At 39.2% G+C, this 214,592-nt stretch overlaps 5 protein-coding genes and 2 long non-coding RNA genes across 15 annotated transcripts in view; 2 read left to right on the top strand and 5 right to left on the bottom strand.

Annotated features, from left to right (window-relative positions):
* The window catches only part of lekr1 (Leucine-, glutamate- and lysine-rich protein 1), a 76,794-nt gene extending 68,362 nt beyond the window's left edge, over positions 1-8,432 (bottom strand). The window contains exons 1-2 of the mRNA XM_008425324.2: positions 8,332-8,432; positions 5,088-5,191 (exon numbers count right to left, since the gene is read on the bottom strand). Coding sequence (XP_008423546.1) covers positions 5,088-5,191; positions 8,332-8,335 — 108 coding nt within the window. The 5' untranslated portion in view covers positions 8,336-8,432. The remainder of the gene's footprint in view (positions 1-5,087; positions 5,192-8,331) is intronic.
* Positions 8,433-39,470: 31,038 nt separating this feature from the next.
* Positions 39,471-63,948, bottom strand: tiparp (TCDD-inducible poly(ADP-ribose) polymerase). 4 transcript variants are annotated; one of them, XM_008425320.2, is made up of 7 exons: positions 63,621-63,948; positions 61,678-62,682; positions 51,799-51,988; positions 50,286-50,473; positions 45,354-45,653; positions 42,662-42,919; positions 39,471-40,702 (listed from the first exon to the last, which is right to left on the bottom strand). In XM_008425320.2, exons 2-7 carry the CDS (start codon positions 62,655-62,657, stop codon positions 40,513-40,515), a joined length of 2,106 nt encoding a protein of 701 aa, XP_008423542.1. In that variant the 5' UTR covers positions 62,658-62,682; positions 63,621-63,948; the 3' UTR covers positions 39,471-40,512. The 4 variants fall into 4 exon arrangements, with proteins under 4 accessions (XP_008423542.1, XP_008423543.1, XP_008423545.1 ...); XM_008425321.2 differs by having other exon boundaries at positions 63,735-63,948; XM_008425323.2 differs by having other exon boundaries at positions 63,759-63,948.
* Positions 63,949-74,819: 10,871 nt separating this feature from the next.
* Positions 74,820-76,354, bottom strand: LOC103474402 (uncharacterized). Its single transcript, XR_535177.2, has 3 exons — positions 76,119-76,354; positions 75,462-75,527; positions 74,820-74,897 (listed from the first exon to the last, which is right to left on the bottom strand). It is a non-coding gene; the product is annotated as an uncharacterized LOC103474402 (long non-coding RNA).
* Positions 76,355-85,930: 9,576 nt separating this feature from the next.
* On the top strand, positions 85,931-89,582 carry LOC103474401 (uncharacterized). The gene is made up of 3 exons (XR_535176.1): positions 85,931-86,041; positions 86,207-86,279; positions 89,452-89,582. It is a non-coding gene; the product is annotated as an uncharacterized LOC103474401 (long non-coding RNA).
* Positions 89,583-93,345: 3,763 nt separating this feature from the next.
* Positions 93,346-96,140, top strand: ssr3 (signal sequence receptor, gamma). The gene is made up of 5 exons (XM_008425319.2): positions 93,346-93,583; positions 94,730-94,856; positions 95,021-95,119; positions 95,283-95,414; positions 95,891-96,140. The coding sequence occupies exons 1-5, from the start codon at positions 93,451-93,453 to the stop codon at positions 95,955-95,957; spliced, it is 558 nt and encodes a 185-aa protein (XP_008423541.1). The 5' UTR covers positions 93,346-93,450; the 3' UTR covers positions 95,958-96,140.
* Positions 96,141-100,668: 4,528 nt separating this feature from the next.
* On the bottom strand, positions 100,669-198,003 carry kcnab1a (potassium voltage-gated channel subfamily A regulatory beta subunit 1a). Of its 5 annotated transcripts, XM_008425318.2 has the most exons (15): positions 155,033-155,163; positions 152,531-152,747; positions 135,340-135,383; positions 121,196-121,233; positions 116,526-116,605; positions 115,419-115,463; positions 113,249-113,293; positions 111,953-111,996; positions 111,744-111,830; positions 108,490-108,575; positions 105,541-105,661; positions 104,618-104,712; positions 104,289-104,409; positions 103,887-103,975; positions 100,669-102,667 (listed from the first exon to the last, which is right to left on the bottom strand). In XM_008425318.2, exons 2-15 carry the CDS (start codon positions 152,551-152,553, stop codon positions 102,578-102,580), a joined length of 1,008 nt encoding a protein of 335 aa, XP_008423540.1. In that variant the 5' UTR covers positions 152,554-152,747; positions 155,033-155,163; the 3' UTR covers positions 100,669-102,577. The 5 variants fall into 5 exon arrangements, with proteins under 5 accessions (XP_008423540.1, XP_008423536.1, XP_008423537.1 ...); XM_008425314.2 differs by lacking the exons at positions 152,531-152,747; positions 155,033-155,163 and adding an exon at positions 197,488-198,003; XM_008425315.2 differs by lacking the exons at positions 152,531-152,747; positions 155,033-155,163 and adding an exon at positions 190,153-190,648.
* Positions 198,004-208,008: 10,005 nt separating this feature from the next.
* Positions 208,009-214,592, bottom strand: part of vmn2r1 (vomeronasal 2, receptor 1) — a 16,004-nt gene continuing 9,420 nt past the window's right edge. The window contains exons 2-14 of one of the 2 annotated variants that reach the window (XM_008425312.2): positions 213,991-214,282; positions 213,665-213,907; positions 213,363-213,554; positions 212,297-212,422; positions 212,022-212,194; positions 211,690-211,810; positions 211,381-211,608; positions 211,182-211,305; positions 210,325-210,485; positions 209,367-209,562; positions 209,051-209,286; positions 208,745-208,944; positions 208,009-208,388 (exon numbers count right to left, since the gene is read on the bottom strand). In XM_008425312.2, coding sequence (XP_008423534.1) covers positions 208,064-208,388; positions 208,745-208,944; positions 209,051-209,286; positions 209,367-209,562; positions 210,325-210,485; positions 211,182-211,305; positions 211,381-211,608; positions 211,690-211,810; positions 212,022-212,194; positions 212,297-212,422; positions 213,363-213,554; positions 213,665-213,907; positions 213,991-214,282 — 2,617 coding nt within the window. In that variant the 3' untranslated portion in view covers positions 208,009-208,063. Of the gene's footprint in view, positions 208,389-208,744; positions 208,945-209,050; positions 209,287-209,366; positions 209,563-210,324; positions 210,486-211,181; positions 211,609-211,689; positions 211,811-212,021; positions 212,195-212,296; positions 212,423-213,362; positions 213,555-213,664; positions 213,908-213,990; positions 214,283-214,592 lie in introns of both variants that reach the window. The other variant, XM_017308085.1, reaches the window with a different exon arrangement.

The following is a 214,592-nucleotide window of genomic DNA, read 5'->3' as shown; positions in this document are numbered from 1 at the left end:
CAGCAACAAGGCAATTCAAAGTGCTTTACATGAGTTAAAAGGAAATACAAACAAAATAACAAACCAAAGGAAAGAAGAAAAAAGGGGGAAAAAAACAATCTAATGTTGTTCTAAAGTATGTAAACTAAGTGCTCCTGTTCAGGATTGCCAAGTATCTAATACCATTTCTAAATAGTGAGTACTCTACAGTTTCTGATAAAATAAGCTAAAGAGTGACTGACCTAATTCCTTTTCTGGGTTAAAGTGAGTACTCAACAATTCTAAGTTTGTTCTAAATCCTTTTCTGGATTAAAAGTAATATAAGCTAAGCAGTGACTGTTCCTGTTAAGTATTTCTTTATTCCAAGTTCGTAGTTATTCTAATTCTGATTCAATTTCTGGGCTGTATAATGTTGATCTAAATAGTGCGCACTCCACAATTTCTGATATTACTAATAATCTAAAATAATCCTTTTCTGGGTTAAATAGGACGTAGCTCTCCCACGACTCACAGAATGTTTCTGACTGAATGGTTGAATGAAGTAAATAAAAAAATATTTCATATTTAAAACTTACCTAACCACAACTTCAACATGAAGGTGCAAACCAAGCCTCAATTCTTGTGTTTTGTTACATGCCTATTGAAGAGAAGGTCTTCAATATAAGAGAATCATACCATGTTAAGAACAACATTACCCCTGAAGCAGCACATAAAGTTTATAGTCCATGGCACAGGCCAATCGTATTCCCCGGTTGCTTAACTGTAATTGCTCAATTCTCGTTGAGAAACAGAAACTGACTAGCATTTCATGACAACTCGACACATTTAAACCAAATGACACTACTACGATATTGCTGTGGTAGCAAAAACAGATCTTTCTTAAATACACTAAAGAGGAAGCTCTGGTAAATAAAACAGCAGCTACTTTCCTTTGCACAATTTTGTTGCTAGTGAGCAGATGAGTTTGCATTACTTCCAATTCAACCAGTTATAGATATTTGCAATGCAAGAGAGATCTTATTTGACAGAGACTTGCATTCATGTTGCTGTCAAATCTGTTTTAATGTATGTGTCCGTGTACATCTGTCTGCATTGTATGTATTTGGGTCAAATCCCCAATACAGTACACTGCCGTTGCAATACACTAGCATGAAATTTCAGTGCAATATGTGCTTGAGTCAGTGCCCGAGTGTGTGGTGGAAGGCATGGCGTGTGTGTCTGTAACCGCAGAACTCCCTCTCAGCAGCCCACCATTAAACTTCAGTGCCAGCCCTCTCCTAGCCCACCAGGATTAACAGCACTTAAATGGGCCTGTTAGTACACCATCTCCTCTTCGCCTCCCACACCGACCAGTGTGCTGTGCTGCCCACAGAGCTGAGCTCACAGTGCCAACTTCCTTTGTTGTCTTGTGTTCTCTGCTCGACCCCGGCCACCTGAACCTCGTCCAATAAATGATGTTGAAGTGCACTCAGCAGGAGGCTAAGTTCTGAACATCCTCGGTCGGTTTAGTATCTACTGGAATCTGAGTAGATGATAGAGGGAGGTAAATAAGACCCTAAGACTCAACCACCTGGTCTGTCGGCTTTCTTTCTACCCCACGTTGTGTTCTTCTTTCTTTCTTTCTGTCTTTTCTTATTTCCTTCCTTCATTCCTTCTTTCTTTTCTACTTTACTTCCTTCTTTTTTTCAGAAATTAGAGCTAGACACAAGCCACATAAGGTTCAGATAAATGCATACCGCAGAAATGACGAACTCTCATTTGAGTTTTTTGTACAGCAGCAGGATGAAAGATGTAAGGCCGAATAACAGAACAGACCCTGAATGTTTTTCTGTTCACTGTGTGTGTATTGTGGAGGCAACTAGGAAGGGTTTGTGTGTCCTGTTCACAGGGTTGGAATTGCTATTGTTGCATAATAAAAGTCCCTGTATTGTTCTCAGCCATCTACTGGCCTCAATGAGAAATTCCAGAGATTACTAGAGAGCACTACACAGAGGAAGTAGGACAGCTAACAGGAAAGAGTGGTGAGCACAGAACAACAGCTCTCCAGGCATCCCATGCTATGTTTTAATAAAAAGTTTACTTTGAAGTAGGCCAAGGCAATAATTGCAAATTGTAAAAAATGGTTAACATGATAATATTTCTGCACCAAAATGACAACCAACAACGAGAACTTCAGATACCACAGATTGCTCTCTCTGGGTAAATAGGAAGACCGTCATCATAACACCCTCCTCCCCTATTGGCCCAACCAGTAGAGATGTGTAAGAAGATAAATTCAGAAGCAAAATCCCACATGATAAAAAACTAAATAAGTAAAAAATATAGGGAAAAATATGACAGTTAAAAAAATCTCTGTATTATAGTAATAACCCTTGCCATTCCAATGTAAACATTGTGTGCTACACATTAATGGGAACTTAAATAGATCATTGTGCTTTGTCCAGAAAAAAGGAAAGCTTCTTTTAGAAAACAAATCAATACTAAAACTGGAAAGAAGAGAACTGTCTCTGGCTGTCCATAAATCACCAATCGTTCTGGCAATGTCCTGCACAAATACGAGCTTTTAAAAATTAAGCTAGCAGGTTGTAGAAACAAAGGAAAGCTGGAGTGGAACTCTACTGGATCAGTATAAAGCGATACATGAAAAATGTGTTGGACATCTCCCATTCTAAAGAGGTAAACACTTAGGGCCAGACATGTCTTGAAGCACTTTATTAAAGAAGCTTGCGGGTAAACAAGGAGTCCATATCAGAGAAAGCACCTCATGCATCCCTGGGGCTGCAACGATCAGCCGTAATCAACAAAGTCAACTACGGAAAATTTGCAAGGGCAAGTTTTATTGTAGATACGGCAATTTATTTTCATATGGTTTACACAAACCATTACTATGAATGTCAATAAGTGTAGAGGCTCCTATAAGATCTTGCATCTGTAAAGATAACATCTGAGATTAATTCACCTATAAAAAATTATGACTGAAAACCAGCAGAATGAAGGCGTGTTTAGAAAAAGAAGTATCACACAAAAAGCCACAGAGTGAATATAAAGCCTACACTCTCTTGCTTTTTTGTATGGTAAAAAAACACAATAAAACATTTTCCAGTATTTGGCACATTTTGACATATAACCTATATGACTCACTTGAAAACAAACTGAAATATTTTATGGGGAAGATTAAGAAAACAAAATCTGAAATAATAGGGTTACTTTGATGTGCGCCCACTTAAAGAAATACTTTTTCAAAGTACCTTTTAATTCTTACGACACCACTCATTCTGTAGGTGGGAGTGCACCACTGCAGATCTGTCAGATTGAGCAGGATTATGGTATCTCCTGTCCATAACCTTCCTCAAATCTCTCCACAGATTTCCATTATTAAGATTGGGTCACATCCAAAACATTTATCTTCTTCTCATGAACCCGTTGTTTCATTGATTTGAATAAATACTTTGGGTTGTCATGCTGAAAAATGAAAAGGTTTTTGGCCTTTTGCTTTCTGTCAGGAGCCTGAAGGCGTTGGCCCAACACTGACTAGTATTGAAACTGTTCTGAATTGCCTTAATCTTGACTGTAATCACCGGAGGAATCTAGTTATGTTGGTCATGTGTTATGTTGTTTTGTGTCAAACGTTTTTTTTTTAATTTAACCTTTTTTAACCGGGTAAGTTGACTAGGAACAAATTCTCATTCACATTTTCAACAATGACCATTTTAGAAAAGGTCATTGTTGAAATTGTTGATGTTTTTCTTGTAAGAAAAGACTTCCTTCTTGCCATCCAGTGGGAGATTGCTGTGAAATGTACTACACAGACAGTTCTTGCCAAATAAAAGTACAGTGCTACTGTACTTTTGGGAGCCTTGTTGACCAGTTTCCTAATTGTCTTTTCAACATGATGGAGGTTGGTCCATCGTGTGTCATATTTTCTCCACTTCTTTATGACTGCTTTGACTGTGTTGCATGGTATATCTGATGCCTTGGAAAATTGTTTGAACCCTTCGCCTGACTAATACGTTACAACAATGAGATTCCTAAAACCTTAACAAAGATGTTTAGACCTCTTGTACTAATTGTATCTTATGCTAAAATTAAAAAGGGAAGTCTTCTAATATTGTTAAAATAAGTCTTTGCAGGTCATAAAACACACAAGCAGACAGTTATTGTAAGTTAGTCACAATCGTAATCATATGATTAAAAGTGTGGCGATGAAAACTTTGGATTGTTATGACTTTTTTATGGTGGTACAGTCTGACTCCTACCACTAAAAGCAAAAAGCAGGGAAGACTGTAACTCAGCTTTAGGCCTTTATGGAAACTAAAGGTAACAGTGGAAAATGTCTTTCTCATTAGTCTGCAGCAGCTGCATACTCTGCATTTATAATGTGAAGGAGATTGTTCATCCATACAAACAATACTTTTTCCACACATTTGAGGTTAGTTTCCAACCGGCATGGAAAATCAACCTACTTTGATGGCATGAAAGGTAAACAGTGATGCTTTACTTTGTCAGGATAGAACGAGGAAATAATTTGCCATTTATCTCGATTTACCAAAAGCATTTCTTTGCTTAATTACTCAGGATTATAGAGCTGGAGCATTTTTATATAGAAATTCAAATTTTTTTCAGCTGTTTATTTGTGGAAAACTTGGCCTTTTAAGATTTTATTACCAGTGAGATATGTAGCTAAGCATCTAGTTCAAAAGGAAAAGCAAGAAATACTCCTGGAAAATTTATACACATACCATATGGCATAGCATATGGGAATATTCAGCTACCACCTGACACTGGCAAGGATAAAAAGCAACATGCCATTGTTGCTATGATACTTTGTGTGTGTTTTGTCTCACAACAGATGGAATCTTAAGAGGAGGCATTGTTCCATTTCTTTGTCAAATAATATGGATTACAGTAGCATATAAAATTGGATTGCTGTAGCAATACTCGGGACTTTATATATCCCACTTTTAGAAAATAAAGCAATTATTTGGAAAACATATAGTGTTAGAGTGGTCTGCTTTGAGACATGTACTACTCAGCTAAGTACATGTGAAAACAATGTCATTGTATTAAAGAATTTCAGAAGAAAGAAATCTGATTGAAACAACACTCACCTTTATTATCTCTTCAGGCAGCGGGTAGAGTGGAGGAGAATTAGGAAGGATTTTCATTTGCTCGTTCTCAGCAAGCTTTTCTTCTGTTGGCTTCTTTTTGTAATCTAGAAGGAGCAGGATAGCTTCATGAAATAATCTACTTCATTTGATGTACTGTTAATAATCAACATATCTGAACTATGTAATGGGTGGATTATATATAGTAACAAATAAAGCAAGCTACCATTTTTTGCATATTGACAGAAGACTGACGTGTCACCACTCAGGTATTCTCGTGGTGGCAAAGAAAAAAATAATGTTTTTAGAGAGCGCACACTGATTGTTTAATTAAATATTTTAGCATGAATTCATTACCCGTTGACCTAGTTCCCTTTAGCTTTTTATACACGTCTCATTCTATTAACAGGGTAAACCAAATGTCTGCAGATGATATCATTCTATACGCATCAATTATTAAAGGGGTAATATCACACACTTTTAGTGTTGCTTAATCAACAACACACATTATTATACTAAATAATAATAATTCAGTAATGATTCATACAGACTGGGATATATAGAGTAGTCTTGGATAAGACATGTTTTGATAAACAAGGGACATGATGGCCTATCCTGTACTATATGTGAAAATTGACTTATCAGACCATCACAGCTCCAATTGGGTTTATGTAAAAGAAATGGGTGAATTAATGAAAATGTAACCTCACTGTAGGTCCCTTAAAAAAAAACCCATCTAAAACATGCAGGTCAGTGTGTCTTGAGGACCAGGGTTGGGAAACACTGATATAGAGCCACGATCTGAAAAATACGTCTGGTAGCATCAATTTAAGATGTCTAGTGTCTTATACTGGTTTAAGAATCCTCCCATTAAACTAGATATGTTTTAGGATAGTACATTATATTCTGAGCATTACTGATTGATTTGTCACAAATATTCTTTTTTTCTAATCCAGAGAAATATTAACCTTTTCTTGACAGTGGGAAATTCCCAAACTTTGTAGAAAATAAATTATCGTGCATATCCACTTGAAACGAAGATGACCGTTTGCTTTAATAGTAAATGACAAATCATTACAGTAAATTTAAACGTGCATTAGTTTTTGTTACTTTACAAAAAGTGTTTGTGTAATAGTTTTGTGTAAGTGTGGTTAGAAATGGGACCGCAAGTCGAGAGAGAAAAGCATTTTTGCAAATTGACTCTGGCCTATTTCTGTCGGTCTGGTTGTGCACACTCAGGTTATTCATCCATCAGCACTTTTAGTGAATGGAAAAGCACTCACAAAAAATTAGATGGAAACGGAGTGAGGCAACATTGCTGAAATGTACATATATGTAAATGATGCGGTCAGCAGCAGAAAGCACGAAGGGCAGACAATCCCATAAAATCTGTGTACTCACTCAAACACTCACTTTGGCATGCACACTGACACAGGATGTATCTAAAAAGGCTACTGCATTAGTTAGTGTCTTCTGTGTTCACATTCCAGGGTCCTGCACAACTGCACTGCTTTCACAAACCAAGCCCAATCAGGAAGAGGCTTCATGCTCACTCACTCTAATATCTTGATTGGGCCGCAAGCTGTCATAGGTTCAGCATTTTAAAGCACAGCTTAGATCCTCAACTGCTGGCTCACACAGCACGGATACATTAGTAACGCTTTGTGACAGCAGTAAGCCGGCCTGTCATTTTAGATGGATTCAGACTTGAAGGGCTGATATTGTCTGTTTTAGCCTTGACTGAACCATTAATCAGTCTAAAGAAAGAATGGGCAACTTGGTTCATAAACTTATTTGTTCTGTACAAAAGCACGCATAAATAATGCAACTTTTTCACTTTTCGCCACACTATGGCCAGAAGATTCACTGTATTTTTTGGCAATCAAACATAGTATCAAGTGGAGTTCTGCGAATATCCCAAGATTTCAACGTCTCAAAGAGTGAACCATCATTATCTGAAAACGGAGCAAATATAGCATAACTGCTACTTTGCTAAGACAAAGGTCATCTTGTCTGCCAAAATGAACACGACCAGGAAGAAAAGAATTAATCAGAGAAGCTGCTCAAAGGTTCATGACGGACCTGCAGCTATTAGTTGGCAGCTATTAGTCATGCAATGTAAACATCAGGATTTTAGGTTAAGAGTGACAAGAAAATCATTCTTCAAAGAAAGCTTCAAGAGGCCCTGTTTAACGATTCCCACAAGCCATACAGGAAATCAAGCAAATATGTAGAATAAAGTACTCTGGCCAGATAACACCAAAACTAAACTTGGTTGAGTACATACAAAATGTTTTATATTGCAGGAAACTAATAATGCTCATGACTTTAATCATACCATGTCCACTTTAAAGCATGCTGGTCAACGAGCCGTTTGGATTGCTCCATTTTAACCAAGGACAGTGAAGAAAATAAGAAGTATTTGATTGGGTGCAAATGATGGGAATGAATGATTGACTGGAATTGAACTGCAGGACACTTCTAGATCCAAACCTGAGTCTGCAAAATGATTAAGACTGGGGAAAATGTTCACCTTCTAGCAGGGAAAAAAACATAAACACACAGACAGAACTACAAATAGCTTAGATCAAAGCATAATCACATGTCAGAATGACCCACTAAAACTCAAGACTTTGAGAATCTGAGAATTGAGAATCTGTGGAAAGACATGAAAACAGCTGCTTAGAGACGCCTATCCAATCTGACTAAACATCACCAATTATTGTGAAATAAGTCTTTGGGTGGAAGTTTTTTATTCATTGTTTTCTGTGCAATAAAGGTGTTCCCCTGTCATCATCTGGAAAGCATCTACTAAAAGCAGTATTCTGGAAAAAAAGCTACACCAACAACCAATTTTAGTTATTACTCACAGATTGTAGGTGTGGTTATTTCAAAGAACTGTTTTTAGTGGGTTTTCAGGATGATGCGAGGAAATTACTCAAACTGACTGAAGCAAAAATATTAGAATGCTAGACAATACATTAACTGGCTAACACAGAAAATGCTGACTGTTTTGATGCGTATAGAATGATATCATCTGCAGACATTTGGTTTACCCTGTTAATAGAATGAGACTTGTATAAAAAGCTAAAGGGAACTAGGTCAACGGGTAATGAATTCATGCTAAAATATTTAATTAAACAATCAGTGTGCGCTCTCTAAAAACTTTTTTTTTCTTTGCCACCACGAGAATACCTGAGTGGTGACACGTCAGTCTTCTGTCAATATGCAAAAAATGTCCACCTACCCATTCTTATTGCCTGTCTTGTCGAAGGAGATGCAAGGAAGACAAGAGCAAGATTTCAAAAAACTTAGCCGGGAAGGTTTCTCTGCGTCGTTGCTATGGCTACGACGCAGCCTTGCGCCACAACTAAGGGAGGACGTGAGTGACGATAAGCCACGTAGGCATTTAACGTTACCAAAAATAAAACCAACCAGTGTCGGTTCTGTTCACGGAAATGCATTTATTTTAATGCTGGGACAGCTGGTCTATTTTCAGTGTCTGTTACTTTTAAAACTAAGCTAAAGTTTTAAAAGAGACAAACTTTTAAAACTGGAAAACACTGTTAGAAATTATCCTGACAGTGCTTCATAATAATAACAAAAAAACCTCTGGGTTCCTTGAGATTCTTTTTTACGTTTTTTTTTTTTCTGCATAGTTGTATTGATACAATAACTCAAAGTAAGATTGGGCATTTTACTTTTGTGAAATTAAATTTGTGATTTGTTTCTATTTTTCAAGCCTTTCATTGCCATTTAAAATAGAATAATCTGTGTCACCTGGACATTTTTGTATGATTGTCCCTCAGACAATTTAATCAATTTATTTTTTTGTTATTTTCTGCTGTTGAAATCCCTTAAATATATTAATGTTTAATTGTTTTTTTACTAGAAACATTTTTCTTTTATTTCACGAACAGTGCATTTACAATTTGCATGTATATAAAAATGTAATTTTATGAATGTATTTTAAATAATCTATTCCACTCTGCGACTAGTGTGGTAGCTCACATTAGCCTCTTGAGAAACAGTTAACCCTCAAACAACTGCGGCATTGTCAGGGGGAGGAAGCCTCAGTTGGTTTATTACTTTAAATCTACGGCTTACCAGCTGCAGGCTTCACATGAATCTCAACAGACACTGAAGGGATGCAGCCTTGTATGGCAAAGTGACAGTGTGCCTTGCAGATAAAATGAAGAAGAATATCAAAAACAATTACCGAAAGATCATATTAATAACCTCATTTATCTTTAGATGATGTCATACAAACAGGTTTCCAGATTGCCTAAACTTTCCAGGAAACGGGCAACGCCATGAGGTCACGCCACGTGACCTGAAAAGGCTTGCATGCTCTGTTTGCGATGTGCATTTAATTCATTCCCTCAGAAGTAATGTGAAAGAGCAGCCAGACATTCCTGTAGGGGCTGTTACAGGGCAAACTAATTCATGGAACCGGGAGCCTAACAAATGTCCTTTGACAAACAATTTTGCCCTTTTATGTTTTATTAGTACTTACATTTTTTTTTTATCAAGAAATAGATCTTTGTATTATTTTATGGCATGATCTAATTTTGCTGTAAGTGTTTCTGGTTTTTTGCCTTTTGTAATATTGCTCTTTTTGTATTGTTTTTTTTTTTTTTTTAGACGTGTCTTTGTATGACTTAATTTGGGATGCACCATGTTGGACTATTTACGGACCAATCAATGAAAAGTGCAGACGCAGTCTCTATCTTGCAAATTGCACCCACTCAAATCAAGCCCACCTTCCTTCTGTCTTTGTTTGTCCTCCATCAGGAGCAGAAACTCATTCAAGAAGGTGATAAAAGACTGGAGGGGGAGGGAATTACTCAATTAGAGGCCATAGAGATCCCATCCAAGGTGTTTAAATCAGAGAAAGAACCCCCTCACGCATTTTTGTTATTCACAGTTCTATTTTTCCTCATGCATGTTAAAATTAATCAGATACTGAAATATCATATAAACTAAAAGTTAAATTATAAAATGAAAAATCTTTTTTGATTTTTATTGTATAGATGTTAAAGTCTATCAGAGTGCCTTCTTGTGCTTCTTTTTTTTAAATTGCCAAATCTATCAAAATTAGTCAACAGCTCTTCCTGTTATGGAACCCAATCAAGATCATTTCTGAAAGATGTCGTTGTGAAAAACACAATGTAATTAGTTCCTGGTCATGATTTTTTCTGTCAAACCACTAGACTATGATTTTTGCATTGTCTGTGGCCAAAGCAAATTAACCTAATTTAGGAAGGTGCATCCAGTGTTTTAGGGGCACCGAGCCTGCGGGGACCAGGAGCTTGGCACGTATTGAGTCTGTTTCCGGCACGCTATGCTGTTTGGGCAAGTACATAATGAAGAGCGCTGAGTGTGAGCTTGCGTGCATGTGTCTGCTAGCGAGGGGGAAAAGGAGAAGCAGGGGGATGGGCGACAGTCAATAGTGTGTGTGTGGGGGGGTGGGGGTGTATGTGTGTGTGTTTGCGTGTGCATGCCCAGATTTAGGAGAGTAGGGATAAATATGACCCACAAACCTTTTTTGGCATGAAATGAGTAATGTTGTTATGCTTGACATATTTGGGCCCCGAGGACCACTTTTCATGCACAGTAAACTTCCCCAAATCGTGATTCCTCAAGCAGTCAGTGTCTTCATTTATGATTGTGTTATTTGTTTTCACAAGACTAGCTCACAAATGTACCCGCCTCTTGAGCTACTATTGAAAACAACTGCTGCTACTTATGTCTCTGAGAGGTCACAAAACAAAGCTCAATCTGTGGACCTGTTACAAGCCCGTCCACGGGAAACTTTAGTTGAGGAGAAATAGAAATCAGCTTACATATCTGCAAAATAATTTAAAACAAAAGTCATCATAGTTCACTTTACAAGCCAAACAGACTTAAGAAAAGAACTTAGATTACACCCAGTTTGGTTTAAGCTCAGTTTATATTTATCCATTCCAAGCTAGCATAGTGCTAAATTTACATAGGTCCAACTAAATCTAATCATAATGCAATGTAATAAAATTCAGTGAATCATTCAAAGGCAACTGCAGAAAAAGGTTATCTTTATATTAAAGCCTATAATCAGCTGCATTAAATTTGCAACCTAAAGCTTTTTTTGTCTCCTTTGATGGCCAAGCAGAAAGCAAAGATAATAGCAGGAATAGCTCTGTCAGTAGCTTTGATATGGAAAACGACACAACTTAGCATGGAACAATTGAACCAGGAATACTTTCTATGAGAAACCCCCCTCAAGTGTTAGTTAAGTCTGTACGATTGTCTCTGCTGAAGCCCCATTGGATCAAACTTTAGAGCTTATTTATAGGTCTTACCCTTAGCTGGGTTTATACCATGTACACTTATAAACCACCATGAGTTCAAACAAAGACTTGGGTTTAGACTGACCCTGGTTAGGACATAAGTCTGTCAAAAATAAACATGAGCAGCGTTTCAATTTGGAAAATGCCCAACATAGCCACACCTTTTAAATCATTAGTCTCCCAAACCTCCAACCGAAAATTGGAGTCATTGAATTCCACCCACAGTTTACAGGTGGAAAATGAAGCTAATTAAAGTAATTTTAAAAATTTCCCTAAACAGCCTCTCAATGGTTGACTGTTATGTTTAACAACCCCTCTTACACATTCTAATGTGAGAGTCTTGCTCCTTTGCAAGGACTAAAGTTAAACAGGGAACCTGTCTTGTGTGTTTCACTTCTGAAAGTCTCCTTGCCAAAACACTTCAAACTCAATTTGGTATCTCTTTGTAGATGTACCAAATCAATTACCCAGTTCGTCATCGGTTCAGTGGGAATGAGACAATTATTTCAGTGGGGGTTTTTTCCCTTGTGTCAGTGCTGATTAATTACACCAAATAAATACTTTTCCCATTAATAATTAAAAGCATATGTAAACTAGAGAGTTCTGAACATCACAAAAGATTGTAAAAATTATTGAGATATTGTACTCAGCCAAAAATTTATAAAACGTAATGATTTGTAATATCAATCTGGCTGCAGTACCTTTCGCTACCATCTGAGGCCAGCAGCGAGCAGAGTGATTTTCAGGAGCATTAAAACCATGAGGATGATTTTTAATTATTTTATTTACTGTAACAATGAAATGTAGCACGATGTGTTTGGCAGTTTCACGAAGTGTAACTGTTAACCTGTGTGTTGTTTGATCTTTACTTTTTTATATATATATTTTCTCTCATTGGGTTTATTTATTTTGTCCCAAAATCGATGACAGGTTTTTTTTTTGGTTGGTTGGACAATTGAAGTACACATATTCTTTTCTGCCTTCTTGCTTATCTGAAAGACTATTAAGTGCTTGTGTGTGTGTCTGCGGATGTGCGTGGATCTGAGAGAGTGTGTACTCCTTGTGTGTGTGCTGAATGGATTTGCATGAGAGCCAGTGGGGGTGACCCTGCTCTCTCACGCCAAGGCTTCTGTGGAACAAATAGGACTAGTCGGATGTCGTGACAGCACTCACATCAGTTTAAATAAGAGCGCTGTGCAGCAGTCCTCTGTGTGTGTTTGCTAGTATGTGCGTAAGTACTCAGTCAGGCATGCATTTGGTCAGGGAAGCTTTGCAGGGCTTTGTATGTGCGTTTGAGTGAGTGTCTGCATGTGTGAGGGGAGGACTGTGTGTTTAAGCCAGAGAGCATGCAATATCTTGAGAGGTTTGAGGTGCTGCGAGGAGGAACACAGCAATATTAACAGTTTAATGAGCTCAGCGGGGTTCACACGCATTGACATGGAGGCCAGATGCTCCACAGAGAGGTTGTTTTTTTTATATTTTGTTTTGGAAAGGAACAGGTTTATCTTGTAAAACCAACCTACCTTTTCAATAAATAAAAACTGTCATGAGGTGAAACAAAGTTCAACCCGACATAATACCTAGCATGACAATAATCTATAATTAGCAAAAAAAAAAGAACTGGTAGAGGTTGGAAGTAATTAAAGTAGCTCGGGATTTTTTTTTTTTGTTACACAGAATGCGTTTTTCATTTTCTTCTCAAATCCTTTGTGTCAGGCACAGCCACGATTTCTAAAATTACTGCATGGAGACCTGCTCACATCTTGTTTTATAGTATGTAAATGTACTGTACTTTATGAACTTCCCCAAAACCTTATATAACGCAATGAGGTTCAAAAGGTAACATTTTATGAGTAACTGTTTCCTGGAATAGACTTTGATTTCCTCCTGCATAATAGGTAGCTTGCACTGAGCTGGGAATAATGTAACCTTCTTAAGATAAGGCCTTATTGCATAACGAAAACAAAAAACAAAACATTTAATTAAATTAAAAACTCAAACTAAAGGATGCATCACATGTGAGGTCTAATCTTTGAGTTTGAAAAATTTGGAAAGAATATTTAGAATTTGCATGGAAACACACAAGAATAGTACAGCTGAACGAAAGGTTTCTACATCATGCATTTTTTTTTTGTAAAAGAGGCTAAATACCAGGATCTGTGAAGATTATATGTCTCCCTGCACCATGGTCCTCTGTATATAGGTTAGGGTTAGGAGACTTAAGTGGCAGGATAACGAGAGTCATGGTGAATCTCTGTGGAAAAACTGAGCGGTTCACACAATGTCACATCAGGGTCGCCTCCAGAGAATTTCAGATGGGATGACCAGGAGCGGACTGCTGATGAGGGGCACGCTACAGCTGAAAGCCACTGCATAATTTCAGGAGTTCTTTTGATGATGTTGTTGCTTTAGGAAGATAAGGCAAATGAGTGACAGACATTCAAAAGTGGCATGTTTGGACAAAACACTGTATTGTTATGGATAAAGAAATGTGGAGTTAAATGCTGAAAGTTTTGGGCTGTAGTCCTGAACTCACACACCGGGCCTTCATTGGTGGCATTATTGCACATGGAGAAAGGTTAATGGTATCCATTTTTGCGAAAACCTGAGGCCTGTCAAGAATTGTTCGCAAGTCAAATGCGAAATTGTTAGAAACTTAGACTTTAGATAACATTTTTATTTAGTTTTTTTTATTTTTATTAAATTTTATAAGTTTAAAATGTAAAGCTTTGATAATCAGTTAAATAATTAGCTGTATCTTGGTTTATCCATACCTCTATTTCTGTTGTTGCAGCTAAAAATGAATCTGAGATCTTTTGGATCATTTCTAGAACTGATTGAGTTGGAGTTTGGGCCAATGTTTGATTACTAGGGTGATTACGTTTATTGTGATGAATTTAAAATAACAGCTGAATCTGTACACTTGACTAAAATATCATTTAACTCCCCACTAGGAGTTAGGTTTACTATTTAATCTCTGTGTTGTCTTGGATTAAAATCGCTAAAGGTTTAATCCTTCCTCTCTGTAAACATACCCTTGAACTAACCTCACATTTAACCAGGCAGGTGGTGTGCATTTACTTTGTCAGTTGAAGTACTTTATCACCACACCTCCCCTCAGGCGAAATGGTTGATGACACACGCAATCTATGCGTCACAGCTGCGTGACAAGCAGGACGTGTATGTTTATTGCACTGGGAAACCCTTTCACTTTAAGGCGAGTCACGAAGGCATTTTTTTTTCCACCCTGAATCATTAGGAGGTAGTCCTTGGAGCTTTATGTTGGCATGGTTTACGTCCCATTGCATGGGTAACTTCGTGTCACACATGCACAGCCTGATACCCTGAGGCGCCTACGACTCTGGTCCCCTGAGAAGAATTTTAAAAAAAACAGAAGAAAAGGCAGAGGGAGATAGAGGAGAGAGAAGGGCAGTCAATAGATGTGTGCAAATAGGAGTGAGCCGGCTGAGAGACATAATTACAGCAGATTAGTGAAGCCACATTGAGAACCTGAGTGGGAGCCGTCTGGATCCAGACACCTCTGGGAAGGAGAGAAGCCCACATGTCACACACAGATGGAGGCAATCCTCACGGAAAGGTGGAGCTACAGGGAAAAAATGACTGTGTGTCTCAACACATTCTTCTGCAGCTCATAAATACCGAGTTCCATGTTTGACTCCGTCAACACTCCAGTCTGAACATTAACCCCCAAGGAGCTCCAAGATGGATCTCATCTATGCAGCGAAGGCTTGACCAGAACGTGATGAGTGACAGGACGAAGCCCACCTGCCCCCGATCAGTGGTAGACCACTGCACATATGCTGGAGCTCTCCTTTGGTGTTCGGCCGGGTCTGTGAATCCGTCGCCTTGTAAATTCAGTTTGACAGTCACGTGAACCAGCTGAGGGAGCAATATGTCATTATGTCAGCTCTGAACATCTGGAGGCTGTTTCACAAAAGCACTGCTTACACACAGATTAAAAATAAAGATGCTGCTGTGGGCACGCAACACCCTTGGACTTTTTTCTTTTTTTTTTTCAAAACAATGCAATAGAGATAGTGACATGCTGTTAATTGTAATATGTATTTTCAGGTCACAGCTATTGTCCCCCTGGTAAAAGCACTTCATAAATATCATCCCTTTAATGGTGTGGCATGATCTCACATTGAATCAATACATTTATTCAGATGGGGGGAAATATACCATAAGAAAAATTCACACTGGCATAAATGTTTCCGTTTGTGTTATTTGTACAACCCCCCCTTCTGTTAACAGTGTTTTCCTATAACATTGAATTAGACTGGAACACAAATAGAGGGGTTCTTTGGCTATTCGTTTCTGCACAGTTACTTTTGGTTATGTAAACTCCTAATTCCCCAATTATGGACTCTTGTCTTCCCATTACAAAGCTTTTCCACAAAACCTGTGTCTGGATACTGGTTGTTGTGTTTAGAGAATCATTTCCAAGCTTACTTACCAATATTATGCTGCTGAAAAAAATGTCTGATGTTAAAATTAATTGTAGATGCCAGTACATTTTGTTTAAAGATGTCTTAGCATTTTATGCAACACACTTTAACATGAATCCCAGGGACCTTTGGAACCACATCAGGCCCACAGCATCACAGACCTTTTACCTCACTTAACAGAGGGCGTGAAGTGATTATCCGCATATTTATGCCATGTTTTGCCCCAAACCCACCTGGAATGTTGCTGAACAATTAATCTCAGTCACATCTGATCACAGCACACGGTTCCACTTAAAGTCCCAGTAGAGCTAAGTGTTCTCCACATGTTTCCAATTGCAATGGAAGTACAGAAAATGCTTTTTTGTTTCTGGGATCACTTTCAAACAACCAGTTGGCATGTGAATAGCCTATAACTCCACGATGACACTCTTCAATGCAGTTCTTTTACAGACGGCTTTGTGTTTTTACCTTTCTTAAAGGGCAGCTTTATGTAAAATTAACCTTTTTCTTTGTTTTGTTTTACATCATATTCTCATCAAAAACATACCCGGAGTGTTGCTTTGATTCTTTCATGCATGCTTGAGAAATCCTCGACTCTCCCGTGGCAACTACTCAGTGTGGGGGGACCGAGCGCTTCCTCATCCTTCGAGGATGAAGCTCCTCCTCAGCTGCAGTTTCAAAGCTTCCGAGCTTCCACATTACAGACCATCCATGACTCCCATACTCAGCTCCTTCAGACTAGCCAGAAGCAATTAGCAAACACCTGGTGGAACTGCACATCAGCTGAGCTCATTAGAAGAGCTACATCTCAGTGCAATGCTGGTGAAAACATTGTTAAAGGCGGTGTAATGACTTGCTTAGGTTTCAGAAAGACTTAGACACAGCGGTCCAAATTCAAGACAAATTTGATATATACAGTATTTCTATAACTGAAGTTCACAGAGTTACTTGATTGTGTAATAAAATGATTAAATGTGGCTGAAAACACATAATACTGCTCCTTTAAAAAAATAAGTGTTTTTTCCATGGCATGTCAGAAATGACACTTCCTGTGTTAGAATATCTGTGAGCAATCCCACAGGAATGAATCCAAAGCAAACCAAAGTGTAGGCAGACACTGAACCCGAGATTTTGCAATAAATTAAGAGCCAGAGCAAGTGATTGATCTGGCGGATTATGATCTACTTTATGGGGGCTATGTGCTTCAGTCAGCATCCAATAAACAGGATACTTTTATTGTACCATTGTAGCTGTTTATTGTTATACATAAAGGGAAGCTAGAGTCATCTGAATACCCGATGCTCAGTCGGTAAAGTACTCTTGGAAGATTAGCCTTTTAATTTTATTGTGCAGTTACAGTCAATTAACTAACAGTGACTTCCCCTTGTTGCAGATCACAGCAGTAAACAAGGTAATTGGGTTTAATAAGCTTAATGCTGACACTAGATATTCAACATAATAACCGATAATTGAGTCGCAGCGACTCACACATTTGTTTTTTATAGCGCATCTCTCTTTAGTGCTCCTTCAGAGATATTTTGTAAACTGCCTATGCTGTTCTCTTTCCAAATTTGCATCGCTGCTTTCTAAATGCTACACAAGGTAAGGCAAATTGGTGAAGATCTTAATTGGCTTGTTCCTTTTCTACGTTTTAAGCTGTTGAGTAAAGAGTGGAGTGCAACAATGGATATGCGCTTACAATTTTGGTAATCTGAATTCAACATGTGTTGTTTGGTTGTGTGTCTGCGTGTGTAGGTGTGCGTGTGTGAGTCTGTATCTGGAAAGCACCCTAGCCTCTTATCTCAGTCTGATCTGTATTGAGCGTGGCTGTCTGACTGGGGTTATCTAGCCACAGGACCACCACTGAAGACACAGCTGCACCAGTAACTCTAGCCATATTTTAAACATATGCTCAAGACTTCTTCCTTTCATGTGTTCTTTTTTTACTCTCATTTTGCACATTTTGAATCATTTTCTTCACTCATTTCCCCCCCCAAATATCCTCAACAGTAAGGACGAAAATGAATTGAGGAGATGTTTTGATGTCAACTTAATTCAATTTGTTGTTGATGTTGTAACTGGCTTTAGGTCAAGGATTTATATTCTTAGTTGTAACCCTGTGATCATGAATTGTGACCAGTGTCTTTATCTCCAGTGAAAAAAAATCTCCACAGCATGATGCTGCCACTATCATGTTTCAATATGGCAATACTGTAACTCTAGATTGAATGTGGGCTGTTTGTACATAGGTCAAAATTGTTCATTTTCATTTCATGTGACCACACTTCATCCCCCATCTTTGCTTATGGTTCCCCTTCATGGCTTGTTGTAAAATGCAGCAAAGCTTGAAATGTTAGGAAACCTATTAATGAAACACGTTGGTCAGTTAACAATATTATTTCTTAATCTGCCCCTCACCAAATCTTTTTCCCTCTCCATTCATCTTGGGAGTTGGCCCTGAAACATTCGAATCTTTGTCGTAAAATCTAAACAGGGCCTCTTTCTTACAACTCTTCCACAAATTCAAATTTATGAAGTGCATCTCTATTGGCCGTTCACCTCAGCTGCGAATGTCTGCAGGTTTCTTAGAGTTAAAGAGGGCCTCTTGGTTGCTTCACAGATGAATGGTCCCCGAGCCTGACGTGTAATTTTAGGTGTATGGACATATCTTGGTAGGTTTTTAATTGAATCATATTTTCGAAGTTTAGACAATGTATTGAATGTTATGCTGAGACATGTTCAGATCCGGTTTTATAGCCTAACCATACTTTAAACTTCCCCAAATCATTATCCCAAGCCTTGAACTGTATGTTTAATTATCTTCATGATGTGTTTGTTCACTAATGTTCTCTAACAAACCCATCCACAGAATGACTGAATTTAGATGAAGGACAAAATACATACAGATGGACCCCATTTACCAATTAGGCATCTTCTGAAGCAAATTGGCAGCTCTGAATTTCATTTGGAGGCATCACATTAAAAGGGATCTCAATGCAACTGATTTTAAAGATATTGACCTTAGAGGATATAATATGAAAAAAAGTGGCTTGAAAAATTTTGCAAGTGTCCATAATGAATTCACCTTCAGTACACTGCTTCTTGTGTTGGATGACAGGTTCACTCAGTCAATTTTTTTATTTGCCATTTGATCTTGTACTCACAGTCCATTCGTGAATACTTGATCAAATCCTTTTCTTTCCTTTAAATCAAGTTTGAAGACATGTAATAGTCTGTGTCCACCGCAAAACTCAGGATTTCACAGGGGAAATGACCCAAACCAAAACATGGCTGACCCCCGTCACATGCTGACCCATCCCTTGTGTCAGCGTCACTTCCTTCCTTGCCGTCACGATAAGACGTTGGTGTGGCCCTCTGAAAGGGCGTGTGTCTTAATCAAGATCATTCTGTGGACACACACACGCAGGGCGAGTAAATTACACTTGGCAGGAGCCAGGAGAGGGTTAATGAGTATTGGAATCTTACAGTACTTACACGGACGTGGCATTTTGCTGGTGTACCAACGTAACCCGTCTTCATTCTCCTATGCATGTTAGTTTATCCGCTACAGAGTGAACAATAAAAGCTGCCGACACATACGCAGAGTTCCTAGGCGAAGGCAGACATATCAAAAGTTTGGAATAAAAATCTCTGCAGCGAAACTTAAAAAGAAAAAAGAAAAAAGTGCTCAGGGTCAGCTTGTTTCCTGTATATACGCCTTCCACTTCCTGACTAATCCGGCCTTCATTGGTAACATCTGGCGTGTTAATTTTTAATTCACCCTGGGCTGCGATCCGACATCATATAATAATCCTTTGATCATTAATTCCACCAGCGAGAGCAGAACTCGACAGCGTCAGTCAGATCTTTTTGCATGACTGGGCAAGGTGTTTGCACTTTTTAACAGCTTCTCATCCATTTCTCCGGTTGATAATGCTCGCTTCATTTTGTAGTTAATTAACACTTACAGACACATAAAGCTCCGGAATAGCTGACACTGCACTCATGCGCTGTCCCTGATGTGAGCACGCACACAAAGCCGCCATGAGCCAGCCTCCAATGCCTCTTCTGCACCACAAAGTGCACATTAACACATCTTTAAAACCTGACATTTATGTCACTCCCTCCCTCCAGTGAATCGACTCCCATCACTGTGGTGCTGTTGGCTCTATTTGAATCCCCTAGCTACTAATTAGGCATTTGTTTTGAATGTTTGTCTTGATTTTGCCTTGTAGTTGCTATTCCCCACATTTGCATGAGAAGCGTGGGCACGCCCAGCTATTAAAACTGCGTCGGGGCTCTTTGAGAGAACACATGAATGACACATGAGACGGGCAGACGGCATCGGAAAAACACATGCGGGGTTAAGAGGAGGAGCAATCTAATGATGAATTTCTAATTAGAAAGCTGCGCTGGGAAGCTTCCTGCAGACTTAAAGATGAATGTACTGTGATCTGTGACTAAGCCACTCGGCGTTGCGTTAAAATAGGACACGGCCACTGAGGCCTGCATAAATAAAACTCGTGACACTCCGTCAGCTGGAGTTGCCCACTCATCTGCTGAAGTCGTGAAAGGTTCCTCAGCTCCATCCCACGATTCTTTCCTCACGCTGCAAATGTGCGCGATGACGTATTCGCAACACACGTCTTGCGAGCTACACGTTGTACCTGTGTGAGTGCGTGTTTGAGGGGGCGGATGGCAGAGGGGTCTCCTGTGTTGCCTTGACAACCTTCTGCAGTTTCCCTTTTTGTTCGCCCTTGGATCCGACAGCGGACTCACACCAACGCAGAAGCGGGAATCGGAGCAGCAGAAAGGGCGGAGAAGGACGACGGATGAAGTCTGAACTCCCGGCGTGAACGACACCCACGGCTCTCCCACCTGCTTTTACCTGTCAGCCAGCAAATGGAAGCTGGTGGTGCATGTCTGCAGCTATTACAGAACATTAGCTGGTTTTATCGTTTTTTCATGGTGTCTTTACTGCCATTTAGCTCCAATCTGTCTGAAACTCTTCATATTGAAGGATTGTTAGAGCACTCCACCAAGGCAGTTTGTCAAAGACAGCGATGCCTAATTTATGCTCATCATCTTTACTGCTACAGAAACCTTACATTCCTTCTGCAGCAAGTTCTACAGAAGCCTAATTGCACATACACACACAGCAAACAAGCAAAACCGTATGATCTCGGGGCGGCAAGTAAACATTTTAACCTGAAAGTTTTGGTAAAATGACAAATCACAAGCGAGTTTGACAAGAACCAGAACATGATGGTTAGTCAACTGCGTCAAAGCATCTCTAAACTACTGCGCTTGTGGGGTGTTCCTGTCAGAATGGGGCCAAAGAAGGAGCCGTAAAGAATTAGAAACAGTCGAGGCTCACTGATGCATGAGGTGACGGATGGTCCCTGCATGTGGTTTGATCAATCAGATGATTTACTCTAGCTTAAACTGCTGATGTTAACGACAGTTCTAAAGGTGTTAGAAGGCCATTTTATGTTGTTTCTATGGGGAATGCATAGCTGCTAAATGCTCCGTGTGCCCATGCTGAAGAGCACACGAGCATCAGGACTGGACCATCTGGAAGAAGTTGCCTGGTCTGATGGATGGCCAGGTGCATAAGGAGAACGTGGTACCAGGATCCACTATGCAAGGACAGCAACACAGAGAAGTCAGTATGAACCTGTGAAGTCAGGGGACAGAGGTCTAGTCCAGTACCAGTACCTCATGTAAAGTCAACAGGAAAGATGTGGAGGTTACCAGCCAACTAAACTGCAGAATTTGTGCTACATTTACATATTAGCATATTTCTTTAATTATATACATGTATTTTTTTGGTTAATGGTGTTTTCAGAATAATCCCAAGTAAATATAGGAATGATCATTTAAATGCTATATGGAAAATTTTTGTCAATTATTTGCAACCTGCACATTGCTTTAGCAAAGTATTTGCTGACAACAGTATATTTAAAATTAGCAACTGTATTCTTCACACTAGTGGGTCCATTTCACCTTAAATTGGAGCATTATGTTTTAGCAAACTCATTGTATAATAGCAAAGGCATGTTGTTGTTTCCAAAAGGGACATTTTTGTTGTGTGTATATCTATATATCTTGATGCTGCTGTTACATTTGAATTTCTCCTCTGTGAGAAAATGAAGTGTATTTCTATTCTAATCTATTTTATTTTATTCTATTCTATACTTGTTCAGTGAGCAAAAACTTGGCCTGGGGCTTTTTATGTCACCTTTATGAAAACAAATAAAAAATAAAATAACGGACAGACAATGTAAATCTAAACGCAATTTAAAAACAAATAATATAACAATACCTTCACGGTCTTAAAGCGTGAGCAAGACGGGAATACAACCTATTCTATCATTTGTGACGCTTTCCTCACAAATTCTTCTCTCGTCTGCATTTTGCATTACAGCAGTTTGTACAGAAAGGTCAGGACAAAAATCGTGCAGAACAAGCTACTGCAGTTCTGCTTGGAATAAAAGTGGAACAAAACAGGTAAAACATCCTTCCTTCCCCCTGTGTGATTAAGGAGAGCTGTTTCTTTTGGTTCCTGGCATTCCTCTGCATGCATGTTTAGGGTGTGTGTGGGATGTTTACCAGACACTGAAGCTGTGTGAACAGACCAGTATCCTGGAACCCACCGCCTCCACACCTCCTTCAGCACCTTGTCAAACTGTCGTGTGTGTGCACATGTGTGCAGTTCAGCGAGCCGGTTCAATGTGTGCCGTTCAATTAAGGCATCGTGACTGCTAAAACAGAATCAGATGATTGGGGACCGTGACGCCCCCGAGGCTGGTTGCCATCGTTACCAGAGATCAGACAACAAACATTTACCAACCGCACAACAGACAAATGGCCAGCCTGCGTGTTTCGCCCCTCCTTTTTCTGACAGACGCACATTTTAAAGCTGGAAGACTCGCAGATTACTCTTGAGATCTCTTAACTTTTTTTTTTTATTATTTTCTAAAAGATGTTGAAAATGTATTTTTTCGTCGACTGCTTCTTGGAGTCTAATTTAACATGATTAAAAAGTTAGCTTTTCAGTGTAGTCTTCAGATGAATCGAACTGAGAGAATCGACAATGGTACTGTGTTTGTACTGTAGATCAGCTAAATTTCAAATAAAACAGAGAATGTTTTTTTTAATGCGACTGTGACAAAACGTGAGAAAGTACTAACAGAATAAATTCATTCACAAACCTCAATATGTTGTTGCTTTATTTTGACGCCTTTGTGTCGAAGCCAGTTGTAAATTTATATTTTAAGACCCTGTGTTTCTTTAAATGTGTCGCTCAAGCTGTCATTACGATTGAAGCAAAAAAAAAAAATCTGGTTTTACAAACCTCTTCGCTGAAAAACAGGATGTGAAAGATTAACAGATTAAATACAACTGCCAAAGATTACCAAGGCACATCGTGCTGCAGTGACTTTTAAGAAAGAACGATCAGAAATCAAGAGCTCATGGGGGAACATCAACAACGGAGGCTTAAAATCGAATCCTAAGCTAGACTTTTCATATTTAAAATAAAAAACTTTTCAATTGCATTCCCCCCCTCCTACAGAAAATAAATACTTGGGATTGAGTCCACTACATCAAAGGATGGAAGACCCAGAGAGGGGAAGCGATTTTCCAAACGGCTGCATGGCACAGAGCAGGCTGACGGATAATGGCTAAAGAAATTCGGGCCTGCTGCGGCTTGGTTTGCCATGCAGAGCTACAGTACGCAGCATGCAGTGCATGAAGTGCAGCCTGTGCTGTTCTGTTACATGGCGTGTTCTGTTCCGGTCTACAGAATAATCAGGACAAATGGAGAGCAGCTGCCTTTTTTGGGACTGGGGGTGGCGGCGAGGAGACAGAGGGGGAAAAGGAAGGGGTGTGAGAGGGCAAAATAAAGAAGGGAGCATTTTAACATGGGAAAAGAATGTGGATGAAATGAATGGGGAGAGAACATGACATGCCCAAGGCTGCATCGGAAATTTGAAGAAAAAAAAAAAACAACAACAACAAGAAAAAACAAAGCAAAAAAGCTAATTTTGGTGCCGTTGAAATGACATGATGTGAGCTCGAAGGTCCAACTGAGTTAGAAACAAAATCTCAAGACGTTTTCTTTTCAGGGATTCCTCTGTGTGCAGAGGATGGAAAGATAATCGCCTGTGACAACAAAGAGGCCATCATGTCTCAAGTCGTGAGTCTCGATTTGTCACTCAGAGCTCCCTTGATATTCTTGGGTAAATATGACTCATGCAGCAGGAGCAAGATGTGAAACGAGGAACATAGAAATGCCAGCTCTGAAGCAGTGGAGGGGGTCTGGAGGGCAGAGAGCGATAGCGGGATATTCTGTCCCGTTCAGTCTCAATCTCTCTCTGGTTCATCATCATCCCTTTGGAAAGAAATCTCTGTCATCTTTTTCTAATATCCCACATCCTAAAAAACACGCACACACACTCCCCCACACACACACACACACACTTCTGCCCATCACCATCTCCTCTTTAATTTTACTCTCTATCTCAGTCTACACATCTTCTCCCTGGTGCCTGTGTGACTGGGTGTACAGAGGGAACAGCAATGAGGGGACTTCGCAAAGACAAGAAAGAGGAAAGAAAACATAGAAGGAAAGGGAGGGAAGGATGAGTTTCACTGGCATGCCACCAAGCTGCGCACATTCCTCAAGGGCTGTGCATCCTGTTCTTTCGTCCCCACCTCCACCAGAGCTCACAGAGCCGCCTGCACGTACACAAACACTCACAGCCCCCTCCCTGAAAACAATGAACTACCCTCCTTACTGTCCTGCTTTCTTTCTTTCTTTTGCTCTTTATTTCTTGTCTGACGGAAGCGTATATTTAAATAAAAGCAGCATATAGTACAGTAAAAGTGTTTTTGTTTTGTCTTGTAAACATCACAGGACAACTGATATAATTTTATAAGGTTGTGAGACTTACAGAAAGTCAAGGCTCTCTGCCTGGCTTTCTGGCTATACAGACAGACAAATGCTTAAAGAGGAGCTGCAAAAGCAAATGAGGTGAAACAGCAGTGCTTTCCAACAACTAAAGATGTCATCCATGACATTTTACCGACTTTGCTGCCCAGATATTGACCATGGTGTCATGATAGTCATAAGACTGTCATTTAATCCAATTTGATCTAGTGTCAATTCACAACAAATGTCATCTCAAGGCACTTTGCAAAAAAATAAAAAATAATTTCAATTCCGTTGTACATACATTCCAATTGATCCTAATTATCAAACAGCACAGTCTGCTAAATTAATTATTTGAACTAGATTAAAAAAAAGTTTCTATTCAGCAAAAATTTTCAGCCAGAGGCCTTCTCAGATTTGTTGCAAGACTTCACTACTACCTGAGATTCATCACCATTCTGCTCTGGAGATACTTGGATGATGTAAATTACAACAATATTTAATTTCCCTTCGGAATGGATTAAAGTTTTTTTTTTTTTTTGTTGAATTGATTTCACTTGAATCTCCACTCCGGACAGCGTCTTGTTTTGTATTTAGCTGTCTGTAGAAAGGGTGAAAGACAGCTCAACAATTCTGACTTGTTGCACTGTTGAACTAAATATGCTCTGATTTTTAGATATTTCTTGTCAATCGCCTTGCAAAGACAAGCTGAGGGATAAAATGAAGCCAGAGTTTCAAGACTCACTTGGTGTCAGAGGGGGAAAAACTGTTTTGTCTGTTTTTTCCAGTTCACTTCCGAGATCAAGCTGTTCTTTCCTTAAAGTTCACTTGTTTTTTTTTTCTGAAACAACCTGAGTAATCCATTATATGAAGAAGCACATCAGGATAGAACATGAACGTGAAATGCGAGCTGATTCACAGCAGCTGTCAGCATTTAGTCACAGTCTCATTCCATTATTAAAAGAGAACTCAACCCTGATTATACGAGGAGTGAAGAAGAGTTAAACGTTCTGGGTGTGGGGCATGGAAACCTAAGCATTTATTCATTTATTTGAACTGAACTGCAGCACATATGAGAAAGAAGACGTGCTATGGCTGAGCATTAGTCAGAAGCTTGTGTGTTGACTTTTTTAAGTCCTAATCCGTGAGGCCTCAGGAAGGTGCACATACACTCAGTCTTTCCCTGTTGCCTCCTATTAATTCCACCTGTATACACTCAGAATGAGCCCACGCTGGCTCTCGCCCTTCCGGCCTCCTCCCTCAATCTGCTCCTCCCTAACTCTAAATCCCCAACACGTAGGCTTTCCGAACACCCAGAGCGACCAGGCCGATCTCTTCTGTTGCACGCTGTTCCTCTCTGCACACCATGTCCTCACCCTCAGCTCCGCATGTTCCTCTGTTAATGCACGGGACGAGCATCTTTATTCAAATTGGTGACGCTAAATCGCAATTTCGGTGGAACACATCAGACAGCTGCCACATGGCTGCTGAACTCTTGATAATGTTGCCATGGGAATGGGAGCTGGCGCTGTGTGCAGGGGCCGCGCAAAGCTGAAGTGCCGCCAGCTGCAAGCTTTTGGGTCGTGGTTTTCTGTTTGCACACACACCCCCACACACCCCCACACACACACGCACACGCACACACACAGCACACACATGAGCACAACATAGCACATGGTTATAATGCTATGCAACCCCTAATGAAAAGCAGAGCTCGGTTAGATAAAAAAAAAAAACAACAACTGTCCATTAGTGAGATATTTTAAGATATATAGCTTTAAAGTTGCAACTTTTATCAGAGAAAGTAACTGGAAAATTAGATTAATAGGAAAGAATTTATAGGCCTTTTATAATTCCTGAAAGTATAAATAAACTAAATCAACTGTAACTATAAATCATGAAATATAAGTTACTAAGCGTTCTAGATAATGTTTGAGATCCTAAAGTAAATGGCCAATACTTCAGTGTTTTTATTGGTATTTTACATGAGAGACCAACACAAAGCAGTGCATATTGATGTGGAATTTAAAAACATTTGGGTATTTGGATTCAGTCCAACTGAGTCTATACCTTTTCACGTCTTTTGCTATAATTGAGAGTAAAATCATTGATTGTTCTTATTTGCAGGATCAGTCAGATTGGACTGCAATATGAATTGCAGTTTCAAGTCTCGTCTCAGATTCTTGGCAGAAGGCCGGGACCTCAGCTGGGTCATTCTAACATAAATATGCTTTCATATAAACCATTCAATTGAAATTCTGGATGTGTGTTTGGGGTTGTCGTCCTGCTTCGAGGCTCGCCTCCTTCTCATTGACCAGCTTGTTCGTCAACGTTAAGGAATTATCTTAAACTCATTTCTTGCTGAAAAGTTCATTGTATGTGAGCTTTGTCTTATTTCAGGATATTTGCACTACAAACCAGAGAAAAAACATTTATTAGGATTTAGAGTTTTTGCTGTAATCTCGGCTGGTTGGCCATTAAATGGATAGGATACATCGTGCACTCATTTAATCCTGCAAGGCACTTAAAGGAGCGACACAGAGAGCTGAAATGCCATCGTCATCGACATTACTCATGTAAAAATCCCTTTAAATCTGGGTCTTGTCCTGCAGGTTCATGACTCACTGTAAACCAGGCTTCACATAGGCAGTGTAACATTACTCAAGATGGAATCCCATGCGAATCAAAATCAGATTACCCAGACTTTGGCAGCAGTGTCGGTCTCTCAGATTTTGAAAGCGGTTAGATTCATCACACCTTCCTGCTGATTTTCTAACTACTTTGAGATTTAACTGATGGTGTTCGTTCACCGTGACTCATAGATGAGTGGGAAGGTGTGTTTTTGTATCTTACCATTTTTTTTGGGTGCAGAATTGTTATGAGAAGTAGAGATGTGTTCAAAAATGAATGCAACTCAAAAAAAGGTCAGAATTTAGTGTAGCCGCATTTATGCCTTTGGTATTTCTTTAACAGTGATAAGTACTGGGACTGAGTGTTTTATGAGGAATACTGTTTCCCATTGGCATGAAAAATATTGGAAAAAATACTTTTACACTTATGACAGACCACAATAAAACTAGGAACAAGTATCATCAAGCTCTGTTTTGAGTTGTTTACAGGTTCTGGATGTGTGATTTCTAAGCTCACTAATGATGTCAAATACATAGAAATAAAAAAATTAAAAAAATTAAAAAGATGTGGCCATTTGAACGTTGACAAACAAGGTAGGGATAAAACAGGCTTCAAAATGTAAAAGAAAATCTTCCCTTTCCTTGATCAGTCACCCTTGGGGTTTTAACAAATGCGTTTTATTCACATTACTTTGCAATTACTCATTGACGTACAACTGGTATGACTGGGAAGATGCAACAAAACTATGATTTTGTTTGGCTTATCTAGTTTAGCTTTTGTCCCATTTTCCAACAAGGCTGTTAGCTTCTGTTTGGTGATCTTCTATCACCTGTGAACTCTGAACTTTAGTGGAATTAAACTAAGTTCATGCTGGAGAGAACTTATTCTACCGGAGGAACAGGCCAAGTGGCTCTGGAGAGGGACGTCTGCTTGGTTGCTGGCCCTGTGTCTGCACTCCAGATAAGCAGAAGATAATAATAAATAAATACAAAATGTAAGACAATGTTTTCTTGGAGCCCAAAGAAATGAATGAATTATTTTATTTTGGGTGTTACAAGCTAGTAGATGCAGTTAGCCAGAGCGGTGCGCACCGCTGCTCTGGTCACCATCTTATCACACATGCTAATTTTGATAATCATGCTCTAAAAACAATGAAAGCTCTGAAACTCACCCCATGAGAAACTGAAAAGTATTCCTGCAGACATGAATGCCTCCAATCATTTAACTCCTGGCATGTTTTCCAAAGTAAAGATGTATATCTGTTGGTTTCAACATGTCCAGTTATTCTCATGTCTTGCTACACTTTCTACAGCTGAAGAAAACATTTGTGTTTTGTACTCTACAGAAAGCTGAGCACTTGGCATGAAGCTGTCAAACGACTTGGGCTGAGGCCTAATTTTCAAATATGTAGGGTTCGGGTACATGGTCGTGATGTTGAGAAGCCATTTGTTGTGGGGTTTTTTTCTAACTTTCATCTTATTTGGTGAAACCAACAAGAGTGTGTCAATAGCCAATAAAGCCTGGTATGTTGATCAGCTGTGAGTTTCCCCTACACGTCCAAAACAGCTTAGATTGACTCAAGCTGGATCCAAACACAAAGTTTGCCATTTCAAATCTCCCAAAAACATGACACGGTTTCTTCATGACTTCAACTATTTTGAAAAAAAAGTCACCATTTTCTCAGAAATTTGTGATTTTTCTCATCTCCTTTTCTGCTCTTTTGATCTCAGGACGTGTATTGGGATAATCAGGTGTAATACGTTTGATAGACACAACCGTTTAATGATAGATATGCTCTGAAATTGCTATAAAACTCTCAGTTGAGCTTGGTCTAAATGCTCACACAGAACCCATACAATCAAAACTAAGTTTTGTCCTTCAAAAAACAAGAAATACACAGACTCAAACCCTCACACACACACCCTTAGAATTTGATTAAACTGTGTTATTGAGCCCACAGAGAAGAACTTTTTGCATCTGTCTTCCTTTAAAAGGCTACTTTATCCACAGCTGGTGAATAAAAGAAGCAACCCAATTCTGTTATGCCTTTAAATAATGCTGCTGCACACACCGCTTGGAAAGTGAAGTGCTGCTGTGTGCTTGGGAGTGGCAAAAAAAAAAAAAAACTATTTCCTCAGCTTTGAATTCATCTTCAAAGTACAGAGGTGCACCAAATAGGATCCTCTGGATCGATTCAAGCCTTTTGGACATGGTCAGAGTGACCAGAACCTCCCGGCTGAGTTTTCATACAGGAACACACCTTCTCAAATATAGCTTTACCAACTTTGTACCATCATTCCAACAAGTCAGACTCTACTTTTCAAGGAGTTTATGATCGAGGTGATTTTTGCAAATATTGTCTAATAGATTACACACAAACTCACCGACACATTTTTATGTTTACGTTTGCAATAAGATAGATCCAGGCAATTCATGTTTTAGTCTCTTTTTCAGTATTTAAACCATGCAAACTAAACCCCTCCAGCTGCTACATAAGCTCCACCTCCACCTGCAGAGATGCAATAATTAGACAAATAAACAAGATTAATAAGTGAGGACAAGTTGGCGGCAGAAAAACTTCTGAAAACTTTAGTCTAACTTCAGATTGGTCTTCTGCTTCATGTTGAAGTATCATAAGGACTTCTTTGACTAGCTTGTACCTCACCGTGAAAACACTTAAAATAAAAACAGAAATCTTCCAAGAGTTAAAAGCTAAAAAAAGGAGCATCTCAGACATCAGATAAACAGAAGGGCAGCAGTACTGTATGTGAATATTATGTCTAAAAGCTAAAACAGATGACTCTCCTCTTCTGGGCCCTTCAAATAGAAACAATGTGAGCCTGTAAATTAACATAAGATGGGCTCTTTGACGCAGTAGAACATCCTCCGTCTTTTGATCTCCTAAACAGTGTAAGCAGCTCTGCCAGAGAAAATTTGTTTACTTTAAGTGCTAAAAGGGTTTCCACCTGCCTTTGCTCCTAACGGCCCCTTTTTACAGAAACCCCCTTTGTCTCGCGGTCTGTCACCTTACGCTCGTCTCTATCCTCCGTTTCCCTGCCCTGTTGGACGCCCTTCTTCTGAACCCCAATTAGGTAAACAGGAGCTGACAGCAGGGCTGGTGGAGTGCAGTCAGCGAGATGCATAATGAATAAGAGCGAGCAAGCAGGAGCCAGATGCCAGAGAAGGCCTCGAGTTTCTAACGGCTCAGATCAAGTGCAGGAGTTACCCATTTTCTGCTCCCAAGCATCAGCATGACTCTGCAACGCTGCACAACAACTGATCAAACGGGCTTTTAATATCGAAATGATCTCCATGTGAGCAGCTGTGTTAGTTGGTATTTTCTTGGCTCTGCAGGTGTCAAAAACCATGTGTAGGAAATGACCGAGTTCCATCCTGTTGTTGCTACAGGCGGTCCCATTGTCGTAAACCCTCGCTGCTCAAAGTTATGAGAGATAACAGGTTGAAAGTCCATGCTGAGCAGTTCCCCTTTTTACATGCTTTACGACATTAATAGGAAGTCATAAAGTCTAACAGACGGAAAAAGAGGACAAGCAGCTCTGTGGCTGGGATAATCAGGAAGCTATAAAAAATGAATGCAAAACTGACCCTCTTTATTGTAATATTTAGCACCACAAATGTCATGAACTCTCTCAGACTTATTTGCAACAGCGTGTGTATGCACATGCATGTCACATTTTGTTTCCCGATCATGCAAAAGTTTGCCCAAAGCTCAGCCTCGGGCTGGGTCGCCAAGGTCGCGGTTCTCCTCACAGCTTTAGAAGGGTCATACAGAGTTCACGACACAAGCCAGGCCATATTTGGCTGCTCACACTCTTTAAGGCTTAGAGACAAAATTTGAAATGATACAGAGGGAAAAGGGGCGGGGGGGAAGACAAACAGCACCGGGAATGTTCATTGGCTGCAGCTGGGCATGGTTGGAGGAAAATGGACCGGGGCTTAATGCAGGAAGTGGGTGTGTTTCTCTCTATCTCTGCGTGTGCGGGAGTGCACGCATGTCTGGTGTTTACACGGGTGCATGCGTGTGAGAGAGGAGTTATGAGTTATTGGGTTAAGGCAGACCAAAGCCTGGACATTTTCTGATACATGTGAGCATGTGGCTACGTTTAGAAGAAAAACAAGCACATGCATGCAAAACCTCACATGCATGGCTGCATTTTATGTTAATGCCAGGGATATTAGAGCAATAAAAATGGATAAGTTTGCAGCAGAAAAAAAAAAAATCTGTATGAAGAGTTTTTGGCTGAGGAGGCTTTCGGAGAAGGCGTTAAACAACGTTTTCAGCTATTTTTTACAAGACACTCGCTTCATGACAGGAAATTTGAATTTTATTTATTAGTATTTTTTTTTAGATGTGTTGATGTACATCAGTGCTGAACAGTGTACAAGGAAAATCATGGTAGGGGTCAGTCAACTGTCCAAGATGACGATGAATGAACAACAGCTGTTTATTTCTTATTCAGGCATACGAAAACAGCCACCATGTACATGGTATATGTTTCTGTAGGAAGGAAAGAAAATGAAAAGGAAAGGAAAGGAAAGGAAAGGAAAGGAAAGGAAAGGAAAGGAAAGGAAAGGAAAGGAAAGGAAAGGAAAGGAAAGGAAAGGAAAGGAAAGGNAAGGAAAGGAAAGGAAAGGAAAGGAAAGGAAAGGAAAGGAAAGGAAAGGAAAGGAAAGGAAAGGAAAGGAAAGGAAAGGAAAGGAAAGGAAAGGAGCTGCTGAGGTCGTGTTTTCTCTCAAGAAGAATAAACTTTAAAGAAAAATGTTGTTACACTTATCCCAGTTATGGTAACTGTGAAGTGTTTTTTACAGCCTGATTTTTATTTTGAAGTAGTGTTTTGTGGAGTTGTCATAAGCAGTCAGTATCTTACTAGAAGTAAATAGTGGCCAGAATTGCTTCAGTGTGAGGAAACTGGGCGCTTCAGAAAAGTCTGGTCTTCAGTGTAAATACCCTCTGATTCCGTGGAAAAGGAAAAAGAGTCTGATAATTGTAGACCCAAAATATAAAACAGGTCTTTCATGGTTGCCTTAAATTGTGTACTAAACCTTTTTTTTCTTAGTTTTTATTTTGTTGACTTTGAGTACTTTGTTTTGCCTGTTCTAGACCACTAATATATGAAATGTCTCATTCATTTGTCAATGAAAACTTTGCCCTTTAAGTGCCAAATTATCTGTCACTTGCTGATGAGTCAACTTTATACCGTTCTGAAATTGCAATCAGATGTCAAATAAAATTGTTCTGAAAACACGGCTGCTCTATAAGTTGAACACAGTAAAGTACATCACAATAAATTAAATACTTTTGAAATTAAATTGAATTAAAGTGACAGATGCATTTTATGTGCAATAGTGTCTATTTCCATTACATTTGGATTATGGCTTACAGCTAATGAAAACCGAGAACTGCTGAAGATCCTGATCTGATGAAACCAACAGAAACACATCAGAGAGCAGAGAATTGATTTTTAAGGCCACCAAAACAGATCACCTCGACACGTTGGCTGACCCCAGAGGTTCTGTCCATTATGACTCACTGTCGCTCTGACACCGGTGATACAGGGATCTAATGGCTCACATCAAGGGGCCTGGTACCGCATAGTGCTGAAGTACCCAACAGAATTCCCAGAAGGAAACTGTTAAACGTTTCTCCATTTCTCCACACGGCCAGGATCACCAATAGAACCAGCACCTGCTTTAATGTGCATGATGTGAACTGTGAAATAGAGAGCAACTCTGCTAACCTATTTTTTATTGTTATCTTAATCCAGTTTTTTTTTTTTTTAGATCTAACAATAACTCTAAAATTTATGTTATGCTTGTGGCTTAAAAGCCCAAAAACATGACTTTAAAAGGCTGAACTTGGAGATCTAAAGTCATAAAGACACACCATGTCCCATTTCTTTCCCAAATGGGCCTCCGTAGTAAGATACTTTCAGATAAAAACGCCATAGAACCCCACTTCAATAAATAAGAGTTGTTTTTACAGGCTCTATGGTTCAGGATTATCTGTAAGAAAGCACAATAAGCCTTTTCTGCAAAAGCAACTCTGAAAAATGCATAACAAATCAGTGCGGTGTCAAACCGTCTTCTTTTCTCTGCAGATTAAAAACCCTTTTCAAACACATAATTTAAATTGGAAAGTTTAATTACACCGATTACTTCTGATGTCTGTGTGCCTGTTTGTGAAGTACGCTTCTGAACTGGATGCACAATAAAACCCAGATGAATTATAAATTATTTTTCAATCCGATCTGAAGATGTGAACACACGCGAGCGGCTTCATCAAACAACACGTCCCTTTGAATAATTTAAAGAATGATGGCCGGCACTTTATCTTTCCCTCACAGACACAGCCTGTGTGTCTTTATGCGAGCTCATCTTTCCTCTGCATCTGTACCCTGCCTCATGAGTCTCCTCTACATCATCTAATGCTCTCCTGCTGTGTCTCACCTCTCCTAGCATCAGCCACCAGGTCAAGCAGTGCTGTCAGCATGTCAGCGGCAATTCCTGGAGGGCAATCAGGCAAACAAACCCAGCCAGCGCTTGCTGCATGACTCACCTTCATACGGACGCCAAGTGTGAGATGGGAAGGAGTGGGAATCATCAGAGATGGGAGGACCGAAAAGGTTTAAGGCTGTTAGGAGACAACGTGAGGGTGCAAATTGGAGAAGGACACTGATAACGCAGAGTACAAAGAGCAGGTGAGGCTGAAAGAGAGATTAGGAGAAGGAGACGCAGGGAGAGACGGAAAGCAAGATATAGATAGGAGGGGTAAACACAGGGCAACCTGTGCAAGCTTGCATGCACAAGAGACGAGCAGAAAGGCACGCAGGGAGGAGGCACGGCGAGAAGACGGTAACTCCTCCTCTTATCTGTCAGAGCAAAGCTCGGTACTGCGGCCAACGTAACATGCAGTGGATGGATGGGTTGGGAGGCGTTGACACAGAGCAGCACATTCATCATGGCCAAATGGAGCAACAAAAGAGTCATTTCTTTCTTTCTTGTGTTGAGGAAAATAAATATTCTTAGTGTTTAATACAGTTAAATTTTATGACATTTGAAAATAGTGGACTGAGCGAGATTCTTTTGGATAACATCTTAAAGAGCTTTAAGTTAGCCCTGCAGAAAAGAATGTCTGTTATCAGGGAGGAACCACGTCATAAATTAACTTTGACACACAGGCCGTGTCACAAATGAGCAGGCAGCGAGGAGACATCTCAAGTCGTCTCCCTCAGAGAAACACTAAAACTTAAGGACAAACAAACAACACAATACTAACAATAATTGCAATTTAATTAGTAGAATACAATTTAGTTAAAATTGACATAACTTGAAGTAGTCTAATTTGTAGTTTTATATTAACAACTACATGGAGTTTCTAACCTAGGCCAAATGTAATATCAGTTACTTAATATAATATATATAATATTTCAGAAGGTAATAAAATTGCCCAGAGTAATTTAAAAACTGGGTCTATCCATACAAGGAGAACAACACGCCTTAATCGCATAATTGCATAAATTAAAACAAAGGAAACAAGAGGAACAAGTCAGATTTGCTTTTGCAACTCTCCAAAGACGTCTTTGCTTTTCTTTCTCTCTTCTTCTTTTCTATTTGTCTCAGGTAAATGAATGTCTGTTTTAGTGAGTTTGAAGTGTCTGTGTTGTTGATGTGATGTTATGCTTTTAAATGTTAGAATAAACTCAAAAAATGCATGACGTGCAGCTGTGAACGTTAACTCTGTGTGGCTCTTGTTTCCACGCATGGAATCGTTGAATCCGGGAGCACAAGAGAAATACAATGAGCCAGAACTTAATGATTTTTATTCTCTTAATATTTGCAAAATTCTGAATTATGTCCACAGCGGTTGTGAAGCCTGTACTGTAGCCTTACAGCTGCAGTACAGGCTGTAGCTGTACTGTAGTCAAATTTTGACCCTGCTCAACTTCCTATAAAGAATAAACATTTTTCCAGGTTCTTCTCACAGTTTGAGAGCATGCATGTCAGGGCGACTGATGCTTCTAAATAGTCCTTAAGTTCAACTCGTGGGGATTTCCTTCATGTGTCTGTGTGTTGACTTATCAGGATGTTCCTCTCATTTAGCCAACTGATTTGAGAGTCTGCAGATCAGGACAAATGATGAAGACAGATGGACATACGGAGATCCCACAGTGGCAGGAGAGAAGGCACAAACAAATAGGTTGACAAATAGTTTTAAATGATTATTAAAAAATAAAAGATATAGGCTATAAAGATGCAGTCAGAAAGTTGTTTTTTTTAAGGGTAGAATAATTCATACAGCTTTAATTCTTCTTACAACCAAGAAAAGTTCTGGAGCAACAAAACAATAGAGGAGACAGAAATTAAGCTTGTTTTCCACAATGACAACAAGCTTAAAGGAGTCACGGTTTGCTTTTAAATGGTTGTTCAAGTGTTATTAGATGTCAAACATGGTGGAAGCAGCATCATGCTGAGGGTCTTTTTTGCAACAGTTTTTTTTTTTTGCCTAAAGTAGATAAAACGGTAAGAAAGGAGGGCCACCTTCAGATTTTTCTTCCTCGCCCTAAATCAGATATTTGAAACTTGGATACGCCTGAGCGTTCCAGCAAGACAATAAAACCAAGCACACATTGCTAATTCCAAGCTTCTGGAAAAGCTCCAGCATCAAACCTGTCGAAACTCTGTCTGCTACAAGAGAGGCCCATGCCAGGAAACAAGCCAATTTAAATGAGCTCTTCCTGTCCTGATGCGAGCGATCAAATCTGCAGCAACAATTATGACATGAACTTGTTCGTGGCTAAGCAGCGGTGTGGTTTCTCCGTGATAAAATTGCTGCTTCCTCATAAAAATGTGACTGTTTTCATTTGGCCTGCGTTCTGGTTTTCTTTTCTTTTTTTCCTTTTTTTTTGTCCGCATGGCTTGTAAAGATCTTGAAATAATAATAAAAAAAAAAGCAAACAGGTCAGCCTTAAAGAAGCATATGAGTCATCAACCAGAACAACAAGCCAGGATGAAAGAATGAAAAGCTGATGAGGAGATTTAGTCAGCAGATAGGATGAAATGTACGGGATGGGAGGCGTTTCTCTTAGAAAGGGGAAGTGAACTACAATGAAGGAGTTGAGGATGTGTAATCCTAAACTGATCCAGTCAGCTTCCCTCTGCAGCCCATTAGACGAAGCACTTCGATGAGAAGAGTCACGTAGCAGATCACAGAGACGTGCCCTAATCACGATCAACCGTCCCGTTTCCATTCTGGGCCAAGAACAAATGCTCAGATCATGTAAATATGCCTAAATCTCTCACTCTGCAAGGCTTCTCCTTCTCTTAACGCAGAGGTACTGGTTAGTATGTCCATTGTTCATGTGCAGTCGTACCAAGTGATTGATAAGATCAGAGTCATGCTGAGAGCCACCTGATTGTGTGTTCGAACAGGAAGAAACGCTGCTCTGCCTGATCAAGATAAAAATAATACAAACAGCAAGGCACGTATGATCTAATGCAAACTCAAACGTGTGAATGCAAAAGGAGAACTTTCAGTAACAATTTTAGTTATGGAAATATTTACCAATTTAGCCAGTCTTTCCTGCAAATCCCAACCAGCAAGCTGTTTTTATTTTTCACATCTGCAAGTACAAGTATTCTGGACTCTACAGCCTGCAATCTACTTCATGACGTCCACTCAGTGTGATGGGAAAGTGTTCATTTCAGTCTTTTACTGCATCAGCAGAAGGTTGCTGAGTCTGCTCCCTGCACCCCTCAGTTCACGCAGCCGTGATTGATTCTGGTGCTGGAAAAGAATGGCCATTTTGTAAAGACTGAAGGAATATAAATGTAAGATTTTGTGTTTTATTTCATTCAGCAGTTTGTAGTCCTAGAGCACTGCTGAACAATGTTATCGCTCTCTGCAGAGAATAAACGAGGCGAACATACTGAATAATAAAAGGTTTTCCTGTTCAAAACAAAAGCAGTCCTTTTTACTATTCAGATCAATCACTGTTTGAAAAGGAAATATGCAAGTAATTTACTGGCAGTGTAAGAGAAAACTGCCAGACCCAACGGTACAGCTCATTGTGTTAATAAAATGTCGTTAAAAGTTACATCTTATAATAAATAAGATATAAATAATACCGAGGTGGAGTTCAGTCAGTGAGGTCACTCACTGACATATTTTAATAACAAGTGAGCCTTATGGTTCAAGGTTTTACATGCTGGTTGTAGTTAACTCACCTCTGGAGATTAATGGATTTTGATTGGCAAGTTGATTGGAGAGCGGAGAGCCTAAAGAAAAAATAGGTAAAATAAGATTGGTCCGGTAAAATGACCTCAAAATACAGACTGTACAGAAAAAGAAAAAAATTATCTGAATAACCCGAAAAGCCTAAAAGGCAAAGACGAAGGTGTGTAGTGTGGAAGTATGCTGCGTTCCAGCTGTACTGGAAAATGGGAAATTCCAAATTTCTAGTTGGAACAAAAATGAACTGAAATGTCCTCCGAAGTCGGATATTTCATTGGAAAACTGGGAGCAACTCTGACTACTACGGTTACGATTTGGCAAACTTCTCGTTTCAATATGGCCGCCACTCACGTCAACAGTAGCAAGATGTGGGCAAGACGTATTTAACAAGACACAAAAGTAAACGTGCATTGTAATAGCGCCTGCAGCTCCAACCTGAACAAATTAAAAGTGGTGTTTACTTATGGAAAGTAAAGTTTAAAATGACGTTTGTAAGCGCTATTGCAAACAGGGCGTCACCATGTTGAAATTTCGACTTCGTAACTACAACGCTGTTACCTCGAGCATGACGTCAAATCCTGCTCCGAGTTCCCACTTCCCAGGTAACTGGAACGCAACAGTACTGTAACAGAAGACACGTGTGGAGCTGAATTACTGGTAGGAAGTCCCTCTGATAGAATAAAGGAAGAAAAAAAAAAAAGGATGAGCGCACTGAATGGGACTGTTACTCATACTGCAGATTTATGGCTACTTCAAGAATCCAGAGACATTTTCAACACACCATAATACTTACAGAGGTCAAGCTGCTTTATGCTGATGAGGTATCCTTGAGGTGGATGTTTCAATAAAACACATTGACCCCAAACAGGCCCACCTGTAAGCAAGGTCTTGATTCTGGTGAAAAAGTTAAACTTCACAGAGAGGCCGGCCCAATCCCTTGGTCTTTATCCAACAGAAAACTTGTGGAGTGACGTCAGACCTGCCGTTTCTGGGATAAGGCCAAGAAACGCAGAGGAATGGTGGACTGAATCATCCTGGAGTGGAAGATCTGCTCACAGGTACCAGAAGCTGGTCGTCAACAAACTCCCACGGTTCTCAGAAAAAAGTGTTTCTGCAACTAAGTATTAGTTTGGTGATTCCAGAGCAAAGCTAGACATTTAAGCATTTTCAATTTACACAGTAGTCATTGGAGTTTGTAAAGAAAAATGCACAAAAGGTTTTTATTTTTATACGATTATTTAAACAGAGTTTAAATAATCGTAAAATTATTTTTACGATTTATTTTTCTTACTCGTTGCAGAGAGACATTTTTTTTCTTTTGTGCATATTGCACAAAGGTTACAAGAATTTTAAGTTTTTTTATTATTTTCCCCTAAAATTGTATTGCTATACATTGTATCATATTTTTAAATATATTGCCAATAATCTATAAAAAGACATTTGAAAGACAAGCATTTTAAGCTTTTCTAAACACGGAGTAGCCACACTCTTACCATCATAAAATTAATTATATGGCAAATTTATTCAGAGATCAAAGATTTTCAGGTTTCAATGAAAACTAAGTGACCTGATGGTGAAAAAGTACCTATCAAAATGGTTTATAAAAACACTATTTTAAATAAATACTCATTTTCTCAATCGGCATGAGCTGAACAAAGCGCAAGGCTGTAGTTTGGTCGTTTGCTCTTTTAATTTCTTTATTAATCAATGTTACATTAAAACTAACATAAATAAACATTTTTTATGAACAAAAGGCACACAGTTCAAATATAAACAAAAGAGAACACCTGTACAGTTTGTCTTAAAAATGAAAAAAAAAGAAAAAGAAAAAAAAAAGACAACAAAATGTTCTACTGTCTCTGAGCGAGAGAGCGGTCTAAGAGAGAGATGAGCTTCAGCTGATTTGTTGACAAAAAAAAAGCTACAGCGCAGACCAACTGCAGCAGCGCGTTGTGCAGGCGTCAAACCATACAACTCTTCAGTCACCCTGCAGACAGGAACCAGAATGTAGCCGGGAGTGAAGAAAAGACGAGCGACTGGGAGCAGCTTCATGGAGAGTCCTCTTCCAGGAGGTTTACAGTGAGACTCGTCTCCATCGTCTGGATGAATAGGCCACGAGATCAATGGCCACTAGATCAAGAGGTTTAAACACGCAGCACAGAGTTTAAATAAAACATGTATGGGCAGGAGGCTGGGTGAAAGGAACTATGATTTCTCTACTGAGGCCTCTGATTGGCTGAGTTCTGATTCCTTAACGTTGTAATTTCTCTAGCTGGTCATTCACAGTACAGGCAGGATATTAACCGTCTCCGACAGTGTTTGTCCTCTAAACATATTCATGTACACATTAATCCTAAATAATAAAAAGGGACAGAGTTTTTTTTTTTTTTTCCTGTGTTTGCTCCAAAGCAAGAAAACAAATCAAATTTGCTTTGGCTCAGTGATGAACATCCATGGGATCCTGATTCATTAGGTGTGGTAAGTCCACTAAAGTCTGAACACCAAGAGAAGCTGTCCTTTGCTTATCCAGTTTAGTCCAATTTAATCTGGTCTAATGCAGTCCAGTTGAGAGACGTTGTGAATCGCCGAACATCTGCAAGCATCTCCTAGTCTGCTTTCACCTGTTTAAAGTACCAAATGGGCAGCGCTGGACCGCAGTATTCCAAAAGAGTTGGTTGGATCATTTGGTTTTAGTTGGTCCTTTTTGAAACTTCATAAAAACCCCAGTCCATCTGTTACCTTAACGGGGCGCGTGCAGACAGCGACTCGCAAGCATTTGCAAGCACAGACGCCAAAAGTTCTGATGCAGGACTTATACGGCGACTGTATTGGGTACCTCCTCGTAGTGAATAATAAAGTAAGGGTAGCTCTGGTCGTCGTTAAAAATGACATAAATCTGGGGGTCCACCCAGTTGTCCACACAGGAGTCATAAAGGTCACTGGAGGGGTCCCGAGGGTTGATGGGCGGAGGTCTGCGCATGGAGGAGTTTCCTACGGTGAACCTGAAGAAGCAAAAACACAAAGAAGACGGGAAAAAAATATGAGCAATGCTACAAGAACCCTGCAGGAATAAAAGGAAGAAATGGTGCCAGTGAAGGCAAGGAAGTATAAACTTTTAAACATTAAGACTGTTTAAATGTAAATTTACACCGTTTGCTTTTTAAAGTAAAAATATATTCCAAAGCCAGGAAACCTCAGATTCCTGAAACCAGACAAATACAGCTCTACTGATGACTTAAGAGCAAATGCAACACTCGGGCATTACGGTAAACAAAAACATGGATTAGTTCCTTGACAAAGGAGACCTTTTAAAGAAAACCGTATTGAATGGATCTGCGTCTGCAAGGTGAGTTGTTTTTTTTTTGTTTTCTCCCAAAGATAATTTACCCAGGAAACAGGGCAAGGTTCACGAAAGTAAATAGCCCAGAGGAAAGACTTCTTATAAGACCTCTTTCTTTGTCACGTGATTATGAAATTAAAAACTTGGCTTCAAAGAAAGGAACAACTCAAATCTAAGACCAAGTTTTTGCAGAAGAAGCAGTCAGACCATTGAGGCAACCATGGGTGTCGTTCTAAGTCTCAGGAAAATTGGTTTTGTAGAACTGTACAATGGATTTTCAGTGGTTGAGTGGATATTTTCGGAGTCACATTTTACAGCTACATTACTGTATTTGAGATTATCCTTGAGAGATTCAACAAAAGGAAATTGTGTCCAGAGAAGTGAGTTTTTCAGCTGCTTCCATTCACTTCTACTTTGTTTTAAAGAAGAGGTGCATGGCTCTCTGGGAGAGATTGTATCTTCCAGTCTGAATGCTGCAGAGTTTCAGTTCTTTGACTAACAAATCTTTGTCATTCATGATAAATTACAGGCAGAGTAAATTACATCTCCTGCAGGCTAACGCCTGTCAACATCTATCCCGACTTCGTCCTCCTCACTGGACAAATTGTGAGATGAGTCTGCATCTTATGAGCTCATATTTCAGTTACAGAGTTTGCTATCACTAGACTCTTTCAGCAGCCATTTAACTATGCATCATATCCATAGTTCAAATTTCCATATGTATATTCATTGCTTTCCATCTGACTTGTTCCCACTTTATGCTTCCCCCCCCATTTTTTGACTTTGCACAGGGAAATGAATGAAGATGAGCTTCAAGCTCAAACATGACTGAAAAGCAAAGGTTGTAAAAGTTTTGATGTATGCTCCAACTAAATGAATGAAATGAAGCATTGCATCGTAACTTCAGTTCTCATAAAAAACAGCCAATTAAAGTAAAAAGACTCTTAGTTACAGACAAAGGCTGAGAGTAGATGTATGAAAGCAAAACCTTCGCCTGTTATGTGGAACAGATTGAACCCAGACTTGGAGAAAGAGCGTTTTCCTGTGTGTGCCTGATTGAAGGAAGGGAGGGGGTGGTTTCCAAACCGCTGCACAATTCCCTGGACGCGCCATGGACTGTCTGCCTCGGCATAACAAAGGTGGTGATGTATGATGGGCTCAGCCAAATCAGCTGTTTTACATGTGCGCCTGCGGATTTGACTTTTGTTTGAAGGAATCGGAGTAGCATGGTCCGGCTGAAAGATGGTTTATGGAAAAGAACCTCAAGATTTTCCTGATCCAAATTAATGTTGATGCGTTCTGTCAATTTTATCGGCAGGAGTTAAGTGGAGAGGGGAGAAGTAGGATCAAAAAATCTGTTTGGAAAGAAGTACGTCCTGAAGGGAACCGACCTGTCAAACACACCAAACTGTTCACTGGGGACACTAAAACCATGCGAACGTCAATAAACCCCGGATACATCAGGCCTTGATTTAGCATTTAATAAACTATGATGTATCCAGTTCCCTTCAAAGCAAAGTCTAGTAAAGCATAAACAGCAAAATGCCACCAGTGGAATAAAGCGATGCTTTTTGAAAACAGAAGCCGTCTCGTCCAGTGGGATAGACGCGCTCACACACACCTGCCAGTGAGGACCTTGGCCAAGAACATGCAGTGGACTCCCTTGGGCGAGCGCTTGGAGAAGTTGTGGGAGTAGAAGGCCCTGCGAGCGAAGTAGGAACCCTGGCCGAACATGGTGGCGTGCTTGCCGCAGACGCGCGGGTCGAAGTTGTGCTTGCAGATGCCGTCCACAACGTCGGCCGAGGTGCCGTGGAAGAGGTGGCGCTCGCTCAGCAGCCGGTCCATCTCGGTCATGCGGCGTGACATGTACTCCTTCTTCCTGTCAGAGCACACACAGAGGCGGACATTGAGACGGGGTTTGGTCACTAAATGTCATCGGAAACGGTTATTTGTTTCTAATGTGAATGAAACGAGCCATTGGGACAAATACTACATGAGCTCATCTCACATGAAAATGTAGTCAGAGATTATTTTAATCATTCATTTAAAAAGTGAACATTTTTCATGTGAAATCATTACACACACACATCACATTTTATACTTTTTTTAATTTTGATTGCTTATTAAAAAAAATCTATTTTCTAATTTTAAGAGTAGTAAATAATATACTTTAAATAAAAACTCATTTATGCTTGCTTGTCAGGTGTCTAGCAATCATTGGTAGCCTCAATAAGGAGGGTAAGTCATAAAATGTATCATATCATAGTAATGGAAAGATGAGTGGAAGGAAAAATTGTTATAAAAAAAAAAAAAAAACAGCACCCACAGCAGAGCTCACAGCAGCATTGAGAGGATAGTGCACATAGTCCCATTCCAATGTTTATGGTAGATTCCCATCAAATTAAAAGCAGCTGGAGGAGCAGATCCATCCAGAGTTTAGCCTACAGCTGATGGTTATCAGCTTAAAACACTTCCTGAACCTGAGACAATGGAAGCATCTTAGCTTAATGCCCAAAGTCCTCTCATCAAATAAAAAAGTCCCAGTGTCAGAAGGAGGTCAAGCGGCACAGAATCCATTTTACTTTAACAATCAGTAAGAATTTAGGGAGCGATGTCATCTGCCAGGGCTCTGTGTTTTATCAGGCCCAAATCAGTGCAGCGGTTACCAGGAAACTTTAGAGCACTTCATGCTTCCTTCTACTGATGAGCTTTATGGAAATGTTGATTCCATTTTCCAGCAGGAGCTACCTTAAATCACTTGATAGGAGAGCAAACTAATATGTCCTAAACCCCACAGAGAATCTGTGGACTATCGTCAAGAAGAGTGTGGAGTTGATGTCCACTAATAAAGCAACCTGGGCTCATCAGCATGCTGTAATATTTGTGAAAGGAACCCTGACCAAGGAGGAACATTAGTAGATATAAAAATGCTCTCTTGTGCCCGTATGATTTTGAGAGAAACTGAATTTTGTGTTTTCATTAGCTGAAAGTCATCATAAAAAATGAACAGAAATGGTATATCGCTCTTAGTGGGATGAATATAGATAATTAAAATTCAAGATTGGCTGAAGAGCTCATGTACAGCATGGTCTAGTAGTTTTACTTTTATTGATCCCTGCCCTGAATCTGCAAAAAATAAAACTTTAGAGTTCATCTTTCTTCAACAACCAGCACTGCATGTACACATCACCTCTGTAATGTAAGCAGATCAATAAGGAACGCAGAGGAGAAAGCGAGGTGAGTCACCGAGGCTGTGACCCTCACGTGAACTCACACAATGCCACAGCTTGCGACATGACACTGCACGCAGCGCGCTGCTCGCTCGCACGCTCCCGATTTCCTACTACACCAATTTTGTTTGCAGCGCTCAGCTATCGCACGCAGATGAACTCGCGCAAACAAGAAGTTATGGTTTTGCTGCAGCAGGCAGACTGTGGGAAAAGGAAATCGAGAGAGAACCAGTGAGGGGGCATCGCTTTCGGAGGTGGCGAGGCAGACACACACAAGCACACACCGGTAGTCATTGTGAAACCGTGCGGTACTGGTCGGTGTGGGAGGGTTCAACTGTTGCAGCTGATAGGAGAAGGCCTGCTTTGACCACAGCGGTTAGCCCGCTGCCTTCACAACAGGAACATCATCATCACCAAACATCTCCCCATCTGCTGTGTTCACACACCACTGTCAAATCGTTCTCACGAAGTCCCACACAGCTGGCATCATTTGGCCTATTTCGTCTCGATTCTTCTCTCTTTTAGCTTCAGAACTGATTATGACCCGGTTTTAAATGCGCATGGAAGGTTTGGAACAAGTGAAGCTACCATTTGTGATTTCCAAAAAAAAACGAAGAGTGAGCTTCCAGAGGCACATTTTGAGAACGTTTAGCATTTAGGTGGTAGCTGCAGGTTCTACAGAAAACTTGCAAAGACTGAAAAAAGTTTACAGAATTTTCACCTCTGTGGGGGATCTGTTTCTAACTCGAAACCCTCTTTCACCTGACACCTAAAATAAATTCACCTGTGTAATTTAATACAAGTATAATCTGAGATGTCCTGTGAAGGGGTATGCTAGAGAACATTGGCTACGTCTTTAAATGTGGTCAAATTTCTCAACTGTGACAGGTTTCTAAAGTTTTATACCTCTTAGTTTCACACAGGAACTGATGATGAGTTCAGGTAAACAACAGAAAAACCAGTTGCGTGCCAAAACCTTTCGCCACAGCTTTAGGAAATGTCTTGCGTGCAGACATGCCAGCAGCCAACTTTCTCACCTCGACACACAAAAATGATCTTCTGCTTAATTCAACAACTCCTCACCTCTTATACTTCTCCCAGAGGAAGGGGTTCTGGACGCGCTGGATCTTGATGATCCTGAACTTGGTTTCTGATACCGTCTTGTGAAACAGGCTGTACACCGTCCTGTAGCTGCGGTCTTCGCGCGACACGGGCACCCGCAGGAAGTCCTGACTCATCGGCATGGGCAGCCATGTCTCTGGAAAAAGGCTGGGAGGGTTGGTCGATGTCGGTGAGAGGGGATGCGGCGAGGAGATGTCCATCGGGGTCGGTGCAGGCGCAGACGTGGAGGGGAGAGCGGGTAGAGAGAGACCACCCAAAGTCCTGAAGAGGAAAAAGAACATTAGGTCTTTTAGAGAAAATACACTTTATTTAGAAACCACAAAGTGTCTCTATTAGCCCTGATAGTTGCTGAGTAGGCTGTGAGCTGCTATATATGATGCAGAATACATAACTGAGAAATGAATTTGTTGTTTATTAAAAACGAAGAAGAGGACATAAGGAAAAAAAACCACTGAAACTGAATGTGCCAACCAAGCAATACCACGAGTTCCTCCACTGAACTGGACCACTCTAATCCACATCTTGCACTTAATCCAGCACAATCCAGAGGTTCTGGGTTTCTTTTCTAAATACCTTCTTTGTTATCACCTTCAACCCAAATTACAGTAAGAAACTAGAAACTTACTGCACATAGCACTCAAGTCTCCATCATATCTTCTATGTTTATTGCAAATCTCCATTTTGTTGAGAGTTTTCACAACATCTTGTTGCTGCTTTAAGTAACAGAACGAAACATTTCTAAATCACTGAATTATTTGGTGTAAACAAGATGGCAACAAGTTAAGAAATAACATGTGACGAACCTTGTGTGATGAATCATATAAAATCCCAATAAAGTAAAGTCAGAGGTAATACAGTTTGTGGTTGTGATCTGCAGCAGCATTTTACTGAAACTTAGTTAGCTAGAGCTGTATGTAACCTAGTTCTTATTACAGAGAAATGAGCCTGTGAGCAGACAAAACCGTTTTTTAAAACGTATTAAAAGTTTCTTTTTCTCGGATATCCATGAACATCACTCGCAAATCTCTGTAAATTTGCCAGCAGAGAATCAACATGCAAACCAACAGGGGCCGGATCAGGAATGATTACTCTCTGCTCCGTTTTGCTGCACCTTATTAAAAGCCCTTCTGCTGCTTCATTAAACGCAGAATTAGGTGCCTGATATATAATCCGGCGACCACAGCTCCCAGTCTGAGCCAAGATGAAAGTCAAAGCAGAACTGGGTCTTCCACCGATCAACGCTCACATTTTAGCCCCACAGGAGGAACTGCTCCAGACTGTCTGCACCAGAAGAAGAAGGAGTTTGTAGTCATTAGTAAAAGCCTAAAGCCAAGGTGACGCTCGCTGCTACGTCTGCACGCAAACGTCCATCTGCAACTTTAATGCCCACGCTTTTCCACAACGACGGCTCTCGTTTGTTTCCAATCATAAGCGTTTCCAAAAGCCTCCATCTGCTGCACGTTCGGAATCACATCCCCTCCGACTGCCAGCCGTGACAGATCCGAACTGCAGGGCGGCGCCGCTGCACGTCAACCGTCAAACGACACAACACAATGGTGCGAAAATGAAACCCAGACACCAAACAGGAGAAGATGAGAACAAGGAGGACTGGGTGGGGGGAACGGTGGGGGGCTAAAAGAACTATAGAAAAGAAAGAAAATGCCAATTGTAGAGCCGTCATCGCAGTGACAGAAAAAGAAAAAGTCCTCCACCACGTCTGGCATTTGAGTCAGTAACAGTAGTTTTTCTGTCAAGTTATCACCCTCTAAGTGTAAATGCTGTTAGCTCCATCATCCATACGAAAGTGTGTGTGTGTGCGTGTGTGTTATGAAGAGGCTCTGAGGTAGTGTGACAGTTATTCTCGTCTCTTTTCTTCCACTCTCTCTTATCTTGTCGGTCTGGTCTAAGCGACACCCACCACCTCCCTCATTCCCTGCACTGCAATCGAAGTCTCTATTCCCTCGGCGCTTTGAGGAGATCACAGACAGACTGCTGCAGAAAACAAGTGCGAAATGAAAAAGGACAGATGCCGAAAGAATGATGGAGGCAGGCAAGAATGAGAGCTAGGAGGGAGGAGGAGGAGGAGGAGTGATTAGGAAAGAACAGGACAGGAAAGAAGGAAGAGCTTTCTAGGCTTAGGTCACTTAAAAGGATGATTAACTGGCTAAGATTTATCCAACTTGATAAGTGATAATTCCCTTACTGGGAATTTTAGGGGATTTTTTTCACCATTAAAACTTTAAGAGCAGTCCGTAGTAATTTTGTAGTTTCTCTAGTTTCTTCTTTCATGTCACTATATGAATTTCCATTGCAGTTTAGGATAGATATGCTAAAGGAAATGCTCTAAAGTTTTCTCGTGGACAGCTCCATTGACTTTAGCCTTGACAGAACACAACGAACCAACGCCGGCAGATGACCTGGCTTCATAAATCCCCATCTGTGGATTCTGGGCTTCTCCCCTTCTTCCTGCAGACCCGACGCCTTCTGTATGCACCATAAACCACCAGGAAGTGGTCTCGTCTGTCCTCTCCTGAAGCCACGTAAAATGCATGTCTCTGGTTCGGCTGATGGGACTCAGCAGTGTGAACTTATTTACCAACTTTTTTCTTCCACTCAACTTTCCATTGATTGACTTACATCACTGAAACCGCCGGCTTTACTGCAAAATACGTTTTTACTTTGACACATTTTAATCAGTAGACCTCTACTTAACATCTTTGTATTGTAAATCCAGGTTTCTTCTTATGAAATATTCTAATATTCTGACAAATTCAACTTTTCATAATCATTCATATGAACAGAAGTCTTCTAATGAAAGTTGCTCTTGTTTTTAGCTCATATTTTTTTATTTTACTAGCTTATTTAATATAGTCAAATGTTTTAATTCTTTCTATTGTTGGTGTGTTTGTAAACCTTTTTGTTTTATCAAAAACAGGTCTGCATTGTAAATGTCAACTTGGATCTCAGTGAGAACCTGTATAGATAAAGGTTAAGTAAAATAATAAAAATAAATTAACTGAGATGCATGTGACTGAGTGCAGCTACTGCAATTTATTGATGGACAAATGCAACCAACAGTTGAGCTCCAGCTCCCTGCAGTGACGTTTCTCACCCTCTCTCCCTCATCAGCGCGACTCTCCGGAGCTCAGAGTCTGGAACCCATTTAGATCCTCTCCGGCTGCACTCCCTTTCACCCTCGCTGCCTGTGTGTCTCTTTTCTTCTTCTCTCTGTCTGGTTCTTGCCCTCACAATCTGTTTTTTTCTTTCTTTTCTCCGGCTCTCTCTTGACTGTTGTGGCCCGGTGGGCACAGCTTATTCTAGAAAACCTGCTCCGCACCAGAAGAATCTGCAAATGGGCTGAGAATCAGGTATCACTTGTTTCCAAAGTAAGACAGAGGAGAGTACTGCAGGCACATCTCTTCGCCGCTATAAAGACGGGAAAGCAGGGCTTGAGAAAATGAGTGTGAGAACAAATTTAATCCCGTCAAGAGGGGTGGAGGGGTTCACAACACTGGGAGCATTAATTTCTTTGTCTCCACGATCCTCCCTCTTCTTCTCATCTGTTTTCATTTGCTTCATTATCTCATTTCACATCTTGTCTGCTCCAGGCGTGCTTTCCCCGTCACAGAACAGCTCCTGTGTCCTGGTGACGACGTCTGACTTGCCAAAAATCTGAGCCGGGGGTAAGTGTTGGTTCAGCTCCGGCTGCCGATGCGTTCTGAAACGGATCAAAACTGGACGTGGCGTTCAGAGCCTTTTGAGCATTCAGCCCTGACTGTGACATTGGCATTGTGTACCGGCCTGTGTGTGCCTGCACGTACCTAAACACAGAGCTAGGACGCCCGGGGAACACGGAGAGCCATGAGGAGACAGATTGTTACACGGTAGAAAGCCAGCAGTGAGAATTACACAGCAGTACTGCCAGGAATCAAGTTTTTTTTTTTCTTTCCCCCTTTCTAAAACCTCAAGAGTTCGATGCTCTCTGACAACACCGAGTAGAAAGAGATAAATTATTATTATGCTGATGTGCCGGATAGTACAATAAAAAGCAGAAGTGAGAACAAAACAGCAGGCAGGAAACCATCAATAAAGTGATTAAGCTTCACCTCTCTGCTGAGGACTGACCACTTTCCCTCATTATTTATGAGGTTTCATAACGTCAAATCTGTGTGAAAGCTGCTTTTTTTCTGCTCTTTTCTGAGTCACGCAGCAGACGAACATGAGAGACGTGAGGCTGAGATCAATAAAACACTGTTTCCTGTATTGATCTTGTATGAAACTAAAGCTTATAACACAAATATCATATATATCAAAGCCATCAACAATATTACAGATGAGCTTCAAAATCACAGCACCACTGTTCCCACATCAAATTTAAAAAAAAGCTTAATTTCTACATTTACCGAGACTCAAATATGCAGTATGATAGTGGTAGGAGTGGAGTGTAAAAAAAACTAGCATTTTGACATTTATTAAAAATGACACATATTTGTTTGGCAGGAATTTAGTGATAAAGTATAGAGAGAGAATTTTTTTCCCCCCAGCAAAATAGTTCTAAAAATTAAGGAGGACTGCAGCTAAAAAGACAATCAGATTGGTTTTCGACAACCAGATAGATATATTGGTGCCATTTCCAATGTAATAATGATAATATGAATCATATTATTTCTCTTCATCCCTGAAAACAAATGCACCAGCATCACCAGCTTAATTAACGCCATTTCTTTAAAACTACTGTACATAGGGGTTACAACCAAACCAGTTTGGTGGAAGCACCCTCAGACAGGGAAATGCGAACGCTGACAGACAAACTGCAAAGTTTCTGATTGAGGCTGATCTCAACTTCCAGACCTAAACAGGACTAACTGGATCAGAGTGAACAGTGATATTTACTGGAGGTGCGGCGTGAGGATCACAGACGACATGAACATGGGTCTCTTCTTGATCTGCCGTCTGAAGCCGAAGACAGCATTCTGCTGGAAGCCCTCCTTGATGTTGAGGATATACTGGTTCTGTAGCGTGATGAATCGGACCTCCTTAAGGCCCCTCGAACTTGCCTCTTCGATGAGCTTCACCACCGGCTGCAGGGGAGGAGAAAACCAGAAAGAGGACATGAAGAAGGGAGACTGAGTCACTGTCCAGCTAGTCAAGCAAAGCCAGCAGAGATTAAGATGGATTGTTTTTAAATGAAACCAAACTCAAACACGGATAATAAGTAATTCTCATCTCCTTTCCCTGCTTCGTCTGGGATTTCTCCCATTGAACTCTATTTCTCCAGTAGTATTTCAACCGTGTCAATCAGCGAACAGAAGGAGGAGTTGGGAACAAATATTTTTTCATGCCGTTTTAAACTTGTAATCATGGTTGTGGTTCAACAACGGCAGCGGAAGAAGTGATCGAAGCTGTTCAGTTGATGTTGGTCACATTTCAAAATATTGAGCATTTACAGTTTAAGCAAGAGGAATGTCTTAAAGGGGCAGTATTATGTAAAATGGACTTGTTTGAGGTTTATACGTCATGTCAAAATGTTATTCCCTTAAGTGTTGCCTTGATTCTTTCATGCATGTTTCAGGAATCCCTGAATCTCCCATGGCAACCATTTGGAGGTGCCTTAACACCTGCTCTTGCAAAGCACCGCCTTTTCCTCGCAGCTCCTCCTTGGAGATGCAGTCTCACAGACCACCTCTCCCCTGCGACTCCCCCACTCAGCTCCTCCAACTAGCGGCAGCAGCAGTTAGCAAAAACTTTGGCTGAACTGTGCGTCTGCTGAGCTTATCATACAAACAACTTCTTCTCTAAGAGCCTTTGTAAACGCCACAATGAGGATCATTGTTGTGTCAGAAAGAGCAGGAGCTTCTTAAAGAGACTAGTTTCAAGGCGTCAAATTCCAACATCAAATTTATTTAAGTTATGTTTGATATATAAAGCATTTTTACAACAACTGAAGGTAATAGGTATTTGATTGCACTATAAAATGCCAACATGTGCGTGGGAAACACATAATACTGCATATTTAAGACATTTTATTGCTGGCAAGGATGCTGTGGTTCAACACAATTTACTGTAAGCGTCACTGAGCTGTTGCATTAAATACGTGACAGCCAAACATTAGTGATTGGGTATAATTGTTTAAAATTAACGCCTCCAGCAAGCAATCGTTTCTCAATATCTGGGGGTCCAGATCCTCTGTACAAAGCAAACTGTAGAACAAAGAGCTGGTTTTTCGCCAGGCTACTGTTTCACATACCTAGTCTTCAGGAGTGCTTGTTTGCGTGTTTCTAACTCGATCGAATCACAGCTGCTAGTTGATTGATTAGTGGGAGCAAAGTTAATGTGTCTGGCCTCGTGTTCACAGGGCGTGAAATAAAGCAAACGCAAACGCAGAGAGAGGCAGAGAGCGGCTCACCTCAGAGTATTCCCTCCAACCAATGTTGTCTCTGCAGTAGTACTTCCACACTGTGTGACAGCTCGGGGTGGAGTTAGGGTTCGCTGCAGGAACGGGAAGAGGGCAGGGGGGAGTGGTCAGCCGGCGGACGCAGTCAAACTCCAGGTCACAAACTCGCATCGTCGCAAACTCCAGCAAAAACACCCGGCCCCTGAAAAAAAAACAATATTCCAGTTAAAAATGAACCAGCAAGTTCCAGGGGGTCAGCGGTCTTTGTAGGAAAGAAAAACAACAACAAAAAGAAAAACCCTGACCAATCATCCTCAAAGCTGCCGCTCGGTGACCTTGCTGTTAAATGGTCCTGATTTATATTTCTATCAGCTGCCATGTGACCAAACATGTGGCCGTTAATGCAAGCCATGTGCCCCGGAGCGAGGCGACCAAACCTTTGGTTGCTCAAACACAGTGAGTCACACAGGGTGACAGCAGTGTGTGAGAACAGGACATTTCCCTGAAAACACACACACGCACACACACACACAAATGACTCCATGATGAGTGAAATAAAATGTAAATGCCTGCTAGGAGAGCCACTGTGATGTTTATATTTATACCTCTAAATTTAACATTTTGTCATTAAACACCAACAAGCCAAAACGTTTCATTTTGCTGTAATTTGACTAAGAGCACTGCTGTGTTCCTGGATGCTAATGACATTCGCTGATGGACTAGACCTATGAGGCCTTCGCAGAGCAGCTGTGATCACCCTGAGATTAAGTTACACATTTATTAATTATGTGCCTTCTCTAAGCAACAGGCACATCATTTTATTTAGAGGTATCCAATTAAAGGAGGGAGTACACACTTGCACGACACGGTTTTCAGCTTTTTACTCACATACTTCAACTTCCCCATTTAGGCATCATTTACTTTCTCTGTCACATGCAATCCCAATAAAATGCACTGAAGTTTGTGGTTTTGATATAACGACCAAAGATTAAGTATTAACCACTGAACTCAGTGAAGACTCATCTACCCAAACAGCAGGAGGCAACAATTAATCTTGCAATTAGAACATGTGTTCAAATGAGGCCCATTTGTCAGATCAGTACCTTTTGTAAGAAACCTTTAAGCAAGAATTAAACATGCTTTTCATTAAACCCACATTTCTGTTTTTTTAAATATTTTTTTATTGATCTGATGTCATTTTAAATACGTTTTCAATACCTGTAAGTGGGAAATTATAGTTAACAGAAATAAATGTTTTAAAACACCCTTCTGTATGTTTCACTTTGTGATGAAGTTCCTGAAATAAATGGTCTTTTCAGTAATATTCTAATTTATTAAATGAGTTTGTACTCCTTTGACCCCCTCACCGTCTCAGCATGTGAGGGATAGAAATCCCACTATAATATATATATATAAAATTGTATTCAGAGTAAGCTAATGACCTCATTAACATTCACCCCACTGATATCAGTATTTAGTGGATGCACCGAGTGATGTCAGCGGTTTTCTCCGTTCCTCGGTCAGGTTGCTGACTGATCAGGTGTGAACAGCTCATTTCGTGCCCAACCACTAATTCTCAATAAGACTCACATCTGAGCTTTCATTTGACGAATCCAGAACATTCAACTTGTTGGCTTGGAACATTTTTGCTTTTTCTGTTTGTTGTCGTTGAGAAGCAGCCTGAAAGCATGATGCTGCCACCACCATAATTTGTGATGGAGATGATATGCTTCTGAATTTGGTATTCAGCAAACACATTATGTAGTTTGATGACGTGTCACTTCCTTTACCTCCCTCCAGATGTCTAGTTTTAATCACCTTTTCTTTAAATAACCAAATTTATTTATTTATTTTTTCCTCTTCATGTTGTAGCAGGAATACCGATGATGACTCCACTGTTTCCATACTTAACTTAGTTAACACAAATCAGCTGCTCTCCACTAATCTCTGTTTCACTAACTGGGACAACCAATGACACAAACTAGGAAGACTTCTGCTGAAATAGGTTGGCCTCTTTAAAGGCGGTTAATGCTTACGCAGTCATTTACTTCACCTAATAAGATTTTAATTAACTGAATTATGTTTGTTAAAATCAAAATAGTCGTTTTTCCAAATTATTTTTTTAAATGTCAAATTATACTGATCTTTATTTTTTCTTACAAAAGCGCTAAAACGATAAAGCCTCCAAAGAGGCTGAATACTTTTTATGTTCACTGTATGTTATATTCAAAGTCAGAGTCGGGAACAGAGAGCAAATAAGGATCCAAAACAGCAGTCTGACTGCCCTCAGTTGACATTTTGCAAGACAACAAGTGGGACGAATGCCAGGCGGTAGTCAGTCTGAGATGTTTTCCATGTGCATCACCTGAGGAGGAGCGTGCAAACCTGTTTGCTAATGCAGCGCCCGCAGCAGTGAAACCTCGGGTTATTATAGGTAGGGAGTAAACACAAATTAAGTTCTCCTTCCTGTAAGTGTAATTACTGGTCACTGAGGTTGCAGGGACCCAGACAATGCTTTCTGTCACAACGTAACAGCCTGAATCATTTTCCAAAACCTTACAATCACACTGGTTCATAAATAGCAGCTGGACGTGCTGTTAGCATAGGCTGAATTTCTGCTAAGTCATAAGGCGACTGCGTCTCCATAAGAGGAAGTGAAACAGCAGGCTGCTTAATGAGCACGTGCAGAAACAAAACAGTGACTGAAAACCAAGACACAGACTATCATATCTGCACTACCAGAAAATAAGAGATAATGCAGATGAATGATTTTCTGTTCTGTATATGAAAGCTGTTTTCAGCATTCAACAAGCTAGAGGGTGTTTCAGTTTCATGGGAAAAACAAACACAGCAGTTCATTTGAATACTGAATGCAGAACCAAAAGAGAGAAGCAGAAAAAACAGGATTATGGTAACGGGTGCAGCAAGAAAAGTACTGGCAGATAAAAGTGAGGTGGGCAAGAAGCTGTGACTGTGGCACTAACAAGCTGGTGGGGGGGGGGTGGGGGGTGGGTGGGGGGGGGGGGGGGGCAGTACATCTTCTGCTTCGCCTCGGGTCAGCTCCTTCTCTCCCACTTGTTTTGTTTTCGTAATTATTTCTCGTTTCGTTCTGCTCCGTCTACACCTCGGAATGTTCCCCCCGTTTAGCTGCTTCTCTTGGTCTCTTCAAACCATCGCCGCTGTGTTTTTTAGGAAGGGAGAATCTGCTTACCAGGCACCTGCACAGACTTCTCTCTCAGTGCAGAACAGTTTCTACCAGCAACAGGGCCGTCTGATGACAGAATGCATGAGGTTGTTTGTTCTTATGCAGAAATGAGATCCAAAACTTGACAGAACAGTAAAAGACTTTGACAATCTGAGGTGCAGGGAGTGAGAGCATGCCAATAACGCTTCAAATCTGCTCATAATGTTCCCTTGGTTTAGAGTGGAGATGCGCACGTCAGTCAGCCGGTGATGCGAATAGCTCAGTTTCCCCTGTACATCTTTGATGTTTGTTTGAAATCAGGTAAACTTAGAGAAAACACTCTGATGCAGGCTAATTATCAAGTCTGTTGAATCCACAAAAGGAAATGAAAGAAGTCTTCTTTTGATAACAGCGGGTCAGAAATCTGGAAATCTGTTTCGGCTCTGAAGAGCCTAACTGGTTCGTCTCTAGTTTACATTTATTTACAGGTGAACTACAAAAAAAAATGACAGGAGTTCTGTGCACAGAACTCCTGTCACTGCTGGTCAGCTGTCTGAAATGAGACTATTAGTCTCCTTTTGCTTGCAAGAAAAACATCCTAGGCAATTTAGAAATATTGAATTAATAAAGGAAACAATGTTTTAAAACTGCAGTTGGTAAGTTATCTGTGGTGTGAGTGTAGCAGATAGACTTACTAATCTGTAGGGAGAAGAAAATGTATAATATGAACAATAAGTACTTAAAAACCTCCACAAAATGTTAATACTTACTCTATATTTGGTTTACTTATCCCAGTCAAAGAAGCAAATAATAAATGTTACAAACTACATGTTAAGTTAATTGAGCAGTTGTACTTTTCTGTATTTCACATACTTTTTCAAGTTTTGTTTAAACAAAACAATTTTAAAAAAAAAGCTTAATTTTGTTTTTATCATAACTGGAAGAATCTCACGCTAGCGCCGTGTCCAACTCACGTCGATGCAGCATCCACATAGGTGGTTAAACCTGTGTGAACGATCAAAGGTTCAAGTTTCACTATGAGGAAGGGAACTTTTTCACATTTACAGGCAGACTCTCCACCTTACTGATTTGCTCTGTTTCTCACACTCACAAACCCTCTTTTCACAGACACACAGTCAAACAAAGACAGGTCTCCAGAGAGGTCAGACAATGATTTTTTTTTTTGTTTTTTCAAAGCTTTCCGTTGAGTCCTGCTCCCTCCCTCCCTCCCTTGCTGCTAGACCAGTTCACACTAAAAATAAAATTCCACCGGTTAAATTAAGTGCACTCACATCCAGGGTTTTTGATGCCCAGGCCAATCCCAAAAGAAAAAAAAAATAACACGATGAAAATGTCAGACTGCTTTAAGTTTATGCAAACGTGCATTCATGTAGGTCAACAGAGAACGCTTCGAAATTCAAACGGCAGTTTCTAACTCTGATTTAATGGATGACAAGACAGTGATGTGGGAAAGAGAAAAAATGTGCTAAGCAACGCCTTTCCTCGGATGAATGATGATTAAAACTTATGGTGCTGTCCAACTGGATCCTACATGTCGAAACACACACACACATGCACACACACGCTCTTAAATATAGTTAAACTTTCTCACAGGTACACACACAAGTACCTGCATACCACCATTAGTTCAGCCTTGTGATTGTCACAAACTAGAAGAAAATAAAAAAGATTACTCTTTTACAACACACACACACATACACACACATTCTTTAGATAGATTCAAGTACACACATGCAAACTCCATCCAGTCACGCCTAGATAAGTCAGTCAGTCAACCAAATCTGCTGACGAAGTCTTCTCTAACACACACACACACACCCAAACACACAACACCGCATTGATGTCACAAGCTCGTGTTATTTCCTCCTGCTGGACCGATTCACTCTCCATGCCAAGCGATTCAAACGCCATGAAGGACGGCGTCTGACGTCTCCTGGATTGTTCCCGTTCAGGTGCATGCCTCAGTCAGCCGTCACATCACAGAACTCATAGTTCAGGGCTTCCTTTCTCTACGCATTGACGCTGTTGTTACACAATCCCACAGCTACCTGGAACAGGTTTTTCTTAGTTTAATAAAGATTAGATAAAAGGAGAAACACAAAGTGGCTTAATGACAAAGCTTTTGCATATTTTGATATTTCCCTAAGGGCTTTACAACCTCAAGAGGCAACATGTGAAGAAACCCCCGTTCCAACAAAACAGAAGCAAAATGCTAAAGATGTACACCACAATGACTAAAACTTCTGAATTTGTGAATCCAGACAGAGGGAAATGATAGAAGGACTGAGGCAATCTGACTAAGAAGAGGCAGGACAACCCAGACCTCGCCTCTTTGATTCACGCCATGGTCTGTGTGACACACTATGGACTCAAACACACACAGGCTCTATTTACTCTATTTACCAAGGCTGATCGTTTTCAACAATGTTTCTTTTCGCGTAAACCAGCTCGTATAAGCATGCCCATATATGATTTTTTTTTCACTAGGTAATGAGGAAACATGGAAACCCCCAGCGATATAAACACAAAGACACACTCGTGCACACACCTTGGTATCAGGTTGCTCTGCCCTTGGTGCTCAGCGACTCTTTATGTCAGTTAATGACAAGCAAGGCTTTTATCACATGGCTGACAAAAGAATCTGTCTCCAACGCTCGCTCAAACACACCCGTGAATGCGGCTATGTAAAACTCGGACGCATTCAGTGTCTGTTGACTGCCGCCTGGTTTATTTCAATTAAACCCGTCTAGTTACGGGAGATGTGCTGGAGGGTTTATACACGGCTGAAAATAAAAACTGACACAAGTCACTTACATCAGCAAATATGAGATACAGTGAATGTACGACACGGGATTGACTGTGACATTCTTACTTCCTGCTGAGTTCATGCCTAACACGGATTAGTCAGACTTCCACTCCTGCTCATCATATGGATGGGATTATGTGTTGTATGGCTCACACTCACACATGTGGGAAAGGATCAGGCCAGGACGCTTGCTGTAGCGTACGTGCAACAATGCAGCACTTAACCAGATGCAGATCCACTTTTCTTTCTCTCTTTTTTTTTTTTTCCTGCCCAGTGCTCTTGCGTGGCTGCACAGTATAAGAAGGCAAAAACAGGCCTTGGTTGCCATACCGACAGAGAAGCTTCAAGAGTCATGTGCTCTCCCTTATATCACTAATGATGTTATCACTTAGAGATACCTTCGTGCTGCGTTTGCAGTCTTGCGTGCATGAAAAGACAGGCTGAGCTGTGTGTTTGAAGAAGAGTAACCTGGGTGTTCACACACTCACTCACTCACACGCATGCACGGACACACAGAGCAACACGCTAAACTTTATCAGAGTTAACATCCCAAAGTTTAATGACTCCACTCCCGAGTTTCAGCCTAAAATCAACAGTAAATTTAGAAACTCGCTGTCAGATTCCTCAAAAGAAGGGAAACACTGGCATCCAGTAGAGAGTCTAACCACCTTTCTACACTCCCAACATTTACAATTAAAATCAACAAAAATGTCAGCTTAAAAAAAAACAACTGCTTACAGTGAATGAAACAGCTGAACAAGTGAAACCCCACACCCTCTGCATATCATTATCAGACATGTTACAAGATAATAAATGTTCCTAGTTGCCCTTTCTAAAACAATCCAACCTGTTTCAGACTGAGGGCCAAAAAATATATATTGAAATGTTGCAGCTAGTTACGAGTCTGGCTTGTTGCCAGTATTAAAGTATTCCTATATTTTAATTCAAAACCACAAACATCTACAGCTATCATTTCTACTGTCAACATGAGAAGTCAGAGAAAGCATTAGAGTACCTCAACACTTCCTGTCAGCCAGCTGGCTGAAAGAAGGCCACTACAAATTTACCAAAAAGAAAAATCTGGCCTTTTGAAAATGTTAACAGTTGTCGTCAGCAGGGAACACCGTTTTCTGCTTTCAATAAAAGCAATAAGATAAGATGCATTTGTGTTTATAATTTGGGTCAATACCATGATACTGTAAATACCTCATAAGAACCAGGAATAAAAATGTTAATTTGTGATACGTCTCATGCCTATTGTGGCAAATCACAAAAAATTGTGAGTGGTTTTGAGCAGCAAAATACTCAGATCTTTATAATTAAGGGGTGACAATTATTGTAAAGTATTGCTATGAGGGAAAACAAGTATTGTGATAAAAAATAGCAATTTACAGTTATCATGAAAAAACTAATAGCTTTTGTAAAGCCAAAAAAAATTATGTTGGGGTCGCTAATTTTGCTTTTTGAACTATTTTTTCTTACACTAAAAGTACCAATTAGTATGTTTGAAAAGTATGACTGAATGCAATCATTGTGTGCCGTTTAGCTCTACCTAATGCAACTCCTGTAATCAAGAATCCTATTTGACATTAGCTAAGTTTTATTTGTCAAGTAATGTTTGCAGGGCTTTGACTAGTCAGAGACAGACGTACTGCCGGAAACATTGAAAAACCTTCAAATACTTTTAATCACAAATTTTAGCTTTATGACACTATATGCACAATAAGATATTGTGACAACAAACATCCATATTATTCATCCCTGTTTGCAATAATAACAAGCATGCAACAAATGCGGGGGTGTCTTTTTCCCCCAGACATGTTTTATTTCCAGCTGGAGTTTCAGTTGAGCAAGCCAGATGGTCCTGTGTGATTGTGTGAGAGGTTGACAAACTAAAAAGGTCACACACACAAAAAAAATAAAAAATCTAGGCTGACTCCACCAGGTGCATATCCTGTCAGTGACGCAGTGTGTGCCTTGAATGCACTTTCAGCTGGAAACATGAACCAACAAGTTAAGTTAATAGACGAAGCGGCAAATAAGTGAACACCTTTAAGCCAAAAACAACAACAAGCACAGAGAACTGCCTCAATGGATTAGCTATGCTGAAAGATTGAGGAGACAATGGTGAAATAATGCGTCGCTGACTATGCTTAATGGAATACTCCAAAATATTAAACGTTAACACGGATAATAATTTAAAAAAAAAATAAAAATAAATAAAAAAAAGGGGGTCAATTTGGAGAAGTATTTCTGTAAATGGGAACACGCAGATAATAAAGAAACCTGTGTTTAGAATAAGGTCAGCGTCTTGCTGAGCGGCCCCATTGTTTGCTTGTGAGCAGCACAGTTTCACAGGAAGCACATGCTCCTCCATGTCACCCCGCTGGGGTTTGCCAAGTGCTTGCATTAAAGTGTGTCTCTCCACCGAGTGCGAGAGAGTAAAAGGTAGGTTTATCTCCCTCTACTAAAAGGCATGCGTGCGTGTGAGCAGTGCAAGCCACTTGGTTTACCCGTGCAGCCAGTTCGTGAGAGCATCTGCACGCCAAAGCGTGTGTGCGCGCGCGCGCGTGTGTGTGTACTAGTGCAAATGTACACTCTATTGTGCACGAGAGGACAAGCTGCCAAGCGAGACTGTGTCACTGACCACACAGTGCATCTGACGAGTGGGGGTGGAGGGGTCAGGAAAGTTCATGAGGGCTGTAAATTCTGCTTTGGTTGGAGCGCTGGCCAATCACAGGGCTGCGTTTGGGGGGTTTGGGAGCAGGGAAGTGCAGGAAACAGATAGCAGATTATTAGGCTGCCAGGCCGCGATAGCTGCTCAAATAAAGAGCAACAACAGGGTGCATGCTAACCAGAGGACACGCCGGGACAAAACGCGACCTATAACATATATATATATTTATATTCAAAGTAACATTTACTTGGCCGTCAGCACAACAGCTGGGGGAGCTGGTGCTTTCAGTTTGTCGGCCGATGGTGAAACCGAAGACAGAACTGAAGCTGAGGTTTACTGTTTCCAACAAGCCTGAAGAGGCGGACGATTTGCAGGCAGCCTATGAGCTTTCTGCGCCGCTGTTGCTATGTCACAAATACCTATTTATCACGACCACCGGGGGATAAATTGCTGCACATGTCAACAGCAACTGGGTTTCTTTTCAGACGTATAATGTTACACTGGTGTACACGATCTAGGTTGAATGGAAACAGTTTGGTTTGCTGCTTTGAAATACGGGCGAAAAAAATTCGATTTTGTGTCACTTTACACACGCTACAGAAAGCAAGGTTTTAAAAAGGTTTTTCACACTCTTCCTACATTTCTCTGGTTGTCTGAGGCATAAGTGTAGTCCCACCCCCTTTTGTTGCTGCACACTGTCATTCAAGATGGCTGAAAGTCGGTTCCCTCGCTTAAAAGAAATACAAATACAGATGTTTGGAAATTATTCTAGTTGCGAGATGTGTAATCAGTCATGGTGTGGAAAGCACAGGAGTCCCACCCAGCACTCTTTTTCAAATATAAATTTCTTTTTATAAATGATACTTAGCAAACTAAAGCTGGTGTATCTATTAGCTACCCCACCACCAGATAGCCAATGCAGTTACCAAGCTAATATCAACTTTATTCTCCTTAATTTAGTATATTTCTTCCATATATCTATGCATTAACATAAAAATACCAATAAGTACATGTTATGAACAACTTCATAGCTTTTGCATAATGCTAGCACCAATATGAATATCCGTTGCTTCTATCTAGGTATAAATTTTTGTTTTTACTTTTTGTGTTAATATCCAGAAACTGCTTTTTTTTTTTTTTTTTTACCTAAAGTTGTACATTCAGATGCCAATACAGTCTACAGGTTCCTGTGCAGATACTTACTGGTACTTGAGTCGGACTTGTTCCTGGTCTGGGTTGCAGTACAGTCTCTCCAGCTGCTCCTGGGAATCGTCTGCTATGCTCTGCCATGTCTGAGTGTTGCTCCTGCGGATCTGCCAGTGGTAGGGCAGCACGGTGTGGTGGTGGGCACAGTCGTTCCCAAAAACACACCGTCCCTGGAGGAAATCCACACAAATGTCTACAGATTCTGACTGGTGCGTGTGATACTGGAGCTGAGTGAGTAGCTCAAACACTAGGTCCAGGGAGGCCTCTTCGCTTTTATTCTGGAACAGCACCCCTTTGTCTGGCTGCAGGAGCTGGGAGTGGGGGTCCTGGGTTGCAGAGGAGTCTTTCACTGAAACACTTTTAGCGCCAGAGGTTAGGAGGTCTTTGCTTTTGATGATGCTCCCCTCCTGGTGAGGAACCTGGGGTGTGACTATGGGAGGTATATCCCTCTCTGAGGGTGGGATTGTCTCCGTGCTCTCAGCAGCTCGGAGGCCAGCTTTCAGCTGGGGTCGCTCCGTTTCCTCTAGCTCCGCAGTAGTATCGGCTATCTCCACGTCGACGTCCCGGCTCATCAACCCCTGGACTCCGGTCGCAGCCGCTGCATTCTCGGCGGCTCCCGGGTCTTTGAGACACACCTGCCCCACGCAGCTCTGCTTCACCACCGCCGCCGCGCACAGGGTGCCCGGAGTTCTGCCCGGCTGGCTGCGGGGAACAAACACTCCATCCCCGGACACCAGAGTATCCGTGCTCAATAAACTAGTCAGTATCGGATCCAGGGCGCGTTGGAGGCATTTGTGGTCCAATTTCCTCTGTTTCTTCCTGAAATAGGGTTTCACTAGAGGTATTTTGTCCGAAAGCCCGACGATCGGCTGCTCCGTGAAATCTTCCGCTTCGTCCATATTTAAACTCACATCCAGCGAGATTGCAGTCGGCACACGTTCTGCGGATTTCTGGAGAATGTGCAAAGTTTTACCCATGTCCTCCTGCTAAGCCCGGACGGTCCTGGAAGAGAAAGAGAGAATGAGGTAGTCATCAAAGATAACAGCCGTAATCCTATAATCTCAGTTTCCAAGGTGAAGTCATCGCAGAGATTAATATGCTGCTTGGGCGAGCTATTATGGCAAACACTCCCTGGCTTTCCTTTCCTGGGAAGGAAAACCTCCGCCGCCTGTATGCTGAATCGAAACCCCCTCTATCTACTGAAAGTGATCCCAGATTGACCCCGCACATTAAAAACTGGAACAACACCGCAGCAGCCGCAAAACACATCAGTCCCTCTAAACAGCCTGTTACACCGATTCTCGTAGGGGAAGCAGGGAAGGTTGGCCGATCGAAGCGGAAAAATATTACCTAATCCCGCTGCAGGGAAGTTGAGCCTCAGATTAATCATGTCAAACGAGAACACGTCCCCTTTTTTCCCGTTAAGTCCTTTTGCTCTCCGGCTAACGTCATGCCTGCAAATTACAGCTGCGTATCCGCACAGGAGCGATAAAATCAGGAGTGTAACAAAACCCCCACTCTCTCTCTCTCTCTCCCCCGGGACTATATTTTGATCACGGGAGTCCGATACGCGGGCCCTGCCGACTACGTGCCGCTTTACATCACTGCCCGAGCAAGTTCGCACGTAGGCTCCAGCTGACACAGCTACACACACACACACACACACACACACACACACACACACACACACACAGGGCAGGCAGCTACTGCAGCGCAGAGAACAACATAAAACACCGAGGAAATTTCACTCCACAGGCCGAAAAGCAACTTTCGTTCCGGTGAAGAACTATCAGATTTTACAGGTGCAAGGATAACAAAAAAAAAAGGGGGGGAATAGTTATAAGAGAAGCACTGCTGCTGCTATTTAAATTCCCCATTAACTAGCTTCCCCACAGACTATATTTCTTTATTCTCCGAGGCTAAAACGAATAATACGCTACCTGCGCGACAAAGTCCACCCCTCTCCCCCCGTTTGCGGCACTCTTTCGTGGTCAAAATCCAGTGTGTACATCGGGCGAAGCTCCAGATCCAGTCCGGATAAAACAAGCTAGTACCAGAAGTAGTATCCGTCCCCAGACCTGGGTCGCTGGTGTCCCCCTGCTGTTTCCCTCGTCGCTCTCATGCTCTGTCTTTTATCTCCTCTCTTTGTATCCAGGACAGGACAGGAAAGGCGCAGAGGAGCAAACCAACCGACAAAAGAAGTGAGCACAGCCGCAGCGTTAGACTCTCTGCCTGGCTGCCCCGGCTCCGCACCGCTAGGCTCCGCCCCCTAACCTGCCAGGGGCGGAGCTTCGCTTCAACCGCACGTACACAGAGTCGTCTGGTGGTCGCAGATAGAAGCTGCAAACAGTATGTGTGTGGGGGGCTTTTAATTCCAATGTCATAATGCAGCAAATTATAAACAATTAAAAATTCACATTTGAACGACTCTTGGCGAAAAATACATCTGGGAATATATGTACTGTATGTAAGGGCAGCCCTGTAGTATTGTAGTATAGGGATGTCAAATCCAGGCCTCAAGTACCAGTATCCTGCAACTTTCAGATGTATCTCTGCTGTAACACACATCAATCAGATAATGAGGTCGTTAGCAGGACTATGGAGAACTTGACTGGACACCGAGGAGGCAATTCAGTCTTTTGATTAAGGTGTGAATACAGGGACACGTTTGAAAGTTGCAGGACACGGCCGAATTTGAGGACCCCTGTTCTAGTGCATTGGTTCCCAACCCTTGTCCTCCCCAGACCTTTTTTATTTTATTTTCTTATGGTTTTTGGCAAAACTGTAGATGTGCATTACCACACCTTAAATGTGACCTTAAAGGATGCTTAAAAAAAAACCATATTCTTTCAAATAAACAAGCCAATCTGAGATAATTTATCAAAGCTGGAGAACTGTAAGATATTAAACTTCTACGAAATATTTCAATGGAATTTTATCTAATTTTCAATTAATAAAGAATGTTAATCAACTGAACTCTTTCATTTCTATATGTCTGATAGTACAGTTTCATCTTATCCATAATCACATATACCTGTATTACTTTTCCCTATTGAATGAGGTGCTATTCATTGTTCCCAAGCTCATCTGTTCTGCCGTTACACATGTCTCCTTCCTCCCACATGCCTAGCTTAAATAAGTAGATGATTAACAGGGTTCAGCAGCATCAAATGGCTTGCAGAGGAAGTCATGTAATCATTTCTATCAGGTGTGCTGGAACAGAGACATATCTAAAACATGTAGGGCCTCAGGGTAGAGTTGGGAACCACTGTTCTAGTGCATCCAAAATATTTAAATATTGTATAAATGTGAAATATTTCTTTTAATTTTATATAGATTTATTACACATAGAATAAAAATATTTCAAGCTTTTATTTTTTGCAGTTTTAATGATTATAAGTTGTGACACCAGTACAGAACCCCTATTTTTTAGGAGAGTCTCAAAAAATTGTTCCTTTTAGTTTCTTATAATAAATGCATGTTTTGCAAACACTGTATTCTATATAGAACGCATAGGCCAATATTAGGTGAGTTGTAATAATATTATTGGGATTCTTATGACGAAAAACAATATTCAGGTATTTGAAATTTATCAAGTTACGGTTGATTTAAACATGGACCTGTTGAACAGGGGAAATATTAAACCTACCAAACATGTTTTCAGACATGTAGTTTGCATTAGTAAAATATTTTTCTTTAAAACACAGGGTACCTAAGCTGGCTCCAGCCTAGGTGCCCAAATCCTTGTAAATCTGGCCCTAACTATGGCTTGCAGGTGAAGAAAACTCACCAAATTCAGTGTCTCAGAAATTAGAATATCAGATTAGACCATTTAAAAAATTGTATTTTAAGCACAAATGTCTTGCTTCTGAAACGTATATACATTTTTATGCACTCAATGCTTAGTTGAGTCAATAGTCTGTGACTCTTCACTCTTCCTCCAGACCCCAAGACCTTGATTTTCAAATGAAATGCCGTATTTACTGTCATCTGAAAACAGGACTGTAGACCATCGCACAACAATCCAGTTCTTTTTCTTTTTAGACCAGTTAAGACGTCTCTAATGTTGAGTCTCATTAAGGAGACAAAGGATCTAATATGCTCCATAAAGTCAGATAAAATCTCTCTTGCCTTCCATCTTGTTAAGCTGACTTTAAAATCTATAAATGGTATTTTTAAAACATTAACCTCAGTTAATACTGTAGACCAGACAATGCCTATTGAGTTCTGTCTCATAGAGCAAACACTGCATTGTACTAAAGATAATGTTATGCAAAGTGCCATGAACACCAAACTAGCTTACTGAGCTCTTACTAACCTTTTCATTAAAAAAACTCTGTTAAATGAATGGGTTTCATAATGTTTCTTCAAAGGAGGTGAAACTCCAGAGAAACTATTTGAATGCTTTATTACTCAGAATCCTTTTGCATGAAAGCAAACATGAAACCTATTAATCTAAGCAAACTGGATATTATTGATTAAGAGTTTCAGAAACCTAATATTGTTTCAATGCAGCTGATCTGCCTAGTTTCCATAAGGGAGTGAACTGCTTACTGTGTGAGTCAGCCTTTCTCGCCTGCTTGCTTTACCAGAAGTAGTTTTTTAGGAACCTGCTGTGCTGCACCGGCTTCCGGCCGCAGTTTCATCTTTTGAGCGTGCTCAACAGTTTTTAGTTTCTGAAAACTGGACTTTTCAAACAGTATTGGTATGCAATTACAAAATCCTAACCATGTTTGCCAAAAAAAAACAAAAAACTTTTGTTGTCTAAAGAAAGGAATTGATAATCAGTATGTTGCATAACAAGTGATATATGCATTGCACCATTTGCAGGAATAATGGGTTTCTTGATTTAGCAGTTTCCCAAACTTTCCTTTTGCTGCTGACCTTAGATGCCAGGAAATTTAAGACATCTTATCCGTCCCCTTCAGGATCCCTGTCTGACTCATTTTTACAGGAAATTGACAACACCTTTTTGACAAACAGTGAACTCAACAAAGCAGTTCCAGCGAGGCTCATTTACTGGTACCTTCCACGTTCGCTGCTGAAAACACTTGGCTGCTGACGTATGCGAGAGTAATTGCCTGATTGCATACCGATGAATGGTGAGTATTCCTCCCGGCCTGACAAGCAAAACGACGTCCTATTGTTCAAGTCATGACTAGCTTCAGAGGACGCCCTTTAAAAAGGGAGACCTGTCTGCCAAATCCGGCTAGTTTGTTGTCTCACTAAAGGCTGTACGGGATGGCAGCACATGAAACAACAAGTACTGCAAAGATCTTTTAATCCAAGTGAGAAGGAGTGCCCTAATTAAAGCTGGTACAAAGCTGTAACCCAACGAAACATTACAAGACTATTATATCATTAGAGATGAAACAAGGAATGTAATGTGCTTTAGAGATCTGGGAGCATAATGAAAAGATCTATTTGCCAAAGCTCAGTTATGCACACACTTTTACAATCTTTCTCTTGCTCAGGCACTTGCATTCGGGCTAAACCGGTCTCTGCAGGTAAAGCTCTTGCTTCCTTTTTTTTTTTTAAAAAAGGAGGTGAAAGGTCAGAAAATTCATGTGAGAGTGATCACATTCAGAAATACAAACCTAGGTATTGTTTTATTTAGAAAGTCAAACTATTTGACTGTGAATAACTTCCAAAGTTTTGTTTGAGTCTTATCAGTTTACCGTATTTTCCACACTATAAGGTGCACCGGATTATAAGGCGCACCTTCCTATTTTAAAACTATTTCCATATATAAGGCGCACCGCATTACAAGACGCATAGAATAGACGCTACAGTTAGGGTTGCCACCCGTCCCATATTGAACCTATACGGGACGCGATTTGTTCCATACTCTACAAATGTCGGGATGTGTAATAATAAAGAAGTGGTCCCCGAGTACTTTATATAGTAGGCTGATCCAGTCATTGTTTCACTCACGGTGTTGGTGTTGCATATTGTGCCCAACTGCTTTCTGGATAACACAGACCAACCGACACGCTGCCGCCACAGTCTCTGTCTCTCTTCCCCAGACCCCCCCAGGCTTTAACTGTATAGGGGATGGTCTCTTGGTAACCCTAGTCTAAGCACCCCGGATGAATATCTAAAGCCACTTTGTTGACATAAAAAATGTCAACAAAACAGTCCGRCTCGGGTCGGCGAGGAGAGTCTTCTGCGACTGGGCCGGGACGTGGCTGGACGATGGTCACCCTTCTCCGTTCGCGCACAGCATGTTCGTGGAGAACGTGGTGCTAAATGACCTGCAGACGACCTGATTATCAGGTCGGTAGGTAGATAGGTCAGTCAAACTTTATTGACAAACCAGCGTTCTGACTACTATCCCAGCATGCACCGCGCACTTCTTCTTCTACGAGCGAAAATGAAGTCGGCGGCTGCTTACCGTAGTTGCTAGACCTGTTGTGGCTCAATATTGGTCCATATAAGGCACACCGGATTATAAGGCGCACTGTCGGCTTTTGAGGAAATTGAAGGTTTTCAGGTACGCCTTATAGTGCTGAAAATGTCAGAACATTATAGAATTACTGTGGCAAATCAGTGACAGGCCTTCAGTGTTGACACGCCTGTCTCACAAAACCAATCCTGGGCAGGGACACATAAACGCACATCTTTATGGATCTAATTGGCTCTGGAAATGTTTTATGAAAAATCATTGCCACTTTGACTCAGGTGTTGTGGATCCTATGTTTAACAACCTGTTTTAAATGACAATGACCCGCTTAATAACGGATTAGCCCCTCAGATATACTAATAACGTAAGGACAAGTTTCATCTTTGTCAGTATGGATTATTGTTTTGTGTTACAGCAGATGTGGCAGAAATACTCAAAAATTCATGATGGAAACATTTTTGAAATAACGACACAAACGTGAGTCCCATATAAAAACCGTTGGTCCTGGTTTATGTGGCATCTGGTGAAAAGTTTTTATTTCATTACTAGCTCTTTGGTAAGGCTCAGGTGAAGATCACGATTTGGGCTGTCACTCAGGTGAACAATATGCATGGATATTATTACTGTTTGTCAATCAGGTGGTTGCTTTGTGGATGCTGCCTGGTGTTCAGAACATTTGTTACCCTATCCGTTCAGGCCTGGTACTTTCTGTACCAATGACACATAGTTTCAGCACACTGTGTGTCCTAGATAACCTGATAGACATTACAAAGAAGGGGATGGTCATTTCATTGACTTCTATAGTTAACATTTACTTATGAGACTTTTTAGTGACACTGAAAAAGGAAAAAAATAGTTGCTTTCAGTGTAAGTATCATAAGTGTCTTCACATAAACTTCATAAATTACCTAAAATTAGAATTAATAAAGTTGCCTATATAGAAATTGTTTAAAAGTTTGAAAATAATCAGTCTTGATAAATTACATTGGGTTACTATAGTTTCTATATAGGCTGCAAAATGATTCTGTCATCCCATTCTTAAGTTTTACAGTTTTTTTTTCAATGAGATCTCTGACAAGGAGTGGAGTGACCAAAGATTTATGTGGCTTAAGCTAACCGAGAGCTGCCCCTCCCTGGCAGGTTGCTGTGGACTGCCAGCCGACTGACTGAAAGAAGGTAACTTGACTTGGCTGTTTGGAAATACTGCACATCACGAAAAACAGGGACAGGCACAGTCCTATTAAGTGTCGGTTAAAACCAGCTTTGGGAAGGGCTTTCTTTCCTGGGAGATTGTCTGACTAATTAACCAGCTAATATTAGCGTGGTATACTTCGGTTACTCCAAAGCAAATAGGATGCACCCTTTTTACTGTCACTCTGTAAAGCAAAATCACTGGTTGGGCAAGTGGGGGTATTTTCCTACTGTTTTAAGGATACAAAAGATCAGAATGATTCTTTAATCACTGCTAAGCTTGGCTGGTATGACAGAAAGCACCGTGAATGACCTGCGACTGTTTGCTTTTTATGACTAATGCTGCAGATATGTGTAAGCTCCAACGCCCAGAGCAGGTGTGCTGCTTTGTGATTCAGCTCCTGTCATTGTCAGACTGAAACTGCTTCTGCTTGTCACTTAAACCTGCTTTTGGTTCAGATTTTCTGTGTGTCTAATAGTTTTCTTCTTCACATAGAATAAAAGTGAAAATAAAAGCTCTTGGATTAACATCTGACTCTTTTTAAACAATTACGGTAACAAAACACTGGATGAAAGCTTTATATTTACCACCAAGAAGTGCCTTTAAGATAACAATAAGAACCTGTTCACAAAATGCATTTCTTAGACTGCCTGCTTCCTTTTTCCTGAGCACAATAAAACATATTCATTTTGCAGTTATGTCTATAACTCATTTACACACAATAAAAAGTCATGGCTTTTGAATGCAAGCAGAGCAGGAACACTTCTCTTCAGCATTTCAAACAAATCTGCGTATTTCTATTAAGACAACAGCTAAAATGTCCTTACAGGGAACCTCTAATTATATGAACACATTCAGAGGTAATTTTAGAGCAATTATGTAAAACAGTATTTGATCTTGTCTTTGGGTAGCTGTTGTGTAACATACAGTTTTGGTTTTCTGGTTTCAGTTGCAATCTCTTTGTCTTTTGTTAGTTCCTGTCCTATTTTGATAGGCTCTCCCCCTGCATGTTGAATCTTCTTTGCCTTCCCTGGTAGCCTGCCCTGTAATTGTCTGATTGTTTTCACCTGTAGCTTGCCTTGTATGTTGTCAGCCCTGATCTGTATTTATAGTTCCTGTTCTCCCTTCCCACATTGATTGTGCATCAGTTTTTTTTTTCCACCTTCCATGTCGTCGGTTTTGCATCAACTTCCCAGATAGATGAAAATCTTTCGCTCTTCTTTTATTTTTTGCCTCTCGTGTCCCGTTTTTAGGTCCTCATTCAACCCTCCACTTACGACACCCGGAGGGAAGTTATTTTATCTTCTGCTCTGTCAGAGCCAGCGGCCGTTAGAGGGGACTATGTTGGCAAATCAGCAGATTTTAGGTCATCCCTCCACAAGAAACTCAGCCACAAGTACTCCTTTCTGGATCAGTATTTTCACTCACAGCATGCAAACCTACTGAGTCAAATCCCTGCCTGTGTTTTCTTTCAGAACATGCAGCTGGGGTTGTGTAGTTAAAGGGTCGTCACCGAGACGTCAGTGACTTCTGGTCACTGGATTCTTCTGATGACGTATCCACAGGGCTGTGTGTAAGTTGGTGTTTGCGCTTTGCCTCCTTCTAAACAAAATTCATGTGTGTGAAATTTGAATCTTCTGATTTTCAGTCAATAAACAAATAGGAATCTTTACAAAAATTGTAAATTCTCATTAAAATCAGATTATTTGCTGGCATCAAAGTTAAAATATAGAAACCAGACTAATGATTTGCATTTTTGTCAGGTTAAACTCATTGCGTCAGTCACGAATATGGTAGTAAATGTTGTCTGAATACTTGAAATGCAGACAAAGGCTTTATTGGCTTGCATTACTAAAAATAGCCTAGCTACGTAGAACAATAACTAGCAAATCAAACTGGTTTTCAAAGTGCAGCATGCGTAAATGGGATGTGTTTTGTCCAGATAACTGTCATAGTGAATGCTTATGCTTATTTGCTGTCGTGGCACAGCTGTTCAGATTGGTTCTCCACATCAGATGATTAGATGATTACCTGATATTGTAATCCCCATCACACATGTAGACACAAGTGTATCACAAGTCAATACGCTTGCTATTTTTTTTTTTTGATTGAACCCAAAAGTTCATTGTTTTAGTTTTAAAATAAATACTCAAAATGCAAGTGAGACTCTGCATGGCTCAATGGAGACATGTTACTGAAACAAAACTAGTTCAGCTGCTTATGAAAGCTCATTCATTCTCATTGCAGGCGATACAATATGTGAACTTTCATCTGTTTTTTGCAAAATCTCAAGCCTGTATTTATCATGAAACGTTTAGTGAGTTCTGTAGTTCAGCTCTTTACAATAATGACCTTCACTGATCACTATCAGTTGATATGGAAAGATATATAGGTTCAATTAGTTTGATTAGTGACAGTGGGAATGTATCTAAGATAACCTTAGATCTTAATACATTAATTGCTATTAAGTTTAACTTTGAAAGACAAACTGGAAAGTGGATAGAAGGTAACAAGTCAGATAATGGTTCAATAAGTTCAGTTCAGTCGGCTGTTGACGGCTCCAAAGTGCTCAAGAACGCAGGTGCTGTGACCCATTATGGTGTTTCCTTCCCTGGTGAAGCTCGGTGACATCAGGAATGTCTCTCATCTGCTGAGGCTCCTTTAAGCATGTCTTAAGATCACTCCTCACACTAATTATATTACACATACCTCACTCTTAAACACAAAGCATAATGCTCCATGTGACGCCAGCGGCCAGGTTAGCAGTAAATGTTTCACACTCTTTGTCTTCGACGGTGCTGGAAAATGCGACCTGAAAGGGCGATGACATGAACTCACCTTTAAAGGGACTTAGTGAAATCTTATAGTACCAGCTGTACTTCTAAAGTTTATTTTGTCCGTGCATGTGTGCGTGTGTGTGTTTAGGTAATTAGCTGTGTACATATACTCCTGACTACAGACCTACAATTGGTCAGGGATAGATGCTAACTTTCTTGCACAGTGAGCTGTGTGCACCTAAACATTTTGAGAGCTAGATCTCTTGTGGCAGCATTTTTTTTTGTTCTTGGAATTTCATTACTGTTTTGTTTTTCTTTAATCAAGTGAGGAATTTAAAAAAATTGACAAATCAAAGGTTTGGCCAGAGAGTGGTGATTAAATGTAGTGATATCCAAAGTAACAATGAAGTGCAACAGCTATTTAATATGTTATAAATGTCAGTTGTACATCTAATTGTTTAGATGTTCTGAGTCAGTCACAACTCTGGGTCATTTAGAGCAATTAGTGTGTTCATCCCATTTGGAGCCAAACTGTAGAGCAACTTTTTGTGGCAACTACAGATGAAAGTATGCATTAGTATGTAAAATTAAACACCATCGTCACAAAATGACACATTCAAGGAGAAGAACCACATTTCCACAATATCCAGTCCTTCAAAGAATAACTGGATGTACACTGAACTTTGCATAGTGATTTACACATCTACCAAGTGCATATTTTCTGATAGCAGATGGTTGCAGTGTAAAGGGATCTTGATACAAAAGTACACCACAGATTTATTTGTGGAAATATTTGCCATTTACTCTTGATGTATCGCTTGAAAAGCCAATATAATACATTAAAGTTGAAGTTGTCTGCATGAATGTTTTTTGCAAGGCTCACCTCTACAGTTATATAAAAGTAAAAGTTTCAAAGAATTGTTCTGAAATCACATTTAATCTTTGCAAATCCTCTTAAGGTGAGAATAACTCTCTTTCTCATAGGTTCAAAGCATGGTTTCAGGGCTATCTGCTGCCAAAAAGCAGGAATGCGTGCGTGTGTGTGTGTGTGTGTGTGTGTGTGTGTGTGTGTGTGTATGCGTGTGTGCGCGTGCGTGCGTGAGTGAGTGTGTGCTCTGGTGGTCTCTTTGATGATCAGTCCCAAGAGTTTGGCATTAGTGTATGTTTGAGGTTCAAGGAGAAAGAGGAATAAAGGACAAGAAAAAATAAAGAGAAAACGGGGAGGAAAGGGAGACAGGGAGGGGGAGAGACGAGGCTGAGGGTCAGCCAGACAAAAGGCTCCTTTGGCTGCAGTTCCCTGGGTCAGGGCTTAGAGGGCAGGAAATAGCAGAACAATATCCGGCACTTCAGGTTAGGACCTCACACCCCCAGCAGTCTTCAGACTCTCCCCCTCACACATATGCGCTCGCAGGCACACAAGTCACCCAGTGTGCCTTGACAATGTATTTTGATCAAAGGCAGACTCTATTCTGAGGTGGGGGGCAGTGAGGGAGATTAGCCACGGAGGCAGTTATGTGTGTGTGTGGGTGTGTGTGTGCGTGTGTTTGTGTGTGCTGTGGGTCAGCTGGTCTTGGGTTATTTCACCAAAGCCTCCAATTCGTGAATGCCTCAGATCTGCAGGTCACATCTATGATTATCCACATCTCTTTCTAAAAGCTTGAGATGAAGGTACAGCTGCATATTTATTATAGCTGCTGATTTACTCTGATTAGATGAGATCCAAAGTTAAAGCTTTGGATCTAATTAATCCAAAGTAATCAAGTGTTTGAATTAAAGAAATGAAAAATTGAAGATATTTATGTTGGGTGTTTATCTTATGACAAAAGATTTGTCATGTGAGCTGACCCACTTTAGTTTCCACAAAGTTTACCTTATGGCATTTTGTAAAAAAAAATAAAAAAATCAACACCAAGCAGGGAGTGTAAAAAAAATAACTGGTGCATTGTTTTATGTTTTCTAAATTTCGTGAACATCTAAATGTGCAGAAAGGAATGTTAATGAGAACTGAACACCCGCTGCACATCAAGCCCGCAACATCGCTCTCTAAAGGACACATCCTTCCTCTCTACAACACAACAATATTCAGAGCATTCTCGTCCCAGAAACTACAGGACACCCTAAAATTAATTTAGCGTCAAAATGGACCCATACAATACTGGGAAGGGATTTTAGCTGTTTGTTGTTCGTCTTTAAAAACAGCAGGTTACTCTGTTTTATACAAAACAGCTTGCAATAATTTTGACTTGTAGTTTTTTATGGTTTGTGTCTTTTAAGATAAAAAAAAAACCTCCAAACACTTTGTCTCACAAGGCTTTGTACATTTCAAACTTGAAAGCATGACACAATGCATGCTAGCCCCTAGAAACAAACAGTCCAGCTGCAACAGCAGAAATAAATAGTCTTTTATATATCTTTTAATTTCTTATATGTTAAAATGTGGAGATTTTCTTTGATTTTTTTCCGTATTTTGTTAAGTAATTTTGTTTTTAGAGCATGAGTCAGTGGGGTCAAGGCCAATTGCATATTTAAAAAAGACATAAGGAAACTGTAATCATATGATGATAATAAAAGCATGAGGAAACAAAGAGAAAATCCCAGAATTGAGGGAGAGCAACAAGGAGATGAGTGCAAACAATGTAATGGGTAGAACTTGCAAGAAAGGGTTGAGTAAAACAATGGTTTCCACTCTCCCATAAAGGCCTGATGTGATATGCAGAAGTGCACAGCTAATTATCCGGATAACAGATTCTCCCACCTGAGCTATGTACCTGTGCAGCTCCTTCAGAGTTTCCTCCTTCTTTTATCTTTGCTCTTTTTGTCAGGTCTGATGTTGTTCCATCCGCCCCTTGTTTCAGATGATGAAATCAAAAGCGCTGCATGAGATCTCCAATTGCCTTATAACAATATTTATAACCCTGCTTTAAACTTTCCTGCGACTTAATCCTTGGACCTCTCTGGTGTGTTGTTTGGTCTTTGTGATCCTATTTGTTCACTAATGTTATCTCATGTTGTTCTCTTACAGAACAGCTATGCTGACATTAAATTGCACTCAGGTAGATTCTGATTACCATTTAATGAAAGCAAGTCATGTAGAATTTGATTACAGGGATTTCAGAGTAAACATGGTCATTTTCCTTCTATTTCACAATTAAGGCCTAACTTCCTCATGTTGTGTTGCAACAGAGAGTCTTCAATCAGTGTTTGCAGTCATCTTTGGAGAGTTTATTTATCTTGTCATTTAAATCCACTTTGTCTGCAGCTCAGCTGTTTTATAAAAAAAAAACATTGTTTGGGTGACGGTTAAAACTGAAGACCTGACTGTTTATGATCACGAGTGTTTTTGTTGTGGTTATTGTTGTAGGCAAAACAAACTTAAGAGGTGAGGAGTTGAACAAGCTTTGACGTTTACCTTGTTTGCCTCATGATCTCTGATTTGAACCAAAGTGACGCTCCTGAGGACCCTGCCAAGCAAGATCTGTTGGGGAAAGAGAAAAAAAAAACACAGAGTGAGAGGAAAATGAGCCGGAAGAAAAAAAAAAAGGACGTTTTGATGAAAAGAAGACAAAAACAAGGGATGACTGTCTGGATGTGTGCTGTCAAGGATGAATTATCGTATCAAATCTGTGCACACAAAAATACAAGTGAAGGGAAGAAATGACTTGGGCAGGAACAATGCAGCCTGAAAGAAATCCACAGAAAAGTTTCAGAGAAATTAATCTTGTGGATTCAAAGAGACAGCAGCGTGCTCTGCAGCAGGGAGATAAGAGACATGGAGAGAGAAGGTAGACAAGAGGGAGGTGGACATGAGCCAGCATGTCGCTCGGGGCAGAAACCATGGCATTGGAGAGGAGAGGAAGAATTTTAATGACCCAGAAACCAGCCCAGCAGGTTTGGAGGGGTGGAATGTCGCAAGCACCACCCAGGTCCTCCTCCTCCTCCTTCCCAGGCTCACATTGGGAGACGGAGCCCCCCACCCCCACCTACCCCTTCCACCACTTCTCGAACCCTCTCTACTTATCCCTCGTATCATTTACAGGGAACATAAAGTGCCTCGCACACCTATTACCTTTATTCTGATCCGTTGTATTTATACTGCTACTTTTTATAGTTCAGCTTCCTCGCATGCGGCTTTCATGTGACATCAAATCCCCAAATACCCGTCTTCTTCTCGTCAATAAGATGAGACAGTAGATAATTCCTTACGGTTTCTGTTTACGAGGCCCCATGTGTTTCCCTTTCCTTTCCCTTTGCGTAAGATGCCTCGCTTGACAGCAACCCTTCCCCTCCTGTGGCGTGACTCTGCTGTTTTCCTTACCCCGTCAGGTCCTGCATCACGCCTTCCTCATTCTAATCACTAAATGACAGACTGTCCTGCTGTAATTTTCCTGGCAGAGCTAACCACAGCAGCGTTGTGCACGTGTCCGGTGAGTGCGTTTGTTTACGTGGGGTTAGGAACGGGGGGAGCGGGGAGAGGTGCTGTTTTGGTTTCATTCTCTGACTCTGCTTCGGTATGAGATGAAGCTGCAGCAAGTTGCACAAGCTTTCTGAATACTTGGGTTTAGATCATTTATTTACCTTTAAACTATTCTGTAAATTATACTGTAATGATAATTCCTGCCTTGTAAAAATGCTAAAAAATACTGCTGGTGGTATTTTTGTGCCTATACAGAATATTCTAAGAAACGAGAAAAATATGCGGTGAGCAGCAGTTCTATGGATGAAAACGCCTGGCTATGTTAGAGGTTAGTAGCAAATGAACAGACTGGTTCAAGATGTTACAGAAGCAACAGTAGATCACATAATTGCCTGCTATGCTCAACACTCACTAAATGTCAAACTCATGTCAAACCTTGAAGCAAATAGGCTTCAGCAGCAGAAAACCACAACAGAAGAAAGAAAGACACAATTCACACAGGAAAACCGGACAAGAACAGAATGGAAAACTTTGCCTAGTCAGGTGAATTTTGATTTTCAGGTGCAACACACAGTTGACGAGGTCTGACTCTGGAGCAATGGATCCACCCTGTCTTGTATGAGCGTTTCAGGTTGGTAGTGGGGGGATAGACTCTTTTCTTGGCTCATTTTGAACTCTGACCTTTTGAACATTGCTTCAACACTTGAGTATTGTTGCTTATTAATTGACACCTCATCAACTCAGTTCATCTAAGAATTAAGGAAGCTCTAAAAGTTAAGGAAGTCCAACTTCGCATTAGAAAAATGTTCCTAATAAAATATCTGGTGAGTACATTTTATGTAGTTAAGTAGTCACCATGCTACATCTCCTCGTAAATGTGTAAATAATTTCATTTTCTTGGCACACTATTCATCACCTGCTTCCTAATATCTAAAACGGTACGTTATGCGTGTCTCAGCTTGAAGCTATGATGCAAATTTTTTTGGAGCATCAATTTCTGTCAATAACAGTTTATGAGCGGTTCCAAATGGTTTTAAGCTGAATTCATCAGAACTTAGCTTGGAGCGTATTAGATGGAGCCCAGCGACAACCTGGACTTGCTTTGTGTGAGTTAATCTTCACCAGTGCACACAGAGAGTCTGCATAACATGGGATGAGATCAAGTAATGTTATTGTTGTAACAGCTCAGTAACACTTTTTATGTAAAGCGTTGCTTAAAGTACATATGAACTGCATTGCTCATGATACAGAAACTGGGTATGCGGATTCTGTTCTTGTGAATATCTACATATTTTCCTTTTAAACACTAAAACTTTAACAGAATAATTTGAAAAGAAAAGTATTGTATGAAATAGAGAAATGCGTATCTTCCTTTTGTTTTAAATGAAAGGTCTTATAGTGATTAACAATGGCCTAGAAATACTTATGTTATCTCATAACTTGGAACAGCATTTTCATCCCAAAGGGGGCAAATCCACTCATTTATCCACTCCTTTCATATCGTTGCTGCGCAGCCTCTTGAGGAAGTGCACCACATTTTGAAACCTCAAAGGCTTATTATTTTAACAATAAAAAGGTAAAAAATTAAACCACACAAGGGGAGTGTTGTTGAGGTGAAATAAAAGTGGAAATTACCAAATATTTCTTCTTTTTTCTTGTCTCAAAACAAGTTTTCAATTGCAGTTTTTACTTGACTACTGACAGGAGTGAAGATGGGCTTCACTGTCAGTCTTATCAGGGAAACATATTCTGAATTTCCCCACTGGGGAACAAAGATTTCTTTTATTCTAGTCTTCAAAACAACCACCATGAAACAGTTCAGACAGTTTTTATGGCCCTCAGAAGAATAAACCCAGCTGTTCATTAGATTGAATCAGTCTTGTTTTGTCATTTCTTGGTTCTGTGATCAGCTACCACAGAAACTAATGGGCAAGTAATCATAATTTTTTACAAGAGATAAATACTCAAGTCTTCTCATTAATGAACCACCAATGAAACTTAACCAAATAAATCTCAGCGCCTAAATGCAGACTAAGCATACTTCTGAAGTCTTGAGAAGTCTGCAAAACTATGAAAATTGCTCGTATAATTTCACTGGTCTGTGTAATCCCAGAAAAAGGTTTAAGATTCCTGTCATTATTATTTATGTTCCATTGCCTAAAAGATATAATTCTGAATTTAAAAATGAATTAAAAATCCTTACTTTATATATATATATATATTCATACACACAGCATACTTTGATTTGACAGCCGAAATGAGTTTTTCTCAAGCTTGGTCCATTTTTAGGGTTTTTGAGTGAAGGACTGAAAACTCAGATTAATACAGGCAGGTTCAAAAAAAAAAAAAAAACAGGATCAGTTTAGAAAATGTTCTAAATTTTCCTTTAGGGTTTAAACTGGACATGCAGATATGAAAACTGAAGCAGCATCTTTTCTCATGTTTCACAAAGGTATCACACTACAACCACAAAATGTATTTTAAAAACATAAATTTAGTAATGGATCCAGATTTGTCAGGCTACTAACTTTGAAGTACAGCTGATTTGAGCTAATAAAGTTCCCGGAAAACTGTTGAATTTGAACCTAGCTTTGTTGTTACACAAACATTACTCAACCTTGATATTCCTTTTATAATTAAATGTAGTTTAATTATAAATTACATTTATAATTAAATTACACACGCACTAAATGCAGCATGTGTAAGAACCCTACAGACTGCACTGAATGTGGAATCAAAAACCAGGTTTCCATTCTAGGCTCAAAATATCAATCATTTGCGATGTCAGAACAGCTTCTGTGTTACTTACAACGCATGAATTTCCCTGATCAAAACTATTTGAATACTATTTTACTGTGTATTTTGTGATATTTTTTACATTAATGATGCTTAAAGCTGTTCCAAACAGAATAGCCAATAGAACGAGGCGACAGTGATTCTACCGTTGAAACTGTCAAGCTCCCGTTTGATTACTGATCAAACGAGAGCTTGACAGTTTTATGTCAGTTTTCTCTTATCTTTCTTGCCACTAAGCCAGTGGTTCTTAACCTTTTTTGAGGTACCAAACCCGCCAGTTTTATATGCGCATTCACTGAACCCTTCTGTAGTGATAAATAAAATATGATTTCTTTCCCCAAATTCAAAACATAGGGGTGACCCAAGTCTAGTTGGACCCAACTAGAGTCTAGTTGGGTCACCCCAGGATCACTAAGTCTTCTTAAAAGGTAGAGTCTCTGAGAACAGTTCTTCGAAACATAGTCAGTGTTTTCAGCAAAGTTGAGCTGACTGTCCAGGAACAACCCAAGGTATTTAAAATGTGCCACAGTTTCAACAGGTTGGCCATCGAGAGAAACTGGAACCACTTTAAGGTCTTGTTGAGATCATTTAATTAGCTACACATTCTTAAGAGAATGAAAAATTAATAATAAATAATGAAGACTTTGCGGTATTCTGATTTAGTAATGTAATTATATTAGTTGTGTTACCACCCCCACGCCACTAGAGGAAGTAGCAAACCCGAAAAGATGCGACTAAGGAGCAGATTTAGAACTACACCGAAAGTTACAGAATTTGGTAAAAACTGTGAGCTTTGCTGAAGTAATTAATTAAAGACACAAGTTCAAATCCATGCTGAGAGTGGAACTCCTTAAATCAGGGCTCCTCCGCAGCTCTTATTGGCTAAGCAATGTAACGTGATCCTCTGATTGGCTAAGCAACGTAACGCGATCCTCTGCAGCAAGTGATGGTAAAGCGGCGCGTCATCACGACTTTACACAAGTGTCTTTACCTCCGCGGCAGAGGCTCCGCCGAACTCCTGAGACCGACTCATCGAACCCCTAGGGTTCGATCAAACCCAGGTTAAGACCCACTGCACTAAGCTATATAAAATGGTCCTAAAATGAACCAAATATCCCATTATTCATAAAACTAGACAGTAGCTAAGCTAAAGGTACTAAGTGCTGCAAACACAGTTGTTTCCCTGCTTGTGCAGTCAACCGCTGATGCTCATTAACAAGAGATTGTTTAAAAATGTCGGCCTCTTTCTGTCGGTTTAAGCGGCCATTTTGTGAGGTACAACACACTAAATCTGCCATTTTAGTAATCCAAAATGTAAAATTAAGTTAATCACTTCAGTGACTGATCAACTATCCAGTTGATTTCAAATTCATCAAATTAAAGAAACATCTTTTTTTTTATATATAAAATTTTATTTTAACTTTTGCTTTGCATTGTGAACTGGCAGGCTGAAAGTCGGAACACAAATCCCTGTTTTTTACTCTACATCACAATTCATGCTAATCTATTACATCGTTGCACCACTTTTTGGTTCTATTGTTATTTTACTATTTTACCCTTTTACTTTGAGTAGCTTAATTTTCATAATTATTTCATCTTCTTAGCGATTAGCTCAATGAGGGTTGATTAGTGTTTTAAGCGACAGCAGCAGACAGGAACACACTGTTGTTGCTAAACGGCTTTCTTAGCAAAGAAGGGATTTACCGAACAGTAACTAAAACACAACATTTTGGTTCCAGACACGGTCGATGTGAACACAACAGAGCGAATGCCAACGCCATAAAGTTGTGACTTTTTAATACAAATCAATTTAAGCCAAATGAGTGAGGTTGTTACTGACTTCCTGTGGATAAATAGAAACAACTTACTTTGCTCCTTCTGACCGAGAGACTGGAGTTTAGATTTAAAGCATGAAACATTACACACAGAGAGCAGGTGGGAGTTACTGCCTTACCCAAGGACACTTCAGCAGGGTGTTTATCCTGAGAAGGTCATGAACTGCCCGACTGAGGACAGTATGTTGCTCATTAGACCACCCTGCCACCCGCACTCTGTCATGAAAAGATTACCTACAGTTTTTCCCCCTTCTGTTGTTGTTGCCCTGGTGGTCCTCCTGTCCTCTCTGCTCTTCTGCCACCCTGTCCTCTTACCGGGAAATGAGCTGATTGATTCAGTTTCAAACCCTCCTTCAAAAACAAAGGCAACTGCTGTGCACAGGCTTCCTGAGCAGAATCTACAGTGGATAAAGTTCGGGTGCTCTGTGAGTCAGCTTTCCAACAAATACACAAACAAACAGTGGGCGAAACATGCTCAGAGGGCTGCCTTAGAAACAAGAGCACGTGTGCATAAACACACACTCAAGCTTTCACCTCTAGCTCCAGCTCTTGTTTTAGATAGAACATATTGCTGCTTTATTGAATACCTGCTGTGGTTGCCATGCACACAAACACACACAGCAGAACAATGCAGAGAAGAGAGCATGTGTGGATGGTTTTATGCCCGGTGTTGCAGGGACAGAGGGGAAGCCATAAATGAATTGCCCATCCTGGCAACAAACTGTTTTTCTGTCAACATTGTTAAAACATGCATGTGTTTGTCTGACTGACTGTTGTGTCAAACTGTATTGTTTTTTTGTTTGTTTGTTTTTTTTCAGGGAGAAAAGTGTCATTCTGTCACCCTCCTCCACTCCTCTGGGCTGTTTAGTCAGTAAAGGTGAAATGTCAACTCAAACCGTCTCATCATCCCTCACTGATCATTTTTCCGTGCTTTTTGATGTGTCTGTGTATTTGTCATTGATACCAATGCATATTGGATGACACAGGAGGACAAGCAAAAATGACAAGGTGAGAAGAAGAAAGGGGGAAGTATAAGGAGGAATGACAGAGGAAACAACAGGAGTGGAAACTCTGGCAGACGGGAGTGGCTGAATTTCAAATAAGAGAGAAGAGAAAGGCAGATGTGATTAAATGATAAGGTTTCAGAGTTATATTCAGTAATTTGTAAAGAATTGGGAGTCAGAAGGGGAAAAAAATCCACCGTGCCTTGAAAAAGCATTAACCATTGAACCTTTTCACCTTTTGTCTTTTTAAAACCATAAGACTGAATGTGCTTTTGGGATTCTTTGTGATAAACCAACACTAAGTAGTAGTAACTGTGGAAGAAAACTAAAACTAACTGTTTTGCAAATAGAAACCAATTTCCACCAACATGCTAATCCTCCTTTGCTCTGAAAGTCACTTATTTAATAAATGTAGTACGAGGTGTTCAATAAGGGAGTTTCTGTGTGGAGAACTTTTATTCAATTCACTTTACATACACTACAGACCTACAATTTACAAAAACATAATCTCAAATCACTTACAAAACAGAAATCTAATTTATAAATACATTGTCAATTCAATTTAATAGACAGAGGAAATCCCATTCAGTTTGAACCTAGTTATAAAACAATCCAGCAAGGTTAAATTTATTGTTCCAATTCTTATAGTTATTTTATCCAATGAGTTTGCAGCAGTTGTCTCTCCTAAATGAGTATTTAGCATCAGAAACGTGTTCTTTAAAGACACGTCTGAGTCTTTAAAGAACACAGCAGGCAGTCAAAAGTTGCAATTGAAGAGAATTTTAAAGCAGGATTGGGTTATAAAATGACATCCAACACTTTGAACATTTCACTGAACACCTAGATCATCATCTAAAAAATGGAAAGAGTTTGGCATAACAGCGGACTCCCCAGCCAGGAGGCACATGGTGCACTGCAGCTCTAACGGAGCTACAGAAATCCACAGTTTCAGGAAGTAAAATCTGAAGAAAGGATTAGTTGTCCAGAAGAAGAAGTCATGTTTTGTTTTGTTTTTTGTTTTTGCTCCAAAGATGTGTAGGGCACGCAACAAACATGTGATGGTGGCAGCATCATGCTGTGGGAATGTTTCATTCTATTGTCTTCAGCAGGAACAAGAAAATGATTCAGAGTTGACAGAAAGATGCATCGATGTGAATACAGAGCAACAGTGCAAGAAAAAGTGCTGCAAAAGACTTAAAACTGTAGCAGAGTTTAACCTTTCAGCACAGCAACAGTAGAACGGTTCATATCAAAGCATATTCACTTATTAGGATGGGTTAGTTAAAGTCAATGCGTTAATTGTACAAAAAAAATATGAAAACTTAAAATTGCTTAGCAATTAGAGCAGCCAAAATCTTGGTTTGTTCATAAAAGGAGCACACAACGGTGACCCATATACAGAGCTTCTATCATCCCTGTCTGTATCTTCATTCAAGAAAATATTATGTTGCAAAACTGTTTTTAAGACCTTGTCATCCAGATCACCGTGTTGGCACACAACGAAATACATCTGCCCACACTGACAGATTTAAAAACTACTTGTGTTTTGAAAAAAAAAAAATCAAAAAAACCCCCAGCCGTCTGTAAAATGAGGTTATTATGATAAAAGCCAGACGTTAACTGCACAGAAGCTGCAAAGACAGACATCAAGGTCGGCAGTGACTGAGACTCAGCGTTCATGTTGAATTAATCACTGCTGACGATGTCTGTATTTTCCTCTTCAAAAGGGTCAGCAGATAAGGTTCATTAGAACCAGGTCAAAACATGAAGTGTGTGATAAAACCCAATGAGAACACGTCTGTGTGTCCTTGGAGAAATCTTTCCATGTTTTCATATGAACTCATCGGAGCTGATGGGTGATGGAAAACATCAGGGAAAGTATTTTAAACCAGAAAATGCATTTGTACCCCTCTCAATACTATGTTGCTTCTAAAAATTATTTGTTATCTTTATCTAACAACACCCAGTTTAATTTAGTCAGGGCACACACTGAGCTTGTGTACAATATTTTCCAAAGCACATTCGCACGCATGGTTACACTCAAGCACGCCATTGTTATCCTGATATTACTTCCTGGTGCATGTCAGGGAGGCTCTGTTGTAAGACCCTGGTGTCTCCCCCTCACGCCAGCAGCTTCATGACCTCATGCCTAGCGTGCCTCTGTCTGCATGCATGCCTGCGTGAGTGTCTGGAAGCTCCTGGATCGCCAGCTGTATTATCAGCATACCAAAGGAAAGCCTGACTCGCAGGAGAGAGGAGACAAAGAGGAGCTTTGACCTGCCTCTTTTACACATTCATTCCACATGCATGCGTATTTACACATATGTAAGGACAGGGGAGTGTGTGTGTGAGACAATGGAACAAAGGACAAAAACATGATTCACTATGGATATGAGTGGGCAAAGGTGACTTGAAGGGTTTTCACATTTCATTAGAGCTCCTGCTGGAAGCACGCATACATCTCACACACTCCCCTGCCACGTCCATTCTTCATTTAGCATCTGATTCGGTAACATGTTTGCTCCCGCACGCTCACATACAGGCAAGCTCATGAGAAGAGTGCCGAGACCTTTAGCTCCTGTCTCTGCTGGAAGCTCACAAAGACGCTACACACAAAAACGGACATTACAGGTGACACAGAGTCAACACACACATTGTGTAATCAAAGTGGAATGTCGTTGACAAACTGTATTTCTGTACTCATAGTTTACATGTTCAAAAAAGTGTGCTTTGTTCAGCACAGATAATATTAGAGCTAAGCTAATTTGCTAGCTTGACCCGTGGTCAGGATACTGCAAGTTACAAGGCCAGGTTTTTATGGCCTTTAAAACATCTGCTTTATAACCCCAAATATTTAAATGCACATTATTTTATTTGATTCATCAGTACATTTCCATCAGGTATTTGCTCTGTAGTCACAATTAGCATGTTCCATCTTTGCAATTTTAGTTTCACATTACACATTACTCTAAATAATCCTAGATTTCATGTTGTCTAACCATCTAAAAGAGAAATAAAGAAGCATTTGCGTGATGAAATTGAACTCCCTGGTGACTTTTAAATTCAAAGTAACACAAAGAAACAGGAAACAAATAAAAAGGGAACGGGTCTTAAGTACAAAGCGGCAAGTGAACACAACAACAAGAAACGCAGCTAATGTTTGGCAGGACAAACAGTTAAAGACAGAGAAACGTGACAAATCAAGTGCTAACGATTTCAGAGAAATTTAAGAGAACAATCCTAAAACTATGAAACCAGATGACAATCAATCCCACTTCTACATAAAATCTTGAGAAGTGGTTAAAATGAACAAAATAAGAAAAACTGATATCATCCACTGAGTTTATATCAGAAAGTTATAAAACACAGTTAGATCAAGAGAGCTGAAAGGGACGGTATGACTCAGTAGCATGGTGTGCAGCAGCATAGCTTTGAACCTGGATCCTAATATGTAACACAGTCGGTCCAGGAGGAATCCTTGTTATCTCACACATGTGTTGCAGCCACATGTCCAATCATTTATGCTCTGGTGTGCCGTGCACAAACACATTAGAGATATTCTCTGCAACATGTCTGTTCGTGTCAAAGATAAAGCCACAGCTCTGTATGTTTATTGCATGCCTTTTCCTTTCTTTAAGGGCTTAATAAAAATAAAACTCTCTGCTCAACTCCACTTCTCTATTTTTACTACATGGATTCCACCTTTGTGTGACCTTTCTAAACATGGTCCTCATCATTACCTATTTCAAGACAAACGTTTTCAGTGAGAAGAAAAGGTCAGGATCTGTTGTTTTTTCTTTTTTGTTTTTTTAATATCTTTTCCAGGAGCTGACCTCCAGTTTCAAAGAGCTTGACTTGAAGTCAGGAAGTGCCTCACACCACGTCTGTAAAGTTGGACTGAACTTACGGTTTCCACACTTCAGACACATTTTCATTGCGAGTACGTTTGTCTTTTACAGATCAATAAAACAGTGTGACAGCATGAGCCGAGCTCTGTTTATACATGTATTATCTTTGTGTGCAAAGCTTGTGAATAGTGACATCATTAGAGTGGAATTCAAGTCTATTAAAATAAATGAGGCTTTGTTCTTGATCTGGATCATAGGAGCTCTCCGACTACTAGCCCGCAGAGCGCTTATTCCACTGCAGACCAGGACAGAAGCCGCTACGAGTGGGAGGTAACGTGTTTTGGATGCTGCTTATCTTAGCTACTTCCACAACACTAGATCATCTGTCAAGATTTCTTGGCAGCCTTGCCTTGAAAAAACAGAAACAAAAAAAAATACATTTGAATCAGGCATTCCTAACATCCGCACAGAAGGCTGCAGGCAATTAACTAAATATTTCTGAAGCATATCACAAAAAGGACCTTGTTCCCAGTTGGTATAGTTCAGTTGCTCTTTATAGAGAAAAGTTCATCCTGATTTCATCTCGTCTCAACAGTAAAATGTTCGGTGCTGGTCCCCACATCAACTCAGTTTGGACTCAATGTGCAAGAGTTGTGCTAGCAAAGGCAACCATTTAGTTTTTGTTTGTTTTGGTAAAAAAAAAAAAAAAAAGAAATTAATTGTCAAAAGAGCTGGATTAATATCTAGTTTGATGTCTACTGGCAGATGTTTACTTTGTTTATTTTAATGTATAATTTGTCTCTTTTTATTTTATCAAGAGTCAGGTGTCAACAGAGAAAAATCTGCAGTCTTTGTTTAAGCCCCATTTGACATAAAATAAATGCAGTAAAAATTATTCCCCACATCTAAACCTGTAAACACCCTCAAAGCGAGAATGTGTGAATGCCATGTGTGTGTTTGGTGAAAGCGGTGACGGTGGCGGCGAGGGGGGGAGGTGGATTCCTGCTACTCTGTTTGCGCTATGCCCAACACTTCCAGCATCTTTTGCTTGTAGTCCTCCTCTGCTCTTTTCACATGGCATTGATGAAAAAGGCAGCCACATTAAGCGCATCGCTTTTGGCGGTCACGGAGGCACAAATACATGCGGTTGGGCGCACACTGCGCTCTAAAATGCGCTGCAGTGACCTTTCAGATGCAGATGGAGCAGCAGATTCCCTCCACTGAGAAAATGTCAACATCTTCTGCACTCACTCTGCTTTTTAGAACAACCAAGTTGGCAGCAGGTTAGCCTTCGTGTCTTTCCACATGGGCTCACCATAAATGCACACACTGTTCTGGGCTAAGTGTTCACATTTTTTTTTATTTTTTTTTTTTATTTGGGGCTATAAATTCCTATGTCATTTAGTCAAAAACAAACAGTGTTGTAAAGAGACAAGCACTGGGACACAACGCACTCCCACTGTGTGTGTCCGTACATCAGAGCACAGCAGAGCACAGCAGAGCACAGCAGAGCACAGCAGAGCGCTCTTATCTGCATGTTTCTGTATGGTTACACTGTAAAATCTGGGCCATATTAAGAGTTAAGGAATGGAAGCATGTGAGCATTTGCTTTGGGACTGAGGTCTGTCTGAAAGGGCCACCATAACTCTGCCAGCTCTGGAAGGAAAAGTCATCCCAGTCCGGATAGCTTCGAGTCGTCACGCCTGGGTCTGGCTGACCCGATAAATAACTGTCTGTCTTACTCCAGCTGCACTTCAACACCTAAAATATGACTCACAATTCGTCACTCCTCTTTATCGGTTTATAAACAGAGCAAGCCATAAATCCAATCACCCCGAGAGAAATTCAAACTTTGATGCTTTAGATGCATAATTGCGTCTGCCTCTGGTGATCTGTGGATACCAAGAATTTTCCAGAAATTTGCTTCAGTCATAAAAGATGAAAGCATATCCAGAAATGATTTTCAGAGAAACAGTGGCCATTTGGAAACAAACGCAACCGGCAGACGGTTACGATTTCATGATTATTTGTAAAAAACAGTATATATATATTTTTTAATCAAGAACTTCCTGAAAGTGTTATAAATAACATATGAGATTGCATTTTTGTTTTGTTGTTTGTGTCAGTGCATTTTTATGAACTAAAAAAAATCTTCACATCAAAAAAGTAATTCTCATTAATAAAAAAAAGAGAGAAAACAAATTGGTGAACCCAACAAACTTTCCACGCTCCTTTTGACTCAGTCGCACAGTCACATGAAGGTTAACATGCAAGCGCACAACCCCAAGGCTTGGGAAACTTTATGGTAAAAGTGGGCAGAAAGTGTAAACACATGTCTGGCATCCTATGAAAAGACAAATGTTTTACTCCATTTTATCCTCCTCTCTACACTAAAGAAGAATCTGCTCACCTCCCTGTTCTGTACCAACTTCCACCACAACACATTTCATTCTGGGCTTTTGAGCTAAAGGGGAGAGAGTAAAATAGAAGCATCACATGGAGCTGTGTCTGACTGGATGTCCGTGAGAGGGGAGGCATATGGGTGGGTGTGCTTGGCTGCCGGCCACATTTGAAGGAGTGGGTGGATGTTTTCTAGGCCCTAATTTACAATCAAAGCTATGTCACACCAGGAAGTGACAGATTGAAGTCGCTACTAGCAGTAATATGTACATAAGAAAAGTGAACTTTTAGTTAGATTGTGAACGCTCTCTGAAGATCAGAGACCACAGAATTTGTCAAATGGTTGTCAATATCTTTATAGAGTATGTCACATTTCTCTATTTTTTGCATTTTTTGTTTAATGAAAACAACGACTGAATGGGGCTTTGAACCAGCAACCTACCAGTTACACGATGAACTCCTACCACCAAGGAAGTGGATTTACAATACACCTCCTGAACTAAATGCTTTTTAAATTGACCTTTCGCTGCAAGTGTAATGTTTTGCACATCTTGACAGAATTTTTTTTTATACCAATTACTCTTTGCAAAATACTCGTCTTAAATAATTTCTTTTACTACATTTACTAAATTGGAGACTTTTAAGGGAAACTGGTTGGACTGGCTTATTCACTGGTAACAAAGTAAAGGGGGCAGAACACAGATCTATCCCATACTTTTATGATTTTTATTTGAAAAACTTTGGAAACCACACTTAATTTTTTATTTTTTTTTACCCTGTCAGTATTATTTCTCATTATTCTTTTTAATAAAACATCTGTAAAGTATTCTGATGTTGAGTTTGAACCTAGCACAAGTGTGAAACAGTTCAAAGGATATAAATACTTTTGCTTGGTTCTATAAACTTGGGTGACGTGTTTTACACACTTTAATAATATACGGATATATTTATATACTTATTAAGGGGAAACTTAATAACCAAAGCTTCTAAGAAATGGAGAAAAAATTTGAAATTCTTCTCCAAAACCTCCAACTTGGGACCTTTAATGACATATGTTTGTAATAAAAGATTCAAAAGCCTTTCTTTCTCTTTTACCCCGCAGAAGCAAGAGGATGTCGTCTGACCACATGCCAGCTCATAAATGCTGTTTACCATTTGTTAGATGGTACATGCAGGGAACCCAAAGTTTTGGAAAAGTAATTAGTTTTTATATTAAAGAGCATAACTATTTAATATTTAAACCCTTTTGTCATGCTCAATAAATTTTAATATTTATTTCTGTTCTCTATATTTATCCGACTGGATTGTTGCTTTACTGTTTATGCTCGTTTAATCTGAATAGCTGCAAATAACGTGACCAAAATAACATGGATTAGTTATGTAAAAATTTTATTTTAAAGATTTTGATACTCTTATACTTTTCTTTTATACTTTCTTACATGACCTTTTAGTAGTTTGTCGGGACAAAATTGGATGTATTTCAACTGTAGAGGAAGTGTGGACTCTTTCTGATATCCTGATATTTCTCTTATTAATAAGCATACCTTAGTAAAATGCATAAATGTATAAAAATCAAATCAGCCCCTTCTTGCCCCAAGACCTGGTATTTTACTGCTGCAGCAAAAAATAATGTTACCTGGTGCAAAGACAGAATATCTGAAAGAGATATTTGAAAACAGCAAAGCAGTTGGAAAATAAATTATCAAGTGCACCATTATCTACCACACCAGATAATATTGTTGCATTTCACAAAGTCGGGACATTCTGACATGTTCACAAGCTCAGATACCAATGCTGGACTCATCTGATTTACCTGTTGCATCTCAAAGACTTGCACCGAAAACATTTAGTGCAAAAGAAGTTAAAGTTGAATGGCTCTCGTTAGATCTTAAAAAGAAAGCTGGGTCAGTTTTGCTCATTTCTTTTCTGAACTGCAGCTTCCATCCAGTCTGTCCATACTGGTGAAATACCAACTGACCGGAAATCTGGTACACCTCCTCTTCAAAACTGGTGGTCATTCTGTTTTGAACAGTTGCAGGCCGGTTTATATTTTACCTTGTGCACCTCAAGTTGTACAAAGACTTGTTAATAAACAGTCAATCTGGTATCTTGAAGTCAACAGTTTGCTATCTCCGGCGCGGTCTGGTTTCTGTTCTGGTCGTGGATGTGTCACAACAGTTTGAAAGGTTGCAGATGATACAGCCTCTGCTCTGGACTCCAGACAGTAATGTGCTGCAATTTTCATACAGTGAATCATTCTGTTTTAATCAAAAGACTTAGCCACATTGGAATTCCCCTCCGTTTTTATTATGGTTTTCTAGCTACCTGTGTGACGGTGCAGTCGGTAAATACACACTCTGAATATTGTGTTTTTTGTGTTTCCAAAGGTGTGGTCCATTCTTGGATCCACTCCGTTCTCTATTTAAATTAATAATATTCCACAAGCTGTTAGTAGGTGCTGTACATTTATACCATTCTGTATGCGTTTAGTTCATCCCCTGAATCAATCTTTCAGCGTCTAAAACAAAACTTCTTGGATGAATTATCCTTGAATGCTAAGAAAACAAAAATTATACGGTTTAAATGTAAAAGACTATAAACTTTCCCCCAATTCCCGAAATCTTGTTGTCACTGCAGATGAAACAATCTGTCAGCAGGTTGCAGAGAGGTCTGGCCAAAGTTCAGACCCAAATCCCATTGAGAATCTCCTTTAATGTTGATATCCACAAACACTCTCCATCTAAACTGAGAGAGCTTGTTATTTGTGTGCAATATTTCCCTCTATAGTGTAGATGTGCAATGCTGGCAGAGATATAAAGCCAAGCTACAACTGTCTGATGTATATATTTATATAGTTTAACATTTTGCAAAAACGATAAGTCCTTTTCTTTTCTCTTAAGTATTAAGTACCACTGTATGTGTAATTATCCATGTTAGCTTTAGGTATTCAGAGAATAAATCTGATGGGTAATATGACACAAATTCACCTAGAAATAATAAAAATGTCATCAGGCTGTCTGGTCTGTAAAAAACAGACTTGAATGTGTCTTCTCCTTGTTTCCTGCATTTTGGTCTAGGCAGTACCGTATGTGTGAGGTTTTTGCCCTTTAGTGATTATGTCTGTGGTGTCACCAAAGCCAAAGCAATCAGGCTGACAAACACGAGGAAAAAGGGATCGCCACTCTTGCCAGGCAGAATGTTGGCACAGTTATTGGCCTCTCCCTCATCCCCTGCCCCACCCCTCCCTTGCTTCACCGCTTTGCCTCCTTCCTGCACCCCTGAAGTGAACAGATAATCCCTAAGCCCTATCCCCATTTAAAGACAGGCACATCACGCAAACCTGCCCTCCCTGCAATGCACTCTGCCACTCACACAAATGCACTCACTCAGTCGCACATGCATGCAGCTTGCTCTCATGGAAGCAAGAGGAAAATAGCTCAGTGGGGGGTTAAGCAGTGTGTCAGCCACAGCAGCAGAACACATTTCTGTCTGTTTCTTTATTGTCTTCCTTCCACAGTACTGAAACATCCCCGGTGGCAGGCATGTGACAGACTTTGACGATGAGATAAGGAGTGGAAGGGACTTTTGAGGAGGCTCATATTTAACAGGTTAGCTTTTATGACGCCATGGTCACACTCAGACACACACCGTGGAATGTGACACGTTTGTCAGAAGAGAATGTGTTGAAGAGAACTTTGAAATAGTGCACCAGATATGTGTGACCTCTGCTGAGATCTGCTGGGTTGAGATAAAACACACTTTATTTACCAAAGACTTTACTTGTTATCATTTTATTGGAGGTGGTGCAGTTTACTTATCCGTTTGTATCTCCGAAAAGATCATACCAACTTTCTGATATAGATCTGATAGTTGAGTCAGTAATGAATAAATCAATGCACCCATTGGGATCATAGTGTTCTTCTCATTTGCAGAATCTGAAAACAGCTTCCATTTCTAGTTAGTCTGAACTTTCTGATGTGTCACGGTCAAACTGTGGACACATTGCAGGAATGTAGTCCAAGTACGAGTAGAAGTTGACCTCTAGTGGCCAAAGTGTGAACCTTACAAGGTAAAAATCACTGTGACTGTGCCTCTGTCAGCCAATAAAATACTACAGGGTAAGAGCTACATGTAGAGAGTAATGGGAATGAAAAATGTAGAAGAAAAATATTGATCATAAAAATAATCAATTAAAAGGAGAGATTGTCACAAATTGTGATCATCTTGTTTCAACGCAAATACGAAGGCTGTAGAGTCATAGCAAGGCACAATAGCGGAAATCCTTTGACCACCTCCTACGTAGATGACCTCTTCATTGTGGATTGTGCCCGGCAGAAACGAATGGTTTATGCCCACGTAAAGACACATTTAAGGGAATTGAGTGTCATGTCAGATCATTCAAAACACTTTACATTGGTATGGTCTGCATGATAGATAAGTTGCAAGGTGACCACCACCAGCAGACTCAGACATCACCATCTTGAATGGGCCAGGGTCAAAGGAACCAGCAGGGCTCTTTGCTGGTTACTGTCAAAAATAGGTTGACTCTGTACAGAGAGCATGGCTGCCATTGCAATTAACCTACATTGTCTCTAGCATGTGGAGATAAATCTGGGGTTCAACTAATATTACATCACCCCATTTACAAAACTGATATTCCCACATTTTTTAACCTGTTTGCTTTTTGCGAGACTATTTGTTTGCATGTAAGAATGCTGATAACATCCTGAAAAGAGTTTATGCTAAGCATTTAGTGTTTTATGAATAAGGGTGATCTTAAATAGAAAAGTACGTATTAAATATAACCTCAAGTTTGAAGAATCCTTATTCATCAAACAAACAAGAGCGCAACAAAAACAGATAGTAAATTTTGTGGTGGTTTTCAATCTTACCTTCAGCAAACCACAGCACAAAGCACAACAATGCCTTTATCTTCCAGCAGGGGGCAGCACTCAGCAACGGCTCCTTGTTTCACAGAGGAAATGAGTCGATGTAGTTCCAGGTTTGTGCTGACGCGTCCCTCTTCCTCTCATTCACCGACGTGTCAGTCCTCTTCAGTCCGCTTCTGAGTAGCTTCCATACCGGCCTCTCTGCCAGAAAAATGCCCCCGAAAGGCAGCAACAAGCAGCAGTCCGAAGAGGACCTTCTCCTGCAGGACTTCAGCAGAAATCTGTCGGCAAAGTCAACGGCTTTGTTTTACGGGAATGCCCTCATCGTTTCAGCCATTCCTATCTGTGAGTACAAGAAGAAAAAAAAAACAGCCGCTGCTAACTGCTTCAGCTAACGCTGAAGGACTGGAAAAGTATAAACAAAAACAAAAAAATGAGGAGGGTTTAAGAAAGTAACGCCAAGTAATGGATTAATGACTTAAATAAACAGTAATGAGACAAATGGCTAAAGTTGTGCTACGTTTGATGAGAGAACATTGTGTTCACGCAGCTTGACGTTTTCCAAATATCTTACTACCACAAACCTTTTAGTATTTTTTGGGGCTGTTGTGATAAACCAGCACAAAGTTGTGCACAGTTGTGAAGTGTGATGGGAGCTGTAAAGATAACAATCAGTGCTGACTTTATGAAAGCGTAGGAAAGGGAGTCACTTTTAAAAGTCATTTGCAGTTTACCTGATGTCATGTCGGAGACCCAGCAAACCCGTGGAAGAGGGTAGTCTGCAGAACATTGTGTGGCTAAAAACTAACTAAAAATATCTTCCTGAACATATCATCACCATGGTGAAACATGGTGGCAGCATCAGGGAATCTGCTCAAATCTGACTGGATGATGGGTGGAGATAAATAAAGGCCTGAACCATCCGAAACCATAAAACGACTTGAGGCTGGGGATGAGGTTCCCCCATCCCGCAGTACAACGACCCAGAACGTACCACCAGATCTACAATTACATGGTTTAGATGAAAGCATATTCATATACTAGAATGACTCAAAAACAGGATCTGAATCCACCTGAGAATCTGTTTTAAAGCTTAAACTGAAGTTCAGATGCTCTCCATCCAGCCTGACTAGACTAGTTGTTTTAAAAATAACTGATATGTTTTTACATCTGTATTTGCAGCAGGTAGACGTACCCGAAACGACTTGGAAATAGTAATTGCAGGGTTTCCCCCAGAGTATTATAAGCCTGGAGGGTGACCAGGCTTTACTAGCATTGCTTAGTCTTTTTAAAATGTTTGCATTTTATAAGACTTTATAGTTGGTGTTAGTAACAAGCACCTTGAAGTTTAAGGTTGTGATGAAGCTTTCTCAAGATATGCTCCAATTTAAGTCTTTATCACGCAAAGGCAACAGATTTTAGTCGAGGTGTAGCACTGACACAATAAAATTGTATTTCTGATTTTTGTTTTCTTGGTATGTGTCCTCGCAGGGTTGTTCTGGAGGATCTGGCACATGGACCTGGTCCAGTCTGCGGTGCTGTACGCTGTCATGACCCTGGTCAGCACATACCTGGTCGCGTTCGCCTACAAGAACGTCAAGTTTGTTCTCAAACACAAGTAAGAGTAATGAAAAGAGCAGCTCAGTCGATCAGTGACAAAATAGGAAAATGTTGGCGGAAAGTTATATGCAAATTTGCACAATTTCTCAATTTTTGTTTGCCAAGTTAATGCTTTGAAATAGAGATTTAATGAATTTACTGTTTTCTTTGTTTTTGCTTCAGAGTGGCTCAGAAACGAGAGGACGCCGTTTCCAAAGAGGTCACCAGGAAGCTGTCTGAAGCAGACAATCGCAAGATGTCACGCAAAGAAAAGGATGAAAGGTGAGACTTTTCTCCCCTCCTTTTTTTTTTAAAGTTGATAAATTAAGCCAAACTGAACATTGTATTTGTCTTTTTGAAAAGGAAATAAACCCAAAGCCTTACTGCACTTTATCTGAACAACATTAGTGAGAAAGAGATCGACTCAGTTTTTCCTTTTCTCCAGGATCCTGTGGAAGAAGAACGAGGTGGCCGACTATGAAGCCACCACCTTCTCAATCTTTTACAACAACACCCTCTTCCTGGTGCTCGTCATTGTCGCTTCCTTCTTCTTGCTCAAGAACTTCAACCCCACTGTGTATCCTTTCAGGCAAATTACTTTTCAGTGTTGATTATATGGGAGATTTGTGGTCAGAGTTTAAATACATTGCACAGCTTCTTAGAAATTTCTTTTTGAACCACTGCCTAGATCAGGGGTGTCAAACTCCAGTCCTGAAGGGCCGCTGTCCTGCAGTTTTTAGATGTGCCACAGGTACAAAACACCTGAATCAAATGGCTTAATTACCTCCTCAGTTCTCCAGAGCCTTGCTAATGACTTAATTATTCTATTCAGGTGTGGTGCMGCAGAGGCACTTCTAAAAGTTGCAGGACACCGGCCCTCGAGGATTGGAGTTTGACACCCCTGGCCTAGATCCAAAATTTCTTTTATCCATTCTCGATATCTTCTTTAATTTGCCTTTCCCCATTTGTGGAGAGAGGGTCATTGTCGATATGAAAATTAGTTGTTGCTTTGTAGAGGTGCATTTTTTTTCTCCTTAACCTTTTGCTCCCTAGCAACTACATTCTGTCCATCAGTGCCTCTTCAGGACTCATTGCTCTTCTGTCCACCGGTTCCAAGTAAACCAAGAAGAAAATGGACAAGGAGTTGGAGGGATTATTTGATGGGTGGGACTGGGTGAGGATGGAGGATTAAGAAAAAGACACAAGATCTAATTTTTTACAGGTTAGGCATGTGGTTTTGGTGTGGATGCAGAGTTCACTTTCATGAAATCGTTTTTGTAACAAATAAAGCAACCATGCTATACTTGCTTGTATTTCATTCACAACTTTTTAAATATGTGCAATATTCAGAGCATTGATTTTAAAAAATATTTTAGAAACAGACTTCTGAACATGCTCTTAAATCTATTTCAAACGCAGGGGTCAACTCTGTTCCTCAAGGGCTGATGTCCCAACTTAATGTTTGTTTGTTTTTTCTGCTTCAAGATACCTGAATCCAAAAGTTTGGGTATCGGCAGGTAGAAGTGTCCATCAAAAACACATGGTGTATTATTAAAATAATCTGACTGAAGTTGTTTCTACAAGATTTTAAATGCTTTATTCCCATAACTGAATCAAAAGTGGATTTTTCCACATGGCTGTGTTTTACCTTATTTAGCATAAAATCAAAGACGCTGTTTTCATTGGCAATGCATGTATTTATTATCACACATTCATATAGAGTATTTACAGAGAGAGCACTCGTCAGCAAAGAGACAGTACACTGTTGCTTTGAACGGCACATGGGGGAAAACAATGGAACAATTTTGGGGGATCTCTATCATATTTTACTAAATTAGAATTGGATTACTGGATCGATTTGTTTCATGTTGGCTTTGTTTTCTTTGTTGTTGCATAGCTGCTGATGAATTAAATATATTTGCTCTTGCAGCCAGCAGCCAGTGAGTTTACCTGTTATATTGACCCAATTCAGCTCTTTTAAATGGCTTTACTGCTTTGAAATCCAGGTTGCTGGAACTAGATGTTTTTTTTTACTTTTTGGTGGATAAAAAAACATTAAAGTGTTCAAATATGTGATTCAAGGATATTTTTCCCCAAAGCCAGTTATAAAACTATTTGCACTAATTACATTGCATTTCATGTTATTCAAACTTACTTTTTTGTTTTTTTCATTCTAGTATTTTCCCTGTGCCGTGTATATTCCATTTAACTTCGCACTCGCCTTCACATCCAACAATATGGAGCTCAGGGACAAGAAACAAATCTATTTAAGCTGGAATAAAACTTCAGGCTACAATTTTCTGCTATGTTAATGGACAAAATACAAGCTAAGGTTTGCGGTTAATCTTTAGTTTCAGAGGGTTTCTGCCTTACAACTGCAGTTGTGGTTCTGAGTATTCTTTATTGAAATAACAAACCTCATTTAAGTATATAAACATTATACTAAATGCTAAGTAATTTTCCAACTCGTTTTAGATGAACACCTATGCACCACATACCAACTTTATAATGAAAGACATCCCTGAATGTATTTCTTAGGACCCAGGTGAAGGCACTCTACCAGGCAGCCGCAGCCTAACGGACTGATGAGCAAAGTGACGACTTGAACACTGACGCTAAATACAGACACTTAAAACCAGCCAGAATTTATTTCTCACTTAATTCCAGTGATGGAGACTTTTTTTGTAGTGTAGATTAAGAGATCTTGAAACTTTCTGAAGGTCTTTTTGTTGGATGTTTTCACACATTTGGTCTGACTATGAATAAATTAGTCTTATTGTGTCATTAAAAAAAATAAGGGAAATGGAAAGGTGGAGATAAAAGACGAAAACGAGCAGATTAAATGCGTCACCCTTTAGTTTAGCGGTTCTCAACGTGGGCGGTACCGCCCCCCAGGGGGGGTTCAGAGGACGGCAGGGGGCGCTGGCGGACATTTTTACAAAAGGGGGGCGCTGGGATGCCTTTAGGGGGCGTTTGGTCGAAGGTAAACTTTACACCTTAAATGCACAACGATGCCAGTTTAGACTTTGAGCAACTTGGTAAAACTGTATTGTGTAACATTAAATCATGCTTGGCTGCAGCTGTATCGATGGCAGCTCTTCTTCTTCTATTCAATGTTTGTAGCTTCTGTTAGCTTCTTGGCGCAACTCCGTTCTCCTGCTACTGGTAGCTAAAATCACGATACCCTCACTGAGTATCCCTCTGAAAAATTAACCCATTTAAATAAAGAAATCCCTCCATGGGTAATACCACGATAAAGAGCATTCATTTTATAGCGTTTTATGCCGGTGCTGTAAGTGGTCCGGTATGAAACGGGGGTGATAGAATAACACAGCACGATCTATGTTTTCGCATCCACCTTAATAATGTGTAGTTGCGCCATTGGGTTAAAAAACAAACCATGTGCACATTGCGCAAAACTCTGAAACAGGAGAAGCGGGACATAAAACGGAGCGACGAACTAGATGTGAATTATGGCATAAAAACAGAGAATCCGACGCTGAACAGTGAAAAATCAACACATGATGTGAAACACGTGACGATTAGGCGGCGCAGCAGGTGATGAGTGAAAATTACTGATGGTCAATAAACGATCAAATAAATCTAGCAACAGGAAAGAAACTAAAGTGGACATAGCAATAAACCGAGAGAGGATAATACTAATCAAATGAAACTAAATGAAAATGAATGAAGAACAAAATGCAAGAATAAACTAAGAAACTAAAGTAAATACAGAAGAATAAACTGGTATGGCAAGACCCTTTGAGCAATAATTAATACAGAGGACTGTATGGCAAGAATAAACAGACACCATTTCCAGATAAAAAGTAAAATAATATTGTTCAAGTGCCATGGGTTTGTTGAGACCACATCTAGTACTGAGAATAAATATATTTTACAGACCATAATAGTAAAGCACTGATCACTTATTTATGTTTTTAATTAGATTTGATATATTTATTTCTTCAATATTATTTTTCATGTCAGTGTTAATGTCATGAGGCTGATGACTCCATGACACTTTCAATTTGACTCATTAGGATTTGATTAAGAACCAGATTTGTTCTTTGTAATTTCTGTCCAGTAAAACTTTTAATCTATAAATCAATAGACAGGTCTATATAAAGATATAATCCATGTTTCTGTCTCATATTTGTATGGCCTTAAAAGGACCTGGAACTTTTGTTTTTCCACTGAAAGCTCTGGTTTGCACAATAAATGCCATGTAGGTGAAATTTTATGGATGATGCTCTGATGTCCCATTCTCCTGAAGGCAGCACAGAGCTGCACCACCAGAAACTCACAGAAACACTGAAGAGAAGAAGAGCTATGATTAATGTAGTTRCAGTTCTATCCATGTTTTAATGTTGCAGAGCTCAGTTGTTTTGGAAATAGATCAAAGTTTAAACTGGCATGTTGTACATCTTTTATCTGGTCATTTTGTGCAACATTTAACGACTAGAAAATGGCACAAAATAAGAATATTTTTTCCACTCTGGCTGCTGTTAGGCCTACCGATTTTAACTTGAATGTTCATTGCATTTTTCTTAGACAATCAAAACATCTACAATAGTGATGGTAATATTAATGATAAAATAATGGTCAGTGCAAAGTAGCCTGCAAATTCTTTGGTGGGGCGGTGAGGGACCTGGATAAAGGCTAGGGGGCCGACGGCCCGAAAAAGGTTGAGAAACACTGCTTTAGCTGATCGTCGACTATCTTAGAAGTATTACTGCCTTTTTAAGAATTACCTTGTTGGGGGATAAAAGAGATACTTTTTATTTGTTCAAATACTTTTTTAGTGGCATTTTTGTTGAAAAAAAAAACAAAACGGAAACCAGCAAAATGCCTGAAGGTTCAGTTTGTTCAATTTGATCAAATGTGTTGACAAAACCAGTTCTTATCTTTAACTTAGGAGTTTTTTTTGTTTTGTTTTTTTAAGTATATCAATACCTGAAAGTGGATTAGAATTCAGTTTCAGGTATTGAGAAGACAATGTGTAGAAAAGCAACTAAAGTAAGAAAAAAAAAAACTTTGTAAATGAAGGCATTCAGAAAACTGAATCAAATATTTTTCAAGACCTGTGCAAAGATTACCAGAAAGTCTGTCTCCTTGGATTAATATGTAGAGAAAAGCGGTCTGCCTCCAAACATTTAAACACAAGCCTGGTATGTTGAGAGCTTAAGTTTCATGATGACCGCTTGTGCTTTTCAAAATTTCAAAACAGCTACATTTGTCTTTCTTGTAAATTAGGGAAAAGCACAGTATCCTTTATTTAGACAGCTGACCACCAACGAGTTGGAGAGGGGCAGCACCAGGTTGATTAACGTCACGCCATCATTTTCTCTGGGATCCCATCAAAAAGACATTAAACCACAGGATCAATGTGACAAAAATTTTACAGGTTTTAAAATTTTTGAGCTTTTTGAAACCTCTCTATACTTTAAAAATGGTAACTACTACAAAGCAAATTCCCAGTTATTTTCTTCCTAAAACAGTTTTGTTTTGAAACGTTTGCGAGGTCCAGGGCTCGTAATCCTTCTGAGGCAGACGTCTCAAAGTAAGCCGTAAGACAAAAGCTGCTCCTCATTTCTCCTCAGAGCGTGGAACCGTCTGGCAAGCACAAAAACAGTTCGTTACTGAGATTTAAAAGCAGACTGTGCTGCAAGTCAATACATGGACACCAAGGACAAAGACCGTGACTCGGCTGAAACCTGGCCAATATCTCTCTGCTCATCTCAACGATGGCTTATTTTCCAGATGAAACAGAACTAAGGGAGTACAAAAAAGGGCAACTGCCACAAACTACCAAAAAGTCAGAAAATGAATGATTACGACATGAGTTTGGTGTTCATCATTAAACCTGTTACATACCCAAGTAAAAGCTGATTCAGGTCAGTTCATAGTTAACTTCACAAATGGGAAACAATCCGTACTACATTTGGATTTCCTTGAGGAGAGAAAAGTGAAGACTTTGCAGCTGTCGAATCACTCTGAGCGAGGACGATGAAATCTCTGTGATGTGCAGTGAGCAATAAAATATTTCTATTTACATCTCATTTATAGATTTCTCGTATAGTACAGGAAAGCCCTCATATGCAAGACAGGCTTCTTGTAGTTTGCCTATGTAACAAGATTAGCCTTAAACCTCTATATATACATGTAACATCCTCAAACAAGCTATTTTTTCTTCAAATGTCAAAATAGATTTTTAGATTCTATAAGCAGTTTAGAACAATTATTTCCCACACATGACAAGCTTATTCCATCATGTTGTAGTTTAGACCAGTGTTTTCCCCCTCAAATATCTTAAATAGTTTCCATTAATAAAGTCAAAGCTCTTTGAAGAAATCAGCGATGCTGCTTCAGTTCACAAGTAAATACTTTTTTTTCCATCTGTGACTTTAAGCTCAGCAATCCGCATGTTTTACTTGTCTCCATTTTGTGGAAGATGTCTGCAGTTCCTTAAAGGTTTCACACGAGGGCGCCATGCTTCACGTTTGCCCTTTTCTACTCGAGTCCAGTTCTTTTTTCCCCCCCGTTTTCTTTCTGGTACCACAATCCTCTTACTTCATCAGTCATAGAGCAGACAAGCTTGCAGCATTTCTGATCAAAAACTTATCAAAAAGAAGAAGGAGGCACACTGTAGCAGAGAAACATGCATCTGGTTGTTGCTATACTCAGGGATCTGCAGCCAGAAATATCTACTTGTTAGCCTACTGTAAATATAGGGATCGGTTGCGTTTAGAAGGCATTTTAAAGACGAGTCGAGCCGATGAGTGTCGAGGTCTTATCTATATTCATAAAGCTTGTTTTTGCAGAAAGTGTGAGGGAGTCACCTTGCTGTTGGTAAAGACTGGAAGATGTTTCATCCCAGGACTTTAGCAGGCACCTCTGACAAAGGAGGTGAGAGTTCGAAGAGCTTATGGTAATTTATTTTGCTACTCTGCTCGGCATATTAATAAAAGGTCTGAATAAGGGATTTGTTCAGCATGCATCTGAGGTCTCTACTCATTTGAGGTTTGTCTAATTTCTATACATAAGGTGCTTCTACTGGAGTACTTTGCTATGAAACAGTATGAATTTTGTGCTTAAATGAATTGTTAAAACAAGCCTTATATGTTTTCTGATGAGTTATCAAGGTGCACTTAAAAAAGGCACTTTAATTTTAAATAGCTCTACAATGCCTCTTCGTCTTCATGAACCAGCTGGAGTTAATGACGAGTCTAGTATCTCTAAAAATGAGATGTAGCAGTGAACATGTTAAAGTCTCGGCATAAATGAGTATCAGAACTTTAACCTTTTCTAACAGTGGTTCTAGTGTTTCAATAATTTAAGCATGCGATTGGATCTCAGCTACTCTGATCTCTGCATAGTTCTATTTCTGTATCTTTGCACGCTAGCCGAGTAGCAAATGCCTCTGATTGGTGGCGGAAAGTTTTGATCGACTAAGCTGCGGTTGAGGCCATGGAAAGTCTGAGCTTTACTTGGCTAAGCTGGACTGCACCTGAGATGAACGCGGTAGAGCTGATCGAACCGTAAGTCTCGACTGAAGATAGTTACAGAATGCAATGCTCGGATGTAGCAAGGTTGTCCATTTCCGGCTAGAGTGGTCTGTGGCTGGTTAGGCACATCCAAGGAGTGAGCTGTGGATCTGAACTCTGAACCAAGGAGGGTTCAAGGTGTAACTGAAGTTGGGTAGCCGTCAGTAGACCTCTTGTCGGTCCATCAGCCCCGTCTCTAAGAGCGGTAGTCCTTCTTACTGTACGGTCTGTTGCCAAGGATGTGGTCAATGTCCGACACGATGTGAGAGGTCATCTTAGGGAGGACCTGGACAAAACAGAGAGTTTTTACACGAGGATAAAGCAGGAAATAAAGTGAGACGAACAGAACCAAAGGTTATATTTTGAGTATATTGCAAAAGATGTAAAGATGAAAAAATGGCCATTTTCATCCATCTGTGTTTTTTTTTTAAAGTTTCCACATTTAAAGCCTGCCCACAGTCAAAATACTCACTATAAATAGGACTTAACCATTTATATTTATACTTTAAAAAATGGCAATCAATACATAAATAAGGAAGACAAACTCTAGAATTGTGAGAAAAATATGAACTTTTGACATTGCAGATCTGTAGGAAACGTTTTGGTTTGACGTTTTACTGAACCTGATGCACATCCTCTGAAACTAATCCTGAACATGGTTAACTAGTGATGAGACGTTCACAAACAATCTGATTCTTTTGAACGACTCTTTACCACAAACTATACGACTCAATTCTGTTAGTGAGAGCCATTCTTTGATTTCTACATCTTTTGCTTGCTGCACTGCACACAATGCAGTAACTGTTATTCTTTTTCATTTAAAATTATACTTATTTAAAAGACAAATAAATAAAGTAAAACAAATGGCTGAACATATTATGTCATGGTGGCAGATGTATAGAGACATGCAGCTCTGTACATTACACTGACACAGCAGGGAGGGTGACAGTGGTCACGGTACGCTCCCTTCTCCTTGGTTTCTTCTGTTTGTTGTTCAGTGTTCACAGTTGGTTGTTTACCATTAATGTGTTGCCTTAATTGCTACATTTAATGATTCAGAAAAAGATTTTTGTTTCTGCCAAAGCAACTCAAGTCCACATGTTTCCTCTACATTTTCCTTTTTTATTACAAATAACACTAAAATGTTACTAATGCACACAACACTTGCAGAAAAGCTACACGGGATAAGGATAAAATGGCTTGTTCTTAGCAAAATGTACTTTTAAAACATTTATCATTTGAACTGCTTTTTGAAGTGAACGAATCCTGAAGATTTCCTGGAAAGAGCCACAAAGTCCCATCCCTAATTCTAACCACCCACAGTAAAACCAGGCGCTATGGTTTTCAAAATCACAAGTGATGCATGAACGAAATAATTACCAAAAAATAATTAATTAGTAATTAATTAGAACTGAACACGGCATGGCATTATCCCCACATGTAACGGCCCAGATGCATGTGAAACGAGGCAGGTGAAGACAGAAAAGTGTGTTGGTGTTTTGTACCTGGATGGCCCCGAGGTTCTCCGTAAGCTGCTCAGGGTTGGATGTTCCCAGAAGGACTGAGCTCACTCCTTCGTTTCTTAAACACCATGCTGGAGAAAATCACAATGAGTACCCCATCCCCGATGACTAAGCACTGACTATTATTAACAGGAGAAAGGTCAACATTCAGTCTGTCCTTCAAACGCATGCAGGATTCTCAGTGGAGTTTAGCTTTGTTTTTAACTTTAGTGTTCTGTAATAATCCTGTCCAAAACAAGAATGAGTATGAAATGTCTGCACTTCAGTGTAACAGGCAGTCAAAAAAAAAAAAAAGGCACTCTGATGATGTCTTTTGAAGATTAACATTACTGTCAAGATGCAGTGTAAGATGCTCCTTCAGCAGAATGTGCCAGTCAGCCTTACCCACAGCCAGCTGAGGCAGCGTGCAGCCCAGCTTCTCTGCAATGTGGTTTAGCTCCTTCAGCTTAGCTTGCTGCTTTCTTCCATCCTCGCTTACTATTTTCTCCTTCAGCCACTGATACGACTGGCAGGAGATGCGAGACAGACGGAATGAGCGATCAGAAGAACAAGAAGACATTTCAAGAGAAGAGAGTAAGAACAAAAAAAGACTTTAAAAAAGGGGGAAAATTTGCCGTTTCAGTCATAGAGCTGCACGCTTTAGGCATCACACAACAAAGGCTCTATTTAAATTCTTCGACCTTCTCTAGTAAAGTACCTTTGGGCGTACTGACCTTCATTGAGGCCCTTGACGATTCCGGGATGCCGTTTTCATATTTTCCCGTAATGATGCCACACGCTAGCGGTGACCAAGTCATCGCTCCGACTCCTGTGACGACGGAATTCAAAACGGGAGTTAAAACATGGAGCTGCCGTCTCCAGCTGAGCTTCTGCCTCGCAGGGCACCGCTCCCCCGCTCAGGTCCTCTAGACTAGCGGCAGCAGCACATAGCAAACAGCTGGTGGAATCTGCTGAGCTCACTATACAAACTACTGCTCAGCTGTAAACTCCATGATGCTGTTTACATGACGCAGTTATAAACAGCATCATGGAGGAGCGCTGCTGTGATGACATGCTGATGGGGGAGTGGCGGAAAGAGTGAGCGCTTTTTAAAGAGACGGAGGCCAATTTCAAGGTATTAACTGCAAAGTCAGATATTTCTTTTAAGTTGTTTCTGCCATATGCAGCATTTTTATAAGAACTGAAGGCAACACGGTTACTTTGTTATGCTAGAAAATGTCACTGTGAGCTCCTTTAAATGAAATCATAATTTTAAAACCATATTTTGTATAAGGCTAGATTATATTTTTCCGGTATTAAAATTTATCTGAGAGGGACGAAAAAGTAAAAACAAAAGACATCTTCTTATCACTTCAACTATAGAAAATATGTAGATATTCATGTGTTAGGCAACATGTCAGAACATTACAGTAGATTTCCTAACCAGGTTGAGTTTGTGTTGAATCAGTACTTTTAGCCTGTTCTGCAAAAACGTCTACTGGACAAATTAGATTAAGGTTGAGGAAATGACTTGTCGGTGCTGTACTGTACATGCAGTGAATGAAAAAGTGTCTTTTTTTGTTTTTGTTTTAATCAACAGTCTGGTCAGCCTAGCAAAAAGACATTTCCAATTCACATTAACATAAATAATACTTGCCTATTTTGTGATAAAGTTCAGGGAGTTGCACCTCCACTTTCTCTCTCTGAAAGAGGTGATATTCTGCCTGTTCGCACACCGGAGGGATCAAATTAAACTGCCGTGCCACCGAATACGCCTCCTGGTAATTTAAGAGAATAGAAAGAAAAAAAAAAAGAAAATGAATAGTTATTGTAATAATGTAGTCTAATTATAAAGTAATTTTCATACTATATCATTCTCGTTCAGATATATATGCCTGCGAGAGCAAGGCAAAACTTGTAAAGCACAGCTCGGAGTCAGATAATCCATCTTCTGTACAGATTTCCTGAGACACCACACTTAAAGCTTTTCATATACCTGGAAGTGTTTAATCATATCTATTCTTCCCTGTGTGTTTTAAGAGCAAAATACCGAAGCAAGCGCACAAACACGTCTTTTCTCCTTGTTCTTTTCTATAAAGTGTCACAACATAGCACAGATGACCCTGATGTAAACCCAATTCTAGTTATAACCCTGAAAACCTTGAAAAAACGTCAACATTTGTAGGTTTCAGTGAACTCCCAGTCTTCAGCCATCAGAAAGTTAGATAAGCGACTCCCTAAACGCTCACAACAAAACGGTTGATTATTTAAACCATCTTTTATTTGTTTGTCTCCTGCCCTCATCCAGCCCAACAATTACCAGCTACCCTTCATGCGCTGCAGTCTGTGACATGTGGCTCCGGCCTGATCATGTGGGCCAGAGCGCACGTACAGCAAAGAGCTGCCTTGTCACGTACGCTTCAACGCCCCCTTTTAACCCCCCTCATTACCGAAGCTGTCTAAATAACAGAGCCGTCACTGGGGCTTGAACTATTCAAGGATATAAACTCCCTTTCAGCGAGATCACAGGGAGAGAAGATGAATGCAGATTGCAGTGTGTCTACAAAGGGCGTGAAGAGGAGAATATAAGACGGGTGTTTTGTTCACCGCTGTTAGTTTGTGCTCCCAGTCTCAGATCTTCAGGGAAGTACAGGATTGTCTTAGCCCTAATTACAAGCTCATGTAGGCGCATCATGAGTTCTGTGACCGGGGGTCACTGGTTGTTTTATTTCATTCAGCGTCAAGCACTCTTGATACTGAATCAAGAGTGACCAGGCTCTAACTTGTCTCTTACCCCCTTTGTGTTTTGATTCAAAACTTCATTTTAGTGATCAGCATCAGTGATCGTCCCTCTTTCAGTTCTGTTGAGCTGTTCCTGACCCAGCTGGACCACAAACCTTGATGACACCAGAACCACAACAGGCCCGGATTTAACATTGCTGCATTATCTGAGAATATTTCTCTCCAGGTTGATCTTGGGCAGCCAGTTGTGAGCAACAATAACCGAAGGTTCAAATGTTTCTTTTTTGCTGCTGCATATAAACAATCTTCCATCTTGGCTGTTTCTTCAACCTGCTGGTTTCTTGCCTTTCTCCATCCCTGCCTGCTGTAAAATACTTGGATAGAAGCTACTTTTGCTGATCGAGAGGCCTGTTATTCCACTTCCTGTGGTCTTTACGAAGGCTAAAATCTCATTAGTACAATCTTTTTTAATACCAAAAAACCCAGAAATGTCTCCAACAATCCAATGCCAAGGAGATGTTCTAACAGCCAATAGCTGTGATGGTGCTTAGGCTACGATGAAGGTCCCCCAAACTGTGCAGAAAGAGGGCAGCTATGCTCTTGAAATATTTAGGAGGACACGGTAAAAGAGCAGTGGGCCTGAAGATTCACGCCACGATGCCATTCTCATAAATTCAGACCTTAAGTTGTCCACCACAGGGCTCTAAGTCTTTATTTCCTGACATTTGGCTCTGTTCCTCAAAGTTCTGTTGGCGACCTTTTCCAGGTGAAAAACTGGCTCCTCAATTATTGATGGGACAGAATTAGGATTCCTCCTCTGGAGAAAATGATCTCGTCTGTTTCCCTCACTTCGCTCAGAAGTAAGAAATGTGTTCACGCAGGAGATTTTTGTGTTCAGGTCCAGATTTTTGGTCCGTTTGATTTTTTTATTTTAGTGTGGTCGTTTAAATGCGAGTCATTGCTCTAAAGTAACCTGCATGTGTGGGATAAGGCATAACGTCACATGCAATTCATGATGTAGTTTAGTGAAGTACATGTCGTTGCTACATGTGTATCAGACTAGCAATAATGCTATGATAAAACTTATTTTACAGGAGACCGGATCAAACAACAGAAAGTGACATCTTGGTGTAAAAACCTTGTAAGTAGTCTTGTTCAGCATGAATACAAAGCCATGCAGAGCACCAGTCACATTATGTGCTGTGAATAGTTTGTCTATTGTTCATTTTTTACTTCCTGCTGTCAAACTCTTCCTGAGCAGAATCGTGGGTGTGACGTGAAAACTGTCAGAAAGGCAGCATGATCGTTCAGAACGAGGTCACCGTGGAAATTTTCTAAATTTTAGGACCACTGGTGACAATTTGGCTTTTAGAGTCTTTTAAGACACAAACAAACAAAAGAAAAATCACAGTCCAGAGCTCAATAAACACAGCAGAAGAGCGATCCAGAGCTTCATATGTGGCATAATCAGCCAGTCCAAGAGACGCGTCTGCTGTGTCGGCTGATGTTTGCCTACTGGAGCTCTTAAGGTAACCAAGAAAGTTTTTAAAATCCTTCATATTGCAGCTGAAATTGTGTAAAACCATTGTAATCCTGGTCAAGGACGCTGAAGTTATATGAAATAAATTATATTTCTAGCGTAAAAGTAAAGGCAGTGTTACATTTTTATTATACTGGGATGTGACTTTATAACAAGTTTAGACTGAACATTTAGACTTAACACTCAGGAGGACGATGTGTACTGGTTTTACTTTCCTAAAATGTTCCACACTGCGTTGAATTATTTCACATGCTTTCCTCTTTTATCTTATTTACTCCAAGAGAGTGTGCTAAAGACATTTAAGAAAAGCTGAGAGGAACTTACCATGATCTCCATGGCTGTCCACCGAGACGTCCCCCAGTACATGGCCATGCCTTGGTTTATCACATAAGTCATCGCTCGAACAATTTCTGCAGAAAAAGCACATTTTAAATAATGTCAATCAGCTGGACAGACAGTAAGCAACTCGTTGATTTAATTCGCTAAATGAACAACATCTAAATGTTAAAAAATACGTAAACACTGTCGATCCTTTTCTGGGATCAAAAAGGCATTAAATAATCGCTTCCAATGAGTTTCAGTCATAAAAGGAGAAAAGAAGTATTTTCTATTTCTATGACCGCTACAAGTTTGGTTTGTGTACTTTGCTTCCCCAAGAATACATAAAAGAGAAGAACATATTCTGGGGCTGAAACAATTAATCAAATGAGTTATGATTTATCAATTTCAACTAATCTGTCATTTCAGTATGCATGCTGTGAAACATGCCATTTGCTGAAAGGACGCTCTCAGAGCAGATATTATGTTAAAACTGTTCAAAGAATGTATACATCAAGATAAAAAACCTTCTTTGTTTGTAAATATATCTTACCCAGAACTCCTCTAGTTTTACCAAGGTAAAATTCTGTAAATGTAAAAAAGTAAAAAAATCTCATAAGCACCTTTGCTATGTAATCATTAATTGGTTGATTGAAAAACTAGTCGAAACCTGCAATGTATTGATACCAAGTCAAGCAGAAAGGGCTGAACTTTTCACATGTTGATGTTAGAATTAGTTTTTAGCTGGAAGTTATCAAGCGTATAGTGAAGGAATGCTTTGTTGATGCATTTTTGGTAATGAGATTTTAATTTTTTTATTTAAAAAAGGAAAATCAACAATTTGCTTTTTTTCATTTCCCTTTTTACTTCTAACATTGCATAAAATAATCCTAAGAGGTCAGTAGAAAAATATGCAGAATGTGCTACCTGTTTTATCAAATTACTCAATCGTAAGAATAATCCACAGAATAATCGATTACTAAATTAATGGTTAGCTGCAGCCCTGATATCTTCAGGGAACATTTGGTTAATCAGCGACAGCCGTCAGACACTGTGAGACCGAGCCAAACAGAGAAGAAGAAATGTTTTATTTGTGGAGGACAGGAGTTCAAAAATCCCACTACCTGTACATTGGTTTGTCCCAAACTGTTAAAACTCTTGGATTTTCTAACAAGCTCACATACTCAAAGCCTCTGTGATCACGTTCAATCTGCTGCGTTTTTAACGGAGCAATTAAAACTCAAACACTGCTGACTGGGCGAGCCCGGAGCAGTCAGGGCCAACAAAAACTCAAATTAGGACCGTCATTATGGCTATTCATCATCACAATACGCTCACTCCAATTATAACGCCATCCGTCACTGTGGCGGGACTCTTATTTTTTCCACTTCGCACAAGTAGTTCTTGGCAAGGCAGCAGACAATGTGTGGTAATAAAACAAATAATGAGAAAACAAATAGTGGCAACAGAGATCTAGTGCGGGTGGAGGAAACGTGCAAACGCTGACGAGCATTAAAGCAAAGTCCAAAAGATCCAGCAGAACTTAAAGAAAAGCTTTTCTTTCCCCTTTTCATTCAGCAAGAGATAATTAACAACCTGTCGTTCTGAACTGCCTCCTGGGAAAGGAAATAACATGCTGCAATAAAACAACAAAATGTCAATTTCTTTGTTCCTGCTGTTTGTTTCCAACCCTCATCCTGCCCTCCTGACATTTCGTCTTTGTTTTCCAACCATGCTGGGTTCACATTTAAATACAACCTGACACAATTTCCGGGCCATGTAGTGGGAGTGAGCACAAAGCGAGTCTGTGGAAAGCAGGACAACATTTCTGATGCTTGAAGGAGGAAGTGACCAGCGGGGGTTTGTAGACGGGGGGAGTGAGCAGGACAAAAGCAATCAATAAGAAGCCGCTGGGATGAGAAAAGGGAGAAGTCTTTATTGTTTTTTTTTTTCTTCAGGACCACAGTTCACACCGCTAAACCAGAACAGGAAACGAGGTTTCCACAATAAGGTGCTCAGATCCAAACATCATATAATTTTACAGCACATTTTCAAATAAATTATTTAGTGTGTGTTGTATTCTTTAAAAACATATTTTATGTGGATCTAGCTTTGAAGAAATAAGCACATTTTGTGAAATATGGAGCCGTCTCTCGTATATGGAGTATATGGGCAGCTTAGAAAGTATTTCATGTATATTGGGATTAAGGGTTAAAATGTACAGAGTGACTTTTTCTGTGATCTCACTGATTGACTTTTTAAAAAATGTTTCGGTAACACTTTATTTGAAGGGGGGTGAATAAGACTGTCATGACACTGTCATAAACATGACATAACATCTGTCATGAACATGAATAAGGCTTCATGAATATTTATGACTGTTGTCATAAAGCGTCATTCGGTAAATTATGACACTTTTAATACAAAGTTGACATTATTCAAAATGTCTGTGTTATGACAACTTGACATTAACCAATAAATCATTAATGAATAAACTTTACCATTAATAACATAAAGATACCTCATTTTTAAAGTGCAATCAGTAATACTTTTATAACAAATTTATATCAGTAATGATTTATTGGTTAATGTCAAGTTGTCATAACAAAGACATTTTGAATAATGTCAACTTTGTATTAAAAGTGTCATAATTTACAGAATGACGCTTTATGACAAGTCATAAATATTCATAAAGGCTTATTCATGTTCATGACAGGTGTTATGTCATGTTTATGACAGTGTAATGACAGTCTTATTCACACCCCTTCAAATAAAGTGTTACCAATGTTTTTCAATAAACAAAGTGTAAATGCGTTACTGTATGAATTCTCTATAAGCTCCTTTCTAGTGGTCAAATTTGTATTCCCAGAAAAAAACCAGAATTACAAAAATACAAAAACTCCTTCTAAGCTTTTAATTTGGAGATTGGGGCTGAAAAACATATTAACTCTACATAAAGACAAGACTTTAATCTCTTTGTTCCAGATAATTTCTCCAATCTGAAACAGGCTGCAGTTTCAGCACTTTAATTACCTTATTAAGTTTGGTAAAGAAAAAAAGACAACTTATGTTGCGGCTCCTTCCTTGCAGCTGCGTATCAGTTTGTATCAAGAAGATTGCAATTTGCAAGAAGTAAAATTTTAATAGCATGAGAAGCCAATCATGGTTTGCAGCAGAACAGCTGAGGTTCCACAGTGTTTCATTGTGAAAGAGACGTTTCATGATTTCCCTAGCAGATGAATATGGATAAGATGACTCACCCTCCATAGGAGTGTTGCTGTCTGGGCGGTTGGCAAAAACCACGTCTACGTACTCCATCTGCATCCTTTGTAGGGAACCTTTCAGACCTGAGAGACAAATAAATAAAAATAAATAAAGCTAAATGGAAGGTTTCAAAGTACGTTTAGAAGAGATTTTTGTTTTTTGAGCTTATAATAAACTCAAGGTAACCAAAAAACTAAAGTTTCACCTTCGATAATGTGTTTTCTTGACAATCCTCTTTCTGTCTCGGCTCTGATAAAACAAAACAAACCGAGAGAAAAAGCTAAAATCAAGAAACTTCCAGTGCACTGAGGGTTACAAAAAATGAATAAATTCATAAATAAAATTCATCTGTCAATCATGTGGGTCACTCGGACATGTAGCAACTAAAATGAACATTTCAGGATGTTTTATGTAAAAGGATAAGTGTGAATTAACATCATAGGGGATTTCCAGCTCGGCAGGAGTAGACGGAGGTTTGAATCTGCACGGATGTAAAAAAATGTTCTTCAACCTCCTGAGAATAGTTTTCTACTTATCGCCAGACCCAGACGGCAGGGTCTTCCAAGCAGTCTGATATCCTCTGAGTGTTGGAGTTCATCTGTCTGAGTGTTAGAAAACAGGTTTCTTTTTCATCTCTCTTCTACTTGGTTTCAAATTGGTAACAGAGGAAAAACTACAGATTGCACAAAAAACTAAACTCGTCTCAGAAACTCACAGACATTACACATGGATGAAAATAATAGGGTGTAATCCCCTTTTTAAATACTACATGTCTGATTCAAACATACATAAAAAAAGAAAGAGTTGAATTATTAAGTCTGTTGCTTGTTTAGTGCAGCACAGTCTTTAATATGATGCAGCCGAGAACCAGCTGAGATTCTCGGGTTGCAAATACTTTAAATAAAAATACCAGTCTGAGCGTATTTAAAATTTAATTATAGAAACAAAAATATAGAACTGTATCGCGTCATAGAGATTAATGTAGATTAATGAAACAGTTATCACAGCTGCTGCAAAAAATTAATTCTATTGAATATTACTGCTATAATAATTTAATCACTTATCAAATTTCAATTTTGATAAATTTTCATAAGCAAGAAAGCAGAATGAGAAAAAATTATCCTCTCAGTATGTAGTATTATAAGCTTTACTCATCATACTTTGTAGACAGTACCAATATCTAAGAGTTTGGAACTTGCTGGGTAATTAGTGAGGTTTTCTGTTCAATGTTTCATTTTAAGGCATTAACATATAAAAATTTTGACTTCTAAATACAAATGAAACAGGTTCTTTGAGAACATCCTCATTTTTTGCATCATGTGCATTTATGCTATTTTTAATCATCTTTGGTGACAAAGATGACTTACTACTGTAACAAATGCTTGATTTGATCACAAAATGACAAAAAAAAAGTATTTCACCAATGATTTATGTTAAAAAAATGTCCAATGAAAATCAATCAGAGACATTTATCTGATGAAAAGTGAATTGTTTTACTTACTTTCCTCCCCAGTAAAGCTTAGTTGTGATCACCAAGCTGGACCGCCTGAAACGATGAAGGGAAAGAAACAGAAAACAGGAGCGACATGACCTGGGGACACCAGAGTGGTTCACTGTGCTCTCTACTTAGACAAAATGGACTCTGCTGCAACCTCTCCACATTGCGTTAAGTGACTGAGAGGTTCCCTTGTCCAACAACCTGCTGACCATTCATCAACGTGGGATTATTTGCAGTTCAGTACAAGACATCAGGGTCTCTATGGGTGACGTTGACCGTTTAAATCAATTCATGATGTGTTACAGCTCTTAAGAGACCATTTAAAACTATCAGTTTCTCTGAGTTTACTCTTTATAGGTATTTGTTTGAGTAAAATGAACATTGTTCTTTTATTATATGAACTACTGACAGCATGTCTCTGAAATTCCAAGCAAATATCTAGTATTTATTTGCAGAAAATGAGAAATGGCCAAAATAACAAAAAAGCTCTCAGACCTCAAATAATGCAAAGAAAATAAGTTCATATTCATTTATAAACAACAATACTGATGTTTTAACTCAGGAAGAGTTCAGAAATCAATACTTGGTGGAATAAATATGAGGTTTTCAATGGGGTTCAGTGAAATGGTCTCTTTTTTTTTCCAGAGCTGTATTTTATTTTATAATTAAATAATATAGTTTTTCACATTAAATCAATAAATGTAGTTGAGGCATATTATTATTTTAATTATTCCTGTGTTAATTTCCAGCTTTCAAAACTAATCACACATTTAAATGAGTATTTCATAAGTTATTATATTCATAGTTATTTGGCACTATTCACTCTCCATACAGGCGGCTTTAGCTGCTGTATCTGCCAGAGTTGAATCCCATGATGAGTCGAATTGATTCTATGATTTTTTTATTAACTCCATAAAAATATTATTTGTGATATGCTTCTGTGAAATTGCATAATTTTCCATTAAAGACAAACAGAAATTGGGGCGTTAAAAATAAATTTAAATAAACATTATCTTGAGTTTAATTGTATGCAGTATAGAAAAGGAATATTTAGTATTTTGTTTTTCTTCCCATGTTGGAAAACAGTAAAAACTAGTTTCAATTTTTTATCTGTTAAACATTTTGGGTCAGAAAGTTTGTCCAGTTCATGAACAATGTCTTGTTGGATGTTTTGGACCATGTTGGAGTTTCAGTCGGTTGCTTTAGATTTGTGTTAAGTGTTTCTTTAGAATGCATGCTGAATCATTTTTATCATGATGTATTATTTTATATTGATTAAAATTTTCAAAGACACAGACTACAGTAACATGGGACAAATCAATGTATGACCGCACATATCATAGCTCTGTGTTGTATTATTGACACAGACATAATACAAACTGATAACAGCCTTACTCAGCTGCCGTTTTTTTTATTTTCTTCTTTTTTTTCCCTGCACCACTAAATCTCGTCTCTGCACATTCATGAGGACACTCAGTCTGAAATGTCAGGTTCAGTGAGTCTTAACTGTAGCCACATCAAAACGCCCACCGGTGTAATGTAGTCAGCCCAGTACATGACACCACAGCGAGCGGCATAATGACGGAGCCAAATCAGAACAAAGTGGCAAAGAGGCAGCGGCTAAATGTTCCCTGCAGCGTCTGTGTGTTACACGCTTGTTTTCAGAACGCAGTAACCAATAATGGAAACATTGAAACAATGTGGAAAATGTGACTCAGCTCATACATCCATGATTACTTGCTTTCGCATAATTTGAGCAATTTTATAACATGCACAAATATCACATTGAATAAAAATGTAATTATTGTAACTTGGGAGGTGATCCCATAAACACGTACAACTTCCCCTTTGCAGTCCCTTACAGAGTTTATCAATAATATTATAAATAACCAGACATTCTTAAATAAATCCTTAAAATAAATATTTGAAATTGATAGAAAATGAAAATGCTTGCAGGCGAAAGCTCATACATTGAATATTTTATGTTGCAGTTCTGATATACCTGTGAATATATGGCAGATTTAAGATCTAGCTTTAAATTACAACACAAAAATATAGCAAGGATCATGTTTGCTATACTCTGAACATTCAGCATGCATGTTGTCTTTCTACATACGAGTCTCTTTACACACTGAACTATTAACTCAATCCAATACATTAATGTCTTCATTACCTCCAGCATTTCTTCTTGATGATGTTTCCTAGAATGATTTCGGCCCTGCAAGGCAACACAAACGAGACGGGGCTATTAAGCTGCATTTTAAAGCCAGAACTCTTTCTAGCACAACATCAACATTGATGCGATTTCCTGCTGTTAAACCGGACAGGGCAACAATGTTTACAGTGTTAATGATTTTATGGAAACCCCATGTTACTCCATGTTCAACGCGTTTCAAAGTAATTCATCCCCTGTTAACATGTTTGCATCAGTTACTTGTATTTATTTTATAAGTGAATGTGAAAGACCAGTACATAATTGTAAAGTGAAACATTTCCATTCAAACTTTTTAACAGATTCTGAATTGGATTTAGTCCTGGACTCTAGTTGGGTCATTGCATTGTGTACAGAGTCGTTGCCCTCCTGGAAGGTGAACTTCTGCCCCAGTTTCAGGTATTTTGCATCCTGTTCCTGATGAAGAAAGAATAGCATGACGCTGCCAACACTGTGTTTTACTGGGTCCTCTGCAGGGCTTCATACTGTAAAACATGACTTCTTATGTTAACATGAATTTTTCCATCCATGTCTAAAAGTCCTGTAGTACCTGCTAGTGCTGCTCTCTATTATTAAAAAAACCCATATAAGATACATTAAAGTTTGTGTCTGGAATGTGACTGTATGAAAAAATGTTTAAAAGATGCTATTAGAAACATACTGCGACGTTTGTTCCAGCTCGCCTGAACTGTGTACGCTGCAGTGTAAGCATAGCGGATGAGTATATTATCTCAAGTTATGGTCTTTTTCCATTTTTGACCAAAAGTAATTTTATTAGTTTAACCTTCAAAGCTAAACAATATCCTTACTTAAGCTATCAAAGTTAAAATGACTCTAAATAAACATTTCACAAGGAACAGAAAGCCACTTGCTAAAGTGTATTATGTATCATGTGCGTTTCCCCCCAGAAATCAGAAACTCTCTTATGTGTGCGTCTAAAACCTACAGTAAATTTCAAATTAAAATAAAAAAGATAACCTCCAATCCACAGTCACACATCAGTAAGTAAAATATTTAACTGGCGTTTGCTCGGCTTCATTCAAACTCTGAAGTTCACCCAACACCCACCTGCCACCTGCGTAAACCTCGGCTGTGTCAAACAAGTTGACTCCGCTCTCATAGGCGATGGTCATTAGCTGCTCTGCAACCTGCAAAAGAGGAGAGAAATGATAAAAAAGTTCTTTCAGAGAGTGAATTAAACATTAATAAAACCTTGAAAACTAGGACAACTAATAAAAGCATGACACAGTAGATTGTATCTAAACATTAGTGGTGCATATAAGCTGGGAGGCTTCTGCAGGGCATGAATACTATTTAAAGTAACTCATTTATGCAACTTATTTTTATAGCGATCTTCAGCATAAATACAGAGTTTAGTAACAGAGCTTCGCCCTCCCAACAGCCGCTGAAAACACATGAACGTACTTCAGGAAATAATGATTCCTCAAACAGAAAATAAGGTTTTGTTGCTTGCTGCCCAACTTGTGAAGTTGCTGCAACTTAAATTTTATTGAGTTACCAAAAGTGTGGAAAAAAAATATCGGTCATGGAAAATAAAGAGGTGTCAATTAACAGGGTAATAGAAGAAAACTAAGAACCAATTGCTTTAACAAGTTTTAGAAACAATGAATTCATGTAGTTGTTTTCTGTAGGAATTTTTCAGTCTCTTGCTTTGCTGTGGATTAATTTTGGTCAACTTTTTTTTTTTCCCAACATCACTTCAAATCTACAGATTTAGGAACTTTACCAGAAGGTCATGTCTGGCTATCAATCGCATTTGCTAGACATCACAACAGCAATGAAGGATCTTCTAGGTGCTAAAGGTGCTTGACATTAAGAGATTGTGTAATTTTGTGTTGAATTAGGAGAAACTCCACTTTCATTAGTTTTGTTGAGTTGCTTTAATTATTCCTGTTTGATTTGTTTTTGGATAACAGCAGCTAGCTTTCACATTTTGCTTAAAAAACGTAATTTGCATTGGGGGTTTGAATCAGTACGTAGTAAGGGTTACAACATTATACAAATCTATGACCAGCTCAATGATCCATAATTAAACTTTTTTTTAATTACTTTATATTAAGTATGGCCACTGCTTTCAAAGTCCATCCATATGCAGAGACTGCCTGAGTATTAATGGAAGTCTAGCACTTTTCAGGGAAAGTTGAGAAAAAGAACAACGTTCTCACTATTAAGTGACTCGGTAAGAGTCTCTGAGTCCTGGACAGCCCTTTGGACAGGTAGAGCAGAATAAATAAAAAAGAAATACATTGTATAAAAAGAGAGACTAGTTAAGTGAAGAAGTATGAGTGGACGGAGAAAATGAACTGTTTGAATTTCCATTCTTCTGTCAGAGGCACGCAGTACTCTGGGTACCAGAGAGCGATCATTACTACAGGGAAGGAACACCTAGCTCTTCTTTTCACAAAGGTCCAATGTTAGAAGGTAATTTAAAAGTTAGCGAGATGATGGAAGTTAAATGAAGCAAACAAAAAAAAGAGAGAAGTGCACAAGACGCACAACGGTATTAAACGTGTCAACTTGATAAATGTGAAGGTGAGAGTTGTAAAGACTTAATAAGAAACAAAGGCTGAGACAATGACTAGAATCACTCTCCAAAGGGCAACTTGTCCTTTATGTGACTAAAAGGCCAAACCCTGTCGGAAACTGTAAAAAATATATGCCTGGAGAGCCAGAGGGTTTTTACTATAATGTATTACATTTACATTTTTGTACAAATTGATGCTCTTAGCTAAATGCATGAACTGAAAAGCCATGCTTTTCCACTCTCATTGGTAAATAAGTGAGTCATTAAAGTTTCAGAAATATGATGTTGTCAACACCTCAGGCTTCTTGTTTTTCCTGGTCTGCAAAGGTTTATGGAAAACAAAAGCATGACAGACAGAGGGAGAACAATGAAAACCAACGTTTTTTTCTTCTCTCACAACCCCAGATTCAAGGCCGCCACGGCTTCCCACATCCTACCCACACAGCAGCGAGAGAGGACTTTATGACGGAGCTGCTTCCTCACCTCCAAACTCCAGGCTGCAGCAGAATCAGAGCTGCAGCACCAAGGCTTTCTAAAACTCACTATGCAATTTATAGATCTGGTTTTGACCTTTTTGAATGAGTAAGCAATGTATACTTGCTTACCCACACACTCTTGAACTTTCTGTCTGGAAACCAGGAATATGAAAGTAGAACTATACTTAAATACACACACACAAAAAAGACTTTAAAAACTATGAGTAATGACTTTTAGGTGAAGTACTTTTTAAATATTAACTGCAAGTTATTTATTTATTCATAAGAGGTTTACACATCCTACTAATGACATACAGTGTAATTTATGGGACGTGGCATTAATTATATTCAACTATGCAATGTTAAATTGGGACTACATGACCTGACCGAACGCCATGCAGCTCTTTGGATTCATTAAGTCTTCCACAAACAATCACATCAATTCCTTTTTTTTATTGTGTAGGTTGATCAGAGTTTCCAATAAATCCCAATAAGTAATCCACGACTTCTCGTTTTACATTTGACGCAACACAGAGGCCTCTTCTTCAATGCAATGAGAACTTTTTATTAACTTCCTACCAAAGCTGAATGTTTTACAGACATTCATAACGGCAGATTAGTGACAGTTTTTCATCCCAACTCGGCAAACTTGGAACCTCAGTGAAGTAATTCTTAAAAAAAGAGAAACTGGTGACATGAAAACATTTCTGGTCAAGTCGCACAGAGGAAAAAGACCGTAATTCTATTATCTACTATAATAGAGATTAACTAATTTTAGAGGTTGTTATTGTACTAAGGTTGTCAACAGTTCTGTAAAAACTCCTGTTTTTTGATCAAATATTTTTGATCTCGGGTGAAGTGCGTTTTGGGCTCTATATCGAAACTGTTGTATTTTACAAAACTGCGATGGAAATACTTTTTTCCTCATATGAATCTCACTAGTTTGTAGCTACACTGATCTCCTTGGACAAGAGTTCAGATTAGCAAAAGTGTCATTAAAAATTTTCGAATCCAGCTCTTCTGCAAAATTGCCAACTAAAGTTTTCCAAAAACGCTGCATACGTAGCCACTCCTAACAATAAGGGGCTTGATGCTGCAACGCCTCATTAAGATGCCAACATAAATGATGACCAATAGTGCCGTGGCTCTCGTAAATATATCTCATCTCATTTCTTAATTATGATTTTAATTGCATTCCTTAATCGAAACACCTCAATTGTAAAATTGTGGGGGGAGGGGGGGGGGCGTTACATTAGCAAATATCAACAATATTTTACTCACATTTGTAATAGAAACGGAGCAAATGTTTACTTGCGTACAGATCTTCTGTCAGCTGCACTAAAAAGAAAATCTGGATATGCTTTTTTCTGAATTTCCCCCCCCCCCCCAGATGTGCACTGATTCGGTGTGCGCTAACAAGCTTTTCCCTCATAACTCTCTGCTGTTCACGTCGCCTGAAGTCACTGAGAAATATGAGTGACACTGGCGTTGAGGCACCAGGGACATACAGAATAATGGAGTGAAAAAGGGTGCAGCATTTCAAGAGGTCATCATGTAACTAGACGGCACTCAGCCTTTAGGTAGGAAAAATGACTCGGTTACATAAGCATTTTCTTTCTCTGTCCTCCGGGATCAGCTCTGCTCGCTTTTCTGTCACTATGTGTACGAGGATCTGATGACCAGGGCCAGGAACCTGAACCCGACATCAAATAATATTAATGTAAATCAGCAAAGAGCGTGAAGGGGACTTGTGTTCACATATGTACATATATAATGTGTGTCCTTTGCCTCTAAAAGCACAGTGGTGTTTTGAAAGTTTACATGTTATGCAACGACCAAACTTTGACTTTGTATACACGCATTTCTCATTTAAAAATGAATTATCTTGATCTGACTGAATGATGATCACATCACAGATTTCTCTATATTCCTACAAGTTTATTTTTGAACTTCTGTCATTGTTCATAAATGTAGAAAGTAGCAATAAAACAGGAAATGTTTCGTCTGACTTAATTTCAGACGAATAAAAGGTTTTCTGAAGATTTTGTGGGTGTGTTCTACGTGTGACGGCAGTCGGCTGTGTTCTCCTCATGTGCAGTAAAACAAAAATCCTTTTCTTTAAAAGCGGCCGAACTCTTTCAGACCTTGGAAAACAAACTTGAACTTTCAGGCGACTCATCCAAAAGGTAAGCCATGAAATAAAAACCGATCCAAGCATTATCATGCCCACAGTAAATGATGGTAGCAGAAGCATTATGCTGTGGGGTTGAACTGTTTATTTTCAAAGGTTGATGGATTTAAATAGGTAGTTTTGATTGCCAGGTGTCTGAAACATGAAAAGAGATTTTATTTTTCATTGTCAAATTACTACTAAGTCCAAGGTTGTACTTAAAGTAGCAACAGAAAAGAGTTTGACTTTAAAGACGTGTAATACCCACAGATTTAATGAGACGCTGGGATTTTTATTAGGTTCAAGATTATTTAATCACTTTTTTAAATTAATGGCCTAAGTATCTTTTTGCCAAAAGTGGTTTTATTTGGTCTAAATCACATTTTGGCCAAAAGAAAAAACGTATGCCAATAATTTAGGAACTCGACGATTTGGAGGATTTTTTTGCTGAATTTTTATTTTTTTTATTTATGTCAGACTGAAGGTGGAAACCCCTGAAGAAGAAATGCACACAAACGGAAATAAAAGGTGGGGATGTTTTTCATACCTCGTCTGTTATCTGTCCTCCAAATGTCACCCATGTACCTGCAGGAGAGGGAGAAACAGAGACTTCTCATCACTTGGGAATTTCATCACCGTTTCTCCACCGTCAGTCGTTTTGTCAGTGCTGCTCTGTGTTTGCCTCTGACATCCTGCAGTAAACACAACTAATCTCTACATTGTCACACCAGCCGATGGAGGCTGTCAGGCTCCCGAGAGAAGAATCTGTCCTGTTCAGCGCCGCCTCCGAGGGCTGAGGGATCACCTTGTGTGAACGCCCGTTAGTCACTCTGTCTTTACGGGTGACTGTTTCTGTTTGCCGCTGTCGCGCATATTTAGAGGACCTTGTCTCCCCTGTCCTTATGTCCATTTTCTGACTATATGCCTATCTGTGTGTGGAGAGTGCACATCTGGACAAATAGGCCCCTGAGGGCCTTGCAGACAAAACAGAAGAGCCAGACAAAAGGGTGATCCTCCACTTTGAGGAGGAGACAGTAAATCCTCAGTTGTACAGTTCCTTGGTGAATACAAACCTGGAAGAAAATGCTTCCTATTCAGCTCATGTCAGAACAGGTTTGAAAACTGTCTCCAGAGGGAATCACAGAAATACACAAAGCGTTGGAAACTGCAAAAATATTTATGCTGCCTGCAGAGAAAATGTAAAATTTTATAAAGAAACTCATAAAAATGGACAATAATATATCATAGAGAATTGCTTATGGAACATTTATGGGTATTTTTTTGTTGAATGGAAAATTATTATTTATAGATTTTGGCTTTCAAAGTAAGTTAAGTTTGTTTCAATTATTCTTTTGAACAAATCTTTTACCGCCACCTTCCCAGACATTTCAAGAACCTACATTATCAATGAATATTCAAACTCTTTTAAGTCAGTATTATTCTGCTGCTGTGATGATAAATTACTTACTCACCACGTTCTCCAAACATTTATTTTCCTAATAGAGCCGGATATTGTCGCTGGGGAGAGGGATATTTGTGTTTCCCTTGTGGACCTGTTACGTCTATGACATGATGTCAAAAAAGTCGAAGATGATGGATGGGCGGACAGAAGGACAGATGATGGGAGATTATGATAATTTCAAAATACTGTCCAGCCCAATTGACCAAAAACAATTAAAAAAGTAAAATAAGCTAGATAAATTATTTGTTTCCTTTTTAGTGTCTGAATGGATTATAATGAATATCATAAACTGTGACAGCATTTATGTTTGTAATCTCCTCCCAGACTCAGTTATTCTTTAAGAATTGCTTTAAAATATTCAAGAGTTTAGACCTCTAAGTAACTTAGTAAAACTTAATGGTGTCAGACACACAAGTGGAATCTGTTAAAAAATGTGTTTAATAAGCTACATTCAGCTCCTGCAGACAACATTACTGCGGCATTTAGACTTTTGATCAAACTACAAGTGTCTCCCCTTTATTTGTTTACATTTTTATTCCATTTATTATTTTGTTATTTGGACTTCAGTAGCATTACAATAAATAATTGTTTCATAACATTTCTTACAAATAAAAATCTGTGTTGTGTCTCAAGTGCATCAATCACAGAAGCAGCTGCAAGAAACATGACGATGTAGATGCCAGGTCACATGTGGTACAAAAATCTTCTAAAAACCTGAGAAGGAAAATCTGTCCTCACATGAATCGAAAAATATTACAACAGTGCAACTTTAACTATGTCTCATTTAGCTGACATGTTTTCACTATTGTTGTTGAAGTGTCACTAAATTCAAAAGGTTCCAAAAAACAAAATGGAAACAGAAAATAGCCGTAATATTAAACAATTTTCCTTTTCTTCAAAGAATGCAACAATTTAGGTATTCACTGTTTTGGGTTATGCCTCAAACGAATCAGCTCCTCCCTTGTTCTGCTTTCACTCTCATCCTGCTGAATCTCTCATCCAAATGCTGAACTCTTTACACAAAGAGGCCGTTCTTTCTCTGACTTTACTGACCTCCACTTCTAAACTTTCATAAAACTATGGAATAAAAACAAAAATCTCATCCTCACATCCCACTAGAGGAGAAGTAATGATATAGCGGCGCTCATTATTCTGTACAGATGGCACCCTAAAGACACACCGGCTCTGTTGCGGCGCAACGCGTTACTACTAGAGGTGTGCCGATCGATCGGTCACCGATCATAATCGGGCCGATTTTCGTGAAAAAGTGCATGATCGGTGATCGGCGATCATTGGCTCTTGTTGCCGATACCAATCACCTGCATCTCATTTCGCAGGCTGCCTGTGCAGCTGGTCTCCTCTTTCCTTCACGCTGCGCAAACGCGCAGCAACAAATCCTAAGCGATGTGGAACTATAACGCACTGAGTGAATGGGGACGTTTGCGTGTTGCGGCGGAAAATTGAAGCACATCAAAATGCATCAACACAACGAAGCTAATACGACATAAAAACAATGCCTTACTTGATGGAGTTTGGCTACATCGAGGCTCACCGCAGTAAAAAAGACATATGGAGGATCAGATAGCAGGTAAAGCAGCGCACAGCTGCAAACACTCACCTGGATTAGCATGACGGTCAGAAAGCTAAACAAATAACCCGCAAAATTATTTAAGTCTTCGAGCTGCGATGTAAGACGCTGGTTCTGCTCTCGCTGTTGAACCGCTGCTACGCTACAGGTAGTAATATTTCACAGACGGAGCACCGCTTCTGCTCCACCTGGTAGTGACTCTCACACCGAACCTCTGTTTAAAGCTGCAGCATCTAACCTAAAAAAATACATTTTACATACGTATTAAAACTTTCGCTGTCCTAACATGAGACAGATAATCTCTAAAAAAATCGATCTCCTCCCTGCTCTGCATAATTACTCCGCTCAGTCAGAAACAGCCACTCAGAACTAGCAGTAATCAGCTAGCCGACATGCTATCAGGAAGTTTTCATTCAGTAACTCAGGATTGTTTATTGTAATGAATCCTGTATTTGCCTTTGAATGTTAAGTTTTATACTTGAATTTTTTTTGGCAATGTTGAGAGGTTTTATTTTGGCTCTTTGCATTATTTAGCCTCTTCAGAGCCTTCATATGTTATCAGTCTGTTAAAGATAGTTTTACCGATAGCAGTACAATTTGCAGAATGCCTGTTTTGTTTAGTTTTCTTCTTGGAAAAAGTTATTAAAAACAAGTTTTTGTCTAAATTAAGGTGAATTCATGGTTCCTTTTTCCACATAATGTAACCGGTAGTGTTTATGATAAAAAAAAAAAAATAATTATGTGATCGGTATCGGTGATTGGTGATCGGCCCTCATGGGTGATCGGTATTGGTATCGGCAGGAAAAAACCTGATGGGCACATCTCTAATTACTACAATCTAATAAGGAACAGAAAGTTCAGATTTTTGACATGTATCACCAGCAGAATGGCAATCACAGCTCGCCAGAGTGACGGGCTGGAGCAATGTCAGCGCCTGAAGGAAAAGTCTCTTCAGGACATTGTTAACGCCAGTAACCATGGCAGCTTTGGTTATCCTCAAATGCAGCTTGAAGCAGAGCCATTACGGCGCGGCCTTACAAATGCTGCAGTGCAGCTTCATAACACATGTTGCTACCTTGAACCACTTTCCACGCACAAGCTTTTTGCATGTATGCGAGAGCTCAGTCGTCTCTCTAATCTGACGCCGGAGCGGGGGAAACGTAACCGCTGCTGACGGATTTCCGTTTGAGACTCAGCGTGGGATGACGAGCCTGCAGAGCTCTAATGTCAAGGCTGCTGCTCCTCATGACCCAGCTCGGCCTTCTGTTTGAGGGAAGCTAAAGCCCTGATTACATCAAGCTAAAGATGGAAACTGCTGAAGGTGTCACTTGATGCTGCTTTGGAGCTTTAGTTAAGGCAGTGACACTTTAGCATCTCTAGCTGAAACTGTGACGAGTTCAACTCAACCGAGCTCTAATTAACTTCGAGTAAACAACTGGGGAAAATGGTAACTGTTATATGTATTGTTTAAAATCATGCCCTATGACAAACACTGTTTCTTATGAACAAGTTATTCTACAAAAAGGCGCACTCTTGGCAAAACGTGTCATCCTTTTAAGTTCTTTTAACCCTAATTAATAGGAGCAACTGGTGACTTTGCCCTTACATTTTCATCCTGTGACTTTGTTTTTTACGTTGTAGAGAGTAAAATGAACATGTTGCGTACTGTTCACTATTTTTGTGGTTTTCAAAAGGTAGAAAAAAGGTTGAATGATATAACAGCAGAAATAAAAAAAGAAATCAATAAGGCTTGAAGAGCAGCGCAGACAGGACAAAGTGATGCAACTGAACTGAAAATAAGTGCGCAAGTGAGGATACAAAAATGATCTTCAGGCTCAACTCACTTCTGCATGAGGACTTGTATCTTGCAGTACATTTTATCCCTTGAGAACAAAAAGAACCTGGTCAAAGCTTTGTTCAAGTCTGGAGGATTTTTATGCACTTTTTCTAAATATATTCTAGTTTTATTTGTGTTTGTTGGCATCATTCGTCCCCTGGTGGCTCAAGTTTCTGCATGTCTGTCTGAGTTTGAGCTGCTCTTGGTTCCTGGATGTCCTCAGTAACCTGTGTCTTGTCTACCACCTGTGACTAATCTCTCACCCACATCCACACACTTAATCACTTCTACCATTACAAATAGCCTCCATTAATTACTGTCACATCCTCTGCTCAGCATCAGCCTCAATATCAAGTTTCCTGCCCTTCTGGACTTTAGTTTTATCCTGCTGAACTTCCCGCTTCCTTTATCACCTTAAGTTTGTTTAATGAAGTTTTTTTTTTTAACTATTCCCGTGTTGTCCAGTTATTATTCATGGTAAACATAAAGAAGGCTCAAAGGTAATTCAAAGGACCTGCAGCACAGGAAACTAATTTCTGTTTTAAGGGGGAAAAGAAACCAAAGACATTGAGCTCTGATACTTTAAAAGCCAGGTTTGTCATGTAGGTTCCCATAATTACCCTTGAAGAATCGGGAAATACTTTTGTCTCTCGATGTCGAACGTTGGTAGAGACATCTCCAAAATACTTATTCCTGTAATTGCAATGAAATAAGCTTTTACGTATATTGACTCATGGTAGCTGAGTACAAATGCACTCCCCACTCTGTTCAGATGTTTGTCAGAAAGACAGTTTTAAAGCCAAGTGTCATTTTCTTTTCACGTCAGCCACAGCTACTTTGATCTGTTTTGGTTCTTAAAACAATCATCAAGAGTAGGCAGAGTGAGTAGGCATGACTAAGCTTTGCTGTTCGCAACCAGGCTGTGTGGAAAAACTGACAGAGGAGAGTTGGGTGTAAACTGAAGCCTCACAAAGGGTTTCCTTTGAACACGTATCAATCATCATGCGATATCTAATGTAAATTAGGTTGATAAAGGTTTGAAAGAGTTTTAAAGTTAATCCCTGCCGTTGCTTAATCACAGTTAAGTGATTTGTAACATTTATTTATTATTGTTTCGTTAGATTTATGAAAGAAAAAAAATCAGTTTTCAAGTACTTGCTGCACAGAATATACATTTTTGCTGTTCAACTATTAACTAATGTAGCATAAAAAGCCAAAAATGACTGTTGATCAGTCATGCTGTCTCCTTTCTGCAGTCAGTTTTGGGATGCTAACAGCTGCTTAATTCTCCAAGGTCTGAATAAGGTTTCTTTTTTTTTTTGGTAAAGTGTTTCAATAAAATTCTTTTAAACCATAGAAATGACGGAAACTGTGTGTGGCTTTGAAAATAACCTAACCTTGGCACACAATCACCACCAGATGCATACAGATTCAGGATATCTTGTATGTTCCCATGATTAAAACCATTTTGTGCATGAAAGATAAAAAATAAAAAAAAATCCAACAAATCATTTAATCATGCTGAATAATTTTAAAGATTTTAGTATGGCAATTCAACAGAATTTGAAGGATTTTCAGCTCTGAATCGCAATCCCAGTGCAGGTAGTGTAAATGCGTTAAGTGCTTTCGACAAAATCATAGTTGTTAGGCGTCTTCCTCAGCATGTTGTTATCAGGATCCGATTCCGCTCATCTGAAATCAGGGGACAGCGGCGGATCTCCAGAGTCCTGCTAATGACCTCATTATTTGACTCAGGTGTGCTGAAGCAGAGACACATGTAAAAGTTGCAGGGCACTGGCCCTCGAGTCCTGGATTTGAAAAAACCCCTGCTGTGGCTGTCCAAAGGCAATTGTGTCCACTCAACCAGAGTTTGGCAGCTAAAACTTTACATTTAGTTAGCCGGTCCCCTGGTGCTGCACTGTGGCTGTTAATGTTTACTTGTGTTTTTAGCCAGTGAGGAGAGGTGCGATTGAATGTGAGAGGATAACAAATCGCTCGATAGACCACACTTCTGAGATGATGGTTGAGCCTGATATCATCTGATAACAGCAGAAAACGAGACGTTGTGAGGACAGTGGCCTATGCGGCATCTCTCTCCTTGAGAAGCGCCACTGTGACATGCTCCGTCCAGCTGTCTTGCATACTGCAGGACTGCAGGAATTTCTTGGGGAACTTTCTAAGAATACATTATTAGTGCCGCATCAGTGCAGCAAGAATCCAGGGAAGAAGACCTGGACCTGAATAATGCGTTTTGAGTGTGTGAGACAACAATAAAAAAATAAAAGAAAATAAAAAAAGGTTGAGATGATACTGCTCATGAATTCTGCATGAGCACTTTCTCATGTTAGCATCACCAACAACCTAAAATGTGCTTTCACATTAAAAACAAACTCTCTGCACAATCTCTCCATAATTCCAACCAATTACTAAGTGTGTGTGTGTGTGTGTGTTTACAGCATGCCACTGCAAACCCCGTGGTCAGTGTGTTGGCAGGAAAAGGGAGTTATCAGTGGCTGCAGGCTGCTCCTGCTCTAACGTTCTCATGAATTTGTTAATAGCCTATCAATCAGTCCATCCTCCAGGTTCCTCTCTCTGGATGGTCTTTGCTTAACTGATTCGGTTTCAAGCAGACAGAGTCAATTTACATCTTTAGAGAGATGCAAATTGAGGTGTAATTATATTGTGTTTTGCTTAGATGTTAGCAGAACGTGAGCAGAGATTAAGTTTCTTCCTGATCCATAGTGAGAGAGTTTAAACTCAGTCCCGTTTCTGAATATTTTAAAATCTGACATTCTGGAAAAACAGCCAGACGGGGAGTAGTGCTTATTAATATAACAGAGCCTTGCAAAGTTTTCACCCCTCCTAAAGTATTTCACATTTTTGCACACAGCCACACACTTACATGTGTTTTATTGCATTTTTATGTCTGACTATATTGTGAGGAGAAAATGGTTTAATGTTTTCTACAGCTATTTGTATTTATTCCCCTTTACTTGCTTAACCTGAAATGAAATTGAGTGCAGCCACCTGCCTCTAGAAGTTTCCTAATAAGTAGATTGAATCCACCTGTTTCAGTTTAATCTCAGCATGAACACAGCAAGTCTTAGACATGGCCGTCCACCGAAAATGTCAGGACAGGCAAGGAGAACATTAGTCAGAGAAGCAGAGGACTGTGGTAACTTTGGAGTTGCTCCAGAGATCTACAGCTCAGCTGCGAGAATCTGCAGACTGTTATTTATGCACTCTGCTCATCTGGATTTTACAGAAGAGTGGTCAGAAGAAGCCATGGGACATCTAATTTAAACCTATTGCCCACATTAGGCATGTAGGAGCAACAGCAGGAGAAAGAAAGAAGGGGTCCTGGTCAGATGAGAATAAAATGCAACTTTTCCGATATGAATTAATGAATCTAGTTGAGTCACCATGGAATGAAAGTTCACCATTCAACACAACGATGACCCTAAACAAACCGCTGGAACTATAATGAAATCAAAGAGTGACCTGCTCAAAAATGGACCTAAATCCAAAACAGAATCTGACTTAATGTTCATACGTTATCCATCCAATCATACTTGGCTTGAACAACTTTCCAAAGAAGAATGGGCAAAATTTTGAGTCTCAAGATGCACATTTGAAGCATATCCCTGACCTCATCAAATTTTTGGTGAGGTAAAAATTTACAACAACTCTTTGCAGAAATTAATTTGCAGTTATGAAAACAAAAAAAAGTGGTTTAATAAATTATCATTACATAGAGATAAAACCATCAGTTTTTATGGTAAGAATTTTTTTTTTTACTGTAAGAGCCTGAAGCAGACCAAATGCAAATTAACCTAGTCAATTAAGAAACAGTGTGAGTCCAATTTAAAATGCAATAAAGTTTGGTTGAATACTAAAAAATACTTCCAGAAAGCCTGGAGATCCTTAAATTAATATTTATTTTACAGTGATTCCTGAGAATAGGGACAAAACAGGTCCTATGGATAAAGCACAAAATTTCAATAAAATATACACAAAATATAATTTTTCAAATATATGACTAAACTAACCTGGGTCATGTGAGCACAACAATGTATATTTTCCAAGTATTTGCTGAATATTTTTTTATTTTAAACATTGTAGTCGGTGGATGATGCCTGTAAAAGCCCTTGTCCAGGAGCAGAACTCAATACATTATAATAGTTTAAAATAATTAAAGAAGTACTAAAATTATATATTATGACAATTAAGTATATCCATCCATTTTCTTACACCCTTGTCCCTTAGTGTGGTCGGGAGGGTTGCTGGTGCATTTCTCCAGCTAGCGTACCGGGCGAGAGGCGGGGTTCACCCTGGACAGGTCGCCAGTCTGTCGCAGGGCAACACAGAGACACACAGGACACACAACCATGCACACACACTCACACCTAAGGGCAATTTGGAGAGGCCAATTAACCTGACAGTCATGTTTTTGGACTGTGGGAGGAAACCGGAGTACCCGGAGAAAACCCACGCATGCACAGGAGAACATGCAAACTCCATGCAGAAAGACTGGGGCCGGGAATCGAACCCAGAACCTTCTTGCTGCAAGGCAACAGCTCTACCAACTGTGCCACTATAAGTAGTCATATAAATAATTATAAAGGTATCAATAAATTGAATTAAAAATCATTTCAGTTCTGTGTCAACTCCGTCATGCAGTGTCAACTCCGTCAGATGGACTTTTTGTTGTTTTTTGTTTTAAATAATATTTATTTTGTTTCATGAGAAGCATTTGTCTGTAAAATATGTAAAAATATCACTAGTAGGGTCATTAAAAATTATTTTTTATTTTTGTCAGACAAAGTTCTGGGTCAGGTCGATTAAAAATGTAATTGTTTTAAAAAATGTTGCAACTGGGAGCCTGTACCTTAGCATCTTTACATTTCCAAAACATTATATGTCATATTTGCATACATAAGGTTGAGAAATAACAAAAAAATTATGGGAAAATTAAAACCCATTTTGTCCCCATTGTCAAGAATCACTGTTTAACAAACCTTCCATTACACTGCACTAATCCTCCTTTTTTTTTAACCCCACTTAGAAAGTGTTTTGTCAGCATCTTGGAGAACGTCCCACAATTCTTTTGTGAATTTCAGTTTCTTCACATTATCTCTGTGTGTTTCCGTGAATTCAGAGCTCCATGGAGGCCTCACCATCTGCTCCTGGACTTCCTGCGACTTTGTTCTTACTCAGCCCATGTGTTTGAACATGCTGTCGCACCGCAAAATGAGTTTTAGACGATTCTGGCGCCTCGGTGTTGCTACTGTGGGAAGATTAGGAGTTTAAAAAGGTCTTAAAATTTTCTTTTGGATTCTATGTTGTTTTTAGTTTTACAATCTGCATGTGTTTGGGGAGGATTTAGATGAAGTAGGAAAGATGAAAAGATAGCTTTAATGTATTTGCTTTGCCGCATGAACACCCATGCCATAATGACATTGCATTGGGAATTATTGTTCACTGCAAATGCAATGTCTAGAGTGATTCTTAACCTTTTTTGAGGTACCGAACCCATCAGATTCATATGCGCATTCACTGAACCCTTCTTTCGTGATAAAATGATTTTTTCCCTCCAAACTCTACCTTTTAAGAAGACAAATCACTAAGTCTTCTTCAAAGGTAGAGTCTCTGAGAACAGTTCTTCAAAATATAGTCAGTGTTTTCAGCACAGTTGAGCTGACTGTCCAGGAACAACCCAAGGAATTTAAAATGTGCCACAGTTTCAACAGGTTGGCCATCGAGAGAAACTGTAACAATTTTAAGGTCTTGTTTAGATCATTTAATTAGCTCTACATTCTTAAGAGAATGAAAATTTAATAATAAATAATAAAGACTTGGCGGCATTCTGATTTAGTAATGTAATTATATTAGTTGTGTTACCACCCCCACGCCACTTGAGGCAGTAGCAAACCCGAAAAGATGCAACTAAGGAGCAGATTTAGAACTACACCGAAAGTTACAGAATTTGGTAAAAACTGTGAGCTTTGCTGAAATAATTAAAGACACAAGTTCAAATCCATGCTGAGAGTGGAGCTCCTTCAATCAGTGCTCCTCCACAGCTCTGATTGGCTAAGCAATGTAACGTGATCCTCTGCAGCAAGTGATGGCAAAGCATGGCGCGTCATCACGACTTTACGCAAGTGTGTTTTTACCTCCGCGGCAGAGGCTCCGCCGAATCCCTGAGACCGACCGAGATCGAACCCAGGTTAAGAACCACTGGCCTAGAATGTGTAGTCCATTGTATAGAGTAATGAAATTAACAAAGCAAAATCTCTATAAATATTGGAGATTTTTGTTCACCTTATACAGTAGAAAAAAAATCATTTAGGATCTTGCATTATCTTGGAATCATCATAGAAGTTTTAGATTTTTAAGGCCGTTAAGGAGCATTTTGGCAACGTTTCTTGATAAACTCATTCGTGGTTTGGCTCCTTCATACTGAATGAATTTCCCTCTAAAGTTAGAATATAGTTGGATAGTGGAAAATAAGGAACATCTTCTATGTGAAGGTGATCTTCTACCTTCAAAAATATTCATACTTGCCAATAAGTTTCTTTATTTTCCTGGCACATTCAGCAAGAAGGACTCAAGCACAAGGGATCCAAAACACTTTGTAATGATCACTGCCAATCAATCACACCAAATCTGTGAAGCCTAACGTTGGTTTTTATTTTTCATAAATGCATCTGCAGCTGTTTGTGAATTATAACAAGACTTTTTTCCTTCTTTTTCTTACTGCAGGGACAGATTTTGTTGGTGTGGTTTAGGGGCTGCTCTCTGGTGAGATCGTTTTGATTGGAGTCAGGTTTAGTTGGAAAGTACCTGCAGTGTGATGAGGCTGCAGCCTTAAAATGTATGAGCACACTGATAATACACGGCTCTACATTATCAAACTGATGGATGGATTGAAATGTATAAAGATATTTTGTTGATTTATCTCATCTGTTGAAGTTTCTCTTTCAGTTTCGTCTTGTTTGATTTACAGAAGTGTTGCTATGATTTTCTTGTAATTTTTAAGAATATTTTTTTTACTCTTGAGCCCTTTTCTGCATGCAGGTTTTACCAACCATCCCCAACCACCCGATATTAACGCCAATTTCTCCTGTTACTGTTCTAACTGTGTTGCAACGAATCAGTATTTTTGGATTAATGGCTGCATTCAGCCGTGTTGCTGAATAGTGAGAGGAAAGTAGCTGCAGGGAATTCTGAGCAGCAATGAGAGGAGATTTTCTGGGCGAAAGAGGTCTTATGTAAATGAAGCTGCTGAGTGTATCGTTCAAAGCATCATCCTGCAGCTGTGGTCTGGTTCCTAAAAAAACATGTGCAACCCAGTCGACAGTTACATCCTCTCGTTGTCATTCACACAACCAGTGAGAATAAGAAACAGATTGCTGAGTCATGACTTAGCAACGCTGAATGTGTGGCTCATTACTTGACGAGTGCCTCTGAGTGAATTTTTCCATTAAGTGAAATGTTTCGACGGCATATTCTCAGTGTCAAAGCTGTGATTACTCCTGTTATATAATATGTTGCAAGATCATTCATATCCCTGAAACGTTTTCACATTTCGTCATGTTTACAACCAAAAACTTCAGTGCAACTTATTGGGATTTTACGTGACGGGGAACAAAAAAGAAGTGCGTCTATGCAAAGTAGAAGATTTCTTAAGTGTGGTTTGTCTTTGTACTCAACCTTTTTGCCAATTGTAAACTGGTGGAACAGTTTAAACTAGAGTTAGGTCATGAAACAATATTCCAGGTTTTGAACATCTCCCAGAGCATTAATTAACCTGAATATGAAATGAGGATGGAGGTTGTGGCTGAAACCTGCCAAACGCTGAAATGTGAACAACCTCAAGAGATGTGAATGCTTTAGTACAGCACTATATTTTAACAGTAAGAATTTCAACAGAAAGGAAAGAGAGCATAAAAATGTGCTTTAAAGATAAAACAAAACAAAAAGACAAACAATAAGCAAAAAACGACTCTTGAATAATTATCAAGTGGTTTTATGCGTTTAGGTTTGACACTACAAACCTGCTGTGATGATACTTCTGCCAGGACATCTAATTAGTTCAAAGAAAGCATGTGGTGCAGAAATAATACCATTCATTGTAAAGCAGATATTTTTAGCATTAAATATGCTATACTTTCAATGTGAATTTTCTACGTCAGAGTAAGTCAGTCCAGTCAGGTCACATACTGCACTTTAACATTACTTTTCAGTAAGATGCCACTCTCAAGATATTGAAATATTCAGGAACAAATTCAGTGACAAAACCAGCAACAGAAAACGCTTTGGCCTTGGCGGCAAAGAAATAACATCTTGATTGTGAGAAACTCTGCACTCACGACACACATAGTAGACAAATATTCTCGTCCATCTCGGCATGTCTCCTTCCATAGACACAATCAAACACTATTTAGCATCATACTCTTTGCCCTGTAGCTTCATCTCCCCTGCCAGCATCATGTCTGGCCAGGTCACAGCATGTGGCAGCCTGCAGGCATCAGATTGACCTTTTCCGCACTGAGCAGCACCAACCAGACCTCTCAGACTACCACAAACCGCCCGGGGTGCTCAACATTATACTCTCACAAAATAAACATGCCGAACAGAGAGTCTCTTTGGAGGCGACCTAATTGCCCTTTCCCAGCAGCACCTGTTCGATGCGACTTGGCTCGACGCTACTCAGCCATAAGGGTTTTCCGCTAGCAACGGCTACATGGTACCAGGCGCTTCGTTAGCGCAATTATTTCGATTGGGTTCCAACTATGCTGACGTGGGTTGAAGATGCAACGTTGGAAGATCGTCGGTCCCTGATTGGGTAGAAGAAAGAGTCACTGTTTGTTTCCAGCCATTTCCTGTACGTCTTCAGTGTTTCATCATCATCTTTTTTGAGTCAGACAAAAAGCCACAGACTGAGCAGACTGGTTACCGTGGCTCCCATGTCCGCATTGTTGTGATGCATTTATTCCACATATAGATCACATTTTTTAACTTTTCGAACTGGGGCGGCTCACGATAAAGGATTGAGTTTTTAACAGCCCTTACTGATAATTACTGACAACAACATTTTAGACAGGGATGAGGGAGTATTTAGAGAAAAAGGTTTTCCAATATTGAAGCAAACAGTTATCAGTGGCATGACAGCCACAAAGAGTAGGCCGTTAGGTGTAGGTCCAGTGAGTTTAATAAATGTTTTATGGCCACAATGGACTGAACACAGTGGCGATCCGTAGAACTCGGACTTAAAGCGATCTTTTCTCTTTCACTGCTCATAAAATCACTAGATAAATGTTCTGTGATGCCAGCTGCATTTTATTTCTCCATCTCAATTTTGGCATCATACCAGAGAAATATCTCAGTAAAAGAACGAAGATATTTGTTTTGTTTTTTTTTTGTTTTTTTTCTGTAGCCACATTTCCCTCAGCTGTTGTTTGTGAAATCTCTTCCTGGTAGCAGAAATAGGAATGCTACTCAGGGGACTATTTGTGTGTGTGTTCGTTGTCTTCTTCCCACAGTAATGCTAAATATTGACGCTGAGCTGGGGAAAATTTTCAACAGAAACTGTAACGAGGCAAATGAGTCACCGACATTAACTTCAACCTGCAGAGCCTCCAATGCTCTCGCACAGATTTGGACCAAACAAACTGGATTCAAAACATAAGAAGTCAATCACTTTGAATTTATGTTGTTGCATAGCTGCTATGAAAGTGACTGATCAGCGAGTAACAAGACATGGATGCAGGGTGTGTAAAAACGTATTCACAGCGGACTCACCTAGTCCCAAGCACGACACTCTGAGCCCAGACTTCCCAAGGTTCCTGTGTGAACAGAAAAAAAAAAAAGAATCAAGATCAGCGTATCTACAAAAGTCAAATTGATCTTATTTGTATTTGTTCATGTAGAATCAATGCAAATGAATGTATGGATTTGTCAAAACAAATTCTTGAAGACATTTGTTATGACATCCAGTAATTGTTTTATTTCAATCAATCATCAAACAGTCAATCAATTTAATCTCTGAAGCATCCTTCATGCTGGAGGCAGCTCGCTGGAAACACGTAATAAAAGGTATTTCTGAGCTGGGTTTGAACCATCACAGTCTGCAGGTGCAAATACCAGAGCTGTGAAGTAAATAGAAACTGGTGGGATACTCCCTGTTCCTCCCCTCTTTGTAAGAGGGCTAGTGGATATTAAAAGCAATGTACTTTCGTCTTTTCTTCACTTCCCTGCACTTCCCAGGGGAGTCATTGCTCAGATTCTTTGCTTAATTAATTAATAAAATAATATCAAATTGCATCTTGATTCGCTCTTGCCTGACTCAGCGCTTCACCGTAGGTACGATTTATTTATTCCCTTAACCAAATTTCAAATCACAAAACTGACGCAATAGAGGCTGATATGTAACAGAACAAACCAGAAGGCTATGGCATTGATTCTGACTATTATGACAACCATGAAACAGTTATTTGGGTTTTAATTTGTTTTGACAAGAAGGTCACCGTCACTTTCTTGACCCTGTAAACTGAGACTCAGACACTTTCAGGCATGTAGCATCTAGAAACTGGTCAGTAACACGACAGTGCCATCTCCACATTGTTCTTTGTATGGTGCTGGTGCATTAATTTGTAATATTACAATAATAGATGAGAGCATAATATGTGTTTTTTTAAGCTTTCCAAGCTAAGAGAAATATACTGTAGCAGTTTGAGTGTTTTTAAAAAATATATAAATTAGAGTGACATTTTGTGTTATTTTGGAACATATTTACTCTTCAAAATGGTAAGTGCATTTAGTTTTCCTCTTTTGTTGCCAGCTCAGTCCTCAGGGAAATGTTCATGGTACAGCACCACTCTCTGACGAGTTTTTTCCACCAGACTTTGTTCTTCTCATCTGTTCCCGCACTCTGCAAGCTATCCAAGTCATCTGCAATCAAGCCTTCGGGGCATTTATTGTCCCATCACATCAGCTTGCTCTAAAACTCTGTCCACCGGGTAGATGGCATGCAAACATACACACATACACACACCCCCACACGCACACACACACCACCACACACGCATTCAGACAGGAATCCCTGTGAGATGAGTGCTTCAACTTCCATTAATGGAGGACAGAGTAACACAATACTAAAAAACTTGACCTCGGTCTGAACCCAACTTTAAATCTTATCAGTTACACCACCCAACACTCCCCTTGGTTTTATCCAAGCATTCTTCCAACCATCCATCCATTTTTGTAACTACTCTGTCCTTCAGGATTGGGGATGGAGACTGCAGCTGAACAATAATAGCACTACAATCCAGATAATAAAAATACACATCGCAAAAAAAAAAAAAAAAAAAAGTTATTTACTGAGGTAGGGTAATGATTAATATGCTAGATATAAATGCATCGACTTTCCCACAGAAACTCCCATCAGCCATGGAAATGTGCACTGTGCTGTACATGTTGCTTTGTTAGGACTGAGCCTCGCTCCTCAAGTAGAAAACATTTCTAATGATAGAACACATGCACACCTGTAATGCAGACCTATATGATTCAAACAGGTGCAAAGCTGAAACCCCTGATCTAATTCATCAACCTGTAGGCAATACTCATGGGAGAACAACAACTTTATTCACATATTATTTTAGGACGTTTATTTTTAGGACATTGTATAAACTGTGAAGAAATACACAGCATAACTGTTCATAAAAAAATATTCAATATAAACCAGTACAGAGTGCTGCTATAAACCTGTTTAGAGTTAAAGTATTTCATCTTTGAGTTTATTTAAAGATGCAACTAAAGCACTAGTTGGAAGCGTCAAGTCACATTTTCTTTATGCCAATAAGAAACTTTTTTTTTTAATCTAAAACTGCAGTTATATATGTGATTTGGTTTCACTTAACCATCATATGCAATCATCCAGTTCGCTGATTGAACAGTACTTTATCCACAGCTGCAAGGATTCTCAAATGTTTTTGCTCCAAAGTCAAATTACAAATTTAAGACTAAATCGTCCAGCTGCAATGCTGGTGCAGCCCCTATGCTATAAAGGTCAACTTTAAAGAAGAAGAAAAAAAAACCCTAAACAAGTATTAATATAAACTGTTTCTGAGGGCTGCACAGTGGTGCAGTTGGTAGAGCTGTTGCCTTGCAGCAAGAAGGTTCTGGGTTCGATTCCCGGCCCCGGTCTTCCTGCATGGAGTTTGCATGTTCTCCTGTGCATGCGTGGGTTTTCTCCGGGTACTCCGGTTTCCTCCCACAGTCCAAAAACATGACTGTCAGGTTAATTGGCCTCTCCAAATTGCCCCTAGGTGTGAGTGGGTGTGTGCATGGTTGTGTGTCCTGTTYGTCTCYGTGTTGCCCTGCGACAGACTGGCAACCTGTCCAGGGTGAACCCCGCCACTCGCCCGGAACGTTAGCTGGAGATAGGCACCAGCAACCCTCCTGACCCCACTGAGGGACAAGGGTGTAAAGATAACGGATGGATGGATGTTTCTGTGGAGATGTGATTTTTTTTTCCTTCTGAATAAATCAAGCAGTTTAAAAGAACATAAAATATTTGAGGGGAAAAAAGGATAGAAATCTTCAAAGTAAGACCATGAACTTTCAGCTGCTTTTATTCACTGCTCCAATTTTTTTACACAGCTAGCACTTCCAGCTTATAAAATAAGCTGGAAGTGCTAAAACCTGACAAGGTAAGGATGGACGTCAGAACTGGAGCAGAAAACGTGTCGACCTCAACACCAGAATGAAACTCCTATTTCATTCAAATTGTCTTCATGGATTTTGCAACAAAATGTGAACATAGTATTTGTTTTTTTGCTGAGGCTTAACAGCTTACAAGTGCCAAAATACTGAAGGAGAGCAAACTTATTTTCAGCTGCATTTTGTATGTAGGAGGACGGATGTTGAGGGGAGAAACCCAAATGTGATTGGTATCAGAGTGACATGTTTATGTTAGCTCATCTGTCAGTCAAACGCAGCCTGAAAACTCGAGTTTCCAGACATTTGAAGTCCCTGTTCACCAGTGGAACTGCTCCATATTCTGCTCTTTCTGGGGTTAGAAGACCTTGGGTCATTGTCTGAGCGCTCCAGTCTAATGTGTGTGGACTTTTCTGTTTGCACATGCGCTTCACTTCCAAACAGTGTGATAGTTACTGGAAGTTTTGAGTCACTGATCGTGTCAAACCATCCTCTGTTCTCACCCAGACAATGATGCATTTCAATGTTGTCAATGACTTGTTAATCTGATGTTTGACTTGAGCAATTTACTTATATAATGTCATATTAGCAAATAGGCCAGGGAACAAAGGCAAAAACAGCACTGTGACAATGTCATCTTCTCTTTTTATCTGCCAACAATGACAACTGAAAGTGTCTGGGTGAATACATACCACACCCTACACTTTTATTAGCAAAGATTTGTAAAATGACTTGTAATAAATCGATCTTTTAGTCCTGAATCCTAATCTCACAAATTGATGCCATTTGCGGCAGATAATTTAAGCAACTTCTTTTGGGAGTGTCAATTATTGTGCCACTAGACATTCTGAGAGCTTTTTACATGAGCTTAAGTTCAACTTGTAAACCTGAGTTCATAGTTCATAACTTGTGACAAAGCTCTGCCACACACACATTCAAAAGTTATATTATATTGTGACTCCTTTAACAACTTAAAACTTACTTCAGTGAGTCATTTTTAACAATTAACAGACTGACAGTGTGATTTACTTAAGTATTTGTAAGTTATTGATCGGTGTTTTCCCACTAACTTCACAAGAAACACACTAACATCAAAGTTGGTGTATTTCACAGTAAACAAAAAAGTTAAGGCAAAGTCAAACTCAAGGCCCAATGCAGCAAATGAAGAAATAATTATTCTCTCATCAGCTTGGTTATTCTGCTGAATTATGAAATCTCTCATTCACCTCTCAGAAGAGCAGATAAACCAGGAGAGAAAGGCGAGAATAGCTGCATAAATGGAGAATGTGGATTAAAGAACAGAATAAAATGCTACCAATTGGAGGATAAAATACAAGCAAAATTCCCCTAATTTTAAAACCTTTTTTAAAAAACAGACTCAAATACTCAAAACTGCTTAAAGCTGGACATATTTAACTAGTCCATCACCACTAAACTCACTCACTGATACAACCATCCTCATACATCAAATATGAGCTGAAACGTGAAACCCCAATAGCTTCCTTTCCAAAAGGACCAACAATGAGGCCATTCATCTCCTCTTAAACATGTCTTCATGATGATGGACAGTAATGACTTCCTCTAATACCCCCAGCAATGTGGCAATATCATCTTCTCTTTTTATTTGCCAAATCACTTGTCCCAGCGCTCGCTCCCTCTCTCTCGCTCTTTCCTGCATCTCTGCAGTCGTCACCAGAGATCTAAAACAGATTCGCCCATTAGTTCCCCCTTGACAGTGCTTAAAAAAAAAAAAGAAGTAAACAAAGGCAATGCCTTCAGTTTGCATTTTAACCAGATTAGATTTTGGTAGACAGATGATGGAAGCCGACCCAGAAGCTCAGAGGGAAGGCTCCAAATGTGGCAACTGGCTTCAATGTTAAGGGACGAGGTGACAGGCAGCATTTTAGTTTATAATTAATCTTGTCGTGAGATTAAAATGTTTGTAGGATTCGGCATTTATCCATGCGAGCAAGTCACTTAGTGTTTTTCAACTTTATTGGAAGCCAAAGACAGGCTGATGCCATGAGGCTTTTCAGAGCTTGTCAGTGTCTCGACTTGAATATTTTATCTTGCGTCCTCAAAGTATTTCGAAGAAAAGTATCCCCTACTTTATAACTTTCTTCAAAAAAATTGTCACAATCAGGAAACTTTATTGTATTTTGCTGGCATTTTAAGAGATTGACTAACATAAATGTGTGCATAACTGGAATGTGTAATTGAAATGTGTGCCTGCGTTTGTATCCAAACCGTTTTAATCTAAGTACCTAAATACCCCTAAATAAACTCCTATGCCCTTATTAGTAAAGAGGGAAAGGAGAACATTAGCCAGAAAAGCAGCCAAGAGGATTTTGGTAACTCTGAAGTTCATCAGCGAACCACAGCCCAGGTGGGACAATTGTTTGACAGGAAAACTTTGATTCACACATTACACAAACATGGCCTTTATGGAAAAGTGTCAAGAAGCTGAATGACGACCATTAGGAATCATTTAAATTGAGAATCTGTGCTCAGAAAGAAAAACAATGGACACAGATGTTTTCCATACAACCTGACTGAGCTTTGGCTATTTTGATGAAGGCCAGCCTTAGAGAGAGAGAGAGAGAAAGAGAATGGCAGAAGGGGGCGAGGGATAATAGGGGAATTAGGAAAATGAAACTGAAGCAAATAACTAAACACGGGATCTAAAATAAGACTGAGCAGAACAAGACTGAGCAAATTTAAAAAAGGGGAGATTGGGAAGATATACTAAGTGGAAGACAAATCCAAAACTCAAGAACTGAACCAACTAAAAATAAACTGGAGTAGGAGAAATAACAAGAATAAGAAAATAAGAAAAGCAGAAGTTTACAACCAGAAGAGATAAGACACAGACCATAGAGGATTTAGTAGTGAAAATGTACATTTTAAAATTTACTATGCACATTCCATAGTAAAGGTAAGGTGTCTTAAAAGTTTTCACTCTTAAGACACCTTAAAATGCAGCAGAATTGGTAAATAAATTATATTCCATTCACTCTGTGGCAAAGACATTCTTGTGAGCGACAAGTTATTGCAATCTAAATTGCTTCAATTATGAAGAAAAGAAAGCCATCTATGGATAATTATCATTCTTTGTGGACTAATTATCCAGGACTTTTTAATTGACTCAGTAAACATGAATGGGACAGCGATGACTGGTATAAAGCAGGAAAAGCAATAAAATATTTGGTGGAATCCAGTGATTTATTACAGCTGTGAGATGCAGTGTGCAGGTAATAAAACAAGAAACAAACATATCTTTCAAAGTCAGCGTGCTATTTCTGTATATTTACAGAAATGTCTAAAACCAAAAGATACACATAACATATTTTTTAAAAATTAGACATATGCTCATTTTATATTTCAGTTCACTTATCCTTCCAGTACTAACCTGACAAATTAGAGCCAAAGGAATCCCATCACACTTTGTCCCACTGTGGTAAATTATGTTTGCTAATCATTTATGTGCTTGATTTTGGAAATGCTTTGTTCAAGCAGCAGTTAACAAATTTCAATGATTAGTCATTTCGAAAATATGCAAGATTATGGACATCAGTGTTAATCTGTCAAAAAATACAATTCACTCTTCTAATGTTGCAGAGTGTCCAAGCATTATTTTCCTGGATGTGTGTCTCCCAGTATGCTGCACACTTGATCACAGATTTTCCTAGTTTTGTTTAAACGCACATCTCTAAAACTCACCAAAAAGAGATCAAATTATACTGTATATATATTTATATATAATCTAAAGAGCTCTGTAAATTTTTTTGTGACCTCTGTACTTGGTGTGACCACGTGCACTTTGTAAATTAATGTGTCAGAGAGAGTGTGTGAATATAATTGTCTGTTTTTTTCCTCTCTTTTGTATTAAAATGAGCATTGAATAATATAAAGGTCTGAAACGGAGACTGGCACACTACTCAAGAAAAATTTTTTAAATTTTAGCTGAAACATGAGATTAAAGAACAAAACACACCATTCATGGAACAGTTATGACTGAATTAGATGCAACATTAATATACCTGGGACACATTTCTAATATTGTTTTTTATTTTGAACAAATTTTGTTCAGAAAATTATTTCCTGTAAAGAAAATGATTTCAAGATCTATTCTCCAAACCGACGCACAGGAGATATGCAGCTACCTTAAGGACAAAATTGCAAGATTTTATGCGTTTCCCTGCATGTCGGGCATGCATGTGGTAATACTTGTCTTCATATGTAAGCTGAGCTGTCTGTGAACTAAAGGGCAATTTCAGCAACAGTTTTCCATTTCATACCTATCAAAGTCTTAAAATTTATTGAGTGGAAAGTGACGCCTACATCCAGTCAGAGCAATGTTCTAGAAATATAAAAGCCGTCGCCCAGCAAGCCGAGCAGGATAATGGGACTGACAGGACAGCGTGATACGTCTTTTGTCCTTCACAGTTGCCGCTGAAACATAAACTGTGACAAGAGCAGCAATGGAAAGTCTGTGGAGGCTCTGTGTACATGTCGACATGTGTCTGGGATTTTGTTTTGGGACGTGCAAATATACAATGCGTTTTTTTTTTAATAATATTCCGTCTTTGCAGGAAGGGGAATGCTACGTGCAGAAGTAAAGTCAAGCTGCACAAGCATTTGCTACCTTACAGAGTTCTTCTTTCATTGATTTTTTTTTTATTTAGCATACTTAAATATTTCAGATCCTCAAAATATTAGATAAAAAAATCTGTTAAGTAGAAAAATTCTATCTATATCAACTTGGTCCTATGTGGAAATGTAATTAGTCCCCCGTTAAATGATGAGATAAACACATTTTCTGGTAAAGATAAAAAAAAAACCTTAACAATGGACAGGCGACCTGTTCAGGTTGTGCCCATTTGGGTTATGCAACAGTGAAGTTTTTATTTAAAGAGCCTCATTTTGTCAGGTTATCGTCGCTGATATTATTTTTTGGAATGATCAAAACTATTTAAGTGTAATAAGGAATAAAGAACAGGATACAGGATATCTCTAAGATGGTGAAAACTTTTTCACAGCTCTAAATTAATTCTCTTTTGACCTTTATTATGCTTAAGGATAGTAGGAATAGAAACATGTTAAACATTTAAGCTCTAGTCCATCTGACTAAAAACTGAGGTTACTTGTTCGAAGGCCAACATGGACACAAGCATCAGTTTAGGGAAAACATTACGAACAAGCGGAGCGCTGTAATTAATCCCCCGCGGTAACCCATAGCGATAACAGCTGTAATGGATCATCCTGTTTCCACCTCCATCTTTTTAGCTCCGCTGTAACGTGGCTGTTGTCCTGGTGGTCCTCTTATTATGACAAACACACATCCAGCACCTCTCGACTTCCATCCAGAGGCAAATCTGCATTAGGACGCGTACTCAAAATGCTAATTGCTCCCAGCTCACAGAGTATTTGCAAACATGCTGATGGTGTAACAGAGGTTAAGACAGGAATTATAAACAGAGGATTTTTAATAAGGTCCTAATGGAGTCACGCATGCGCAAATAATAACCAGTGATCGCATGTTGCTGGCACATTAGGAACAAAACCAAGCACACCCCTAATTGTGTGTGCAGTGTCTCAGGAAGGCTGCGTGGGCAAAACATCCTCACATTTCAGACCTCAATCACCCCATCAAGCTATAGGATCTAATATTTGCAGTCGAGAGACCGTCCCTCTCGGCTGCAGAGCCTGACTGCTTCCCTAAGCTGTGTGAGCCCGGTAAAACGAGATGAAAGCAATTTAAACTAACCGGGATGCATAACACTATTTCCTCAGCTGCACTCTAATCATTTTTCCCTCTTTGCTCTCTGTTGCAACATCTAAACCAATTTCTACGTACATCATTCTACAAAGTTCCTCAGCTGCCTCCAAGAAGCATGCAAAGCAGATCGTTTAAGTTCTCGGAGTCACTATATCACATCCGTTCATTACGCTTATACAATAGAAAAGGTGAATTTCTAATTTTAAGGGTGAATAAGACCATTTTTATGAACATGGCAATCAGCTAGAGTTGAGAAATAAAACCAAGATCAGTTTAAAGAGGTTCAGAATCTGAATTCTGTTCAGATCCACAGAAAGTAGATGTGAAGTAGTTACTACGAAAAACAAACTGGCAACGCTGATCAACCTTGGTTTGTTTGGTGTTTTGTACACGTGTAAACAATAGTAAAAATAATGTTGCTAAGCATGACTTTTTCTGAATATTAGCAGCATAAAAAAGTATAGACTTCACATGGTATATTTAGGTAAAAAGTAAAAACAAAAAGAAGACGTTTTGATTATTTTGGGGAGTAAATGACATCAAGGTTGTGTTTGAGTAAAACATTGCTTTAGTAATGACTTTCCTCAAAGATGACTCAGAGCTGGAAGGCAAACCAAGATAAGGAAAACAAATGAGATTCTTCACAGCGACCACATTCCCCTTCAGCAAAATCTGGAAAAAGGAAACACACACACAGACACACACACACAAACCACTCTGAGGTGACTCTCTGTTAAGGCTGTTTTGGGTCTGTAGGTGTTGTCTTATTCAGTACCACAGTGAGAATTATTTTATGATCTTAAACGAGGAAAAAAATGTGAAAATGGAATAAAATGTCTATTTTTTTCAGTTTCTTTTGCCAAATCATTTTAACTGGTCATTTAATCTTGTTGTTTTTAATCTTATAAAGATTGGGAAAGAAACACCTTACATAAAATATTAACTATATAGGACATAAATCTGATTAGGTCAGTTTGATAAAGAGAAAGTTACCAAACCTCTAACATTTTTACATTTTGTCATATTCCAGCAAGAAACTTCAATGTATTTTAATCGGGAATTTATGTGAAAGGCCAACTCAAAGCAGTATTTTTCAGCTTGGTGAAATTTATCTCCAGAAGTGATTTCTAATTGCTTTCAGCTCTTATTCTAAACTAAAGGCTTTTTTGGTACATTGAGCCCCAGATATGAGGCTTAGTGTTTAGAGTTGCCATATTTCCATGTTTGAGATGCTGATTTGGATGTTAAGAAAGGAATTAGTTCTCAAGTTCCTAAGGTATTACCAAGGCCTTTACCAATTAGAACATTTTTGACTAGAAGCACTTTAGGTAGAGAAGACAAAAGATGATGAGCAGGATTTTATTTTTGCGCATAAAAACAGCAAAAATAAAACCTGGTCCATCCTGGTTTCTTAATGTATTAGTGTCTTTAAGACAGTTTGTGATTTGTAAAACCTTTGCCGTATTAGTGAGAACATGAGGATGGTTGGTGTTTCCGAAAGCACTATAATAGTCTTGTCTTAATAATCCAATATTGTGTATAATCTCCTGAGCTCAGTCGATCAATTCAGCCGTAGCGCTGTCTCCAGATAATCTCATCTGGTTTGCTACTTATTGTTCAGTGGGAAATCACAGAATGTGATGTACTGCTTCGTGTGCATTTAGTTGGTATTTCCTGTCACAATTACTTCTCTGGATTTTGAAAGAAAAAGAAAACTATAACATGTGTAGCACCGCTGCAGCGGATTCCTTTCGGATTAAAACTGAAGATGCTTCTCGCGGCATCCCTTCTCATCAGACTCAGGAAAACACTAATCCAGTTTAAATGAGTATTAGAATGTCATTCCGCCTGAAGTTTTTTCTTCGTCTTGCAAATAAATTAAGAATTACCAGACTTCTTTAAAAAGTAAACCTTTAAAATAGAGCACAGAGAGAAGTCGACTCAAACATCCGTCTTCATACATGATCTTGAGTCACTCTCTGCATAATATGCATGACCAGCAGAATACATACAGAAGCTCTGCCAACAGTGAGTAAGGGCGTCAATTTAATGGAAACAGACGAGAAGTCAGACACTTAGTGATGAGTCTGCATCACGCATGATGACATTTATAAAATGAAGGAACTGTGACAGGTCAAAGGCTGGGAAATATAAACAGAGCTGGGATTTCTTCCACTCATACCTGCACATTTCTTTTGATGCATTCGGACCCTGTAGGGGCATAGACCGAGAACAGAACCACCTAAAGCAGAGATATGCTTCATGTTGTAAGAGTTTAGTAAATATTAAGCAGCACGCATGTTCAAGAAAATATAATTTCACATTTACCTTTCCAACTCTGAACACCACGTTAAACTTGAAACTAACTTTATTTTATGGGATTTATATGCTTAAATGTCCTAAATAATTAATTTTTCAGATTTTGGCCTGTAGATACTGAAGTCAGAGAAGATTATTAATAATTAATTATTAGTTAACTCATATTTTCAGTAGCTTTTGAGAGGATGTTAAACTGAACCTTTAGAGTTTGCATCCAGTGAATGAATAATAACTAAATCCCAAAAGGTAAATGGTTGAGGTTTTTAAACTGCTTACCTAGAGTAATCAATGGTTGGCGCAGACATCGTTGGTAGACAGATGTTTTAGTATAACAAGGTGGGACTTCCCTCTCAGCAGTCCCACCTGGGTGAAGATCTGGTTCGTTGTTCCAAGGGGCCTGAGAGAAAAGCTCATTACTTCTTCTGGATGTGAAGGTTGACAGTAAGGCAGAGCCTCCCTTCAAACACCCGGCAGTGAAGGTGAGGGAGGCCGAGAAGTGCGATCTCCTGACCATTTCACACTCTCAACCATTTATACTCTACCATTTTTAAAAGGCCAGCTGTCTTTATCAAATCAAATCAGCATTTTGCGGACGTTTTGCTGAGTTGCAGTGGGCATTGGTCAGCAGCGTCCCAGTTGACCAATTACTCATCTAGCTGGTTTTAGGTTTGACTTTCTTTCTTTGCCTCACTGCTTTCCAAGCGTGTTGGCCTGATTAGTCCCACCTGTGCTTAATTTTGTGAGTCTGTGCTGCATCCTGTGTGAGCCACATCATGTTTGCTCCTCCTCACAAGTGCCTCATATCCCGTCTGTATCTGTTACAGTTTTTTATGTATCGATTTGGTGTTTGTTTTTGCCGGCACATATTTGTAACTTGGAACGTTTGTTGATTTTTAATAAGCTGCTGTTGATTGAATCTGCCAGGCCAGATGTGTTCTTTTGAGTATATTACAATTTGTATGGTTTGTTAATTAAATCAGTCTGAAATTTAAGAGAGAAAAAATAATAATTTTGAAAGTTCAACATTCAGTATTTCTGACAGAAGCAGACTTTAATAATCAACAAAGCATGAAATATCACTTTCATCCATATAATTTGTTGTTGCATATTGTGATTAAGGCATTAATTTAAGCTTGTAATACATTAGGCATACTTTTAACAAAGCTATAATTATTTCACAACTAATAATAATGATTTTTAGGTTTTATTTTACATTTAAAGAGGGAAATCACTGATAATGGGATTCAGAGCATCCACCTTAAGTTGAATAGTGAGGACTGCTGTAAAGCTGCGATTTCAACTGAACTTCACAAGTCAGCAGCAACCGTTCTGCCTTTGGACTCATGTAGGAACAAACCCTCATAAAAGCACAGCATTTATAGGTCACTTGATCGTGAAAGCGTATTCCCACTCACAACAGAGCAGAGTCAGCGCGAGGGTTACACTTTGGAGCACTAAATCCTGCAGAACAAAATCGAACTCAAAGAGTAATGTCTCAAGGATTCAGCTGAGAAGCAAAAAGATATCCTCGACCTAAAACACAAAGAGCTATTTATCACGGGGGAATGAAATATATTTGTTGCATTTTCAAGTAAACATGCACTGTAGAGAGTTGGAGCTTCATACCCTCCATTCTCACTCTATTGAAAGAATGTTTTAGTTTTTTAGAAAATGCATTTAATCATGCCTAAAAACGACAGACAGCAAAACGATATTCACATGTGAGTCAGATTGACAGAGGATACATGCAGGCGTTGATGAGCTGTTCAAGTGAAATCATATCTAAACTGAACTTTCACAGTACTAAGGTTGATCTTTATAAAATAAATGCAAATGTGCACTTGAAACAAAAAAAAAGCAAATTTGTCAAAAAGCAGATAAATATTTAAAACTTTCCTGCTAGAAATCTAGGTTAATTTTGATCAAATTGGTTTAGTTTAATAATAAAAATTTAGAAAAAATAAATAAAATGCATCCCAGAAGTTGCACTGAGACAGGACAACAGATGTGATAAAATTAAATCTGATCTTAGGACACCAGGAAAAGTCCTAGCCAGCACATTTTTTAGGCCTTCAGAGTGTGTGCTGTGGAGCAGCAGGAAGGGGAACAAAAATCGATGAATCCTGCAGAAAGTGTGCGCGAGAAACGCTCCGATGGATTTCCTTTAAGCTACTGCTTTTAGACTTCACTGCGCTGCCTGGCACACCAGATTCAGGTACATAGACACACAGGTAAATATGCAGTGTGTTCAAAGTGTGCAGACTGATATGCATTCCCAACAGAAATGGCACATGCACACGTACTGCACCTAAAGTGCAAGCTCAGTTAAAATGGACGGTTTAATGAATGTCACAAAACTGCTGCGGGACATAAAGTCTGTGATGTACTAGCAATAGGCCTGCCTGTGGACAGCTTTATGCAGGTTTTATTGTTTCTTATTGCTGTTTTAGGATTGTTGGGTCAGTCTGAAGGTGCCAATTGAGCACACTTAAGAATCATAAAATAAAATGCATTTTGGCATATGGATAATGCTCCAGTAATCACATGAAAAAATTTATTAAACATATCTAAAGAACAATGTATGTTTGAAGAGGTGCTATTTTCTGCTTCGTAGATACATCCTTCCGACATAAAAAAAATCAATTTACAGTCTCGCATGAAAACTGAAGCAACAGTAGAAGCAGTAATATGAAGGCTCATTAATTTGACAAAAACAGTGTTGTTCTATAGGATTCATGTTTCTCATGAAGCTACAGCCAAAAAATGATGTTTGTATCGAGGTTTTAACCGATAGATCGAAACTAAATAGTACATTATAGTGAAGGAGAAGAAAAAAGTATTTAGTGGCTCTGTGTCAATAACTTAGAAAAGTTGCGATTCTTTTGGAGCATTTCTTCAGCAACTTTGAGATTTAGACTTTGAGTCAAGTCAGCTAAATGTTCAGGTTTGTCATTTGCTGGGGTGAACCTCTAAGATTGGTCTGTAGCCTCTGAAAGGACTTCCTAGCATTGCTCTACATTTAATTTCATGAATAGACTTTGACCAGCTTACTGTATCTGTTAAAAAAAACATCCCCAAAGCATGATGCTGCTACCACCATGCTTAACAGTTTGTGTGTTTAAAGTGATTTAGTTTTCTGCCCCACACTGCATTCATCATGGCTAAAACAGTCAGTCTGTCAATTTTATTTGAGCAGATCGCCTTATTTGTAGACTGATTTATCACACAAAATCTCAATGAAACACATTGAAGTTTGATACTGTAACTGTAAAGTTCGATACTGAAACACATATATAGACATATAAAGAATCCAAATCATTTTTACAACATGACCTTTACTAATGTACAAGTGGATTTACAATAAGCCTCCAGGACAAATAAAGATCCCATTAAAATGACCTATGATATGGAAGCATGTGCTCCATCCTCCTAACCTTGATTTATTAACTGTGCATATCTTCATTCTATATGCAAGAGTAACCGAAAGCGCAACATGCTGTGTTACATAAGAAGCTGTCCTTGCAAAATTTTCCCATCTGTATCTGGATGCATATGAGCAGAAGCATGCTGTACATGTGTCACACACACAGTGTTTGACAGTGAGTCATCTCGTGTAAGACATCACATCGCCTGCTGCCGCTTTGTCACGGCCTCATTGCATCATATTTAAAAAAAACAAAAAAACACTTGAGCAATGATTTCCAGTGTGCAGCATTATTACAGTAAGATATTTTATTTGGGAAAACCTTCAAATGCAGATGAGCTGTTTGTGAGCTTAAACCAAAAAAAGCTGCTAATAAAGCTATGAAAATCTTCAGAAATTAAAAAAAGTGTTTCCATTGCTTGCGTTGATCAAATTCAAATGGATGTATTATTAGATTAACGTTACAAGTGATTGTGACACAGAATGTTTCCTTTTATGATGAAGTGGTTTTTCACTAGTCTCTACGCCATTACAGGTTATGTTTTTCAAGACTGAAAATACTTCCACACAGCCAATTTGTGAAATGTCGGAGAGAGCGGTGCATAGCAGTAGTTTGAGGAGGGACAGTACACTTTGATAGACGTAGCTGACAAATTTAAGTTAATCTGCTTAATCCATCAACCACTCAGTTGATACACAAAGTAAAGCAATTATTACTCTCTTAAAGTTGTTTTATACAACTCCTAATTTTCTCATATTGAAAGCTGCAGAAGCCCTGATGATGGAAGTAAATCAGAATTAAATAGTAACGTCTTAGTGGACATGAGAGGTCAAGTAGGAGGAAAGTAACCAGGAGCCTTCAGAAATGTGGAGCACTGCTGACTCAGCAAACTGCTGCAAAGCAAATCTAAACCGAAACAAATAAAATAAAATTTGACTCCAGTCAACTTTGTAGAGTCTCTTCTTCTCTCTCAATCCTGTTGTGGTTATGAGTCAGGGGAAGTCAGTTTTTAATCACCCATTTCACAGAATTACTTTCAGTATTTTATATACAACATCATGATGTTCTGCATAAAAATAGTTTGATCTTACTTTTAATTTCAGTAGTAACTGTATGCCACAAAAAAAAAACATTAAAAAATTCCTGAGCCACTCATTTACTTTTTGCCGTGTAATTAAAAAAACGGCCTTTTATGTCACACACAACTTCAAGTTTTGTGCTTATCCTACAATATATATTTTTTTATATAATCCCCTTTGGCTAAGTTCACTGAATCAATTTTGCCACTGCGTCCAACCGCACCTGCTCCAGCCTGGGAAGAACTGGGACTGTAGTTTAATTACAGGCCGGCAGTAAATTTAGTTCAGACAGAAATGGGCATTACTGCATACAGTGTGAGGTTTATGCGAACCAAGGTCCCACGGTGTGTTTGTATCAGCCAGGTGCTCAAGGCTGAGCTTCATTATATTTTTTTAGCTATAAATTAGACCCCTGATACAAAATGCTTTTTAAGAGACACAAACATAATGAGCAGCTATTTGAGCACTAACGAACCCTTAAACTTGCACTGTTTAAATTCAACTACTATTTGATTTGTTTCAGTTTTAGTTTTTTTTCCTTCAGCAAAAGAAAAAGTGGCTGGCTTAATTGTGTGCTGTGCACAGTTCTGTGCACAGCCTACACAACAAACATTAACCCCGGAAAAACAACAGCAAATAGGAAAAAATTGATTGAGAGGGGGGAAAAAACAACAGATCATTACAGAGAAACATAAAGAGGGGAGATGAACAAAGATCATACACTAAGCCCACAATTAGGGGAGTGTCCGTATATTCAAATCCACATATATGCACAGCTAATTACATGCTCCATGAAAAGGAAACAAACAGCTCATACTCAATAAAGCACAGAGCGAGAGATGAAGCCTGGTGGAGACATAATGAAGCAGACAAACACCGACAGGAAACCTGCAAATAAAGCTGGCTGGACCCATGGACGCATAAAGGTTGAAAAAACAGACATTTTCCTTCAGTTTAATGAACAACATTTACAGTCTGAATGAACAATGAATGAAAGACTATCTTATGATATGCCTGGACACTTTTAATCAAGATATGTCTTTAAGAAAACCAGTTATGAATCTAAGTATTTGAAAACATGAGCCTCAAGTCTCAACCATAATGAGCTTATAGAGTTGTTCACATTTCCCAGACTTCTCATTATTAGCGTCTTTATGTCTCCCATCACTGCAACCCCTCTGCGTCTACAGACAGATTTATGTTGCTTCTGAATCACTGACAGGAAGAGCTCTTTCATTACTGCAAGAAACAGGTTTGACATGAAGCTCTACCTTCAAAGCACTGATAATAAGGACTCCGTTTTCATGACGATGGTTGAACCAGAGTTTAAATCACAGTCACTTCCTGCTGTCCAAATGAGACGGCTGGTTTGGTTGACTTTTTTACAGTGGACTTCAGCCGGTTCACTGGTCTACGTTTCATTTTTAAAGCATAAGTCACATCTAAAATGAGCCTTTAGCTGTCCTTAGTGGTGTGACACCTTGAGATCTACCTCCAAATACAAAGATTAGGACAGTAGAGACAAGAGATCGGAAGATAATAAATCTGCCCAATTTTCTGCCGCCACTTGGATTGCATAATGTGAGAAAAAGAGAAACAGAGGGAGAACACATCCATCTTAGTCAAATTAAAGAATGAGTTGAGAGTTTCATATTCACTGTGTGATTGAATACCTGTGTGCAGATCTCCTTCCCATCCACGTTTCATCCCGTTTCACTCATCACTCCCTGTAAAGTTGACTCACCAAACTTTAACTGCTCTCAACCCGCTCATGATCTTTTACATCATTATCCACTTTTAATTCATCACTGCTCTTTCAACGGGAATACTCTCATGGTCTCGCCTGTTGTTGTGTTCATGAACTTATGTGACTGTGTGAGTTTGTTAGATCTGTAAACAGAAGCAAACACAACACAAGATGTTGACTTTTTTTTTTTAATTATAAATTAAACATTCAAAGGAGAAAGAACTTTGAGAGAACTAGCTGGTTGGCTTTGGAGGATAAGTCTATGGCTTGTTGTAGGAAAGATGTAAACTATGATTTTTATTAAAAAAGAGTTGCAACATTCCTCCCACAAAGATAACAACCTAGTGACTGCTGTATACCTGTGTGCCAGAAGATTTAAACATAAATGGAAAAGTCAGGTTGCAAAAGCATTATAATGACAATCCATATCCACAGAAACTGCTGATTATTAAATGTAATAAATCATCTTGTTTGTGTAAGGTCTGTGAATTTAGTTATTTAGCTGATGATGAGGATGAGTCAATTTAGGTTTAACCTATGTGAAACACAGGTTCGAACTATTTCATGCTAAGGGTGAACAGGCAAAACACTGAACAAAGCTCCCACTCTGCAAAGTCTGCTGTCATAAAATGCTTCCACCAACTAAAACCGACACAGCAGATGATGCTCCTGCAGCTTCAGCAGTCATTTATATCTCCAAGGAGGCAGAAGTCAATTACAGCGCACCACCTTCATATAGATACAAAAACAAACTCAGACAATTTTCTCCAGGACTATTGCGCAAGCAGTCAAATAATTATTCATTAATAAGACGATGGTAATGTTCATTGTTTATTGCCATTGAGTTTTTCTGGTATGTAATGTGCACAATGTATATTTAATGTTGCTCATTAAAAAGGCATTGCAGGTTAAATGTTTGCCAGACAGCACTTCATTAACAGAAAAGGCTCATTTTGCAGAAAAGTTAAAATGTTTGGGGTTTTTTTGTTGTTTATTTTTGGTGGTAAATATATTATAAAACAGATATTCAACACTAAAGTAAAAATTAGATTTATCCTTCGTGGCAGTTCGTTACCAGAAAAAAAAACGAGACGCTCATCTCTGACACTTGGTTACCAGACAACACACTCATCTCTTAGCAACAAACAACAAATATTGTTATTGTTCAAAAACCATAAGATTTCTTCTGCTCTTTTGAAATACTACTCATCTTATACTACTTATTATTCAAGAATTGTGTAGTTGGTGAATTTGGCAGAAAAGTGAAAATGTTTTATTATTATTATTATTATTATCATTATTATTATTGTCATTGGTGGTAAAAATATTATAAAACAGACATTCAACGCAAAGTAAAAATCTGATTTATACTTCATGGCAGTTCGTTACCAGAAAAAAACGCTAATCTCAAACGCTCATTAACACCAAATTAATAAGTAATATTATTGTTTATAAAACATAAGCTCTTTTGAAATACTACTCTTGTGTCTAAGCTTATCTGCTTAGATACAAGAAATTTACAGTTGGTAAATTTCTTGTATCTGCAAAGTAAACATCTGATTTTTAAAAGTAAAAATCTGATGTTTACTTTATGATACTTGGTTACCAGAAAATGTGCTCATCTCTTAGCAACAGATTAACAACAAATATTGTTATTGTTCAAAAAACATAAGATTTCTTCTGCTCTTTTGAAATACTATTCATCTTACGCTACGTACTATTTAACAAGAATTGTGCATTTGTTCAATTTGGCAGAAAAGTTCATATGTTTTTCATTTTTTATTTGGGATAAATACATTATAAAACAGACATTCAACGCAAAAGTAAAAATCTGATTTACACTTCGTGGCAGTTTGCTACCAGAAAAAAAAACACGCTCATCTCTTAATACCAAATTTATAAGTAATATTATGGTTCATAAAACATAAGCTCTTTTGAAATACTGTTTACCTGTTTAGACACAAGAAATTTACAGTTGGTAAATTTTGAAATGTAAAAACCAGATGTTTACTTTGTGGCACTTGGTTACCAGAAAACGTGCTCATCTCTTAGCAACAGATTAACAACAAATATTGTTATTGTTCAAAAAACATAAGATTTCTGCTGCTCTTTTGGAATACTACTTTCTTTTTAGCAAAAATTGTGCATTTGGTGAATTTGGCAGAAAAGTAAAAAATGTTTTTCATTTTTTTTGGCATTGGTGTTAATTATATTATAAAACAGACATTCAACACAAAAGTAAAAATCTGATTTATACTTTGTGGCAGTTCGCTACCAGAAAAAAAAAAGCACGCTCATCTCTTAACATCAAATTAGTCACAAGTAATACCATAAGATTTCTTAAGAAATTTAAACAGGGCCTGGCAAAGTGTGACCCAATCAGGGTTTCTGATGCTAAAAATTAGCAACAGTGCTAAGCTGTACTCACTGCTATGTAGAGAATTATAACCATGTTGACTAACATGGACTTATTCCACTCAGTATGTTACGGAGTGAAAGCTTCTTCAATCAAGACGGAGGCTTGGATGTCTTTTTCTGAACATTTCTGTTCAGTTTTTATTGAAGAGGAAAATCGGCAACAGCTGATTAACGTAAACAGCTGTTCGTTACCTAGCAACCAAAATCAACAGAAGCAAGAGAGTGACAAAAAGACACCAGATCCTGTTAAGCATTCTTCAAAATAAAAGACTTTCTCTATCCAAATAAATCATGTTAAATATGTTAAATATATACACTTAAATATGTTCCACTTCAGCTTTTGTAGTTATATGCAATCATATTAAATTCAATTAATAATCATCATGTAAATTATGCTTAACATATAATTGTAAATCAGTCACTTATCATGCAACTTATACTTAACAACAAATAAGTCTAAAGAAGTCGCAACAGTATACTAAAATTAGTGCATAAGCTAAAATTAGCCAAAATGCTATCAGTGGCATGTTGGGCATCACTAGCAAGTTGTCTTGCTTTGACTTGCTCCATTCAGTGTACCAAATATAGTTAATCAATAAAACAATAGCTAAAATGGATGTTATCCGGAAAAGTGGGTGGAGCCAAGAGAGTCAGAAATTTCAAAATTTGCACAGAAACGTATTTGGGCAGTTTATCGACAAAAAAGTACTGATTTATGGGTTAGTTACACTTTAAGAAAGAGAATCAAATTGTTAGAAATAAATTAGTTTGAAAACGAGTAAGACATTTTGTTTATATTTATGCAAGACAAACACAATTGTTTGATAATCTAGAATTAAATAAATAGTTAAGAATGCTTTTTTTTTGCCTTTATATATTTGGTACTCTTCATAAAGTTACATTCTGCATATGAAGTATTAGTGTGTCAAAACATTGTCCTGTGCATTTTGCAAATCATCAAAAAGCTAAAACATGGTGAAATGTGTTCAACATACCTGCTTTTTACATTTGAGTGCACTTCACTCAAATATAAAAAGTTTGGATTTCAGCACTTCATACGGAAAGCAGTGAAGAATGAATTGCGCTGAGCTAAGCAGGCGTTGCACTGCGACATCTATATAGCGCACATTGTACGTCAATGCTCCAGGCAAAGAAGAAAAAGGAGCTGTACAGGAAAGAGCAGGCTGGCAGAGGAATGGAAAACAGGGGAGGAGAGGGAAAGAATGTCTACAGGCAAAAGGAAGGCAAAGTCAGATTGAAAAGAAACATCTGCATTCAAATTAGTTAGATTTTCAGCAATCCAGCATTTGGAGGTAGATATATTCTCTAGCTTCCAATCCTAAATGAAAAACTACTGTCGGCACATAAGCAGCACATATGATCTGTTAAAGAATGTTAGGAAGCAAGGTTAGAGAGAAGACATCAGCAGCTACAGCTTACTTTAATCAGCACACTTTTAATTGTTTCAGAGGGCGCAGCAACTCACGCCGATTTAAATTCCACAGTAAAGATCTTTGAACATTAGCAGCATGAAAGAATATTATGCTTTCCATTGTTAACTTTTCCACAACACTGCAGGAAGAAAGCGAAATCATAACGACATACTCATAACCTTGTCCTTCAAAAAGTGTTTTAAGTACTTTCATAAATGCTCATTTCATAGACTGCAATGCAGCTGAGAGAAGGCAACTGTTCAAAGAGCAGTAGGAAATGTATGCCATGTCAGCTTCTTAACTTTGAATGAAAGACGTGTAGAAACTTTTTTGACTTTGACCAAGTAATAAAAGAAATACGACCAAGTCCAATATTACTCATACCCCTTGCAAATTTTTTTTTAAGTTTAAATTTAATATTGGAAGCATTTACCAAAGATAATCAAACAGCTTCAACAAATATGCAAAAAAAAAAAAAACTTTCAAAAAAGGGGGAAAAAAGTTACATACTGCGGCTTTAAACTCCAGAAGTTAGAAATGCTGAGAACTCAGGATGTTGAATGTCGGACTCCAAATTGCTGACCTGTCCACTGAATATACTGTGAGGTAATGTTCTTTCAAGATTAACCTGAGAGGAAACTGAAGAGGCACACAATTATTGCATCAGCAGCAGATACATTATGTACTCTCTGCAGTTTCCATGTGAAAATTGTCCCAGATTTTACTCTGAATGGTTCTCCTTTTGTGAGAAAAAGCCAATCCATTCATGTTTTGATTGTGTTATTGTTGACTTAAAATTATATATTAGAATAGCTGATCAAACAGGCTAATATAACCAGAAACCTCAGTACACATAAGTTTGCACATCAGGGGTGACCTGGTATAGTCCTTTGAAATCAATTAATAATGTATTTGACTGGACTGGTGTGAAATGTGTGGGCTTAAATAAGGTCATGTGACTTGAATGAAATTCAAATGTGACCAACTTCTTATTTCAAGTTTTAGATCTTGAGCTGGTTCTCGTCTCTTGAACAGCCATAAAGGCTGCACTAAAATATCTGTTCTCCCCTCCTCGTCTGCTCTTTACATTTTTCTGAGCAAAGACGACGACAGAGCTCATTTTTAAAACCACCATGTGAACAGTAACATTACTAAAACGCCACTCAGTGAGTGTTTCTTAAAGAATGCAAATTTATATCTTAACTCTGAGATCTCCATGAGTTTTTGACATTTTCCAATCCAGCATACTTTCATGACAGACCGAGGTTTGTAGATAAAGAGGATCAAACAGAGCAACTTTGCTGAAGTTGTGCTTCAATCTTGAGGCCCAAATAAACATAAAATCTGTCTCAACATGTTGCAGAAAATACAGTTTTAACTTGCATCTCTGTACTTCCTCTGACTTCTATCTACTGCAGTCAATAACAAAATCCACACTAAAGATTGCTATATAGCACTCACCTAAAATAGATAACATTTTAAAATGTCCAATCAGTCACCAATCAGGGCATATAGATTTGTACATTAGCATATTTCTTAGTGCTTTTTGTATTTTTACAAAATACTTCAACTTTATAAGACCCCACCTGAGTAAACTCTATGCCATCTCTTTAATGTACCAAGTATGCAAAGTTTAATAGTTTCAAAGAGAAACAAATTGCTGCAAACAAGTGAGGTCAAAGGATGCCACTCTTTGAGGTATTAATATTTTCTTCTGCAATAAGTAAAGTTTGCTCTTATAATAGTTGTGAGAAATTGCAGTGCAGATACTTTTTTTTAAAAACATGCATTTCTCTGAGTGGGTCTCAAGGAAACCCTGGAACTTTTATTTTAATTAAAAAGAATATTAGGCACATTAAAATTCACATTTTCAGGATGTGAAAGTAACCTAGATAAATACGTTTTTGAAGAGGAGGAGGACTGCTGGGTGGCTCCAAGTGACTCACAATGCACCTATTTTCAGTGGGGCCTTTGTAAATTTTAAAGGGCTTGCTGAAATGTCAGCAGTCGTTTTTGTGCATCGAGTTTTATTAATACGGGAGGCAAGTTTTCACCGTTTGATTTATTGCTGAACAAAGCAGCGATTTAATGCAAATAGGCTGCTAAGATTTCAAAGTATGTGGTTCTAACAGAAAACTTAACAATGGGGTTAAGCAACAGCTGATTCTGGTTAGTCCAGGGAAAGTCTAAAGAGATGTGAACATGCAGAAACAGACTTCAGATGGTTCTTTTTTTCTAAATTGACATTCTTGTAAGATGCAACATGAATTGGGACGCTTACATCACTTTACTCCTGTAATATTTAGCTGAAATCAAAATGCAGATTCTGAGTCTGACTCCAAGTGAATCTTAATTTTCTTTAAGAAGCAGTATTTTCTTCTGGTTAGTTCATCTTATTTGGCTGGAATCAATCAAACCAGCGAGCTCAAAGTTGCAAATCAAAAATAGATTCTTTTACTCATTAGAGATGCGCTTGTTTGTGCTAATAACTGAGAACCCAGTAATGAAGGACTAATTACTGACTATAGAAAGATTTCGGGAGTCTCTAATGTTTCCTGGGAGAACAGGATTTTCGTCTTTGAATCAAAGAACTACTGTTTAGAAGGTTCAGCCCCTTAATACCCGTCATTAGTAATAACATGGTTACAGTGACCTTTCTTTCACATCAATACATCTCCCTTCTCGCTCATTCTCTTTGCTCCTCGTTAGCATCTCCATCAGTAACATCAGTCTTCACTCCCATTGCTCTTCTTCTACACCTAAAAACAGTCTGACAAACCATTCTGGCACTTCCTCGAGCTTGAGAGCAAAAGTGAGTTCAGTCAATGGGATTACTAAAATTAGAGGTGTCTAGTGCGCTGTTACAAAAAAAAAAAAGAAAAAATCAGAACAAGAATCAAAAGGAGAGTCAGCTCCAGCTGAGTCAGATGTCTTCTCTGTGTCATCATGAAGTGAAGAGATGTTTCATAAGACAAAATGTTTTATCTTTGCTCAAGTTTTAGCTGCTAGCCAACTACTGTAATAAAAAAAAAGCAATCGCTAGGTTCCCACATCCCACATCCCTTTAATAAATCAATTTTAAAGATTCTGACTCTAAAATTCAGAAAAATATCAGTGCTTTGAGATACAATTTGTATATCAATTATAGTTAATTTTTAAATTTGTCCTGCTGTTTCACTGTGAATTATTAAATCGAGATACATTCTACTCTCCAAAAAAACAAAACTTTTCACACACACACATGCCTTTGATGACATTACATTATAAGGCATAAAGGAATTCAAAGTCTTTAATTAAATGCCTCCTTCAAAGATGTTTCCCTGTATCAAAATGCCTGGGCTGTACGTGAGAGCACGTTTTATTTCAGGAAAGTTTAAAGCTCATGTGAGCGATGTGAGAGGAAGACGAAGGCAGACAGGAAGAGCCGGATGTTATAATCAATCAGATCTTAAGTTATCATTTTGAGCTGAGATGGTATAAAATCCAAACAGTCCAACACAATGTTTTATTCAAAAACCACTGCATCACGCACTACTTCTGCCAAGAACTATCCCCATCTGTGAACACACACGCAGTAGATCCTATACCACTGCCGTTATTATTGTTCACAACAGAGGAAAGAAGTGAGAAAAGCCATCAACGCTTGACGCCAGAAAGATTTCTGTGGGCAAGTTAGAGTATTAGTGTGGAGAGGCATGCAGTGCCACTGTCTGGCAAATCAGTTTGCTTTTAAAGATGCGTAATATAGAATTTAATAATAAAGAAGTGAGCATGGCCCCTCCCGTCTCTGAGCCGTTTAATACACGTCGTTATGACTTCATATAGTTTTTATCCAGGTTGATTTTCTCAGAGATACACAGCGCTAAACTACGGTTCCATGGGGGGCAATAATGCAGTAGTTAAAGCTCATCCTCCTCAGAGGAACTCAACTAAAATGAAGGATTTTTTAAAAATCTTTTTCAACAGAAAAGCAATGTTTTGTGCATTTTAATGTTCCTAAGACATGAATTGTCCGAGTGGGAAAAAAAACAAAAAAAACAATGAATCTCTCCTCACTGTGTTTCTTAAAAAAGCGCGTTGTTCTGTTCCTCTTCTGCTTGTGGCTGCTGTTTTATTTATTAACTGTGTTTTTGGCAACACCCTTTAAAAGAGACTCTTATGGTCTTTGTTGACATGCACAGCCAGCATGATCTCAAAAACCTGAACTGTACACTACAGAGTCCTTGTGGATCCTAGAACTAATGTGGAAATTTGCAGGCTTTGTGGGGGAAGACAACAGACTTGGAGGAATTAATTAGGTCTTACAAGAGTGGCAATTTTACAAATTTTATCTGTAATGGAAACTCGTGCATACCAGTTCAGAGGATGATCATTGCTATCGTCACCATTTTCTCCAGTATTCATGTTTACGGAGGAGTTATCAAAGTCAAACGTTGCCTCAAACAGAAATGGTTAAGCCTCCTGCAGCCAAATGTAATTAAAGTTCCTTAAAATCCTGGAGGACATCTGTCAATCAAACAGCCAACTAAAATCAGCTGATAGGATTGATTATTGTGCCTCTTTGGATATCAGTGAACTCCTCTGGTGCAACATGCTTCTGTATCTCTAATGGCAAATAGTTATTCTTATTATTATTATAATCTCAAACTTCTGTGTTGTTTCACTTATCTGAAAAGCTGACCGTTGACTAGTTTTCTTCACTTTCTAAATAAATTTAGACATAACCTTCACCCGCCCCTCCTGACCTGTTAACAGATTAAATTAAGAGTGCTGACAAGTTAATTTACAATGAATCTGCTTGAAAGCCTCTCTTGAACATCTCACTTTTCCTCCTGCTTTCATCACATCAAGAAAGCGCACACTCAGTTTGTCTAGTCTTGCGGTTTCTTAAAATGTGTGTGCTGGCAAAAGATTCTATTAAGATGAAAGGTGCGTTTTAAATTCGAGGAATGGGAACTTTTTTTTTAGTGAGGCTTTTAAATAGTTTGCTTTAGTTTAGCATAAGGGACTCTCTCAAAAGTCCCCATAAAGATAGTGAAACAAGTCTCTGCGTAGGCCGCTGTAAAAAAAGGCTTCCAAAGCCAAGCGCATGATTACCATGGCAACAAGCATATTTTAACGTGTCAGTTTGGGCCATTATGGTGCGTTTGTTGTTTAGTGGTTTGGAGCCCAACCAACAGCAAAGATTTCCTCTTTTATTTATTATCATCCCTCTCATTTCACAGCTCCTCCACTGTGTGGCACATTTCATAGAAACAGTGGCAACAGTTGCTAATCTGGCCATTTCACACCACTGTGCTGCGAAAGCTCTCGCCAGGCAACGTACGGAGAGGACACCATCGTCTGCCAAAAAAGCTACGTGTGAACTGGTTCATCCAAAAGCCTGCCCAGTTTTCACAGAGCAATCAGGGTTTTAGATCACAGCACATGCTGTGGCTCCAGCAGAAAAAAACGTTTGGCTGTTTTTACATCAGTCAGTCTCTGGAGCTTTTATTGTTGTTTTTTTCTTGTCTGACCTGTGTTTCACTTTTCAACTGAAGTACAGTGCCTTGCAAAAGTATTGATAACCCTTCACCTTTTTCTTAGTTCACCACAACTGCAGAGTGTGTGACCTTTCAACTCTGGCTGAGAGAAGGAGGTTTGAAAAGATATGTCTTCTTCACCTTAAACGACTTTGTTAGGTTTTAGATTCTGTTGAAACAAACTTTCACTCCCTCCCTTATTGTTTGTTTACTTTTTTGTTCTGAAGAAACAAATGCTGACCTTGAGCAAAATGTATATATTGATTACTAATGTATGAAACTGCTTAGTCAAGAAATAGTTATGTAGGTTGCTGACATTTTTGATTCACAGGAGTCTCTCAGACACCTAAAGAGGATGATTCTAAGAAAAGCTCTCGTGTTTTTCCAAGTCTGCTTTTGATTAGTTGACCAGTTTCTTGTGATGACCCCTGACCCAACACCAAGACAGGATCTTCCCACCCAAAAACGTCGCCTCCAGCAGGTGGCCCGGACCGTAGAAACAACCACACGTCACTGCCACTGCAACGTCAACACAGGGAGAACCACCACCAACTCCAGATCCATCTTCACCAACCAACCAACCAATCAAAATGTCAGCGACCTCATGAGGTCGCTCATGAGCAGCACCAGCAGCACCAACATGCCCCAATGCCAGCAAACCCCCCAAAAAATCCCTGAAGTTTACACTTTGCATTTAACCCTTGCTACTCCAATACTCAGGAATAAAATCCAGTAGAAATCACCAAATTTGACACTAAAACACACTTGTCAAAGATGCAGTTGTGGAGAATTTTAAAGCCAAGTAAGATTATAACAACAAATATTAATAATATAATAAATATAAAATATATATATATAAAAAGATATATACAATAAATAATAAAACAATATTATTTATGGCACACCTTATACAGAAATTTAAAACAGTGTGGAATGGCCTTTCATGTCTTCCAAATCTAAAAACAGTGGCAGTTTTTGCATGAATGCTGCCCTGGGCGAGCCCTCCTTCATCCACCACCAACCAATGAAAAAGTATTAACAGATATACATTCTCAACTTAGCGGGTGCCAACTTTTCACTAACTGCACATGCAAAACTATAATGGAAAGCTTTAAGGCGCCCCTAACAATCTGGTGCTTGTGTGCCCCAACTCCGCCCTGGGCAACTGCCCATGATGTCTAAAAAAGTTCAAAGAGTGCAAATACTTTGGTAAAAACAAGAAAGTGAGAACACTTTCATTAATACATGCTTGTGTGCTTTATATATTTTGCATCTATGGGCATACTACACTAGTGCATTTACCATTCAGGTAGGAAGCAATCTACCTTTTTACATTGAGAGTGATCATGTTCCCAGTGTGTGCAGTGACCTTAAAAAACACAGACAGCTGCTGTGAATGGGCCACATGCACCTCGAGTGTCTGCACACAGTGAACTGCATTAAAAAGCCTGCTACTGCAAAAAAAAAATTAAATAAATAAAATCACAGCATCTGCTTGTGAGTTTGAACATTAGCATCTAAAGAAGATACAAGTATCTAAAGAACAAAGTCAGGTCTATAGCCTTTAGAGATTCTGAGTATATGTTAAAAATGTCGGCGTTCACATTCAATTCAGAGCTGTGTCATTAAACAAAAGCCAATGCTATTCTATTCCCACACCATAATGTGCCTTCTATACAGCAAATTTAAAATCTGTACTACATTCAAATTCAATTTAACACAACAGTGAGTCGCTGCTAAAAGCGGAGTAGATTCTGTCAGTCTGTAACAAGCAAAGGTGTTAGTCAGCAAACTGCAGAACTAAGGTGGAAAATGAGAACAAACGGATTTCTGGGGGGATTTTTACAACTTTTAACCAGCTATATTGCAAACGTGGTTAGATTAATAATGTATTTAGAGATTAGAATACCTCTAGCGTATTTAGAATATTATGCAACAAACCAATATGAAATATACATAATTAGGAAATTATGGATGCATAAAAGGGAAGCATCCAGGATTTTTCAAATCTTCTACAAATAAAAAACAGAACACTTTGACGTACATTTATGTTCAGCCCCACCGAGTCAATATTTTAGGTTTGGAATAAAGCCATTATCTGGAATTAAACCTGCAAGTCTACAGAGTATGTGCTTACCAGCTTTGAAGTTCAAAAAGCTTGAAATTTCACCCATTTTTCTTTGCAAAACTGCTCAACATCAACTTAGATTCTTAGTTTAGTTCAGGTCTAGGCTTCCCAGAGGTTTATTCAACTAATTAATGAACATGGTTTGCTTTAAACTATTTAATTTACAGTTTTAGATCTACGTCTGGGGCCGTTGCTCTGACAGAAGGTGAAAATCAGAGGCTTTTTCTTATCATCTCGTTTGACATGTCCCTACGGAAAACATTTTGCTGCTTCTCTAATTGTTGCTCTTCATGCCAGCCTTGACACATATTAACTGAACTGTCGTGATTTAACAGGTTTCCAGTTTAGATATAACATGTTAAAACTGGGAATTAGAATTATTCACTTTCTTGTGTCAAAAAATACAAGTTCGAGGTTGAAATGTAAGAACTAGGCAGACAACTTCAAAAGGTGTTCATGCCTTTGAAAGGATCCCTTAGAACATACACACACATTTTCTTTAAACGTTGAATTTTGGACTGAATATTGCAGACTGCGCTGCAATGTTTTTGTGACATCCATGTGTAATAGTTTACATCAGTGGTGTCCAAACATTTTGCTGATTGCCAAAATTGTCTAGTTAAAAGCATTCATGGGCCACACGTAATAACTAAACAAAAAGGGAAAACTACATTTCTTGTACAAAATATTTTATCTGCTTAATTACACGTTAAATTTGCAAGATTTTAATTTCTAATTTTTGTAGAAAAGGACTCTGTGAATCACTGCCAATTCAAAACATAAAACACTAAAAGTTGTTGGTCGCAAATAATAGTGAAATTAAAAAAATGATCAACACCATAACATATTCAATTGACGTTTTCAAAATAAAAATAAATGATAATAAGTTAAACAAAAATAATAAATAAAACAAAATCTAGAATGCACAGTAAATCTCTCAGAACAATCACACAGAAATAAACTGAGTCCACTAATATGAACATTGAACTGATTCTAACAGTAAATGAAGACAGGAAGTTATGGAAAATGAAGATGTTTTGTTTCCATGCAGGACTTCAGATTCTGGCATGTCAGCACGTTATCATCACAGATGTCTGGCAGCATTCACTGGCCGGAGGCTGGCAGCTGTTCAAAGTGGTAAACAGAAGCAGTGCAGGTGCTTCCTGCCATCATGACATATTTCAGATACTCTAATGTTTAACCTTTGCCCCTACGTACAATGTCTCTGTTTTCATGGTAGGCAGATGCAAAGCAAACCTGGGTTAACTTCCAGAAGCCAAAAGAAAAACTGACAAGTGAAAAGAGAGAAGAGAGTGGTAGAGGACAGGAAAGCAGGGACTCGTCGCAAAGAGATTTTCTCAGAGCGTTACTGTCAGCAGAGAAGAACGCAGCAGAGAAAGATTAGGGTACTCTGTGGTATCGCCTCTTCGTCTTCCATCTCCCTCTCTTCTGTCTGTATTTTCTTGTGTTTAGTTACACACACAGCACAGAGCAGAGCCTCTAGCCCATCATCATCCATCATCACCAGCAGTTTTCAGCGTCATCTGCCTGCTAAACTTTTAATGAGAGCTTGAGAGGACAACTGAGCTTGCATATTAAGCTGGCTACAGAATCTGATAGTCAGTGGAGTTCCAGTTCAACCTTAACAAGTACAAGTTATAAAGTTAGTTCAGCCGGGTTAAAATTAATTAATTAATTAATTCATGCAGATCAATCCTTATGCAGTCAGAACAAAGTTCCCAGCTCCAACACGAAGTTGTTCACATTTGTTGCTCATATTTGTCTGAGATAAACTTTAAATGTCTATTTACCATCAGGTAATGTTGTTTCGTGGCATTGGTTTTTCTCAGTTGTATTTGCTCACTAACTGTAATTTATAATGACTGACTTTACAAAACAGCTGCTCTTATTTACATATTTTTAGGTTTTTGCTGTCAGAAAACAAAACGACTGAAAATTAAAAGTATTTCAAAAACTTTTGTTTCTGGTTCTGAAGCTGTTTGTAGTTTAAATATTAGTTTGCATTTTTCACCTTATATTTTACAGTTTCTGACTTTGGTTGGTTAGTCATCATGCAAGAGATATTCTTGATTTAATACTTTAATCTTTAGTTTCAAATTAAATTGAAAAATTGAAAAATACACAAAAATCTCCTAATTTAAAGAGCAATAGAAACGTGTCTAATTCTTTCAAATGAATTCAAATTTTAATAGATTATGACTGATTGGTTACTAAAATGTTAAAACAAAGATTACACATTAGATCAGATGAAACGGATGAAAAAATTGGGGGTTTTTCCAACTAAATTTGCACAGTTAATATATTGTCAATTTGAATCAAGTGCCTCTTGCACCCCACATTTGGTAATCGATAAATTTGTTGCTGCTTGTTTGCTTATTATAAAAAGGTGAAGCTGGACCCATCATGCCTTTACGTTGTTCTTATGATATTGATATATTATTACCAATATAAAGTGACAAGCCCCGAGCTACAGCCGGGTCGATGCTCAGTCGCCTGCCTGCTCTCATTACACCTCAGGCAGTATCACAGCTCACTCACATTACACACTGTCTGGACTGCCTCAGAGTCCAGACAATGTGTAATATAAGTCCAGGCCATAACCTGGTCCAGCCAAGATACAGTTCATCATAACATTCTTAGAAAAGGACCATAATATTATACACATTTGTCATTATTGCATCCTGTTGCCAAGGGGAAATGAAAATGAACAGTATAGTGCTTTGATGTTTAAAATAACTCACTCTAAGAAGTCTTAAGTAACAGGTTCCTGCTAGAATATGACAGTAATGAGCATGATGGGTATTAAAATATATTCATTTGATGTTTAAATTATGAGGAAAATAAATCGACTCGCTAATTTATACGTTGTAATGCCCACATTTGGTCATTTCTAGATTTCTGATCAACATCAGAGCACACCAACTGCTTTCGCTCTCAAGTCAGATTTGATAGCTCTGTTTGGAGCTTGTAAAAAAATAATAATAAGAAAAAAAAAGTTTAGAACACAACAAGATTTTAAGTCTTGAGGCCCAAAGAGATAGGAAAGCAAAACTCAGCTGAGCCGCAGCACCGTGGAGGTCAAATCCAACTCAGACGCTCTGCCCACACTGCAGAGCTGTCTCTCCATGCCACACAGGTGGAGAAGTGTTTAGGTGTGTGGGAGAGAGGCAGAGGAGAAAGAGATCCTTCCATTCTGAAAATACAGTGCATCTTAGTGCATCTAAGGGCAGGAAGGAAAGTTTGTGCGGGACAACAAGCGAAGGAGTACGTATATGAGCCAAAGTAAGAAACTAAAACACTGAACAAAAATGAGGATTGTAGGAAACATCTGAAACCTCCTGATTCGTTGTAAATGTGAGCATGAGGACTAAGGATGAAGTTTAAAATGTTTAGCGCTCAGAAGAAAGTGTTGGAAGAAGTTTTTTAAAAAATGGCATGAGGTGATTTCATCCAAGGAGGATACATTTTTGGTGGAATAATCAAACATTTTGCAAACTGTTTATTAAGGGAGGCTCAATCATGTGGGATCTTGACAAAGCTGTCATTTATTTATTGATATTTACTCGAGAGTGCTTAATCACCAGAAACACAATGTTCATAATCTTCATTAATTGGCTTTACGAACGGCACATGAAAACCAAAACTGGGTCTCAATTTGTTATGTTGCCGTCTTTTAGAATTAATCTGAGAGCTTATTTATAAAATAAAAAATATGTTTGACGTTCTTTCTAGTTCATTAAAGCTTTCTTAAACTCAAACTGTTTGTGTCGAGTATTAAAGTACACGGAGTAAGACCAAAAATCATTTCTGAGATTCAGACTGACAGCTATGATTTAAAAGACTTGAGTATAAAGGCAAAAACAAAAAATGTGGACCGGTAAAAATGTTTTCCAACCCACTAAATCCAGCACACACACACATCTCTGACTCACACACACACCTGTACTTCATGCCCGTGTGTTTGCCGGTCGACTCCTTCAGGGAGATGTGTCGGGGAGTGAAGGAGCCGAAGCTGCGGGCGATGATGGCCACAGTGCGGAACTTGGCCCTGGCCTGGTTCACCACGTTGGGGCTGGTGGCGCTCTGCTTGCTGTGGTCCCCATTGCCCCTCTTCAGGTTGTGGTCCGTACAGGCGATGGACACCTGCATGGCTGAGCTTCAGGCAAACTCGTAGGTAAACAGTTGAGGAGAAAAAAGATAAACTGACAGGAGAACCTTAATTCTCTCAGGCAGATCTTCTAAAATATGTTGATTTGTCGGAGTCCCTTTCCTTTGTTTCCTCCCCTTTTCTTCTGTTCCTGTTACTTTTGGAGTTCTTCGCAGTTTTCCTGTGTGTGGATTAAGTCCTTATTTGTTCACTTGCAGAAGCTCCGTCTTCATCACTTTGTTCTTTAAGGCAAAACAGTCCTTTTCTCCTTCTTTCTGTGCTCAGATTGAGCTTCCCATCTTCAGTCTTTCCTCTCAGAAGACTGACTGCAGAGCAGCCAAAATCCCAACAAGAAGAAGGACTCAGTTCTTCTTTGGATTCTCAATTTAGTCCCTCATTGGTTCTCTTCTCTTGCGTCTTGCCTCTGATGTCGAGCTGAGGGATTTTAGCTGCGGAGAGGAAACCAGAGAGAGAGAGAGAGCTTGCAGAGGGTTGGCAGAGGAAGGAAAAGGGAAGCGGAGCGAAGCAGAGACGCGATCCAGGCGCTGCGCTCTCCCTGGTCTGACTGTGGGAAACCTTGCGCGAGGGATGGCATGTGAGAGAGAAAAGGAGGAGGGGACAGGGTCAGAGCACGGAGGAGACAGGGCACAGATGAAGCATGGATGAGGTGGAGGGATGGGTGGCGGGAGAGGGGGCGGGGGAGTCACGCTTAGGACCTGGGAGGGTGCACTCTTCTACCATCAGCACTTTTTCCGTCTTAGCTCTCACATGCTTCCTAAATTTCACCGAGTTTCACTAATGTGCGTGTGCCCCAGTTTCCCCACGTTTCTCCTCTCCTCAGACTCTCTGTTTGATCTGCACTCAGTGTTTTGGGTGCTCGGCTCCTTTTGACGTCCCCTTTCTGTTGTCGATTCTGTGAGCAGGGCAGCTCCTCCATCACAGGCAGTGAGCAGAGAGAAGTGCAGTGCTTCACACTGTTTCTCTCCATTACTCCCTCCTACTTGTTCTCCCTGTGTGTTTAGCTGCCACTCCACCTGTCTTCTTCCTCCTCTCATTGTTAGTGTTTGACGGCCTCCCTCCTATTTTCTTCTCTCCCCCCCCCCCACACGTCAAACCATTTATTCTGTCTGAACACTGAACAGAATGTTTTACTTGTTGTTCTTTTATCTAGGCCATGCTCTTTTTGTTCAAACAATTATGCGAAGGTTGTGTGGAGATTTGGTTCAGGAAGGAGATTATGTTTGCCAGAGACAAAAAGTCCTATGACATAAGCAAAAGGCTTTGGGAAGTCACTGACCAAAGCTGGTTCCAGAATGACATTATAACGATTGTTATTTTTGGCGACATGTCCATCCATCCATCATCTTCTGCTTAGCGTGGAGACAGGGTGGTGGGGGGCAGCAGCCTAAGCAGAGAGACCCAGACTCAACCACTTGGGCCAGCTCCTCCAGAGAAATCCCAAAATGTTCCCAGGCCAGTCGAGAAACAGTCCCACCAGGTTAGGGTGCATCCATTGACTGGCTCCTCTTGATGTGAAGAAGTGGATCTACTCTTAGATATAGAGCTTCTCACTCTATATCTAAGGGAGAGCCCAGATAACCTGCACAGGAAATTCTTTTCAGTCTCTTGTAACCACAGTCTTGTTCTTTTCTACCCAAAATTTGTGACCATAGATGAGGGTAGGAACATAGATCAACGGGTAAATCGAGAGCTTTGCCTTTTGGCTCAGCTCTGTATTTACCATAACGGATCCATACAGCACATGCATCACTGCAAATGATAAAGTAATCCAGCTACCTGTCTCCAACTCCATTTGTCCCTCATTTGTGAATAAGACCTCGGGGTAAAGGAGCAATATTATGTATTACTCAGGCATATTGTATAATTTTACAGCACAATCAAGGAACTAGGTTTCATAACTTGAAGACAAACTTACTTTGAAATTTCACACCAGGAAATTTGCCTTTGTCTCTGTAAGCAGCTCCTACTCCTTCTGACACTCCGCTTATGCTGTTTACATTTGTTTTTAAGAGTGTTGGACTGAGAAGTAGCTTGTGTGATAAGCTCAGCAGACGTGCAGTGTTTGATGATTGCTGCTGCTGCTGCTAGTCTGGAGGAGCTGAGTAGAAGAGGAGTGAGGAGAGATGCTCTGTGGGGGTGGGGGAGCTCCAAGGAGACATTTGCATAGCCTGAGCAAGAGCTTAGGCACATCTGAATGCCTGCCTTGGGTGATTCAAAACTTTCTCAAACATGCATGAAAGAATAAAGGCAACACTTCATATACAGTTTCCCATTGAAGAGATATATCTAGCCTTTTCTGGCTCAAAACCATGCAATCAGATTTGGAGATGCTGACTTTCATCCTACTCTGCCTAGTTTCTCCTTCCCTCTGCCTGTGTCTCTCAGCACAGCTGTTGCACATCTCCTAATTTCCTCTGCCAGTTCTCTTCCCCAGCTGTCTCTATTCACCTGTAAGTAGCTCCTCTGGTCCTCATGCCAATCTCCACTCCATTTTCAGCATAAATAACTCCCTGTTCTCCAATGGTTCCTTCCATTGCACTCTGTGATTATCTGTGATATGTTTCATTTATTCTTCCTCTATTCCTTTCTCTGTGATGTCAGTTTTGAGAGGGTTCTCCATTTGTGCCTTGCTGTAACATTGCAGCAAGGCACAGCATGGATTTGTCATTAAAGAGTCAACACTTCACTTCCTTTGGTCGTCCTGAGTTCCACCTAAAACTGCACGGTCATGTGTCCTATGTGTTGTTTTATATGTAAATCTTTTCATAGACACAAGTATTTCAGCAGCAGGTTAATCTCGACAAAATCCATGGATTACAAATTGACTGCAGAATTCTGATCAGTGCACCCACAGCTTTGCAACATTAGAATGCGTCTTTCCCCAAAACCAACATGTTCCCTGCATTTTCTGCACATTCACACGCATGCAAATGCTTCAGAAGACTCATAATATTCCAGTAATATTCTAGTAGTGCTGACACAAAGAAATTATTTTCCCAAAATCACATAACAAGCAGCACATGCAACCCCCCCAACGATAGATGAGATCGGGGGAGATGCTAAGATGTAAATCTAGAGAGAGTAAAAGATTTGGACTGAGGCAATCCAGAGCTGAAAGCAGAAGAAATTTGTGCATCTGTGTCTAATTGCACTTCGAAGAGTCTGCAGTTGTGTATATGTGTATATGGCTATTTTACAAATGCTTTGGTGTGAATCACACTTTCCTTTGATTCTACAAGGATGTCAAATTGAGGTAACTGGAGCATTTTGCTTCTCTGTGTCCTTTGATTATTGCTGTCTAGTGTTTAAACTTTTCCTCACCTGTAGTCTACAAGCTTTCCCTGCTATCAGTTTCACCTTTTGACATTACTGCTCACCAATTCTGATGTACTCTGTGGTACGATTAAACACTCACACTCAAAGTCAGTATCCGTGTAATTGTTTCAGCATTTGCAGGTTTTTGTTGGGGGGCAGAGCAGCTGATAACGTGCATTGGCTTAACACCTTTAAGGCTCCGTGGACATTCGTTTTGCTGAGGTATTTCTCATGAAATTGCTTCTGCACTTAGGGAACAGTTTAACTCTGAGAAACGTGGGGAAGAGCCACTCTCACATCCTGCACATTTCATACCGTCTGTGCATCTGCAGCATCCTTCACCCCACTGAACCTTACTTACAGCTCGAGACCCGTCTTAGACTAAATGGAAAAGCGGCTCATTCAAAATCAATATCTGTTCTCTCCGAGGAGGATGGATCCACAGATTTCCAACCAGATCCAGACAAGAAAGCAAAGTGAGCTTATTTCTCTAATGAAGAGTGAAATGTGCAGAGGGATTAACAGACTGCAAATAAAGGACTAAAGGATTAAAGGACCGATAAATCGTTTTCCATGCATTTCCAAATGAATCATGCACGCTGTTATAAAATAGTCACCAAACTACTTTAAGTGAACTCCATCACATCAACAGAGAAAACTGATTATTGCAGTGTTTAATGACTTACACTGAGAACCCTGGTGTTTGAGGACGTAGTTCAGCTAAAGTCAACTCACGCTGCCTCAATCTGTGCACCAAACCCAAACATGCTCTGTGTTAAGTCTTAAAGTTAAGAAATTTACTGTCTTCCTTTTATAAACATACGTCCATCACATCATGTTGAGTCCGGGAGGTCAGAGGAGACTGTCAGATCTTCAGAATTGGCTTAGGTATTGATTGTTTGTGAATACGGTAAGATTTTCCTTTAAAAACAAAAATTAGAAATGGGGGTCATGGCATATTGACTGCAATGCACATAAACGTCTAATACGACCGGCATCCTTCTTGCAGTATTAACGTGGACTTGCAGGGTTAACATTTACAATGAGAAACATGAAAATATAAAATCTGGGGGAATGAGTCGTCTGTATTAGATACATTTTGGGAGTTTTTCCACATCACTGTAGTTCTCACCTCATAAAATAATGAATTTAGCAAGTGTCTCCCAGAAAGCTTTAGGAACACCAACTTATTCTACCTTTTCTCTCTTTGTATGTTTGTATGAATGTGCTTCAGATGTAATGATTAAAAAAACACATAGTGGGATCCTCTATGCTGCAGTAAACTGACTCATTGCAGTATGTGCTGTTTTGCCTCTGCTCTTCCAGTTGAGCTAAACTCAACCTGATTCATCAGTCAGCTTGGGAGAGTTGTGCAGCTGTGTCCCATCTCAGTTTTTAAACAGCAGGTTTGTATCGAAATATTTTTTAGCCAACCGTTTTGCTTACCCTGTTTGCTTACAGACAAGCCTCTCATTTGAGGGTAAAATTCATCTTTTTCTCTTTGATTGGTTCTCAGGTCTTCTTCTTCCTCCTGATTGCCGTCTCTGTGTTGTTTTTGTGCAGCTGCATCTGACCTCTATCCAGCAAGTGATAACTTTCGTAACTCTGAGTGCAAAGCTCTGCCTGTGTCCTACTTTAGCAGCTGCGTGTGTACGTTGAGTTCATGCTGCGCTTGGTCAGCAAAAGTTTACTTACAACTCAGTGAATTCCCATTGAGTTGTCTTTTGCTAGATCTGAGTCTTGGTGGCACAATTTAGCTATTTTAATGGCTTGTTGAGACTCTGAGGGAAACTAGAAAGAACATTTTCATATGTTCTAGCTCTGAACATAATCAATTACAGCCTAAAGAACAGATTTAAACAACAGTCACAAATCTACAAGGATGTGCAAGGCCTGAAAAGTTGTCTCATTTACAGAGAGGTGCAAGAATGTCTGCTAAATTTCCTCCGTTTTGGATTTTTGGTCACATCGAAATGTCTCCGACCATCAAACAAATATGATATCCAGATGTTAAAATGTCCATCTTATAAACATAACGAAAAAAACACACAAAATTACAATTGTTCTATTTCAAAGAAGCAGAGCCATTACCGACGAACAGAAAGAACATGGAACAGTGCAGAACTTTCCTAGGAATGGTAATTACTCCCAGAGTGCATCAATAATTTTGTTTCTATCAATTTATTTACACATATTTTTATGTATTGCATTAGAAAAGGTTGAATGAAATGATATGACTCAAAATGAAATGGTTTTTGGCATTACTGACCTTTAATGAACAGCAGCCTGGTGAAAAAAAACGTGAATCAAATCCAGGACAACTGCGTCAAGGATTACGGCCTCTGAACGTGGTGCACATGCTCCACGTTCAGAGGCTGTACACCATCCATCCATCCATCCATCCATTTTCTTTACACCCTTCTCCCTTAGTGGGGTCGGGAGGGCTGCTGGTGCCGATCTCCAGCTAACGTTCCGGGCGAGAGGCGGGGTACACCCTGGACAGGTTTGTTGCAGCAGAGGCTGTACACCTCCTTCACATTTGCGTCGTAACGCTCCCCAAGAATTTAAAAAATAATTTGTGGACTGAAGAGGCACAAGTGGAAGTTTTTGAAAAGGATCATCTAGTGTAAAACCAGCAGCATTTCAGAAATGGAGAATCATACAAGCAGACCTTCCCACCTTGCCATACATAAATGATGGAATTACAGGAACTCCAGGAGAATATCTGGCCGTGACTTTCTGATTTGAGCTCAAGCACACTTTGGTGAAACAACCAGACAAAAGCAGAAAGTACCTCACTGAATGGGTAAAAGAAAAACAAATGAAGGTTAGTGGTTGGGTTAGTTTAACAACCATGTTGGCTTGGAAAGCCTTTTCATTCAGTTAAATAAATTATAATTTGAAAACAGCACTTTCTATTTACTCTGTTTATCTTTGTGGTATTAGTATTTATTTGATGACCTGAAACATTTTCATGTGACAAAGCACTTTGTACATTAACAAAACCTCAACAAATTGTGAATCAGCGATGGCTCATATGTGAACTGGAGCATTTTTGTTTACAAAAAGAAAAAAAAATAGCTCTTTTTTTCAAAAGGTTGTTACTGTTTTATGGTGTCAGTTCTTATTCCTGTTTGTGATTCTTTTTCTTCACAGTAGGATTTGAAGCTCCATGTTGTTCCTACTGAGGGAAAAGTTAAATGTGAGGCGTCATGAGCTGTCTAGTATGTACCGCACAGTATTTATTTGGCCTTTGTTTACAGTTGTGCTCCGGGCGTAATGATAAGTTAAAAGGACAGCATCAGAGTCGTCTTTCCTCCCACTTAAAGGACAGAGTGGTCCCCAAAATCATGGGCTGAAGCACTGAGCTTCTGCAGGGGACAGCTAACATTGGATCAAACTAGTTTGCTTCCTAAAGGTTGTTCTTAAGCAGCATGCAAATAAAGTATTTTTTCTTTAACGATGAAGTACTTTTAGGACAAATAAGGTTCTCCAAGTGTCTCAGAAACACCAAAAAAAAATGTCACCAAATAAATAAAGTCCTAAAGTTCCCCTATAAATACAAGGTAACAGCATTGTTTTCTCTATGTACTATAAATAAAGCCCAACAGTGAAATGCTGTACCATAGTTTAAAATAAGATAATGCAGAGACCTGACTCTTCTTTGGAAAAATATCCAGTCTGTTGTTGCATCAGAGGAAGTGGGACACAGAACAAGCAATAGAAAAACAATGGGGGAGAATAAATAAACTATACCGAACTGGAAATAATGGTTTGCAGCATTAAAATGTTTATGCCTGAAGTGAAAAGAAGATCCACATGTATTAATCAGAAACTAATTAGCTTCTGATTGCCATTCAGCCTTTCTGCATGTGAGAGTTTCCTGATTTGTAGGCAAAACTTCAAAACATCACAGACCTAAATTCACAGCAAAAACATTTAAAAGGACTCATTTTGAGAACTCAAGAAACAAACTTGGAAGTGTCAACACAGAGGAGAAGATACAGAATGAAAACAAGAGACTAACAATGAGCGGAATCCATCTGATCTACAATGTAAACCATGTGGAAAAATAGTCATAACTGGACAGAAATGGTTTAAATTCAAACTGAAATCTGAGAAATTACAGCGACATTCACACACACACACACACACACACACACGCACACACACACTATATCTTTGTCTTCGTTCTAACCATTGCTAGTACATTCCTAATCCTGACCTAAACTCACTTCACACCTTAGTCCTAAACCTAACCCATAACCTAAAAACAGCACCTTTTGTTATTGGGCCAGCAAATTGGGCCTCATAAGTAGCAGTCGGACATTATAACATAGTATTTGCTGGGAAAATCTATCAGACACAAGGCCACGCACACACAAACACACATTTATTGTACAAAGTCCTGTTGTCATTAAATGTTCTGGAGCTTCTCCAGGCGTGAAACAGGCCAAAGATTAAAGGGAAAAAAATCTACAAGGATGGGAAGCAAAACCCGACCAGAAAGTCATAAAAACAGCATCTCATATTCCACCCTGTGACAGATCTTGTTCTCAGTGCAGAACGCGGCATGAGGCAGTAACACCTCTGTAAACGCTGCTGCCAAGAAAAAACGATGACGGGTAAAATACTAGATTTATTTTTTGGTACTGTCAAAACAAATTGCGTTTGCTTTGCTGTTGCTATAAAACAAATATCACATATTCAGTATATTTTTAAAAATTACAGCATTGGAGGCTCCACAAGTAATGGGTATTTCACCCATTGTCCTGCAGCAATAAAATACCTGCTCTTAAAGCTGAGTTGCTGCAAGCAGGAAACAAAATGACACAGATCTTTAAAAACAGCAGGTCTTGCAGGGTGTTTCCTGTTCAGATACAAAGTTGGGCCTAATCCTACAGCGAGGAACCAGAATGCGAGACGCGACGCTCAGGAAGCAGCTTCTCCTGGAACAGCTGGAGTCAAACTGAGCTACATACACTGTAGCTCCAAACTGTGGCAACATGTACCGATCAAGCTTAACATTATGACAACTGACAGGTGAAGTGAACATTTTGTCCTAGAAGTTGTAAGATAACTACAACTACAGTAAACCAACATCTGTGTGAGTCCGAACTATGGAAGCATAACTTACAAAACTCAACAGATCTGCTGCTAAATACTCGCTGCCAGAAAGTCCAGCTCACGCTCAGAGGTCTTGTGGAGTCCAGGAGGGGTCGAGGCTGGCATGACACCACACTATTAGGTAGGTGGTCATAATGCTATGCCTTATCGGTGTACTAAGTGTATTGTCCTGCTGGCAGTGAATTCTTTTAGTATGACGGCGCACTTTGTGATATTGCAAAAATGGCTCCTGGAGGTTTTGAAGCTAAAAGCCGTGTCCTAAATCTGCTGCAAAAACAAGTCTGAGACATTAAAGTCCCACCTTACAACACAAGGTACCCAGTAACCAGTGTCCACTCTTGTTTAAGTTTTTCTTTTATGTTGTGTATACTGTAGGTCATGTTATAATACATGAATAATTTGAACTATATTATATTTACATTTATGCTAAAAAAAAAAGAAAGAAAAAAAACCTTAACAAGCACTGGGTCACAAAAATATTTTTTTGAAGGAGCATATTTGTCACCAGTCATGAGGGTTTTATCTTTCATGCCATCTTGATTAGAGGGGAATTCTGGGAAATATGTCCAAGAAACCAGCTGAATGTCACTCATTACTCCGGGGTATTTACAACATGATCCTTTGTGACATTAAAGCATGAGCTTCACTGTGCTGGGGCAAACCACAGGCCTGTGATACTGAAGCTGGAAGCATATTGTAGTGATATGTCTTGGCCTTGAGATCAGCAACATGTCACCTTCAGGATACAGACCCATTCAATGGATTAAAATGTTACTGAAAGAAATCTTTATCACTATGTAGAAGCACATTATATAGATGTGCTCTATGGATGTGTGAAAGCCTTCATTTCCTTTAATTGTGATGATTTTCTCACTTACAGGCCATGAAAACGTGACATTTAAAAATAAAATAATACATCAGACCATAAAAGAACATTTAATACAGAAATGTGGACTTAATAAAAAGTATATTTAATACTTTATTAAAAGGTTATTTTCAAAGCTACTTTCAGCCTCATCTAAACATGTATTCTAATTTACTGAATGTGATTGTATATTTGTATGAAAAGGCCCCGATTGTACGCAGCTTCGTAAAATGCCCACAAAACAAAACTATCAACTTAAAACTGCTTCACATTTAATTGTGTAAACTTCTGAATGTGAAGGTAACTTAATACAATCTCTAAAAATCTGTCCCTCATTATTTTTAATAATTAGCAAATAAGAATAATTCTGATGATTTTAACCGTTCTAAAACAAAGAAAATGTTTAGTTAAATATTGCGATGATGTTTATATGCAGAGTAGTCTGCTAAAACGCAATGCTGTTAATACGACTTGTTAAGACCTCAGCTCATTAGATATTTCAATGTACTTCTAGTTAGTTGTGTGCGTCTTGCCTGATAAACATAGCACCCTGAATGCACCGGCTCAAGTTTCAGCTGTCACCACCTCAGCAGCTTTATGGGAACAGCATGCAGGGCAGGTTACAGGCAGGAAGCTACCACAGCCAACACGTGTCTCTTTCAGTGTAAACAACATTGTTTAAAAAAAAAAAAAAAAACACACACACACAAAACCAGATTCATTAGGTTACAATAATATACAAGACCTACGATGCATCTTTGCAAACCATCCACATTAAGTGGGTCATGATGCTTCAAATTTGGCCTGCACAAATTGTAGCTGCACAGGTCACTGACTGGTGGCACATACATAAAATCGCAAAAAGTGCAAACAACAGGAATCAGGAAGAACTCATTAAACAAGGAAACAAGACAGAAAGTAGTTGCATTTACCTAGAATACATAAGTAATGCAACTAGTCTATGTACCATATCAGTATTAGCTGAGCAACATGTTCAATAATGTGTGGCACACAAGCGTTAATTGTCGTAATGTCTCAGTTTCCAAGTTGGTCACCATGGTAATATTGGTGTGTAGTGCCACATGAGGTGCCTGAATGAAAATTACGCACTTCAGCAGAAGACAAATGGATTGTTGTTGTGTACACATACTTCTGCAGGTGAGCTTCAGCTGTGTGGTGTGTACTAATGGCGAAATGTTTCCCTGTGCCTCAGTGTGTGCAAGTGTTTATTAACACTTCCTCTCACTTCATCTCAGATCAGAGCTGTTTCCATTCAGGGTCACGGTTGTAAATATGTTCAGAGAAAGCGGTGAAAAAGAAAATGAGCGCTCTCTACTTGCTCTGTACGGGCAGGTTTTCAAATCAAACAAGTTTGCAGGCTGCAATTTAGATGTAATTCTTGTCACAGCAAGTGAGAAACTGAAGTTCTGTGTAAAGTTATCCGGTGCACCATGACGGATGACACAAGTTGCTCTCCACCTTGCGCCCCATTGGCCCAAACGCCTACACCAACAACACAATTAACTGTTTGTGGCAGAGACCTGCATTCCTCGCTGCCAGAGAGTCTCCAGATACGGACACTTGATAGTCAAGAGTGGTAACAACGAGAGAAAGTCGTCATCTCGATAATAGCATTGCTATGGAAACAGTATGGAGGCGTTATGTGTGTGGGAAAAAGCAGCAATAAAAAAAACTCGGGGAAAGAATAAAGGTGCCAGAATGCAACCAGGCAGCATCTGTAGAAATAAAGGATACACAGCGGTTACTGTGGAGATGAAGGTTTTTAGTAACCAGGGTAAAAGCACAGGTTGATAGAGATTAGAAATTAAGTATATATTTTCTAAAATCAGTGGTAATTACAGCTTTGAAAATAATATTTTCAGTGGGTATTTCAGGGGACATTAAAAATGTATCTAATAGAAAGAAACAATCATTTACACTGACTTTTTTTCTTTTTTGCATTGTTGGAAATAAGTTTTTGCAAGACTGAGCACATGAAAAGAAAGAAAATCTTAGTGGAAGAAGGCAGCATCTTTAATCCTGCACTGGCACTGAGAGAGGTAAAACCTGGCTCTGACATAATCTCCATTTACATTTTGTTTGTGATCTTCATAATTTAAATACTCACTGTTTTTACCCTTCTTTACAGCTGCTTCATCTGCAATGCAGTTTTGCTAAATGCTTAACTCTGAAATCAAGACTACTCCTCGCCAACCGGAGTCGGACTGTTTTGTTGACATTCCCTTTAGTGCAGCTCCATCTAGTGGATGCATAACGTAACTCCAGCCTCTACTGTAGCGTCTATTCTATGCGCTTTATAATGTGGTGCGCCTTATATATGAAAAGAGTTTTAAAATAGGCCATTCATTGAAGGTGCGCCTTATAATCCGGTGCACCTTATAGTGCGGAAAATATGGTAATAGGAAAATGGATAAAGCTAGAAGAAGATCAACAGGAAAAAAAGTCACTGGACAACAATAATCCTAAACATACATCCAGAAGTAAATAGTTTAGATCAAAGTATATTCATGTGATGACCCAGTTGAAGTCCAGAACTAAACCCGATTGGGACTCTGTCGCTTTAAATGGCTCGTCAAAGATGATCTCCATCCAATCTGAGATTAAATAAAGAAAAACTTGTAATTCTAGCATCTATGGAAAATTGGTAAAGAAAAACACCAAGGAAACATATTTGAGACCCCCTAAACAACATGAAGTACAGTCCCTTTAAGTGGACTTCAAACATTAAAAACATGCTCTAAAACTGAACCTGAAATTGTCTTTATTATTGGGCAATTTGCAATATATAAACCAATGAATAAAACATAACTCCTGAATGGTTGAGTAGTTGTATATTGCTTAAATAACAATGCAGATGACTTGCAGAAGCAGATAAATCAAAAAAGCTTATAGAAAGATAAGGAAAAGGACAAAGAAGAAGATGAAGATGAAATATGGTTATTTATTAAAATCTAACATATTCTTTATGGAGCTTATTCAGTTTTATTCTTGCTCTGACTTAACATGGACTGTTTTGCATGAAGGGTTGAAATAATGCCGTCTCATTTTTTGTGTGCACGACGATGCCTTTGTTTGCTGAGATTACTTGAATTTTCTCAAAACCTGTCAAAAATGCTTCACATTGTGAGAGTCTTCTAAACACAATTAGTTTAATCTGCAGTTTTTGATGATTATTTAAGGATATGCTACATCTCTCATTTTTAAGTAGTGAGCAAATAATAGACATGTTTAGCACTCAAAATGCAGATGCCTTTTCCACTTAACTACTGTAATAGGGACTTTAATAATCACTAAAATGAAAGTGAGTTGAATTATTGTTAACATAAAAACTGTACTTAGAGCTACACCACTAATAATTAATATTTCTTGTGGATTCAGATTTAAAGCTAGGAGGCGTGTGAATAGTTTCGGGCTTGAAATTATGTTTTATTTTGAAAACTATAAGGTTCAGTACAGTTCCGCTTTATTCAAGTCTCAAATGTGCAATTAATGTTACAGCAAGTACATATTTATAAAAAGATAGGTTGCTCAGTAAATCTAATCTTATCTTTGCTGGTTTCTGCACCATGTCCTAAAAAACATATTTCTTAAAAAAACACATCCAACTTGCAATGTAGGATTTAACAAACGTGTCTGTTTAGAAACAACGATGATTGTTTTCGTAAGTGTGGTTTGGAAGGAGGAAAATCAATGTAAATCATGTTACAAAACATGACTACAAAAGTAGCAAAACTCGGAAAACAATCTCTGAATGAAGTTCTGTGAAAACAGCACAAAGAGATTATCTATGTGTTTAAATAATTCTCAAAGATGACATGAGGTTAAAATTATTCTTACAGGCTTATGGTAAATATATACAATGCTTCAATAATGTTTTCCCAAAGGTTTTGGGGATCATCAAGGTATGTTCTGGAAAAAATAAGACAAAATGTAATGTTACCTTTTGCTCCGCAGTGGTCATTTCTGCTCGGTCCCTTTCTTATGGCCAATGTATGACGAACAGTAAACTCAGCTGTGGTAAGCCACAGTTAAGTTATATTTGAACAGTGGGGGAAATCACTTTTTCACACAGGGTCATGTATGTTTGGATTTTTTTTCCTCTCCCACAATAATTAACACCTTCATTTAAAACTTCCTTGTGTATGTACTTGTGTATGTCTTTGAATAATGTTTAAGTAGATAGCTCCGACATGACGTCACACCTCATTTTTTTAAAGGTGGGTGCTTTGTTGGCGGAGTTTGAAAGTTGTTTCTTTAAATGCACAGCAGGTCACAGCACAACCGATTCCACCTTTGCAGGAGCACCGCAGGACCTCGCCTTGGTCAAAACATTCCCTCATCTCTAAGCTGACAAAGCACAGCGCACATTTCATGGCACACATGAATAATTGACTTTAAGCGTCTCAGACAGTGACAGCAATTATGACACTCATAAATAATACATCGGGCACCGTGATGCTACTCCTGTAAAGCTGTGCAGCTTCAGTTTCATCAGCAGACATCAAGGTGGCAGGAGTAAAGACTCACATTTTCAATCTACAATGAGAAAACGCTCATCAGCTCAAACAAATAAGTCAAAACCTTGCTAATCAGTGGGTCCACGGCGCCCCCTTGTGGCAACACAAAGAAAGACCACCACAAAGTACACTCCAAACACACCTCCTGGGTTTCTCTTTGCTTCTCTCTTTTGATCTCCTTTCCAGTCTCTAAGGACTCTCATTTGCTTTCTTCATTTTCCTATAATTGTGCCTTACTGATCCACAGAGTCTCCTGTTTCCCCCCAAGGGCTCTAATGCACACCCACACAGTTACTCATCCTGCTTTCTACACACCAAACCAAGTGTTTGATGGCAGCTATATTCCTAAAGACATGTTGTAAAAACATAATTAAACAGAGAAAAGATGAATCTTCCACTGACCTTAAGCACACACCTATTATTACAAATGCTTCATATGTCCAAAGATATTACAAGATGTCGTTTGGAGCTGTGGCACTTTAGCTCGGCCAGAAATGGAAGTCACCTTTAACATCACTTAATAGATTTATAGCACAAGATTGCGTGTGTGTGTGCGTGCGTGCGTGCGTGCGTGCGTGCGTGTGTGTGTGCGTGCGTGCGCGTGTGTACGTGTGTGTAAGCGTCTTGGAGAGTAATAGCAACAAGGCTGAACTTGGCCAGGTGCCTTCCCTTATGTGTGGGAGAGTAAGATGAAGCTCTGCAGGGGTTGTTATCCTTATACAACCTCATTGAGGCTAAAGGAGAGATGTACCTCCTAAAGAAAACTTTATCAGTCCTCATCAATAATGGACAAATACTAAGACAGGGGAGGAGGGCCAAGCAGTGGGATGCCAAGACCAGAGTAGAAAGACAGGAACTGAAAAACGTATAATTGATCAACCAACACTCACTAGCATGTATTCTAACATGCTGACAATATTGCTTTGTTAACTTGTAGTCATATTCCGATTTTCAGAGTCCTGGTTCAGACTTCTCACACTTGAAAAGAAAAGCCCTTTTATGAGCTGGGAAAGCTTTGGAGATAGGTCAGCCAAGCAACAATCCGCACTGACAGCAGCCTGGCACTATTCCTGAATGAACATGTCAATAGGGCAATCTGATGTCCTATTGATTCACGGCACACAGTCAGCTAGTGCTGACATACGTGAAACACCAAAGTTGTGTGTATGTGCTGGGAATAGTAGGTGACTGCAAGAAGAGTTTAATCATTCTTAAAGCTGTAAAGCCAATTTATTGAGTGGAATCCAGTAAAAATTGTGAACTAGTTCATTAGTATCTGATGAACCAGAGATGTTTAAGTTCTTCAGTACTTTGGGAATAAGTTCCATTAACACTACACTGCTGGGAAAATCAACTTTTTCTTTGCAATGGAAAATTTACTGAATAATATTTTGAATTTTAAAAACTGTAGTCGAGTTCTGGAAGAGGATTGTCTTACATGTATTTTAATACTTTCAATACCATAAGCCTTGATGGAGCTTGTTGACTTATAAAATATTAATTTTGAAAAGCTTTTTTATTAGGTGAATAGCAGGGCTTGTAGGAATTTTGTGAATAATCATGCAAATGTACGTAATTTCTAACACTTCTGTTGAACGCTAATCAAAATATTCATTTCGCCTGAGAATGCAAAAACGGATTGAGGAAGTGAAATTCCTTCTTAAAACACTTGAAACATAACATACATAATCATCAATATTTTGCACATAGAGATACTTTAACAACTTTTCTAGTTACAAAGAAGAAGGTGATGCTCTCTGTCTCTTTGTCCAGAGTAATTTATCACTTGTTGCTTTCAAGCCACAGGTGTCACAGGATCTTAGTCGCTCTAATGGCCTTTGTGTAAAGCCCTTCACGGTTTAACACACCCACCTGCATTTATACAAGACATCAGTATACGTCAAGTACTTTCAGCACAATCCCCTTCTCTACATTCCTTATGTACTCTAATAAAATACAAATATTTTTTTTGTCTTGGCCAAAAACCATTAAACATGTTCATAGTTTGAATTAGTGCTTAATTCAGCCTCAGTGATCAGAACAAGTTAATCAATGCAGAGAATTGAGCTTAAATTCTCTAATAACCATAATTACGTATGTAATGTGGATATGCGGTTGGACGCCAGTCTACACACAAGTGCACGACGCAAATGTAGGTTTCTGTGTCCGTCTGAGCAATTAAGTATTCAAAAAGGACACCAGCTCTTCTGTTAAATATTCACTCGTTTTCCAAGATGAATAAAGGATGAGCAAATGACGCATTTATCTGCATGTGTACGTTTGCGCGTTCGACCCCAAGTGTCGCGATTGTGTCGGTGTGTGCTCACTCGTTCTCTAGGAGCATGCCAACTGTGCTCAGTCACCCATTACAGCCTTCAAGGAATAATTGTAAACCACGCTCACACACCTACAAAATGACTACAAACAAAATTAAACCTGCGGCCACAAACATGTAACACAATAGAGAGGGAAAGATTGCTTGTTGCTGATCATAATTGAGGTCAGGGCTCTGCAGAACAATCAGATTCTTCCTCACCACAATTGTTCATATGAAACCTGAAAAAAAAAATCTTGCATCTGCACCCTCACACTTGATACAGCACATTTAGATAATCGCTCTTCTCCTGGCAACTGACAAAGACTGACTTGTAAATTTGATTTACAGACAAAGAGGCTTGATTTATTACTCCATAGGACACCTTTTTACTGATCTAGAGATGAATCTTCGCAAATGTTTCTGTTCAGGTGCTTAGTTTTATGGACTCATGGCCATAGAAGAGATTGGAGAATTAGATTTCATTTAACTGGATGGGGGAGAAATTTATTTTGATATAGTATATTTCTTAACTTTAAATCCCTCTTTCATTGGTGTTTTCATGTTGCCCATATCGACAAACAAGCAACCAGTGCTTTAGACTTTGTTTTATGGTGTTTCCATCTGTTTGGCACCATAAAGCAAAGTAAAAAAGGGAGTCCCTGGCCAGTTTCTACTTAAGAACACAGGCAGAAGTAGACAAACGTTTTCAATATGCACAGTGCAGTGAGGAAAAGCTTGTAGTTTGCAGTAAAAACACATTGGAGCTCACATGACTTGGTTGCTTTTGTTTTAAGTAAGAATAAGAGAACACAAAAACTATTGGTGTTCTCTCAGCCTGTTGTGTTTTAGCCTACTAAACCAAAGTGTTTGAAATTCACCTATGTAGATAAACCACTGTGAAAAAAATTAAAATAACAGCAGCAACAGTTTTCTAACTTCTGTAAATGTTACAGAGCAGTGATCCAGCTATTGCGCTTCACGCAAACAGTCTGCACCTGTCCCTGCTGATTTCTTAAATATCTGACACACTAGGGAACTTGTCCCTGCCTTCTGTCACTTCTTATTCCTCCACTGTCAGGTGGAGGTATAAGTAAGGTCTCCCTTACTTCACCCAAAGCGTCAAAATCAGCTCTTGTTGTAGTAGTTGTGTAATCTTGTTTGAAAGGAGGCGTCTCCGCTTCAACTGCAAACAAAATTAAACTTGCAGCCACATACAACTATCCGGTTTTATATCCAGAGGAGACATAAATATTTTTGAGAAGTGTTTATCAGACATGTTGTAAATTTGTATGACTCTTCACAAAATACCTACAATAATTCAATCAATCACAGTGCTATACATCATAAAAGCACAAAAACACAGTCATAGAAAAAATCATACCATCAACAATTGAAACATTACAAGTCAAATGCATAAAAAGTCCTGCACTGAAATTGGAAATGGCTGTCCATGGAGGAGCCTGTCTGCAGAAAGGTGCGGCGCCCTCTCTATGACCATTTTATTAAAGCATAACGAAGGATGCAGGAACAAAGTCTGGACCCCAGCGAGACGTAAACGTAAGCAGGAGTGTCCCCCAGATGGTCTGTGGTGTGTGAAAGGTGAGTGCAAATATGAACGTGGCCATATGCCGACTGTTCAGCTTTGGGCTTGTGCTTTGCAAACAACCCTTAGCGTGTGAAGTACTACTGTGCTTATGTCAGAGCATTTCTCTCAAATATCTTAGGCATGAACTACAACAAAAATATGCAAAGTTTCTGTAAATACTGTGGAGTTACAGTCCGCAGAGAAACTCACAAATACAACAACTGATAATTAGTTTGTTATGCATCTGTAGGTAAAAATGCAAATACATCTGAAGATTTTTTTAATTATTATTGTATTCTAAAGGGAATTCTTATTACACGTTAACAGATACTTATTCAACATCTTTTTTCATCTTTTGACTAAAACATAAACTTTATGATGTCAACAACGCTGCACATTTCAGACCAGAAATAAGCCTGCACACTGAGGGGCCGTAGCGTGAGGACGCAACTGTGTGTGAGGGCATTAACTCCATCACCTTTAAATTGCTGTCTGGAAGCAGGCTTAGCTCGTTTAATCAGAGGGATTGAGAAGCATCCAGAGGGTCGGAGAATCTCACACACGCACACACCATCAATTTATGGAGGATGTTTCACTGAATTTTAGTTCATTCCTATCAAATCAAGTTTTGGCAGTACATTTTTATAATTTCCAGTATACTCACCTCACAGAGTGAGTGCGTAGATCCCGCGACACACAAGCACAAACCATATGTCCTGTAATATGTCTGTCTGCCCCCTAGAGGCTTACATGTCACTTCACTTCCTCCCTCAAGCCTTCACTCTCCTCTGTATCCAACAATATCATGGGCTTTTGATTAATCTTTCCACTTGGCTGATTGAATTGATGCCCTTTAATTCAGTGAAAGTAATCAAAAATCAGAAGAGTGCTTTTGGCTCACTGGCATTTAGGTTAAAAGGGGATGTGCAAGCTTTCTGCTTTTTGTCTTTTACTAGAAAGCATGTTTTTTTTTGTTTTTTTTTTCTCCCAGCTTCATAACATCACATAAAAAGCATACCAGGCATTATGGTGTATTTTGCAAGTTAAAAAAAAAAGCAGAAATATCCCAGAAAATGTCACAGGAAACTGTAACAGCAGCATCTCATTTCACACGAACAAAGCAAATGAGAAAACAGACAAAGTGAAGTCAGAGTGAATCCAAGCTGTGTTGTAGAAAGACATGTGCGCTGGCTGGCTGTCGAAATCCACTTCTGAAGCCTTTATTTTAGTATATAGCTTTCCTCACAGGCCCCACAAAGTACTACACATAGCAACAGTATCTGGTCCTCATCATTACATAATTAGTGTTAACATTGGCCGCATCGGCCTGGAGGAAATGTTTAATGCTCTGAACTGAACAACAGCCAACTGTCACCACAGCTTGTAGCCTTAACACTAACGATAAAGTAAATGTGTGTGCATGCAGAAATGCTCCATTCATTTGCTTGAAACTTTCCGAACTGAAACGTTTAGGAAGAGAACCATCTGTTCTGTCTCTGAGCTGATTAAAAATTTGATAAAAAATTGCACAAATCTTGATAATGATTGCTTTTTGTGCTCCTGTTTTATTCTGTTTCTGAAAATTTTAAATAAAAAAAGGTTTCAAGAAAACATAAAAGAAGCCCCTCACATTTGAAAGGTAGGTTTTTTTTAACATATCAAGGCTTTTACCATGAGATTTCGTTGATGCATAAGTAGGTATTTGCAGGTGTTGCAGTTACAGTTTGATACAGTTTCTACTCTTTGACAGAAAAACGTGTCAACTTGAAGACTAGCTGTTTGAAGATGCCCACCCCTGATCTTTTGCTGGGCACTACCATCTACCGGTTGAAAGAAGGTTAAACATTTTTTCCTCAATTATAAGAAATAAATATTTGTATGAAAATATTTCTGGCTGCCACAAAGTGAACACCTCCCTTTTAACCTGGGCACCATCACTCTTATTGAAATAATGTTACTGTTTAAAATTTCAATTGGCCAGCATGTCTGACTGCAGACTAGTGACCTGACTAATAAATAGATTTCCTCCACAAAGTAGTGAAAGGGCAGATGGTGACTACTGATATTTCTAAGAGTAGCACACCAAATCCATAAATCACAACAAAGTGGAGAGTTTTTCATTAATGTGCCGTTAGAAAGCTTGTAAAGGTAGAAGGTCAAATGAAGGCAGCAAATATGAGGAAATCCTGGAGGACAATTTGTTTCCATTTGTAGGAGAACTGCGGCTTCAGAGGACATTTATTTCCCAGCAAGACAACGACCCAAACCGTCCAGCTGAAGCTACACAGATATGAAGACAACAAGGTGGAAGTTCTGGAGTGGCCTACTCAAAGCCCAGACCTAATTCTGATAGTGTATTTACTAAATACTGATTTAAAGCAGTTGAATATTTATGAAATCACTTATTTTACATCACATATTATTTCATTATTTTGTAGAAATTACTTTTCACTTTGAAATAAAATAATTTTTTGTAAAAATATATATATATTCATACATTTATATATGTCAAAAAAGCCAAATTGTGTGGATCATGATTGATTTGCAAAAGCAATAAAAGGAGTAAAACATCCTGGTGGTTAAGAAAGTGATGGCATTGCATATAAATGTTCCTTTTTGTTGTGACTTTGATCAACAGAGGAGTCTTTACTACTGATTCTCAATTATTTACGAGCCATTATATTAGGCTCCTGTAATCCCAAATGTTTAGGCATACATTTGCATGAGTTATTGCAGGACGATCTGGAAAACATCAGTTCCCATAAGCAGGTTGGTGCAGAATAAGATCTTCTTAATTTCTTGGCTTATTAATGGAAACAGCTGCCAGTCTTTTTTTTAGGCCAGCGCAACTATAGCATAGGTTTAGGTCACGTTATTATTACACCGACTGTAATACGTTCAAGTATGTTGGCAGAATTTAGCAGAGAATTGAAAGAAAGCCCTGGGGGATAAACGGACTATTCAAATAACCAAAGCATACAGTCATTCATGGAAAAGTTAAGCCGGCAACCTCTCTAAATATAAGATCCTAATGCACACACATCTTAAAATCACAGAGTACAGCCCCCTGTAAATGCAAACACAATATTTCTGCAGGAATGTCATTTAAGTGCTATGATCTAGAGTAAATCAAGCATGAAAAGGACAACATAAAGATAAAATCCCTCGTTCTGCACAACTTCTTTTCCATCCTACCAAAGACAGCTCAGTGTGTGCAAGGCAGCTACATGCTGCTTCCTTGCCTGAGGGTTGAGCAGCGATCAACTGTCCTGGTCACATCCACTCAAACCACTCACTAGAACCACGATGCCTACTCACAGACATGACAAACCCTCTGAACGACGACAAGCACAGAACAGTCGTTTCCACCAGCGGCGTAAAAACAGAAACTGGATTACATTCATAGCAATCATTTTACAATAGACCTTTAACAGGAAGACTATTGAATCCTGTTATCTAGTGCTGACATTCTTATTACAGTCAATTATTAAGTCAATCGGGTAAAAACCTGCTTTTAAAGTGCAGAGTTGAGCCAAATTATTGCCGACATGATTACAGTTATGTTTCGATTGTGTGTCCAGAATACAAAGCTGTTAAAGTTAATATAACATTAGAAGGTGAAAGGGGCATTTGATGCAAAATATTAAAATTTCTATTCACATTTAATGGAAGATTACTTTATTACTTTTATTTGCATTTTGTTAAAGTTTTAGTTTGTGTCAACTTTAATGTATGTAACTCAGTAAAAAAAAAAAAATCTAATTTCTTTCTCTAAAACTGTTTAAGAACCATAAATAATTAGATTTAAAGTTGGCTCAACAGTCCATATAATGCATTGTGGACAGCATATTCAAGTGAATATTAAAGAACATTAAAGTGCATAAAACGAATGCAGGAGTGATTGTAGATCTTGCTCTGAAAGCTTGAAAGCGCTTCACACTCAAAATTCTTACTTCATTATCTAAACTGTGAACATTTTACTTTTTCTCTTAAATTAATTTTCACATAGAGACAGGAGATATTACACAGCCCCTTTTCCTAACCTACACACTGATTTCAGAGGGAGCGGACTGCGAATTAAGAAAAAAAAAAAAAAGCCAGGTAGGGTTACCTGTAGACCATCCCAGTCTGACTCCTCACAGTGTCGTGCAAAGACAGCGAATGGAAGTTGAGGAACTCCTCCAGCTGTTTGAGCTGCCCCACATTGTTGGCTTTGTTTGTGGTCCACAGCATCACAGGGGCATAAGACTGTGACCCTGGTCCCATGGACACCTGCTTGATCAGTCTCCCCTGACCCAGGCCCTGGTTCGGGATCCCGACTCCGCCAGGACCCCTGGAATTCTTCTGCTTCGGGTTGGGGATCTCCGGGCATGTTGCTTTGTACAGGTACATCTTCAAGCTGTCTTTGCCACTTTATCTTCTCTTTCAGTCTCTCTTTTCTCCTGTTTGTGTGCCCCACAAACATCTAAGCTCCCAGTAATCCAGGTAGGCCCCTCGCCCACTCAGCGCCACGCAGAGCTGAGGAGGGGGGAGTACGTCGGCTTTTGATGAAAACCTAACAGTAGAAGATTTATCTCCAAACAAAACACAAAATGATTTTGTGTTTTTTTTAACTCTCCAATTTAAAAAAGAGGAAAAAAAAGAAGTAGTTTAAAATACTCCGAGGGAGAAAAAAAAATGCAACAAAATGAATGGAATCCGATCAACGAGCAGGCAGCCGCATGTCCACTCAGTGAAAACTGTTTTTTTCCCCTTACATGTACATCTCGATGCGCTGGGCCACATATGTTGTCTGCATACAAACCCCACATGTAGACACAGAGTGGCAACATGCACTCACAGATAACCCTGACTCTCCCCCCCCTCTTATCACTCTCACACACACAAAACATGCACTCATGCTGTCACTTTGCCCCTTGCTCAGCCAGACTACAATATAAGCTCAGTTTGGTTTTGCTCCCTGTTAAATGGCCTGGGAATCTGGGACGTTATTTTTCTCCCTCCCTCCACTCCCTGCCCCCCTCTCTCTGTCGTTCTCTCTCTCCATTGGTTTCTTTTACTCCCTCATTCCTTTTAGCTTTTTTTTCCCCCTCAACTCCCTTTTATCCGTTCTCCCATTCTCATTTTCCTCATCATCCTTCCTTTGTCTCCCAGTATTCCCTACATCACGAGCTCTTTCCCAACTCCTGGTTTCCTTTCTTGTCTCCATCTCGCTCTTAACATTTGTAGGTTTTGTATGGGGGAGGGGAGTTGTGCCCCATATATTAGCTTTTTTCAAACGTTTTAATATTACAAAGCTACTATAAAAAGTTTTTCTTAAACATATATTCATTTGTTTTCGTTCTTATCCTATGTTTAATTCCTACCATTCCATCTCCTTATCTGTCCTCCTATTAAATTGTACTGGAGTTTTGTCCACAATAATTAAAAAAGAAACAAAAAAAAACTCTCAAACACGCTGTCGTACATAGCCAGCAGCATGTTATGCACAGTTTCACCCTGTTGGAGGACATGTTTTTAATAAGGTGAACCACATTAATAAAGAGGGGAAGCTGCTTTTTTTCTCTTTGCTTACACACACAAACACACACTTCTGGTCCTCTCATGAGAACGTTCAGTGACATCATGGCTGGTCCTCCAGTGAATTGTAGGAATGAAGAAAAATGCTGTTCTCCCATATGAGGAAATCTGTGTCCAGATACACTCTGTCACTCTTTCTGCAGATCCGCACATGCAGGCAGATGATGGATGTTTTCACTCATGCACCGCTTCAGAATAAATCCACATTTACTCTTTGGTTTCTTAGGTCACTGGTTTTTTTTCTGTAGGTTTTCATAAAGGTGTGGCATTATGCACTTTCCATGCACACTGTGAAATTTTACAGTAGAATCAAATGCTGAACATCAAACACAACTTAAACGAAATTTCACTTCACAATTTTACTCCTTGAAAATGGGCCTGTGTCTCTTTAAGAAGCCTCCATTTTCTCGACATTCACATAATCACAGCAATGCTCCTCCGTTATGCCGTCTACAATCATTCGTAGGAGCATTGCACAGAGAAGTAGTCCGTATCATAAGCTCAGCAGACGCACATGTTCCGCCAGGTGTCTGCTAAATGCTGCTGCCGCTAGTCTGGAGGAGCTGTATGCGGTAAGAGACTGCAGCTCCAAAGAAGAGCTTTGTAGAAAAGGTGAGAGGAAGTACTTGGCCACCCTGAGTGGCTGCAACAAGAGATTAAATGATTTCTCAAATGTCCATGAAAGAATCAAAACACATTAGGTATGTCTTTGATGAGGAAATAACATTATAACATGATATAAAGAATGTAAAGATCAGAAATGGTGATTTATATTTAATACCCCTCTGCCTCTTTAGGGGGAGAGAGGTAAGAATGTATCCATTCTTAAAAATCATCATTTAAAACCTGCAAAAAAGTTTACTTTTACTACCACAATACAAGATTCCAGCGTTGTCTGTTATCTATCCATCCATCTTTAAACTCGTATTATTGTTGTCGTCTGTAATAAATTCATAAACAGCGTTTGAAAAGCGTCGTATCATGAGATGAAAAATGTGAAGGCATTCTCACTGGGCCCCAAAATGTTTCAAATTTCAGGTCTTTGACCTTCTTAGCAAACAAAAGTGGTTTGCACTTATTCAGTCATGACCCCCATTATGCCTCAGAGCCTCCATTTTTTTTATTTTTTATGCAGCATAGATATTTATAAACTAAAAAAGGTTTTCAGCATTGCCAAGGTGAAAGCGAGTGCATGCACATCTGAGCACACAGAATTAAGCAGAGAGGTCGGTGGAGGCAGGAGAGGGGTGGGGGGGCAGCTGCGTTTGTTGTCCAGCAGGGTCGATGGAAAAACTGATCCAGCCAGGCGTCAGGAATGTCAGCTGAGTTTATGCAGTGCCTAAGTGTGTTTAGCATGTATTTATAGACATGGGATCCATACAGAGAGAGGCTTTGCATGGTCACGTGTTCAATAGTAAAAACTAAAAGTCTGTATTATCAAAACAGAAATTGATTTTGGTTGATGATGTTTTGTTGCTGCTCCTCTGGATTATTATTTTTTTTTTTTTGCCTCACTTCTGTTATGACTTCAGGCGTTTGCCTTCGAGCTGCTCATCATGTGTATAGGTGAGCTGCTGACAAGAACACCAAAAAAGGCAGAGCAGAGAAGCAGAGGGGGAGGCCATGAAGAGGACCATCCAGACACAAACTGAACTCCGCTTCACAGCTTTAGACAGTCAGGGTTCTGTCTCGTTTGTCTCCGTCTTCGCTTATTGTTCTACACATTTCCTCTCTAAGCTTCTACATTCAGCTTCGTGCTCCTTGAGACTAATTAGCTGTCGTTTTCTATCTTTTATTTCTCCCCTTTCCTCCCCCTCGTGCTCGCTCCCCCAAGTGAATCGCTGTTATAATCATTGTGCTCCATGACAATTATCCAGTGTCCACAGTGGGACAGAAATAGAACGAGCAGCACAGAAAATTGTTCCTCTTGATTTTCTTTTAGTGGAAAAGATTAAACATAGGATGCTTTACAAGAGGTTGTTGAACACTACGGGACATAAAAATGTGTTTTTACATTGTTTACTGGAACAACTAAGTTTTTCTCCTCACCATTTGACTGAGTGGCTGAGATAATAATGGCAGCGATCAGTCTCCTGCCCTGAGGGACTGTCCTGCTCCTGTTTAACACCAGTGTCTTGGCCTACATCATCCATTAAATCCCATTGTTTATTGAAAGTCAAAACCTTAATGAAGACCAGTGAGAGTAGAGTAAATGTTGCATTATCAAGCTAAAAACTGTTTGGTAAAACAAACATTAAGTGCAGCTTGACAATGACATCCATTTTAGGAGGTGTTCAGAAATCTCACCTTAATAATGTATTGTTTTGTTGAACAAAACCCACATTAATGTAGTTACAAATCTCAGCTGCATTTAAAAGTCCAAAAGCGTAGCCGCCGCACGAGAAACATGCCAATGTTGGCACCAGCTCCACGCTTCATCCAACAGGTTCTACAGGAACACGTGCTGCTGTTCTCTGTGCAGCAGAGTCATGTTTCCACAGCATTGTCACACCTGCTGCCAATGGTATTAGGAAACCTAATTCCACTGCCTTGTCAAAGTAGATGAGCGATATTGTTGGCTCCAGTGACGGACTCGCCAACTTGAAATTGGACCAAAGCCAGACGGTCCAGCTAACAGCAGCCTTTTTTTAACTACTTAGAGCATATATGACAAGAAAATAAAAATAAACACCAGAATGCAGTTGTGGTTAGAAGTTTATATCAGCTCACAGGCATGTCCCATTCTTTCTTTAGAAAATACAAGATACATTCTGCAATTTGTAAAACAAGAATGTGGATAACAGAGTTGGTTTTATCAGAGCTTGCCTGTGTCCCACAGGGTAAGAATAAACATATTTGGTTAAATATTCCTTAGCAGTTTACAGAGAAACCACGTGCTTTCAGAAAGATTCATTCATTCCTATAACAGTTGTGATGTGTGTTTGGGATCATTATGCTGTTGCAGCACACAAACCAACACTGCTCTCCTCAGAGGAGATACAAATTGTTAGGACAATCTGGGCCAGATAGTTTCAGCTCATAGTACTACGGGCTTGGGCTTCATTAGAAAGTTATAAATTGCAAAGGTTTTAAAATATTCTTTAAAAAATGAAAGGGGTTCCTTTCACATTGAAGGGAGTTTTGTTTTAACGTCAAACTGAAAGAGAGCATCGGCTCAAAAATAAACACCGTCTGGCTCGACTGAAATTTGCAGCTGTTATCGAGCAACCAAAGAATCAACATAATGCTTTCAAAGCAACACTGTAAAAACGTTTTCGGTGGTTGCATCGTGCCGACGGTCTGTTTTGATGCCAGAGCTACTGGTGCATTTCACAGAGTGGATGGAAAAATAAAAAATGAGAGAGTACAATCTTTACCTCTCAAATCAGCAGTAAGACAGTTGAAACGTGGGCTCATCAGCTCAACAATTTAAAACAACTCATCAAAATTGGTTTTGGAATGGAAAACCAATTTAACATTAGGTTTCTGAAACAGTCCCTGCTCTTGCTTTGCTGAAGGTGTGTGGACTAGCCACAAAATTGGATCTAAATCAGTAGGTTTCCATCCCACTGGAACAAACATGTTCAGTTGTTTGAAAATGCTGAAGCCAGCTAAAGCAGACAGCATCAATCTTTCTAGCTCTTGGTTCCAGCTCTGAATGTTGATTTATACTTTGAAAAACCTTGCTGAGATATGACATTTTTCAACTATAAGGGATATCTTACTGATAAGCACCACACAGAACCTCAGAAAAATAAATGACACATCAATCAATAATCTACCAAAACTCAAAAACCCATACAACTGATAATTTCCCACACTGTTAATTAAATATGTTATAGCAGATTATGTTGATCATGCTTCCTAATGGTCAACAATATGAGTTAGGGAGAGTTCATAAATATTCCACCTTTGTCAAAAGCAATTAGGTTTTCCACTAAATTAGAGTGGGAGGGGAGGATGGGTGACAGAGGGAAACAGATATTTGTGGAGGAGTTACACAATCCCAGGGATTTCCCTGGTTGTACTCTGCCCCAGTTTTTATGCAGAGTCAATGGAGTGCCAAAAATTGTAGAAGTTGCTCTGATTTAAATGACAGAGAAAACCCAGTCCATTTAGCATCCATGTCAGGGTCTCAGAGAGTAGAGCTGGCAGGCATTTTTTGCGAGTGGCTGCGAACGTGTGCATGTGTGTGTCTGACTGGCAAGAACAGAGGACGTGGGAAGATTTAGCTCAGAATTTTCCAGGTCCTGACCTGTTATCAGATGTTTTACTAAGAGGACAGAATCTTTACCAAAATAATGCCGTTCAGACTAAATAAAATTATCAGAACTAATGGGAGTTTTTTGTGTGTAATAATGGGGTACAGACAGGAATGCAAGAGGTCTTGTTGATCTAGCTGTGGCTCACAGTGTGAAGTCCTTTTTATTGGTGGTCCATTAAGCTCATCACTTCTAAAGCATAGCTACTAAAGATAATCACCCCATCTTCACACTCCTCCTCCACCTGTCAGGAGGAGCTCTTAACATATGAGCCTTTTATGAGCCTGTAAATAAAGATTATGAGAAGTGTGTAGCCACAAACATGTCAGCAGGACTCTTAGATAACATCTGAAAGCCTTGACTAAAGACAGAGTGCTTAGTTTTATTTGGTGTTTGTGTTGATATTAATGACTTGGAATTTTCTTTCAAATTTAGTAAATAATTATTTTATTTAAAATGAACTGTTGGATCTACTTTCACTCTTAGATGCAAGAGGAGTCAGTTCAGGGGTACGAATGCCTAACTTTTGAGATTTTCCATGAACGACTGACTGCAAATACATCAGACAGAGCTAGGAATGCCTATAGGACACTTCAGAATGAATCAAGCAATTGGTTGAGAATACCATTTTTTAAGCACTGAAGTAATGTTGGAAAATATTTACAGTTAATTAGAAAATTCAAGCCTTTACAAGCTCCTGATTCTTCCCATAAGGACTCACTGTGTATGGAGGCTTTGGTGCCACTTTAAAAGAGAAATATTGACATTATATGCATCTGTAGTTTCTAGCAACATAAAATGGGAGTGTTTTTCTCCAGTAACAGAACTGATGATTCTGTGACCCTTAGTAAATATTTTTACACATGAGACACAATATTTGTCTTGTTTTTCATGGAACGGAAAGCTCTAATTCCTTTTGTGAAAAATTTTATCAAACAAAAGCCCAAACCAAGGGAGAGGAGTAAAGAAAGTGGAAAAGGAAAGAGAAGAGGGAACGGGCAACGTGACAAATGGATGACTTTTGGGCTCTAGGCTTGAATAATTGGGCAAAAACAAATGAAGCATTTAAATCAGCAACAAAAAAAAATGAAATGAGACAAAACCAGAGGGTCAGACAAGGAGAACGCAGAACTAAAACAGTTTGCATAAATAAAAATTATTAGACCAGACAATATGAGGAAAAGCTATTACCAACATGAGATTCAACAGTGAGCCATTCATCTGTGCTCGGTCAGTCACACCCACAAGAATCAAAACAGTCGCTTCAGCCTCAACATGTTTTGTCACCATGGCGGTCCAAGATGTCAACACAGCCAAATCCAGCAAGACAGATGCAGGCTAATAACATTATAGCCAGATCAGGTGACACCAGTGTAATCTGGAGGTCACTATGTCCGGCATGACTTGTACAACACCCAAATGGATGGTTGGACAGACGGGTAGGGAAGCACATGCCATCGGATAACACTGTTGGTCCAGCCCAAACATTGCTAGATGCACACAAAACCGTACTGATTACAGTATTCTGTCTGGAGAGGGAAAACACACCTGACACACCTCGCTGAGGCTATGGTGTCTCTTTACACTCTCAAGATTTAACTGACCTGTAGGGCATGCCAGTCTTATTTGCAACGGTTTCCTCTTTGCCCAGTCCGAACATTCGAAGGTACCAACTGGTCTCCAACTCTCTGATCAGCGCTGCTTTATGCCTCTGCTGCGCCACCTTCTTTCCGGAGAAGGAATTGCGCTTAGAGTCTTGGGAGTTGCTTCGGTGGGTTTTGGAACCACTGAGAGAGGCCACCGACTGTCTTCGATGCATATTTGGAGGCTGGTGTCCACCACCAGGCCCCCCAACACCTCCTCCGCTGCTCCGCGCTGCTAGCATGGCCCGGGAGGTTAGTCCTTCCCTTCTTGGGGAAGGTTTAGGTGAACCAGAAAAAACTCTTGATTTGCACTGGTTTTAACCTTCTTCGTCTTCTCTTGGTTAAGGATGGTGTTCTCTGTTTGTCTGCCAGTTTTCAGACTGCCCTATGGTTGATTAGTCAGCCATCTTCTTCACCCCTCTCCTGTCTTTAAGGTTTGTTAGATCTCAATTCTACTCACTGCCTTTTGACTGTCTGTCTTTGTCTGTGCAGTGTTCTCTCTGTGCTCTTATAGCCTCATCCAGCCTGAAACTAGATCCTGGTTTCCTTGTCTCGTCACAGCCTGCTCTGACCTAAAAGGAGGCAGCCAAACATGCCAGGGCGTCAACAATGCATGCACTTACTCACTCACACAGACTGCATACATGATACCTGTGCACAAAGGCACGTCCCAAAATAACACAGAAATTAAAGAAAAAGTATTATTAATGCAATTAAAGTGAATGAACACAGATGGAATAAATAAATAAGTGACCACAAGGAATAAATAAAGTCATCTCTATTTAAATATGTCTTTAATGCTGCCGGAGCGTATGCATAGATGCTTACTATAATTAAGACACAAATGTTAGAGAGGTACACACATATGTGTCATCAGCATCTGTAATGGCTCTATATTTATGCTTCTCCTGGACCACCTCAGAGTCTTAACACCATTCTTTGTGTAATAAGACACATGGGTAGTGGGGGAGAAACTCTAATTTACATCTTTGTCAAGCAGAGCAATGTAAAAGTCTAGACACTTTTCTTAAACTCTGAACAGACACAGTAATCTGATATTTCTACTGCTAGTTTATTTCTTTCTCAAAAATCTAGTAATTATTTTTACTCCTTTTTATTAGTATGAGAAGGACAGTTGCAGCAAGAAGGTCCTGGATTCGATTTCTGTTTCTGTGCTGAAAGGGCCTTTGGATGTTTATCCTGTGGTCCCCGGTAGGCAGGTCTATGGCTCCCCACACCCACTACTGAACCTTGTTACAGAACAGCCTTTATACACAAGCATGCTAAGGCTCACTGAGGTGTTTTTCAAATTATGCACTTAACAATGGGTTGCGGTATCTACTAAGTAGGCCTACTAACTTGTTCCATATACTTTTCAGTAGATGGAAGTGATGTTATTATATATACATATTACATGATACTTTTAGCACTAGAAGCACCCTTGTTATTCTAGCTAGTCCTTATTTCTCTCATGTACTCTTATCTACTTGAATGGTGCCAGCTGATGAAATTAATCATAATAGGTAGGTATTGCAGACTTTTTTCTTTCCTCTAACACTGACAAATTCGGCAGAACTTTGAAGTAAACTAAAAGGTAAGAACAATCAAATTATTGTACCACTTTCAAGGTTTTAAGTAGTAAAATATTCCATTTTACCAGTGACAGGGTGGGTTGAAGGAGAAGACTGTGCAGACAACAGAAACAGCATTTAAACTGCAAAGTGTGGATAAGCTACAAACATGTGGCTAGCTATTGCATGAAATTCTGCATCCACTGCTATTTTGGACTGGTAGTAAATCTGCTAACAGACATGGACATGTGAACGCACTCATGCATTAAACAGCTCCTTGTGGTCAAGCTCTGTGGACTGAGAATCCCCTAGAAATCTAACCAGATACTTAGAGATTTGACTCTTCTGAGGTCAAGTGAATAGATCAGTGACGGAGGACCAGCATTCAATTATTTAGCCCAGTAATGAGATCCAAACAGACTGGACAAACTGGACATAAACAACCAGAGTGGACTGGGGAAAAGGTTGGGGTCAGTGCTGGATATCAAAGTGGCTTCCAGATACTTTGACTGAAAACTTGTCCGAATTTTGTGTTTAGCTTTATACAAAGTTCAGAAATGTGATCTTTAAGAGCTTTCTCTAGTCTTTCCAATTTTTATGAGTGGCCAAGAGAAAGTATCACATGATACTTTTTATCATTGAGAAGCAGGCGGACATTGGTTACAATTTAATACTAGGTGGACACTACAATCAATTAAAATATATAATATATAATATAATAATGAAGTAAAACAATTTATCGCTGAGGTTACCACTCCAATTTTGTTATGCTCTATTAGCTTAATGTCATAAAAATTTTACATGTTTATCTTTTTATTCATCTTCATCAGGGGTGCTGATAATATTTAACGATGCAGAATGAGGTAATAAATTGTGTTGAGTTTGCGTCTTCACCACCGAATGAGGTAAAAATAGATCACTGAGGTCTTTCTGATCTACATTTCTATCTGTTAGTTTGGGAGTTTTGAGTAAAATGACAGTTGACACATTTTCACTGGAGTCACACGGCCTTATGCAAAGCACATCAGCTGGAAGATCTGCTGCTTTCCAAGGTCCCTGGTTCAGAGGATTCCTAACACAAAGTTTATCTGATCTGACCTCTCTGTTACTTCTTCATCACTTAGTGGGAAATCCTACCGTAAACAAAATCCGTCATCCACGGCCTTTATCTTGAAGCTCCGCTGAGACGCAAACTGATACAGTGCACTTTGCAAACGTACACGCTGTGTGCTCTGACACAGAGACTCGGGGTAAATTCATTATGTTTATAGAGCAAAAATAATTCTATTCAGTCAGTCTAAAGTGCTTCATCTCCTTTTAAGGAGCCAAGTTATTGTTAGACGATTAGCAATCCCCAAAGTTGAGGCGTGATGCACTATGGTTTTCATTGAAAATTCCAGCATCTTTCATGTGATGGGACAGTTCTGAGACCAAAATGCTTTCCTTTTTTACTCACAGGAAGATGTTACTAAAATTGTAAGACCCCATAAATAAACTGTCTCATAGCTGATTAGTACTAGTATGAATCAGTGCAACATCCAATGTGTCTCTTAAGCTTCAACAAACAAGTTTGCCATAAATCCATCCTACCCTATCAGCACAACTGTTCATACAATCACAAACTTTAATCTATTTTGTTACAGGTTTACATGACTGGCAAATGCATAGAGGTTGGTAGCAGTTGTTAAAACAAATAATAGTGCAAATCTAAAGAGTGTAATGCATATTTGATTGTTGCTGTTTCAATAACATCCAGTGTAATCAGTTAAGAAGTAACCTACCTGAAAGTTAGCATGCAAAGCTCATAGCTACATACCAGCTATACGTACAATGAAAGTTTTACAAAGTGTTGAGTATAAATAAAGGTTGCACTTTTTTTAAAACACTTTTTGTTGGCCAATAACACCCATCAATAGAACGGGTTGAAAAACTTACAATATTTTTGCAAGGAATTGCGAATCAAATTCAAGACAGGATTTAGGAAAGACATGAGAGAGAGTTGTTAGACATACTGAGAAGGTTTTGAAATTAAAGACATACATATATGCGTGTGTGAAAACCCACCCAGGCTACAAACTATATGAAACAAACTGGAACAGCTGCTCTCCCAGTTTTAGATTAAGCTAAGCAAACCTGAGCCTTTGGATGTCAAATTGGTCTCGTTTTCACTTACAACTAATTAGAACAATTTAGTTTAGCACTGCAGTTACATATTACTTCAATAAGGTGAGATCATATCTATGCAAAGTTTAAGAAAATCAACCCTGCTAACGGGTTTGGCTTAGGCCTCTTTCCCCTGTACCTGGCACTTGAGTGAAGGTAGTGTGAACATGTAAAATTTTTATAAATAAACATTAAACATGAAATGTGCTGCACTCTTCCTCTTGTGCCTGTTCTCTGTCTCACTCAGAGAACGGATACATCATTCATTTTTCTAACACTGACCATGAGTTTTAACAATCAAATTTTTTCAGTGCAGTTTTGATTATCTTCTAATGGGAACTTTACAATAATTTACTCTGAAACACGCATTAGGTCCAACTGTTATGATCAACTCAAAGATTACATCCACTCGAGATGTTCCCACATGTTGAGACCCATACATTTTAAAGGCTAATACAATTTTGTAATTGTGTAAATCCACCAGAAAAACAGATATTATTTTGTTGCTTTCCATTCATGCATTTAGCACTACCACCAAACTGAACACTAAAAACCTACACAAACATAATATCTAGAAGGTCAGCTGGTAGTGATCTTGGGCATCTTGACCTTCTGGACAACAGGTTTATCAAAACAAACCTGTTTGTAGTTTTAAGAAAAAGTATTCAGACTTGAGACACCATTAAAATAAATCTGGTAACTCAAAGTAACTTATGTAAACACTAGCTCACTCAGACAAATACAAAGCAAAGAGAATGTATACACATGCACCATGTGCACATTTTTTCTCAATTTAGCTCAAGTGTTCCTGTACGGAAGAGTCAGCTGGCATTAAATTATAAACACATACCTTCACCCCTCTGTCACCAGGAGAATTTATTATTGTCCACACAGACAGATTTGACTGGATACAGCTTTACGGCATCACGGATCACTGCAAAGCCTCGTGTTTTCTCGTGTTTCTCGTGTTCCTGCGAGAAAACACACACAGGTCAACACTCAACACAACTTGTTGAGAAAACTAAACACTTTGTTATCCATCATTTCAATTCTTAAGCAATTATTATTTCCAAACATCAGTAGTGGCAAAGGTTTGGTTTAATATTTGTAGCCATTATAAAACATTCTCTTTACATGCGTTAAAGTTTTCCACCACTGTAAAAATGCATTCTCACCAAAAACTGCCTGCTTTGTAGTTCATTTCCTCTGACTCCCTCTGCTGGACTAGAAATTTTGCTACACATTTTATCAAAAAGATTTTTGAGGCGCACACATGCACAATGTACACATTTTGTCTCAGTTTAGCTCAAGTGTTCCTGTACTTAAGGTTTTTGATGCATTTAAACAAAAGCAATTTTTCCATGCATATGTCCATAATCCATCCCTGGCCCAGGCCTCCATGGGGCACCAAGTGAAATTTGGTTATGGGGCCCTGTATTTATACTAATAATGTAGCTTGCTACGATCAACAGTCAATTAGATCATTCGAACACCTGCTATGAACTCATTGCATCTCTAACAATGCTGTAAACATTATATCCTATATGTGTCATAAATTTATCTGCATCAATTTCCTCATTTTGGGAAGTCGGTAATTGGCGATAAGCCAGAAAACTGCAATTGGTGCACCCCTGTTTAAGATGGAATACCTATTCACGACATATTTTTAATTACATTAATTTCTCTTAGATGTAATTCCAATAACTAAAAATTCAATTTATAGTAGTCTTTGTCGCCTGAGAATGCGGACCACTTGTAGGCTGATTGTGGGCCTTCAAATAATTTTAACAGTTCCTGGATTAGTTTCACATAACTTAAGTTGACGTAAAAATGTTTATTTTAGCCACATAAATTGTCATTCACAGCAGCAAACAACATATCACCAGCTACAGCTTAGAGCAGCTCATTGACATACATGGTTACATGGCAGTAGCCATGTAGCCTGATGTAAAAACATTTTTGCTACACAATGTCAAACATTGAGAAGTTTTAATTATTATTATCCAACATTATCAAACACACCCTTTTGAACCCAAAATACCTCAGAAATATATAGGGCCAACGAGAATCAGCTCATTTAAAGTTAAAAGTCAGTTTCACACTAATACAAAGATGCTAGCATCAATGTTTGGCTGTTGAACTGGACTGCTCAAGGTCTCTATATCAAGCTAATTTTCCATTAGAAGTTCCACAAATCTTTAAACATAACATTACCAAGAGACATTAAAACATACCTTTATCTCAGTTTTTTCTATGCTTCTTCTTTCTTTGCTATGTGAAGGATAAGTCCTTTCTTGCGACATTATTTTGCGTGACAAGCGCGGCCACAGCTTTAGCTTTCACTGCATAACTGTATCTCAGCACTCCATAGGGTTGCCACCAGGGGTGAAAGTAGTTTTAAATTCTTGGGGGTACTATGACAAAAGTTTAAAGCACACTTTGGAGTTTCTATGCTGATGAAATTTTTGCGACACAATAAAAGCTGTGTAGCTCTTGAATTGCTACAAAGTGGAGCTGTATTTCCCTCAGCCCACTGGCTGCATTGTTGACACGTTGAGATGCTGTGAGACCTAAATTCTGAAACCTTCCACATCAGGTTGATGGGGTAACAGGTCCAGAAGGGAACCACAGACATCTCTCCCAGGCCAGACTAGACACATAGACCATCTTCATCAGTTTCATTTTAAATCCTGAATCGTATTCAAAAACAATCTAATTATTATTAACAATAATGTCACTAAAAGCTGCTACTGCTGCTCATCTGATGGAGACATAAGAGAGAAGCTACAATTCTTTTAAAAACAGATATAAACATTTGTTTACCAGTTGGTTAAATAGTTAGAATACAAGAAAAGTGAAAAACCAACAGACTCATAACCAGTTTACAGGAAAGCATAGAAATGGACTCATTTATCTCCTTCCTGGCTATCAGTAATGTGGGCTGCTGATGCTGTGCTGCTGTTGGAAAAAGCTGGAAGACATTACGTTCTGTTCTATTGCTTACGTTTCTGCACCGTACAAAAATCAAAACATCTACAATAGTGATAGTAATATTAATGATAAAATAATGGTCAGTGCAAAGTAGCCTGTAAATTCTTTGGTGGGGGGCGGTGAGGGACCTGGATAAGGGCTAGGGGGGCGCTGGCCCAAAAAGGGTTGAGAAACACTGGTTTAGAGAGTAAATCGCCTGTTCGGGTTATTTTACTTTTGCTGTGGCGCATCACAGCCGCTGAAGTTTCTGAACGTTCAATAAACGACAAACTTGGACTAATTACCTCGTTCTTTCTGAGTATACGTCGACTTATGTTTTCGCATCCACCTGAATAATATGTAGTTGCGACCCTGCCGACCGCTGTGAAGTCGTTTTCAAGTTTGGTATTGGATAATCGCGCTCCGCGGAGCAAGCAGCGTTTAGCTCAAGGTTGATCCGATTTATGCACGCTAATTTCGGTCAGCTGTTCTCTACCGCTCCCTCCTCCAGCGCTTGGAGGTTCACTTTTGGAATAAGGTTTCCGAAAAATAACTTAACCGAATAACCAAACATGGCACTCCCGCGGCCTACTTGCCATCACCGCGACCTACTCGTAGGTCAACTACAAGGCGCCAAACTAGGGCTCGACAAACACTGACACGATTTCAATCGGATCCACAAAAGTTTCAGGCCAAAGGCTGGGCGTCTACTCGGATTCCGCGTCTTGGGAGGTCAGAAAATATGATTTTTAATCTTAAAAGCTCACGTTGAAGCTGCGTCATATTTTTTTTTAAATCTAGGATGGCGCATGCGCATCAATGCTTATTAATAACAACAATGGTGCCATTAGCCACCGTTCCCAAATTTGAAACTTTCCAGTCCAAACCTGTAAAATCTGCCCAACTGCAAAGAAACAGTATCTAAGCCTCTAATAAAACTCATGTTAATAGCACTATATGTTTTATTCATAATCTATCCCAAATATATTTTTAGAATAATTTAGAGAAACAGCAAAATTATATACTTATTTCTTTATAATGTAGGACTGACGATTTCTTTTAAGTTTTCAAAATTTCAAAATGTAAATTTTTCTAAGAACTAATAGTTTTAGAAAAATGTAGAGAAACAGTATATATATATATATATATATATATATATATATATATATATATATATATATATATAGTTTTCAACCCTAAAAGTATATGAGGGATAAATTTGTTTTTATATTTTCAGAGCTTAATACCAAACTGCTTATGGCGAGTGAGAGACTCTTATGGAGAGTGAAGAGTGCCAATCACAATAAATAACTTATGTAATAATTATTTAAGTTACCATTAATTTATTACAACTTTTCACTGTCCATAGATCTCTCTTCTGATCATCTTTAAATAATATAAGTCTATTCATAAATTGCTTATTTGAAAATGTAAAATAAAGTTTTGTAAAAAACATTTTTCTTTATTTTATTTTATTTGCAAATATGAGTCAATAAATCTTAAATATTCAGTTTGGATTCAGTTTAAATGCAAATCATGAACTTTTAGTGAGGGTTAGGGTTAAGGCGTTTTCGCACTGCAAGGAACGGTACGGAACGGAACGGTTTCGACCGTGTTTGCATTAGAACTTGCGACCGGTTCCACCCGGACCCTTGGAACCACAAGAGCTGTGGTTCCAATCGGGCCGGCCAAGCGGTTCTGCTTAGAACCAGCAGCTCATTGGCCGCTGGTTGTTATGGAGTCAGACGTTAATTTTCCATTGACAGCTGGCTCTCACTAAACTGTATTTTATTTTGTAAAGAGTGCTCTTTTCAATATTTTTATCATTAGTTTTAATTAGCAATGGATTCGTCTCAATATAGTGCAATCACCTGGTCTAATGATGAGGTAATTTTTTTCCTCCGCTTACTCGCTGATGAACAAGTACAGAATGAGCTATAGATCTGTCAACGAGGAAAGAGAAAGTTTTCCGCCGCATCTCTGAGGAAAAGGCTTCGGCCGCTACATCGAAAACATTGTTTAGTTTCAAAGATAATGACATCAGGTACAGCTTCGATGGCGCCCTCGGTGTATATGCAAACACAACAGGGCTGGAACCGTTCGGTTCCGTTCCTTACAGTGCGAAAACGGCTTTAGTCTCTCAGTCCATTGAACAATACAGAATATAAGCAAGCAAAGAGGTTTTTTTTTTACATTTATTTTATACCATCATAAGTCACAAATAGTGTTAAAATGTAAAATTTCTGTGTGTAACTAATGTCACATATTTTCTACATTATATCTTAAAACAATAACTATGGTTGGGTTTATTTCTTTCATGCTCAGTCTTTAGTGTAAGACAGTTCAGGACGCCCCCTTGTGGATTTAAATAATCCCTTCACTCCTTCCAGAGCCTGAGATTTATTGTTGGTGTGTTAAAACCCATTACAATAGAGCAGTAAACTGACATGTAACACAAGCATGTTTTCTGATTGCTGGTTCAATACAAACACAAGTTTCAGACAAAATGGTAAGATTTCTGAATTTAAAGCTTCCGTTCCATCAATTTTCCGCAGGTAAATCTCTAAATGTAACCATCAAAAGCCAAATAACAAACTCACATCCATCTTCTACTCTGTTCTATTACTTGTGAACAGGACAGCAGCATACCGTACTCAAACTTCTCTGCTTAAGGAAAAGAGTGACCCCAAACCTGAAGGGAGGAATACAGCTGTAAATCATCCCCTCTCTAACATAGTGGAGGCCTTTGAGCAGCCTTTCTGACCCTGAAGGTTGTGTGTTTGGGCCTTCAGCCCATGGCACAGTCCTGCATCGCAAAATGACCTCAGGGAAGAGGTAGGAGTAAGAATGATTCAAAGATCGTTTCAATGGAAGATTGTGTAAAGTGCGTTTGTCGGGACATTGCCACCAATCACCTTGTGAATTAACATGCATGTTTTTGGATGATGACAAAAAGCCAGAATACCCAGAGAGATCATACATTTGCAAAGGAAGAAAACATGTAAACTGAACACAGACATTTCTAACGTCTGTCTTGCTACAAGGCTAACAATAGATCCACCAAGCAGCTCCTCGTGGAAGATATTACAGAGAAATTTGTTGACGTTTCTTAAAATGAATATGAAGATTACTAATCCTGCAAGCCTCTAAAGTCATATAACATATCTACTTTTAGACATACTTTTGTTTTAACAAGAAGTGGTTCCCTAACTGCTTTAAACCCCATTGTAGCTTCTTCTTTTTTGAGAATGTGTCCGTCTTAAGCTAAAAATAATTAATCTGCTCAAAACAAAATACCCTACTGTTTCTAAAATGATTTTAGCATAGTTATAAGTTTCGGTTTCAGATTTAAAGAATGAGGGAAAACAAATTTATTCCTTTACATGAAAAACACATATTACAATTATTATGAATACAATTTATTGCATTATAAGTAACTATTTTGTGCTGATAGCTATGCTAAACTGCAATTTAATATAAAGTCAAACTTTTTAGAGAAAATATTTTCTCAGATCTTAAAATTAATCTAAAACATGTAGTTTTAAATTTTGTACAGAAACATCATTCAAAGATAAATGGGATGTAAACATAACTTCAATAAAAAAAACACATAATTTAACAATAGAAAGGCGATGAAAACAGCTTCAATTTTAAATAAGCTACACATTAAAAAGAACATGAACATGTTGCATGTCTTTGCATAAGCAAATACCACAGCAGTTTTCTTTTTAAAATAGATAAATATACATTCATTTTTGGCTATAAACCTACACAAATAGAATAGGAAGACCAATTTAATGTGATGTTTTCTTTTCTTTTTTTTCTGGATTATCTTAGTTTTCATCAATAGCCGTGGATGCAAATGATGCATTGACATCAGTAGCAGCTGTTGCAAGAGATGCTGACGTCCCAGTGGAGGAGCCGTCTTTGGGTTTGGGCCTGGGCTTCATCAGCTCCTCTTTGTTGCGCTCAGGTTTGACGAGAAGGATGTAGCATTTGGGGAGGAAGATGCAGGTGAGCAGGCCAAAGCTGGAGGCGAGAATGGCAAAAATCTGGACAGCAACCATAAACTTTCCTCGCGTGCTGAGGTAAGCCGGGACAAAGGAGATCCAGACAATGAAGAAGACCAGCATGCCAAAGGTCATAGACTTGGCTTCACTAGAAGATAAATTAAAAAATACACAAACCAACATGAAGTTTAAAAAAAAAAAAAACACACACACACACACACACACACCCAGAGGCTCAATCTCCTTCAAATGTTTTCTTATTTTGTTTTGTAACAATCACAAACTATAATGTACTTTATTGGAATTTTATATAATTAATCCACACAACTCCTATGGAGTTTTTAAACATTTTTACAAATAAAATCCATATAAATGTGACATGCTGAACCAGTCTTTGCTGCAATTACAGCAGTTGGTATTTTGGCGTATGTTTCCACCAACCTTCCACATTAAATGGCTGACATTTTGTTAATTCTTCTGTGCAAAGAACCTAATGTGACATACCTGAAGTGGTCTTCCAGTTTGCGGGCTGTAAAGGCAAAGATGAAAGCCAGCAGAGCCAGCAGGATGTCATACGCAAAGATGCAACAGATGAAGACCACAGAACCTTCATCGCACTCCAGAATAATCTTTACATTCTGGGCAGCGGTGTTCTTAACCGGGTGTGGAGGGAGGATGATGAGCCAAACAGTGCACGCTACAGCCTAGATAGCAATCAGAGATCAGTTTTACTTCATTTATTTTTTGTGGTTTTTACACCTGTTGTGATCTCAAGTGTCTAGTTTTCTGCTTTCATTTCACATTTCTCACCTGTATCAATGTTGCTACGGCAGCTATTGACCTCTGATGCCCGAAGGTAAGAATGTCAACTTCAGGTTTATCCAAAGCAGCAGTATCGTTGATGTTTGAGCTGGTTACTATCACATCAGGACTGCCGCTGTTAGCTGCTGCTTCGGCTGCAGCCTTGGCAGCTTTAGCAGCTGCCTTGGCTTTGGCTCTAGCCTTTTTTAGAGCCCGAGCTCTGAGCATCAGCACAGCTGCCTTACCTGGGGTAAAGAAAAATCAGACAGGCTACCAGGGTATCCCAAGATGAGAAGATTATTTTTGATTTCCAATGTTAACTAACCCATTATGCAGGAAAGGCACAGCGCAAAGCCAAGAGCTAATGCTACTTGGCTAGTCATGCAGCTCCAGTTTTGTGGCTCGCCAAGGAAGACGATAGAGCAGAGGAAGGTTACAACAAGCGACAAGAGCAGCAAGAAACTCAACAGGGCATCATTGGCTTTGACTAGAGGGGTTCCAATGTACATAACAAGCACCACCTGGAAAAAAGCAGAAAGAAAACACCTCATATTTTAGCTGTTTTAGTAGTTTTCAGCAGTTACACACAGTGGATAAAAAGACAACTTTTCATTTTCCTTCAATTATCATAGCCTTAACTGTTTTGCTAAATGACAGAATGATGGGAGGGAAAATCTTGGAAAGATTTTATTATTTTTTGCAAATTCAGAACTGTATATACACTAACATTACTTGAGCAATTTTGGAAAGTCCAGGTGATAATATCATGCCTTTATGAGCTTCTGATAGGTTTTAATAATCGTAGCATTTAATTTAACGAGAGACTAACCTGCAGGTGTATTTTAAGAATAAAGAGCATGGGAAAGTTCAATCATTTTACAGTTCATGAAGGAGATGAGTTCTGTCTTGCAAAGATAAATGTGATTTAATGCAGATGAGTGTATTGATCCCAAAATAAAAGCAAAAGATATGATGAAGATGCTGGCTGAAGCTGGTCGGAGAATGTCTTTATCCACAGTAAAATGAAGGAATCAATAAGCAAAAGAAGCATTAAAAAGCTAGATTACATTTTGTAAATTCACAGAGGGACAAAAACCCTAATTTTTGGTGATGTGTGCTGTGGTCTGATGAAACTAAAATTTCATCAGAAATTTTAGTTTCATCATAATAGCAATTGTTATTATAACAATTGCTTATAACAATTCATAACAAGCCCTTTCTCTAACAGTGTATGACAATATGTATTTTTTATCTATAGATATTTTCTGTTGCATGAATCTCACCCCAACAGCTATGGTTACTAAAGCACCAAAGGCAGAGATGACTATCAGGGTGATTCCCAGCGGTTCTCCAAAGGCCAGGAACTCAATGATTTTGGGCACACAAGCATCATTAGCATCATTAGACCAGTCATCTCCAGTACACAGGATGCATTCACGGGCATCTGTCATCGAGGGAGAACAGGACAATTATTAAGTAACAGGTGGCGGGGAAATATGCTTAATTGCATTGGGCTCATTACCAAAACCTAATTTACACAGTAAAATGAAAATGAAAAACTGCGTTCTCCTATACAGGAGTGAATGCACTCTTATCTCGTGTTTCTACTGTTTTTGTCTCTGGTAATGAGAACCACAAACAATATTTTACCAAAGAAAATGGAGATTTCTCAGGAAAAATAATTCAGAAATATTCAGTTTAATAGATATCTTGTGGGGCACTTAAAACGATTTCATAAAACTTCATAAGGAAGGTATAAAGGATTTGTAAAGAATCACAAAAAATAAAGTAACTAATAAGACATACATATTATGGATAATCTACAATTAGTGGGTTTTAACATGCACTGAAACCGCTTTAGAATGGATGCAGCTAACATTAAACTACTTAAATGGTCTTCCCTTACCCCCGACTCCAACCCATAAAAATATAGACTTCATTAAAAACTGAGTTTTTGCGAGGAAACCAGTTTGAATAAATTGCCAAGTCTATCTAGGGGGGCATATCATGCCAGAAACATGTCAATACCCAATTGATTTCTAACCAAACATCAGTTGGGGTATGTGTATGTATTTCAACGAGTATGTATCTCTTTTAGATATTTGAAATGGTAAAGCAAATCGGAAAGCTGCACACTGACTTGTGGTGTTACTGATTTCTCCGTCAGCACAGGGGATGCAGTCAAAACAACAGACTGGCTCCCCCTGCCGGATCCCCTTCCTGGTCCCGGGCTCACAGTTCTCGCTACACACCGACCGAGGAGGCTTAGAAATAAACAGGAGATAACTATACATACCATAACATGGCACAAACATCACTGTTCTAATAAAATATCTGACCTCCAGTTCTACGTTGTTCCAAACAATAGACTCATTCCTTATGTGCAACTTCTCCTCTGCAGATGCAGATCCATTGTAGTGTCCCACGGTGACATAAGATATCTCTCCATTATCACTGATTTGCCAATTAATGATGTCATAGAAGCCCTCTGTGTCACCGTCTTCAAAGTAGATCTCCTCCCCAGTGTTTGGCATTTTGTAGCGCACGTTCTTCACATAATACATCAGCTATGGAAGACAAAGTCGAGGAGCTATGAGGACAATCAGCGCCATAAACTAATACCATTTGTAAAATCTGTACACGTCTACCTGCCAAGGCTCAAAATTAGTGATGTTGGCACAGCTGCCTCCAACAAAGGGGCCTTTTCCGTCTTCACAGTGCTCCAGGTTGTGCAAGGCATGGGCCACGGCATACACTGCTTTGTAAACACTGTGCAAACCACTTGCTTCTTAACAATGTCATTATCGCTCTCACCTCAAAACAAATGTTTATGGTTAGCTGTCCCTGAAATAGCATTGCTCATAGGTTCCAAACAATGTTTGTGCAGAAGGTTAGATAATGTGGAAATAGCAGTAAAGATGATGGCGTGAGGACATCACAAGCATCACTGATTTCTTTAATTTGAGCTGTGGGTACTGACCTGTAAGTGATTCGCAGCTGAGAGACGTCAGAGTAGGTGTTGTTGAGCTGAGCCACAGACTCGCTGCCAGTACACAGACCATATGGTAACCCCCTCACTGATCTGGACAGTGTGCCGTTCGCCTCCTTGGCGATTCTCAGCGCTTTGGAATAGTCCAGTGTGCAGTTAAACAGCTAAAAAAACATAGATACATTCACAACATTTATGTCCTCTAAATGTCTATTTAATATGTGCCACGTTTTCCAGTTTATTGGGTCAAATTCATTTAAACCCACGGTCTCCCAGAATTCCTCCGTGAGGGCATCTGCATAGGGATCCAGATCCAGTAGGTGGCGCTGAAGACCGGGGATGTCGGCCTTTTTCACCCCAAAACCAAGGGTACCAGACAGGAGAGAGTTCACCTGGGAAAAGAAAACAGCATGCACATTCAGGTCAATTTTTGAAGTGAGGTTGTGTCTCAGTTAATATCTTGCCAGCAGTGGACTATAAGTTAAAACTGGTTAGCCAAAGGCTAAAGCTAATGGCCAATCAGAGAGGGATGAAGCCCAAAGTAGATTTCTGCTATCTTATAACAACAACTTCAATCTCATAAATATTCTAGCAGTTTGGATAGATGATCATCTAAACCCGATTCAAATGGCTGAATTACCTCCTTAGCATGTCATGAAGTTTGGCAGAGACCTATTAAGAAACTCTTTAGATTGAGGTGTAGTGAGCCAGAGGAAACATCTAAAACATTCGGGATTGTTTTACGCTTCTGTTTTAAGCCATTTTATTGTTTTTAATGGGCAATCACTAAAAGAAGTCAATAGTTATTTACACAGAAAATAAAGTTAGGAGCCCATGCACCACCAATGAATTTCCTGTGTCCTTCATCTGAATAAAAACAAAAGTGAAGTAATTACTTTTGGACCAAAAGAGGAACAATCAAGAGTCCGCACAGCTAGAAACTAGTGATCAGCCCCGAAATGTGTGTGTAGTGATGGACTGGGACCTGATCCTTCAGAGACATGTAAAGCCAATTACAAAGACGGTCTTCAATCACCTGAAGTGCATTTCCAAAGTGAACATCCATCCACTTTTGCTCGTTATTTCACTTCACTGGTTATTTCCTGAATTAAAGTGATACTCATACAGGAGAATCATTGGTGGCACATCGCCTCTTTATTTCCCGTGTAGAAAGCCATCAACTTGTATAACGCCATGTGTTATATATATGCCTGCAAGTATAAACTACTTCAATAGAACCGCGCCTTAAAAGTCCTGTACTATCCCTTTGGTCAAATTAAGCTCGAACATAATATTGCCAACAGATAAACACCATCAGCTGACTGGACCTACCCCAGGCTGATTGATGAGGGCAGAGGTGACCCAGGCCTCGCTGGCAATCCAGGTGCGGTTCGTCACATTGTGGCGGAGAAGTTCGCCGATGAGCGGACTAAGGTCTACATCTGATGAGAAGACCACGATGATCTTGGCTGTGGACTCAACTACAGTTTGAACGATGCTCTTGATGGCCTCTGGTGAGCTCACCTAAAGTTTACACACACAGTTGATTTCAGGACACCACACTGATCTCACTAAAGGGTTTTGTGGGGAATTATCTGATGGTACAGTGTCTGATGTGAAGGAATACAGTCTACCTTAGGCAGAGTTTCAGAGAAGGAAATGCAGACTCCAGCTTCCTCCACCTGCTCCTTGAAGTCCTTGATGCCATATTTACCATAATCATCCTCAGCAGCGATGGTGCCCACCCAGGTCCAGCCAAAGTGCAGCACCAGTTGGGCCATAGCTGCAGACTGGTGCAGATCGTTAGGGATGGTCCTTAAGAAGGTGGGGAACTGGAACTTATTATTCAGTGCAGAACATGTTGAGCAGTAGCTGACCTAAAGAAGCAAGCGGTAAGGATTTGATATCTCTTCACCCATTTCTTTCATCTTTACTTGCTGTTCTGTCATCAGTGGCCTACCTGTGGAAAATGATAAAGCCCCAGGATCCTGGCTGTAGCAATGGACAGATCAGAACCCCCAGCACCTATTAGAGTGGCAAGAGGTGGCCCGTTGCCACAGCGATAGTTGGGTACGGCTTCATCTTGTCCCGTCAAGTATGTCAGGGTTCCCTCCACGGCCTTGGAGATGGTGAAGCATGAGTCATAGATAACGTAGCCCAGGTCGGTGTTTGGGAGCAGGTCTTCCCTCTGGTTGATTTCATTGATAGCGAACAGCATCGTCTGTGTCCAGCGGAAGGTACGGAAATTAAACCTACAGAATTGAGAAAGAACAATAAGGAAGTAACAGATTTATTGAGAGGGTCAGTTTATGCTTGGGGTCCAGAAATCTGGCGCCAAGTGCTATCACAATTTTGAGCTGAGAGTATGAATCATAAATAAATCACAATAAGCTTTTTCGTTGTTTTTCAAACAAGGAGCCTTTAAACGTATATATTTGGGGTGCTGATCTGTAATGTATCAAAGCTAATGATGATGACATATGACCAGTGGTGGGAAGTAACGAAGTACAAGTACTTCGTTACTGTACTTAAGTACAATTTTCGTGTATCTGTACTTTACTT

This window comes from Poecilia reticulata, linkage group LG13, assembly GCF_000633615.1.
Source record: "Poecilia reticulata strain Guanapo linkage group LG13, Guppy_female_1.0+MT, whole genome shotgun sequence".
Lineage (NCBI taxonomy): Eukaryota > Metazoa > Chordata > Actinopteri > Cyprinodontiformes > Poeciliidae > Poecilia > Poecilia reticulata.
This window is presented reverse-complemented; position numbering and strand designations above follow the sequence as displayed.

Excerpts from the sequence above, each read along its gene's own strand:
- tiparp (XM_008425320.2), bottom strand. The coding sequence starts at position 62,657 with ATGGGTAAAACTTTGCACATTCTCCAGAAATCCGCAGAACGTGTGCCG. Across the intron at positions 51,989-61,677 it reads CAAGTCCGACTCAAGTACCA|GGGCCGGGTGTTTTTGCTGG; the intron begins GTAAGTATCTGC and ends TTTTTTTTTCAG. Across the intron at positions 42,920-45,353 it reads CTCTGGGAGAAGTATAAGAG|GAAGAAGGAGTACATGTCAC; the intron begins GTGAGGAGTTGT and ends GTGCTCTGACAG.
- ssr3 (XM_008425319.2), top strand. The coding sequence starts at position 93,451 with ATGCCCCCGAAAGGCAGCAACAAGCAGCAGTCCGAAGAGGACCTTCTC. Across the intron at positions 93,584-94,729 it reads CGTTTCAGCCATTCCTATCT|GGTTGTTCTGGAGGATCTGG; the intron begins GTGAGTACAAGA and ends GTGTCCTCGCAG. Across the intron at positions 94,857-95,020 it reads AAGTTTGTTCTCAAACACAA|AGTGGCTCAGAAACGAGAGG; the intron begins GTAAGAGTAATG and ends TTTTTGCTTCAG.
- kcnab1a (XM_008425314.2), bottom strand. The coding sequence starts at position 197,768 with ATGCTAGCAGCGCGGAGCAGCGGAGGAGGTGTTGGGGGGCCTGGTGGT. Across the intron at positions 116,606-121,195 it reads GAGGACAGATAACAGACGAG|GTTGCAGAGCAGCTAATGAC; the intron begins GTATGAAAAACA and ends CCTCTTTTGCAG. Across the intron at positions 105,662-108,489 it reads GGACAGCCATGGAGATCATG|GAGGCGTATTCGGTGGCACG; the intron begins GTAAGTTCCTCT and ends TTAAATTACCAG.